This window comes from Erythrolamprus reginae, chromosome Z (genome assembly GCF_031021105.1).
Source record: "Erythrolamprus reginae isolate rEryReg1 chromosome Z, rEryReg1.hap1, whole genome shotgun sequence".
In the NCBI taxonomy this organism is placed as follows: Eukaryota; Metazoa; Chordata; class Lepidosauria; order Squamata; family Dipsadidae; genus Erythrolamprus; species Erythrolamprus reginae.
The window spans coordinates 34935816-35224173 of NC_091963.1; the positions used below are offsets into that span (position 1 = coordinate 34935816).

The 288358-nt window shown below is 38.0% G+C and overlaps 2 protein-coding genes across 2 annotated transcripts; one reads left to right on the forward strand and one right to left on the reverse strand.

The window, feature by feature from the left end:
• Window positions 1-406: 406 nt before the first annotated feature.
• Window positions 407-152091, reverse strand: SLC25A13 (solute carrier family 25 member 13). Its single transcript, XM_070729197.1, has 18 exons — window positions 151990-152091; window positions 129738-129791; window positions 115071-115213; window positions 106373-106488; window positions 79064-79203; window positions 66206-66352; window positions 58460-58598; window positions 57467-57560; window positions 57235-57319; window positions 48538-48622; window positions 45579-45737; window positions 37576-37628; window positions 36916-36996; window positions 23010-23150; window positions 13081-13219; window positions 4957-5115; window positions 4230-4320; window positions 407-2190 (listed from the first exon to the last, which is right to left on the reverse strand). The coding sequence occupies exons 1-18, from the start codon at window positions 151999-152001 to the stop codon at window positions 2016-2018; spliced, it is 2013 nt and encodes a 670-aa protein (XP_070585298.1). The 5' UTR covers window positions 152002-152091; the 3' UTR covers window positions 407-2015.
• Window positions 152092-274834: 122743 nt separating this feature from the next.
• On the forward strand, window positions 274835-280390 carry LOC139153802 (foot protein 1 variant 1-like). Its single transcript, XM_070728216.1, has 3 exons — window positions 274835-274970; window positions 279336-279687; window positions 279742-280390. Exons 1-3 carry the CDS (start codon window positions 274835-274837, stop codon window positions 280388-280390), a joined length of 1137 nt encoding a protein of 378 aa, XP_070584317.1.
• The last annotated feature ends 7968 nt before the right edge of the window (window positions 280391-288358 follow it).

A 288358-nucleotide genomic window follows, 5' to 3' on the forward strand; every position in this document is an offset into this window, starting at 1 on the left:
AGATCATGAGCTTCTAATGTCAATATCCTATTATTTTTCAAATCAATCCATTCTTTTATCCAAACTAAAGCTGCTGCTTTATAATAAAGTTTCCAGTCAGGTAGTTCACGACCATCTCTACTCTTCTCATCCTGTAAATTATTCTAGATTTTTTTATCTTGCCATATAAATTTGGGAATTGTTTTATTAAATCCCATATACTTCTATATGGAAATGTGATCATAGACAGAGAGCTTTAAGATATCATTCAATGCACAGCGATCTGAGTAGATAATTTCAAAATAAATAAATAGGCAAAATATTTGTTCTGGTCATTATTATTTAAAAAAATCTTTTAATTAAAAATATTAGAATGTTCACATGTATTTTCTACTGACAGCGCATTAATTAAGGCAAACACCATTAATACAATGCTTGAATTCTTTTATTGCATTTATTTAAACAAGCAGCAGTTATTCCTAAGTGCATTACATAAAAAATATTCCAAATATCAGTAGGGGCAAATTCCAGACCTGTTGGATGCAGCCTCCATTCACATCAATGCAGCAAAGCACGAAAAAAGATTGACAGCATACAACACTACCTGTTGGTGTTTATCACCTGGGTTGCAAAATGTCATTGTGGAGAACAACAGGGTTATGTTATTCCACAAAGTGCATAGATTATGGAAATCTACATTTCTTTCCCAGGTTTATCCAGTCATAATTCTGTTAACAGCAATGTAAATTACTTAACATTTGTTGACATGGTTTAAATTACAAAAACACAATGCATAAAAGCTCAGTGACAGTCTTCCTCAACCCTGGCAACTTTTAAGACTTCAACTCCTTACTGGGAATTCTGAGAGTTGAAAAAAAAATACTCAGCTTAAAGCTGTCAAGATCGAGAAAAACTGCTCTATAGTATAATTCAGGAATGCAGTGTATGTAAAAGTACATTTTCAGAATTAGGTACAGCTCATTCTGATACATTTTGAATCCTATTGTACATAGATTGAATATATAACCAATGCATAATCTGATGTTTAAATAATTCATACAGTGTAGTGATCTCTGTTGTATGTAAGACAATCATAGATACATACATATGTATACATGTGTGTATACTGTGCACACACACATACAGACCATATGTAATGCACACTGCTCAAAATAAATAAATAAAGGGAACACTTAAACAACACAATATAACTGCAAGTAAATCAAACTTCCGTGAAATCAAACTGTCCACTTAGGCAGTAACACTGATTGACCATCAATTTCACATGCTGTTGTGCACATTCAACTTTGTACACAACAAAGCATTCAATGAGAATATTTAATTCATTCTGATCTAGGATGTGTTATTTGAGTGTTGCCTTTATTTTTTGAGCAGTATATATGAATATATCCGACAGAGCCATGCAGTTTGTTTTGAAAGCAAGTATTTGCTTTGGAATACCTAAAGGCATGAATCTATCATGCCTTCTACCAAATGTATATTTCCAGGGACTGTCTGCACTGGGCAACTGCCTGATCCCAGAAAAAGCAACAGCTGTGTTAAGCCATTACAGATGGACCTCATTCATATATTTGTAGAGTAAAGTGTATTTTTGCCTTTAAATCTGAAGTGCTGCTCAGCCCTAATACCTATTTATGTAGTCATGATGACAGAACATCTTCCTCTGTTGCCAAAGGGCATATTCTACCATCCAACATTCCCTGTTTGCCCACCGACAAGAAAAATATTTATGAATTATGTTTTCAAAATCAGTCCAAGTACATTCACGATTCCAAGTATAGTAATTGGGGGAGGGTGGATACATTCATGGGGTCAAATTAACAACTACTTTAGCAGAAACACCACAGTGATCTGACATAGGAAGCACAAATGTACATCTAAAGTGGAAAAATGAGGAAGGAAAATAAATTTCTAGATAAGGCTTCGCTCAGACAGAAAAACTAAAGGATTGAAGTATAAAGATTGATCAGACACATGGTTCTTTCGCCAACCATTACTTATAAGTAGGTTGTGGCTTATAATGCCGTTCTAGAGGTAGAAGACGGTGTAAACTGAGGTAAGTAAAGTCCAAATTTATTTTCAATACCTGCAAATGTGGCAACAGCCAGTTTGTAACCCCCAATATGGTCAGGGTTAGGGGCAGGAAGGGTGATTCTAGATTTAAGCACTGGTTCAGATCCTGCTGGTTTTCTGCAATAATTTAAAAACAAATGCAACCTTTAAATAAAGTACTGTACCTTTGGGGGGAAAAGGTTTTTCTATATAACCCAAGCCTATTTTTCTCTTTCTTCTTACTCATTATCCATACCCCCAGATCATAGAGTAATTTTAATACTGATTTTAAAGTATGAGAATACTTTAAAGTATGAGAATACTTTCTTTTTGGTACCACATTCATTGCCTGGATCCTCCCACTAGAGCAAATTATCTCTAGATTATTTGATAATTAGATAATCCCGCTAGAGCACCCACTAGATCTTACCCAGTGGTGAGATCATCTGACAACATGGGGTGAGTTACTAACAGTACACTGATGACACCCAGCTGTACATTTCTACCCCATGTCAGTTCAGTAAAGTGATGGAAGTAATGAGCCATTGTCTGGAAGCTGTGCGGGTCTGAATGGGAGTCAAGAGACTAAAACTCAACTCCAATAAGACTGAGTGGCTGTAGGTTCTCTCTCCTAAGGACCTTTCCATCTGCCCGTCCTTGATCCGCATCTTGGGTGTCCTGCTAAATCCACAGCTGAGGCTAGAGCAACATCTCTCAGCTGTAGCTAGGGGGGGCTTTTGCGCAAGTCATGCCCTGATCACCTCGAGGTTCGACTATTGTAATGCTCTCTACACGGGGCTACCTTTGAAAGGTGTTTGGGAACTTCAGATCGTGCAGAATGCAGCTGCAAGAGCAATCATGGGATTCCCAAAGTATGCCCATGTTACACCAACACTCCGCAGTCTGCATTGGTTGCCGATCAATTTCCGGTCACAATTCAAAGTGTTGGTTATGACCTATAAAGCCCTTCATGGCATCGGACCAGAATATCTCCAGGACCGCCTTCTGCCGCACGAATCCCAGCGACGGGTTAGGTCCCACAGAGTTGGCCTTCTCCGGGTCCCGTCGACTAAACAATGTTGTTTGGCGGGACCCAGGAGAAGAGCCTTCTCTGTGGCGGCCCCAACCCTCTGGAACCAGCTCCCCCCGGAGATCAGAACTGCCCCCACCCTCCTTGCCTTTCGTAAAGTTCTTAAGACCCATCTCTGCCATCAGGCAAGGGGGAACTGAGACATCTCCCCTGGGCCTATACAGTTTATACATGATATGTTTGTGTGTATGCTTGCTTTTAATAATGGGGTTTTTAGTGTTTTTTAAATTATTAGATTTGTTCTTACATTGTCTTTGTTATTGTTGTGAGCCGCCCCAAGTCTATGGAGAGGGGCGGCATACAAATCTAATAAATAAATAAATAAATAAATAAGTTCATCTTGTCTACCAGTTGCGGCCCTATCTAGTTCAGGAGGCACTCTGCACAGTCACTCCCGCCCTCATCACCTCTCGCCTTGACTACTGCAATGCGCTCTACACAGGGCTACCCTTGAAGAGCGTTCGGAGACTCCAGCTGGTGCAGAATGCAGCGGCGCACATACAGGTGTACCAAGTTACGCCCATATCACATCAACTTTACGCAAGCTGCATTGGTTACCAGTTAGTCTCCAGATGCAATTCAAAGTGTTGGTTATTACCTTTAAAGCCCTAAATGGCTCAGGTTCAGACTACTTATGAGACTGCCTGATACCTCGCTACGGCCAGTAAGGGCCCACAGAGGTAGCCTTATCCAGGTCCCATCCGCCAAACAATGTCAGCTGGCAGGACCTCGGGGGAGAGCCTTCTCTGTGGTGTCCCCAACCCTTTGGAATCAACTGCTCCCAGAGATACATACTATCTCCCCCTACCGGTTTTCCAGAAAGCCATTAAAGACCTGGCTTTTCCAACCGGCCTGGAATTAAGAATGTGTGTATATATTCCTTGTGTGTCCAATCACACTTGGCCAATAAAAATTCTATTCTATTCTATTTTATATGGTTTTTAAGTTTATTCTTTATGTATTTTTATAATATTGCTATTTTATCATTGTTATATTTTTTATTGTTTTTTAGTAATTATTGTTAGTCGCCCTGAGTCCTATTGGAGTAGGCAGCATAAAAATATAACAAATAATATAAGGTACTTACACTCCTCCAAAATCAATGTAAAACCATCGTTGCAATAACTCATATGTCAGTAGGGTCACTCCAAATTGAGGGGATGAACGAAACACACGAGCTGAAAGTAAAATGAAAAACAATCTCATTAACAATTAGGCTTATAGAAACATTTCCATCCCTTAATACCCTGTTTCCCCGAAAATAAGACGTACCCCGAAAGTAAGGCATGTCAGAGGTTTTGCAGAATTTGCTAATATAAGGCACCCCCCCGAAAATAAGGCGTAGTCAAGTTTACATACGGTACGGTGGAAAAACATACGGTACCATTCAAAGCTGTTCATAGCGGTACCGTAATAATGTGGCATCCCCTGCTGGCCCCTTCCATCGCTTTGTACCGTCCAGTACAGCAGACACAGTCTGCTGCTGTCTCACCGCCATTACAGTCTCCACTACAGTGCGTAGACTGTAGTTCCTCTGGTGGCTGGAAGCTACAATAGCAGCAGTATACTGTTGTACCATATAAGTGCCGTCATTTGTATGTGTGGGTGCCATGCTGACAGGTACCGTACTGTAATCAGTGTACCGTAGGGTACACTTTCTTTGGGGGTGTTAGCTTTTCTGCCTGTGAATTTGTCTTATTTGAGAAATATAAGGCACCCCCTGAAAATAAGACGTAGCACAACTTTTGGAGCAAAATTAATATAAGACAGTGTCTTATTTTTGGGGAAATACGGTAAATCCCCTCAATTGTTACCTGCAGCTCCTTTCCAAAAAGCTCTTGGACCTTCCTCTCGTAAGATCTTTCCAAAGCAATCAATGACACCACTGTAAGTTGTTTGTCCTGCCCGGGCTGCTACCTGTAACCTTGTCTTTATCACATCTGCAGGGGTCACTAAAGATGCAGCTGGCATTCCTGAAGGGAAAAGAGGAAGGGAAGAGAGGAAACCATTTTCAAAGGATTCACTTACATTCTCAGTTGGATGCAATTTCATATGATTCACCTACGAGGTTTGACAAGCAAAATCCAAAATCCACATTTTAATAAAGCTTTTTTTAAAAAAAGGAAGCTATCTATTAAATTTCCAGTGGAAATAACAAGACAGAAAAATATACTGTAAATCAGTGTTTTTCAACCAGTGTGCCGTGGCACACTAGTGTGCCGCGAGACATGGTCAGGTGTGCCGCGAAGAAAGAGAGGGAGGGAAGGAAGGAAGGAGAGAGAGAGAGAGAAAGACATAGAGGGACGTAGGGAGGGAGAGAGAAAGAGAGCAAAAAAGAGAGGAAGGAAGGAAGAGAAAGAAAGGGATGGAGAGAGAGAAAGAAGGAGGAAGGAAGGGAGAGAAAGAGGGAGGGAGAAAGAAATAGAGCGAAGGGGAGGAAGAGAGAGAATTTTTTTGTCCAAACTTTTTTTAGCCCCCCCCCCCGCCCCGCTCAATGTGCCCCAGGGTTTCGTAAATGTAAAAAATGTGCCGCGGCTCAAAAAAGGTTGAAAATCACTGCTCTAAATCACCAGCAAGACCGAGTCCAAATATGTAGGATCTTGCATCACTTCTAAAGATTCCTAAAATATAAGTAATCTTTAAATGTTAAATAACTTAATACAATGTTGAATTATATACCACACTTTTGAAATCTGATTATGAGAAACCGGATTGTATTGAACAGAGAATGGCTAAAATAACAATTTGAGAAACTGAAAAATGAAATTCCAGATGTCTAGGAATGATTTGTCAGACATGTGTGAACTGTTTTGAATAAGGCAATATTTTGTACTACTCAAAAGATGCATGAATATGTGTTATGTTATTCAGTAATATCTTACTGAATTTACTGTGATATTAAAAATATAAAACATTACTACAATGTTTTATATTGTTAATATTATCACAGTAAATGTATTAGTAAACCAGTGACTATTTATAAGAATTAAATCTAATCTACATTTTGTTTCATTTTTCTTTCCTAGTTTGTAATTTTTTTAGATTGATAATTGCTGTTACCACTGCCCCCCCCCATGCCTAAAATTTGGAGAAAGTCCTTCAAGAAAGATAATTATAATAGTAATCATGAACCATTTTACCAAACTATTTAAAAGCCACTGATAAAAAGAAAATATGCAGTCCTTCCTAAGAAAATGGGTTAATGAGTAAAGAAAGCACTTTGAAATGCACTTGGACCTCAAGTCTGCTCTTGCATGGTTAGAAAAATTGGTTTAGCCAATTCTTGTGGATGGAAAATTTTGCTTGGTTTTGAATATGAAATAAAATACAGTGGTACCTCTACTTACGAACTAATTTGTTCCATGACCAGGTTCGTAAGTGGAATTTGTGAAAAACCAAAAGAGCATGGATGATTGATGGCTACAAGATGTTACAAGATGTTTTCTTTAGAATTATTGTGCTATATCTAATCATAATAATGATATATCTAATAATATAGTTGTGTATGTATGTATGATTAAGTAACATAATTATCTCATTATGAGGGTTTTAACAAGTTACATGTTATTTGAATTGAATTTTGATGCTTTTTATAAGATTTGTTTTTATATAGTTACAAATTTGATTTAATGTTGAAAAAGATTCAGACAATTATAGCTATTATTGGAATATTATAAAGTTGCATAATTATTACCTTTAAAGGTCTTTATATAAGATTAAATAATGAAATAAATTAGATTACAATAGGTTAGTTATTGGAAGGATATAAAATTTCAATAACTATCACCACACTCTATAAGAGAAGTTTCTATATATGATTTGTATAATTCATAAATTTGAACTGATTCAGATAATTATTGATACTGTTGGAATGTTACAAGATTTGTATAATTATTATCATTAAAGATTATAAAATTGATAAATGAATTTTTTGTTGTGGAAATTCTAGAATGTTATTAACCAATGGATAGAAGTGTAGAGATAAGACTAAAATTTGTTAAAAGAAAAGAAAATTTGAAAGGAGATAAAAAATGGGGAAAGAAATTAGAAGGTTAATTTATTTAGAAATGGCAGAAGGGAATTTTTTTTTTTAAAGATTGGTTAAGATACAAAGAGAAAGGGCCTAAAATTAAAAATTACAAGGGATAATGAATAAATTTGGAAAATAAGCAATATTGAATAATTATAAAGAAAATTGAAAATTATAGGTGGTAGACCCAGGCAAGAAAAATAGGAGGTAAGGAGGCAGCATTAGATAATAGTAGATCTACTTAAAAGAATATATTTTATATTTAAATATGGAAAAAGGGAAGCTGTAAATTTAAGATTGCACACATGTTGGAATGAAGGTTTTGGATTGTTCATCTGTTAATCACATAATATGGAAAGTACTCAGGGAAAGACAAGAGGGAAGAAGAGGAAGGGGAAAGGAAGGAGAAAGAGGCAGGCAGGCAGGCAGGCAGGCAGGAAGGAAGGAAGGAAGGAAGAGGGAGAGAGGAAGAAAGAAGGTAGAGGAAAGAGAGGGAGATAGAAGGAGGGGGTTTATATGAAATATAGAAGGAAAATGGACGGGAGATAAAAGTATAAAAGGTGCAAATTTAGGACATTTGTTTATGGCATTTTGAATAAATGTATGCATGTAATGTTTTGATATTATGGTATATGTATGAATGAAAAATTGGTTAAAAAAATTAAAAAAAAACATTTGTTGAAAACAAATATAATGGAATTTGCCATATTTAGAACTGAATAGGGAGGGGGAATAAAAAATAAAAGATTGTACAGTATTCCAAAAACACTGTCTCTTCTTATTTTATTACTTTTCCATTCTGCAGCACTTCCAAACCAGTGTGGTCAGACAAAGATGCATAAATCTCCTTTGCCTTCCCTCCCTCCTCCTTCTCTCTAAAGCTTAATAATTCTGTAACCATTTTCATCCAAACCACTATGGTTTGGCTCCAAAACACAATCTCACTTTTTTTTTTTAGTAGACTGCTTTGAAAGAGATGTAAAAGTGTGTGTTTATCACTAAAATAAGAACTGCTTGTCCATGCTCCAAAACCAAAAGAGAGAAAGAAGAAGAAGAAGGTACTGTGACTTTTCACATTTAAAATCTGATGTACTTTCTTTTATGTGCAAGTACCATTGCTCTTAAGACGTTTCCACACACAATTATTCTGGCTTACACTTATTAGAAACTGGACTTTTAACAATTTGTTAACACTGGAAAAGACATGTGTCTTGTTCACAGAAATTGTGCCATCACGTAAATGGGATGAGTGCCAGTTGATGACCACATACTGTATGTTTCTAAGATATTGCCCTTGTAAAAACCAGCTAGTGTAATTAGCTTTGTGATGCCATGGCCAAACAGTTTTGTTTTCTGCTGAATTACCAACTACATCTATCAGTAGGAGTCCCACAATTACAAACAAGGAGTTTTCAAACCATATTTAACCATGTTATCCTTAATAGACTTTAATTCCTTCAAAGCAGACAATACACAGAAAACTAAAAGCATACTAAAAATACACACACACACATGCACAAACACTTCCTCCAAATGAACTTCTTTCACTATTGCTGGAGAATACAAGCAAGTGTTCAGACTGTATCATCTATCTTAGAACTTCATTCCACTTATCTAATTTTATATTGAATAACAGAGTCAAGGCATTACTTTAAAGAGTGGTGGTTTGAATAGAAAGTAACCTGAAATGGAAAAAATAGGGGATATATATTTATATAGGATATATTCATATTATAGATACTGGTAACAATTGATAATGAGAGACTGTTTCAGTGGTTGGAGTTCAAAGAGGCAGTTATTGTGTTTGCAATAATTTAACAAAAAACAAAAAAAACCTTTAAGAATGCTAAGAAATTACACAAAGGCTTGAATTTCACATATAGGATACATGGCTCAAAATCTTTTTATTTTATGACACACTTAACCCAACTTTACAACCATTGTATTTTGACTAAATGTATGCATTTTGAAAACAAAGTATTTAAAAACAGACCATGTGCATTTTCTGTATTATAAAATTAATTGGTGGATATTGAAAAGAACAAATTAAATATATATATAAATTAGTACATGCTCTTAACTATTAATTATTACATTAATGGTATATCCCAAACAGCTTCTTAAAGGTGACAGATTGGGATCTAAAAACCTGTCTTCAAATCCCAAACTGATCATGGAGTAGGTGACCATTTCATCAACTATCTTCACTGATGTTCTCACTGTTGTGAGAATATTTTATATGTTGTGGAAATGGCTCCTTATTGGTGTCTTGCAATTCCAATCCCTGATGATGAATTCACTGCCAAATCTAGGGTAAATGTAAGTCCTGTGATTCTCCTTGTAAGCAACAACATGATTCAAGAATTTTAGTGGTATCTTGAATCACTTTAACTGCTAGAGCCAATAGCAGATAATTTAGGAATCAATCGAAAAGCCAATTTGGCTGCACAGAACAATTGATGTAACAGATTCTAGAGCAATGTTTCTCAGGTTTGATAACTTCAAAATGAATGGATTTCAACTCTCAGAATTGAAGCTGGCTGGGGAATTCTAGGATTTGTACATCTTCAAGTTGCCAAAATTGAGAAATACTACTCTAGAGTCTGAGTATAAAAACCTGCCAATTAAAAAAACAACAGACAATCTAATATTCCAAACTACAGTGTTCCCTCAGTTTTCGCGGGGGATGCGTTCCGAGACTGCCCGCAAAAGTTGAATTAAGTAGAGATGCAGAAGTAAATAAACTATTTTTGGCTATGAACAGTATCACAAGCCTTCCCTTAACGCTTTAAACCCCTAAATTACAATTCCCCATTCCCTTAGCAACCATTTAGAGTTTTACTCACCATATTTAATTATTAAAGTTTATTTAAAAAATATTTATTAAAGGCGGATGAAAGTTTGGCGATGACATATGATGTCATTGGGTGAGAAAGACCATGGTATAGGGAAAAAACCCGCTAAGTATTTTTTAATTAATATTTTAAAAAACCGTGGTATAGACTTTTCGCGAAGTTCGAACCCGGGAAAATTGAGGGAACACTGTATTCACTATTTTTTATTACAGAGCTCAAAGTTAAAATATCCAGGAGTTGATATCTACCATTTCAGAAATGAGAAAGCAAAAAAGCTTCTATTGATGGGTTTTTTTCCATTCATAAGACTGAATGCAAAAAATTCAGGAAAACATGTTTTTGAGGGCAGCGGGTGACACGATGCCAAAAAACCAACTGATTTCTGATGATTCTATGATTTCCCTTAGTAGAATCACAGCAGGACAAAGAAGTATTTATTGTTTCCCTTTTCATTCCACGCAAAAAAGACAGTTTCTCCATACCCATTACGTTTCTATTATTTATCATAATAACAGGAGTAACCATATTTCCTTTATGAAACCATTAGAATGCAGCATTTCATATATGCTGTCTAAAGTAGCTCACTCACTACTACATATATCTGATAACAATAACTTTATTTTATTTTATTTATAACTTTTCTCTTCCTTCCCATACAACAGAAAGTACCTAAAATCAGTATCCCTTTCCCTGTCACTGCACATTCTTGAGATATATTTGGATCCTATCATGAATTGATATTTTAAAAATGTTAAAGCTATTACTGGTGAATGTCTTTTTTAGTCAATTTCCCCTCCTCTCCTACTCATTGCCTGTACCATGTTTCCAACAACAATCCGGGTCCCATCAACAAAACAATGTCGTTTGGTGGGGCCCAGGGGAAAAGCCTTCTCTGTGGCGGCCCCGGCCCTCTGGAACCCCCTGGAGATTAGAATTGCCCCCACCCTCCTTGCCTTTCGTAAGCTCCTTAAAACCCACCTCTGCCGTCAGGCATGGGGGAACTGAGATATTCTTTCCCCTTAGGCCTTTACAATTCATGTATGGTATGTTTGTATGGATGGATGTTTGGTTTTATAATAAGGGTTTTTTAGTTGTTTTAGTATTGGATTTACATGCTGTTTTTTGTTACTGTTGTTAGCCGCCCCGAGTCTACCGAGAAGGACGGCATACAAATCCAATAAATAAAATAAAAATAATAATAAACAAGACCCTTTCCTATATTTTTTTGGAACCTGAAATAAGCACTTGGCCTTATTGCCATGTGGTTAAAAGCCCGATTGGGCTTATTATCAGGGCATGTCTTATTTCAAATTTTTCTACTACCTGTTCTGTGGGCATGATTTGGTGGGCGTGACTTGGTCAGGTGGAACCTTGCTGTGACTGACATCAAGTTGGCCACACCCATTCAGTCACATGATCTTTACCAAGCCATGCCCACAGAACTGGCAGAAAAGGCAGGTCCCTTTATGGTCCCTCCTCCCTTCGCATCAAAACACCTTAAAAACTTCCTTCTGAGCAGCTCTGTTGTGATGCAGTCCTTCTGACATAGCAGGCTGCTCTCCTGGCTGGGTCTGGCAATGGGAGGTGGCCGTTCATTTGCAACAGCATGCAACGGGGTGCATGTGCACAGCTGGCGAGAAGAACAGGGCAGCGATTGGACTTCAGGCCTCTTTTTCGGCCTGTAGTTTTTGGCACAAGAATCCTACAGCCACCACTTCTTTTTCGGCATGAGAAGTCTCTTTGCCAGCCAGAACTGAGCTGGCAGCAGCAGCTGCAGGTTTTTTGTGCCGAAAACTATAGGCTTTGTTTTTCTACTACATATTTGCTTGTAACTCCTTGCACTATTCAAAACAGAATTTTGAACAAAATTCAAAAAGCCTTCTTTAGCAACTAATACCTCTGTGAAGTCTGAATTTGATTCTTTCTATCTTTACTTTTTGAATAAGGGAACAGAAATAGTATTTTTTTCAATTGTCAGGTGCAGATTCAATCTTTGCATACAAATCTAATAAATTATTATTATTATTATTATTATTAATTAAATTTGTATGCTGCCCCTCTCCGAGGACTTGGGGCGTTTTACAACAGCAATATCAATACAATAACAGTTTGCTTGTATCCTAAGATTTTTATTAATATTGATTGTTTCTTCATTGCTTATTTGACTCCTATGACAATCATTAAGTGTTGTACCACATGATTCTTGACAAATCTATTTTTTCTTTTATGTACACTGTGAGCATCTGCACCAAGATAAATTCCTTGTGTGTCCAATCACACTTGGCCAATAAAGAATTCTATTCTATTCTATTCTATTCATATAAAGCATCTCACAGACATACTCCATAAGTAAATCATATCCATATTTCAGTATTTGTCCAGTTATTTTATTTATATGGCAATCTTACTTGCAATCTTACTATATCTTTATTAACACTGATGACTTCTTTTCATTATTTTTTATTGTATACTAATGTAAAGAATATTTCTGTCAACTCTGCCATTCAACATATTATTCCAAAACATATCTATAAAGTTATCCTTTCCACATTCCCTTACTTCAGTTTTATCCAAAAACATTTCATTAATTTTATGTCTAATTCTATTTAGCCCAATAATATTTACTTTTGATAGTGTGCTTAATATGCAGAGAATAAATGCATGTAATATAACTTCAGAAACCTAAATTAGGGTTATATTTTCTAATTTAAGAAGAGGGATAATCTCTGTAGATAAACATGATTATCAATGAATTTTATTATTATAATGAATTATCATATGCTTTATTTGTCAGAAAAATTATATGGCCTTCTTAACAATTCAAGAAGAAATATACAACACCCCTCCAATATTTTCCAAAAACTACCACCATGCCCAATAGGTAAGAGATATAGTAAAATCACTGGCCCAGTGTCACTCAATATGTTTCCATAAGGATGGCTTGAATCCAGATTTCTCTAGTCCAAACTTAACACCTTTTCCAGTACTGCAGAGCTGCAATTTGGAATGTGTTTTTAAAAGGACAACCTTTCTAATGCAATAAAGACACTTACCAGCTATTGCTCCTGCCAGAAGCAAATAACCAGGAGCCACCTGTCCATCTTCATTTGCAAAAGCAGACTTTGTATGAGCGTAACAAGGGAAGTAAATGGCAGAAAAAGGAATGTCGCGAAGGAAACAGGCTTTGGCTCCCTAGGAAATGAACAAACAAATATAGAAGATAAAAAAAATTCCCTATGAACAGGTAAAAATAGGATCAGGGTAGAAAGGGTTTTAGAACTAACCTTGGAAAAGGTATGGGGGGAGCCATTAAGGAGGGACTTAGAAAACAGATTACACAATTCAAAGATTGAAGAAGATGTGAGAAAGCCACTGAAGGATTCAGCAAGAGTAGCAAAATCACATTTCTTTTGTCCCTATCCCATGAAAAGTCAAGTATAAGAGAAACCAAGATACATTTTATCCTACATTCATTCTGAAATTAAGAAGGAAATGTTACTGGATTATTGTAGTTTAAAGAATGCATACACCTTAACTACTATTCAGGGAAACCATTACAAATTTCCAAATTTAGATTGAGATCAAGGGTTGTTATGAGGTTTTTTTTTAACAGGAATGACCGCACTACTTTCTCAACCATTATTTTATGACATAATGCGTTTTTCATTCCCTGGACTCATCCAATATATTTTTAATAACCAATCTTAATTGGCCAGGTTCAGATGAATCAAAATGATTGTATTAATTATCCCTTCATCATTTCACAGGACAGAATCATTTGCTTTAGCTACTAAGAAATATTTCACACTATTTAGGAATTCATTAGATTCTGTAACTCTTTGAAGGTGGATTTGCAAAATTAAATCTTCTTGTCTAGCCTAGATACAGACCTTATAACATAATACAGAGGATGAAGATTTCCAGATAAGAAGAATAGAATGGAATGGAATGAATAAATAGTAGCTGAATGTGCATGACTTTGGATGTGGTACAATTTTGTCTAGGAAATTGTCTATTACCTTTGTTCTTCTGATAAACCTACCTTATCATGCCTCCCATACATAGCTATTATTTCCAGGTTGCTGCTGTGTCCTCCCTGTTTCTTTACCAGTGATCCCCAGGCTCATTTACCCATAACCTAATACCAATACCAAGAAGAAACTCAATGCGCATCATTTGCCTATCTCAGTAACAGAGAATGTCACCAGATTCCAACCTTCAACAAACTCTATTGGTTTGTGCAGCCAAATAAAGGATATAGTTTATCACACTGACTAGCTCTAACCCACTTCTGAGTCTCCACTCACCTTCTCCATATTGAATTTACAGAATAAGTTGCTTTGCTGGCAAGCAAAGGGGTGATCAAAAAGGAGTTTAATAGTTTATATAAATTACCTATGCTCAATCCTACTTCTTAATACTACAACTGTTGTAGGTGTATAAGGAAGAATAAAGTTTTACTTGAAAGACATTGAAAGTCTCCTAGTTTCTTCTACTAGGTATTGGTGTGTGTATGTGTGTGTGGAATGAATCCAAGATAATCCCAAACTTGCCTATGACAGCCTATCTGTCCAGGCAAACAAGATGAATGAATCTGAAGAAAAATGCTGCAGCATGAATGAGTTCCGGGATTCCGACCTTTCAAGGATTTGCACCAGTTATCCAGTTGGATAATATTTCATGACACTTAAAATCTTCTCTGCCCTGGAAAATCTATATACAATGATAGGAATAAATTTTCTTCCCAATGATAGAAATCACACCATCTAATCATAATCATCATGACTGTGGTGTTATGTTAAAGACCATCCTGGTAGATTCCAAACAACTTAAAAATATAAAACCCCAGTTAAAACAGTTAGAAACAGCATAAACTAAAACTTTCATAATTAAAATAAAATCAAAATAGGGGCCATATAACAATTCATTCCAGGTTTAAAACTAAAATATAAGTGGGAGACAGAGTGCCATCAATATTGGTAGAGGGCGCTGTTCTAGAGGGCAGGTCCATAGCGGTCAAAAAGCAAATTTCCCTAATCCCAAAATATGACATTTAATATAGTGCCAAGAAAGAATCTAATATGTTAAAATGTATTGGGTAGGCAGAAATTATTGGGAATAAATGATCCCCTAGGTGTCTAGGCTCTATGTCATGAAAAGCTTTATAAGCACTGGCCATCACCTTGAATTTCAGTTAGAAGTTGACTAGCTGTCAATTCAGCTTATGATAGCAGCAGTAATAAATAGGCACATTGAGTAGCCCTCTTTACTGCTCATGTACAACCTTCTGGCAAGTTTTCAAGAGCAGCCTTATGTAGAGTGCACTGAAATAATTTAATTGTGACCTGATCAAGGTGACCAGGTTCTTCAAGTAAACCTGGGAGCTTCCAGAAGCCTACTGTTATTTCTCCATTTTTGTATATACCACTAGTTTGAGCAGAAAGAATTCACATGGGGAAAATGAGTTCACTTTTAGCAAAGGATAAATTCTAAGAATTTGCCATGAAACTTCATGTCTGCTAAATTGTTTTGCTGTATCTTTTCAGCAGAAAACGTAATTCTGAAATTATTTGGCATTTATCAGCTTGAACAGGTCTTAACGTCGCCGTAGAGCATTGCACACCAAGAAAACTAGACACAAGAACAGTTTTTCCTCAAATGCCATCACTCTGCTAAACAAATAATTCCCTCAACACTGTCAAACTATTTACCAAGTCTGTACTACTATTACTACTAGTTTTTTTCATCATTCCTATAACTCATCTTCTTCCACTTATGACTGTATGACTGTAACTTGTTGCTTGTATCCTTAAGTATTTTTTTTATTATTGATTGTTTCCTGATTGCTTATTTGACCCCTATGACAATCATTAAGTTTGTACCTCATGATTCTTGACAAATATATATTTTCTTTTATGTACACTGAGAGCATATACACCGAAGATAAATTCCTTTATTGGCCAAGTGTGTCCAACACTTGGCCAATAAAGAATTCTATTCTTTTCAATATTTATTTTGCTTCAATCCAGATCATCACTTTTCTCTCTTAGAAGTAGCGTTTAAGTACTTTCATTTAAAATGAAAAATATAGTTACTTGAACTCTGCATTATCCTTACATTTTTGTTTTAATTCTCTGGGCTGTCATTACCAGTTTAAGAAATCTCTTGTTTTCTAATAAGAGACAAGATGCTTATTGGATTTTAAAGATAACCTCAAATACCCTTGTTACAGTACTTTTATTTATGCACTGTATGGGTTAAGATATATTCATTTGTTAACCATTTTTACTCCCTGCTATAAATCTGAAGAACTTTTAGTGGTTGATGAAATTTGGCCAGTGGCATTCTTAAATCTACTCATTTTGACAACAACTGGCATATGAGCAGCTATTCCAGAGTCTCATGCTATATTTATTTCCATATGTTCCATAAGTAAATTTGCAAAGCCTCTGTACTTGCTGGTGTTCTCTGCAAGTTGGTGAAAAAAGATGACCGGTGTGGGAGGGGAGTCTCTCAATCTTTTCTTTCACTTTAAGAGCATTATTGCATCAGAAGGAAGTAGATGTCCATTTTTATATGTTTTAAAGAATTATTCAATTTATGATTGATTTCCCATAACCTTCCTTAACTGACATTAGCTGGTTGCAGTTGATTAATCTGAAGGTAAATGAGGCCTACTTTTAAACATACTTTCCCAGACTTTAAAACAGAAGGGTGGGAAGTAACTTGAGATGGTAGAGAGACTGGCATAGAGCCAAAGTTTGTGGTTAATATAGTGGATCATTTGATCTTGCTTTGTTTACACGTAAACCATTTAGGTCTGATAGATATTTTATTTCGTATGCCTGAAAGCATGTAACCAGGGGTTCCTTATAAATTATGTAATTTCCGTCTTCGAAAGATTACTGTAAACATAAAAAATGGCCATTTTAAATATTTTAAGTTGATCCTCTTTTTATTACAATTATATTCTGTCTTTCCCTAGGGATTCCTAGAACCTAAAGCATTGATTATGCTAGTTTTGATCCAGATTTAGGATGCTGAACACGGTAGGCCTGAATCCTACAAAAAAAATGAACCAGCTGCATCAAATTCTATCAATCAACTTAACAAATGCATCATATGAAGCTGAATCGTGATTTCATTTTAAACTGTTAAAAATGTGCTTCCAAACTAAGGTCTTTTCAGGTGGTACCCTTTGCTAATTCTCATTTGGATGTAATTTACCACCAACAGGTGGCTTCAGTTGCTCTTGAACCTGAGGATAGTGTAGCAACCTGGGCACAGATCTGCAAGGCATGACACATTTCCCTCAAGGCCTGGTCACTGGCTCTTCACCTTCCCTCACATTTCTCCTCAGAAGCTTTTTACTTTTGGATTGTATCTTGATGCATGACCAGTAGGGGAAAAAAACTACCCTGGACTGTCAGCAGTTTGGACAATCAGTTCAATGGGGGCAGATTCTTTAGCTTGCTAATTTCTGTTTATTTCATCCCTACCTGCAAATAAATAAATAAATAATTGATAAATTAATAAATAAAAATAAATAATAAATAAATAATAAAAATAAATAAATAAAAATAAATAATAAAAATATAAATAAATAATAATAATAAATAAATAATAATAAATAATAAAAATATAAATAAATAATAATAAATAAATAAATAAATAAATAAGAACTTAAGTAAATTATTTCTACTACAACAAGAGGGCAATTACATTCACAAAGGCACCTCTGTGTCAGGGCTCTGTACAAGGAGCCAGAAGGTCTGGGAGGCGAAGGCTTAACTTAGTCTCCTGCAGTGAATGCACATTGTCTGGTAGAGGGGGAAAAATGCCAGACTGGTGGGACCTCGCCGAATTCAAGGCAACAGAGGTACACCTTGTCTGAGAGAGTTATTTAATGCTTCTGGCACCTGTACTTACCGCCATCCCTTCTTTTCCTACCTTACAGGTTTAGAATTTATTTGGCATGTATAATTGTTATTTTGATCCTATGGCAATAAACAATAGGCAGCATGTCATTTCTTGATCCGTTAGCATTCTTCTTGGGTTTCACCAGCAACTTAACCCTTCCAATTCAGCCGTGAGACAATCTCTTTCTACACTCTTTTCTTCAAGTCATGTTATATTGCTTTAAATGCTCCAGTTAAAGGTTTAAAAGTTGAAATTGACAAATCGAAAATTCTTGATTTGTTCTTGCTTCAAAGCCAAGTAGGTTTACAACGATTGACTAAATAATAATGTGTGCTTTTGTAAACTGAAATTGAAAAATGAAGTTTTGAAATTTTGGATTTTAAATATAGTCTGAATAGAAAGATTCGATGTCTTACATACTGTCTATAAATACTCCATTTATCATTAGATAATGATATACGATATAACTCTATTTTGAAGTATCTTCCTAGTTGACATCAGATTAGTTGTTTTGATTTCACTAACTCTCAAAAGATTTTTGACAAATTCTTCAAGTCAAGTGCAAGCAGTAACATTTTTTCTTTCAAGATTGTTGTGAGAAATTAAATTGAGTTAATGGAAAGTAATACAAAATATCATATCTTTTTTGGAAATAGAAAAGGAATTAAACCCCCCCAAAAAGTGATTTTCAAATTTTATGACTTTTCCTGAAATACATTTTTGTAAACTGAAATGAGTTGTATGTCTATTCTATAAAAGCTGAATCAAACATAAAATGAAACTGTGTTTCCTGAACTTTTACAAATATTTATTTTCTATATTGTTAAACTAGTAGTTACTGTCATCATTAGTCATACAGTATAACTTTGAGTTTTTAATTATTGCTATTACTACTAAATTAGTAATTAATTACAACTAATTATATCTAGAAAGTTAATGAAATGTGTTCACAATTTATGCCATTATTGTCAAAAATATGTTTTATATATGTGTGTGTGTGTGTGTGAGAGAGAGAGAGATATGTATGATATATGTGTGTGTATGTGCATGGGTGCGTATGTGTGATATATATATGTGTGTGTGTGTGTGTGTGACATATATATATATCCCAGTGGTTATGGCTAGCTGATGAGGCCAAAATAGGTCTATCCTAGTCTCCCTTAATTTTCAAATTCAGCAAAAAAACCATGTGACACATACAGATAAAATTGTCGGCTATCAATAAAATTAACTGCCTTGAAAATGGCCCTGGGTTGGGCCGAGAGGCAAATAAGGAGTTGTGATGTTCCTTCAATACACCAGGGTGATTCGACACCAAAATATGTAACCCTTCCCTGGTGCAGAGCTGAAGGGATTGGATACTGTAGCCTAGAAGATAATTCTCTGCCTTACAAGGCAAAGGTTTGCAGGTTCAAGTCCCAGTGGGTATGGCTAGCTGATGAGGCCAAAATAAGGCCGAAATAGATCTATCCTAGTCTCCCTTAATTTTCAAATTCAGCAAAAAAACCATGTGTGTGTGTGTGTGCGTATGTGTGTTTGTGATATGTGTGTGTGTGTGTGTGTGTGTGCGTGTGTGCGTGTGTGTGTGTGCGTGTGTGCGTGCATGTGTGTGTGTGATATACAGTATGTGTGTGTGTGTGTGTGTGATATACCATTGACAACCCTTTCCAGATACTGACTGGATAAAATCTACATCATCTTGACTTCATTATTAATACATCCTCCAACATAGTATATGTATTATAAAAACATCAATGGTGTAAATAGCAGCTAGTAACTCATCTAAAGACAACGATGCTCTAACATTCTCTTCTCATTTTGCTAACTTTTTTAATGCCTTTACTTATTCACCTTAGAAAAGACTACTGTAGAGAACACAATTGTGAAAGAAGTGAAACAACCAGCATTATATTAGAAAGGTACCAACTTCAGGGTTCAGACACAACTGAAAATTTAATAGAATAATCTTGCTTCAAGTCCCAGGCAAGACAATCAATATTGCAGTGATCCAACAACCTTTGCTATGGATGTAGACGAGACAGGAGCAGGACAATTTTACAATAATGAGTGACTGTTTGTCAATATAACATCAAAAGATATAATACTAACAATATGAAAATGAACTGGAATGCTAAAGTTGGAAGTTAAATAACATTTGCAACAAAATTAATCCTCAATATACAAACAAACAAGAAACAAGTGAACACAACATTTCCTGGAAAATTCTTTATATAAATACCCAACAACCTAAAATAAATTCTCCATAACAATTCTGCATATTACTGTAAAATCAAATTGACTATTTCTCTGCAAGGAAAAATAGAAATCCTGGCATTGACTGAAAATGAAGCAGACCAAAATCAATCTGCAAAGAAAGTAAAGTGGTTATGTGGTTGATATTTTGAAAAAAGAAAATTAAGAAAGGTCAAAAGCAAAAGACAAAACATTAAGAAGACCATCTGCAACTAAGGGTTGAGCTAAAGAAGAAGCAAGGAATTATCTCTAAATAATTCACAAATTCAGTGTAATTATCAAAGGAACAATAGACTTTTCAAAAAATAATCTTCAAAATTGTGAAAACCTTTCATACAAAGTTGAGCAATATATAATATAAAGATCTACTAGACAAAAAGATACCAGAGTTTGGACGAGTATCAAGAGGAACCTCACAAAAGAATCGCAAAAATAAAATCAATGTTACATATGTACATAAAGATTTTATGACTGACATAAAAGAGACCCAGACATTCTGGAAAGAAAAGTTAAATGTGCCTCAGAAAATACTCATTACAGCAAAGCAACAGAATAGAGCCTTACAATGTACTACTATTAAAGCATTGCACATTTTTTTGCAATCAGGTTGGAAAACAGAGCCACAGGACTTGAGAAGATAAACTTATACAGTGGTACCTCTAGATACGAGCTGCTCCACATGCGAGTATTCCAAGTTACGAGCCGCGACGCGAGCGAAATTTCTCTTCGACACCCGAGTTCAAATTCGGGATACGAGACGAGCTTCCGCTAGTTGGCGCAAGAATCTTCTTGCTTCTGGTTCTCGGCACGAAAAACAAAGTCTAAAGGCATTCGTTCGAGATACGAGTTGATCGACTTATGAGCTCAGGTCTGGAACGAATTAAACTCGTATGTCGAGGTACCACTGTATTCTAGTACTGAAAGGATAACTATTAAAGAATACTCAGACTACCAAATATCTTCTCTCAGATCATAAACCAGTAAGATAATGCCCAGGATTACAGGTAGTCTTCAAGTTATGATTGTATTAAGCCACCCAGAATCACTTCAAAATGAGATAGCAGCAAATAAATGTAATAAATAAAAAAAATGTTCTTAAGTTGGTTACCATGTGACCATGCCTGATTTTATGACCTTTTTGCAATGGTGGTTAAGCAAATGTCATAGTCGTTAGGCAAATCCATTGTAGCCAGTGGGCATTTTTTGCTATTTCTAAAAACTATTATAAATCATGGTAACCTGACCATGGGACACTGTAGTCAAAAGTAAATGTGGGCTAGTTGCCAAAGATCCAAAATATGATTATGGGGGGAGCATAAGAATTTCCAGATCAATTTGTTAAGTACTGCTGGGGAGGTCCATCAGAACTTTGAACGATCACTAATTAGTTGGTTGTAAATTGAGGAGTGCTGGTGTAGTAGTTGCAGGCTAATGCAGTACAGTGTTCCCTCGATTTCCACGGGGGATGCGTTCCGAGACCGCCCGTGAAACTCAAATTTCCACGAAGTAGAGATGCGGAAGTAAATACACCATTTTTGGCTATGGATAATATCACAAGCCATCCCTTAACACTTTAAACCCCTAAATTACCATTTCCCATTCCCTTAACAACCATTTACTCACCATTATAACTGGCACTCACCATTGAATAGTGATCCTGACATTTATAAACATAATTATTTATTAACAATAATTATTTTTTTGTTATTTATTTGCAAAAATTATTAGTTTGGCGATGACATATGACATCATTGGATGGAAAAAACCGTGGTATAGGAAAAAAAAACCGCAAAGTATTTTTTAATTAATATTTTTTGAAAAACCGTGGTATAGGCTATCCGCGAAGTTCGAACCCGCGAAAATTGAGGGAACACTGTATTGCAGGCTAATTCTGTTGACTGCCACCAGTTCGATCCTGACTGGTTGAGGTTTGGCTCAGGCTTTGATCCTTTTGAGGTCAGTAAAATAAGGAACTCAGATTATTGGGGGCAATATGCTGATTCTGTAAACCTCTTAGAGAGGGCTGTAAAACATTATGAAGTGGTATATAAGTCTAAATGGTATTGCTACCTGTACCTTATTTATCTATGTGAGAAGTTGACTCTGCGATGTTCCAACTACATAATCAAGTAGAAAAATAATGCCCATGAAAATGCATACTTTTTCTGACTGGTTTTTTTTTTTTTGGCAATTTAATATTTTGTTTAAATATATAATAGTTTTTAAAATAGGTATTTAATGGCTAGAGTCACCATTCCTGAAAATTTTGTGAGACTAGAAGAAAAAAAACAGTTCGTATTTCAAGTTCTCTTCCATTTATTTGCACTTAACTGGCATTGCCTGATGACATAACCTTAGTTTGATTTTTTTAAAGATTGACAACAAACTTTCTCTTCTAATCTTCAGCAAGAGTTTTTTTAATGTGTTACTGTGAGTTACAGTAGTCCCTCACCTATCGCTGGTGTTACGTTCCAGACCTGGCCGCGATAGGTGAAATCCGCGATGGGGAATTTATCGACTGATAGTACTTATTTAAGTATTTATATTGCAATTGTTTGGTAAGTTTTCATTGTTTTAAGTGTTTATAAACACTTCCCACACAGTATTTATTTTAGATACAGTATTTAAATACAGTATTTATAATTTTAGATATATATTTTTTTTGAAAAACCTGCCGATCGAGTTCCTCAGAAACCCACGATGAAGTGAAGCCGCAGTAGGTGAAGCGCAGTATAGCGAGGGACTACTGTATACTAATTTTACAAAAGGCAAGGTGTTCATTTCAGAAGTACAGTCAAAATGAATTTACCTTATAAAGGCCAAAAACCCCCAGATCCCTCAAGACCGTAAGGGCACTAACACGTGGACCAGTTGTGATCTCTCCAGCCACTTGCAGGCGAATTTTAACAATTTCTAGTGGATTTGTGAATATCACTTGAGATCCTCCGGCCTAAAAAAGAAACAATATTTTGAACATGTTACTGCTTCAACACAAAAAGACAATAAATTATCCCAAATGTTAATGGAACAAGACATTGTGTTCATTTCAAGTGAGTTTTTACATTGAAATCAACAAAGGCAATGGTGCCGAGCGCTTTGAATAGAAAGTTAAACATGGGAATTCATTTATTAAAAGCAATCATTTTTATAGATTGCAAGATACTGTTTCTAAATGCTAGACTGAAAGACAAGTTAAATCAAATATCAAATATTTAAACCTACACAGACAACTTAAATCTAACTGGCAAAAGACTACAGGACTGGAGGAAAAAAGGCAAATTACTGGACTCCCCCCCACCTACACATATATGCAATCCCTCAATTTTGGCATTTATACAAAAAATGCAGTGGAACACATGTATTTAAACAACTAATTTCCTCTGCTTTTCAAAAGTTATTGAACTGAAAAAAATGTATAACTAAAGTGGCATTTTGAAGTTGCTTCTAGTACATTTGAGCACTATTTCTATCTGCACAAGACAGCTCTATTTTATTTCATTCCTCGAACCAAGACAGCGCTACCACTGAACCCAACAAATTCCTCAATAGTTCTATTTGAACATTGGGTAATGATTTGGTTGCTTAAAAAGGCTATTTTGAACAACGGCTAATAATCCTTATAAGAACATTGTGGTAGACGAAATATGTCATTAACAAAGTTATTCCTATGTATAGGAATTGAAAAGCTCTGGGGGAAAAATAGATACATAGAATCCTGGTAGAACATATAAATAGTCTTGATCCATATTCTTATTCTCTTGGTCATCTCTCCCTCAGCCTTATCCTCTCTATCCTTTGGGAACAAATCCCTATGCACACTGCACACATACCTTATTTAAAGTAAAAAACAAAATGGGAACAAATACAATATTTAAAATAAAGAAGAAGTAATAAGTAATTAATAATTAAGTAATAAAGTAATTTATACTTCTTTATTAACAAGTAAATTTAAACTTAAATCAACAAACTCCATTTCTCCTTCCTTCCTTCCCTCCCTCCTTCCTCTCTACTTCTCTCTTCCCTCTTCCTTTTCTCTCATTTGTTTCATTTTCCTCTCCTTCATTCTTTCCCTCCATCATTTTCTCATTTTTATTTCTCTCTCTCTCTCTTTCCATCTCTCTCTCTTCCTTTCTCTCTCCCTCTCTATCTCTCCCTCTTTCTCTTTCTTTCTCTCTCTTCTCTCTTTCTCTCACTCACTCTCTTTCTAACTCTCCCTCTTTGTATCTCTCACACTTTCTCTCTCTCTCACTCTCTCTATTTCTCCCTTTCTATCTCTCCGCTTCATTTCTCTCTCCCTCTCTATTTCTCCCTCTTTCTCTCTCTTATTATATCGATCGGTAAAATCTTGTGTGCTGCCGCGGGCTGGTTAAAAGACCTTAGCGGGCCGCATCCGGCCCGCGGCCCGTAGTTTGGGGACCGCTGCCTTAAATACTATTTAACGTATTATTTTATTCTAGTAAGAGAAAAGAGGGAAAAAACCCTGTTACCTAAATTAGCCACTCTGGGCAAAAGCCAGATGAATTAAAATAATTAATTAATTAAAAACTAAAACCACATCATAGACCACAGTAGCCTACGCAACCTTCCTTCCATTCTTCCCCCTGAATACTTTGTTAACAATGTCCTAGAGCAGAGATCTACAACCTTGGCAACTTTAAGACTTGTGGACTTCAACTCTGGCTGAAGGACTCTGGAAGTTGAAGTCTACAAGTCTTAAAGTTGCCATGGTTGGAAACCCCAGCCCTAAAGCAGATCTGGAAGGCTACTGGTGGAGAAATATCCAAATTTGGAAAAGATATTTCATGAAGGATAGCTTTTTTCATTTTATTTACCATGTAATATGCAATAATAGTACACAACAGCACAGAATTTCTAATTTAAATAATGCAAATGTTCAAAGTCAGTATGTATCTCTTTCTGTACTTATAGGCCATCACTATTGCAGAGTTTATCTCAAATGACCCTTGAGGTGTGTTGGACATAATTTTCAGTCAGAACGGTTAAAGGACCCACTAATTGAGAGTTATGGGATTTGAAGTCCAAAACATCTGGAGGGCACCATGATGGGAATATTGCCATGGCTGACATGGTCTCAGTAAAAAATGTTTTCAGACAGATGGAGGGAATCTGATACAGATGGATTACGTTAACAAGGCAAAGATTATACTCCATTCTTAGAAGTCTTTGAAATCAACAGTAATACTTGGGGTTATTAAAGGCCAAATCATTAGTTTCTGATGTTCAGCCAAATATGTAACTAAAAGTCCACTCTGGGCCACTCTTTTCCAGTATTCTCCACAATTGATATGAGATTAGCCATTTCCTTCTATTTGATTTTAATGAGCTGCAACTGTATCATCCCTATACTGAAATAATTAAAACAAGAATGCTTCTACTAACAATTCTTCTTTTTTTAAGTATCAACTCTGAGTCTTTAGTATCTTAATAACCATAATCAGGTGGATAGCTAGAGGTTTCCATGTTGGCAACAGAAGAACAAGATAGATACATGACAGATAGACAGACAGACAGATATTAAAAGACTATAAAACTAAGCAAAACTAACACAGACTAAAGAAAACAAAGAAAAGGAAAGATACAAAGAAAAATGCAGAAAAGAGAGATAAAAAGAAACAGGATTTCTATTTAATTTCCTTTGCGGCAAATACAAATGTAATTATAAAGTTATATCGTACACTATGGTTACAAGGATTCATTTGGCCCTATTATTTATTTTTTCTAATTATTTAAGGCACGAGCCATGTGTATTTGTTTCATACAAAAATACTATAGAGTTTACAGTCACCTTTAAATGTAGATTATTAATCAGAGAAGTCAACATAACCATCTCTCTAAATTCTATCATCTTCACAAACAATTTGCTCTATTGTGGATAGTATCCAAATTTTACACTTTTAAGCATATAATAATCTCACTGCAATTGTCAAACATCTGATATCGGGGATGGAGTTTTCTTTTTTTCTACCTCAGAAATGAATTTATGCTACTGAACATAAACTTACTATCTAAATGGGATTCTTGATTTAATGAAGCATGTTGGAGCAACCAGAATGTTACTAAATTTAAGATGGCTACATAATGCAACTAAACAAAAGGCTTACAAAAGTGATGAAATCAGCAAAGGAGTGCTTACTAGATATTATGCACTTTGCAATCACAAAGGTCTTTGGACAAGAACAAGAAAGCTCTTAGCTAAAATTCTGGAAAATGGTTTTCAATGTCACCACACACTAATATATTTAATAAAAAACTAAATAAATAAGTTAATAAATGGCCTGTAGGTCTAGATAAGATAAGAAAAGAAAGTGTAGGTAAAACAAAAATGGGTAGTAAAATCACTTTCCTCCAGCTTGGTGCTCCATAACAAGGATTTCCCTAAGTTAGGATGCCATAATGGAGAAAGTCCTTCCATAGATACAACTGATCTCCCAATCTGGAGACAGAGTAGAAGGATTTTTTTGTAGAGCATTATGAAAATAACAAATGAATTATATAAATAAATGTTCTGACTCAAGCAATGGCCATATATGTTCTTGCAAGAGGTCAGGAGGAAAAGCATGTAAATTTAGCAACTCTAACCACTCAATAATTTTTGTCCTCTTAAAACTGAAGATAAATCTTGCATATATGTATTTCTCTGATAGAAAAATACATTCACACTCAACCAATTTGATGGAGTGGAATATCTGAGTTTCCACTTCAGTCGAATATCCAACTTTCAAAAGTGAAAAGGAAAATTAATTGGAAATGTTACGTAATGTTCAATTATTCATAAAATAAATATGAAACAATATTTTATTTTAAAATTTTTTATAATTCTAATTTTAACATTTCACATAATTACATATACTTTCTAAGCATCAATATTTAGTAATGTATTTTGAGTTCCGCTAAAAAAAATTGTCTATGGTAACACTGTTTAAATTATGCTTTATTTGTCTTGTGAGTTCATGTTACGAATCATTAACAGATTATTGCTCAATAGTGTTATTAATAATTATATAAATATTAATTATTAAGCCTTGAGATGCCACACAATACTTCTTGAGAAAAAGCAGGATAAAAATGTTATAAATATTATAACGAATAGGAGCTCTTTAATATAGTATATATATTAATATATTATATTAATTAATATATTAATATATATTATATTATATTAATATATTATATTATTTAATATATCAATATATAATATTATGACTGTAACTTGTTGCTTATATCCTAAGATTTTTATCAATATTGCTTCTTCATTGCTTATTTGACCCCTATGACAATCATTAAGTGTTGTACCACATGATTCTTGACAAATGTATATTTTATTTTATGTACGCTGAGAGCATATGCACCAAGACAAATTTTTTGTGTGTCCAATCACACTTGGCCAATAAAAATTCTATTCTATTCTATTGTGCAAGAACCTTAAACTGTTATGCCACTTTAAAAGAATTTACTTTGAATGTTCTATGATCTACACACACACACACGCACACACATGCAATAATCTATGCACAACATCTACAATGTTATGTTACAACATTGTTCCACATTTATAAATAATAAAGATATTTTTTTAATTCTTTTAATATGAAATGAGTTTAAAAACTGCATAGATTTCAGAATTTAAGGGCTATACAAAACAAATATCCATTTATGTAGGATAGATTAAGGCAGTTTAAATGCAAAATTGTTTCTGCACTTTTTCAGGATAATTCTAAATAAACTAAATTTTTTAAAAAACCTCTCACAAATAAATCACAATATCACTAGGCACCTCTCGATGGCAGTATAACCTTGAACACATGGGTTTTGTCTTTCTTCTTCCTTCTTTCTCTGCATTCCCCAGGTTAGAAAAACAAGAGAAAAACCCAAAATATTCATCCTTTGTCTAAAAGAGCAGCATTCAATCATTTAGGGACACAATAGAATGTGTTAGTTCAGTGCTGCTGTGCTGATTGTCATAATACAACAAAGTAAACTTGCTAATTTTCTTGGGTCGAGAGGTGTCCACAACTCAAAATAACTAGAGTGAGGGGAGACTTTCAAACCATTGTAAACCATTGAAATATGACGGAAGTGTTGCATCCTAATGAAATGAGGTTCTTTTATTAACTTCCCATTTTCTAAGAACCACAGAGGACTAATAATAAACCTGCTAGAGCACTGAAATTTAGATTATATGGAATATAATTTTATTTTTATGTGAGTACAATGTATAAATATATATTGTAAATTAAAAGAAAAATATTTAGCTCTGTTTCTTTCTATTAGTAGATGAACAATAATTATTTTAATATAAAAATATGCATATCATTTAACAGCTTTAATCATGCTGAATTCTCTAGGCGCAAACTGACTAGATTTACTCTGAGTCTACTATTTACATGAGTAAATAGGATAATAAATTAATAGTTTCAAAGATTTCCTTGGAAGATAAAGTCATTGGAAGTCAGGTTACTCTTATATATATATATATATATATGTAGATTGTTCTGAGTTCGGGTTTTGCCCTGTGTAATGTTTTGCATGTCTATGCGACGTTTCGGTAAAATCACATTTACCATCATCAGGCTGGAGTTCCAATCTCTGTGTTTTTGCAAAAACACAGAGATTGGAACTCCAGCCTGATGATGGTAAATGTGATTTTACCGAAACGTCGCATAGACATGCAAAACATTACACAGGGCAAAACCCGAACTCAGAACAATCTACATACATATACCCGTGAAAATTTACGAAAACAAATATATATATATATATATATATATATATATATATATATATATATATATATATATATATATGGATAGATGAGAGTGTGTGTGTGTGTGTGTGTGTAGGTCTTGGCATATTTGGGTCTTTTCCTGTATAAGGTTGATAGAATCCTGGCGACGTTTTAATGAGGTCCCACTTGTCATCTCCAGGCTGGTGCTTTCGACTTTGTGTTCGCCCAAGCACGAAGCCGAAAGCACCAGCCTGAAGATGACGAGTGGGACCTCGTCAAAACGTCGCCAGGATTCTATCAACTTTACACGGGAAAAGACTCGAATATGCCAAGACCTACTAACCTACCTACCTACATACATATATATGATAGAGATAGACAGTCAGACAAGACAATTGCTCTATAGATTTTTTTAAGAAATGAAAACTGAGTTAATTTATTTGCTTAAATACAGTATCTAATACCACGAGTATTTTGGACAAGATATCACAATCTTTTCCTATTTTATAAAGTCTCAATAGTTACTTCATGGATCCATTCATGTAATTTATTTTTCAAAAACAGAAATAGTTGCTACAGGTTTCTTTCATTCATAAAATGATGCAAATACTCTAAAAGAAATGGCACAGAGCACATGGATGGAAGCATGAGGCACCTCTTTTCTTACTGTTGAAGCAACTGCACCTTTTTCATATTCACTGGGCTACTTTTTTAGCTAAATCTGGATATCTCTGTGTTAGTGCATATAAGATTGCGTATGATGACTTTAACTATGAAAAATAACTACTTTGCACATGTTTCTACATGTTCCAATGTATCACTTTTGACAGATTTTTCAATTTCTGATTCTAGTTAATGCCTTGAGATTTCCTGGTGAAATCTCATCCAAGAAAAGTTATGAAATTACTAACTTTAGAAATACAGAGAATACATTATCGTGCCAAGTTCATTAAAATAAGCACCGTCATCCATTATTATATTATTTCCATTATTCTCATCGGCATCTCAATTGTGATCTTCTCTCCATGTCTGACCATAAGCACCTGAAAGAAAACCTTTTCACTTTGCTTTTCTACTGCACAGAATATAAAGAAATACAAAATCAAAATGGTTGGGTAAATTGCAATGCTGTTATTTAAAAACAGAGCTGTAATATCGAGGAGCATATTTGAAAAGAAAAGAATTTAAACTATCAAAAAAAGGAATGTAACACACCTCAAAAATTTCTTGACAAGTTTTTCAAATAAATATGCAAAGGAAAGCCAATTTCAAACTAAAAATAAGCTGTATTAAATAATACATAAAATCTAACAAAACATTACAAAATGTTTAAATCTCCACTAACATCGTATTATTACTGAGAAAAATAAGGTAGAGACTTCTTTGTTTTAATTTTTAATGGTATATCTAACTAGGAAAAATACTTTTTTATAAGCTCTGATCAGTTTGATGCTGTAAAAATAGAAGGCTCCATAATTTTCATTTTATTAGATACAGCATCTTCAAAGGTAAAACCAAGGAATCAAAAGAAAACCTATTTGTTTGATGTTATGAAAAAGCATTTAAGTTGCAGGTTTGTTGGATATGTTAACATTTGGATCTGCTTTTAACATATATCTATTTTGACTGGAAGAATACTAACATTTAATGATTTACAGACCTTCTGTGTTTTAAGTCTGATTCGTGAATTAAATCTATGACACTATTTCTATTCATTATTTATTATGACTATTTCACAGCATTACATGGCTGCACAAAGCCAACCACAGCTAAGCTTTTATTCCAATTTTTAAAAATTATTTGTTTTTTATAACTGTATGATGCCAATCTTTTGTTTGTCAATTACAAAAGAATACATCCAAAAATACAATCATCACCTAAATTTCTATAATGTTCTAAACTCTTGAAGCTAAAAGGCCCCCATTGCTCCCCCAAAAGTGGGGGAAAGTGTTTTAATAATTGATATATTTAATTAATCAATTAGTTTTAAGTAAGTAAAACTAATTAATTAATTAGATTATTCAATTAGTCCTTTGCTAAATGCTCCCATAAACTCATGCATATGAACTAAGCCATAATATCAATTAAATTTAAACCTGGAGAAAGCAATATTACTAGGCAACGACAAAACCTATAATATTCTGCTTTACAGAATAATATACATCTGCTTTTGTTAAAAAACAAAAGATTGCTAGACTGTGGTGAATAAAGCATTTCTTAATTTAGACTGAAGATAAAATCAACTCACATGACCAGTTTTGACCCTGCAAAATGTGCCAGAAGCTACGAAGCTCATCCCTACCATAACAAGCATCAGCTGATTTCAATGTTGTGTCTTTTTCCAATTCTGAAGAGTGATTAAGTCAATTAAAAAAAAACATTCCAGGCTTTGTGGGTACTGAAATTACAAGTCTGACAAATCCAACTACCTAAGCCAATATTACATATGAAGTAGAAGCATTCCAGACTTGAGTATAATCTTGGCTCCTATAAAGAAGTTAGTACATAGTGTATGCTAATTTACATACACATAATTCCCCAAAATTCATTTTCCTGGCTTTAATTTTTTTTTATTTGATCATTGTTGAAGGCACCTATGCCTTCAACAAGTATTAAATAGTTTTAATCCTCAGAATATCGTAACTCAAAATGTAACCCTTTGCAAAGCTTATGGGTCATTCCAATCAGCCAATTCTAAATCACAATTATTCTTAAAAATATGTAATTTAGAGAAAAATTAATGGATAAGAAATTTAAGATTCAATCCAATGTTATAAACAACTGTATATATCAAGAATCAGATCTGGGCATTTGGCGGCATGCACGCATGTTCCGGTTTGGCCACTCGGTGCCAAAAAGATGTTATAGGTTTTGCCTGTTACTTACAAAAACTTCAGCAATAATAAGTATGTATCTTCATCCATGCATAAGCCTTTTTTTGAATTTTTAATTTTCTTCTTCTTCTGCGCATGCAGAGAAGTAAAGCTAATGGCACCACATATGCATTGGAATCTTGCCTTTGGCTTTAAAAAAAATCAGATTTTTTTGGACACTTTACATGCACGTGTCCAAGACCTGCAGCGACGTAGCGCGGGAGGAAGTGAACCAGCAGCGAGTTAGAACCCACCCCTGATTTAGATAGTATTGTGTTGATTACCAATTCCTTTCACAACATATGTAAAGAGACTGGCCTTAGGTTCCTTAAAACTTCCCAAGTAATTAATATTAAAATATGCTGTAATTTGGCTCCTAAAATCAAAGAGTTTTCAAGAGAGGCAATTCCATCAAGAATTTCACTATCACCCAATCTGTTTATTTACACCACAGATAAAGAATGGCTGCATTTAAATCAGATAATGCAAATCAATTCTGAACGGAGAATTGTAAAAATACAAAAGTTTAAAGTACAGTTTAAAACTGTAAATTCCTCTTCCCCCCACCCCATATACACACAAACTTTCTCATTCCAAAACTTTAGGCAGCCTAAAAACTCTGATAGGAGAAAATTAGGAACTTCATGTTGGAAGTTCTAAAGAATTTACAGAAAATCCAGATAAATCTATCAAATGTCTGCACTGCACTGGCTGCCAATTAGTTTCCGGACACAATTCAAAGTGTTGGTTATGACCTACAAAGTCCTACATGGCATTGGGCCAGATTACCTCCGAGACCGCCTTCTGCCTCACAAATCCCAGCACCCGGTCAGGTCCCAGAGAGTCGGCCTCCTCAGGGTCCCATCAACCAGACAATGTCGTTTGGCGGTGCCCAGGGGAAGAGCCTTCTCTGTGGGGAGCCCAGCCCTCTGGAATCAGCTCCCTACGAAGATTCGCACTGCCCCTACCCTCCTTGCCTTCCGAAAAAGTTTAAAGATCTATTTATGCTGCCAGGCCTGGGGCCATTAGATCCTAGCCTCCTGACGAATGAGTGTTTTAGTATATTTATGGAGTGAATGGTGATGAATGTTTTTTAAAATTATATTGGAGTTTTTAAGTTCTTTTAGTCACATTAATTGAATTTCTTGAGATGCATACTGTTTTGTACTTTTTGATATGTTGTGAGCTGCCCTGAGTCCTCGTAGAGGGGTGTCATACAAATCCAATGGATGGATGGAAGGAGGGAGGGATGAATGGATAAATAGATAGGTAGATAGATAGATAGATAGATAGATAGATAGATAGATAGATAGATAAATAAAAATATTTAAGCAGGTTATGAAGCAGTTTAAAACTTAATATATTAAATAAAACTTTAAAAATCCACAGCATTTTTTTAATAACCTTAAAGATGAGAAACAAATTAGAACACAGATTCAATAAGGAATTTATTTGAATCAACTTTCTATACTGAAATAATCTTTTAAGATTCAGGGGGACCGGGGGTTGGAGGTGAAGACAGAAGAAATAACGGAACATGCTGTCACCTGCATTAGTACTGTAGAGTTATGATATAAAACCCTTCCAGTTTTCTAATGAAGAAAATAGTTTATGAAACTGTAGGCAACTTCTTCAATAGAACACACAGTTTTGTGGTTGTGAGTGCAAAAGTCAATAATGTGTACTAATTCTCAGTAATCATCCTGCAAGGTGAGGTCCCGAATGATTCAAAAGTCAATAAATGCCAAATCTATCACAAAGAGCAAAGTGTAATTGTTCGCATGACACCAACTCCATGTTTAGAATTCCAAGACAATGTACCTCTTGAGATATTGAAAAAATTGCTGTCTTTTATAGGCAGTGTGTACTAATTCTCTTAGTTCACTAATTCACTAATATTTTAAAGTGTGTATTTTTAATATTAACTAAAATATTGAAATTAATATTGGATAGCAGTGGAGAGTAGAATAGAAGAACTGAAAAAGATAACAAAATTGCATTATGGCTTAAATTACACATGGTGATCCCAATGGCTAGCAGCTCACTGGGTACCATACCCCCTCCCCCCCTGGTAAGAGTTGATAGGTCTAGTTGACAAAAGGCCACAAACGTTCAATCTAAACATATACTGCACCAATATATTACAATGCCCTAAACTATTGGAAAGAACTTGATGTATATGAAGACCAACTCCAGCTGAAGAATTGTGATTTCACATTGTTGGGCATTCCCTTCTTCCTAGCTTAGTGAAGCAGCATCTTAAATCCCCTTTAGGGTTTGCGTATCCCGAGGACAATAAAAGATATGCTTACATTGGACAGATTTCATCTGAGTGTCTTCCATAAGCAATATAGTAGGACATAATTTGAAGATCAAAATTTATCCAAACTAGATAAATCGTTAGCCATGTAAATAAAGACCATGCTAGGTGTTGGAGTTCTTGGACATCTGTTAATAAATGGGCTTCAGAACTCAGGACAGTTTGCAAATAAACAAAGATTATGACAAAATCTTAAAAACAGTAAATTGCAAAGGTCAGCTTTATTTGCAAAAGCTTACATCTGCAACAGAACTTTTAACACTACAAACATTGCCTATTTCAGGTCTTTGGTAGGTGGATAAAATGCCAAATTATTCTAAACATTTGATTGACTGTGTGACCATAATAATATTCTTAAAACAGAATAATCTAAGGCTTAGATTAGTACTAAAACTCAAATTTTGCAGACATAAATGTAGACTGTATAAATGTAGAGGTTATTCTGATAAATTAAATTATAAATTAAGCAACTATCTTTTAGCCTTTGAATATACAATTCCTCTAGACAAGAGTAGATGTGACTAGGATGAAAAAGTGGTAAAAGCCAAGACAAAATTTCATTAAGTTTAGATGGTGGAGATTATATCTATGTCTTTCTCACCTGCGACTATTGAACCCAAGACTATGTCCCTCCTGCATAGGGAGAGTTCAATAATTAGTCTCATTTATCTTTCACTTTGGATTAAAGTTTAACCAGAACTGAATACGTTATTATTATTTATATTCCTTTCCATAGGATGACAAAATTGAACCATAAGGAAAGGATTCAAACCCCAACCACCATATCATGACCGTGTTCATGATCATGATCATAATCACCATTTCATTTTATCTGGGATTTTTTAAAAATTAAGGACATTTAATAAATATGTCCTTTTTTCTATAAGAACACATGACACAAAGCTCTGCAATAAATTTTCTAAAACAAGAATTCCTTTACCAAGATTAAGTTCTCCATATACAAACCAATCATCAGGTGCATTTCTTAAGCTTGTCTTACAACAGCCTTTCCTAACCTGGTGCCCTGCATTTTTTGCAACTCAATAGTATGGACACAAGCTTTGTTCATGGGAAATTATGAAAGCTGGTATACAGCATATCTGTATGCCATCAGTTTGAGGAAACTAATTTAAAACAAGCAGAAAGACATACATTATGCAGGATCCAGCTATCTCAATTCTGTGCATCCAGCTTTGAAAAAGATACCAAAACATAATGAAACAAGACCACCCACAGGGAGACAACACAAGCCTCATCCTATCTACCTGGCAGTGATCTTTATTTAAACACTTGAGTTCAAAGGAAGTCTTGGGCTGTTTGCCATCAAACATCTACTGCCAGGAAATTATGAAGAATCACATAATTAATTTTAGAGGAAAATGCCAGCAGAGAGTTCTAGTAAACATGGTTTTCAAAGAGATTGCTCGTCTTCCGGACATAACTTACATAGATCAGAATACATAACATTGCTTATTTAGGAAAAATAACCCCAGTGGACAAGCTATCACAATAATATACATAAAAATAAAATAATGCAATAATATTTAATGCTACATGGGTTTCATTTGATAACTTTTTAAATTTTGATTAATTCTGCTTATAAATGAAAACGTCTATAATTAATAAATAAAAATTAAAAAGTCTAAATTAAAAAAAATTTAAATACCCCTCCCTTCTTCAGTTACAGAGCGGGTAAGATATCTGGCAATACATGACAGGTCATTGATCAAACAGAGCATCTCTTTATGTAGGGTGAATTGCAAAAAGCAGCTAAGTCTCCCCTATTTACATGACACTGAATAAATACTGTAGTTGCACAATTACCTACGTAGTTTGTTTTTTGGAAGAAAGAATGTTCAAATTTCTCTGTTGTTATTATTAAGAGAGTTTGATACAATTGGTTTTATATTTCTACATTGTTTTCAGCAGGAATTTAACTGATTTAAAAGAATGACCTCATCGTTCTTATGACAGCCTAAATTTACCAGTGAGCTTGGAGCTCCACCAGCTCTTTCCTACCCACTGATCAAAGTGAGTTAAATGAACAGCACTCTGTCTTTAAAATGTCATTATCTTTAACAAGAGTTCATTTCATGCAAAATGGATTTATAATTGCTCAAACAAAATAAAAATCAACACCCCCCCTCCCAAAAAAAAATATTGCACGTTATTATACAAACTGCCATGGCATAATCTGCAAAAACATTGCACTCACAGAATGGACTAGTTGTTTTTTTAAAGTACATTTTATGAGTGTACTTTACTATGAAAACAAAGCAGAAAATGGATAAAATATTTTAGCTAGAATATTTCACACTAGAAATGCATAAAATTAAAGTCAATAATGTGTGTATAAATTAATATTATAACAAATATCAATGATAGGGCAGCAAGGTTGTTTCTATAGTTTTAGCAAGTCACATTTAGGCCATAAAAACATAGAGGATGAGTGAAAAATGGCAAGAAGAAGAAAAGGAAACAGGATAAATATTATAATTAAACCAGCTTTTAGATGAATACAATGGCAAGTAACTATATCTATAACCATTTGGATTTCAAAATGCCAAGCAATCCTCCAATAGAAAATAATTATTAAGCCACAGGTTTCAAAAACACCAAAACAGTTTCCCCTTCCCATATTACATTGCTGCCATTAGCCTATTAATTTAATAACAGCTTGATTATTTATCCAGTTTGAATTAAATCCTAAACTTTGTGGTTTGATTTATAATTGTGTTTCTTTAACATTCTAGTGAAAGAGAAACAGAATACTTACACAGCCCCCAGCAAGAATTTCTGCTGGAAAAGGGACAGAACCATCTTGTTGCATACATTTGTCTCTCACAAAATCGTTTACCTTAAAAACAATTAAAATAATCATATATAAACTTAAAGTATCAGTATTTAAAGTATCAGTATACCACACATTTCTGAATTATACTTCAAAAAACAAACTACTAAGCAGCCTGAACTTAATGCTTAATGCAAATATATTTTTGTAGAAATACTTTGTATTATTAAAAGGTTAAAAAGAAATTTTATTTTAAGCAATTAAAATTTAATATTTCAATTGCTGTTTATTGGAAAGTTACTTAATATCTTAAGAAGTCTATTTTTCTGTAATATGCCAGTTAAATAGGCAATAAAGTAAAAAGTAGCAATAAAGTGTTCTGCTTTTTTAAAAGAAGGATGTAAAAGTCCTGAATCAAACTTTTAATCTGAAATTGCCACATGAAAGATTCTCAAAGAATCTTTCAAAAGAATCAAAAGAAACTAAATCATAAACATGTAACCAATACTGTATATTGTACAAGTATAGTTTTGCCCAAGCAAATTATACTGATGCATACTTTAAGCATATAACCAAACTAACTGTTTGTACTAGAAATTGAAAATAATATATTAAGAATGACTCAATGTTTTGCTCTGAACTTACAGTAAGCTTTATGGCCTTTTCTGGAGCTACCCCGAGGAGCTGTGGCAGAAGACCTATAAAATATAAAAATATAGGTGTTAAGTTGATCAAGAAATAGATTATTCCTAACTTTGCTTCTTAAGATGAATGGCATCTTAAGAGCAATTTTCAATTATTATGTTTAGCAAGATTAGCAAGATACTATATAAAATACCTTTCATATACACACGCACACACAAAACGAAAAATGTAGCATTGCTTTGATTCAAACAATAGTTTGTTTGTTTATTTATTTGATTTTTTTTAAATGACGCCCTTCTCCTTAGACTCAGGGCGGCTTACAACATGTTATCAACAATACTTTTTAACAGCGCCAACCTATTGCCCACAAAATCCAGGTCCTCATTTTACCCACCTCGGAAGGATGGAAGGCTGAGTCAACCTCTCCCTCCCTCCCTCCCTCATCTATCTATCTATCTATCTATCTATCTATCTATCTATCTATCTATCTATCTATCTATCTATCTATCTATCTATCTATCTATCTATCTATCCATCCATCCATCCATCCATCCATCCATCCATCCATCCATCCATCCATCCATCCATCCATCCATCCATCCATCCATCCATGTATCTGAGAAAAAGATAAAAATAATTGAAAAACTCTTAGGTTTTACTTAGTTTTGTTTGGAGTCTTATAAAAATACTGTATTAGTTCTTCTTACCCTGATCTCCAAAACTAGGAAAGCAAAGTGGGTGTCAGACCTGAAGCCATTTTTGGGGGAGTATCTTCAGGGCTGCCACAGCAAGGACAAGTGGAGTTGTGGGAATGTAAGGGACAAGATTGATAGCTGGGGGATGTGTAGCCAAAATATTTTTTTTTCTAATGGGAGCCAAAGACGCAGGTATTGGAAGGGCATGAAGTAAAGCCATCCAGAGTTTGTATTACAATCTGATTGGACCATGTGTTGGACATGTGACCTAAAGAGCAAGAACTTTGGGCTTTGATTTGGGTGGGGGAAACCCTGGGTCCTTAAAAGTCAGGTTTTTACCAGCAACGATAACCCATATACAATTATGCTATTCTAGGCCTCAGAGTTTTGATGGCTTTAGGATTATTACTTGCATCACTGACATGGGCTGATAGACAGAATGAGAATGATTGCCAAAGATAGTTACTCTTTGCTCCTATAATTAAGAATCTGTATTTCTTACTTCAGCCTTATTCTCTGATACTCTTTCATAACTACACAATTGCTGGCATAACTTGCATTGTGGCATTCTATTTATTTGAATTATGTTCTGCCTTTCTATTATAATGAATGCTAAAGACAACTGATCATTTTTAAAAAACAAACATAATACTAAAGTAGCTATTATAATTTGTTTTTATAATAAGTGCTGTACAATACGGGTTGTGTAAAACCATACTTCCAAAATACAACCTCGTTTTTGCGATAGCTCCTCATTTATCAACTTCTAAGATGCAGGCAACCTGATGGTCTCCAGATTTTCACACGGAAACTTAACATGTTACAGTTAGAGCTGATGGAAGCTGACAGTCCAAAATACTAGAGAGATTAGATTATCTAGTTTTGCTACAGTTAGTGAAATTACATGCAGATGTGCTACTTGATAGTTATTACCAATATGTGTATCTTCTACAATGTCCCACTAAATTTGATGGACTTTATTCCAAAGAAGTCTGCACCGTCCTAAATATGAACCAGTTGCCATGCATCTGAATTTTGAATATGTGGCCTTGGTGATGCCGCAATGGTATTAAGTATGAAAACTAATTGTGTCACTTTTTTCAGTGCTGTAACTTTAAATAGACACTAAACAAGTGTTATAAATCAAGGATTACCTATCTAGAGATTTGAAAAGAAAGAAAAAAATGACATGATTCGTGCATTTGATGGCTGAAAAATATATTGACAAAGAGAAAAGTTGAAGGGATTTGTATAATATCTAAAAGGGAAGGAGGACTAAAATTATAATTATCTGCTGGAGAGAAGATTGAGACTTTCTGTTAGGGTATTTCATAACTTTAGTTTCTTTCCTTTCTTGCACCTATTTCTCCCCCATCCCATAAATATAAATAAAAAAGGAAGGAAAGCAGATATGGTGAACTACTGATCATTAGTATCTGACATACAGATTCTCAAATTTTAGAATTAGGGTTGGAATAGAAAGAGGGATTGAGAGATGGATTATGTATTCTTAAAACACTTCTATTAATGACTTGGGAAAGGAGAAAGTGCTGCAGATGACCCAAAATAGGATAGGACACTTAATATTCTAGAAGACAAAAATAAGAACCAGAACAATCTCGTTAAGTCAAGGAAACAGACTGAAAGCAAAAGATTTAGAAAGAGATAAATTGAAAGTTATGCACTTAAAAAATAGAAATGAAATACAAAGTTAATACTGACTTGGTAGTAGTTCTTAAAAATACCTTGTAGTTGATTTCTAAATGAGTATGAGTTAGGAATGAGAAATAACTTAAATAAGTAAACAATTTTAATTGCATCAACAAAGGTAGAGTTTCCAAATCACAGGAATTAATACTTTATTCCTTTAATGCCTTTCTCAAGTATTAATATCCATTTCTGTATCCAAAATTTAAATTCACCTTTATTATGTTCAAGAAGAGGAACAGGGATGATTGAGGACTATAAATTAAGTCCTACTGAGTTTGACAGGAGCATGAATGTTTTACCTAAGATGAAAAGGTGAAGGATAGCATGGCTCAAGAATAGGAAAGGCTGTCTATGAAAAAAGATCAAAATCTCTTTTATTATAATCCCAAACACAGAATACAGAACATTGGATTTAAAAAATATCGATTATATCAATTTTAATAATCTTTTAAAGAGTAGAAACTTTGACTATTTAAGAATGGAACCAATTATCTGAAGGCTAGTAAGCAATTTATTACTTGATCCAGTTGTGAGAAGTAGGATGGAAAGCTTGAACCTAACAGAAATATAGCCAGGGATTGTTTATTGACTTTGAGTTCAATAAACTCAAAGATCAAATCGAACAGAAGTTGACAGCTTTCACCTGGGATGGTTCTCTATATCTTATTTCTGTAGTTTAATGGTCAAACTGGCTATTTCAAATACTTTCAACTATAAAGAAAAAAAATGGACTGAGGGTTTTGCTTAATATAAGCCAATTTGGCTATCATGGCATTCCTACTGCAAGATATATTTACCGTACATACTTGAGTATAAGTCGAGTTTTTCAGCACCAAAAATATGCTGAAAAATCCGACCTTGACATATACCCGAGTCACTGATGGTGATTGGGCCCCGTGATGGCCCGAGCACCGGCAGGAACTCTTCAGACGCTTTCCTTGGGCGTCTTGCGAGCTCGCAAATTATTTCTCACTGAAAGGATCTTTTTTACTTCCCCCCGCCAGAGGAAGTATGGGAAGAGAGAGGCAAATGGGAGACAGAGCCCCCTTCGCTGCAGATGATAGAGATAGATAGATAGATAGATAGATAGATAGATAGATAGATAGATAGATCTACCTAAAAATAAAATAAAATTAACCATTCAGACCCCCTTTTCCTCATCGCGCCCAGCCAAAAAGCAAGCCGCCGCAATCGCTGACCGGGGACTGGGCAAAGAGACAGAGATAGAGAATTCTGCCACTTAGCATTCCCCCTCACCGAGTCTACCCCCACACACACACACACACCTCCACTGAGCCAATTCGGGATTTGAGCCTAAGAGAGGCGGAGAGGCCCCATAGCCTTGGCTGACTCGCTCAGTTCCAAACGCCCCGACCAGAAGCCACCTCCCACCGCCCACCTCCCACTTCCCTGAGGCGGCTGCATCATCCATGGCTGCTCCGTCCGGGCAGCTTCTGCAGTGCAGCGTCCAGCTGCTTCGCCTCGAGGAGAGAAGAAGCTCGGGGGAAAACCTGTGCGTTCTTGGGAGCCACCGCTCATCTGCCTTGCTTGTCCCGAGGAGCCTCTCTGCCTCTCTTAGGCTCGAATCCCAGAATGACTCGGTGGAGGTGGGGGGGAGGGAAAGCTCGGGGGGCAATGCTAAGCAGCAGAATCGGCAACAGCAACCGGGCTTCTCTATATCTCTCCCCCTTTACCCAGTCATCGGCCAGGGATTGCAGCGGCTTACTTTTTGGCTGGGCACGATGGGGAAAAAGTGGTCTGGCTGGTTTATTTTATTTTATTTTATTTTTAGCAATGTCTGTCTGTCTGTCTATGGGCACTTTGGTTTCTGCCAGCCTGGGAGAGGCGTGAGGGTGGTGGGAAATGCGGAAGAGAAGCAGTGTCTGTAGCCAGGCTGCCGTCTCTGTTCCCCCCATTTTTATTTTTGTGGAAAGTTAGTGAAGCAAACCAGCTCTTCTGGGCTGGCGGCTAAGCCGAAGCCTCTGAACTGGAAATGTTCTGCTTGGAGTCTGTTTAGTTGCAAGAAGAAGTGGGCACCTCTTAGTGCCCACCTAAAACCCGGCTTCGAGCCTTGGTTTTTGCATGTATTTAGAAAGGCCTATATGTCACTTTTTAGTTGACCTTTCCAGAGTTGTTTTCAGGGCCACAGTAAAATATACTAAATTTAATTTTAAAGAAAACATGTTCTAATACTTCATGGAACTTATCCTAAGAAAACAGCCAAGAGTTTACATCATAGTTCCCTCTAAGCTGAGCAGTGAGCAATCGCTCACTTAAAAATCATCATCAACTCAGAGTTTTTCAAACCTGCCCAGAAGCCGAGAGGGAAAGAGTGAGAGGGAAGGAGAGAGAGAGGAAGAGAGAGAAACAGATAGAAAAAAGAGAGGAAGGAAAAGAGAAAGAAAAAGAATGGGAGTAAGGAAGAGAGAAAGAAAATCAAAATCTAGTTTGAAACTAGCTCAACTATTTAAGTGGCATTTTGATATTGATAGAGTTGCCCTATTATGAGCTCACTGTTATAGACACACAGTACAGTATTTTATTTTGAAATTCTCTGAGGCAAAACAGGGTGGGTTTTTTGTTTGTTTGTTTGTTTAATATTTCTGTGCCGCCCAGTCCCGAAGGGACTGCTGCTCAGACACTATACTTTTCCGCCCACCCCCCAAAAATATTAGAGGGAACACTGGTTTACATTACATGTTTTAAATGCTTGAGAAAATAAAAAAGTTTTTGTAGCTTGCTACTAGAATAAATAACAACACTAGGGAGATGTCTGATGTTTCATAATTTTGTAGTTTTACAGCTTGATAAAAAGTATGTTTCTGCATCCAACACAACCATGCTGAATATGATGCAAGCCAGATTAAATTATTCAATGAAGAAGAGATGTGGATAGATAATATGAAATGATGCGGCAAATTATTGGTAGCTCCTCTATAAAGGACTGATTCTTAAACATAATATTGAGGATCTTAATATGGAATGCCTCAATTGCATTAATTTGTATGGAATAACTGTTCCTTCTTTCATTCAACAGGGCCCAGATTTTTTCCTCTTTTTAAATAGCTTCCTACGATCCACAAGATGGTATAATTCATGCTCATCAAAGACAGAAAATTTGAAACCCAAGTACAAATACTGTCTGCTATGTTGCGGTAAATAAAAATTAATCATTCCAAAGACATATTTAGTTAAATTGAAGCATTTATATTTGGGATGCATGCTCGTCCAAAGATATCCTTCTTTTACAATCTAGAATTCCCGTTCAACAGTTTTGCATTTCATATATAGAATAGCAGGTTGGATAAAATTCAGAACAATTTTCAAAACTTCTCATGCATGGATAAAAAGGGAAATTAGCATAAAATACTCGGCATTTGAACAACTTATTGGATTAATATAATTCATAAGAACATAAAGGACAAACACTGAAGGATTTTCTAATTCACTACAAGTTTGTTTCATTTATGATCATAATGATTTAAAACTAGTGTTTAATTGCAAGTAAATGACAATGCTATAAACAACTCAGGTTTTAAAATAAAAGTCTGAAAAAGTTCTAAGACCAACCAAAATGCACACACACACACACATATGGTTTTAGTGTTCACATTAATTTAATACATTTAATACATTTATAATGTTAAATGTAAATCCTACCTTTAAAAAAAAAATTATGTACATGTGTTCAGTTTTTCGATTAGCACTATAGCAGTCAACCAAAATCAGAGGCAGAAGATTTTAAAACACAACATTATTCTGGCATTCAATATCATGTACTCAAAAACCATCAAAAGCAGAAGAAAAGTAAAATAATTGAGGGGGGGGGGTGAGAAATGAAACATTTGCCAGAAGGAAGCAGCTGTAACTCTGCAATAGAGCAGATGTTTTGCATCATAAAATCTAATGTTCAACCCTAGGCACATTCAGTGCTTAAAAACAAGTAAAATGACTGGAAAACAAAACTCCCAAGTAAAATGATTTCACACCCTTTAAATTTTAACAACAGTGAGCTCTGTTTTATAAGAACACCCCAAAATATCAATGTTGAGACTTATAGCAAAGGTAATATAGTAAGCCTGAAAACCTGTGAATTAATGGGGGGGGGACCCTATATTTTATATAGAGTAGGAAGAAGATGCTCCCCAACCTACTGTATTCTAGTTTTAAATGTAATCTTTGTTCTTTTTAATATTTTTCATATTGTGTTTTATGATGTTGTAAGGTACCTAGAATTGCTTGACAATAAGATGGACGGCATATAGATTTAATAAATATATACTTTATTGGACTGATTATTGTACACTGCCAAGAGAATCTTTTTATGATATAGGTGCCATATAAATTTGATTATTATGTAAATAAAACAACATTTTAAAGTATATATTTTATTTGCTAAATAGTAGAAGTTACTTAAGAGAAAGTGATCTATTTAAACCAATCACTCTAAGAGTCTTTAATTAGTCAAATATGAGACTAGATTCTTCCTTAAATTCCTAATGAGAAAAAGTTTAGATACATTTATTGTCAGAGTCACTTGCATTTTAACATTGCCTTTCTTTCTGTTTATTCTCTTTTTAAAATAATTCCAATGATAATCATATTTCAAGAATTGAGATAAAATAAATGCTCCTTCTAGGGATTTACTGAAACTGCTACAGAATTGTTGACTTTGGCATACTTCCCATGATTGCCAATGCTTGATATGCCACATGTCTTTGTGAATTCAATTTCATCCCTCCATCTTCTGGTAGTTATATGGTCAAAAATGAAACTGCTGGCAACTCATTCATCAAGACAATAATAAATTGAACAATTACACTACTTTTTGGCATGATCAAAACAATTTTTGTTGCATATATAACTTGGGTCCCTGGCTACAGGGAAAAAAGATAGCCAATACAATTGATGTACCAGCTCATGATTACTGAGGATGATTTATGATGGGTTTTTTTCTCAAACTACAATGTTGACCTCTTGATCACCATTGCTATATGTATCGTAGAAATATGTTAAGGGGAAACTATTATTAACATCAGAGGACTTCAAATGTGTCTGACAGCAGGCTTTGAAGTAATTGTGCATTTTGCATAGAAGTGGCTATTCTATCCAAGAGACCTAGTAGGAGAGAGTACAATTAGCAAATGTCAAAAATGCTTATAATCATATACTACAAAGGAGCAAATACAATATTATACTTTGGAAGCCATTAAAATGTCCTGGAATAGTAGAAGCAGTCCATAATATTAAAAACCATGAGAAGATTTGCTCTGTTACACAAGATTGTTTTATTTAAATGTTTTATAAACTTGCTTTTGTTAGGTTTTGTGGAGAAAAATGTCCATTAAAAAAATACAGTATATTGGCGGGAAGATTCGTTGCTGCTCTTGAAATTGGGGTGAGGGGCCAGACGTAGACCAAGTGAAAATATATCATCCAAATTGGTAACAATCAGTGCAATTCAGCTCACATTTTGTAGCACAAAACCTAGAGAGTGCCAAAAGCCCCCATTTGGACTAAAGAGGGATGAACAAAACTAAGAAAATATAAACATACATCAAACCTCTTGAACTAGAACTAAAACATCTGGATACTGACCTCTGTATAGCCCAAAGAATCCTTCATAACGTAGCACTTTCTTGAAGCAATCAAAGCTACTCTTGTACATCAGCTCTCCAACAAATGACCCAGTGGAGCGCTGGTTCTGCATTCGCGTTTTCACTAGATCAATTGGATACACAGCAGTGGCTCCAACCGCTGTTAAATAAGGAGGAAAGAAAACCTCTATATTAAGCCTCATAGCCTCAGGTTTATTTAGAGTTCATAAACTGCATGAGGGACTAGATCAGAACATATTTAATTCTCCCCCCTCAACCCCCACCCCATCCTACTTTTTTTCTTTCTAGGCAATATCATACTTTATTCTTGGGGTTTTTTTGAGAGTAAAAGAAATGAAAATTGTACAAGGTGTTAGGGATCAATGGCAACAAGACTAGAGGAGAACTTCTTCTACCTTTCCTGGAAGCTCCCATTTCAAGTTCAATTTCTTTTGCTTGAGTTATGAGTCAAAACTGATGACAAACCCCCCCCAGAATCTGAACCCAAACTGCATGGGTTTTAGTAATCATTCATTTAGCAACCAGTCATAACAAAAGAGCTTTTTAAAAGTTAAGTAAGGACAAGCTATATATCCTTTCTTTCTGTTAACTTTTTGGGCGAACATATGAAAATAAGAATGAAACAAAGTACTTTACAATTAAGACATTGTATATTAAGAGTGATACTATATAACAGGGGTCACCAACCTTTCGGACCTCAGAGACCACTGTTCATAATTTTAAATCCCGCAGGCCACTGATCTGACTAATGACTAGGTAGGCATGGCCAACTTGATGTCACTCACATCAAGGGGTGCCTCGCTGGTCTCTACTCAGCTGTCCCATGCCAGCCACTCCTTGCCTTCCTGCCCAGGCTTCTTAGGGTCCCAAGAGGAATCAGTTGTTGGAGCTAAGCAGCCACCAGGTATCGGCGCCTGGAGGTTCAGCGGACTGAGATGATCAGCCAGTTCCAGGCCATGATGCAGTCCCAATGGAACAAGGCCCTCCAGCTCTTTGCCACCAGCACACTTCCCTCTAGCCTTCGCCCAAAGCCCATATCAAAAGGACGAAGGAGACTCCAAGTTGGAATTTCTGCCCTCCTCCAACCCACACAAAAAGACCTTAAATGGGGAGATACTCTGCAGCAACACAAGTGTTGATTGCATGTATAAGGCCCAGGGGCTGTAATTTAAGGATCCCTGATTTAGTGCCATATAAAAAATGCAAATGATTTTTCTACAGACCACCAAAATTTTCTCACGGACAATCACCAGTTGGTGATCACTGCTACATAACATATTAATTACTTTATACACACACACACACATGCACACACACACAGAGAGATAGTCTTTGACTTACAACAGTTAATTTAATGATCGTTTAAAGTTATAACAGCACTGAAAAGGGGATTTATGACCATTTTCCAAGCTTATGACCATTGTAATATCCCGACAGTTACACAATCAAAATTCAGAGACTTGGCCATTGATTCATATTTATGACAGTCACAGAGTCGTGAGATCATGTGATCTGCCTTTTGCAACTTTCTGACAAGTAAAGTCCATGAGGAAGCCAGAATCATTTAACAACCTGGGTTACTAACTTAATGACTGCAGCAATTCACTTAACAACTATAGCAAGAATAGTTGTAAAATGAGGCAAAACTCCCTTAACAAATGTCTTACTTAACCACATCAATGTTGGGCTTAACTGTGGTCATAAATTGAGGACTACCTGTATACACAAGCATAAACATGTATACACACCCACCCACACCTACACCCACCATACACACACACACACACACACACACCTATTATCACTGTATTGTATTAATTGATATACAATATATACAAATTCAATTCTACCAGTATCACCATAGCAGACCATGACAGCAAGGTATCATTTTTGCCAATTGAAAAAAAAAAGAAGTCCTCCCCAAACATTAACTGGTCAGTAACTAATATGCTGCCATCTTTTCTGTTGCCAGAACAATGTGTCTGAAGTGTTTGCTGCTCCTTGATGCTTGTTAATCTTATTACACTTAAGCAGGCTATAATCCACATAATCTCCTGAATGAAGTAACATGTAAGTCTCATGTAAATAAAAGCAGAGAGTCAGTCTGGTATGATGGTTAAAGGAACCAAGCTGGAAATAACACCACCATAAATTCTAATCCCCAACAGGCATAGCTGGATGACCTTGGGCCAGCCTCTCTGTCAATTCTAGGAAAGAAGGCAAGGGCAAATCACCTTCAAAAATTTTGCCAGGACTTGTACAGGCAGTGGCCAGTAGACAACATGACTCAAAATAATTGTAATAATAATAATAAAAATAAGCTATATTTTAAAAGGAATAATAGCATTGAGATAATTTTGAGTGTCAGAAGAGGAACAGCTTGATATACTAAAGTTTTATTATTGTATTTTTACTCCCAAAGAAAAGAACGGGAATCTATGGTATTTTTCTTTCAGGTATAAGGGGAAACTCTACTTGCCCTGGCTTGTTCACAGTCTGTGTTGCGGACATTGGCACTATTCACCCAGTTGCCTTTTGTCATGAAAATGGAAAAAAATATTTCAAGCTGTTCCTTCTGAGCATATTCAGGGGGCACTGATGATGCCTATGTGAATAAAGTGGAGGGTGGGGTGGGGGGGAAGGTTTGATGAAATAAATTCTGAACAGGAATATTGCATACAATTACAAGTGGAAAGATCCAGGCCCATTTGGACTTTAATGGAAACGAGCTAAATGTTAAAAAGTAAATCAATAATCAATCCATCAGTCAATCAGGAAAGAATCCAAATAGCTAAGGTCAAATTATTTTTGATGCAATGACAATAAGATGAAAAGCTTTGTGTGAAAAAAGAAAAGGGATAATGAAGGTCGAAAGCTATGCAGAGGGGGGAAGGAAGTCAAGCTTAATATTTCTGTCATTCATTCATTAATTCACTAACCTCCAGCAACTGAACCAAGGGCAAACCTGTATGCAGATTCTGCTATCTGGATGAGAATAGGCCGAGCCACATCACTTGGAACGTGCTGCAAGATTTCAAATTTAGGGAAATGGTTTGGTTTAGTGAAAGGGAGGAGGATAAAGAAGAGGAGAAGGAAAAGAAAAAAAAATCAGATTAATAGAGAAAAGGTAAGCAATATTTGAATAGCAAAAAAGACACAAAGACAAACATTTCATCTTAACATGTACCATTCTTGAACTATTATGACATGCTGAGCCTCAGTTTGGTGGCTGTAACTATCAAACTGGCTTGTGGTGCCAATGCAATTTATGATGTTTATTTCATTGGGTGTAAAAAGTAAGCATTGTTCAACGCAAGCTAAAGTGGTCTTGTCCCCATAATTATTGACAATTTACAGAGGAACTCTTTCAGGTTTTGGTCTATTTGCACTTAAAAGAAAATCCACTGTTTCCACCATTATCTCTATATTCCATTTACTATATATCTGATTTGCCTAAAAAGTGTTTTCCATAAAAAAATAAGTCAAAACCTGGGACATGACTGAAAATAAATGATTTTTGCTTCATTAATTTTCACTATTTGGTTTGTGCAACCCTGGGAACGTATGGGAAAAGACTTAAAATTATGCAAGGAACTTAAGGGAACACTGCGTTGGAAGATTCTTTGATGTCTTCTAGTCCAACTCCCTGCTCAGGCAGGAAATCATACACCATGTCAGACAAATGGTTGTCCAATGTTGGAGCTTCCACAACTTTTGGAGGCAAGTTATTCCACTGCTTAATTGTCCTAACTGTCAGGAAATTTCTCCTTAGTTCTAGGTTGCTTCTCTCCTTGAATAGTTTCCATCCATTGCTTCTTGTCCTATTTTCAGGACAGGAATTACATAAAATAAATTTAATGCAATTTCTTAAATTAAACCAATTATATATTCATCAATTTATATAACCACCTATCTCACTGAAAGTGGCAATTCACAACAATAAAAATAACAATATAAAAGACTGCAAACATAAACTATAAAATGTCATATTAATGAATAACCTAAAAATCAAAGATGTCCAATCCTAGTCAACAAGATTAAAAGTTCATCTCAACAGTTGAGCCAAATCTTAGTTTATTGTTCAATTTATTGCAAGTTGTCCAGTTATTTACTCTTAATCAGAAACAACACTTTAACATTAGAATTTATCTGTAACCAATAAAACTGTTCTAAAATTAGAACATAGAAGAAACATAGAAGACTGACGGCAGAAAAAGACCTCATGATCCATCTAGTCTGCCCTTATACTATTTTTATATTTTATCTTAGGGTGGATATATGTTTATCCCGGGCATAGATTCAGTTATTGTGGATTGATTGATTCATTGATTGATTGATTGATTGATTGATTGATTTATTTATTTATTTGATTTGATTTGATTTGTATGCCGCCCCTCTCCGTAGACTCCGTGATTTACCAAACACGTCTGCTAGAAGTTTGTTCCAAGGATCTAGTACTCTTTCAGTAAAATAATATTTTCTCATGTTGCTTTTGATCTTTCCCCTACCTAACCACAGATTGTGTCCCCTTGCTCTTGTATTCACTTTCCTATTAAAAACACTTCCCTCCTGGACCTTATTTAACCCTTTGACATATTTAAATGTTTTGATCATGTCCCCCCTTTTCCTTCTGTCCTCCAGACTATAACAGATTGAGTTCATTAAGTCTTTCCTGATACATTTTATGCTTAAGACCTTCCACCATTCTTGTAGCCCGTCTTTGGACCTGTTCAATTTTGTCAATATCTTTTTGTAGGTGAGGTCTCCAGAACTGAACACAGTATTCCAAATGTGGTGTCATCACCGCTCTATATAGCGGGATCACAATCTCCCTCTTCCTGCTTGTTATACCTCTAGTGCATTATTTTACATTTGGAAACATTAAACTGCAGTTTCCATTGGTTTGACCATTTATCTAGTAAAGCTAAATCATTCACCATATTACAGACGCCTCCAGGAGTTACATTATCAAAGTGCTTTTTAAAGATTTATAAACTTATTATTTGAAATCAATATCAATTAAATTCCAATTAGATCCAGAATAATTTTTTTTTTAAAAAAAGTGTGTTTTTGTTGCATAAAATTATGGCATTTAATTTTCATGGCCTTGCAAAAGGAAGTTGCTTTACTCTTGGTCCGTCTGTCTTGGACTCTTCACTGATTGACTAAGAGTAGTTTATAAGTTTCAGATGGGCATTATTCCTAACTTTGTGTGGAAAAACCATGTAAAATTGGCATATCTGTCAAACTCTATTTTATTCAAATTCATATTTTTCCAACATACAGTGGAACCCCGATATACGAGCAGCTCTACTTACGAGCTACTCGAGATACGAGCTGCGAGAGTAGAGAAATTTTTGTTCGACTCACGAGCTTCCATTCGGGATACGAGCCGAGAAGAGCCGGCCTGGCTTGCTTTGCTTCCGAGCTGATGCAGAGCCGAATAAAGCGTCACGCCCCTCTGACGCTTTCGGCGGCTTCCGAAGCGATGCTGGACTCTTTTGCCGCCAAAAGCGTCAGGGGGGCGTGACGCTTTATTCGGCTCTGCAAAGCAAACCAGCCTGGCTCTTCTCCGTTCGTATCCAGCGCTTGGTGAGTCCTTGGCTTCTGCTGGGGGTGGAGGGATCTGAACGCTTTCTGCTGGGGGTGGGGGGATCTGAACGCTCTCCCTGGCTGGGAGCACTTTCGCTGCGAGAGAGGGCTTTCCCAAAAGGGACGGAGAAAGCCCTCTCTCGCAGCGAAAGTGCTCCCAGCCAGGAGGCTGCGAGAGAGGGCTTTCTCCGCCCTTTCGAGAAAGCGCGCCTGTCTGAAAAGATCCCCGCCAGTCTGGTGGGATTTTGCAGCAACCTCCGAGCAACCTGGGCTCGGAGGTTGCTGCAAAACCCCACCGGACCGGCGGCGATCTTTTCAGACAGGCGTGCCGATTCTCCGCTTTTAGCAGTGAGCGGAGAATTGGCGCGCCTGTCTGAAAAGCTCGTAGCTGGCATGGAACATCCCCCCCTGCCAGCTACGAGCTTTTCAGGCAGGCGCACCGATTCTCCGCTCACTCCGGGTGAGCGGAGAATCGGCGCGCCTGCCTGAAAAGCTCTTAGCTGGCAGGGGGGGATTTTCCATGCCGGCTACGAGCTTTTTAAACAGACCCGCCGATTCGCCGCTCACCCGGAGTGAGCGGAGAATCGGCGCGCCTGCCTGAAAAGCTCGTAGCTGGCAGGGGGGGATTTTCCATGCCGGCTACGAGCTTTTTAAACAGACCCGCCGATTCGCCGCTCACCCGGAGTGAGCGGAGAATCGGCGCGCCTGCCTGAAAAGCTCGTAGCTGGCAGGGGGGGATTTTCCATGCCGGCTACGAGCTTTTTAAACAGACCCGCCGATTCGCCGCTCACCCGGAGTGAGCGGAGAATCGGCGCGCCTGCCTGAAAAGCTCGTAGCTGGCAGGGGGGGATTTTCCATGCCGGCTACGATCTTTTTAAACAGATGCGCCGATTCGCCGCTCACCCGGAGTGAGCGGAGAATCGGCGCGCCTATCTGAAAAGATCAGAGCCAGCATGGAAAGCCCCCCCATGCCGGCTCCGAAGCACCGGGCACCCCTCAGCCGACGTCTTTTCCCCTCAGCCCTCGGGCTTGCACGCATTAATCACTTTTCCATTGTTTCCTATGGGAAACAATGGTTCGACCTACGAGCTCTTCGACATACGAGGTTCCTTCCGGAACCAATTAATTTCGTATGTCGGGGTTCCACTGTATTCAACAAATTTTCTGCATCATTTATGTTACTATTTTCTACAAACAAATTTCCAGCACACATTTTCATGTATCCTCGGACTCCTCAGAGAAGGCTGGCATATAAATCCAATAAATAAATAAATAAATATGTATTTTCCAACATACGCTCGACCTTGGATGCAGATTTCCCAGCACACCCATTTTTTGAACATAATTTCTCCCAATAAAATGTCTTATCCTCAACTCCAGTTACCAATGCATTTTTAGTTTTAGAAAATGCATTGCAATCAGAAAAAGTATAACCATTGAAGTATGATAGTTGTGCTTTGGTTCTAGGATCTGTATAGTTTGAAAGTTCAAATAAGTTAAATGTCAACTCGCAAAGTATTCCAGATCTGCTTTCGAGTTGCCATAGGCAGGGGGATAGGAAACAGTTTTGGGACGGCATCAATGAATTTGTGCATCAACCAAAACAAAGTACATTCCAGTTGGCAATTGTCAAAGCCATGCCCAGGTTCGCCTGGTGTACCAGTTGCAGCCCTATCTGGACCGGGACTCACTGCTCACAGTCACTCATGCCCTCATTACCTCGAGGTTCGACTACTGTAATGCTCTCTACATGGGGCTACCTTTCAAAAGTGTTAGGAAACTCCAGATCGTGCAGAATGCAGCTGCAAGAGCAGTCATGGGCTTACTTAGGTATGCCCATGTTTCACCAACACTCCGCAGTCTGCATTGGTTGCCGATCAATTTCCGGTCACAATTCAAAGTGTTGATTATGACCTTTAAAGCCCTTCATGGCACTGGACCAGAATATCTCAGAGACCGCCTGCTGCCGCACGAATCACAGCGACCGATTAGGTCCCACAGAGTGGGCCTTCTCCGGGTCCCGTCAACTAAACAATGTCGGTTGGCGGGCCCCAGGGGAAGAGCCTTCTCTGTGGCGGCCCTGACTCTCTGGAACCAACTCCCCCCGGAGATTAGAACTGCCCCTACTCTCCTTGCCTTTTGTAAGCTCCTTAAGACCCACCTTTGTCATCAGGCATGGGGGAACTGAGACATCTCCCCCGGGCATATACAATTTATGAATGGTATGTCTGTCTGTATGTTTGTTTAGAAAATGGGGTTTTTAAAAATATTTTTAAACTGTAATTTAGATTTGTTGTAAATTGTTTCACTTTGTTGTGAGCCGCCCCGAGTCTGCGGAGAGGGGCGGCATACAAATCTAAATAATAAAATAAAAAAATAAATAATAAATCCCCAAGGACATTCACAGTAGCTGAAGGAAATAACTTTTACAGCCCGCAAAATTGCTTTGTTGGGGAATGTGACTGATGACATATCTTGGAGATGGGTTTGGGGAAACAGATCCAAGGCGCAAACTAAGTAAGGACAGCGTTGGTTTCACTTGGTTCATGCTGAGATGGCGCTCCTAATAAATAACTGGATTTATTGTGAAGCTTGATTTGAGACTCATGATTTAATTAGGGCAGGGGTAAGCAAAGTTGGCTCTTCTATGACTTGTGGACTTCAACTCCCACCATTCCTGAGCCAATCATGCTAGCTCAGGAATTCTGGGAGTTGAAGTCCACATGTCATAGAAGAGCCAACCTTGCCTACCCTGGAATTAGGGCATTGGTTGGAATCCTGACACCAAAATCATATAAAAATATGCTCCAGATAAAATTCTTACCTATTCTCACATATAAAGTTTCCCGGGAGTTTTCAGATTTTTGCAATGCAAAACCATGCAGTGCACAGGCATGGTTGGGAAAATGAGAATGAAAAATCCCCCTGGGTATGTAAAGTCTTTGTTATGCTTAAAACGTTTTCCTCGATTATAGAAACACTCCATTTGTAGCTTGCGCTATGCAGTTTGTAATGCATTTTTTGTTATTATTTTGAATCGCAGTTGGTTACACACGCACACACACAAAATTCTCTACTTGGGAGGCCTCACAGTACTTGCTGCAATAATTTCTATGTAACATCCATTGAAAATTTTAATGTCACAAGGAAGAAATATTGATCTAGAACCTATCACTTGAAGAGAATATTCAAATAATTGGATATTTACAAAATAGTTTGTAAATCATATCAGGGACTAGGATATACTTTGGAGATAGTATGTCCCATTTTTCTCACAGTACAATCCCCAAACATGGCTGCCTGACCTCTTCTTAAATATGCCAATCATATGGCAATCTAACAAGTCCTCAGGCTTGGTTGGTAGTTTTCAGTCTTCTTATCGTCCTGGTTATTCCTCTGTAGTTTTGTGTTATATTTGTGTATAACCAGAGTGGATAAAAATCAATGATCTCTTTTTTTAAAAAGATTTTTAAATTTTAAATTGGATTTTTAAATTTTAAATTTGATTTTATTTTCATCTAATTCATTTTTAATAACGTGTTTGAATAAAAATCTATCTAAAGATGGTTTCTATTTAAGATGCATTAATAATTTAGTTTATTCATCATGAAATGGAGCTTAGTTATGTACCATGAGGCTCTATATTATGCAATATTGGGATTATCAGTCAGTCAACAGCAGATCAGAGGAGGAGCCACTGCAAGAGAGAGATGACAATTGCTCTTTAAAAATTATGCTTTATAACAAGTCGCTTTAAATCAAGCCTTTTTACTAAACCAAGTTGATTTAAATCAAATCCATCCTGTGTGTATAACCCTCGAGCCATACATGACCAGACAGGGGAAACCTTTACTTTTAACCTTATAGCTAAAACTGATTAGGCTGGTACTCTTATTTCTTGAGAAATGGACACTGAATAATTGATTCTGCAGCCTAATTTGCCTTTTTTTTCACATTGGCCATATCTCACCATTAGCTCACTGTCATCACAAACTGGGGCAAGTCTTAGTCGGGTTGTATAGGAGTTTGAACTGGTGAGGCCTGATGAAGTAGACAAGGCCACAGGAGTTGTGAGCTCCTCCACCTGTTCACTGGACCGTGTCCCTCCTGGCTGGTCTCGGCCAACAGGGAGATGACACGAGGCTGGATCCAGGCGGTGGTCAATGCTTCTCTGAGGGAGGAGTTCTTGCCTCCTCCATTAAAGGAGGCGATGATGCGCCCTTTCCTCAAGAAGCCTTTCCTGGATCTGACTATTTTAAACAACTATCATCCTGTCTCCAACCTTTCCTTCTTAGGGAAGGTTGTGGATATATAGATAGATATAGAGATAGATATAGGGATAGGGATAGAGATGGATATATGGATATAGATATATAAGCATATATATAATACTCAGGCCAATTCTTTTACAGTAAGCTTGCATTCTTGTCATCTAAATGCAGAACTTTACTTTTATCCCATTTGAATATCATCTCATTATTTTCTTACCTTATTAAAATTCTTTATAGTATTGATTCTATTATTATTACCATTTCTCCTTGCTTTACATTATTCTCAAGTTTAGGAAATAGCACAGGACTCAGTAAGGAATCCTTACATTTTCTACTAATGACGTAATATTTTGAGGGCAGTAACTTCAACATTGTTGAACCAGCTAATACAGTACTAGGAAAATTCAGCTTATATTTTACCATCTTGTCAACAAGGTTCATGGGAGATTTTGCAGTAACTTGATGATTATCTCCCCTGCTCCCAATCAATTATTGTTCCTAATATTGACAAAGTTACATTCTAAAATTATTTTTAGCGTTTAGTTTATTTTGAACATTTCTTTTATTATTTCTTGTCATACCTTATAGAAGGGCTGGGGGGAAATGGAAAAGACGGTGGAAGGAAAGTCAATAAAAAGATTGTCACAAAACCCACAATTGAGCCTAGGTAGACAAAAACTTTCCTTAAATTAGAAATTAGGTTGGAAATTCTTAATATGATTTTTAAGATTCTATATTTACCACAAGGGAGGATTAGACGTCATGCCAATCCTGGCTATTGCTATTTAGTTTTGGCTTTTTCTTTAGTTAATATGTTCCTTCCATAGCCCATATAAGTCCCTTTTGAATTTTAATTGACAGATATCTCCTTGTACATCATGGTTTTTCTTTTAAATAGAAATTCTCTAGACTCTGTCTACAAATTCAATGTTTGTCCCATTGGTCCCAAACTTCTTTTGCCTTTCAGAATTTCTAGCTATTGAATTCTGCCCAACCCTGGTGATATCTACAGCAGCTTTTAATATGGGCTCCATTTAATATCTCTGGTCTTTAATCTTTGGATAATCTTTCATACAGGTTTTCTGTCTAACTTCTAAAAAACCATCTTCCTATCATTCTTACTTCTGAAGCAAAGCTAAAAATATACTGTTGTTGTAGGGTGATTTTGGGAGGGAGGAGGCAGCCAAGTGAGGAAGGCCTGGCTCAAGGCCTATTACACCCAAAAATGTAGCCTGTATCAACTCATTGTGGTCAAACTGGCGTCTGTGCTCAGACTCAGAGCAGGGAGGGTGGGGGAACCTTCCAAGCTCTCAACATACAGAATTTGGTTTGACTTAAGTGATAGCTTTAGAAAAACAGAACTACACCCAGGTCTGTGTCAGTTTTCAATATATACAACAGACCAATATAAAAATTCAGAAATTGGCAGAGACATTTTCATTGTCTTTTGCATCATGTCATCTTCTAATACAAAGCTCTATAAAAATACAAATTAAGATTCCAGAAAGAAATTATTATATAATAATTCAATTATTGAAAACTAGTTTTGGGGGAATAGTGAGCACAACACAAAATGCCAAAATCCTACATAAATTTACCCTAGCACTTTTGTTTCATGGTTGAGTGATCCAATTTTAATGAAACAGAACTACTCAGTTTTATATAATCCACAAAAAACAGTTGACATCGTTTCAATACAACAGAATTGGAACTTTACGTAAGGACTGCACAAGGCAAAAATATTATCTGCATCATCCTTTCTCATCTTGTTACCTGTCTCTGAGCCTCAACCAGATTGTAGGGCAAAGTTCCTTCTTCCAAAGGTGCAATTCTTTCAATATCAGCCATTGTCATACGTCTGGGGGAAACAAGCAATCACAAAAGTTAAATTTTGCACCAACTATTATGAAAAAGCAAGATACCTGCAATGGTGGACAATATTTTGTTCAACCATACAGTTTCTTTTTTTTTTCCCACAGCAAAGAAAAGGGTAATTTCAACTTACCCCCGTGGCTCATATAAATCTGCTAACTGGAACAAGATGTCAACTTCCATGGGTGTAACCTGGCCAAATTTCTGAGCTGCCAGAACAAACTCCTCTGCAACAGAAGAAGGGGTGGTGGGTGTGGAATACAGAAGGGAAAACTAATCAAACAACAAGGAGACCAATCCACAAAGGTCCCAGGAATCACCAACATTTAGTATGAAACCAATATGCTGTAAAAGAAAGGGGGGAATACCACAAATAGTGTGCCTGCCACTGTGTAAATGTATGTTTAAATACTCTATCCATCGAGGAAAAAAAATAAGAAAAAAGGAAAACAGTCTGCCTTTACAGCTTAGTGCTAACAGCAGGATTCAGGATATTTGACATACGGTATCAATCAGTTGTGGGCCAGAATGGAAAAATAGAGAGAGAGAAGAGAAGGAGACAGAGATGTGGAACGTTGCTTCCATGTGTGTCCCAGTAGGTTATATTAATGGAGGTTTGGCACTACGGAGGGAGTTCTCTATAAAAGCGGTTAGACAGAGCTGATAACATCTTGTTCCAGGCTTGTAGATCAGCTTACTGCAATGCCAGTACAACTTTATGGAATTCTTTAACAATCCTTGAAGGTCACTTTAATAGGCTGCCAATTTGGCATCAACCCTAGGAAGTTTTTATACTTGAAAAACATATTTGCATCCACTGTTCACTCGGTGTGCAGCCCAACTTAAGAACTATGATCTTTAAAAATAAAAGGCCAAAGTAGATTTAACAGTTAATTGTAACAGATGAGTGCAACTGGCAAAAGGAAAGCACAAATAATAGACACATGGAATTATTTTTTAATGTCCAGAAATTATGTTTATATTGTTTATCCTGTGGTACCAGACGGAGGTGTTCATCAATGTTTACCTATCCCACTGCTACCTTAAAAAGATGAAGAAAATGGAAATGTAACACACACACACACACACACACCCCAATTCAATTCATTATAGAATTTCAACTAACCTTTGGTAACTTCCACTCTTTTTCTATGTCCAGCCAGAGTACTATAGATTTTTCTAATAAGTTCCATATTATTAAGAAGGCTATTAAATCCATTAAAATAGGAAAAACTGACTTGATGGGAAGTAGTACCTCCAGCAGCCTAGAACAGAGCAAGTAATGAGAAAAGCAGGAAGAGAAAAAAATAAAATATTAGATTGAAGTTTATATTTCAATCATATAATTTAAATATATTTGTTATAACATGTAGAAGGGCTTGTGAAAGATCGTTAGTGTTCTAAAACACCAATGAAAGTAGCAAAGGATTTTTAAAATACAAAATTTAAAAAAAATAGATTCTTAAGTTACTGAAGTTAATCATGACCAGCACACAAACTTTTACCCTGTTCCAGTGAAACCTAAACAAATACATATGCAGAATTGTAACAACATGGCCGGTGATAATTTACGGAGTTCAAGTTTCAATTCTGTTGCAGTCAAAAAAAATATTATAGTGTGCTTTATTTCCTCTAATGAGAAAATATTAAAGGTTTAAAAATGCAAATAAATGTACATTTATTTAGTGTACATAATTGGGGGAATTATAAAAATAAAATGACATGATAAAAAAGAGAAGGGGAATATAATTGTCTTAATATTTAAGTACAGAGGACATAATGTAATGTATAAATAACAATGAAATATCTGTTAAGATTTTACAATTACTGTTACAATTGAATCATTGATTTCAAAGAAATTATCTCTTTAAAATACATGTTTTAAAGATATCACTTTAATCAAACATTAAACTTCCTTGCAATTTGAATATATTTTCAGTATCCATCAGGTTTGCCCAATTAAATGATTCTGACAGGTAAAGCATCACATAATGTTTTTCCCAAAATACAGAATAGTTATTATTACTTCTTTTTTTTGCCATAAACTGAGTTTACTATTTAAACAAGGTAAGATAATTCCAGAATATGAATGAGGCAATTTGTCCATCAGTATAACTTTGGAAAAAATCTCATTAATGAAAACTCTTGCATACAACATAAATATAAATGTTATGCTTGTTAAAATGTAAAACTGTGACCCAGCAAATATAATCCTCTTTCTGTGACATACAGTGCTGATCAGCAACTGCAGAATTATATAATACAAAAAGGAATGCTTATTAAATTGTTTTTTTATAAAATAAATATCCTCAGATATAAAGGGATTTCAAATTGCATTACATATTTTAAAATGTATGCATTTTCTGGGGTGGTAAAGTTCCCCTTTTATTCTCCTCCCTTGAAACATATATACAATTTCCAACATGAATATACTTTACAATTAATCAGGTCATAGGCCTATCCAGCAAGTTTTCAATTACTTGTTCTTCAAAGTCTAAAAAAAAAGTATTTCTTTACAATCTTATCTGAATTCCTTAAACTGGAACCACAAGGATTGAAACTTGAACTCTCATGCATTCAAATCAAATACTCAACTACTAAGCTAGGGACCTGAACAAAAGAAATCACGTTGAACTGGGCTATGAAAACTTTTGCAGTCAGAGGGCCAAATTCCAAGCAGTTACATGACATTCCTGCCACATATGGGCCAACTAATGTGAAGTAAATTTGAATAAAATTTATCAATATACACAAAAGTTATTGGTCATTTAGCCTATGCTTGGCTTCAGTGGTAAATACTGATTAATAAGTATATACAATTTCCATATACAGTGATACCTCATCTTACAAACGCCTCATCATACAAACTTTTCAAGATACAAACCCGGGGTTTAAGATTTTTTTGCCTCTTCTTACAAACTATTTTCACCTTACAAACCCACCGCCACCGCTGGGATGACCTGCCTCCGGACTTCCGTTGCCAGCGAAGTGCCCATTTTTGCGCTGCTGGAATTCCCCTGAGGCTCCTCTCCATGGGAAACCCCACCTCCGGACTTCCATTGACAGCGAAGCACTTGTTTTTGCAATGCTGGGATTCCCCTGCAGCATCGCAAAAACACAGAAGTCCAGAGGTGGGGTTTCCTATGGAGGGGAACCTCAGGGGAATCCCAGCAATGCAAAAACGGGTGCTTTGGCTGGCAAAAGGTGTGAATTTTGGGCTTGCACGCATTAATCGCTTTTCCATTGATTCCTATGGGAAATATTGTTTCGTCTTACAAACTTTTCACCTTAAGAACATTGTCCCGGAACCAATTAAGTTTGTAAGACAAGGTATCACTGTATATATCCAATATATCAAGATGACCTCTTTAATTTATTAAATATATTATTTTTAATATCAATTCAAGATTTTGTAAACTAAATAATTTTTGAATTTAAAAAACTCAACTCTTTGTATATAGAATCCATGTTAAGTCTATTTTAGCAACTTATCAAAAACTGACCATGCAGTTAATTCATGGTTGGTACTATCCGCTGCTAAAAATATATAAATTGTACCCTTTCTCAGCTTGGTTGTGGGGATTGTGCAGGAAGCAAACTATTAGTATAGGTTTGGTGGAAATGCCCAAGCAGTCATTACATTTGGACAAAAGTATTTGAGAAAACTGGAAAGATCACAAATAACTTTTGACAATATATCCAGTCACATATGTTCCCCTGTACCTACTCTTTTTAACTGATATTTTTCATACTATATTGATTTTTTTTAAAACTTTCAATCAGTGGTGGAAAAATAATTGACTGAAACATAAACATAATAGAAAAGCACTTTATGACTAAGAACAAGTTTAATTAAACTTGGTCATTTATTTCTTAACTATTATAATGAAAGTTTCCTAATACATTAGCCTCATTTACAGAAATACTATGGTTAGCTGCCTTTGATTTTATGGATGGTGTGTTTGGGCTGTATGACTGTTTTTAATAGGGGTGTTTTAATGACTTTTAACATTGGATTTGTATATGATGTTTTATTGTTGTGAGTCCTCAGAGAGGGGCGGCATACAAATCGAATAAATTATTATTATTATTATTATTATTATTATTATTATTATTATTAAAATGTGTATGTCTTACAAAAAGAAAAATAAATAAAATTTGATTTTGTTTCATTTTTAGTTTTTCTTTTAAAGTTTGGTGGGAGGTTTGTTTTTGTCATTATGTTTTCTTCCTTCCTTCCTTCCTTCCTTCCTTCCTTCCTTCCTTCATTCATTCATTCATTCATTCTCCTTAGACTCAGGGTGGCTTACAACATGTTAGCAATAGCACTTTTTAACAGAGCCAGCATATTGCCCCCACAATCCGGGTCCTCATTTTACTCCATCTTGGAAGGATGGAAGGATGGGTCAACCTTGAGCCAGTGATGAGATTTGAACCTGCAGATCTAGCAGTCAGCTTTAGTGGCCTGCAATACTTAATTTAAGACATCTTATTTTTAATACAAATATACATATCCTGTATGAACTATTTATATACAGTGTATATATGTGTCTTTGTCATAATGTTTTCTTAGTTTAAGATGTCTTATTTTAAATACTAATACAGTGGTACCTTGACATACGAGTTTAATTCGTTCCAGACCCGAGCTCGTAAGTCGATCAACTCGCATCTCGAACGAATGCCTTTAGACTTTGTTTTTCACGCCGAGATAACCAGAAGCAAGGATTCTTGCACCACCTAGCGGAAGCTCGGCTCGTATCCCGAATTTGAGCTCAGGTGTCGAACAGAAATTTCACTCGCGTCGCGGCTCGTAACTTGGAATACTCGCATGTGGAGCAGCTCATATCTAGAGATACTACTGTATACATATATAACCTATTTATCAATATACAGTATGTGTGTGCTCATGTGTTTACATACATATATAATATTATACTAATATACATATATAATCTATTTATCAAATTAGTGTGGGTGTGCGTGCATGTGTGTGGGTGTGGATATGCACACATAGGCATATATGTACACACATATGTACATATGCATACGTACACACATACACATATTCAATATATACTGATATTGCTCTCTTGGGTTCTAACTAAAAGACACTACGAGCAGAACAATTTTGGTCGTTACTCCCCCCACCTCCCAAAAAAACCAAAATCATAGGAAGGACAGAAATATAATACAGATGCATTAGAAGGTGGTTGCTATGTTACTACTGTAGCCCAAAGAAACTAAATGTGAAGCTGATGATATATTTTACCTTTAAATTAGGATAAATTGCTTTATAATAAGTTCCTTGGTAAGCACTGAATTATTTTTAAAAGGAAATAAATGTTTGTATGTTCAAAGAAATTGAAATATATTGCTAGTGAATGTACATAATTCTTAATTCTTCCAGTGACACTCGTTTTTTTCAAAGAAGTTTGAATTCTTTGTACACTTTGTACACAATATTATAAAAGCTTTTGGGAAACATTTTCTCCATCCTGTTCTGTAATTTCTGCATTTCAATCTGTGTTCTGATTTATGTGTTCCTACCAGGATACAATTAATCACCCTTTCATAAAGGATAAGGTTGTTTCAGTGTTCACCTTTTGCTTTTGAATCTTACCAGATATGTCCTTTATTGGGCAAATTGGCATGGACATATTTTTTTCAGAAACATACAACATTCTATAGAGTGACTAAATCTAACAATCTTTAAAACAACAGAAATCTTTATAATAGTACTAAGTATGAAATTGCTATGTATGCTCAGAATTTTAAGGGATAGAGTGAGTGAATGATTAAAGAAAGAATAGGTGGTTTTGTCTAAAATTAATAGAAAAAGCAATTAATTATGTTTCAAACTTTCCTATAATCCATATCCTTTGTAAACAGCACGCAACTGCGAATTGAAAAGCTAAGGGTTATAGGTAAATTGGCATTATAGGAGAACTGTCTTAGTCTACATTTTTTTCCAAATAATAAATTTTACTTAAAGCTTATGACTTTTATTAAAATTTGTAATTGGTAAAGGTGCTACTAAACTCCTTCAAATAAATTGGTAGTAAAAGTATTCTTCCATAGCCATTTTGTACCTTCTAAAAATAAAAAGCACTCTGAAAGAGTTCATCCATTTACAAAACTCAGTTCTGCAATCCAGATCTCCCTGAATCATAAGCACTAGTGCCCATTTTTATCATTTGACCTTTTAATGTATGGGAAAAACTAAAAGACAAGCTGTCAGGCTGGAGGACATATCTTAGCGTTTTCAAAAAACCACTGCCTTGTTAAGGAGTGTGCAGAACCCTTGAATTATCAAGGACATGCACAGAGGAAAAACGTAGGATTACAGCAGATATCCAGAAGATATCAGTAATTATTCAGTCATACAAGACAGAAACATTAAAGTGTATAAAATAGTATTTACTTTAGAAATAGCACAGTCAAGTAATACAGTCCAGTCATTCACATTCAAGTCAATCAATATCTCTCAATACAATAATAATATTATTTGTCTTTGTCTTACATATCAGACAAACATTACAGCTTACAAATACATTAAACTACCATCGAACACACAGAGCTTACTACATCAGTCACAGTGAATCAGCAGAAAGAATAGAGAGAGCAGAGAAAGAGAATCATGCTTTTTGGCTCCCCCTTATGGTAATTTGCAACACTACCTCTTTATTTTATTAATTGGACTTTTATGCCACTCCTCTACGTGGACTCTTAAAGCTATAGTACTTCAATACATATAAGCATTCGTTGTTAGCTTGTTTATATATTGCCAATCCAACTGTTTTGTACATAGTACTAACCTGACTTTCAAAGAATGGATTTTGAATCATATTAAAGGGAGTCACAGTTATTCTTATGATATATGAACTTCAGTTCCCAGAATTATCAGTGGTATTATTGAAATACTGGATATTAAAGTCCTCACCTCTGAATGAAAATGCCTGGATTATAGGTAGTCTTCACTTAAGAACCATAAATGAGTCCATAATTTTGTTTATAAATCATGCTGTGTTAAGTGATTACCATGTGACCTGACTCGATTATATGATTGTTGTTACAATGAAAGTGCATCAGTATGGTCATTAAAGAAATCACACAGTTAAGCAAGACATGTTGTCATTAAGCAAATTCATTCTCTTAAATGGCCATTTACCCAAAATAATACAAACTTTATTTGAATTTGAAAATTATTCAGATCTTTTAAAAAAACCCAGTGCTGCTGCTAATACAAAAGTGCACACCTGTGTATCTGACATAGAAATAAAAATACTATCCTAGCCCTATATATTGGCAGAGATATCTAGTTTGTTCTTTGCCAAACATTGTTATAAACCACTATCCTAAAGTGATCCATTTTATCAACATTCAGATTTCAACTTTCCAAATTCTCCATTAAACATGGTTATTGCTGAGAATTTGGGGAATTAGTTTTACATAGAAACTCCTAAATTAGGACTTGAATGTGTACAAATTTGGGAAATTGGTATTATTTTAGAAGCTGTTGTAACTCCTTTTGAGAATAAATTGACTTTAAGAGGAATACAGATATTAAAAAAAAACAGAGTAAAATATTGTGTATTTTTAATACTGCTCTCGGGAAAAGACTGGGAAACAGGTAACTTAGAAATAGCCTCATATTAAAGTTTTAAATTGTATAGTGTTCTTTTTTTCTGGTAGGTTGTAAAATGTAAATGAAAGTTTTGTTTTGTTTTTTACAATAAGCAGAAACTACTGCCATAAAATGAAATACAGTGGTACCTCTACTTAAGAACATAATTTGTTCTGTCACCAGCTTCTTAAGTAGAAAAGTTTGTAAGTAGAAGCAAAGCAAATAATGCATGCAAACCCATTAGGAAAGAAATAAAAGCTCAGAATTTGGATGGGAGGAGGAAGAAGAGGAGGAGGAGGAGGACAGTTGCTGCCGAAGGAAGAAGGTGAGGTTAACTTTAAGGCTTAAAAAAAAAGAGGGACTCTGAGACGGTGAGTAGGAGCATGCCCCTCCAATACACCGAAAGGCTCCTCTGGCAGCCCAGAAATACCCGAGATGGCCGGGATTAAAGGGGGAATGGCAGGAAACTGGCTGGGCCTTCGTGCCGCACTCACATTTCCTGGGGATTTTTTTCTGGCTTGGGTTCTTAAGTAGAAAATGGTTCTTAAGAAGAGGCAAAAAAATCTTGAACACCTGATTCTTATCTAGAAATGTTCTTAAGTAGAGGTGCTCTTAAGTAGAGGTACCACTGTATTACTGTTCAATTCTATTCAAGATCAGATGTAAATCGGTTACATTTCTGTTATTACTGTTAATGTTAATATCTATCTTACTATATCACATTTAAGGCATTATGCAAAGTTTCACACAATGTGCAATATCAAAACATGCAAAACATGTGGGAACTTCCAGCCTGCCATCGATTTTTCAGATAGTTTCCTGGTGCTGCATTAATTGCCAATCTGTGAGTAAGCAAAAAGTTAGTCTTAGAGAAACTAACTTGCATGCATATGTGTCCCAACAGGGGAATGAATAACATTCATTTGTTGAGACAGCACAATAATTTTACCCTGATGGCTCTAGAGGTCGTCTGATACAGCTCAAGTATGCTGGCCAAAACTCTGGACCTAAAGAAAAACACCAAAGTCTTATGGGAAAGAAAACCTAATATGACCACCTAAATATCACATATAAATTTCTGTTGCATTTGAAGTCTGGATTCTGAATATAGCAAAAATTAAAAGAAGAGAAAAATAACTTTAAAATAGGAACTCTTTCTCTATTCATTTTTTTGTATATTCATTGCATTAGGATAACAATAAAAACAAGATATTATCCTTATATATTTATAAACAGCAGATAACTTACAGCTACTAGACATTCTTCAACAAAAGGTGTTAACATATGAGGTCGGATGGTGACCATGATATCCCTGAAGTCAATGGCTGTGACTCTTCCAGCTTGAGAATTATCTCGTTGCACAAATGCTTGCTTTGCATGTTCCAACTGTATTTCCTAAAAAACAAACAAACAAAAAGTTAAATCTTATCGCTTTCTCTGTTTTATGCTGCCTCTTTAATTTATAGAAAAATAGAAACATAGAAGTCTGGCGGCAGAAAAAGACCTCCTGGTCCATCTAGTCTGCCCTTATACTATTTTCTGTATTTTATCTTAGGATGGATATGTGTTTATCCCAGGCATGTTTAAATTCAGTTACTGTGGATTTATCTACCACGTCTGCTGGAAGTTTGTTCCAAGGATCTACTATTCTTTCAGTAAAATAATATTTTCTCATGTTGCTTTTGATCTTTCCCCCAACTAACTTCAGATTGTGTCCCCTTGTTCTTGTGTTCACTTTCCTATTAAAAACACTTCCCTCCTGGACCTTATTTAACCCTTTAATATATTTAAATGTTTCGATCATGTCCCCCCTTTTCCTTCTGTCCTCCAGACTATACAGATTGAGTTCATTAAGTCTTTCCTGATACGTTTTATACTTAAGACCTTCCACCATTCTTGTAGCCCGTCTTTGGACCCGTTCAATTTTGTCAATATCTTTTTGTAGGTGAGGTCTCCAGAACTGAACACAGTATTCCAAATGTGGTCTCACCAGCATTCTATATAGCGGGATCATAATCTCCCTCTTCCTGCTTGTTATACCTCTAGCTATGCAGCCAAGCATCCTACTTGCTTTCCCTACCACCTGACTGCACTGTTCACCCATTTTGAGACTGTCAGAAATCACTACCCCTAAATCCTTTTCTTCTGAAGTATTTGCTAACACAGAACTGCCGATACAATACTCAGATTGAGGATTCCTTTTCCCCAAGTGCATTATTTTACATTTGGAAACATTAAACTGCAGTTACCATTGCTTTGACCATTTATCTAGTAAAGCTAAATCATTTACCATATTACAGACGCCTCCAGGAATATCAACCCTATTGCACACTTTAGAGTCATCGGCAAATAGGCAAACCTTCCCTACCAAACCTTCCCCTATGTCACTCATGTATTTTAGTAAGGGATTGCACAGGTTTTTCGAAAGCAAAACACCATTACACTTGATGTACAATGATAATAAAGGCTACTGCTGCTGCTGCTGCTGTTGTCATCATCATTATCATCATAGCAAGAATAAGAACTTCCTTCCATCTATTGCTGAGTGAGCTACATCACCTAAGTCAGTGTTTCCCAACCTTGGCAACTTGAAGATATTTGGACTTCAACTCCCAGAATTCTCCAGCCAGCATCCGCTGCCTGGGGAATTCTGGGAGTTGAAGTCCAAATATTATTATTATTATTATTATTATTATTATTATTATTATTATCATTATTATTTATTAGATTTGTATGCTGCCCCTCTCCATCTTCAGGTTGCCAAGGTTGGGAAACACTGACCTAAGTAACTTGCAACATTGATTATTTCAGCTGCAGCTCTTGGGATTTTACCTTGTTCTCCTTTAGAAGGCACTTACTCTTTCATCATCTATATGTCGTGTTTAATTCCGAGAACAGCTTGAATATCTGATCCATGCTGTAGATATTCAATCTGCCTCATAGCAGGAAGTTGTTCAAAGTTTATTAAAGCTCACAAAGACAGTATTTGCAGCAGGGGGATTAATACAAAATTATGATTCAGAGTGTGCATGAACATTTAAGTAACACCTATTTTGAATCTCTTAAACCAAATGTGTTTTTTTCCAAGGAAGACAAGACAGCTTCACAAATCCAGGAAATAATAATATAATTTCTTAGGAAGCTGGCACACCTCTTCATGGTTTAACTTATCCCTTTATATTCTAATCCAGATGTGGTAGGTACTTTTATTTTCCTCACAGAGCTGAGCTTTGTTGAAGTTACATTTTTTTAATTAATATCCATGTAACAATAGAATTTAGAATTTGGGGGTTTGCATTTATTTGTCAATTCTGACCAGTCTGTAGTTTTATTTTATAATAAATTAAAGCAGATTTCATATTATTTATCCCCAAATGCTATACAGTGGAACCATGACATACGAGCAGCTCTACTTACGAGCTACTCGAGATAAGAGCTGGGAGGGGAGCGACATTTTTGTTTGCCTCCCGAGCTCACATTCGGGATACGAGCGCCAAGGAGCTGTCTCCTGAAGCCGAACACTAACTTCCGCTTTCGGCTTCAGGAGACAGCTCCTTGGCGCTCATATCCCGCGTGTTTTAAAAGGTTGCAGCCGGCCTGGGGGGCTCGGGGGGGTGCTGGCAAGCCCCCCATGCCGGCTGCAACCTTTTAAAACACGCGCGCCGCTTCGCAGCTCTCTGCTGAATCCGGAACGCTAACTTCCGCGTTCGGATTCAGCAGACAGCTGCGAAGCAGCGCGCGTGTTTTAAAACGTGGCAGCCGGCCTGGGGGGCTCGGGGGGAAGCCCCCGAGCCCCCCAGGCCGGCTGCAACCTTTTAAAACACGCGCGCCGCTTCGCAGCTCTCTGCTGAATCCGGAACGCTAACTTCCGCGTTCGGATTCAGCAGACAGCTGCGAAGCAGCGCGCGTGTTTTAAAACGTGGCAGCCGGCCTGGGGGTTGAGCCCCCCAGGCCGGCTGTGACGTTTTAAAACACGCGCGCTGCTTCGCAGCTGTCTGCTGAATCCGAACGCGGAAGTTAGCGTTCCGGATTCAGCAGAGAGCTGCGAAGCGGCGCGCGTGTTTTAAAACGTCACAGCCGGCCTGGGGGGCTCGGGGGCTTCCCCCCGAGCCCCCCAGGCCGGCTGCCACATTTTAAAACACGCGCGCTGCTTCGCAGCTGTCTGCTGAATCCGAACGCGGAAGTTAGCGTTCCGGATTCAGCAGAGAGCTGCGAAGCGGCGCGCGTGTTTTAAAAGGTTGCAGCCGGCATGGGGGGCTCGGGGGCTTCCCCCCGAGCCCCCCAGGCCGGCTGCCACGTTTTAAAACACGTGCGCTGCTTCGCAGCTGTCTCTGAACGCTAACTTCCGCGTTCGGCGGCAGCGGTTTTTTTTTGTTGTTGCACGGATTAATTGACTTTACATTGTTTCCTATGGGAAACAATGTTTCATCATACGAGCGTTCCGACTTACGAGCCTCCTTCCGGAACCAATTAGTCTCGTAAGTCGGGGTTCTACTGTAGTCCATGAATAATGCATCACTCACAGAATAGTGCATATACCCTAATGCAGTGTTTCCCAACCTTGGGAACTTGAAGATATTTGGACTTCAACTTGGAGTCTTGGTGGACAATCAAGTAAACATGAGTCAGCAATGTGCAGCAGTAGCCAAAAAAGCCAACTCAATCCTAAGCTGCATCAACAGAGGAATACGCTCCAAGACCATGGAAGTACTAATACCACTCTACTATGCCCTGGTCAGACCCCACCTGGAGTACTGCATCCAATTTTGGTCACCTCACTTCCCAAAAGACATCGAAACTCTGGAGAAGGTGCAAAAAAGAGCAACCAAAATGATTAGGGGACTCGAAACCAAGACTTACGAAGAGAGATTGAGAGAACTGGGCATGGACAGCCTAGAAAAAAGAAGGTCTAGAGGGGACATGATAGCAGTTTACAGATACTTGAGGGGTTGCCACGGTGAGGAGGGGGTCTCTTTATTCCCCAGGGCACCAGAGGGCCGGACGAGGAACAATGGTTGGAAGCTGACCAAGGAGAGATTCAACCTGGAAATAAGGAAGAACTTCCTGACGGTCAGAGCGATCAACCAATGGAACTGCCTGCCAGGGGAGGTGGTGAACTCCCCAACTCTGGACACCTTCAAGAGGAGATTGGACTTCCATTTGGCTGGGGTGCTGTAGGATTTCCTGCTCGGGCAGGGGGTTGGACTCGATGACCTAACGGTCCCTTTCAACTCTATTAATAAATAAAATAAAACTCCCAGAATTCCCCAGCCAGCAAATGCTGGCTGGGGAATTCTGGGAGTTGAAGTCCAGATATCTTCAAGTTGCCAAGGTTGGGAAACACTGCCCTAATGCAAGCAATGATCCAGTCTAAGGCTATATTTTATTTAGCTTTACAGTATTGATATTTGAGAAAATCCATGAAATAAATACAGTAAAATCCATTCAATCTCATTCTAGAAAATAACAAGATACAAATATTAGAATAAGCAACCAACACTCACAAAAAATATCATTTTAGATACATGATATAATTCAGTACAGTTAATCTAAATTAGCAAGATTTTAGCAAGATGTTCAACACTATATGCTTCCTGTTAAAACCAATATATCCAGTCTGTTTGGATTATGCCATAGGAATCAAACTATATCAGTAGTTATTAAGGCATTTGTAATAGTATAGCGGGAGCTTAATAATTAATAATAATTTATTAGATTTGTATGACACCCCTCTCCGAGGACTCAGAGCGGCTCACAACAGCACCAAATTACAATATGATACAAATCTAATATTAAAATTAATTTAAAAACCCATTATTACTTAAAAAAAAATCAATTCTACACAAACACACCATTCTCAAATGCTAGTCAAAAAGATGGGGGGGGGGTTAGTCTCCCCATGCCGGGCAGCATAAATGGGTCTTTAATATCTTGAGGAAGACAAGGAGGGTGGGGGCAATTCAAATCTCTGGGGGAGTTGATTCCAGAGGGTCGGGGCCACCACAGAGAAGGCTCTACCCCTAGGTCCCACCAGACAGCATTGTGTAGTCGATGGGACCCAGAGAAGGCCAACTCTGTGGGACCTACTGGCAGCTGGGATTCGTGCGGCAGAAGGCAGTCCTGTAGATATTATAGTCCGATGCCATGTAGGGCTTTATAGGTCATTACCAACACTTTGAATTGTGATCAGAAACTGATTGGCAACCAATGTAAGCCGCGGAGAGTTGACGAGATGTGGGCGTATCTAGGCAGGGCCATGATTGCTCGCGCGACCGCATTCTGCACGATCTGAAGTTTCTGAACACTTTTCAAAGGTAGCCCCATGTAGAGAGCGTTGCAATAGTCGAACCTCAAGGTGATGAGGGCATGAGTGACTGTGAGCAGAGACTCCCTGTCCAATAGGGCTGCAACTGGTGCATCAGGCGAACCTAGACAAACACCCTCCTCGCCACGGCCGAAAGATGATGTTCTAATGTTAGCTGTGGATTGAGGAGGACACTCAAGTTGTGGACCCTCTCCTAGGGGGTCAATAATCCCCCCCAGGGTGTTGGATGGACAGATGGAATTGTCTTTAAGAGGCAAAACCCACAGCCACTCCGTCTTGTCAAAGTTGAGTTTGAGCCTGTTGACACCCATCCAGACCCATTACTTCCACTGCTTTTTAATCTTTCTTTTCTTGTTAAGAATAAAAGCAAAATGTAAATAATGGCAAAATTCAAATATTTACTATACCTCACTAGATTTTAGGACTGCTTAATAAATTCTTTTTGGATCCCAATACAATTTTAGAATATCATGCAATGTTACCAATCCTGCTAATTCATTCCTGATGGGCTCAAGGTTGAATATTTTTGAAGATACCTCTGCAGGCCTGGATGAATTCACAGATACCATAACATCATATGTCAGTCTCTGTGAAAACCTATGTGTACTAACCAGGAACCTATGAATATATAGTAACAATAAACCTTGGTTCACAGCTAAACTTAAGCAGCATAATCATTCCAAAGAGAAAGCCTACAGAAAAAGGTGACAAAATACTATACATTCAGGCCAGAAATGTATTAACCAGGGAGATTAGAGCAACAAAAAGAAGCTACTCTGAAAAGCTAAAGAATCGGTTCTCAACAAATGAACCAGCACATTCTTAAAAATATCACAAACCACCTTGCCAGGCTGAAGAAAATTAACAACTGGCAGATGATCTGAACATGTTTTACTATAGGTTTGAAAGTGAACTACAGCCACCTATCTCCACAACCCACATCTCAGACACAACAACAGCCAGGCTCCTAAAAGTGACCACCTCTCATTGGGTTCACAACCCCTGGTGATCACAAGAAAAGGAAGTGCAAGACCTATTTCACAGACAAAATCCAGGAAAAACTCCAGGCCCAGACAAGATAACTCCGTCTTGCTTAAAAGTCTGCCCCCCATCTTCACTCAAATCTTCAATAAATCACTAGAGATGTGCTATGTTCCTTCTTGCTTCTAACGCTTTATTATCATCCAGTGCCGAAGCACCCAATATCAAGGAACTGAACGACTACAGACCAGTTGCTCTAACATCTGTAGTTATGAAAACCTTTGAAAAGCTAGTGCTGTCCCATTTGAAATTCCCTCCTGCAATTTGCATACCGAGCAAATAGATCAACAGATGATGCTTTTAATAATGGCTCTGCACTACATCCTACATCTCGAATCGCCAAAGACCTATGCAAAGGTCCTCTTTGTAGACTTTAGTTTAGCATTCAATACTATCATTTCAGACAATTTTCCAACTAAGCTAAACCAGTTGCCTGAACACACTTGCAAGTGAATCATAAGCTTCCTAACAGATAGGAAGCAGCAGGTGAAGCTAAGCAGAGTCATCTCAGATACCTGTACAATTAGCACATGAGCCTCCAGGGCTGTGTGCTCTCTCCATTTCTCTGCTCTATATATACCAATGATTGCATCTCAAATGATCCATATATTAAATGATTGAGGTTCGCAGACGACACAATAGTGATCAGGCTCATTTGAGATGATGAATCCGCATACAGACAGGAGGTTTAACAACTAGCCTCATGGTGCAACTGAAACAACCTGGAACTGAACACACTCAAAACCATAGAAATGGCGGTAGACTTTAGGAGAAACCTTCCCATACTACCATACTATTCATGTATTCAGTATACAATACATGCTCTTACAAGACAACACAGTATCAACAGTAGAGACCTTCAAATTTCTATGTTCTACTGTATCTCAAGATCTAAAGTGGACACCTAATAACAAAAATGTAATTTAAAAAGTGAAACAAAGAACCTACTTCTTTTGCCAACTCAGAAAGCTCAAACTGCCGCAAAGGAGCCGCAGAAGATAATTCTACAGAGGAATTATTGAATCTGTCATCTGCACCTCTATAATTGTCTGGTTTGGTTCTGCAACCCAACAAGACAGACAAAGACTTCAGATGATAATTAGAACTGCAGGAAAAAACAATTGCTACTAACCTGCCTTTTATTGAAGACCTGTATACTGCATGAGTCAAAAAGTTGGCACTGAAAATATTTACAGACCTCTCACATTAAATTGTTTTAATTCCTACCCTCAAAATGATGCTATGGAGCTTTGCACACCAGAACAATTAGACATAAGAACAGTTTTTTCCCAAACACCATCACTCTGCTAAGCAAATAATTCCCTCAACACTGTCAAACTATTTACTAAGTCTGCACTACTATTAATCTTCTCATCTTTCCTATCACCCATTTCCTTCCATTTATGCTTGCATGACTGTAAGTTTGTTGCTTGTATTCTTACGATTTATATTTACCATTTCCTGATGTGATTTGATTGCTTATTTGTACCCTATAACTATCATTATTGTACCTTATACATTCTTCAGGAATGTAATCCTACTGTGAGAGCGTATGCACCAAGACAAATCCCTTGTGTGTCCACGAATTTGCACATGGATGGCACCTCAATTTCTGTTATACATACATTTTGAATAAACACTTATTGTGCCTTTTAGGTACAATATTCAGACTGTGAACATAGAAGAATGAAGGTATCCTTAAAGCCATGTAGATATCATCTGCAGTTGAGAGAATATTTGTCAAGCTGTTTAGATTGCACTGAAAAGCAGTTTTCATCTTTTCCCTCTTTTCTTCTCTTTTTTCTTTTAATCTTCTTTTCTTGCAATGGCAGCTTAAGCTACACTTCACTGATTTCACTTACAACTACCTTTTTGTACATTGTGTGAAACATTTCGTAGCAATGGCAGAAAGTAAGGGATATTAGGAATAAATAATAAGGATTCTTTGAGCCTCCAATTAAATTATTCCAGCAAAGTTTTTATTTCACTTACTGAATTGGAATAGTTGATTTCTTTTAGCCACTTTTTCCATATAGAAAGTTTTATTTTGGTAATTCTGATTGACAAATTTTTATGCTTTTACAATTTTTTATGCTTTTAATCAATGCTGGGATAAGAATGTCCATCATAAACACCCACTGAAAAGGAGACATTATTTTATAACTACAAAAGGTTAGATGTTCAGCATTTAACACATCCAAAATTGGATTTTAACAATTGGATAAATGAATACATTTGTATAAACCATTCTGAAATTTCTAGATGTAACAACTATCCTATCCCCCCCCCCCCCCAGAGACACCATTTGTATTTTAAAGGGGATAAGGAAAACATCAGGTTGTTTGCCTGTAGTTAACACTATTCAATTGATGTTGCTTATTTGCAATTCAAAAATGGCATAAGTGCATATATATGCTTTTATCAGTGTGTCACTGCCATAAAATGTAGAAGTTTTAACTGGTAGATCTCTTATAACACAGTTCCTAACTGGGGATATCCTAAACAGCAACTTCTATAACTCATTCTTAACCGGCGCTCATATTATCTGATGAATGAAGTAGAATGGAACATTGGAGAAGACAAAACTAAAAGTTTTGTTCCATTGTTCAGCAATAATTTTAATGTATTGAACTGTTAAATGAATTTAACACAATGGAAATGCTAAGAATGGAGTTGATTAATTAAAACACATGTATGCAAACATTTTTTAAATAGTTAGTTTAAAGTTTAAGTGCCTAAAAAGAGGTCAAGTCCTCTCCACAGTAGAGGACTTGATCATACAACTGCAGCAACATCATGAAGTAAATCAGAGAGCGGGGGGGGGGGGGCAGGAAACAAGGAAATTCCCCCTTTACACTCGCAACAACCAATCACCAGCTCTCTTCAACCAATTAGCTATAACTGTGTGTTCTTACCCACTTTACAAGACCCCTGTCCAAACCAATCCACTCTGACTCAGCTCAACTGGAGCTGAGCAATCAATTTCATAAACTCTCCTTGGGAAAAAACATGCATACCCATAGAAAAGAAGCATAATCAAATGTTCCTAAAAAGATAGCTTTTGTGACAGGTCGAAAAACACTCCAAACCTTCCTAGGACAAAAAAGGAGGAAATCCTGGTGATAGGAGATTCAATTCTCAAGGGAACAGAACCAGCCCATCTGTAGACCAGACAGTCAATCTAGAGAGATACATTGAGTCCCTGGAGCAAAAATCAGACATTTTTGAGAACCTAACCAAAATTTTATTTCATTTCATTTCATTTCATTTATTTTATTTATTTTATTTTATTTATTTTATTTTATTTATTTTATTTATTTTATTTTATTTACTTATTTATTTTACTTTGTTTTGTCAGGTGGTATACAAAGATATAATAATATTTATATACATGATACATGACATGTTAAAAGGTTAAATAAAGTTCAAGAGGGAAGTGTTTCAATAGGAAAGTGAACACAAGAACAAAGGTGGATAGATAGCATCACCACCAGATACGTTGGTAACTGGTTGACAAGCCATACTCAATGAGTAATCCTCAATGGTATTTCATCTACATGGAAGGAAATAAGAAGTATGGTATCACAAGTTCTTGTCTTAGGTCTAGTAATCTTCAATATTTAGTTAGTTAGTTAGTTAGTTAGTTAGTTAGTTAGTTAGTTAGTTAGTTAGTTAGTTAGTTTGTCAAACATGTAAAAGATAACAGGTATAAGCATAAACATAAATATGAATACAGTAAATGGGTGGGAATTAATGGAGACAGTAGGGCAGGGACAGTAAGCACACTGATGCGCTTACAGAATCTTAGGAATGAGGTGAGATCAACATATTTTAATAAATGATTTGATGATGGAATAGAAGGGGAACTTTTGAAATTTGCAATGATATTAACCTGGCAAAAATAAACAACGCCTTATATAGGCTCAAAATCCAAATAGATCTTGATAGACTTGAACCCTTTGGCCCTATCTATCAAAATGAAATTCAACTTGGATAAAAGTCAAGAAAAGCCAAGAAAAACAAAAAAACCCACAAGTACAGATTAGGTGAAACTTGGCTTAATAGCAGTAACTATGATCTAGTGGACAATCAATTACATATGAGCCAGCCGTGTGCGGCAGCAGTCAGAAAAACCAATGCAATCCTAAACTGTATTAACAGAGGGATTGAATCAAGATCACAGGAAGTATTAAAACCAGTCTATAAAACCTTAGTAAGACACACTTAGAGTATTGGATCCAATTTTGATTACGGCACTACAAAAAAAGATGTTGAGGCTCTAGAAAGAGTGCAGAGAAGAGCAACAAAGATGATTAGGAGCCTGGAGGCTAAAACATCCATCTATTGTTTCTTGTCTGGCCTTTGGACTTAAGAACTAATGTGTCCGCTTGCTTTCAGAAGTTGTTGGTGCTTTATCAACTGAAGGTTTTTCAAGAAGAGACTGGGCAGCCACTTGTCAGAAATAGTATAAGGTCTCCAGCTTAAGTAGGGGGTTAGACTAGATGACCTACAAGGTCGCTTCCAATTCTGTTATTCTATATTGTCCAATCATTCACTGCTCCAACTATTACAATTTAAATACCTTAAGAAAGTGGATATGTATGTACAAAAAGTACTTAAAAGAACCAGTGGTCTCACATCTGGTGCAAATTATGAAAACTATAACAAAGAATTCACATACTGAGACAACTATGAGACCTGCTTTCTTAAGGTGACCAATTCAAGGTACAAAGAACAAGGGTTAAATAATAAAACTTGCCTAATTCAAAACAAGATGTCTTAAAGATGTCTACATCTCATGCAAAGAACAGCTTTTCGAAAGAAACATCTCAAACTTCTGTAACAAAATTTACAACGGAAGGTTCTTCTTCATAGAAGCCATGTATTTAAACCCAAAAAGGCTACATAAACGAGCCTTTTACCTAGATCTTTAAGGACAAACATTTTGATGAATATGGATTAAGAGAGTTGGAAAGATCCATATGCAACATGCACACAAGATTGGAAATTTCAAATTGAATACAGCAATTCTCCATGGTATTGTTACAGAAGAGACAATCAGGTTTTAATCAGTTTCCAAACAATAAAGAAGGGCTGGATCTGAAGTCAAGTGCAGTCAGTAAAATGACAGTCATTACAACTAATAGAACGTGATTATATTATATGAGACATCTAACATCCTCTTCAGACAAAGAATTAATTAGACTCTACTCCACCAAGTCAATTTGAAGCATTTGTCCTAGCAGCATTATCTTAATTATTCCTCATCAAAATGATAACACTTCCTACTGTGAACTAACATCATTATGTAAACAAAATTACAGACTTGATAGTCCTGAAATATGATCCTTTGTCAAAACTCTCTTGTGTAACAGCTCTTTATAACACATCCAATTGAAACAACGGAAACATGGATCTAGCCTTGTCTGATGATATCAAGATATTTTAGCAATACCGTGTTTCCCCAAAAATAAGACACGGTCTTATTTTCTGGTCGGCTTGAAAATAAGCAGTGGGGCTTATTTTCAGGGAGGTCTTATTTTTTTTAAGTTTTTGCATGTTCTTCCGAATAATTTTCACCTTACGAACTCGCCACCGCCGCCACTGGGATGCCCCGCCTCTGGACTTCCGTTGCCAGGCGAAGGCTCCCCTCGTTGGGAAACCCCACCTCCCGACCTTCCATTGCCAGCGAAGTGCCCGTTTTTGCGCTGCTGGGATTCCCCTGCTGGGATTCCCCTGCAGCATCACAAAAACACCAAAGTCCAGAGGTGGGGTTTCCCATGAAGGAGAGCCTCAGAAGAATCCCAGCAGCAAAAAAACGGGCGCTTCGGCTGGCAAAGGGGCTGAATTTTGTACGCATTAATCGCTTTTGCATTGATTCCTATGGGAAACACTGTTTCGTCTTACGAACTTTTCACCTTATGAACCTCGTCCTGGAACCAATTAAGTTCTTTTCTTGCAAGACATCAAAAATTACATGGCTCTAGTTGTCTAGTTCACGCCATCAAACATTGTCAGCCAGCTGCCTTCTCTCCCAGTTCCATGCACTGACCTTTTGCCTTTTATGCCCAGCCACTTTGGTCAAAGAAGAAACGCTTTACTGCGTTTTTTTAGGTCCATGGCCACTATGCTAACATGGGCCCTTCTACCTCACTGGCGAATGCTTCTTAGATATAGTTCCTTATATCCATGTGACACCAAGCTGCAGTACCCAGGAATACCCATCAAGTATTAGTTTGCCTAGCTGTCTCCTTTACAGTTTCTTGTACTGACCTTTTGCTTTCACAACCAGCTGCCTTTGCTATCTCCTTTTTGGACATTCTCTGGTAAATGATTCCTATCCAAGCTTTCTGAGATTTCAGAAAGGTGTGCTATTTTCAGAAAGCTGCAGGCAGGCTGCTAAGGCAACAAAATCTTGATCATGTGACTATAGGAACGCTGCAAACTGCTATAACTTTGGGCACAGGTAGGAATTCCATTTTTTCAGCATTCAACCGTATGTTGAAATTTCATATGGTTGGTGAACAAATGGTCATAAAGTGATAACTACTTGTATGTTTATTATGCACACACCAGAGAGGGAGGGAGGGGAGATAGTGGGAGGGCGGGAAATGGGGGGACACAAATAGCAAATCTAAAATTACTTATAGATTAAAAAGAAATCTATATGGCAAAATATATAGCATTTTAAAAACTCTTCTTGTTCTTTGTTAAGATTTAAAATTATTATCAAAACTCACCAATAAGAATTGGGTGAACTCTGCATACGTTAGACGCCTTTTCCGATCTTTTCCAAAATGTAGCTGCACAAATTCAGAATTCCAGTTAAAAGGAATACGGCGGTGAATTGTAGTCTGGCCAAACACCTGTTTAACATCCTCTGCGAAAGAAAATTAAAAAGAGGAATAACTAAATTAGCGGCAAACAGATCTGAAGTAAAGTTGATTTATTATTTCACAGGATTTATTATCTGAACAAATTCATTTAACTAATTTATCTGCGATCTAATGTACAGATTGTATGCTACAAAATACTAAACTACAGATTCTCCATTTTCTCCTTTCCCTTAAGAGATGCCATAATATCATGTTGCAATGTACAGTAAGTATGACTATGTATAAGTCATACTTATACATCATATAAGCATATTTTAAATCATACTTAAAATCCTAGCCCTTTAGGATTTCTATTCCAAAAACATAATAATATTATCAAGTCTATGCTGCCTGGGAATTATGCAAATTGCAAATCTTGGAAACTTTGGAGGGCGCATTAGGTTGGTGATGTCTGGCAAGAGCTACTTTTTAGTGGTTTCACACATGTATCTTGGCAGTCTTTAGCAACCAACTTCTTTATCTCAGGTTTCAATGAGAGATTTGCCATTCAGAAACTTAAATCTCTCGCTCCTTTTCTTCCTTGCTTGGCGAAGATTAGTTTCAAAGTAATGTACATAGTAACTGCAATATCCTGACTACATGTCATCTAGCATTTCCTTAATTCATTCAAATGATATACAACTTATTTTAGATACACGTAGCCAAATTTAGTAACTGCAACAGTCCAGTCACTTGTGTAGCTTCAAAACAGCCCATTATATGAAGCAGCCTACTCTCTTTTGCTTTGAGCAGAGCAGAGTAGAAGAACAGAACAGAACAGGTTTGTTGCTTGGCCAAGTGTGATTAGATATACAAGAAATTTGTCTCCAGTCAGAAGTTCTCAGTACAGTGTTCCCTCGATTTTCGCGGGTTCGAACTTCGCGAATAGCCTATACCACGGTTTTTCAAAAAATATTAATTAAAAAATGCTTGGCGGTTTTTTTCCTATACCACGGTTTTTCCCACCCGGTGACGTCATATGTCATTGCCAAACTAATAATTTTTGCAAATAAATACCAAAAATATAATTATTGTTAATAAATAATTATGTTTATAAATATCAGGATCACTAAGTATCTTATTCAATGGTGAGTACCAGTAATAATGGTGAGTAAATGGTTGTTAAGTGTTGTGGTTCCGTCTGAGGCCCCTCAGGGAACGGCTGATCTTCTGTCGGTTTCCAGCTCAGAGGGAGAGGCTGAGGAACAGGAGGTGCAGGCAGACGAGGAGGAGGAATCCCAGGCTGAAGAAGAGGGAGGACAGCCAGAGTCCCCCCAGAGGGAGCTCTCCCCAGCAAGCAGCCTGGATTCCTTAGAGGAAAATGCACAAGCCATAATTGATCTGCGACAGAGAAGAGCTACTCAGAGAAGGGATCAATTGGCTAAGTCCTTTCAGCATTAAAGAGGCAACAGCTGGGTTTGGGTGTGGTGCTCTTTGGAAAGGCTAAAAGGCAGACCCACCCTTCCTGGCTTGTGGAGTTTTATCTTTGAGAGTCTTGGGACCTGGCTGTGAACTTTGGCGTCTTGGAATCCTGGTTTGTGCCTTTGACTACTGAAACCTTGGGGTGGGTGTGCCAGCAAGAAGCTTGCTGTATTGTCTGGACATCAGGACTCTGCTGTAAAGTATTATAGCCTGTCTGTTGGGAAGAACAGGTTTTCCTCTGTGTTTATTTTTTCCAGCTATAAAATACTTTTGGCTTTTACCAGAGTGTCTGGCTGTTTTTTCCAGTTGGTGTTGAGGTCTGGGGGAACCCAGACAGAACATTAAGGGAATGGGAAATGGTAATTTAGGGGTTAAAGTGTTAAGGGAGGGCTTGTGATACTGTCCATAGCCAAAAATGGTGTTTTTACTTCCGCATCTCAACTTCGCGGACATTAGACTTTCGCGGGTGGTCTCGGAACGCATCCCCCGCGGAAATCAAGGGAACACTGTATATATGCAAAGATAAAGATAAAAATAATGCTACAGTCATGTGATATAAGTAAATGTATATTGGACAGTACAGTGGTACCTCTACTTAAGAACTTAATTCATTCCGTGACCAGGTTCTTAATTAGAAAAGTAATTTTTCCCATAGGAGTCAATGTAAAAGCAAACAATGTGTACAAACCCATTAGGAAAGAAATAAAAATTCAGAATTTGGGTAGGAGGAGGAGGAGGAAGAAGAGGAGGAGGAGGAGAGTCGCTGCCAAAGGAAGAAGGTGAGGGGAATCAAAAAGGCTTTTAAAAAAAAGAGGGACTCTGAGGCGGCGAGGAGAAGCACGCGCCTCCCATACACTTCCGGTGCAAGGTTGCTTCCCAGAGAGAGAAACCCAGGCGGGCAAGAGGGGGGAACCTCCCGCTCCTTTGACTGAAAGGTGGCTGCTGCTGCTACCTGCTTCCTCTTCCTTCCGATGCTGAAGGGTTCCCCTCTCCTCTTGCTTGCTCGCTTTGACACAATGCCTTTCCTTCACTGCGGTGACTCCTTGGTTTGGCTGAAGGTGAGTAGATCCAGCTGGGGTAAAGCACGCCCTTTTGCCTTTCCGTGTCCAGATGCTCTGGGAGGCAACCTTGGAGGCAGTACGAGGGAGTCACCAGCGAAGTGGTTTATTCCCTCTCCAAGTGCCCAGAGAAAAGGAGCATTTCTTTTCTCTGGGTGCTGGCAGAGGTTTATTCCCTCTCCAAGCACCGAGAGAAAGGAAAATGCTCCGTTCACTCTGAGCTGCCAAAGCTTACTTAAGCGCCACCGAAAGGCTCCTCTGGCAGCCCAGAAAAGCCTGAGATGGCTTGGATTAAAGGGGGATTGGCAGAAAACTGGCCGGGCCTTCGTGCTGCTCTCAAATTTTCTGGGAAATTTTTCCAGGCTCAGGTTCTTAAGTAGAAAATAGTTCTTAAGAAGAGGCAAAAAAAATCTTGAACACCTGGTTCTTATTTAGAAAAGTTCTTAAACAGAGGCGTTCTTAGGTAGAGGCACTATGAAAATTAGGGGGTCAGTAGAGTACAAGGGAAGAAAATGTCCCTATGTCGAATTGTTTTGGCATCTAATGCCCTAGTGTAGCATCAAAACTGCAGAATTGAAACTGTTTATGTCCAGGATATAAGGGGTCTGTAAATATTTTCTCAGGCAGGGGGGCTTCCGGTTTGGCGGTGATCGCGGCGGGACATCCTTGGCAGGGCTCTGCCAAGCGATCCCTTCTACCCCCTTCGAAGGTCGCATTCGCGATCGGATCGGGCTCGGATGGCCCGATCCCAGAACAGGGGGCTCCCCTCTGCCCGAGGAGCCATCGCTGAGACTCCAGAGGCAGCGGTTCGCCCCGCAGCTTCGAAGACGGGAGAACCGATCCTCTTCGTCTGAGAGGACCGGCCAGCGCTTTCTCCCCTCACCCAGCGGGAAGCTGAGAAAAAGCTCTAAATTGAAAGTTCTTCATTTATCTAACTGAAAAAGAATACATCCGATAAAGGACTCAAGGTAAAAAATTTCCTCTTTGTTTCAAGACCAAAATCTGAAGATTTGATCGTTCGCAAGCCTCAAGGGAAAGTTTTTTTTTTTAACGAGGCGAAAGTGAAAGTTTTTTTTTTTCTGAGTCTCATCCGCAAATAACAGCCGAGACTAAATTCTCTCATCTTCATTGTTTCCATCTTGTATTTGAATTTTGGAATCTATAAAATATTTTTTCTTACTCTATGCTTTAATAAAAGATTTTGAACTGGAAATGGCTATTTAGAAGATTTCAATGCTTAAAAGAAGTTAGTAAAGATGACTAAAATCTCTTTTTTATAGTCTGTTAAAACATTGTGTTCTGGGCTGACATCTTAACTGCGGAGGAATATAACTTTGTTGCCTTATTTTTTTTTTCTCTCACCCTGTTGTCTTTGCAACATAATATCATTATATAACAACTTGAAAATAAATGGGAAATAGAAGGAACTGATACCTTTCCTTTGGAATATTTACCTTTGGATTAACCTACTTGGATTACTTGCTGACTGTCTTTGAACTACCTTGGATTACTTGCTGATTGCTTTTTTTCCTTGGGATTATTTTTTCTTCTGAGAACCTTTTCACATCTGCCTGATCATATGAACTTCTGACTTCTAACCTGACTCCATTTTGGGATCTATTTTTTTTGCCTTTGTCTTGAATTTGGAAAAGAACATAGACTCCATTTTAACTACAAGAAAATTATTAATTTGACTTTTTTTTTTTTTCGTGAGACCTGCAATTGGGATTAAGTACAATTGTATTTTCTGACATTGGGATTCACACTCTTTATTCATCTAATATAATCTCCTGATTTATAAGAAGAACATAACTATACATATTGTGTTTTTTTTTGATTAATTAACTCTTTCTTTGTTCTCCTTCTGATTTTCCTTCTTTTTATTTCTATTTTTGAAAGAAGTTTGAATTGAAGACTATGCATTGTTAGCAAATCTTGGTTTCCTGCTCTATTTTAATTATTTGAATTGAAATACTCCCCATTTCTTTTTTTTTCTCTCCCTTTTTCTCCCTCTTCTAGCTGCCTTATTAAATCTTTTTTCTCTTCTTTTTTTCTTTGTACTTTTTCAAACTTTCCCTTTTTAAAATAGTTATTACTCTTTCTTTGCTGTCATTTATTTTGTCTTTTTATTAGACCATTTATTTTTAACTTTTACTGGTTTTTTATTCCTAAAAGTTTTATATTAGTTTCCTGAGGTATTATATCTTTAAATTTTTAAAGACAATTTAAATTTTTAAAATAATTAATAACAATATATATTGGATTTTGAATTTTGAACTTTCTTGATAATTGAATAGTTATAATTTAAGCGTAACCGCTAATAAAACAGATTGAATAGATTTGGAATTTATAGAAATTTTCTCCTTTTCACTATATATAAATTTAGATTGATTTAAATTAACTCAAACTTTAAACAGCGGATTCAAAATTGATAATGTCAACTTATTCAACCGTTGTTAAAACAGTCAAAAAACAACCTACTGCAACAATCTCTTCTCCACAAGTGTCCCCACGTCCTTCCCCGACACACCAGGCCTCAGCTATGTCTTCCAAGGATAAAGAAAAAGACAAAACAACGCAGCCCAACTTTGCAACATTACAAGAAACTTTAAACAATATGCAGGACTCTATCTTTAAATCTCTAGAGAATGCCACCCAACAAAGAGAGGTTATAAAAGAGGATGCAACACAACAAAGGGAAGCCATAAAAGCAGACTTGGCAGAATTTAAAAAGGAGATGGCCCAACTGAAAGCTGATATGGGCGAGGTGAAAGACCAGATAAAGGAGATCCAACAAACACTACAAGAAAGTGATGATCGAGTGAAAAAGGTTGAAGAGAAATCTGACAAAAACGCAAAAAGAATTGATTATCTCGAAGGGAGAGCTGATGCAAGACACAGAAGACATGATGAATCAATTATTCAGCTGGAGATGCAACGTGCTTCGTATGGACTACGATTTCAGAATATGAAAGAGGAAAAAGATGAAGATTTAAAAATGACTATGGCGGAAACGATTGGAGGTATACTCCAGGAGGATCCTGCTGCGCTAGTGAAAGAAATCGATGAAGTTTACAGGACTTCGAATAGTTACATCCGTCGCCACAATCTTCCAAGAGAGATTCATATCAAATTCACCAGGAAAACTTTGCGAGATGACATACTCCATTGGGCAAGAAACTCCAAACTCCAACATCAAGGAGTGGAAATAAAAATATTAAAACAAGTTCCAAGAAGTGTCAGAGAGAGCAGAAGAGATTACCAGTTTCTTACCAGAATCTTGATCAAAGAAAATATAACCTATCGTTGGTTAATCCCACAAGGTCTTTCTCTGACATGGCGTTCTACAAGATACAAGCTGGAAAATGTAGAACAAGCTAGGTATTTCTTTGAAAATAGTGGCATCAGCCACATGGACTTTTCAGATAAACAACAAGAGGCGCATCAACAACCAGCACAACAGCAATCAGGGGAGATACTAGCAATCCAACAAGAAGAACTATTGGGGGCCACAGCTCTAGCAATAGAGCAGGACCAAGGTGCTATAAGAAGAGTTCAGCCTCAGCGAGAAACCAAAAAACCCACTAAATGACAACAACTAAAGATCTAAAGATCTTTTCGGTAAACGTTAACGGATTTAATGAACCAAGGAAAAGGAAACAAATCTTCTCTAAAATCAGAAATCAAAATGCTCAAATTGCAATATTACAAGAAGTACATATCAAAAAAGATAACCAAAAATTATTGTTGAATCCCAAAATTGGAAAAATGTATGCTGCATTAGCAGATCAAAAAAAAAGAGGTGTGGTGATGTATGTAGAGAATTCTATAAATTCCAAACAGATATATAAGGATAATGATGGTAGAATATTGATTGTACAAGTTGATATTGAACCTAGACCTATAGTGGTTGTTTCTATTTATGCTCCCAATGAAGACCAAATGATATTTTATAAAAATTTACATCAAATAATAATAGACTTAGCTATTGAGAATGTATTAATAATAGGTGATTTTAATGCTATTGTGAATAGGCAACTAGACCATTCAGGGGGAGGGAGCCATAATAAAAGGAAAAAAACAAAAAGAAATCTACTACCTAGTACTTTCCAAAAAATGAAAACAGAATTATTGCTAAATGATATATGGAGGGAAAGACACCCCCATAAAAGACAATTTACGTTTTATTCTAATCCCCACAAAATCTGGACAAGAATAGATATGGTATGGACATCAAAAATGGTTGCAGAAGAAATAAGGGAAGTAGAGATAGATGTTAATACATGGGCTGACCACAACCCAATAGTGGTCTATATAAGAAGGAACAACAAACAGAATATTTGGCGGATGAATAGAATTATACTAAATGATAAGAAATATAAAGATTGGATCGAAAAGGAATTAAAAATATTTCTTGAGATTAACAAAACCCCAGACACCACTCCACAGAATATATGGGATACACTCAAAGCTTATATAAGAGGGTTAACAATATCTTACACAGCAAAATACAATAAGGAAAATAAATTAAAGTACGTACAACTAATAAATGAATTAAAACAATTGGAATTTGCATCGCAGCAACACACCAAGAACAGAGACTTTAAAACAGAAATAAATGTAATTAAACATAAAATTAGAATTATAGAACAAAATCAAATAACTGAAAAAATTAAAAGAGCAAAACAACATTATTTTGAACATGCAAATAAACCAGGCAGATGGTTAGCATATAAACTTAGAAAGCAGAGTCAATCCAAATTGATAAAAAAATTAGAAGACAAAGATGGTACAATAAAATATGATACAGAAGGAAAGGCGGACATTGTTTATAACTTTTATAAAGATCTTTATGCCAAAGACAATGTTAGTGAAGATGAGGTTTTTAATTACTTACAGGCTTCAAAATTACCACAAATAACAGAAGATCAACAGACCATGTTGGATGGTCCAATAACAATGGAAGAACTCCTAACTATAATTAAAAAACAGAAAAACAATAAGGCCACTGGTCCGGATGCTATACCGGCAGAATGGTATAAGATAGACAATGAAATAGTAAGAAACTATATGTTAGAAATTTTTAATTCATGTAGACTTGAGGGTAAAATTCCGAAATCTTGGTCAGAATCGCTGACAACTTTAATACACAAATCCGGCACTGACCCACTAAAAATCAAAAATTATAGACCCATATCTTTATTAAATGTAGATTATAAAATATTTATTGCCATTTATGCAGATAGACTTAAAAGAATTATAAATGGAATAATACATCAAGACCAAAATGGATTTCTACCAGGGCGACAAATTAAAAATAACCTTAGAACAGTAATAAATACATTAGAATACTATGAACAACATCCAGATAAGACAGCATCCTTAATGTTCTTAGATGCTCAAAAGGCCTTTGACAACGTTAACTGGACATTTATAAAAATGCAATTAAACAAAATGAGATTTGGCTCAAAATTTGTTAATTTAATAGATACTATATACTCAAAACAAACGACTAAAATAATATTAAATAATAACCAATTACAAGCACTTGATATAAACAAGGGAGTTCGTCAAGGATGTCCTATATCACCATTGTTATTTATTATGACACTTGAAACTTTATTAATTAAAATAAGAGCGGATTCCGAAATAAAAGGTTTAACTATAGGAGACGAAACTTACAAACTCCAAGCTTTTGCAGATGACTTAACGTTTATAATTGAAGAACCGATAACAACTGTCCCTTCTTTATTGCAAACTATTGAACAATTCGGAAAGGTAGCAGGTTTAAAGATAAATAAAAGTAAAACTTCTTTCTTAACCAAAAATATGAATAAAATACAAGAAACTAAATTAGAAAATATTTCTGGAATAAAAACCGTAAAGAAAGTAAAATATTTAGGAATAAATTTAACAGCGAAAACAATAACTTTAAAAAATGATAATTATATAAAATTATTATCAGAAATTAAAAAAGATTTAGAAACATGGAACAACCTGAAAATATCATTTTTAGGAAGAATTGCCACAATCAAGATGAATATTTTGCCTAAGGTTTTATTTCTCTTTCAGGTAATTCCAATAAACCCAGGGGGAACTTTCTTTAAAACTTTGACAAACTTAGTTAAAAAATTTATATGGCAAGGGAAAAAAGCAAGGATAAAAATAAACTGTTTGGAAGACATTAAAGAAAGAGGAGGATTTGGTCTTCCAAACTGGAAATTATATTATCAGGCCGCCGCCTTAACATGGATTAAAGATTGGATAACCTTAGAGAACAAAAGAATATTAAATTTAGAAGGACATGATCTTATGCTGGGTTGGCATGCATTTATATGGTATGACAAGGAAAAAAATCACTCATATTTTAAAAGACACACATTAAGGAAGTATTTACTAGAGGTTTGGAAGGACATAAAGAAAAATCACTTCTTAAATGTTCCAGAATGGATAGCCCCCCTAGAAGCAATAACACATCCAAAATCTATAAAAGACACGAAAATATTTTATAGATATAAAGAATTATTAAATGATCAGATGAAGCTAAAGCTTAGGAATAAACTACAAGAAGAAGGGATAATAATAGATTGGTGGCATTATGCCCAGATTCGATCCAGATACCAGAAGGATATAACTCTTTATACTTTTAATAAAAGTAAGAATTTGCTAAGTCATTTAATTATTAATAATTCAGTAAAAATGATAGGGAAAATATATAAATTTCTTATCGCTCACAAAAATATAGAGTTGACTCTAAAAGATACCATGATAAGATGGTGCAGAAATATAGGCAAGGAAATAGATATAGATACTTGGGAAAAAGTCTGGATTAATAATTGGAAAATGACCAAGTCAGTTTCATTAAAAGAAAACCAAATTAAAATGTTTTATAGATGGCACCTTCCACCTAACAGGATAGCTAAAATGTTTCCTAAAACATCCCCACTGTGTTGGAAATGCAAGAAAGATATAGGAACTTATTACCATCAATGGTGGACATGTAGCAAAGCTAAAACTTATTGGAAGATGATTGAGAAGATATTAAAAGAAATATTAAAATATGACATAGATAACACCCCGGAATTTTATTTATTAGGAATTACTAATCAGACTTATAAGAAGGAAACTCTTTACTTAATTATACACATATTAACTGCGGCTAGAATAATATACGCGCAAAACTGGAAGGGGGAGGAAATCCCCAAGAAAGAAGAAGTTATAGCTAAAATATTAGATTGCGCTGAAATGGATATGATGACAAGACGATTAAACGATCAAGAGGATACAAAATTTTATGAAACATGGAACAACATATATAAATGGTTAGATAAGAAAAAATAAGAGATAGATCTGTTTTTATTTAGGTAACAACAATATTAGATGTATTTGTTGATGATTTTGACATAGTTGTTTACTCACAAGCGATATATTAAAAATTTTGTTTTATGTATGCTTAGTAATTGAGATTAGTTTGAATGTTTGATTAGATGAATATATTACACTTAAATAACATATTAAGCATTTTTACTTATACTGTACTAATATTGCATTTAAGATTTGAAAATTTTTTACTAGACTTTTTAACATTCAACAAATGTTTGATTATGTATTCTTTTCTCTATTTGAATGTATACTTTCAAAAGAAGCGGGGAAATACATCCCCATTTTATGTTTAATGTTTGTACGTCTGTATGTCTGTTTTATGAAAAATAATAAAAAAATTGAAAAAAAAAAATATTTTCTCAGGCAGATCGCCTTCTGACCTGTGCAATATATAGCTTTTATTTGGAAGGCTGACTGGTTGCAATCGTTCTTTCTGCAGTCCTAACTATTCGTTGGACTCTTTACCTGCCCTATTTGGTTGCTATTCCAAACCAGACAATTATAGAAGTACTAATAATTATTAAGTTGTTATTAATTGTTAATTATAATTATTAATAATTATTATTAACAAACTTAATAATTTGTTTGAAAACTGTATCAACAGCTCATTGCATTCTATTCCAAAGGTTTTCTAAATGCCATGAGATAACAAACCAATCACTGCTCCTTTAATTTGAGTACCTGAAAATGTAACCTGAGTTTTTAAGAAGGAATGTTATAATTTGATCTCAGGACTTTGTATTTTATGTCATTTTATTCGTGTGTAGTTATGAAACAGAAAACAGCTTTTGTCCTATTTTGTTTGTATCTTATATTTCTTTTTCATCATTTGCTAGGGTTCACAGTGGAGTTTTTTAAATTACCCCCACTGAGTTTATTCACTTTTTTATTTATTTATTAGATTTGTATGTATTCACTTATACAGAACAATTTCCCCTCTAGAATCCTATAAGTTTCTTATAAGATTTTCCGGGCTGTTAAATTAGTAATATTGGTGATGTAATTCTGTTTGGAAGGCTATCATTTAACTGGAGCATTTATGTTTTTATTTTCAGGAATGTTTCTAATCAATTTCCTCGTAATATGTTTGTGCAGCTTAACTCTCCACTGCTTTTACCAGCCATGATTTCACATTTTTTTACTAGAAAGCATCCTATATTATAAATTGCATTTTTCTTATATCTTCACAGTTCTTTAATATAGTTTTTAGATTCAATAGCAAAACTGCTGAAATATATTTCAAATATGATTGCATAGATTTGTATGAAGGCATAATTTATTTATTTATTTATTTATTAGATTTGTAAGCCGCCCCTCTCCGTAGACTCGGAGATAATAATAGCCATAAGATAATAATAACCATAAGAAATTTCCAGCCAAAGTAGAAGCTGACCAGTACCCGTTTACTGAAATACAATCCTAATGGTCAAAAATCAACAGTAGCGTTTCCCACTGCTTTGAAAGCACATGAATCCCCAAATTCTCCTCTAATTCCATATTAGGAAAAGGTTGGATAAGTTGTGTGACCCAATGACCTTTTTAAGATTTATGTACACTTTATGTTTTCTTGGTTGATTTAAATCGTATCTATATTTCTTTCTAAAACAATAGCTGACAACCCAATTATTTTGTTCTACAATCATTGTTCACCATGAAATACGATTGTATGTGATGAGCAAAAAACCCAACATCATCATACTTATTTTTTTTCTAATGATAAATAAAGGATAGAAGTGGGTATAGGTATAGGACAGTGATGGCTAATCTTTTCATTGTTGTGCGTGAAAGTGTAAGCATGTGCGCTAGCATCCATAATGCAATGCAGCACCCCTGTGTACGGATGTACAACCCTCCCATTTCTCCCCACCACTCTAGTAGGGTGTTTTGGTTCTAGTATGCCTCCCTGCAAACTCATGAAACCAAAAACAGGCTGGGGGAAGCGGGGTGTTCCTGCTGGAAAAGGACTCCCTTAGGAAACCAGGTTGCAACGCCTTGGTCTCTTGGGACAAAAAAAAAATGGGCTGTGGGGTGCACATCCCCCACCTCTGCATATGCAAAACCTGACCCTTATGAATGCATATGTGACCTCCCCACTGGATATGCCCCCCGCTTGCCAGACCTTCTGAAAATCAACTGGCTGGTGGGAGATGCACATCCAAGCTCTCCAGGCTGACAGCTGTCACAACTTCTTCTGGAAGGGAATTCCATCAACCAAGGACCCTCTGGGTGAAGAAATATTTCCTTTCATTTGTCCTCGCTTTGTTACCTATGAGCTTTAGGGAGGGCCCCCTCGTCCTAGTATTCTGCGATAGAGAAAATATTTTTTCTCTATCCACCTTTTCTATCCCATGCATGATTTTATACACTTCGATCAAGTCACCCCTTATTTATTTATTTATTTATTCATTCATTTAATCATTCATTCATTCATTCGTTCATTCATTCATTCATTCAATTTTTATGCCGACTCAGGGCGGCTTACAACATGTTAGCAATAGCACTTTTTAACAGAGCCAGCATATTGCCCCCACAATCCGGGTCCTCAGTCTTTCAAGGCTGAAGAGACCAAGGATGCACATCCATGCATGGTGAAGCTGAGCTGGGCAATGGCTCATGGGTCTGCAGAGTGGGCTCTGCATGCCTGCTGTGGCACATGTGTCATACGTTCGCCATGACGGGTATAGGAAAATTATCCTCCCTAGATCTTCCAAACTAAAACAGTGATTTCATACTACAGTGATCCCTCGATTTGCGCGTTCTCGATTAGCGCGAAACGCTGCAACGCGGTTTTTCAAAAAATATTAATTAAAAAATAAGTCCGCGTTTTTTTTTCCTACACCACAGTTTTTCCCGCCCGATGACGTCATACTGATTGCTGATTGGCCAAAATCTCGACCAATCGTTGCAAACGCAAAAAAGAGAGAAGGGAAGGAGGGAAGGAGAGAAGGGAAGGAGGGAAGGAAGGAGGGAAGGAAGGAGGGAGGGAGAGAAGGGAAGGAAGGAAGGAGGGAGGGAGAGAAGGGAAGGAGGGAAGGAAGGAGGGAGGGAAGGAGAGAAGGGAAGGAAGGAGGGAGGGAGGGAGAGAAGGGAAGGAGGGAAGAAAGGAGGGAGGGAGAGAAGGGAAGGAGGGAGGGTTGCCATTGCCATTGCCGCCAGCGCTGCCCCAAGAAAGCCGGTGAGAGGAAGGAAGGAGGGAAGGAGGGAGGGAGAGAAGGGAAGGAGGGAAGGAAGGAGGGAGGGAGGGAGAGAAGGGAAGGAGGGAGGGTTGCCATTGCCATTGCCGCCAGTGCTGCCCCAAGAAAGCCGGTGAGAGGAAGGAAGGAGGGAAGGAGGGAGGGAGAGAAGGGAAGGAGGGAAGGAGGGAGGGTTGCCATTGCCATTGCCGCCAGCGCTGCCCTGTGGGTAGCGGCGAGGAGCCCGGAAAAATCACCATTGCATTGCCAGCCTCCAAACTTGCATCGCTCCACCTTCTGCGCATGTGCGGCCATGGAACAAAGGGCGCGCATGCGCAGATGGTGTTTTTACTTCCGCATCCAGTATAACGCGGAAATCGGTTAGCGCGGGAGGTCTTGGAACATAACCCCCGCGCTAACCGAGGGATCACTGTATTAGTATCTATGATTATTTTCATTTTACAAGAAGAATAAATGAATATTTATATTTTAAAAGGGTAAAACCGCAACCATTGGGCAAATATTAAGGAGTCTGACATTTAACCAACATGACTCTAAGAGCGTTTTTCTTCAATTTATTCAGGATAACAGGTTTATTTGCAATTGAACAAATTCTGAGTTAAGGACCCCTCTGATGCTACTACTGTTATTTCTTCTTTCCCACCCTCTGCTGAGATAGGTCAAACTCATTCTAAAATTGCTGCTTAATAAACCGGCCTTTTCTTCTATACTATTGTCTTATGAAAGACAGTTATATTTCAGGTCAGTTAACAAGACAGTTTGAATTTACTTTCCAAGTATCTCAATCTTATCTTCTCTATAACCATTCTTGTCTTTCTCCTTTTTCTTTAAAAATAGGATGAAGCAAGCAATATTTTAGCCATCTGAACAAGCTGCATTCTGAATGAGCTCACTAACGGGAAGTGCTCCCGGTTATCTCTTTTTCAAAATTGGAGCCATTATACTCATTTGTGAAAATCCACATTTAGCCTTTCATAAAAAGTGGAATTTTGACCCATTGAACTGGAAGAGTTTCTGTGCTGTTCCACTGATCTTTGACAAGATAGCTTACAACAACAGAGAATACAATTTAGTGCCACTGTGAATTTTTATTCCACAGTTTAACTCTGACTGCTCACAAGTACAGATAGTAAATTTACTTTGGCTAACTTGTGCTTTATGGATTCTGAAGACTGCAACAAAATTGGAGATGAGAACAAAAAAAAAATTAAATGCTGAATTTACTGAAAGCAGTTATTATTACTTAGATAAGCCTCCAAGGACAATTAACCTGGACAATATGATGTCTTCCTTGGTTTTTTTAGAGTTAGGTTTGTGGGTTTGTATATATATTTCCAAATAAAGACAGGAATAAATATGTTAACAATTAATTAAAAATGAAACAATCATCTCCATTTCAGGTTATATGAGTATTAACCAATTTTGTTGTTAGTTCATTATTTGGTTACATCCAATAAACAGAACTTTACTAGACTAAATATTTACTCTTCTGACATGAACAGATTGGGAGATTCCATATACTAACTCTGTTCCTTTGACTCTCTAGACCATTGTGGGATTTTGCGCTGCAAGCAAAAGGAGGTAGGAAATCCCACGAAGGGTTTCCAGGGGTGGGGCTTTGACGTCACGGAGACTACTTCCTGGCTGGTCGAAACAGGGAGGAAGGAGTCACCGTGACATCAAAGTCCCGCCCCCGGAATCCCCTCGTGGGATTTCCCACCTCCTTTTGCTTGCAATGCTGCAAGCAAAAGGAGGTGGGAAATCCCAGGGGGGGATTCCCCTCTCTCCTCTCGGGCGGTGGCGTTTGGCGGTATTCGGCCGAATACCGAACCTGAACTTTGCATGAACTTCACGCCAAACCCGAACTTTACCTGAACTTTTTAAAAAAGTTTTTTTAAAAAGCGCTACTGCTGTTCGGGTTCAGGTTCAGGTAAAGTTCAGGTTTGGCGAACTCACCCGAACTTCACGGCAAAGTTCAGGTGAGTTCGCCGAACCCGAACTTCCTGAAGTTCACCCAACACTAATTATGATGGAAACCGCTATGTTGTTGTCACTAAGCCATGTGACATTATGATTATATCACTTAGTGATAAAAATCCTGGTCCCAATTACATCATAACCTTAGGATGACTGTACATTTGTAATTGTTTATTTAAAAGATAGCAACAATTATATTTGCTTCTTTATTTTATGAAATGTCCTATGAATTCAAACCCGCATTCTATTTTGCTTTATTACAAATGATTATTATAAAGTTGTTAACAGTAGCTTTTATGCTAATTATGTTACTCAGATTACCAAAATAAAGAAATATATTTCCTTGCTTCCATTTCATGCCCAAAAAGCATCAGAAATAAAACACTACTACTCAATTCATGCAATGATTGAAAAAAAGCTACAGGTTTCATTTGTCGTAGTCTCAATATATGGCAAAATGCATATCTATCAAGATTATTGCAAATTCCAAGAGTGAAAAGAATGTCATGTTGAAATGGAATATAGAGCTAAATCAAAATGGAATTTAGAGCTAAATATTTAACAAAACACCATATACAGAACATTCTTCCTTTTGTGAAATGGTTGTTATTATTTTAAAAGGTAAAAGACTGCTGAAGTCTATTTGTCACATACCTGTGATTTTGAAGATATTTCTAGCTGGCTTATTATTAGACCTCTCTGCGCATATGTATGAATATTCAAATAATGTCAACATGGCTTATTTTACAATCTTTTAAAATTAGAGCAAACCTTCAGATTTCAAGTTACTTTATCTGTAAAATCGGGGATGTGAAACAGAGAAAGAATGTCTGTATCAGTACTACAACTCTTGGAAGAAGGACATAAATTTTAAACCATTACTTCTAATATGTTTAAAGCCATAGATTGTTAAATCAGTTCTGTCCAATTACATGTAGCCCTTATATCAAAAGGCAAAGATTATTAAAAGAATAATTAGTCTTTATAATGTTGACATTTAAACCCATGCACCTAAACTTTTCTTTATTAAACCATGTCATAAAAGATATCAAAGTATTCTGCTTTTTTAAAAAAGGTATTAAAATTCTGCAATACCCCCCAAAGAGAAAATTGTTAAATCTCTTAAACCCCTGGACTTACATTATCAGTTTTTATATGCCTGTCAACACTTGGGGGAAAAGAAGCAGGTTTATTCTCTGTCTGAAATTTAAAAGCCAACTAAACTTTCTTCTACCTTCCCACTGAGATCTTTAACTCCAGGCAGGGAGGAACGTATCAGTTTAAAATGGGATACAAAAGGCCATGCAGTCTCTATTAGCTGCACATCAACACACACTATCATCTCCCATTTCATACGATTTATAGAAACAAGAACTAACTTCCCTTATTTTAAAAACTGCATTAACAGTTGGAGAGTCTCAGAGGGTGAGGAGAGTGAGGAGGCTGTATAGAAAAGCAATGACCCCTGGCTGCGCTTACTGATTTGTCCATAAACTGTTCCTTTGCTGTATTAGGGTTAGCAGGAAAGTTTTCTAAAATTGCACTAAAATTAAAATAGAATTACTAGGGTTTGCGTTAAGAGATATGGGGAAACTAGTTCTTCTCAGTTAAACAGCTATCTATGTTTTGGCTTCCATATGTTAAAACCCAGAATGTGGAAGCCAACATGTGCAGAGATGTACATACAAAGGAGTCCATATTTGAACAGATGTTTGGTATATAAAATGGCTGTTTTTTAAATTATTCTTAGGAGTTTGCACCAGTGTTCCCTCTAATTTTTTTGGGGGGTGGGCAGAAAAATATAGTGTCCGAGCGGCAGTCCCTTCGGGACTGGGCGGCACAGAAATAATAAATAAATAAATAAATAAATACTGTGTGTCTATAACAGTGAGCTCATAATAGGGCAACTCTATCAATATCAAAATGCCACTTAAATAGTTGAGATAGTTTCAAACTAGATTTTGATTTTCTTTCTCTCTTCCTTACTCCCATTCTTTTTCTTTCTCTTTTCCTTCCTCTCTTTTTTCTATCTGTTTCTCTCTCTTCCTCTCTTCCTCTCTCTCTCCTTCCCTCTCACTCTTTCCCTCTCGGCTTCTGGGCAGGTTTGGAAAACTCTGAGTTGATGATGATTTTTAAGTGAGCTATTGCTCACTGCTCAGCTTAGAGGGAACTATGGTTTGCACTCTTTGTGGCCTATTTCCAGCGATACAATGAAACTATAAAACTTCATTTAAAAAATTCTAAGGAACTGTTACTTTATGCTTATTTATTTACCTTTTTTAAAAAACTCTATTGCCTACACCAGGGGTAGGCAAATTTGACTCTTCTATGACTTGTGGACTGCAATTCCCAGAATTCCTGAGCCAATCATACTAGCTCAGGAATTCTGGGAGTTGAAGTCCACATGTAATAGAAGAGCCAACTTTGCCTACCCCTGGCCTACACTAAAGCAAGGCACCTTTGCTCTTTGGAGAAAAAATAAGTTTGGATCCTAACAGACCAAACAACATGGAGCATAGTAGATATATCGCCAGAGATTGAGTGATTATGTGATATCAAGTTAGCATTAACTCATAATCCTATATCTGTGATGGCGAACCTATGGTACCCGCGCCACAGGTGGCAAGCAGTGCCCTCTCTGTCGGCATGAGGCCTGTCACGCCAGTTCAGTTATGGCACACATGTGCATACACTTCCCACCGACCAGGTGATCATCGAATCTCTGCCGTGCATGGGGGGGGTAAGTGCATGCCTGGAGCTGTGCATGCATTATTTTGGAGGTTTGGGCACACTCGTTTGCGCGCACACACAAAATTTGGGCACTCAGTCCAGAAAAGATTAGCCATCACTGTCCTTTATAGATAGATTTCCTTCAGCATTATCTGCCTTATGATTCAAATTTTCAAAGAATAGGAAAATTGTTGCTGGAATTGATTCCCTTGTTGCTAGATGATGTTATGCCGGGCTATTGGCAATTAGCCCCCAGTGAATTCGGAATAAGTTTCAAACACACACAATCAAAAGTAATAAAGCAAGTTTATAAACAGTCTTGAAACACAAGCTCCGAGAGTAGTCAAATTACTCTCACCCGAAAGTCCTTGGATGCGGAAGCGTGCCAAAACAAAGGAGTAAATAAGACAGCTGTAAATCCACACAGCCACACACACCAAAAGTCCTCAAAAGTTCTTTAACCATTAAATATCCAAAGTTCACTAACATCCGTGAATACTACAAGCTCTCCACGCTGCAGCAATCTTCTTTCAATAAGTCTCTCTTTCCCAAACAGATAATGATGAAGTTACTGCTCACAGTCACTCATGCCCTCATCACCTCGAGATTCGACTACTGTAACGCTCTCTACATGGGGCTACCTTTGAAAAGTGTTCGGAAACTTCAGATCGTGCAGAATGCAGCTGTGAGAGCAATCATGGGCTTTCCCAAATATGCCCATGTCACACCAACACTCCAAAGTCTGCATTGGTTGCCGATCAGTTTACGGTCACAATTCAAAATGTTGGTTATGACCTATAAAGCCCTTTGTGGCATCGGACCAGAATATCTCCGGGACTGCCTTCTGCCGCACAAATCCCAGCGACCAGTTAGGTCCCACAGAGTTGGCCTTCTCTGGGTCCCGTCGACTAAACAATGTCGTCTGGCGGGACCTAGGGGAAGAGCCTTCTTTGTGGGGGCCCCAATCCTCTGGAACTAGCTCCCCCCAGAGATTAGGATTGCTCCCACCCTCCTTGCCTTTCGTAAATTTCTTAAAACCCACCTCTGCCGTCAGACATGGGGGAACTGAGATATCTCCCCCTCGCCTATATAATTTATGCATGGTATGTTTGTGTGTATGTTTGTTTTTAAATAAGGAGTTTTTTAGAGACTTTTTAATATTAGATTTGAGATATATTGTTTGTATTACTGTTGTGAGCCGCCCCGAGTCGGCGAAGAGGGGTGGCATATAAATCTAATAAATAAAAATAAATAAAATAAAATAAACACCTACAGACCACGCTTCCCAACGCCTGTATTTATCACAAACTCATTAACATAACTACTCCTTGAATAGGTGTGCTCACTTATCTTCTGAGACACCTGCGCAACTGTTCCCTTCATGCCACAAGCCTGCGCACATGGGCATCCACAAGTGGGTCCTCTTCTGATTCTGATGACTCACTAATTAGAGCACTGGCTGCACCCATCTCCCTGTCTATCTCCTCTCACCCACTGTCTGTCCCTGACTGTGAGCCAACTTCACTGTCCAATTCCGATGGCAACAAAACAGGTCTCAGATAAAATGAGGATTCCCATAAATCAACATCAAAATTCCCCGATGCAGGAGCTGGCCCAGAGCCAACCACAACAGATGGAGTCCAATGACTCCATCCACATTGTTATATCTTTTCCTCTTTCCTTTCACCTATACTAGCAACTCTTCAAAAGAGCCAATCTCCATATTATGTACTTCAAATATGATAATCTGTCAATCTATGATAGAATCAAGATCATATGAAATATTAGTACCATTTTATAATGCTTTTGTAATCCCACATTTCAAATATTGTATGATTTTGGTTGCCACAATATAAAAAAACATGTTGACACTCTAGAAAGAGTGCAGAGAAGAACAACAAAGATGATTTGGAGACTAGAGGCTAAAACATATGCAGGAAGAAGTTGCAGAATTTGCTTTGTCTAGTTTGATAAAAAGAAGGACTAGGAATGCCCTGATAGCAGTGCTTTAATCTATTGGGCTGCCACAAAGAAAAGGGTCTTATTCCATTCCCCAAAACACCTGAAAGAAGAAACAAAGCAATGGATGGAAACTAATTAAAGCAACATAGACAATTCCTGACAATTAGAACAAGTGACATGATTTGGCTCCAGAAGCAGTGGGTGTTCCAACACTGGAGATTTTTTAAAGAGATTGGACAATCATTTGTCGGAAACGGTATAGGACGTTGATGGCGAACCTATGGCACGTGTGCCATGGGTGGCATGCCAAGCCTTATCTGAGGACACCAAGGTGTTGCCATAAAGCCCTTCATGGCACCGGACCAGAATATCTCCGGGACCGCCTTCTGCAGCACGAATCCCAGCGACCGGTTAGGTCCCACAGAGTTGGCCTTCTAAGGGTCCCATTGACTAAACAATGTCATTTGGCGGGACCCAGGAGAAGAGCCTTCTCTGTGGCGGCTCTGGAACCAGCTCCCCCCAGATATCAGAGTTGCCCCCACCCTCCTTGCCTTTCGCAAGCTCCTTAAAACCCACCTCTGTCGTCAGGCATGGGGGAATTGAAAATTTTTTCTCCCTTCCCCCTAGGCTTATAGAATTTATACATGGTATGTTTGTTGGTATGATTGGTCTCTTAAATTGGGTTTTTTTAGATTACTTTTTAATATTAGACTTGTTACATTGTTTTTTGTTGTTGTTAGCCGCCCCGAGTCTTCGGAGAGGGGCGGCATACAAATCTAAATAAACTAAACTAAACTAAACTAATGTCAGTTGCAGCACACATACACGCACTGGCCAGCTGATTTTCAGCCTTCTTTTCAGCCGTTTCGCTCTCCCCAGGCTTGGGGATGGCAAAAAGCAGTCCAATGGACCAACATGGAATCTGGAGGCTTCAGTGAGGCATGGGGGAGAGGGTATTGCACCAAAGCCAAAAAAGGGTTCGCCATCATCGGTATAGGATTTCCTGCTGGAGCAGGAGGTTAGACAAGATCGACCAACATGGCATTTGCTGATCCACCAAGGATGCTGCCAGACATCTGAGGCCAGAAGAACGTTTATAGCAGAAGAAAAGCGAGCACTGTGCAAAACCAGAGCTGCAAATGCTGTGACAATAGTGCCCACACGTTTGCCCAACATGTGGCAGAACATTTTGTGCCCTTATAGGCTTTACAGCCATCTGCGGACGCATCACCTACACCTACATTAGATGTCAAGATCCTCTTCGAATATGATGGGCGAACATCATAGCATTCTCTAAAGTTCAAAAGTGTAAATACTTTTCTATTCTGGTTTTTCAAAGTTCCAACTGCTATAGAAGCAAGACTGCCATAGGGAAAACTACACCTCGTGTGATTCTGAACTTTCTAATCATAAAGATATGACATCTGAATTTTGTTCCCAGGCCCTTATTGCTATTTTGTCAAGTGCTAACGTGCAGTATATTTCCGGACTACTGTTGATACTAAATAATAAAAAAGTAGAAATTATACATCATTTCAATATATTTACTATAAGGTTAGATGCCTTGGCTACTTGACAGCATTTTAATCTTCTTTACATTCAATTTTAGCCCCATTTTTTAAAATTGTACCTTCATTTTAAATTATTTTCCTTTTTAGCTAGCTTCCTATAGCTGAAAGAATGAAAGAATGAAATAGCCCATGTCAAGATTATGCAGAGACTGATCCTGGCAGTCCTAGGGATCAATGTTGACTAGAAGACATATGCACATATGCAAACTTAAATTTTTATTTATTATTTGTTTATCAGTACAAAAATGAAGTAGTTCAGTCAGCAAAACAGATCATAAACTCCCCATGGACAAGTTCCAAGACAAGATAAAATAGAAGAAAAAAGCCAACCAATTTCCATAATATGGATTTTCAAGAACACCAATTAACCACCCTGGATGAACTATATATATATATAGACCATGGGCAGCAACTTTTCCAAGTCAATCAGTATTAACGGAAGCCCTTAATCCTGGATAATTTAGCAGAACCTTTGTCAGGATTTTTGTTTTATTTGGAGCACAGAATGAAAGGGGAAGGGAGAGGAAGGGAGAGAGCTGGGGGGAGGGGAGGAGGGTATTGCCTTTTGTGGCTTATAAATTTAGACAGAAATAATTCTACGATCTTCTGGGCGAGCCAGGCTCAGTGGGCGAGCCAGGCTCAGTGACGGAAGGCAGCCGCTTTCGCGTTTGTCTTCGGGACTCATTGGAAAGCGGCGCGGCTGTTTTAAAACGTCGCCGCCGGCATGGGCGGCTTCCTAGCAGCCCCCCAAACCTGGGTTGGGGGTCCGGGGGGGTGCTGGCAAGCCGCCCATGCCGGCGGCGACGTTTTAAAACAGGAACCCCAATCTTCGGCTCCTCGCTAGCGCTGCGGGAGTAAAAACACCATCTGCGCATGCGCAGATGGTGTTTTTACTTCCGCAGCGCTACTTCGCGAAAACCCGCTCGTTGCGGGGGGTCCTGGAACGGAACCCTCGCAATGATCGGGGGATCACTGTATACATTACAATCTAAAAAGTTTTATGTATTTATTTACTATTGTCTGAATAGAAAATATGAACTTATGCTATATTTTCTAATATACATTCTTAAAATATTTACATACTCCTTATCTAAATTTCTAGAACATGTAGGAGCAAAGGAGCAAAAGACAATATAATTACAATAATAATTATTTGAATTAAATAATATTGTTTTTAAAAAGATCAGAAGAAAACATTTAAAAAGATGCACAAATATAAAAAACTGGATTACTTCTAAAAAGTTTACGTTCGAGAAGATCAACTATTTGAAACAATTTTGAGTTACTGAAAGAATATAGGTTCTCTAATGCTAAACTAATATTTTTTATTTTATGTAGTTATTTATCAAATTTATATGACTGACCATGACTGGCTCTTGAAGTCATAAAATAAAACTATTAATTAAACATTATAAAACTACTAGGAACATATGAAGATAAGCAAGACAGGATCGTGAAAGGGTTAAAATCAAAATATTACATATGATGCAGCCAACAGTTCTCTGCTACCAGGGGACCCCAAGCCTGACAGGGGGAGGGACACACACAATTGAAGGCTTTTTAAAGGCCTTAAGGGTTGGGGCTAATTTCATCTCAGAGGATATTATGTTCCAAAGGGCAGTACATACAATTAAGATACTTTTTGATGTTACATTTTGGTCCAGATACATCAGCAGTATTAATAACTCTTTAATTACTATCAACATAGAAATTATTTTAGCTTATCCGAAATTTTTAAAAGTACTCTAAGAATATTGCTAAGGCGAATATCAGTTATTTGCATGAATTTTGAAATATCCTGTACTGACAAAACCATGGAAATTGATCTTAAAGAATATTACTATATTTCTCATGATTCTGAAATAAGGTTAATTCTACACAAGATTTTCTGGATGTTTATTGGGGATTTACAAGAGTGCTGTAAATATGTTACAGTATTTGTTTTTTTATGCTAAAAGTATAAAATGATACCGAGGACACATATGAGCTTTCTCTAACATGGGCAAATTTTAGTTTAATTAAATTTATTAATATAATGTTAGGGAAGTAGTAACAGATATGTGAATGTAGTTTTGAAATTAGATAAAGCTATGGAGAATTTTGAATTTATATTAAGCATGATGAATAGCAAAATACTACTCTTAAAATGGAAAGACTAAACCACTGCTGTTTTGCAAATCTTAAATTTATGACAAGCGTGGCTTGAATGAAATGGAAAAACTGACAAATGTACTCCTCAACTTATGACAATTGAGCCCAAAATTTCTGTTGCAAAGTGAGGCAGTTGTTAAATGAATTTTGCCCCATTTAACGAACTTTACTGGCACAGCTGTTAAGTGAATCACTTCAGTTATTAAATTAATGACAAGGTTTTAATTGAATCTGGCTTCCCCACTGACTTTGCTTGTCAGAAGGTCACAAAAGAAAACCACATGATCCAGGACACTGCAACCATCATAAATATGAGCCAGTTGCCAATCTTCTGAATTTTGATCAGGTGACCATGAAGATGCTCAGTGGTCATAAGTGTGGAAAATGGTCATAAATCACTTTTCCCAGTCTCACTGTAACTTTGAATGGTCACTAAACAAACTGTTGTTACTTTAGGTAGGATTACTTGTACAGTGATCCCCCGCTCGTTGCGAGGGTTCCGTTCCAGGAGCCCCCGCAACGAGCGGGTTTTCGCGAAGTAGCGATGCGGAAGTAAAAACACCATCTGCGCATGTGCAGATGCTGTTTTTACTCCCACAGCGCTAGCGAGGAGCCGAAGATTGGGGGCGGCGCGGCTGTTTGCCGCCGGCATGGGGGGCTTCCTAGCAGCCCCCCAAACCCGGGTTGGGGGTCCGGGGGGCGCTGTCTCTCGGCGCTTTCGAGCTGAGTCCGGGAGCGATTTCGCTCCCGGACTCAGCTCGAAAGCGCCGAGAGACAGCGTGGACAGGCCCGTTCCTTGGCGCTGTCTCTCGGCGCTTTCGAGCTGAGTCCGGGAGCGAACTCGCTCCCGGACTCAGCTCGAAAGCGCCGAGAGACAGCGTGGACAGGCCCGTTCCTTGGCGCTGTCTCTCGGCGCTTTCGAGCTGAGTCCGGGAGCGAACTCGCTCCCGGACTCAGCTCGAAAGGGCCGAGAGACAGCGTGGACAGGCCCGTTCCTTGGCGCTGTCTCTCGGCGCTTTCGAGCTGAGTCCGGGAGCGAACTCGCTCCCGGACTCAGCTCGAAAGCGCCGAGAGACAGCGTGGACAGGCCCGTTCCTTGGCGCTGTCTCTCGGTGCTTTCGAGCTGAGTCCGGGAGCGAACTCGCTCCCGGACTCAGCTCGAAAGGGCCGAGAGACAGCGTGGACAGGCCCGTTCCTTGGCGCTGTCTCTCGGCGCTTTCGAGCTGAGTCCGGGAGCGAACTCGCTCCCGGACTCAGCTCGAAAGCGCCGAGAGACAGCGTGGACAGGCCCGTTCCTTGGCGCTGTCTCTCGGCGCTTTCGAGCTGAGTCCGGGAGCGAACTCGCTCCCGGACTCAGCTCGAAAGCGCCGAGAGACAGCGTGGACAGGCCCGTTCCTTGGCGCTGTCTCTCGGCGCTTTCGAGCTGAGTCCGGGAGCGAACTCGCTCCCGGACTCAGCTCGAAAGCGCCGAGAGACAGCGTGGACAGGCCCGTTCCTTGGCGCTGTCTCTCGGCGCTTTCGAGCTGAGTCCGGGAGCGAACTCGCTCCCGGACTCAGCTCGAAAGCGCCGAGAGACAGCGTGGACAGGCCCGTTCCTTGGCGCTGTCTCTCGGCGCTTTCGAGCTGAGTCCGGGAGCGAACTCGCTCCCGGACTCAGCTCGAAAGCGCCGAGAGACAGCGTGGACAGGCCCGTTCCTTGGCGCTGTCTCTCGGCGCTTTCGAGCTGAGTCCGGGAGCGAATTCGCTTCAGGACTCAGCTCGAAAGCGGCGAGAATGAACGGCGTGGGCGGGCGAAGGGCGGGCGGCAGCGAGGAGTTTGCGTGGGCGGTGGGGAAACTCCTCGCTGACGCCAGCAAGAGGGGGAAGACCCAGGAAAGCCACCCAGCAGCTGATCTCCCGGTTGCCATCTACGCATGCGTGCCCATAGAAAAAACGCACACATGCGTAGATGGTATTTTGACTTCCGGGTTGAAAAATTGCGAAGTACCCTGTTCGCAATGGTTGGGGACGCAATAAACGGGGGATCACTGTAATACCATGTAATCAGAGAAAAATACTATTTAAAATAGCATTTTAAAACATTTAAAAGTAATGATACATAAATATATTGTATTTTTATTTCTTTTTAAATCTATATACCAAGTTATAGGATATTTTGATCCCATTATATGGAAAGGCATTCAAAAAATATGAAGAAATAGGATTCTGTTTAGCAGCAGCTTCCAAACTTTTGATGTCCAGGGACCGGTTCCATGGTGAAAGGTTTTTCTGCACCCAGGGGGGTGGAGGGGTTGGGGGAGGGTGGTTTCATGCTGCCTGCATACCATGGATGGGGCTTTGCTTGTTTGCATGATCTGGTTGCTGGCATGCCACAGACCAGGGGTTGGGAAACCCTGCTGTACAGTGTGCTAACTTTCCACCAGAATTCTAGTAAAAAAAATCTTAGATTGAAACTGGAAAAGTTTCAGAAACTGAGTTTAAAAATTAGTTTGATTCCAATAGGATAGAACAATTGGGATCTTGCTTTATATTTAATAATATACTGTATGTATGTTTACTGTATCTATATCATATACCTTATTTCCCCCCAAATAAGATACCCCCTGATAATAAGCTCAATTGGGCTTTTGAATACATTTATTTATTTATTTATTATTTAGATTTGTATGCCGCCCCTCTCCACAGACTCGGGGCGGCTCACAACAAGACATAACACTTCATAACAAATCCAAATAACTTTAAAATATTTAAAAAAGAACCCCATTTTTCTAACAAACACACACACAAACATACCATGCATAAATTGTACATGCCCGGGGGAGGTGTTTCAGTTTCCCCATGCCTGACGACAAAGGTGGGTTTTAAGGAGTTTACGGAAGGCAGGGAGAGTAGGGGCATTTCTAATCTCTGGAGGGAGTTGGTTCCAGAGAGTTGGGGCTGCCACAGAGAAGGCTCTTCTCCTGGGGCCCGCCAACCGACATTGTTTAGTTGACAGGACCCGGAGAAGGCCCACATGATAAGCCCAAGTGCTTGTTTCAGGGTTCAAAAAATATAAGACAGAGGCTTATTTTGGGGAAAACACAATATCGCTATCTATCTCTCCCTCTATCTCTCCCTCTACCTACCTACCTATCTACTAACCTACCTACTTACCTATCTACCTAGTGACTCAATGTAATATCATTATTAACACAATGGATTAAAACATGGAGATTCCAAACTTCTAATTCACTTTCAACTATTGATGTACACTACATAGCTTTGAGGTAGCCACTCTCTTTCACCCTAACCCACCTCACTAGGCTTTTTGGGTAAGGAAAATAGGAGAAAGAATATAACATATTCTGTCCAAAACTAAGGGGCAAAGCTGTATGTGATTCAAATAAACAATGCATTTTAAACACATTTGAACTCTCGAGTCCCTGTTGCTCTCTGTGATTGGGTTAGATTACATGTAATATCAACTAGGTAACATCACTCTAAGAAGCCAAGCTCAGAGAATATCAAGAACTTCACAATTCAACCCTGAACTACAGATATTATTTTTTATTGAAATTTAAACCTTATTAACAGCTTCAGTTTCTTAAATAAATACAAATTAAGCAACAAGATTCCAGTTAAGGAATAAAAGCTAAAAATATCCTAGCTTTTCTTCAATGATATTTATTAAAAAATTCATATCAAGTAAAAGATAAAAAGAGGGAAACAAGTAAAAACAAGTCTTACCAAAAGTAATTTCTCCTTTGCCAGTTTTGTCAAAAAGCTGAAATGCCACCATAAACAATGCATCTGGAGCACAGAGGACAGATTCAAACGCTACAAATTCTTGAAAGGATATCAACCTACAGAAGAAAATGTTATTAAAAATGTAGTCCCTTGTTTGTAGAATATTGCAACAGAACATCCATTACACCTGTCTTTCCCATCTTTGCTATCAAACATATAGAAACTGCAGCTCCCAAAATTAATATTTCCAGTTTCAAAAGATATACAGTGTTTTTAGAAATAACAGCAGCAATTTAGAAGTGTTAATGTTTTCCTTTCTTTTCACTTTGCCATAGCGGAGATCAATCTTTTTCTTGTAAATCAAAAAGGAATACAGATTCATACAAATACTTTTGTGCTTATTTATAAGTACTGATTCATATCTGGATATTTAAATATAATGCAAATCTTTGATTTATGTGCTGACCAGATCATAGTTCCCTCTAAGCTGAGCAGTGAGCAATCGCTCACTTAAAAATCATCATCAACTCAGAGTTTTCCAAACCTGCCCAGAAGCCGAGAGGGAAAGAGTGAGAGGGAAGGAGAGAGAGAGGAAGAGAGAGAAACAGATAGAAAAAAGAGAGGAAGGAAAAGAGAAAGAAAAAGAATGGGAGTAAGGAAGAGAGAAAGAAAATTAAAATCTAGTTTGAAACTAGCTCAACTATTTAAGTGGCATTTTGATATTGATAGAGTTGCCCTATTATGAGCTCACTGTTATAGACACACAGTACAGTATTTTATTTTGAAATTCTCTGAGGCAAAACAGGGTGGGTTTTTGATTTATTTGTTTGTTTATTTGTTTATTATTTCTGTGCCGCCCAGTCCCGAAGGGACTGCCGCTCAGACACTATACTTTTCCGCCCCCCCCCCAAAAAAAAATTAGAGGGAACACTGGACCAGATGCTATTTGCTTATAAGCATTGTTAAATCTATAATTCTCCCTACTCCGTCATATAAAAAGCAAATAGAATGCATGTACATCCAACTGTATAGCAATACAGTATCTCTTTTGCAGCTAAGTGGTTAAATGAAATATTACATGATCATAATTTGTGATTCTGACCAGCTGGCTTTTCCAATGATTCTGCTTTTTGAAAGCTGATGTGAAGTACACAATTGGCGATTGACAATGGCATTCTGAAAAAGTCACAATACCTGCCAGTGGTGAAGCATCCAAACTTCAAACACGTGACCACAGCGACATTGTCAAAGTTGTAAGTTCAAGGACCTATTATTAAATTACTTTTTCAATGCCATTGTAATTTTAAATGGATGTTAAATGGGACAATTGTCAAGCAAGAACTACATTTATGTCTATGTTGAATTTTCTGTCAAAACTATTGACAGAACTTAATTATGACTGAAATGACACCTTTTTTGGACACCTAATTAAACATTGCAAGTTTGAGGAAATGAATATTTTCCCAATCTAACCTTATTAGGTAAAGAACATAATTATAATTTAGTTTCATTGTGGAGCCATATTTTCTCCACGAAATTCCACCAACATATGTCCCTCAGATTTCTATAAAGTGTTTATTAAAAGACAGACAGGACAGTAAATATTGAAATTAGGTTAGGTTATTAGAAAACTTGCAGAGTAATCACAAGAGCCACTTTGGTGTAGCAGTTAAGAAATCCATCTAGTTCTGCTATAGGCAAGTGACTTGTGCCATTCTCTCTCAATCCTTGGAAATATGCAATGCAAAACTACTTCCAAACTCTGGCCAGGAAGCTGCAGGGATATATCCAGATAGCCTCCAGAAGTGAACATGATTCAAAGACCCAAAATACACACACACACAAAATTATACTTCATTAAAAATATTTTGCAAGTGAAAAAAGTTGGGCTATTATATTACTATTAAATAGTAAAGTATGAAGATTCAATTTAGTATTTATTTATTTTATAATATAAAATTTATTAGTCAATAAAATTTATCCTCAATTGTAAATGATTAAGTTTACTTGTTTTTAGCAACTTTTCCACATTTCCATTACAATGTGGCAGTTCCCCAAATCAATTTATATGGAAGTACAGGTAGACTTTGACTTACAATCTTTCATTTAGAAAGCTACAACAGCACTGAAAAATAATTTTCATAGTGGAAGCACCATATGAACAAAATTCAGGTACTTGGCAATTGATTCATATTTACAGTGTCCCGTGGTCAGCTTTTGTGATCCTCTGACAAGCAAAGTCAATAGGGGAGCCAGATTCATTTTACAACTAAGTTACTAAGTTTAAAAACTGCAGTGATTCACTTAACTACTGTAGCAAGAAAGTTTCTAAAATGGCTCAAAAATCACTTCACAACCTCCTTGCTTAGAAACAGAAATTTTGGACTAGATTGTGGTAATAAGTCGAGGACTACCTGTAACCATCCAACTTTAGGTAAAGGTTTCCCTGTCCCATCATGTGGCCATCTCCGTTTCTTGGCTGAGGGAGCTAGAGTTGTCCAAAGACATTTTCCATGGTCATGTGGTCGGTATGGGTATACGGCAAAGGCACGCAGAATGCTGTTACTTTCCACCAAAGCGGTACCTATTAATTTGCTCACATTTGCATTCTTTAGAACTTCTAAGTGGGCAGGAATCAGGGTCTTGAAGCCAGGTTGTCAAACTTTCCAACTAATAACCTTGGCATCTTTAACTGCTGAGCACCGCACCCTCATCCCATTGCACAGAATTCGGGTCTCAAACCTGGATTTCTCAGCTTTCCAACTAACAAGCTTAAGGTCTTAACTGCTGAGCTATCACGTTCTCTTTCATCCAACATCAAGATACATAAAATTAATTAAAACCGGTTAGAATTGACTAAAAATTGTATAGTGCCCTATGGCAACATGTATTTTATCATTTTTCCATTAGCTGCTTTCAAATGAAAAGATTAAAAAAAATATTTGTCATACTTGTATATCCTACAAATATTTGAAACAATTACAAACAACCTAAAAGCTTAGATAGAATATCATTATAGGAACTAAAATATAGTCATTGTAACATCATAAAAATAACCAAAGTGAGCATCTTACCATTTAACAAAATCCTCAAAGTAATTCATTATTCAAGAGTTTCCAAAATACCAGGATGGACTACTTATCTCATTAAACATATAGGCTGCCTTTCTTCGGGAATTGTAGGCAATTTACATCCCTTCATTTAATCCTCAAAAGATCCCTGCCAAGTTAGGTTGACCGTTACCAAATAAATAAAAACGGACTTGAAGTATAATCTTTCTAGTCCTAGTCCAAAGCCTTAATCTGGTAGGTCTCAAACTTTGCAGTACTATAATCCCTAAAATGATAAGTGATCTTTTCTGTGACTCCATCTCACAAATAAAAATCGTGATTTTATGGGTAGGCAGACAAGACCATGCCATGTTCAATCATTTTAATCTTTCAATTTCAACCTTTATTGTCAACGCACAACATATGTACAATGAAATTGGCTGAGCCTTGCCTCCACTCATGCACCCCTCTCAACATAAATACATATCAATAACTTACAGTAAAAGAAAGAAATTACTAACTCAATAAATCATACTAACAACACACAATCTTCTATACCAGCGGTCTCCAAACTACGGCCCGCGGGCCGGATGCGGCCCGCTGAGGTCTTTTAACCGGCCCGCAGCAGCACACGAGATTTTACCGATCGATATAATAAGAGGGAGAAATAGAGAGGGAGAGAGAAATGAAGAGGAGAGATAGAAAGGGAGAGAGAGAAAGGGAGAAATAGAGAGGGGGGGAAGGAGAGAAAGTGTGAGAGATACAAAGAGGGAGAGTTAGAAAGAGAGTGAGTGAGAGAAAGAGAGAAGAGAGAGAAAGAGGGAGAGATAGAGAGGGAGAAAGAAAGGAAGAGGGAGAGATGGAAAGAGAGAGAGAGAGAGAAAGAGAAAAATGAGAAATGATGGAGGGAAAGAACGAGGGAAAGGAAAATGAAACAAATGAGAGAAAAGGAAGAGGGAAGAGAGAAGTGGAGAGGAAGGAGGGAGGGAAGGAAGGAAGGAAGGAGAAATGGAGTTTGTTGATTTAAGTTTAAATTTACTTGTTAATAAAGAAGTATAAATTACTTCATTACTTAATTATTAATTACTTAATTACTTATTACTTTATTTTAAATATTGTATTTGTTCCCATTTTGTTTTTTACTTTAAATAAGGTATGTGCAGTGTGCATAGGGATTTATTCACAGGTTTTTTTTATAGTCCGGCCCTCCCACTGTCTGAGGGACAGTGAACTTGCCCCCTATGTAAAAAGTTTGGGGACCCCTCTCTATACATATATGTGCATAACATTACATTATAATATATTGCATCAATATAACAAGGCTATCATACTACATGCTTATGATGTTACGTTGCATTCAGGAGTCTGGTACCATGGATAAAAACAGCCTGTTCATACGATTTTATGTTCTGGGTTTCTTAAAATTTGTCACATGACAAATTATACAGGTTATACAGGCGAAATGGGGAACCAAATGGGGGAACTGAGTAAGTTTTTATAGTACTGCTTTATAAACTGCTTGCCCAGTTGTTCTCCCCCCCCCCCACCAAACCCCCCCCCCCAAAAACAAAAACTGGTCCTCCAGATTGCTTACAATCACCCAGGGAATCCTGAACTGTCATTGTAGAACTGGTTTCTTAATCTTATAACATCCTCCTTATCATGCTAATGCTCAGTTATTTGTATTTATAATATGGCTTCTTGTAAACCAGAACTTACTTTACCAATTGACAGAAGAGTTCTGTTGAAATAGAGTTTAATTCACAAATATCACATCCCAACAAAGCATGTTTTCAAAGAACACTTACACACAGTCCTTTCATTACTTGCTACACATTCATTTCACACAAATTGCTGTAATGCAGATCAAAATGTATTAATTTATATGGGTCTATCTTTAAACTAATTTATATTAATTTATATGGTACTATACTTTAAAATAAAATTACTAGCAATTTTTACCAAAATTGCACAAAATCTCTATATCAGCAAAATTCAATCCAAGCCATTACAGGAGAAACATGAATATCTGTGTGCCAGCTGAATTCAAATTAACCCAATTTTTACATGTTAATTAAACCAGCTATTTTCTTCTTATTGTATTTTTGCTCCTTAAATAGACTGGTCTGCAAGTGATTCCCAACAGATCTGCTCCAGCAACAATGACGTACTCATTTACTTCTATTATGACCATACAATATAGTAACTGAGTAGTAATTTTTCACAGTCAATTACACATGTGGTTCCTAATGGTTAAAGATGCTGAAATAATGCATGTTACACAGCCATATGTTCTGAGCTCTATACTGCATAAGGGCAGTTGCCTAGGTAACAAGCTTTCTCTGTGGCTTAGCACAACCGTCATTGAATATCATTAGGTTTCATTAAACAGCAGATATTAACATGAACCTCAATATACTACTTAAGAATAATTTTGTCGACATAATCTACAGCTTACCTAACAACAGCCTGTCTGAGAAAATTCTAATGACCTGTATTTTAATAATACAAAGTTAAAAAAGAAATTGGCAAATTATAAACCAAGCATAAAGATCCCTCTAAGTCAGTTGCTTTATTGATAATATTTCTCTTAGCAAAAGGGGAAAAATATTTTGGTCAAAGGATACTAAGATTGCAAAGACAAATTAGATAGAAAGAAAAGCTAACTACCATTTGGCATCCAGCTGAGTTAGATTTTGGAGAGGGGGGGGGAGAGAGAGACAAATTGACTAATATGGATGAAATAGTTATTGTTATCCATTCCAAAGCTTTGTTGTCCACATAAACACACCAATTTTCAGTTTATAGCTATCCCTACTTTTTCGACCATCACTATTGATAAAATTCTATTTTGCTTTAGAGCATCCTTTAGTTACATATCTGAAGTAGAAATGACATTTTCCCCTCAGAAAAGTGGGTTTTACAAAACTGGAAAAATAATATTTCTCTTTTTCCTAGTTTTAAAAAATAAATTTCAAATATGGATTTTCATCATGAGATATCAGGATCCTAGGATAGATGCGAGGACCACTCACAAGAATAAACTTTACAGCTTTTTGTGTCAAAATAGAGAAGATTCTACTACAAACTATGGTATAAAGTGTAAACAGATTGTGGATAGCCGAGTTATATAGTGTAAGGGAGAAAGTATGAAAAGATTGTCTAAGTACCTATCTATGTATGGTGTAAAGATATTCCTATGACTGCACTGTTTTGAGAGTTCTATCTCTCATAAGCAAAAATCTTATTCAATTTTATCAATAGAGAACATGTTTGAGGACTGCTGTGCTTGGATCTAGAAATACTAGCATTCTCCTAAGAATAGAGACAGATGATCACAGGAATATGGAGCTGGAGAAAACCTATCTTGATGAAGAAACTAAGTTTTTATATATTAATCTTTCAACTATTTAAATTATCATTTAAGTACTATCGATAGTACTATTTCTAATAATACTAATAATGACCTATTCTTAGATAATCTTGAGAATTTACATAATGTGATGACTCTTAGAACATACAAAATGCAAGGACCATTTCTAACCTACACATTATGTAAAATTTTACATTTTCAAATCTACTGAAACTTTTGTTAACTTTTTAAAGCTCCTCTTTAGGAAAATTCCAGACAATTAAGCATTATCAATCTGATTTATATGAGTCTTTCCGTTTCTGATACCTTGTGAATGAGTTGACGCTCTAAAAGTTGATACTCTAAATGTCAACTCATTGTAGCATGGTATGACCAGTTTATAACAATACAACAAAGAACAATGGAAGTATGGTTATTGTAGAAGTTGTGATCTCAGTGCATATGGAAATAAATTAGTTAAGGAAGACTAATATAAATGTATAGACAAGATATGTAGTGGCTATATTACAAGAAGGAAGGTGAACTTATAAATCATTACTCCAAACTTCAGCACTTGAAAAAAAGCTATCAGATGCACAAGTACACAGAAATTTGAAATAGCAGGATAGCATATCATACCATACTATGAGATATAATGGAATTTCTCAGTGGCAGTTTGTTATGTGTAAAATTGAAAACACCGGGGTGAAATCTCAAGCAGGTAAGTACATTTGTGGCAAATTATTCAAAGCCTGTCACTCTTATATCTGTTTCATCCTCAATCACATTTAAAAGTGAAAGTACATTTACAATACAATCTTCTACATGCCAAACCAACAGTAAGTCCCACTGACTACAGTGGGCTTACTTCTATATAACTAAGTATTTCAATGGTGTCTTAATTGCTCAACTGCTGTTAACATATATAATGTACAACAACAGCCAGAAAAACAAGGCATTCATGTCTGAAAATTATTCTGTTATTTTCCTATATATGCATACACATACCCATTATTCTACATGTCTAGGATTGCTACTAATTATTCTTATCATTAAGTTAAAAAAAATAAAAGACCAGGCTGGTTCAAGCTGCAATCACTGTGTAATCTTAATAGCATAATGGGACACAGGCTAAGCTATGCTTATTATTTAATATTTCAGTACTATATAAACAACTATTCTGAAAAATGAAAAATTAGAGATAAATCAATAATAATGGTAAAAGCTAGCGTTTCAAAACATTATTTTGAATTGTTTACGCTTCTTAAAAATAAAAGCAATGCAGCATTTACTTGCTGGAATGTCAGCAATGATTGGCAGAAATTGTATATTTTATTGGGCAGAATTTAATTATAGTAAAAAAAATTCTTAGAAGAAAACAGTTGGATTTCTAAGAATGCAATTGTAAAGAAACATTTCCTTACAGCTTATCAATGGGAGGTAAAAACAACTTTCCGAAGTCTTATAACTCCCACCCTGGAAGCGAACTTACGAAAGCTTCAGTTAGCATAAAAACAGTGAGGCAAATACATTCTTGCCCTATGAAATGCTGAATTACACAAGAATTATTAGAAAATTAGATGATTCTACTCACATGAAATTGTGATAGAACTTTTCTGTACTTATGTCATATTCTCCGGTCATTTATTAATTGGGAATATAAAAGGCTGAACAGTTACTTTCATTTTTTTCCTTTGGGAGGCATATGTGTCAATTTATTAAGCACAATCATTGACAAAGTTTAATTTCTGATTGTGGCGCTTTCAGTTAAACTATTTTGTTAGTCAGGTCTTAAGGTCACAGACCAAAATTACTGCACTGTAAATGCTATACAACGTACTCATTTCTTTATTCTATAATATATTTGCCATAGTGATTTGTGTACAAAGCAGTAACAGTCAGTAGCCTCTACCCTTGACAGATGTCAAAAAAAGTCAAACAGGTTTTGATTTGTATGGAAGACCAGGAGAACACTAAGGCAGTAGGTTAGACCGAGAAACTAACAACCTCACATAGAGAACCATCAGCAAATTGTTTCTATCTAGTTTCCACAAAAACAATTTGGCTACATTTATGCAGGCACTAGAAATTAAATGCAATGTGTTCTCTTTTTTTGTGAACATTATTCAGTGAGAAATAACTTTCCTAAAGGTACTGCCTGATGATGGCACATTTCCCCCCATATATTTTGCCTGTAAATGAAAAGCAAAATGTCTTTTATTTATTCTCTGAATATTAGTATCAAATCAAATACTAGTATCAAATAAATAATTTAGGTAAATAATGGCATACATACCCATCTTTAGTCTGATCTACTATACCTCCTAGCAGTTGGATCGTATTGGAGTTGGGCACTCCATCTCCTATTATCTTCAGGAATTGTGTAACAAAATCATTCGGAGACATGTAAAATTCACCATTTTTTTCAACACTTGCATACTGTTAAAATAGAAGAGGGGGAAAAATATTATTAAATTATTAAATAAAAATATATCTTACCTTATTATACAAGGTGTAATAATTACGGGCAGAAAACTGTATATGAATCCAAAAAGGAAACCAGGCAGCTCAGCCAGATATACACATATAAAAATAATCTTTTTTTTCTTACTTAGTGCTAATTATAATTAGTAACGACAGCCAAATCGGCAATGTGTGATAGATAGATGTTATTCAAATTTGACTTGTTTGAAAAATCTTTGATTTGAAATAAAATCAGAACACAAATTTTCTTTTACTACAAAGTGTAATATTATGCTACAAGTACATACAGTAGTCCTCTCTGTATTACTACATTGAAAGTGAATTCATAATTCACAGATTCAACATAAAATTAATTGTAAAAATCAATTAAAACCAAAAAATCAGGTCAATAACACTCTTAATTACTAATATAATAGTGTATCATATCTGGAAGGCAAATATTAATCATATTCTGCTGACATCACAGACTAGAACTAAGAAAGCTTTTCTTGGTTAATGAATTCTTTCTGATTATTCAATCCAACTTCACTCTGCTTTCCTCAAAATAAATAAATATCATTTGCAAGAAATTTCAACCATTCAATGCTTGTCATGCTGGATAGGACTTTAAAAAAGGTTGTCCAAAACGTGGTTTAGAAGGCTGTCTGAAGTGAATATATTTTTTGAATCTTTCATGCTAAAAAATCTTTTACTTAATACCTCCAACATATGCCAGCAGAACAATTTGTGAAATAGTGAAATATTTTAACTCTCGCTCATACACACTTAAGAAAACATGTTTATGCCCATTCATATGCATGTGTACTTAACAGCCATATGTAAAACATTAGTGCTGTATGACTGTGACAACATTTTTCAGATTCTCTCTTTTTCTTACTCCGAATGTCCACCTCTTGGGAGTTTATATAGAAAAGAAAGAGAAGTGAAAGCTGAATTTTGAAGACTAAAATTACTCCTGAAAGGAAGAAAGCAAAGTGAACAACAGTAATAAAAATGGCCCCAATATGTTATTCTGGCCTAGACCCAAGAAATCATATATATTATACAGGAGGGGTGAAAGCACACAATATATTTGGCATTTCATTCTACTGCCTCCATCTACAAATTGTGATTTCAAAAAAGGAAAAATCTAAAGAGAAGGAAGTAAATATATATACCTCTATGTTTTTAAGTCAGTATGATTGTAGGCACAGATATGCATTCTTTTATACTTTGTGTTAAAGGCATCATTGAAATAAGGCAAAGGGCCAATGGATCAAAGATTAAGGGTTCCTAAAATATACTGCACTATACATGAAATGCCAATTGTTCCTTCTCAACTCCTATAATTTATAAAAGGGTTGACTAGTTAATAAACTGGCTTGTTTCTTCAGTTCCTAACATTGTTAACTAAGAACCTATTCATGAATTTGTACACTTAGGTTATCAATTTTTCCTTGTTTGAAATTATATTGTATTTATTTTTAACTTCTTTTTCAAAGAAGTAAAAAATAGACTTCAATTCTAATGTTCTGGCACTGAATGCTCCATAATAATTCGAAAGATCTTTAAAGCTGATTGGCTAGGAACCATTATCAAAGATTACTATTTCAATCCCAGAACTCCAATTTTGCCATGACTCTACTCAAAAAGAGGATTAATCAGCAGCTAAAAAAACACAACTTATTGGACCCAAATCAGCATGGCTTTACTGAAGGCAAATCATGTCAGACTAATCTCATTGATTTCTTTGACTATGGCACAAAGGAATTGGATGAAGGTGGTGCGGTGGATATTGCCTATCTGGACTTCAGCAAAGACTGAAGATAAATTAGTGAAGATTGGACTTAATCCCTGGATAGTTCAGTGGATTTGCAGCTGGCTGAAGCATAGACATCAGAGAGTTATTGTTAATGGCGAGTATTCTGAGCAAAGACAGGTTACAAGCGGTGTGCCACAAGGGTCTGTTCTGGATCCTATTCTTTTAAATATGTTTGTAAGTGACATAGGGGAAGGTTTGGTAGGGAAGGTTTGCCTATTTGCCGATGACTCTAAAGTGTGCAATAGGGTTAATATTCCTGGAGGCATCTGTAATATGGTAAATGATTTAGTTTTACTAGATAAATGGTCAAAGCAATGGAAACTGCAGTTTAATGTTTCCAAATGTAAAATACTGCACTTGGGGAAAAGGAATCCTCAATCTGATTATTGTATTGGCAGTTCTGTGTTAGCAAAAACCTCAGAAGAGAAGGATTTAGGGATAGTGATTTCTGACAGTCTCAAAATGGGTGAGCAGTGTGGTCAGGCGGTAGGAAAAGCAAGTAGGATGCTTGGCTGCATAGCTAGAGGTATAACAAGCAGAAAGAGGGAGATTGTGATCCCGCTATATAGAGTGCTGGTGAGACCACATTTGGAATACTGTGTTCAGTTCTGGAGACCTCACCTACAAAAAGATATTGACAAAATTGAACGGGTCGAAAGACGGGCTACAAGAATGCATAAAACGTATCAGGAAAGACAATGAACTCAATATGTATAGTCTGGAGGACAGAAGGAAAAGGGGGGACATGAACGAAACATTTAAATATGTCAAAGGGTTAAATAAGGTTCAGGAGAGAAGTGTTTTTAATAGGAAAGTGAACACAAGATCAAGGGGACACAATCTGAAGTTATTGGGGGAAAGATCAAAAGCAACATGAGAAAATATTATTTTACTGAAAGAGTAATACAGTGATCCCTTGATTTTCGCGGTCTCGATTATCGCGAAACGCTATACCACGGTTTTTCAAAAAATATTAATTAAAAAATACTCCACGGTTTTTTTGCTATACCACGGTTTTTCCCACCCAACGACGTCATACGTCATCACCAAGAGTCACTTCTCTGTCTCTTTCTCTTTCTTTCCTGTCATTCTCTGCTTCAATCATTTTCTCATTTCTCTTTTTTTCTCCCCTTTTTTCTATCATTTCTCTCTCTCTTCCTTCCACTCTTCTCTCTCTCTCTTTCTTCCTCTCTCTCACTGTCTTCCTTCCTTTCTCATCTTCCTTTCTCTCTCTCTTTCTCTATCTTGCTTCTTCCTCTCTCACACTCTCTTCCTCCCTCTCTCATCTCTTTCTTTCCTTCTCTCTCTTTCTCTATCTCTCCCCCTCTTGCTCTCGAGCGGCAAACGGCCGCCAGGCAGGCGGGTGAACAAGCGAGCGGCAAACGGCGGGCGGGCGGGTGAACAGGCGAGCGGTAAACGGCGTCCGGGCGGGTGGGTGAACGGGCGAGCGAGCAGCCAGGCGGGTGAACGGGCGAGCGAGCAGCCGGGCGGGCGAGCGGCAAACGGCAGGCGGGCGAGCGGCGAACGGCGGGCGGGCGGGTGCTGGGGGGGTGGGGGCAGCCAGCATTCAAAGCAATCTGTCGGCTTCCGCACTCTCGTCGCTCCACGCCTCCACCATCTGCGCATGCGCGGCCATGGAAAAAAGGCACGCATGCGCAAATTGTGTTTTTACTTCCGCATCACTATACTGCGGAAAATCGATTATCGCGAGAGGTCTTGGAACGTAACCCTCGCGATAATCGAGGGATCACTGTAGATCCTTGGAACAAACTTCCAGCAGACGTGGTTGGTAAATCCACAGTAACTGAATTTAAACATGCCTGGGATAAACATATATCCATCCTAAGATAAAATACAAAAAATAGTGTAATGGCAGACTAGATGGATCCTGAGGTCTTTTTCTGCCATCATTCTTCTATGTTTCTACGTTTTTATGATATCCCAGTTCTCACCACATAACCTCACCACATTTCTATGAAACAAAAAGGAAACACAGAATTTATTCAATTAAAAAGCAAGATTTTTTTTTAAAATGTCATCTGGGCCCAGGTACTTTTATTTTCTGGATCAAAACAATAGAAACATAGAAGATTGACTTCTATGCTTAGTGGAGCAATGGTAGCTCCTTTAAATGTTAAATGTTGTTTGTATTGTCTTAAAGAAAAATTAATAAAAAAAATTTTTTTAAAAAAGAAGATTGACGGAAGAAAAAGACCTCATGGTCCATCTAGTCTGCCCTTATATTATTTCCTGTATTTTATCTTAGGGTGGATATATGTTTATCCCAGGCATGTTTAAATTCAGTTACTGTGGATTTACCAACCACAGTACCAACAAGCAATGTTTTCCAGTTATTTGGAACAAGTTGTCCATTTCTTATCATTGCTATGTACCTCTCCAAGTTGAAATTAAGCAAACAGTCTAATCAGTAAGATGATGATAAGATAAGGAAATCCATTAAAATGCTAAGTTTACACATGCATATTGAAATATTATGAACCGCTTGGGTGTGGTGAAAAGACATTAAAATGCAATTGTAAATAAATTACATAAACATGTTTGTCACTACGTCAACTTGAAAAGGTCTGTTTCACAGCAAGCAAAAGATTCTGAACAGAAAAGACATATTGTCAATCCATGTAGTATTTTTTGAGACAGCCTGCTGTTTACCAGAATTCTTCACAAAACTTTCTCTATATCCAGTAGGAAACTAAGTATCTACTATAACTCCAAGCAAAATTAAAAGAATCAGATATTATTTTGTATTGCAAGTGCCATCGCCTATTTACATGAAGCCAGAATTGTCTAACCTCTTGTCCCAACCCACATGTGTGTGTGTGTGTGTGTGTGTGTGTGTGTACATAAATTAATACAATTTAATACAATGAAGCCACCCCAGGTCTACGGAGAGGGGCGGCATACTAATAAATAAATGAATGAATGAATGAATGAATGAATGAATGAACGAACGAACGAACAAACAAACAAACAAACAAACAAATAACCATCTATACATCTATTCATACATGCAATCTGGCACCATTCACAGGTTTAAAAGGTATGCAATATTGGGCAGAGGAGACATAATTGTCTAAATATAAGTCAATACAGGGAATTTTTTTCAGGCAATTGTTGGAGAAAGGTAAAAACAAAACATATATAAAACCTGAATATCTAACAGTGCATTTTTATAATTAAAATAACTTCTCTCTTTTTTACTGAGTTTTAAGTAATATTTTAGAAAGACGTTATTAGAGTTTCATACTTATAATTTATTATTAGCCAGTTCACTTCATCTAATGAAGTTGTAAGAAAATATATATTATTGTAAACCTCGCACACACAATTAAAACTAACTTAGAACATGGCAGCGATGTAAAACCACACGCTTGTTTATTGGGTGAGACTTGTCTACTGAAAGTGAACACTCAGTACTTTGTAACCAGCACACAGATCAATCGATTCCAATGTACGTAGTCATTTATAGGAGAATCTTTCTAAACCTAAGGCTTGAAAACTTTTTAACAAGACAGTTATCAAGAAACAAATCAAATAAGTCAGCCATTCTGCACTTCTACATTTCATTTTTTTCCCCCAAGCTAGGCCCCCTGCTAAGACATTCAATAACAGAAAGCAGCACAAGGTTTCGGTGTCCCTCTGATTCTACCCACTGTGATTTATTCTTGTGTATTTGAAATCCAATCACGTATCCCCACACTACATATAGAAAATGACCTTGAAAATGTCAGCTTGTTCATTTTGACTGAAGTCTAATCTCTTAGGTTATGGTAGGAGAGTTACAAGAAGTAGAGTTACTCTGGAAAATTATCATGACAAAAGAGGGAAGGAGGAAAAAACATCAGTTCTGTTAGTTTGGGAATAAAGACATTCAAAAAAGTGGTTCTGTAGTCAGGTATTTTTCTTCCACTTTGGTAATTATACCTACAGAGAATATGATATTGCACAATAATGCTTAATGGCTTTTTTGGTAAGTTCCTTCAAAATTCACACTGGATAATCACATATTTTAAATACTCAGGCATTAACAAGTTGAAACCTTTTTAAGCCTTTGCAATACAATTGTGGAATATCTTTTTATTTTTTTAAAAAAAGTATATTAGCTAAAGAATTCCAGATTTAAAAATATGCAACTAAGAAATATCAAATTGATTGCTATGTATTTAACTAACACATTAAATGATGCAAGACGTGTAATTATAATATTTGTTATTTTGGTTTATTTATTTATTTTCTTTCTCTTTCTTCCTTCTCCTTCCTTCCTTCCATTTTTATGACATGTGTAATATATCTACTCATGAATTAAATTTATTAATTGTCAACATTCATTGTATTAAATTGTATTAATTTATGTACACACACACACATATATGTAGGTTGGGCCAAGAGGCAAAAAGGAGCTTTGATGTTCCTACAATATACTAGGGTGATTCAACACAAAAAAAAACCATGTAACCCTTCCCTGGTACAGAGCTGAAGGGATTAGATACTGTAGCCAAGAGGTTAATTCTCTGCCTTACAAAGCAAAGGTTGCAAGTTCAAGTCCCAGGGAGGGTATGGCTAGCAGATGAGGCCGAAATAGATCTATCCTAGTCTCCCTTAATTTTCAAATTCAGCAAAAACATGTATGTGTGTGTATATATGTATGTGTGTGTATGTATGTATGTATGTATGTATGTATGTATGTATGTATGTGTATATAACCATTATATGTTTTCAGATGTAAGACCTAATCATGTGAAAGAGCCTAAAACTGGCGATGAAAACTACTTCTTCTTAAAGCCAATTGTAGTTTAGTAGGTTACATTAGATTATAGCTTTATTGATTAATCGATAGTCCATATCAAATCACAAGGTTCAAACACATATCACCAATAAAATCCTATACAAACAATTTAAAATATGGGTAGGGTAAATACAATAGTTATACAGAAGGATAAGATACAATACAATTTAAAACATAAACATGTAAAATAGAATAAAATGGCATAAAATTATATTTTGGTGTCACCCTTATAATCTACCCCAATTACTCCCACATATGCAGATCTCAACCGAACCATTCTGTTCAAGTACTGTGCTGAGTTAAATATTATTTTCATGTTCTGGTCGGCACACAAAGTAAGTTGTTTTAATAAGGGAATCGTTTGGTATATAGACCAAGGTACCTGTCTCTCGCCACCTTAAACAAGCAATAATCAAATAGGATGTAAGACAAGTCTTCTACCCCTGCTGCTTTGCAAATGCAAAGATACTCATTGTAGAGTACAGAATGGAATCTCCCATACCTGACCACTGTGATTTAGTAGGTTGAAACTTAGCTTTCTACAGCAATAGTAAACGAGAAAAGCCAGTTTCATAAAACTATAGTTTAAAATCATTTTGATTCCACTAATCACAGTTAAGACGAAACAAGTGATAGTTAAAATGAACAAACCAGAAACATATCAGAATATCTCCAGGACCGCCTTCTGCCACACGAATCCCAGCGACCAGTTAGGTCCCACAGAGTTGGCCTTCTCCGGGTCCCATCAAATAAACAATGTTGTTTGGCGGGACCCAGGAGAAGAGCCTTCTCTGTGGCGGCCCCGACCCTCTGGAACCAGCTCCCCCTGGAGATCAGAACTGCCCCCACCCTCCTTGCCTTTTGTAAACTTCTTAAGACCCACCTCTGCCGTCAGGCATGGGGGAACTGAGACATCTTCCCCTGGGCCTATACAGTTTATACATGGTATGTTTGTGTGTATGCTTGCTTTTAATAATGGAGTTTTTAGTGTTTTTTAAATTATTAGATTTGTTCTTACATTGTCTTTGTTATTGTTGTGAGCCGCCCCAAGTCTACGGGGAGGGGCGGCATACAAATCTAAATAATAAATAAAAATAAATAAAATAAATAAATACAAATCTAATAAATAATAATAATAATTTATTTATTTATTATTTATTATATTATATATTATATTTATTATTTATAATATTATTATTAATAATAATAATAATAATAATAATAATAATAATAATAATAATAATAATAATATGAAGTTGGCCATAGGGCTGGTGAACTAAGGATCTGAATCTTCTTAAGCTTGGGAAGCTACTGCCAGTAGGAAGATTATTTTTTTTCTCTATCTGGCTTGTGTTAAATATGCAAGTAATCAATCTCAAGCTTCGATCACATTAGTAGCTATTGGTTATATGGGGGGAAAAATGTGCTTGCAATCCCAAAAGGTCCCTATTAACAGTTGACAACACAAGGCTAAATTGAACAATGATTTCACTAGAGGTAATATATGTTTAATATACATAAAAAAACCATTTATCAAAAATATAACTAGCCCTACAGGTTTTTTTACAAGGGTTTTTAGAAGTGAAAGAGTTTTTAGAAGTGAGAGAGAGTGAATGGCCCATTTTGCTTCATTATAAGAGCAGGACTAGAACAAGTGGTGGATTGTAAATGATTTTGCTACCGGTTTGCGCATGCACGCATACGCAATGCTTCTGTGCATGTGCAGAAACATCCTGGGTGGGTGCTGGCACTATCAGTTCTATGAACCAGTCCAAACCGGGAGCAACCCACCACTGAGTAGAACCTATGGCCTGGTTTCTAGCCTATGTGTGATGTCTACACCAGATTGGTTCTCTTATTTATTTACTATATTTTTAATTGCTCCATTCAATGAAATCATTAAAAACAAAGAATAATTACACAAAATCTTTAAAATGTGTAACCAGGTAGACCTTTAATTAAAAGAACAGCATCAATGCCAGAAATGAAATGTAATTTATCAATATAATTTGCACTTAACAGTCAATATAATTTGTAAAATTAAGGAGTTAGTTACTCAGATATATTTTCTCCAGGCCTTTTAAAGGCAGAACCAGCCCTTAAAGTGGCTCTAAATCAAATAGAAAATGAGTCGGTCTTATCTGGTATGTCTCTTCTCGGAGAGGTAGATATAGCATCGAGGAATGGGTTAAATATGTCTGCTTTCTGGTTGGATTGAGCCTTTCAAAGCTGTACAGGTGTCACCCTTGTTGTTATACTTGCCATTTTTAAATAAAGAGGCCAAGTGACAGACCACATTGTGCCATAATAAGTTAACACATTCCTCTGCAGAACTGAAGCCAACAGTCTATATTGACCATATAGCTGGATTTTATATCCACGTCTCAGAGAAGAAGCATATCAGTTAATACTAACACCCCTCCGCCCTCAAGGTGGATATAGCATCCAGGAATGGGACATACCAAAGCTGGCTGTCCAAACAGGCAGGTGACAATGGTTGCTAGATTAGATTAGATTAGATTTATTGGATTTATATGCCGCCCCTCTCCACAAACTCGGGGCGGCTCACAACAGGGTAAAAACAGTACATAATAACAAATCCAATACCCACCAATCCAATTACAATTTTAAACTAAAAAATTCATAAAAAAACAGCCCCAGAATATTAAAAAAAAACACGCATACAATCAATCTAACTGCTAGACTGTTGCTGAGGACCTAGTCCAGTGATGGTGAACCTATGGCATGGGTGCCACAGATGGCAGATGGAGCCATATCTGCTGGCACACAAGACATTTCTCTAGGTCAGCTCTAGTATTCATGTGTGTGCTAGCCAGTTGAATTTTGGCTCGCACAGAGGCTTTGGGTGGGTGTTTTGGCTTCCAGATAGCTTCTGGAGAGGGGGGAAAGTGCATTTCTACCCTCCCTGGCTCCAGAGAAGCCTTTGGAGCCTGGTGAAGGTGAAACATGAGCCTAATTGGTCCACCAGAAGTTGGGAAACAGGCCATTTCTGGCCTTCAGAGAGCCTCTGGGGAGCAGGGGGAGCTGTTTTTGTCCTCCCCAGGCATTGAATTATGAGTGTGGGCACTCACACATGCGCGATAGGGTACATACATGCTTTTTCAGCGCCCAAAGAAAAAAAAGTTCGCCATCACTGCCCTAGTCCTTAATGACCTATTGAAACACTCTTCTGCCAAAGGAAAATTCGGCCAAAGCAAAGACATTGATTTTATAGTGCTGCACAAATGGAGAAGGCAGCCTGCGTAAAGTTGCCGAAGTGGGTGGTGATGTGAGATGGTGCCTGGCGCGACTGAAGCTTGTATGCCTTAGCTATTGTAGCTAGGATAGTATAGTATAATAGAATAGATACAGCAACCAATTTCCACCAGTTTTTAGGAGGAATGAATGGCACAACCATCCTCGCTGAGTGGCTAAGTAAAAAAGTTAACAAGCATAGCAGCAAGGGCACCACCTGAATAGCTGTGACAGGCTCAATCCAATCACCACGCTATAGAGCACTCAGTCCAAATGATGCTATAGAGCACTGCACACCAAGACAACTAGATAGACACAAGAACAATTTTTCCCTGAACACCATCTGCTAAACAAATAATTTCCTCACCACTGTCAAACTACCGTATATACTCAAGTATAAGCGAACCCGAGTATAAGCCGAGGTACCAGTTTTTGCCGCAAAAACCCTGGGAAAACTTATTGACCCGAGTATAAGCCGAGGTTAGAAAATGCAGTGGCTACTGGTAACTTATAAAAATGGAAACCAATAAAATTACATTAATTGAGACATCAGTAGATTAAATGTTTTAGAATATTTATTTTAAAGAAAACCAAAATTAGCTCTGTAAATTTAAAAGAGGGTAAACGAAAGCAATCTGGTAATAACAATAAATTAAAAAGTAAAAAAAGTAGCTCAATCAGCAACCAAGCTAAAACCTATTTCTAAACCTAACCCAGGGGTCTTTAAACTTGACAGTTTTAAGACTAGTGGACTTCAACTCCCAGAATTCCTGCACCAGCCATGCTACCTCAGGAGTGGGAGTTGAAGTCCACAAGCCTTAATCTTTCCAGGTTTGTAGACTTGCATTTCTAACCCTAACCCAGGGGTCTTTAAACTTGAGTTTTAAGACTAGTGGAGTTCAACTCCCAGAATTCCTGCACCAGCCATGCTACTTCAGGAGTAGGAGTTGAAGTCCACAAGCCCTAATCTTTCCAGGTTTGAAGATTTGCATTTCTAACCCTAACCCAGGACTCTTTAAACTTGACAGTTTTAAGACTAGTGGACTTCAACTCCCAGAATTCCACTTGGGACGGCAGCTGCAGCTGCGAAGGAAGCTGGCTGGGGAATTCTGGGAGTTAAAGTCCAGATATCTTCAAGTTGCCAAGGTTGGGAAACACTGGCCTATGGGACCGCCTCGCTTGGCGTGAAGCGGGAAATGATCCCCGGGGGATGGAGTGGCTTGGCGACTTAAAATAGTTTTAAAATGGCGGGGGGGCCCAGACACTTAGGCTGTATGGGGCCCCAAAATTCCTGATGGTGGCCCTGGACGGGACCGGGAGGAGGCCGACTCGGTGGAACTAACCAGTCACTGGGACTCATGCGGCAGGAGGCATGTAGCTCTCGTGGGAAATGTTTGTGGGGGAAGTTGGTATTACTATTGTGTAACGGTAAGCCAGAGGAAGATAACAAGCAGTACCAGTGGTCAGTACATCATCGACTGAAATTGTGGTGAAGGTTAGAGATGAGCTTCCTCATTCCGTTTCCCTCCAAGTGTGAAGTGCATGCTGTAATGCTAAGGGCACCTGAATGCTAAGGGCATGAACGCTTCTGCAATGGGTGCTCAAGATGCTTACTGAAGCACTCAAAATTGACAAAGTCAGTGCTGCCCGAGAATTTCTTGACCGTTTCGAGATTGAAGGCGAGGCTTTTGTAACTGTATAGTGATAGGAGATGAAACTTGGGCTTATCACCATACTCCAAAGAGCAAACAACAATCAATGCAGTGACGCTATACCCATTCTCCTTCAGCCAAAAAATTCAAAAGTCAGCAATCGTCAAGAAAAATCTTGGGCACCCACCATTTTTAAAAATATCACTTTTCTTCCTTTGCAATTGCTGGTTTCAAAATGGCTGCCCGTTCCCTCCAAGCTATGATCCGCTGGCAGTGGCAGGGCAGCAGGCAGGGCAAATTAAGTAGATGGTGAGCCAGCCCAGCTAATCCCAATCCCGGGATTAGCCTCTTTGTCCTCCGACAATCAGAAATGCAAGAGGCAGCCACCTCACTCAATCTGCAGGCACGGAGTACACTCCTGAACAGCCAATTTGACAGTTCTGGCCTTGGAATGATCTAACTTGTTTTTTTCCTTCAGAAAGCAGGGACTTTTCTTCTTCCAAACCTGTACAGCTGACTTTTAAACTTCTCAGGAGTGATCTCCTGAGTGTCCTAGAGCTTGGACTGAGTTGAAGAACTGGGAACAGTTGGCAGGGTGGCGGTCCTCAGAATTTCAATTCAGTCATAGAGCTAGAGGACTAGAGTTACACATCCTGGACTCTCCTGAGGATGCCATGGAGAATTCATGCTTAAATTACCAAATGATTAGCATTAATATTTACCAAGATTAACTTATTCATATTTTTTATTACTGCATTTGTTTCTTTATCAAACAAAATGCAACTGCAACAAGAAAGACAAATTATTTAGATTTTAATTATTTTATGTTAAATTATTTTCAAGAAAACTGAGGAAACCATAGAAAATAAACATGGCAGATTTTGAAGATTTAACTGCTCATAAAATATACAGTATGTTGCATGAAAAGAGAGGCAAAGTGAACAGAAACTTTCCTTCCTTCCTTCCTTCCTTCCTTCCTTCCTTCCTTCATTCATTCATTCATTCATTCATTCATTCAATTTTTATGCCGCCCTTCTCCTTAGACTCAGGGCGGCTTACAACATGTTAGCAATAGCACTTTTTTAAAACAGAGCTAGGCTATTGCCCCCACAATCTGGGTCCTCATTTTACCCACCTCGGAAGGATGGAAGGCTGAGTCAACCTTGAGCTGGTGATGAGATTTGAACCACTGACCTTCAGATCTACAAGTCAGCTTCAGTGGCCTGCAGTACAGCATTCTACCTGCTGCGCCACCCCGGCTCTTTGGGCTATTCTATTTTCCTTTTCAAAGAGGAACATTTTTACACAATTCTGTCAATTATTTTTAGAAATCATTTCAATTGCCTAGACCAGTGATGGTGAACCTATGGCATGGGTGCCACAGGTAGCACGTGGAGCCACATCTGAGGGCATGCAAGACGTTGCCCTATGTCAGTTCCAGGGTGCATATGCATAATAGTCAGCTGATTTTCAGTCTTCTTTTCGGCCGTTTTCACTTTCTTTAGGCTTCAGAAAAGTCTCCTGAGCCCTGGGAATGGTGAAAAACAGTCCAACAGGCCTCCTGGAAGTTTAGTGAGGCTTGTGTGCGTGCGCAGGGGGACATTGTGGTAGTTGTGCACAAGCAAGGGGCGGTGTAGGTATTGGGTGTATATGCATGGGGGTGAGGGCATCCCATTATGGGTGTGGGTACGCACACACACACTATCGCACACGCGCACACACCCTTTTGGCAACCGAGCCAAAAAAGGTTCGTCATCATTGGCCTAGGCCAGTGTTTCCCAAACTTGGCAACTAGAAGATGTCTGGAATTCTACTCCCAGAATTCCCCAGCCAGCAATTCTGGGAGTCGAAGTCCAGACATCTTCAAGTTGCCAAATTTGGGAAACACTGGCCTAGACTATAAGATAGCCATGTAAAACAAAGTACAACTTGCAGTCAATGTTCCCTCTAATTTTTTTTCGCTGTGGGCGGAAAAGTATAGTGTCTGAGCGGCAGTCCCTTTGGGACTGGGCAGCATAGAATAAATGAATGAATGAATGAATGAATGAATGAATGAATAAATGAATAAATAAATAAGAAAAAAATTCCCTTCTTTTTTATTAAAAGAAATTAATAATAAAACAAAAACAAAATCTATTACTATTATTACTATCTTCTCTTTTTCCATCCCTGTCTCCTCCCCCCTTGTGTGTGTGGTGTGTGTGTGTGAACTCTTGAATCATTTCCAATAAGAGGTGAGCTATTGGAAATGGTTCAAGAGTTCACACACACACACACACACAAACGGGCTGGCAGGGGGATGGGGAGCGCGCGCCCATGGAAAAGGGTGCGCGGGAGGGGTATTTTGGGGCGAGCGCGTGCACACGCACGCAACTTACAGGGAACGCTGCTTGCAGTAGTACACATTTTGTATGTACCATTGTAAGAATTCAACTACCATTGAATAAAGATTAGCACTTATGTATAGTAACATTGGTACTAATATCAAATATCATATTTGTGAATTAAATTTACCTTTAAAAAAAACTTTTTCTGAACAAATAGGATTGATGCATTAGCTTTTAGTTTTAACCATTGCCACACATAATCCAAAGGTTTAGGAAAGTTGAGTAAACCTAATTAAAATAGCTACAAATATCATTCAATTGATCTTCTAAATGAATCCCCATGGTTCTTAATAAGGAACACTGAATTACAAATTGCATTTTCAGAAATGGATGAGTGAAGGAGGGTGAAAGGGACATTTTAATTTCAAAATGCTTACATTTCTCTACATTTACACAATAATCACACAATAATGTATTTGATTTCTTGGATAGGTGTTCCTTTTTTATAATACTATTTAAGTATAGCATGTTAATAATACAAGGAATGATTAATGGTTAGAACACTCCAAAAGATGGATAATAGAGGAAAAAAATGAAAAATTCAAGCGTTAAAGGATAAAAATATTTACTTTTAACATACCTTCAAAAATATTGTTTTCAGCTCAGCTGGATCAGCTCTCTTGGTTAGAGCCACCTACAAGTAAATACAATTGTGTTAATATGCATGGTCTATGAAAGGGATGTCAAAATGTCATAAAAACAAAAGAAATTCAAACAAAAGAATACACAATGAAATCTAAATGTTCTCAAATAAGTTAAGCAGTAGTTTATGTGAAAAATAAATTGGCGCTTAACAATTATTCAGTGATTTTTCTGGAAATATTACACAAAACAATGTAACAAATCTATGTATGTAGAAAAATAGAAAGATTTTGCCCATATAGCAAACCCATTCAAACTGCTGGATTTCATTTTTATAACCTGATTACTATAGTAAAGCTGTTATATATGCAATGGATATAGTAACATAACTCAAAAGAGCCTTACAATATGAATTATTTCTGCTGCAACTCTTATTTGCTTCATGATGTTGAAAGCTAGGTGGCAAAAAGCTAAGGTGGGTTCAAACTTGTTTAGCACTTGGACAAAGAGCATTGCAAAACTCCAGGTTTATAGATTTGAATGGGAAGCAAAATAAATAAATAAAACCAAGAGGCCTGAACGGAACTGCAGAAGGGCACATGAGGCTAGAGAGAAGACGGTTTACTAGATCTTCACAAGATAAGTGACCTGGCACAGATTGGAGGAAAGCAATTTGTGGAGCATGGGGTATTTCAGTAGGTCAGGAAGACTTGGGTAGTCTTAGGCAAGTAGCCTATTCCATCAGTAGGTTCCCCCCGATGACCTTTCCCACCCTGAAATATCTCTTGTGCAATTAATGAGCTTTGTATTCAATTAGCAAATGCAGGGACAAAAAGAGGGAATGATCTCATTCAATATTTTTTAATTTTTTTATTTATTATTTCGATTTATAGGCTGCCCTTCTCCAGAGACCCAGGGCAGCTAAGATACAAGATTCACTCCCACGAATCCTCAGGTTATGAATCGACAGGCTCCGTTACATTCGTAACTTGAGGATTACAGGTAATTCTGAGTAGAGTATTTATTTTTATTTATTTGCAAAGTCAGGATATTGAGGTCTAATAAGTTCAAAATTTATATAGGCAGTTCTTTGGGTATTATTATTATCCTCCAAAATTAATCAGGAATCAACCTTTGTAAGAAATCTTTTATTAAAGAGAAAAACAAAATGAAAGCAAACAAAACAAATTCCCAGAACAACCAGCAGAACTAACTTGACAACAATCAATTTGTTCAAAGCTGGAATGGAATGAATTTGATTGAAAAAAGCCAGGCTAATTTAAGGATCATAATAAAAACTGAGAAACTGACTAGTAGATGGGATACCAGCAGTAAAAAACAAATGCTGTTATGCAATTGACTTAAGGTTTTAGCAAAGTGCACTTCAATATCACCTGACTCTGGTTTATTATGTTCCAACTCCAAATTATTGTTCAATTAATTACTGAAATTAATAATTCAAACAATTATTGTTAAAATCTGGATAACAAAATCCAATGTTATTGCAGTTACAACATTGCATCTCTCTTTTGTCTTCTGATCCTCAGTACATAACAGACACAAAGAGCCATAAGGACTGATATCTCATATAGATCCATATCTGATAGATATATATTAATAGGGAAATTGTCAACCAATTCTCAATAAAAATTCTTAACTATTAAAGCACATGTCCACCCTCCAAACTGCAGGAAGATAACACTGGTTTAATTCATATATTACTTTCTATTATAGTGAATATATACAATGAATATTTAACATAACATTAGTTTGAATGAAAATTGTCAGTAAATAAATACAATTTAATCAAATCTTTTAATTTTTTTCATAATTTTAATGAGACTTTAAAATTTTCACTTATTTTTTTCACTTAATGTGTTTAAATGAAATGATCAACATTATGTTAACTCCAAAATCAATTTTAGAAACTTTGTCTCTGCAAGGTAAATCAAGTTTAAATCCATAAATAAAAAACAATGAAATCATTATTTGTTTATTTGAATTTCTCTAACTCCAGTGAACTCAGGGTGGTATGCAAAAGTGGAAAAATCCCTAAAACACCAAAGATGGAGGATCACTTGATCAAAATGAAAGATACATAAATTCTCCCTAATTGACAAGGTGGCAAGTTCAGAGATCCTCCGGTGATCTCCACTAGGAATGCCACCTTATAGGTAAGATAGTAAAGTGAAGTGGTCCGCAAGGGCTCGTAGGGGGGCACCTGTCAGAGACAGGAGAACCTTGAAAAGGTCCCATGTTGGGTACTGATGCATAACGGGAAGACACAAATTTACAACCCCTTTCCAGAACCTGCACAACAGGAAATGGGGAGACAAGGAATACAGAGAACCACAGGACAAAAGAAGAAGAAACCTGAGTCTTCGGAGAGGGGCGGCATACAAATCTAATAAATAATAATAAATAAGAAGAAGAAAGAGCTGCCACATGACATTGAAGCAAGTTGGGAGAAAGATCCTTGTTAAGGCCCTGCTGCAGAAATTCAAGCACATTGGTGATTAATAAATCAACAGGGGAATATTCCACCTGTAAACACCAGGAGCTGAAGGCTTTCCAGGTGGCCAAATAAATTCTTTCTGTGGACAGCCTCCTAGAGGCCTGGAGAGTCTGGATGGTTCCTCCGGGACCTGATGACGCCTCAGAGAGCCATGCTGAAACACCAGGTGGTCAGTTGTACCACCACGGATCACCTGGAATGTGGTTGGAAGAGTATAATGCCAATACCGGGGCATCCACCAAAGGCACTGGGAGGTGTTGTGCCAAATCCGCTGTCACATTAAAGTACTGTTTGTCCAGGGAATTGAAGTACTGTTTGTCCAGGCAAAGGCCCTGAAGCGGGGGAATGCCATTGTCACATGATAGCCTCCACAAAGAGAGGCGGAGCTGGGAACACCTCAGCTTCCAAGATGGCCTCTTCAAATAAGGGATCTACAGTGAGATTATCCTTCTGTGGATCAGTGGACTGGATCCTAGGTTGGCAGTATTTTTTTGCTTTAAATAAAAAGCAATTTAAAGAGGCCTGGGTAAAGGAGAGCCAACGAAGCTGGGAGGTCAGGGGCAAGTCCTTCGTCTTCTGAGAGGTCCAGGTATAATTGCCCCTTCTCATTATCTGACTGGGGCCTCAAGGAGCATTGAGGGGAATAGTTCTCATAATATCTCTCATGCTTGTGTCTCTGTGAAGGAGAAGGAAGTGTGGGTTGCCACTCTGACTATGCCGGCATGAACAGGCCTCGCCAGTTGTTGGGAAAACTTCATTTATTTTCTAAATGAAACCAAGTATTCTTTATTTATAGTATTTTGGATTTATAGTTATATTCTTTGTCAAAAATATTGGAAACTTTTAAACTTTTCCATGAATGCATAAATATAATGCCAGTTCATCTTAATAGTTAAGAGTACAAAATGCTTTCAAGAGGTAATTTCTTGAATCTGATTATTTTTAGAGTTATATGGTACATGGCATTAGCTGCACAGCACTTTATATTCAAAAAGGTAAGAAGGCGCTTTGGAATGAAAGAATGAACAGCACTCATCTGATATTTCTTGAACCAAACCCATATTTTACTAAAATTGCATAGTAGCACTTTTACCCCACCTACACCAAAGCATCTTTCTGTCTTCAACTTATTAACTTTGATTCAAAAAATGAGCGTTCAGAGAGAGTAGCATTTCACTATCATTAGTAAATATTGTCAAAAGATAATATTTTGTCAGCTTTTCTATTGAAATAATAGTCAAGTTTGTTTAGAGCAGGGGTGTCAAACTCAAGATCCACGGGATAGATCTGGCCTGCCGGATGCTTAAATCTGGCTCACAGGACCGGCCTGGAAATACGTAGGGACTGATCTGTGGTGCCTCTGGCAGCTAAAATGGGCATTCTGAGTCCCTTTGAGCCTCATTTTCACCCTCTATGGCCTTGTGCAGCACTCTGCCGGCCAAAATTGGTCCCAAAACTGGTCCCAAAACAGGTAGAAAATGCCCCCCCAAAAGCCTGAAAACTTTTCTCATGGCCCATTTTCAGGCAGCAGAGTTTATTTATTAGATTTGTATGCCGCCCCTCTCCATAGACTCGGGGCGAGTGCTGCAGGAGGCATGTCTAGCCCCTACCACCACCCTTTCCGCCATCCCTCCAGCTCATAGATTTATTATTTATTTATTGGATTTGTATGCCGCCCCTCTCCGTAGACTCGGGGCGGCTAACAACAATGATAAAAAACAATATGTAACAATCCAATTAATAAAACAACTAAAAACCCTTATTATAAAACCACACATACACACAAACATACCATGCATAACTTGTAATGGCCTAGGGGGAAAGTGTATCTCAATTCCCCCATGTCATAAGTGAGTCTCGAGTAGTTTACGAAAGACAGGGAGGGTGGGAGCAGTACTAATCTCCAGGGGGAGTTGGTTCCAGAGGGCCGGGGCCGCCACAGAGAAGGCTCTTCCCCTGGGGCCCGCCAAATGACATTGTTTAGTCGACGGGATCTGGAGAAGGCCAACTCTGTGGGACCTTATCGGTCGCTGGGATTTGTGCGGTAGCAGGCAGTTCCGGAGGTAATCTGGTCCAATGCCATGTAGGGCTTTAAAGGTCATGACCAACACTTTGAATTGTGACCAGAAACTGATCGGCAGCCAATGCAAGCCACGGAGTGTTGAAGAAACGTGGGCGAATCTTGGAAGCCCCACGACGGCTCTCACGGCTGCGTTCTGCATGATCTCAAGTTTCCGAACACTTTTCAAAGGTAGCCCCATGTAGAGAGCGTTGCAGCAATCGAACCTCGAGGTGATGAGGGCATGAGTGACTGTGAGCAATGACTCCCTGTCCAAATAGGGCCGCAATTGGCGCACCAGGCGAACCTGGGCAAACGCCCTTCTCGCCACAGCCGAAAGATGATGTTCCAATGTCAGCTGTGGATCGAGGAGGACGCCCAAGTTGCGAACCCTCTCTGAGGGGGTCAGTAGTTCCCCCCCAGGGTAATGGACGGACAGATGGAATTGTCCTTGGGAGGCAAAACCCACAGCCACTCCATCTTATCAGGGTTGAGTTTGAGTTTGTTGACACCCATCCAGGCCCCAACAGCCTCCAGGCACCGGCACATCACTTCCTGCTTCGTTGACTGGACATGACTGGACATGGGGTAGAGATGTATAACTGGGTAGATGAGAAGTACAATGTTGATCCAGCCCTTGAAGAAATCCAGTTTGGCACCCATGCTTTAGAAGGCAGATATTGTAACTTTATATATGCATGAATCATATGAGTAAATACATTACCTCAGAAGAAATACAAGCAAAGCCTTTCGTAGATAACCCTGTAAAGCTTACATTATTCATTCACTTTAGCCTTTGCCTTTAATAAGAACTATATGTCACACAATAAGGAACATATTGGCATTAAGAACAAAGCACATAGTTTTGATCTCCTAACTGAATGCTAGCTATTTGGGGATCAATGATATTTGGCAGTTTATCCCTTCTAAAATTCACTAAAATGACCCAAGCAATTGTGGGGTAGGTTGCTTGAAAATGTGTATTATCTAAGTGTACATGCTGTCCTAAGTGTCATAATCTTGTGCTAAGACAGTTATTTGCTCAAGAGCCCATTCAAAAGGCATTGTGCTCTCTGTGGCAGAAGAGATCTAAATTCAATGAATTCTGCAACAACTGTACAAAATAACCCTCACCACTACCACTACAAAAGATTTGTTACCTATCCCCTATCCCCACTGCATTATCTTTAAAAAAAATGACACAATATAGTTGCAAACCCAATATTCTTCTAAACATTCATATTTGAGCACAAATGTAATATCCTCACTATGTATACATTCCAATGTTAATACCTGCAGGATGTTTCAATAGAAGACAATTAATCATTGGATAGTATCTGAAAAATAACGTAATAGCTGGGTTGAAATCATGTGTTTGTTTTTGTGTGTGCGTGTGGCCACACAAGAGAGAGAGATAGAGAGAGATGGGGGGGATGAGAATGAATTTTAAATTAAATAATTTCCAAGAAAGTGATACAGCCCTTGAAGAAATCCAGAAATCCATATTATGGACTGCTGAACTATATTATAGTTCTATAATAAAACTATAATGTTTCTTTCAATTTCAATCAGAGAATATCTTCATGTGTAACACTGCTAGAGTACTCTTGTTTTTGCAAAAAAAGATAAAACTGAAATCAGTCGTGAACAAACAACCTGTGGAATTAGGCCATAGAAGATATCAATAAACAAAGAAGGTCAAGCAAGGCAGAACCTCGGACAGCTCCAAGTGAAGGTTCAGTAATAGAAGTTGGTATGTTGATAGAGATGCAAACATCTCCCTACCTACAACAGTTTTTTCCAGATTAAAGAAGTTTCTAACACTATCCAAGCTGTGAAATTTTGATTCCTGGCAAAGTTCTGATACAGGAGACAAGGAAGATGTACAGTATTTGGGGAAGAAAACACCTATACTGTATAGCTAATAAAAGAGCCTCTTCCATTCACAGACAGAGGATTCTGAAATGGGAGAGTGGTGGTGATGGAGATGATGGAGGAGGAGGAGGAGGAATGCCCCCTGCCCTCCTTTTCCCCAATGTCAGAAAAAAAAGTAGAAAGGGAAGGAAACGTCATTAGTTCCTACCAGTGAGGAAATTAAATCCATCTATCCAATCTTGATTAGGAGGAGATAGGGAAAAAAGCAAATGTCCACCAGATTCAAGAAGAAGATAAAACAGGAAGGTAAGGTATAAAACATCAATTCCATTCTTGAGAACTATCCCATCTACATAGAACAAGGTAGATATTTCATTATCAGAAAACAACCAAGGACCCCTCATTTCAATCTTGAGCTATACAGTGTTCCCTCGATTTCCGTGGGGGATGCGTTCCGAGACCGCCCGCGAAAGTTGAATTTCCGCGAAGTAGAGATGCGGAAGTAAATACACTATTTTTGACTATGGACAGTATCACAAGCCTTCCCTTAACACTTTAAACCCCTAAATTACCATTTCCCATTCCCTTAACATCCATTTACTCACCATTATTACTGATACTCACCATTGAATAAGACACTTAGTGATCCTGATATTTATAAACATAATTATTTATTAACAATAATTATTTTTTTGTTATTTATTTGCAAAAAATATTAGTTTGGAGTTGACATATGACGTCATTGGGTGGGAAAAACCGTGGTATAGGAAAAAAACCGTGAAGTATTTTTTAATTAATATTTTTTGAAAAACCGTGGTATAGGCTGTTTGCGAAGTTCGAACCCGTGAAAATCGAGGGAACACTGTATATATTCTCCCAAAAGTATCAAGGAAATTTGTTACATTTGTTGACAAGCTAAATTCTTGTCTACACCACAGAGACTAATCCTGACTTATCATACCTGTGAGTTCTTCTGCTAAGAAACAAGTTCCTGAATATTATGATATGTAGTCAAAGAACTGATTCACAGTCCTACCTCATGTGATATGAAAATGGAAAAAAATAAGTATTTTCATCTGACACACAACCAAAGCTTTAAGACAATCAGTTTGAAATGCACAATGTCGGGCAGGACTTGGTTTTATTATCGTTTATAGAATAAGGCTTATTTAGCAGAGTTTTCAAATCATGATGGCTAGATTCCTGCATGTCTTATTCCAAATCTAAACAACCGACCGCAGTGATGGCAAACCTTTTTTCCTCAAGTGACAAAATAATGCGGGCGTGTGCTATCAATACCTTGGGAGGGCAAAAACAGCTTCCCCTTCCCTCCAGAGGCTTTCTTGTGGCCGGAAATGGCTTGTTTCCCAACTTCTGGTGGGCCCACTAAGCTCGCGTTTCGCCCTCCCCAGGTCTCAAAGGCTTCCAAAGGCTTCCCTGGAACCTGGGAGGATAAAAATGTCCTCCCAATCCCCCCGGAGGCTCTCTGTAGGCCAAAAACGCCCTCCAGAACCTCTCTGTAAGCTAAAAACCAGCTGGCCGGCATACGCATGCACGTTGGAGCTGAGCTAGGGCAATGGTTTGCGTGCCAGCAGATATGGCTCTGTGTGCCACCTTTGGCAACCGTGCCATAGGTTCGCCATCACTGACCTACCATATTTTTCGGAGTATAAGACACACCGGAATATAAGATGCACCTTAGTCTTGGGGAGGAAAATAGGGAAAAGAATCTGCTTACTAGGTATTCATCTGGCTAGCATCCTTAGTCTGGTCAGCTTCAGCACATTATTTTATCTCCTGGTTAAGGGCTTTTAAAAAATGTATTCTGAGAGACTAACAATGAAAGAGCTTGCAAGCAGGTAAGAGCTAGGAACATCATTAGCACCTGGTTAGGGCTGGAAAGAAACATCTGGAGCAAGTAAAGCAATGGGGAAAAAACCTACAAGGCAATGTTACAGCTACAGCATGCAAGGGGCTGTCACCGAAGATGCAATGGCATGTGAAACTTTGGCCATGGTCAATGATACATCAGCTGCATATATAGCCACAACAATGATCTTGCAAAGATCCTGATGAGCTCAGATGTCCTATGAAGGAATCCGAGCTTGTAATCTTCACTTCCTTATCCTTGCGTGGTGCACTATGGCTTCAGGCCCAACTTACTTTTAAGAGTAAGAGTTGGTGCTTTCATCTCAGATAGTAAGGGTGCCCATCGCCCCAGAGGGTGAATGCCTTTACCTTGCTGTTGCCCTGGTTATCCTCTCCTCGCCCACATAGTCCTTCAAACTGTTTGTGTCTCAAAGAGTCTCTAAAATGGAAGAAAAAATAGCCTCAAAGGACAGAGAATCGTCCTTCCACAGCTGTCATCCCTGCATCACTACCAGAAGACCTTTAATACTTACAGTATGTATACTATTTATATTCAAGTTTACTTTCCCAATCAGTTTATTTTCTGAATTCTTGTTCTTAAAACATGAATATGTTGGCTGCAGCCATATAAAGTCATTTTTGCATCTTTATGAAAAAACTTAGAAAGTTGGCTTTTTAAAAATTATTATTATTTTTAATTAATTGATTTTTCCATACAACTTCTGTAAAATCACAAGAACAAATTAAATTGTTTTCTGTAGTCCATTTAACACTATTTTCAAGCCTGGGTTTACAGGCAAATAAATTTCTGCATGCACGATCACTGGCATGATTTCTTACAGACAAATGTGTAATCCTTCTGTAGAATTATGTTAGTATTAAAAATCTTACGATTCTCTACTTCATTTTCCCCCTACTCTAGAATATTCCGGTTGTATAACAGAATAATTTTGCAAACTTTCAGTTGATATATTTAAACCTTCAAAAGTTTGAATATTTAAAACATTCTCGCACATCATTAAGGCACAAGAAAGGGTATCCCCAAAGTCATGATAGACTAGATCGGGGTGTCAAACTTGATGGCCACACCAGGATTGCATTTGACCTGGAGGCGGTGTGGCCAGAATGGGTCACGTTGCACATGGGGGCACCTGTGGTGGCCAAGTAATAAGCAGGCCTTTTCTCAGACCATTTCTCACTCTCATTATAATTTCCATCCTTCCTTCCTTCCTTCCTTCCTTCCTTCCCTTTTTCCTTGCATCTTCATTCTCCTTTCTTCTTCCTTCCCATTTTTCCTTATTTTTCTTCCTTATTCTCTTCCCATATTTTCTTCTTGTTCTTTGTCTTTCTTCTTTCCCTTTTCCTTTCCAGGAGGAGGGGGGGTAGGCCCTGTTTCCAGCCATGATGGCCTGCTGCAACCCTTTGACAGCGAAAATGGGGGCAAGTTCCTTTTTGGCTGGCAGAGACACCATGGGCCTGTTGTTTGCTGTTTCCAGAAAGATCCCATGGACCAGATCTAAACATCCTGCAGGCCGGATACAAGCCATAGGCCTTGAGTTTGATACCCCTGGACTAGATGTTTCAGGGGTCCAACATACACAATGTATTATCTAGCACCAGATGTTGAATAAAAATATAAATTGTAGAATAAAAATATAAATTATTAATAGCAATATGCCTGAGAATGCTCAATGAAATTTTAAGATTGGATTGTTCTAAGGGAAAATTATTAGAGCTGAATAAAACTTAATGATGACAAATAATTTCATTTTATTTCATTTTCATTTTTTAAAAAGCATAGAAAAATATAATTGATATCAACAAGAGACTAATTCACAATCACTAAAAGTCACCTCTCTAATTGACACTCACTGGCAGGCTGCATGATTTAAAAAGTAAAGTGATAGACAGGCTGACTTAATTTCGATGACAAAAAAGACTACTTTAATGGAAATGTGGAAATCATTCAAAATTCAAAGCATCTCCAATGTAAAACTCTAATCAGATTTAGACTATGTGATGTGATGGGGCTATGAAGGCAATTTTTACTTATGGGAATAATTTCTAATTGCTTTCAGATATTCTGCCACATTTGGATATTTCTACTGAAATCTTAGCTCTGAAAAGCAACATGCATTACAAATAACAATGAAGTATAAAACAGTTTTGCAAGGGAATGCAGAGAAAAAATTAGAGGTTACCTGCCTTAGTTTAAAAAAAAAATCTCATGCACTAGCTTATCTTGCAAGGTAAATATAAACATAAAAAAGAGTGAATCCATTAAATTAGTATTAACTAGGGATAAGAAATCTATCTATGCACCTATCATAACAATTTTTCTCATTTGTATCCCGATTATTTTACAGCATTTGACCAGTACAACTTGTATTTGTAGAAATAAAGAAAAACAAAGTATGATGTTTGCATCCCTCATTTCTTCAGCTTAAAAAAATAATACAAATCACCGCCTCTGAAAAGTAGCGTGGTCTAGTGGAAATATATTGCAACTGAAAACAAGTGTTTTGCCTTTTGCTAGATTTTCCATGATTTCTGTGATTTGCTACCTAACCACTAATCTGGATTTGTACAATACAAGCAACCACAGTACAGATAATCTAATTCAAATCATAGTTAGAAACTGCATCAAAATGATCTGCTTTAAAACCAATGACTGCATTCAGATTAAACATGGGGGAACTAAAACATCTCCCCCTTGCCCATGTTGTTTTGCCATTTGATTGATTGACTGTGTGCCTGTTTTTATGTATATTGGGATTGTTTTATGATTTTTTTAACTTAAAATTGTAATTAGATTGGTGGCCATTGGATTTGTTACTATGTACTATTTTTATTATTGTTGTGAGCCGCCCCGAGTTTGCGGAGAGGGGCGGCATATAAATCCAATAAATCTAATCTAATCTAATCTAAACAACATGCTGAATCAGAGGTACGAATCCCAGTTCAAAACTTTCATTCATATCTACTCCTGCCAGCAGGGCCAGGGACATGAGACTGTGGAAGCTGCAGTCTATAATATTTAGGGTAAAAGGCTGAGTAGTGCTATATCAAACCTGAGCTAAAAAATACTCAAGACTCAGAGCACATGGCTTGTGTATATTTTTGTGGCTTGTCTGTGAGAGCATATTTTCCTGTCATTCCGAGTTTTGGGGGGACAGGAGGGGGAGAAACAAGTAGAATATAATTCCCAATTTATTCTTCAAAACTTCAGTTTCTCCTATGTGAGCTATGGCCTCACCTGGTATGGTTTAGTATATTGTGTCAATAGAAGTTTGTTGGATCACATGATGAATTCTATGGTTGCAAATTTTAATCCACCAGGAAAATTTCTTCAAGAAATGTATTATGGATTTCTGCCTCATAAATAAAACACTTTACAAAGGACAATTCGCTCTGAACAAAGGGTACTGAGCTTCATGATCTGAGAAGCTATTCATCATTTGAATCTTTGTTCTAATAGAAATCAACAATGTTATCAAGCGTCTCTAAGTAGATATTTTTCAAAGACGATAAATCAGGTTAAGATTTAAAGCAACAGTGCTCAAGCACTTTTATACTTTCTCTTTTTTTAATCTTTTCCAAAGGCACCATTTTTATATATCGATTATACCTTCAAATGATATTTATCTGTTATTCTAAAAAGAAAAATGCCTGTGGCTTAATTCTTATGAGTAATTGTACTTCACTGCCATTTATATCTGGCAGATACAATGTGTGTACAGTAGTCCCTCGCTATATCACGCTTCACCTACTGCGGCTTCACTTCATCGCGGGTTTCTGAGGAAGTCGATCGGCAGATTTAAACAGCCCGCCGAACTCAATCAGCAGGTTTTTAAAATAAAAATAATATCTAAAATTGTAAATACTGTATTTAAATACTGTATCTAAAATACTGTGTGGGAAGGGTTTATAAACACTTAAAACAATGAAAACTTACCAAACAATTACAATATAAATACTTAAATAAGTACTATCAGTCGATAAATTCCCCATCGCGGATTTCACCTATCGCGGCCAGGTCTGGAACGTAACACCAGCGATAGGTGAGAGACTACTGTATATATGTGTCTATATCTAAGTTCTAGGTATAGTTATAACTACACCTGGAACTTGCACTTTTAGGACCATTCATATATTGAGGACAATTCTTATATATACAGTATATGAATCAATGCATGAATTGTCCTAAAATGCGTGTGTGTGTTATATAAAAATATAATATATTTTTGCTGATAATGAAAAGGAAGGGGACTACTAGTCTCCCTTCCTTTTCATTATCAGCAAAAATATGTTACACTTATAGATTATAGTTGTCAGCTATAAAATACTTATCTACCTTGGAATATGGCCCCTGGTGGCGCCAGGAGGCAAAAGAGGAGCTAGCTGATGAGGCCAGAACAAGGCCGAAATAGCGCTATCCTAGTCTCCCTTAATTTTAAAAATTCAGCAAAAACATGTGAGATATATATAGGCTATATATGTATGTGACAGGCTATATATATATGTATGTGTGTGTAAGAGAGTACGATTTGAATACAAGTAGGGCAAGATTCTGTATCTCTTGTATTTCCTTCACCAGATTTAATAACAATATGGAATAAATTTTATTGCTCAATGATTATAGCTGCATACAACACTACAAGAAAAAAAAATCCACACATTTATTTTATAGTAAAAATCTTACTATAAATGCACTCCTGCAGATACCCTTGGGCAGTTCAGTAATTGGGTTTCAGTGTTATGTTCAAAGAGAACTTTGGCATTCAACAGATTAATATAATGTCACTGGTGGTGTCCCAAAAACACGTCTTTTTCAAGGTAATTTCCTTCTTGAATGGTATATTCATTCTGACATCAGCTTGACAAACATCTGTTGATTTCTAGTCTGATGATGTTCCAGAAGATACAGAAAATTGGGTTAATTTCCTAGGCTGTGGGGAAGAATGATGGTGAATCCTTGTAAGGTTTATTTTAATATTTTTCTTCTTTTTTACTGTATCTCTTTTATTTTACTGTTCTAGATTTTTGTATGGTTAAAAAGTGAACACAATCATTGAGAATTATGCATATTAAAAAATTAGTATAAATAAATCAATACCATATTTGTTGCATTATAAGATGCAACCCCCCTCCAAAAAAAAAGTATCTGTACGTCCTATAAAGCAAATATTGTGGTGGGGGAGGAGAATTTGTGCCACTGTCATAATTCACTACTGCCAGGGAATGCTGGAACCTTTGCTAACAAGCAGCTGATCAGCAGTCAGATCGGCTTCCCAGGATAACATCAATCAGCTGTTCTAGGCAGCAGGGATCGCCGCCACTACCTATCGCCACCATTGCCTATCTATGCCGCCATTTGTCCCCGCTGCCATCCGCTGTCCTGAATGTTGGCAGCAGCGATTATATGGCAGGAATTGGCAGCAGTGGTCATTCCCACCACCTAGAACAGATGATTGGCTGTATCCCAGGAAGCCAATCCAATCCAATCTCCAATCAGCTCCAGCATTTTCCCTGGCGGCAGCAGCTCAACTCAGTTGACTGTTGGTGGGAGCAATGAAGTGAAGCCCTGACAACCCACGTGCTGGAGCTATGATAATGTGCTGAAGCTGACCAGGCTGTTTGCTACAAGGACACTAGCCAGATGAATACTGGATGAATGCTGGGAGTCAGAGGCAGATTTCACCCCCTTGTTTTCCTCCTCTAAAGCTAAGGTGTGTCTTATAGTCCAGTGTGTCTTATAGAGCAAAAAATATAATAAGAAAAGTAAGCTGGAATAGAAAAATGGCACTCTTCTTCATCCATCATTTAAGGATTTGTGATGCGTTAAATAAATATCTTATTCTCAATCTGAAGAGGCTTAAAGACTGTAGGTAGAATATAAATGGATTCCACTTCAGTGCCTATGTTCAACTGATCCATTTGTCTGTTTTGACTTCTAGTCCTTAATATGATTCCTATAAAAAGGAAATCTCATTCAATTTAAACACTAGAGTAAAACATATACTGTGCTCTAGTAACAGATTTCCGACTACAATAGTAACTAGTAACAGATTTCCTACTAGAATTATGTCCTTTATTTTCTATAGCTGTTGATATAGGTCTTCCACTTTATTGCTGTTTATTGTTTAGAAACTATTACATTTGGGTAGAACCTACATGGGATACAAAGGAAGGAAATAATTCAATTATACGGTCACCCTTAATTTCAAATATTGATTAAAAGCTCTCAAATAGCTGAAGTAGAACAGTTATTAGCAGGTAGAAAACATTTTACATTCAGAAATGATACAAATAAAGAATGTTATTGGCAGCTTTCCTAGGCTAAATTTGTAAAATAAAGATTTTTGTTTTAAAGCACCTTTTTCATCTCTACTCTTTCTGTATGGATTACCAACTTTGTTAGTTCCACAAAACAGAATGTGGAGGGGGGGAAAACCAGATATTTCTGAAACAATAATGCTTCACAATCTAGTGATTGTGGACAATAGGACAAACAATGCTTCACAATCGAGTGATAGCAAGTAATGCTATACTACAATTTAGAATACCAAGTAATACCCCCCTTTTATTGAATTTGGCTCTTTTCCCCAAAAAAGTTTTAAAGAAATATTGGTTTTTATCAACTAGCACAGATTATAGCAAAATCAGAGAAAATTGTATGAGACAACACATAAAGAATGTACAGCACGGCAAATAAAGCAAAAATGACAGAATCATGTGTTGTTAAGCGTTTAGCTGAAAGTTCACTTACCAACAGATAATTTTGATATATTATTTCTTATATTCTTTGGCCTGAACCAACTGCAACTTGGCACATACCATCTCCATGGAAATTGAGAGTCTTTCCCTGACAGATTCAGTAGCTCCTCAGATTCCAGAATTGTCTCAAACAGGACTTCAATTCACATAAATCATAATAACGTAGTAATAAAATAAATAAATTTGGCAGTTAATTAAATTACAAACAACTCCTACAAGAATTATTTTAAAATAGAGGAGTAAATCCTAAGGCCAGTCAAGAAATATACAAGTGGTCCTTGACTTAGGATCACAACTGAGCCCAAAATGTATGTTGCTCAGCTGGACATTAAAGTGAATTATGTTCCATTTACAACGTTTCTTGTTATAGTTGTTAAGGGAATAACTCCAGTTGTTAAGTTCGTAACATAGTTGTGGTTAAGTGAATCTGTCTTTCCCATTGACTTTGCTTGTCAGATCACAAAAGGTGATCAAATTATCCCAGGACATTGCAGCTGTCATAAATACGAATCGGTTGCCAAGTATCTGAATTTTGATCAGATGAAATGGGGAAGTTGAAATGGTTGTAAAATGTAAAAAAAGGTCATAAATTATTTTTTTCAGTGATGTTGTAACTGTAGTCACTAGACAAATGTTTTTAAGTCGAGGACTACCTGCAATTTTATAAACCAAAGGTTTTCCCAACCCACAAAAGAACAATATTGGAAGTATCATACAGGTTTTACTAATCTAGGAATTTTTAATAGCAATATCTAATTTGTACATTAATGGTTTATTAATCGTTTGTAGAATAAAGTGCAATTTTTGTTTATAGAACATGGTAGGCCATTAACCTTGATTTACAAACTGCAGCGGCTAACTTTTTCATCATGCTAGGCCAAACCCAAAAATTACCCCAAAATGAGCACGAAGTATGTGAACCCACATTAATGTGTATTATTATGAACAATTCTGGAAAACTTTGCAGTATAAATACAACATTGGAAAGATCTACAGTATTAGTAATAGCCAAAGTATTTCAAAGAACTTGAAACACTACAAACTTCTTGGATAACTAAAAATCCTGACATGCCCAATTCTGAAAGACAAGTTTATAAATAGTGATAGTATTAAAGTACCTATTCACTTTCGAAGAGTTTGGACATTGCGATGAAGATGCTTAGCAATTTGAGATGCATATGAAGAAAAATAAACTGAAGTGAAAAAGAGTATACAAAAATGAATGAACAAATTAAAAATTTAAAAGTAGGCATGCAGAATTCCGATGGAGACAGAAGCCTTAGAAAACATGTCACTGACTCACCAATCCATTGTTTGGCTGAAGCAAGGAGGGAAAAAGCCAAATATTATTAGAATACATTACAGCAAAATGTTTACAGAAACCAGATAGTAACCTTCAAATTTACTTGAGCTTTAGTCTAAAAAACACTTAGGGACATGGGGTCAAATTTTCATTATATTACAATCTGATTCTGTAATTTCTATGCAAATTTTCAAATTTATAAATATTAATTCATTGCTGACATTTACGCAAAGAAAACATTCTTTTCTAATATTTAAGATACTAATAAACTGTGCAACTCTCTATAGAAATCTCATCACTTTTATAAAATATTGCAAACTTCCATCAAATATTTGGTTCTCCAAAGCAGCTTAAAAGCACAATCTGATTTGTAGTGAACAGAGCATCCAAAGAATGTTTATTCAGAAACATATATTATATTAAGCCTGCATTTTGGTAACTATTATTCATAATAGGATTCAAGAAAAAAAATCAGTTTTCGTGTACCTTTATAAACCTTAGTTTGCACAATTCACTAAACCATAAACCAACCAAGCAAATATTCTATAAAGTATTCTATAAAAGTCAACTGTACATTTAATTAAAAATGTACTGAATGAAGCCACAAAATTAATATATTTGTAAGTTTACACTTTTATAAAATAACTCAAAACAGTGATAAAACTATAGTAATACATTTCCACCTAGTACCTTTGCCATAATAACCAAACTGCCAGGTGAACTGAGTTGAGAAGGGCTAAGAGACTCAAATTCACCCAGCCTCCTTTCATGCTTATAATGAGATTACTACTCATAATCTCTTAGTTTCTAGCCTGGTGCCTAAAACTATTAATTCAAACTGTTAACTATATAAATAACATAGGTAAACAGAGACTGCGTTTGATACATCGAAGTATTAATCAAGAAGATTTTTGAAGGAAATGGTTTAAAATTCAGATACAAGTACTGCATGGGAATTTTTTTTGGTAGTTGAAAGATATTTAAAAGTACAGTCATACGTCTTACGAACCTAATTGGTTCCAGGGGGAGGTTCGTAAGACGAAAGGTTCGTAAGACGAAACATTGTTTCCCATAGGAAACAATGTAAAGTCAATTAATCCTTGCAACCAAAAAAAAACCCCACAAAAAAAACGCTGCCGCCCGGATCTCACCTTTTAAAACAGCCTGGGGGCTTCTCAGCGACCTCCCGAACGCCGAACGCCAAACCCGAACTTCCGGGTTCGGCGTTCGGGAGGCCACCGAGAAGCCCCCAGGCTGTTTTAAAAGGTGACAGCCGGGCGGCGGGGCTTCCCAGCAGCCTCCGAACGCCGAACTTTTGCTTCCGGGTTCGGGGTTCAGGAGGTTGCTGGGAAGCCCCACAGCCCGGCTGTGACCTTTTAAAACAGCCACGCGGCTTCCCAGCTGTCTCCCGAAGCCGAACGCCAAACCTGAACTTCCGCGTTCGGCGTTCGGAGGCTGCTGGGAAGCCGCACGGCTGTTTTAAAAGGTCACAGCCGGGCTGGGGGGCTTCCCAGCAACCTCCTGAACCCCGAACCCGGAAGTTCGGCAAAAGATCGGGGTTCGGGAGGTTGCTGGGAAGCCCCCCAGCCCGGCTGTGACCTTTTAAAACAGCCGCGTGGCTTCCCAGCAGCCTCCCGAACGCCGAACCCGGAAGTTCGGGTTTGGCGTTCGTAACACGAAAAAAGTTCGTAAGAAGAGGCAAATTTTTTCTGAACCCCGGGTTCGTATCTCGAGTTGTTCGTAAGACAAGGGGTTCGTATCTTGAGGTACCACTGTATAAGGGATCCCATGGATTTAGTAGATTGTATTTCAAGGAGATCATGACCATGATGAAATTGGATGGACCAATGAAAAGGACTAAGATTTCTCTCAGGTAAGAGGAAGGTTTCAGGATATACTTGCTTAGGCAAATTTTGCCAAATATGTTACATTGTCTACTGTAAGTTTCTTATTCTTATGCCTCAGAAAAGGTGGGAAAGCACATGTTATCAATACTATTCCAAAAGAGGTGTGAGACTCAGAGGTAACATGGTCTTGAATTATTCACAAGTGTCAAAGTCATGGTGCTATATTGCCATGATGTGGGGGGGGTTTCTTTTCCCATTCACAGAGTTGGATTGGGTGTTGCCTACGCATGATGCACCCATCCTTTGGGCCTCTTCTAAGATATTGTATGATGTCTGGCTAATGATCTCAAAACAATTTGACAGTATAAATAAAAACAGTTTCATTATCTATAATTAGACAAAGGTTTTACATAATAAAATATAATTTGTTTTACTAAATTAAACTTCAAATCAATTCTTAATACCATGCAAGACAATATAGTATCTTCAAAACATTCAGACTAATCACTGCTAGAAATTCTAAGTGTCTCAGCAGCCTAGAATAAAAACCCAACAGAGCTAAAATATACCGGTATGTGCAGTGAAAACAAATATTTTTAAAATTATAGCTTTGGTTAATATGTTGGAATAGTGTCACTATCACAAAACCTCTTTCATGTAGGAATTAATATGACAGTTTATGTAACTAAATCATTATCAGTGTGACAATATCATACGTATAGTTTATTATATACTTTGGACACTTGCTAGGAAACTGTGATTATTCATTGTTTCTTTTCACATGTCCATCCAATTTTCTTGCCAGCAAAAACTGATCCTGCTATATCTGAGGCAACATGGAAATTATCTCTGTGGTTCTGTGTGCATGATAGACCATTCATATAAGCATGGCTTCACTTGATAACTTGCATGTATGAATACATTTGTTCAGTATTTTCTGTTTGGTTTGGTAGTTGCAATGAGAACTTCCTCACTAGTGAAGACATTCCCATGATATTCATAATGCCAGTTTATTTTTTCATCAACATAGTTTTGAAATTTCACTTTGACCAAGCAGATGCCCTGTTCTGCTAGACCATTGCGAAAATAGTACTTTATATTATGTGTATGTCATCATAAGGATCAATTAGTAGAGTCCATGAGTGGTATGATATTTTATTGTCCAGTTACACCCACACAACTTTTATCATTTACACACACACACACACACACACAAAAGCAACTCTCTGACCAAATGCCTGACTTCTATTTATTGATTTCCTATTCAACTGTTATATCCTACCAGATTGGTCAATTTTGTGACTCATTAAGTATCATCCATCTCCTTCGATTTCAAAAATGTACTAAAGTTTTTTAAATATACACACATGCAAACAAAAAAAATATGGACAAAAGACAGATACAAATGAACTCAGAAGTACACATACATTCTCTCTCCTTCGCTCTCCCCCCCCCCTTTGTAAACATATGGTCCTTGTTTAGTGACCACAATTGGGGCTAGAAATTTAAATAAAGTAGTAGCTAAATGAAAATGACATGATTGAGACGGCTTACAATTTTATTCAATTTTCTTTTGCTTTTTGTTATTTATTTGAGTTGATTTCTTGGTGTGGATTAAATAACCAAAATAAGAGCAGAGAGTTGTTGTGAATATCATAAATGTGAGAACCAAGTTGATTTTTAGCATCACTGTAACTTTGAAGTTACTAAAAAAATGCAGTTGCTAAATAAGGACAACTTATGTGCTTGCGCATGTATGTGCTTGTATTGTTTTCATTTGGATGTGATTGATGATTTTATAATCAAAATAAATGCTTTATTGTTAATGTTTTACCGTTTTCCTTTTTTTTTCATTTTAACTTAAATATCAATATTAAAGAGCAAATAACACAAAATACACTGATCAAGTATGATTCAATTAATAAACCACAAGTCACTAGTTTAAATGCCACTGTTGTGCAAACCACTATGATTAGTGTCATTTAGCACACTGTCCAAAGTACTAAACCAAAATCAACAAAGATATTGACTTGAGCCACACAACATGCATATTCTATGATTAATTGAATAGTTTACTCAATCGGTCAAACGTTCCAGATTCCTATCATAAAATGAACCATAAATTAATCACAAAGCACGGTATACACAAAATACTATATTAAAATGCAGCTTACTACTTTGTGGTTTAATGAATTGGTTGGAATCAGCTAACATGGCTTCTTTAATGGGATGCATGAACCAACCCTCTATTCATTGCATCAGTCAAATGGTATTTAATGGGAGAAAGAAAAAGAACACAAGAGAATAAGGCATTTTAATGCCTGAGATTTTTAAATGCACTTGATAATAAATAGCAATAGCACTTAGACTTATTTACCACTTCACAGTGCTTTACAGCCCTCTCTAAGAAGTTTTACAAAGTTAGCATATTGCCCCCGAAAAATCTGGATCATCATTTTATCCACCTCAGAAAGATAAAAGGCTAAGTCAACCTTGAGCCTGGTTAGATTTGAACTGCTAAACTGCAGCTAGCAGTCAGCTGAAGTGGCTTGTACTACTACACTCTAACCACTGTGCAACCTTGGCTCTACACATTTAATATAATCCTCCTCTTGGCTAACCAGCTTTTGCTCTATATTTGAATTGGGGAATGGTCAAAGTAAGTCAAGTGACTTTTATCACTGTTGAAACCAAAATCTTAGATAAATATGACCTTTGTGTCATTCTCAGCTCTTTGAACTGTACAGGTGTTATACTGGGAACACAGGGTTACTTCAAAAGACACTATTTGGACAGTGAAAGAAAATTATTATGCCATGCAAGATAATCTACACAAACATACAGGATCTGAATTTATATCTCTAATAGGAAATCTGTTTTCCAAATCAAGAACAGTTTGCAAGATCAGAGATAGAAGTGGCACTCCAAAGCCATTTTATTACTTATTACATAGGAAAGAAATAGAATCCTGTGATCACGAAATAGTGCTGGATTATAAATGGCATTATTTCTTACCACTGGCTATTTTTGCTTCAGCTAATGGAAAGTGGAGTCCATCAACATTCACAGCCTCCTAGCCCATTTCTAAAGACAGAAATCCTGGACAGATTTACCGCGTGATAAGCCCAAATTCATATTTGCAAGAACCAGAATGGATCTTAATATTCAGGCAGATGACCTTCTGTGAAGGACAGGCCTTAACCCACAGCTGTTTTCTAGAAAGGAAGCAAGAATCCAGAGGATAATCTGAATTAGCTCAAAATACTTTTATTTCTGTACTGCAAACTCTTTAGAATGTTCAACAAAACTAGGTGGGGGGGGGGGTTTATAAGAGGAGAAAAAAGTAGGTTGATCTACAAATGGCCATGGACTTTAATAAAACAATCAGACCTCCATCCTTGAAAAGTACTACCCTGAAAAGGCACTGTCAGGTCTGGGGTAAACTTGTTAAATTCTGGCTAGGCTTTGTGGACACTGGACTACATAATTGGATTAAATGGATAATTAGCAAGATTTAGCAGAGCACTTGAGCACTTTTTTTCTATTATTTGTTAGATATATTTTACTATAAGTATCTCCTCTATAACCATCATCATGTATTTTACTATGTGTATATAGATATATACCCACTAAAACCCTCATTGTGTATTGGACAAAATAAATAAATAAATTATTATGCAAGATTTCGTCTCCGTTTTCCTATCAACGAGCTTGTTCCCATCCACAGGCTCAGCCATCAAGGAAAGGCCAGAAGGCAGAAGCAAATCCTCCTCCTCTCCTTTCCCTATTCGGATCCGGAAGCAGCGCGGCTGGGTCTCCCCTACCCAAAGCGGGCCAGGCTATCCAAGGACAGGCCCTAGGTCACACAGCATGCTGCCCATTTCGGCTGCCCCGCTAGCCAAGGCCTGCCGTGCAGAAAGCCCGGACCAGATGCCATTCGCGCAAGGGAGCAGTATACCAGCAAGTGTTCGCGCTGCTCTCAGCGCGCCAGACTCAGGGACTTACCTTGGCAGCCATGCTTTTACCTTGTGCAGCCGGCCCCTTTCCCCGGCACAGCGAACGAAGGCAGTAGTAAGCGGCGCCGGGACTGACGCGCCAACCAGCCGAGAGGAAGGGCCGCTTCTGCACGCCGATTGGCTGAAACCAGCCTCCAAGAGCAGCTGGGACGCGCGTGATCAGCCGGTGTCCTCGGGCCTGGCGGGGCTGACGCGAAAGTGTTTAAGCAAATCCGTGCCCGGGACTGGCCTTGAGCGGGCTTCGCGCCTAGCGGTTTTTGTGAATGTAGTTTGGTCTGCTGTTGCAGCTGCGTCCTTTTGGAGGGGAAGCGCTTGTCTTTCCTGCCCTGTTTTCGTGAGGTTGGGACGAATCGATTAAATAAAGAGAGGGGAAAGATTCAAAGGACATCTACAAAAACTGCTGCCCTTGCCGGCTTGACGTGAAAACTCTGCCCAAGAACTGGGGGTTTTTTTGTCAAAGGTTTACATCTCCCTTCTTACTTACTTACTACACTGTACAATGTAGCCGATTACATTTGCTTGTCATTCATGTCTTTCTTCACGGGTCTTACTTACTTACTTACTTACTTACTTACTTACTTACTTACTTATTTACTTACTTCACTGATCCAAAAAACAAAGCCTTCTCTGTGGCGGCCCCGGCCCTCTGGAACCAACTCCCCCCAGAGATTAGAATTGCCCCCACCCTCCTCGCCTTTTGTAAGCTTCTTAAAACCCAACTTTGCCGCCAGGCATGGGGGAACTGAGATATTCTTTCCTCCTAGGCCTTTACAATTTATGCATGGTATGTTTGTATGTATGTTTGGTTTTATAATAAGGGTTTTTTAGTTGTTTTAGTATTGGATTGTTATATGCTGTTTTTTATCACTGTTGTTAGCCACCCCTAGTCTATGGAGAGGGGCGGCATACAAATCCAATAAATAAATAAATAAATAAAGAGAACACTTAAAAAACAGAATATAACTCCAAGTAAATCAAACTTCTGTGAAATCAAACTGTCCGCTTAGGAAGCAACACTGATCAATTTCACATGCTGTTGTGCAAATGGAATAGTTGTACAAATTCATTCAGATCTGGAATGTGTTATTTGAATGTTTCTGAAAAGTCAGGACTCCGGTAGTTTTAAATCAAACTGGCTTTATTCATAGCAAGGTGAAACACAATCTCTGGAACAGTAGAATATCCGAATGAGGGCAACGGCTAACCCGTTGCCCTTTTATACTCTTAAAAACGGCGGGCTTTCTTAAACTGACAAACGTTTAACTTTCGCGGCTATTTTCTGAATAGCCGCGTCTTAACCAATCACAGATTTTCTGCGATTATTTTTAAACAAACACAACACCCCTCCCTCTTTAGCTGAGACCACGATTACGTGTTAATCCACGTCACATAGTCCTGTAAGCGGATTGGTGGCTTTACAGATCTCTGGGACCTGCGCAGTTCATTTTGCTGGGAGCTGCTTGCCTGGACGGCCGGCTTCGTTGCTCCGCTAAGGCTAGTCTCTGACGGGCCTGGTTGCGATGATGCATTTTGATCTTCGCCGGCCGCCAGGGGCAACAAGCAGCCATCGCTGGAGTCTCGAGGTGGTTCTGGTAAGTCCTCTATTGGTTTGTCTACAGTAGGCAAAATGTCTGGGTTAGTTTTAATTCTTTTGCGTAGTTGGTCGACATGCCGATGCCAACTGCGCCCATCTGTTAACTTTATGATGTATGTTTTAAAACCTGTTTTATCTAATACCGTTCCTTCTTTCCATTTGTCGTTCGAATCATAGTCTTTGGCATAAATTAAATCCCCAATGTTAAACTGTCTCTCGCTTTGTACTTTTATTTCTTTTTGGTCATTTTGGTAATTTGGGTGAATTCTGTCTAGTTTAGAACGAAGGTTCCTGCCCATTAACAGTTCTGCCGGGCTTTTGTTTGTGGACGCTGATGGCGTAATATGCTGAATGGTTAAAAATTCATCGATTTGTTGTTGCCAATCTCCTAATGGTGCTTTGTTTAATGCTTCTTTTGTGGTTCTAACCATTCGTTCTGCTTGTCCATTAGCTTGGGGAAAATGAGGTGGAGTGAGCACATGTTTTATGCCCAGGTCTGCAAGAAATAGTTCCATTTGACGGGCTGTTAACTGAGGCCCGTTGTCAGATACCAAAGTGTCTGGAATACCATGTGTGGCAAACATTTTCCGTAATGCCTTTATAGTTGCGCTAGTAGTTGTGGATGCCATGAGTTCAACCTCCAGCCACTTAGAGTATGCATCCACAACCAGTAAAAAGGATTGGCCCCTGATTGGTCCTGCAAAGTCAATATGTATTCTGGACCAGGGCCCTCTTGGTGTTGGCCACTCCGATGGTGTAACTCTTGGTGGGTTGGGTCTTGTTCTCTGGCAGGGTATACAACCACCCACCCATGACTCTATGTCCTTGTCCAACCCTGGCCACCATAAGTGACTTCTGGCAATAGTTTTCATTTTGACTATACCTGGGTGACCTATATGCAATAGCTGTAATGCTTGCTTCTGTAAGGATTTTGGAATAACAACCCTGTCTCCCCATAATATACAATCTTTTAACACGTTTAATTCAAACTGTCTATTCTTAAAGGGTTGAAATTGGTTTGGCTGTTGTTCAATTGGCCATCCCTTTAATATCCATTGTTTGATATATTTTAAAATTGGATCTACTTGTGTCTGATTGGCTATTTCTGTCGCTGTTAATAAAGTTTGTTTACTAGTTTCAATTAATAAAACGCTAGAGGCAGGGGCTGGATCACTGACTAATTCTGTTTGGGGGCACCTGCTTAATGCGTCAGCATTTCCTATCTCTTTCCCCCCCCTGTGGATTAATGTATAATTGTAAGCGGCTAAAAAAATAGTCCAACGCGTCATGCGAGGGGAAAGAAAGGCGGGAGTCTGCTTGTTGCCCGCCAAAATGCCTAAAAGCGGTTTATGGTCGGTGATTAAGGTAAAGGGGCGACCACATAGATAATAATGAAATCGTTTAACTCCAGCGACAAGGGCTAGCGCCTCCTTATCGAATTGGGAGTAATTCCTTTCAGCTGACGAAAGAGTTTTAGAATAATAGGCTATTGGGGCTTCTGTGCCGTCTGGAAAGTTATGGCTGAGGACAGCACCTATGCCGAACGGTGAAGCGTCGCAGGTGAGGGATAAGGGCATAGCTACATTATATTGAACTAAGACACTGTTGGAGGAAAGTAAATTTTTTACTGCTGTGAAAGCGGCTTGTTCTTTTTGTCCCCACGTCCAGGCAGAGTCTTTCTTTAGGAGGTTATGGAGCGGTTCTGCCACCGTCGCTTTCTGTTTAAGAAAGACGGAATAAAAGTTAAGGAGTCCTAGGAATGCTTGTAAGTCTGTCTTATCTGAGGGGGTAGGAGCATTTCTAATAGCATCAACTTTGTCGTTTGTGGGGTGAATTCCAAAACGATCTATGGTGAAACCCAAGAATTCAACTTTGGGAACGGCCCAAGAACATTTGTCTGCTTTTAAATGGAGTCCTGTTTCTTTAAATTTAGTTAAAACGCGCCTGATTCTGTCCCATAATTCAGATTTGGATGTGGCTGATATTAATACGTCGTCGAAATATGGGACGACCCCAGGAATATTATTTAAAATGCGTTCCATCAAACCCTGAAAGATGCCTGGTGCGGTAGAGACTCCAAACTGGAGGCGGGTGCATTTAAAGGCACCTCTATGCGTTACAATTGTCTGGGCCTCAGAGGTGTCTTGATCTACGGGAAGCTGTTGATATGTCTGCGCCAGGTCCAACTTCGCGAAGATGGACCCATTTCCTAAGGTGTGCAAGAGTTGTTGCACGACTGGGATTGGATAGGCATTGTGCTGTAAGGCTTTATTAATCGTGGCTTTATAGTCTGCGCAAATTCTAATAGAGCCATCCGGTTTAACAGGCGTTACAATAGGAGTTTCCCATTTAGCATGATCAGTGGGAATTAAGATGCCCTGGGCTATTAATTTGTCCAATTGTTCATCCACTTTAGGCAAAAGTGGAATGGGAATTCTGCGGGGCTTCAATCGGATGGGCGAAATATTTGGGTCCAGATTAAATGAAATGGGGCTGCCTGTATATTTACCCAGAGTGCTAGAAAAAACTTCGGGAAATTCTTTCAATAAATCATTTGAGTCAAAAGAGTCACATACATTATTAACCCCTGAAATTTCAATGCCTAAAGGTTGTAACCATGTAAGTCCCAGTAATGTGTGTTTAGGACCGTCAACCACTAAGAGAGGTAAAACCCCTTGAAATTTTTTAAACTCAATAGGAACATTTAAACATCCTAATACTGGAATTGAATGGTCCTGAAAATCACTCAAACCCGGTTCCCAAGGTTTCAAGTCAGTTTGTTTAACACGAGGTAAATATAATTTAAGTTTTTCCCAAGGCATTATGGAATGTCTGGAACCGGTGTCTAATTCCATTTGGCAGGGGTGGCCGTTGAGGAAAAGAGAAACAAATAGCTTGTTTTCCGCAGCGGGGAAATTGCAGTTTACAGAAGAAGGGGAATTACCTCATTGGTTTGAAGAGTGCGAGTTGTCAGCCGGGCGGGAAACGTTGCGTGAAAACGGTGGTCGTCGATTCCTCGGTGAAAAATAGGGTCGTTGGGTTTGCTGAGTTGCTGGAGTCGGGTTGGCGGCACGGCAAACTTCAGCGATGTGGCCGCGGCGCTGGCAACGGCGGCAGTAGGCGTCCTTGAAATGGCAGCGAAAACGAGGATGATTTCCGTTGCAGCCGGCACATCTGTCTACACGGGGTGCGTCTTTGGCGTCATGGTCAGAAGCTCTTCGGATTTGGAGGCAGGTGTCGTCTGGAGAAGCGGTTTCCGAGTGTTTTTCATCGGGAGAGCAGGCGTGCCAAGGTGATTCATCGGGGATGTGATGGACGGTTGAGGTTGCGCGTTTAATTTCGGCAACAGATGTTTCGGATACCTCGGATGCTTTTGCTGCCTTAAGAATGTCTTGGAGGGAGGCATCCTCATCAACTAAGTATTTCTTCTGCAGCGTGATATTGGTTAGACCGAAAATAAGGCGGTCAATCAACTGTTCTTCTGGATCCTTGTATTTGCACTTTGGAAGGAGTGCGCGTAGCCTAGTTATGAAATCGTTGGTAGATTCTCCGTCCGCTTGCCGCATTTGGGCGAACTGATGGCGGTATACGCGGACAGGAGTCGTCGGCTGGTAATGAGCAGCAAGTTTCGCTTGTAGAGTTGACCAAGCGATAGTTTCCAGGGTGTCTGGGTCAACGAGTGTAGAGGCTAGGCTGTAGACTTCTGTGCCGCAATAAGCGAGGAATATAGCTTTCTTCCTATCGTCATCGGCGTCATGTAGATTGCTCGCTTTCAGGAAAAATGTGAATTTGGACATGTAAGAGGTCCAAGCTTCCGTCTCGGAGTTGAATACAGGCGGCGGTGGAGCCATGGCCGAGTTCATGGTTGCGGTAGCGGGAGTTCGACCTCCTCGTCGCCACTGAAAAGTCAGGACTCCGGTAGTTTTAAATCAAACTGGCTTTATTCATAGCGAGGTGAAACACAATCTCTGGAACAGTAGAATATCCGAATGAGGGCAACGGCTAACCCGTTGCCCTTTTATACTCTTAAAAACGGCGGGCTTTCTTAAACTGACAAACGTTTAACTTTCGCGGCTATTTTCTGAATAGCCGCGTCTTAACCAATCACAGATTTTCTGCGATTATTTTTAAACAAACACAACAGTTTCCTTTATTTTTTGGAGCAGTATATTTATTTTGTATGCCACCCCTCTCCAAGGACTCAGGGCAGCTCGCAACATCTTGCTTTCTATATACTTTAGTACATGTTTTAATGTTTTTACTGGTTTAATGCTGTTTAGTTTTATTTTTTTAATGTTTTAAAGATATTAATTGTAATAGATAAAAAACAAAAATAGATAAAATTTTAATAGATAAAACTTGAATTGTTGAGTGCCCAGAATCATTTGCTGAGACGAGCGGCTATAAAAGTTGAATGAATGAATAGGAAGAGTATTAGGTATCTGCTGCCTTGAATTATTTAAAGGCAGGGAGAGTTAAAATAACATATAAAAACATATAAAAACTATTAAATTGTAAACCTTAAAAAGGAAAAAAAAAACCTTGCACGAAGTCTAGATTCTGATGTGCCCATCCTAGGGCAAGGGGAAAATCGTCTTCAACGCTTTTTGGAAGGCTAGGAGGATAGAGAAGTCCGCCATACTTCAGGGAGAAAAGTGATTGAAAATGCAGCGGCTGTACAATAATAATAATAATAATAATCATATATATATACATATATTATTATTATTATTATTATTATTATTATTATTATTATTATTATTATTATGTCAGTACAACACAGCAAACGAGATCACTATGCTGGATTTCGTATTTCATCACCAGTCGGGCGCTTCCCAAGCACCTAGGACTGCGTGATGTAGCGGCGAATTATGTTTGCCGATCCCAGTAAAGCAGCCTTTTGCAATTGACAGATGGAGATTTTGTCAATTCCGATGGTTTTCAAATGTCTGCTGAGATCCTTTGGTACTGCGCCCAGCGTGCCAAGTACCACTAGGACCACTTTCACTGGCTTATGCCAGAGTCGTTGCAGCTCGATTTTTAGATCTTCGTATTTCACTAATTTCTCTAGCTGCTTCTCCTCAATTCTGCTGTCTCCTGGGATTGCGATGTTGATGATCCATGCTTTCTTTTTCTCCATGATCACAATGTCTGGTGTGTTATGCTTCAGAATTCGGTCAGTCTGAAGTCGGAAGTCCCACAGTAGTTTTGCTTGCTCATTTTCGACCACTTTTTCGGGCTTATGATCCCACCAGTTCTTTGCCACTGGTAAATGGTAATTCCGGCACAAGTTCCAGTGGATCATCTGTGCCACAGCATCATGTCTATGCTTGTAGTCAGTCTGTGCGATCTTTTTGCAGCAGCTGAGTATGTGATCGATTGTTTCATCTGTTTCTTTACAGAGTCTGCACTTTGGATCGTCTGTTGATTTTTCAATTCTGGCTTTGACAGCATTAGTTCTAATGGCCTGTTCTTGTGTCGCCAGTATTAGTCCTTCTGCCTCCATTATTATTATTATTATTATTATTATTATTATTATTATTATTATTTCTATTTATTGGATTTTTATCCTGCCCCTCTCCGAGGATACAGGGCAGCTTACAACATATGAAAAAATACGGTTCTGAAATCCAATAAAACTAAAACAAACAGTTTTAAAACCCCAATTTAATCTAAAAACAGTCATATTCACTCTACCAACATACTTCCCTTTCAGCATATATTCATTCATAGGCAGGAGCTATAAATATTAGTGTCCCTAAGCCTGTCGGCACAAATGCGTCTTCAAATTCTTGCGAAAGGCAAGGAGGCTGGGGGCAGTACGAATCTCCGGCGGGAGCTGATTCCAGAGGCCCAGGGCCCCCACAGACAAGGCTCTTTCCTTAGGCCCCACCAAGCAACATTGTCTAGTCAATGGGACCTGACTGCTCGCTGGGGCTTATGTAGCATGGTGTTGTTGTTGTTATTAGTAATTAGATTTATATGCCGCTCCTCTCCAAGGACTGAGGGCGGCTTACAACATATAAAAAATAGTATACATCGAGATACAGTTAATTTGAATTCAAAGTTACATTTTAAAAAGTTACATTTAAAAACTAAAAAAACTATTAAAATACACACATATCTATTCATACAAATACTTTCATTGGGCAGGGAGGCAGAGTCTAATAACCCCAACCTTGGCAATATAGGTGAGTCTTTAGATGCTTTCGAAAGATGAGGAGGGTCGGGGCAATACGAATCTCTGGGGGGAGCTGATTCCAGAGGGCCAGGGCCCCCACAGAGAAGGCCCTTCCCCTCAGTCCCACCAAGTGATATTGTCTAGTTGACAGGACCTGTAGAAGGCTGACTCTGTGAGACCTAGCCGGTTGCTGGGTAGCGACAGGACGGGACATGGCAAGACAATGGCCAGATCCTTTGGGCAGGATAGAAGCCGCATCCAAAGACCCTCCTTAAGCAAGCAGCCACTTGACCTCTGAGCATACCTTTGCTGCAGTTTGGCACTCGGTTGTGGGTCTGCCCATCCATGCGTACTCTCCTGGCCCTGCTACAGCCATCCAGAGAATCGTGAGAGGAGTAGGAGGGTCACATGAAGGGAAGACTCAGTCGGGGTGGCTATGTTCCTCAACCAGCACCAGAGAATCAGGCATGGGCGCTTCACCATTCCCACCACTGCCCTTCTCAGACCAAATGAGGGGGGGGCGAGGCCAGCCAGTGATGAGGCAGGGAGCCACAGCAGGGGCCCCAAAGAATTGCGTGCGGCTCCAGAACCACTGGTTGCTGACCACCTGGCTTAGGATATTTAAATACAAACCAATTTTTCCCTTTAAAAAATCAGATTTACACAACACATTAAACCATAAATTGGTTTAGTTTAGGGTTACAACAAACCCACCCGTTTTTTATTTATCGTAATATTTTTATTAGCCATTATTTATAGCTTAGTACAATATGTGATCCAGACAACTGTGGTTTACTGAATAAACTAGAGTTAAAGAAATGTGTCTTAGAATAATGTCAACCATAGCAATGGTTTCTTCCAATGGAATTTAGACAGGCTTTGCACTCAAATAACTTAATGAGGCATTTTGTATAATTTATATATGCATGATTACATACTAAATTTTATTTAAAAGATGACATCAAGACCCAATGTTTTATTTGTTATGGATGGAATTAATCTAATCCAGCCTTCTCTAGTCTGATGTCCTTCGTATGTTCTGAAAATATAAATTCTATATTTTATAGATAAAGATTTCTGGTGTTTTGAACCAGAAATTCAAAAAAAAATGTAGTAATATACTCCTGACTTTTTCAATAGCAGGTGGCAGTCCCAGCTAGGAGGGCCTTTGTGCAACTTCATGTTGTTCAACAGTTGCACTATTACCTGGATTGTGAGTCCCTGTGCATGGTCATTCATGTCCTAGTCACCTCTTTGCTGGATTATTACGGTGTGCTGTACATGGGGCTACCCTTGAAGAATATATGGAAGCTGCAGCTGCTGCAAATGCAATACAGTATTCCGAGACCGCCGGCGAAAGTTGAATTTCCGCGAAGTAGAGATGCGGAAATAAATACACTATTTTTGGCTATGAACAGTATCACAAGCCTTCCCTTAACACTTTAAACCCCTAAATTACAATTTCCCATTCCCTTAGCAACCATTTAGATTATTACTCACCATGTTTATTTATTAAAGTTTATTAAATAAAATATTTATTTAAATATTTATTTAAATAAAGTTTATTAAATAAAATATTTATTTAAATATTTATTTAAATAAAGTTTATTAAATAAAATATTTATTAAAGATGGACGAAAGTTTGGCGATGACATATAACGAAAAAGCGTGGCATAGGGAAAAAACCCACAAAGTATTTTTTAATTAATATTTTTGAAAAACCGTGGTATAGACTTTTCACGAAGTTCGAACCCGCAAAAATCGAGGGAACACTGTAATATGCAGTTTTGGGAGCTTCTTGAACTTCATATACAGTGATCCCTCGGTTAGCGCGGGGGTTACGTTCCAAGACCTCCCGCGCTAACCGATTTCCGCGTTATACTGGATGCGGAAGTAAAAACACCTGCGCATGCGCGCCCTGGCCGCACATGCGCAGAAGGTGGAGCGACGCAAATTCGGAGGCTGGCAATGCAATGGTGATTTTTCCGGGCTCCTTGCCGCTACCCCCCCGCCCACCCGATTCGCCCCGCTCACCGGCTTTCTTGGGGCAGCGCTGGCGGCAATGGCAACCCTCCCTCCTTCCCTTCTCTCCTTCCTCTCACCGGCTTTCTTGGGGCAGCGCTGGCGGCAATGGCAACCCTCCCTCCTCTCCTTCCTCTCACCGGCTTTCTTGGGGCAGCGCTGGCGGCAATGGCAACCCTCCCTCCTTCCCTCCTTCTCTTCTCTCCCTCCCTCCTTCTCTTCTCTCCCTCCCTCCCTCCCTCCTTCCCTCCTTCCCTTCTCTCCCTCCCTCCTTCCCTCCCTCCCTCCTTCCCTCCTCTCCCTCCCTCCTTCCCTCCTTCCCTGCTCCTTCCTTAAAAAACACTTAAATACAGTATCTAATGACAGAATAAAAAACCCCAGCCCTTACCTGCGTTTCCCTCATCTGCATCGCCTTCTTCTGTGTCTTCAAGACGGTTGTACAATTGTTGTGCCTTGGTTCTTATAGTGTTGGTATCCAAAGCAATGCTCTTTTTGCGGCAGTCTTGTACCCACAGGGACAAAGCAGCTTCCATCTTCATAAGCCGTTTGTTTCTAGGCGTCACCATTCTTTTTGCAGCCTTGTTGAATGCCATCAGAGAACTTTGCCTTATCTTTTTCTCGTCGTCACGAATGGTTCGCACACTCGATTCGTTGATCCCATACTGCCGACCAACATCTGCATAAGAGTGTCCCTCTTTCAGCATGTCCAGAATGTCAATTTTCTCTTTAATTGTGAGTATCCTCCTGGTCTTTTTAGCGTCGCCGCCAGCACTCCGTGCACAACGTTTAGGAGGCATCTTCCAACAAGTCTGAACAAGTTCCAAAAGTTCAGTTGCAAAGCTTTTTTTTGCGTTTGCAACGATTGGTCGAGATTTTGGCCAATCAGCAATCAGTATGACGTCATCGGGCGGGAAAAACCGCGGTGTAGGGAAAAAAACGCGGACTTATTTTTTAATTAATATTTTTTGAAAAACCGCGTTGCAGCGTTTCGCGCTAATCGAGAACGCGTAAATCGAGGGACCACTGTATAATACTACTGCACAAGCTGCTTTGATTATCAATTGGTTTCTGGATCAAAGTAAAGATGTTGATTGTTATCTTTAAAGCCCTACATGGCATGAGTCCAGAGTATTTGAGCTGCTCTCTTCCCCCATAGGACTAGCCTGCTCCACTCATGCCAGAGGAGAAAGATTGTACAGATCATATTTACTAATGAATTCTAGCAACTGTATTCAAGGAGAAGAAGCTTTTTCACTATGGCCCATCTTTTGAAGCACTCTACGACCGGAGGTAAGAATTACTTCCACACTTTTGGCATTGCGGAAGGGCATGAAAAATGTGAGTTGGCCTATAACCCTATGGCAGTGATGGTGAACCTATGAGAAGGGTGCCACAGATGGCATGCAGAGCCATATCTGCTGGCACACAAGCCACTGCCCTAGCTCAGCCCCAACATACATGTGTGTGCCAGCCAGATGATCTTTGGCTCACACAGAGGCTCTGGAAGGGTGTTTGGTTTCCAGAGGGCCTCCGGGGGGATAGGGGAGGGCGTTTTACCCTCTACCCAGCTCTAGGGAGGCCTTTGGAACCTGGGGAGGTGAAACACGAGCCTACTGGGCCCACCAGAAGTTGCAAAACAGGCTGTTTCTGGTTCTCAAGAGCGCCTCTGGGGGGTGGGGGAAGCTGTTTTCGCCCTCCCCAGGGATGGAATTGTGAGTGTGGGCACTCGCACATGCATGATAGCATGCGTGCATATTCTTCTAGCACCTGAGGAAAAAAAGGTTCACCATCACTGCCCTAGGGGGTAGCATACAACATAGCAAGAAGGCTTCTGGTTGGAAGATATGGTAGATTAATTTTTTCCTTTGCAGAAGTTTCTTTTAAATAGAAGAAGAATAAATAATTTCTAATATATGTCCTCTGTCGCTGCCTCTTTCATCTCTTTTTCTGATCTATATATTGCTTATGTATAGAAATAAAAATTAAGTATTTTTCAATTTACATTGATAATGTGATAATTACACATTTCTGTTTAATAAGAGCTCAAAAGATCACGTGTATAAAGGAAATGTTGAATGAGATCCCTTTTCAGAAAGTCTGATTTATTTATGAAGAAGACAGTGGCGGGCTATGAGCCAGAACGCTAAATTGTGCTTGCCGCAGCGGCTCGTAAGTTCTTGCGGGACGAGCGTAATTTTGCTGCTACACCTGTGGAGGTAGCTTCCCGAGTTCTTGGAGAGGGGCGGCAAACAAATCTAATAAATTATAAGAAAGAAAGAGAGAGAGAGAAAGAAAGAAAGAAAGAAAGAAAGAAAGAAAGAAAGAAAGATCACAACCAAGCCCAACATTTTGGTTGCTAAGCAAGAGCATTGTTAAGTGAGTTTAACCACATTTTTCAAGTCTGCAGTTGCTGCTGTAAAGAATTAATATCAATCCAAAATAAACATTGAACAGAATGCCACAGAGTTGATAAATATAACACAAATTTCAGAAATTGTGCCAAAATAGTAACGTCAGTTTTCCGATTATAATGACAGATTTAAATTTGTTTATTATTTTTAATGTAATGGTTTATTTTAAATAATTGCTAAATTCATAATTTTATCTAGGAAAAGGTAATTAAGAATAGATGATAGATTTATTGCTTATCCAATCCATATCCTAATTAAATTCTTGCTTTTATTCCTGGGAAGAATCACACGCATTTTTCATTTTCAGAAGTTAGGGTACCAGTTTTCAACAGACTCCAAGATACATGCTCACTTAATTTAAACTTTCATTTAGAATAGAGTGATGCAAAATCTATTCCTTACTTTGAAACATGCTTACATTTGTAGTTCTCCTGTTTGGCACCCAAGGAGGAGCTATTCTGCCGAAACAAGTTTATAGTCAGCCTGTCAAACCACTTTGAAAGTAATTTTTGTCAGAATGATTTTTCTTAAGGCAAAGGGGAAAAAAACCTTTTCAATCACCTATGTTCCAGGCAACAGAAGAAATATAAAACCCGAATACAGTAGTAGGTAAACTTAACAATATTACATTTTGAAGGCTTCCCTATAAATAATTCAGTGGGCACAAACTCCTTAACAGGCATAAGCTGGTGTGCTTCTATGTCTTTCAGGGAGATAATTTTAATTTATATCGGTTGAGAGTTTTCCTAAAATATGCTAAGTACTGCACATCTATTTGCAGTAAAAAGAAAGTAATTTTCTCTCTCATGAATGATAAAATTCTTTGTAATATAGGATGTTATGGGATGAAAAGGTTATGCAAAAAAATCACATCCTTTTTTGCTAAACAGAGTATTAAATAGTGATCCATGTGTTTATTTTAGAAAGATTTCCTATTTTTTAATAATAAATATGTGGCTACAGAGAGTTAGTGCAACAAATTTCTAATGCAAGAAATATAGAAGTACTATATGTTAAAAATACCGACCTACCTCTATCTGTTTGCCTGTGCCTATCATCTGTATATCTACCTACCTACCTAAAGTTAAAGGTTCCCCTCGCATATACCTACTAGTCATTCCCCACTCTAGGGGGCAGTACGCTTCTCAATTTCAAGCTGAAGAGCCAGTGCTGTGCAAAGATGTCTCCATAGTCATGTGGCCGACATGATTAAATGTCAAAAGCACATGGGATGCTGTTACCTTCCCACCAATTGGGAGATGGTTCCTGTTTTTCTATTTGCATTTTTTAAAATGTGCTTTTGAACTGTTAAGTTGGCAGAAGCTGGGACAAGTAATGAGAGTTCACCCTGTTACATGACGCTAGGGTTTCCAACCACTGAACTGCCAACCTTTCAATTAACAAGCTCAGCATCTCAGCTACTGAACCACCACATCCCTATCTACTTACCCATTTGAATATTTAAAAATATAGTTAACCTATGATTATCACTAATTTTTAGACATAGAGAATGAGATCTGTTCTGGTAAAATTTTAACACTCAGACAAAATATTATTTAATCAAGTATTTCTCTTTTTAAAAAATTATTATTTATTTATTTATTTATTTATGTATTTATTTATTTGTTTGTTTGTTTGTTTATTAGATTTGTATGCCGCCCCTCTCCGTAGATACATTATATAATGTATGTTATATACATTAAAAACTGTATAAAAAGACATACACACAAAAAAGACACACCGAAAAACATAACAAAACTAAGACATAAACATCCATAAATGGACCTTAAATGAGGTCCACAAATGTTATGATTTAAAACTTAAGTCTCGGGAGTCCGTGGCCAAAAAAGGTATTTAAAGGGGGTCTGTGGTAAAGAAAGGGTTGATAACCACTCAGTAGGCTATACTTAAACTAAGCAGGACTTGATTTGATTATAAACCCAGTAAAATGGACATATTTGTTAAATTTCTGTATTGTACATCACTCCATTTTTACAGACGTATAATTACAGATGTCACCAAGAGTAAATCAAATAATTATTTTCTTACACACTCAAAGAATGGGGCATCAAACTAGCCACTAAGTGTAATATGTTTGGGGTGGATATCACACAAACAATATATTTGTTTTCCATTAGTATTAAGGATCTAATATCCAAGCAAAGCAAGCTAAATATAGAGATTAAATGAATTATAAGAAAAAATTACACTGTAACCCTTCACTATTCCCTGACGAATACTCAAAACAAGTAAAAATAATATTTAGTGTCCCTGCAAACTGTGCCCAAACTGTGTCCACCTGTCTGGGAAGAGTTTGATCTGGTGACACCTGATGAAGTGGACAAGGCCTTTGGATCTGTGAGTTCCACCACCTGCTTACTGGATCCGTGTCCCTCCTGGTTGGTCTCGGCCAGCAGGGAGGTGACACGGAGCTGGGTCCAGGAGATTACCAACGCTTCCTTGGGGAGGGGATTTTTTCCAACTCTCTATAAAGAAGCGCTTGTGCACCCCCTCCTCAAGAAGCCCTCCCTGGACCCAGCCATACTTAATAACTATCGCCCAGTCTCCAACCTTTCCTTTATGGGGAAGGTTGTTGAGAAGGTGGTGGCGCTCCAGCTCCAACGGTCCTTGGAAGAAGCCGATTATCTAGGTCCCCAGCAGTCGGGTTTCAGACCCGGTTACAGCACGGAAACTGCTTTGGTCGCGTTGATGGATGATCTCTGGCAGGCCCGGGACACGGGTTTATCCTCTGTCCTGGTGCTCCTTGACCTCTCAGCGGCTTTCGATACCATCGACCATGGTATCCTTCTGCACTGGCTGGAGGGGTTGGGAGTGGGGGGCACTGTTCTTCAGTGGTTCTCCTCCTACCTCTCTGGCCGGTCGCAGTCGGTGTTAGTGGGGGGGGTCAGAGGTCGACTCCGAGGTCTCTCCCTTGTGGGGTGCCTCAGGGGTCGGTCATCTCCCCCCTGCTATTTAATATCTACATGAAACCGCTGGGTGAGATCATCCGAGGGCATGGGGTGAGGTATCATCAGTACGCTGATGATACCCAGCTTTACATCTCCACCCCATGTCCAGTCAACGAAGCAGCGGAAGTGATGTGCCGGTGTCTGGAGGCTGTTGGGGCCTGGATGGGTGTCAACAGACTCAAACTCAACCCAGATAAGACAGAGTGGCTGTGGGTCCTGCCTCCCAAGGACAATTCCATCTGTCTGTCCATTACCCTGGGGGGGGGAATTATTGACCCCCTCGGAGAGGGTCCGCAACTTGGGCGTCCTTCTCGATCCACAGCTTACATTAGAGAACCATCTTTCAGCTGTGGCGAGGGGGGCGTTTGCCCAGGTTCGCCTGGTGCACCAGTTGCGGCCCTATCTGGACAGGGACTCATTGCTCACAGTCACTCATGCCCTCATCACCTCGAGGTTCAACTACTGTAACGCTCTCTACATGGGGCTACCTTTGAAAAGTGTTCTGAAACTTCAGATCGTGCAGAATGCAGCTGCGAGAGCAGTCATGGGCTTACCTAGGTATGCCCATGTTTCGCCATCACTCCGCAATCTGCATTGGTTGTCGATCAATTTCCGGTCACAATTCAAACTGTTGGTTATGACCTTTAAAGCCCTTCATGGCATTGGACCAGAATACCTCCGAGACCGCCTCCTGCTGCACAAATCCCAGCGACCGATTAGGTCCCACAGAGTGGGCCTTCTCCGGGTCCCGTCAACTAAACAATGTCGGTTGGCGGGCCCCAGGGGAAGAGCCTTCTCTGTGGCGGCCCCGACTCTCTGGAACCAACTCCCCCCGGAGATTAGAACTGCCCCTACTCTCCCTGCCTTCCGTAAAGTTCTTAAAACCCACCTCTGTCATCAGGCATGGGGGAACTGAAACATCTCCCCCGGCATGTACAATTTATGTATGGTATGTTTGTGTGTGTGCTTGTTAGTATATTGGGGTTCTTTTTAAACTTTTTTAAATATTTAAATTTATTTGGATTTGTTACGATCTGTTTATGCCTTGTTGTGAGCCGCCCCGAGTCCGCGGAGAGGGGCGGCATACAAATCTAAATAATAAAAAAAATATAAAAAACAAATAAACAAAGAGCATTCAAAGAACAATGTTTGATTATATACAGCCTTGATAATGATTGTATGTTGCTTTTATTAAAATTAACACTTTTTTAAAAATATATTTTAATTGATTTTTTTAGAATTTTACAAAAAACAAAACAGAAAGCATAAAGTGTACCATCACCATACAGAAGAAAAAAAATCCCTTCACCAGGGAAGAATCCATTTTGTATCCTTCATTTGCTTTGTCTCTGGGTTACATTGTTCATTCTTTATAGAGTGATTGAATTTCATTTCTTACATTTGCATCGCTTACTGATGTTGTTAATATATAATTTTTAACCTTCTCCCACCGCCTCATTGTTGCTGCTAATTTTCCATCATTATAATTATGTAGTCTAATTTCCATAATTTCATAGTGAATGTGATCCGCCATGTATTTGCACCAATTTTATATCGTCCATTTATTGTCATCTTTCCACCCAAGCACTATAGTTGCCTGGGCACTTTCTGTCGCTGCAATTTTGATTTCTTCGTATTCTTTTACATCACTATTTTTTATCAATAATGCTGCTTCCTTAGTTATTTTCCAATTACCATTCGTAATTTTATTCACTTCCATTTGTATTTGTTTCCAGAATTTTTGAACTTTATTACATTCCCAAAACATATGCATAAATACTCCTTTTTCCTTGCACCCATGCCAACAATTTCCTTTCTTCGTTGTTTGAAAACGTGCTAATTGTACTGGTGTATAATACCATTTATGTAGTATTTTTCTTCTCATCTCTCTTATTCTTGTGTTTTTAATTTTTTTAATATTTTCAATTATACCTTCCATATCCCATTCATCAATTTCTAATTCGTCCTGCCAATATCTCGTCAGTCCTTTTACTACTTGTTCTTCCGCTTGTAATAATTCTCTATATATGTTACCTGTTTGTGCTTTTATATTCTTACACTTATTAAAATTAACACTGAGCTCAGGAGATTCATAAATTTTGTAGCAGATTTATTTTAATCAAAATGGTCATTTTTCTAGGATAAAGAGTCCAATTAATCAATGGCTAGAATCCAACTGATGTTAATGATGGTTACACTCACCATGACTATATCTATAATCTAATGCAGATGGTTTATATTAGGAATGGTGGACTATGTGGGGGAGGGAGAGAATTATTCCCAGTTTTAGCTTGGCTATCCACAGAGACAGGAAAGAAAATTATGAAATAAATGGTGGTTTCATGTATCAGAAGGAAGCATGACATCTCAAGAAAAAAGCAGTGGCAAGACTTTTTTTTTTTAATGCTATAATGAAGCTACCTTCCAGTGATTTGTGGTTGGCATATTCAACAGGAAACTAAACTGATACTTTAATGCAGAATATATAAAATTGTTTACATGCAAAACTATATTTATGGAAATATTCCTTCATAGCCCTCTCTAAGCTACAGAGTCAGCATATTTCCCCCAACAATTTGAGTCCTCATTTTTGTTGGGTATTTTGATTATCATTAATATTATTTGTATTAGCAGAGTTCAGCTGGCTTAATTTGCAGCGGAGTTAGCATGGCAAGAAATAACACGTGGTTCAGAATCCCATTTGTTAGCAATGAATGACCACTCCTTCATAAAGATGAAAAATGCAATCTTTACTTACAATTATGTTGATTCATGCAATTGATAGATTGCAGGCAGATAAGTTTACATTCCAGTCCATATTAATAACTTCTGGATGGTCCCATGTGTGAGGATGGCTTTGGATTTCATCTGACACATGTGTCCTCAGCCGAGGACAATGGAGCACACACAGAAGAAGGTAGAAGAGGTAGAAGAGCAAGAAGAAGAAGAAGGGGGGGGGCATCTACCCTGCAGAGGTTTATGAAATGATCCGAGTAAACGGCTTTGAGTTAAAACGCTTTATTCTTTCACAGAGAAACAACAGCCGCGGCTTACTTTCACTGCCGAATGCAATCTGACAGGAGACGCGTAAGCCCGGTAGCACAGGAAAACTTTCGCCCGGCAACAAGCGACGCCTGACAGCTCTTTAGTTTGGCGCCCAAAGCCCAGCGGCCAATCAGAGGTAAGTAAACAGTCCTGGCTGACTCTAATGACTTTTGCTTAACAATAACTCTTTAACTAAATTCCCTGGTAACAGAAACTTCTGGATTTAACATCCCTCCCCCTTCTGGTTGATTTATTACAGATGTTCACTCTGATAAATATGTAATAAATTCGTCCAAACGGGCTGGTCTTCTGGGTGCCCGCTCAGACCTTCGTGGGTCTTGGAGGACCTGGGTATCCACTGATGAAGATGGCTCTTCCGGATGGGACTGTCCAGCACCCCCATGGCTGGAGCCTTGCGGAGCTGCAGCTGCGCTGGCTTGACTAGAAAATCCAGGTAAGTCCCAGTCTATTTGTTCCTGGTTCCTAGTAGGTCTTGAGTAATTTCCTGTGGGGTGTGAAGGAGGAGAGGCCCCATTACTTATGGCAGCCATATTGTCCCTTATACTGGCAGATGCCAATCTCCCTCTAATGTGATCTATGTGCCTCTTCCAGAGGCGGCCATCACTTAGGGCAATTGTATATGTTTTTGGACCGGTTTGTTCTGTGACTATTCCACTCTCCCACAATGTGCCCTTATCAAAATTTTTAACATACACATTTTGACCGATACATACCGAGCGTTCCGGAGTGGTGACATTTACCGTTTTTAACTGGACATAGGCTGGGTGCAGCCTATCCAATGGTGACCTTAACTTCCTCCCCATCAGTAATTCAGCCGGGCTTCTATTTGTAGTCATACTTGGTGTTATATGTTGCATTAGGAGGAAAGTGTCCAGTCTGCCTTGAATTTCCCCTGGGGATGATCTTTTGATGGCCTCTTTGGCCACTCGGACATACCTTTCAGCCATCCCATTAGCCCACGCTGCGTGGACTGAGACCAAAGCATGTTTCACCCCCAACCCGGCGAGGAACATTTCAAACTCCCTCGAAGTAAATTGGGGCCCATTATCCGATACCAGAACATCTGGACACCCATGTGTCGCAAACAATTTCCGCAACCCCTTTGACACTGATGTTGTTGTAGTGGACCCTAGCAACAGTATCTCCAGCCACTTGGAGTATGCATCCACCACTATTAAGAACATGTTATTGTTCACTGGTCCCGCTAGGTCGATATGTATTCTTGACCACGGGCCCCTAGGGGTGTCCCACTGTGCAGGGGTGGTTTTGGGAGGATTTGGTCTGGTCTCCTGACAGGACTTACATGTAGCAACCCAGTCCTCTATAGCCCTGTCCAGCCCTGGCCACCATAAATACCCCCTAGCCAAGGCCTTCATCCTGACCACCCCGGGGTGTCCTTGATGCAGCAGCTGCATCACTTGGGGCCTTAGGGAATGGGGGATGACTACCCTATCACCCCATAACACACATTCATGCATCACCGACAGTTCTAGCCGTTTTGTCTTAAACTCACCTACTATTGGGTCATCCCCATTGGCTGGCCATCCTTTTAGAATATAGTGAAGGACTCTTCCTAAGACAGGGTCAAGTTTTGTTTCCTTGGCTACCTCTTCTGCTGTTACGAGGGATGGATTGCCTAAGTCAATTAAGAGGACATCTCCAGCAGGGGCTGGATCTACCACCTGCTGACCCAAGGGGCAGCGGCTCAAGGCATCAGCATGATTAATTTGAGAGCCACCTTTATGTACTAGAATATAATCATAGCCAGCTAAAAATATAGCCCACCTGGACATGCGGGGGGACATGAATGGAGGGGTAGGTTTCCCAGTGGCTAATAACCCCAGCAACGGTTTGTGGTCAGTAATCAATTGGAAAGGCCGGCCCAACAAATAATTATGGAATTTTTTAACGCCGGCAACCAAAGCTAGGGCTTCTCTATCAATTTGGGCATAATTTCGTTCAGCCTGGGATAAGGTCCTTGAAAAGTAAGCTATAGGTGCCTCCTGACCATTTGGTAATAAATGGGCTAGGACAGACCCCACCCCGTAGGGCGAAGCGTCGCATGTGAGTCTGAGGGGTAACGTGGGACTATATTGCACGACTACACTTTGGGAAGTCAGGAGTTGTTTGACAGCAGTGAAAGATGCCTGTTCAGTCTCTCCCCATTTCCATTGCGCCCCCTTGTGGAGAAGTCTATGAAGCGGCTCAGCTGCAGAGGCTTTATGCTTCAGAAAAACTGAATAGAAATTCAATAACCCTAAAAAGGCTTGCAGCTCTGCTTTACAAGTGGGGGCAGGTGCATCTCTAATGGCCCTAATTTTGTCATCTGTGGGATGAATTCCTGCTGCATCGATTTTGAATCCCAGGAAATCCACAGATGGAGTTCCCCATACACACTTGTCAGGGTTCAGCCTCAGCCCTTTTGATTGTAACCTGGTCAACACCTGTCGGATTCTAGAGTGTAGTTGGTCCCTTGTGTCCCCACAAATTAGAATATCATCGAAGTAAGGGACCACCCCTTTAAGCCCCCATAACAAGCGTTCCATTAGTCTCTGGAAAATACCTGGGGCTACACTAATGCCAAATTGCAGGCGTGTGCACCTGAAGGCACCTCTGTGGGTAACTATTGTCTGGGCTAAAGAAGTGGCTTCATCTACAGGAAGCTGTAGGTATGCCTGGGCAAGGTCCAGCCTTGCGAAGACCTTCCCAGACCCTAAAGTGTGCAGCAAGTGCTGCACAACTGGAATTGGATAAGAGTTGTGCTGTAATGCCTTATTCAAAGTGGATTTGTAATCAGCACACACACGCAGAGATCCATCAGGTTTAAGGGGGGTTACAATAGGTGTCTCCCAGGGAGCGTGCTCAATAGGAACCAAAATGCCTTGGGCTTGGAGTTTGTCCAATTGGGCATCTAATTTGTCAAGCAAGGGCAGAGGTACCCTTCGAGGCTTTAGTCTCAAGGGGGGAATGGCTGGGTCTAAGGAGAAGGAGATTGGGGGTCCCTTATATGTTCCCAACCCTGGTTTAAAGACATCTGGAAATTCCTTCACAAAGTCAGGTGTGTTAGGTTGAAAAATTTTGTGGACACCGGTGATGGCTAATCCTAGGGGAGCCATCCAATTCAAACCCAACAAAGAATGATTGGCCCCGTCCACGATTAATAGGGGCAACCTATGGTGCACATTTTTAAAAGTTATAGGGACGCTAGTAGTACCCAATACACTAATTGGGTGTCCCTGAAAGTCTTTGATGACAATATCTGAAGGCAGCAAAGAGTCTCGAGACACATCGGGTAAATAAAGTCTTAGTTTGTGCCACGGCATCAAAGTATATTTGGAGCCTGTATCCAGCTCCATGTGGCAGGGATGTTGATTTAATAGGAGAGGGACAACAATTTTATTAAGGGGAGAAGGAGTAGCTGCAGAAGCAGGGCTTGCAAGGTTACCTCTGTTGGACCATGGTCTCCTATTTCCCCGTCCTTGTTGTCGGAATGGCCGGTAGGAACGCTGGGCAGGGAACGTTGGCAGCAGATCTTGGTTCCCTGAGGTGTCATCTGGCAGGGCGGCACGGCATACAGCAGCGATGTGGCCTCGTTTGTCGCAGCGGCGGCAGAAGGCGTCCTTGAAGGGACATCTCGAACGTGCGTGTTGACCTCGGCAGCCAGCACAAGCAGGGAAGTTTTGGCGGAGTTGCCGGTTAGGGGGTCCCCGAATCAGGCAGCACTCGTCGTCCTGGGCATCAAAATCAGCGGTGTAGTAGTCCAGCGAAGAGTTGACTTGTGCGCGAGGATGTGCAGTGAGTTTGCATACCGTTGACAGCTTGTCATTCGATTTCAATTCAGCGGCAGCAGACTCTGCCACTTCAGCCGTCTGGGCAGCTTTGATCACATCTTGCAGGGTCGAATCTTCCGTTGCTAATAGCTTATTTCGGATGGAGACATTCTTCATTCCGAAGATAATGGCATCTGTCAACCTCGCCTCAGGGTTATCAAATTGACATTTTGCCAATATGGTCCTGAGGCGAGTGGCGAACTGGTTAATTGTTTCCCCTTCGGCTTGTGCCGTGCGGGAAAACTGGTGCCGGTAAACCCTAGCGGGCTTAGTTGGTTTGAAATGGGAGGCTAATTTTTCTTTCAGAATTTGCCATGAGACGGAATTGGCAGGCTCTGGGTCGGTCAGGGTGCCCGCCAGCTCAAAAATTTGAGTGCCGCAATAGTTTAGGAATAAAGCTCTTTTGCGGCTGTCAGTGGCATCTTGCATGCCGGCTGCTTCCAAAAAAATTTCAAATTTTGCCATATAGGCAGTCCAGGTTGACCGTTCAGGGTCAAAAAGCTCAGGCGGCTGAATGATTGACGGGGTAGACATAATGATTCAAGGAGAAAAAGCAGTCCTCAAGACCCTCGTCGCCAATGAAATGATCCGAGTAAACGGCTTTGAGTTAAAACGCTTTATTCTTTCACAGAGAAACAACAGCCGCGGCTTACTTTCACTGCCGAATGCAATCTGACAGGAGACGCGTAAGCCCGGTAGCACAGGAAAACTTTCGCCCGGCAACAAGCGACGCCTGACAGCTCTTTAGTTTGGCGCCCAAAGCCCAGCGGCCAATCAGAGGTAAGTAAACAGTCCTGGCTGACTCTAATGACTTTTGCTTAACAATAACTCTTTAACTAAATTCCCTGGTAACAGAAACTTCTGGATTTAACAGTTTATATAGCCTGCAGGGTATCTGCCCCTTTTGGTCATCAAAAGGTGACACACTGGTCAGTTAATTGCAACCTGACCATAGAGATGTGTTTACAAGACAGTGCAAGCATGTAGTAGAGTAGTTAAACCCAACAATTTTACACACCTCGGAAGGATGGAAGACTGAGTCAACCTCAAATATAGATTTCCAGATCACTTTTCTTCTAAAATCATAATGACGGTATCCTTAAAGGCCCAACGCTTTATCCTTTCACAGGCTAGTTTTTAATCAGGCTAATAAAAAATGCCTCTTGTTATTTTTACATTGGAGTATGTCTTAGAAACATAGAAACATATAAGATTGATGGCAGAAAAAGACCTCATGGTCCATCTAGTCTGCCCTTATACTATTTTCTGTATTTTATCTTAGGATGGATATATGTTTATCCCAGGCATGTTTAAATTCAGTTACTGTGGATTTACCAACCACGTCTGCTGGAAGTTTGTTCCAAGGATCTACTACTCTTTCAGTAAAATAATATTTTCTCATGTTGCTTTTGACTGAACCTAGTTTTAATGTCACATGAGAATTATGTATTGTATGTAATATAAAACCAAAGACCATTGAATAAAACCTTGATCCTTAGAAAAGTTAAGAGTATTTATTTTTTTTAAAAGGCTGTCAGTAGGAAAATTGGCATGAAATAGCATTAATATAATATATGAAAACTCAAATATATGCTGATAATTCTAGTGAAGTAATGGCCTTTGGGTCACAAGACATTAGAAGAACTAAATAAGCATCTTTATATACCATACATTGGTCCACAGAGCCAGAGCTTTAAAATTAAGAACAACAGCCTTCGATTTTGAATATTGTTTCATATTTGCTATTTCTTGTTAAATACTTTGTTCATTTTGTCTTTCTATATTTCAGTTTGGCCCATAGCCCAAAAGAAATGTATTAAGCGACTCTGAAATTCAACTCAACTTTTGTCAGGTTGTAGTAAACTGATGGTTGGCTTTACCTTTCTTTCATTGGCATCCAATAATTTGCAAACTGCAATATGATACTGTTAACTTTAAATGATGTTTTACATTCATCCTTTGGGAGCATTTTTATTTAAAGTTAGTATTTACTTTAAAATAAATTGAATCTAAGATTAGTTTATACATGTTTTTGGCATGCCTTAAAATAGTGTTACAGTGAAATAGATTATCAAGGAATTATGTATTTATGTAAACAAATTTCATCTTGCCCTTCAGTGCAAGTGTTCTTAGACAGCTAATAAATTAGAAAGTTCTCTCTCATTCTTTCCCTGTTAAATAGATAAATCTAGAAAATGTAGCACAAATAATCCCCACTCGGTTAAAGACCTTGGTATACTAATAACAAAAGATTTAAGTGCCAAAGCCCACTGCAACAATAAAGCCAAGAAGGCTTCAAGAGTTGTAAACCTAATCCTACATAGCTTCTGCTCTGGCAATTTCACACTACTTAACAGAGTTTACAAAACTTTTACCAGACCCATCCTCGAATACAGCACATCTGGAACCCATATCGCATCTCAGACATTAACACCCTTGAAAATGTCCAAAGATACTTCACCAGAAGAGCCCTTCACTCCTCCACTCGAAATAGAATACCCTAAGACACTAGACTTTCAATCCTGGGCCTAGAAAGTTTAGAACTAAGACGCCTTAAACAAGATCTAAGTATTGCCCACAAGATCATATGCTGCAACGTCCTGCCTGTCGGCGACTACTGCAGCTTCAACCACAACAACACAAGAGCACACAACAGATTTAAACTTAATATTAACCGCTCCAAACTTGACTGTAAAAAATATGACTTCAGTAACCGAGTTGTCGAAGCTTGGAACTCATTACCAGACTCCATAGTGTCATCCCCAAACCCCCAACAATTTACCCTTAGATTATCTACGGTTGACCTATCCAGATTCCTAAGAGGTCAGTAAGGGGTGAGTACAAGTGCACTAGAGTGCCTTCCGTCCCCTGTCCTATTGCTCTCCTATATCTCCTATACCTTTCTTCTATTCCTATATCTATTCTTCTATTCTTTCATTGATATGTTCTATTATTATATCTTCTTTTATATTATTTCTTAGATATATTTTACTATGAGTATGTCCTCTATAACCTTCATCATGTATTTTACTATGTGTATATATATATACACACCCACTAAAACCCTCATTGTGTATTGGACAAAATAAATAAATAAAATAAATAAATAAAATAAAATATTTAGCATTTGTATTGTACTTTAATTTACCTCAGCATTAATCCCCCTTAATAACTGAGTCAATTAACCTTAATCAGTCACTGGTTTGTTTTTAGTTAAATACCAACCACCATTAACTGATGCCATTACTATGAATTCAGATTTAAAATTAGTTTATGATTAAATAACCCCCCCAGAAAAACAATTCATGTGCAGAAATAATCATAAAAGTGATGCACTTTTAAAGAGCCATTTTCAGTTCAAAAACAATTTTTAAACTTTTTGGAGGTAGATTGTGGGGAGAGCTTCAGTTCAAAAACCAAAACCTGAAATGACTTATTTCTTCTGCTAAGCATTCCAGCATGGCTTAAGTTGATCTAAAAATAAAAAATAAAAATAAAACATCCCTTGATTAATGAGTCACTGCAAATATGGCTGAGACCCTGATAAAAAAAAGAGATTGCAATTCATAGCTGGGGTTCTTCGTTATACATTCATAGCGTCACTATCAGTCATGATTAATACTAAACCAGTTTAAAGTCGCTTACTGTTTACTAAAGTTAGATTGCAGCATGTAGATACCTAAAATTAAGGACTAGAGTAGTTTATAGACTGATATACCACTTCATAGTGTCCCCTCTAAGTGTTTTACAGAGTCAGCCTATTACCCCCAACAAACTGGGTCCTCATTTTATCCATTTCAGAAGGATGAAAGGCTGAGTCTACCTTAACCAGTAAGAATTTAATTGACAAACCTCCGTTAGCAATCAGCAGAAATAGTCTGCATTATAACCATTGTGCCACCATGTTATTTACCACTCTGTTACTTAGAGTATAGATTTACATAATCTTGGTATAGTAATCACACATCTTCCATTAACTTCCCAGAATATTTGGTACAACATAATTTATACTTGAAGTAAGGACTTCTGCATGCAAACAGAATTCTAGATGTAATTGCAATAAATATGAATATATAAAGAGCGACATATAAGTTAAGGTTTTACTATTCTTTTTAAATGCATTAAGATAGACATGAAAGGATTTAAAAAACAGAGCATTTGAATTATTTTCTAAGGAAAATTGTAGCATTTTTTCCTCTCCCAAGTGAAATTACTATAATTAATTATTAAATTATTATTATAAAGAATTATTAAATAATGAAATAATGAAATAGGCTTTTTCACAAACAAATTCTGAAATTTGTTCCAACCATGTACTTCAAAGTCTTTCTTAAAAATTGTTATTTAAATTCAAGTTGAAATAATCTTCCATGACTCTTTTATAACTGTAAATCTGGGTTAATTTGACCATCAGTCTGTATCAATATGTACCTTTACATCCAATTTTTAAAACTTTACATTGATTCCTATGAAAAATTGCTTCTTCTTACGAACTTTTCTATTTAAGAACCTGGTCACAGAACAAATTAAGTTCGTAAGGAGAGATACCACCGTATTTGCCCTGCTAAGTTGTGTGTCCTTCTTTATATATTATTTATTTCTGATCCTCCTTTTAGTGATCCAGTTTTAGTGATACATCAAAGAGAAGCAGTAGGGAATGGAGGAGGATAAAGAAGGTTGGCGATTACTAGGTAAAATTTTGAACATTGTTTACTTGTCTTAAAAAGGAAGCATAAAGTTTGACAATCCAACATCTAGAAATGATTTGTCAGCCTTCATATACATTTTAATGAACATGAAAGGTCTTAAAATGTCCTGGCATTGTAATTGAGTGCATACTTTGAGATAGCTTTAATTTTTGTAGGTAAACGATTGGCCTGCTTGGCCTGTTAACCTACTGATATGATCACAAACTCTTCAGATGTTCGCTGGGCAAAAGATTTTTTTTTTTTTAAACCCTAAATCTGTTCCAGTCGTATAGGTTTCTCACCTTTGCCCACTCCATATGCCTTGATTTTTGCATGAAGTCACTGGCCATTATGCCAAGCTACTGCTGCTATTCATGCTTCACCAGGCAATAATATTTGAAACTTCAAAAGCTGCTTTTACTGCACTTCAAAGTTAAAGGTGCAGGGGCGGAGAAAAAGAAGCCCAAATGAAGAGCCTTTATGTTTTATCCTCACTGTCAATAAACTGCATTTAAAACTAAAATAAACAAGATCTTGCCTTTCGTTCTGGCCCAATTGAAGAGGCAAGGGTGCTTATAACATTCAAGGTATTCCCCCCCCCCCACACACACACTTAAAAGATGCATTCCAGAAGGGATTTAATGAAGGAATCTAGATGAAATCACATATACACACACCTTGGAAATAGAGCAGGAAGGAATTGCAGTGTGTCTGTCTCATTATTAAATAACCTGATAGCTTTTCCATGAGCTAGTCCTTAGTTTACAAAATAATATTGTAGAACATGAGTACAAATTCTCAGTTCCATACTTAAGTATACTTCAGAAATCAACTTAATCAAATTAATGTGGAACAAAAGTTTATATCAGGGTGTTATGGTTAGCTCTGGCCCAGCTCCTGCCCCAAGGAATGTGGAGGTGGATGTGGGGGAGACATCCTCATGCCGCAGGCCTGTTTTGCTCCTGATGGAATCTGCCGATGAAGCCTCCTCTGACCAAGGCAGCATGAGTGACAGGGAAGAGGGGAGTTTGGCAGACAGCCCAGGAGGAGATTAATCATCTGTATCATCTTTGGATTCTGAACAAGAATTAATGACACATCCACGCATGCGTAGAGTGATGCATAGGAGACAACAACTAAAGGATTATTACAAGAGAAAATGAGGCCACCTGTGGTTGGGTGGGGCTCCAGTAATTAGGGCTGCTGCTATAAATAGCAGCGTGTGGGTTTGGCCGTTGTGAAAGAGTATCTGATCGCAGTTTGTCAGGAATTCTGGGTTGCTGGTTTCTGGACTTTGCTTGTTGATTTTTCACGCCTTTGAAAACAAAGCAGAGGAACTTGTGTGTGTGTGTGTCTCACTTCGTTGGAAGAAGAAGGGGTGTGAAGTTTCTTCACAGCTGCTAGCTAAGTATTTAATGACTGCTTAAGGTTAATTGTACAGACTGCCCTGTTGTTTTGGGACAAATACAAAAAGAGTGCTTAGTTTATTTTGAATTTTGGGATAAAAAACATTGTTTTGAATTTTCAAACGTGTGTCTGTCTGAAATTTGTACCCTTGAATTTTTGGGAGGCTCCTACCAGAGAGCCCGGCAGAACACAGGGTTAACTGAAAATTAGAACTAATCTCTATACAGTACTACATTTTTTGTAAATTCCCTATAAGTTAAGTAGTATTTATCTGTGATAGGGTTTTTTTCTATTACAGTTCGTAGTTCCATTCAAATATTCTTCTGACTATTTCGTGTCATATAGGACATTTTCCTAGCTTGTAAATGCATGTTCTAAAGATAGCTTTGGAGAGCATGATCATAGCTTTTTAACCCTTATTTTAATTTATTGTATTGTATATGTATGATGAGATGCATGTATCATTTTTAATTAATAATAATTTATATTTATGTTAATAGAAGAATGTTTAATTATAGATGCAGTTTAGTAAACATTTAAACAGTATATTCACTCTAGAAGTTGGTTTCTTTATCAATATTATATGCAGCAAAGAAATAAGGAGTAATAAGTAGCTTCACACAATCACCAGATAAGTTTCTTCAATTTGTGGAGTGCCTCAACCATTAAATAATAATAGCATTTATACTTATATACTAGTTCACAATGATTTACAATCCTCTTTAAGCAGTTTACAGAGTCAGCATATTGCCCCCAACAATCTGGCTCCTCATTTTATTGACCCTAGAAGGATGGAGTCTGAGTCAACCTTGACTCAAATTTCTGGAACGAGTTGTGAATTAGCCTGCAATACTGCATTCTGACCACTTATATTACTTATACAATACAGTGGTACCTCATGATACGAACCCCTCGTCTTACGAACAATCCGAGATACGAACCCGGGGTTCAGAAATTTTTTGCCTCTTCTTACGAACTTTTTTCTTCTTACGAACCCGTTGCCGCCACCGCCAAGAGGCCCCACTGCCCGGCTGTCGCTTTTTGAAACAGCCGGAGGGCTTCTCAGCGTCCTCCTGAACCCGAACGCCAAACCCGAACTTCCGGGTTCGGTGTTCGGGAGGCCGCCGAGAAGCCCCCCGGCTGTTTCAAAAGATGACAGCCGGGCGGCGGGGCTTCTCAGCGGCCTCCCGAATGCCGAACCCGGAAGTTCGGCAAAAGTTCGGGTTCGGGAGGCCGCTGTGAAGCCCCGCCGCCCGGCTGTCACCTTTTAAAACAGCCGGGGGGCTTCTCGGCGGCCTCCCGAACGCCGAACCCGGAAGTTTGGGTTTGGCGTTTGGGTTCAGGAGGACGCTGGGAAGCCCCCGGCTGTTTTAAAAGGTGACAGCCAGGCGGCGGCATTTTTTTGCGTTTTTTTCGTTGCATGGATTAATTGATTTTACATGGTTTCCTATGGGAAACAATGTTTCGTCTTACGAACCTCCACCTGGAACCAATTAGGTTCGTAAGATGAGGTATTACTGTATTGTTTACAAGCTGAATGTGGTATAAGGTTTCTTGAATTGTAGCTGGTTCAGCCATCCCCAAATTGATGCCACCCAGTGCATGCATAGAGATTTCAGGACTTGAAATCCAATACATCTGGGGATCGCTAGGTTGAGGGGAAATGGCCAGTCTCATCAGATGCATACATCAGCTGAAATGCAGTAGTCTAAGAGATTTATTTATGATGCCAGAAAACTGTTTTGTGGAAACAGACTAACACTATAGCCATTCTAGAATGCAGGTTTATATACGGAATTCAGCCTCTCAGGAAAAGATAAAAACAATAGTTTTCTTGGTCTGGTGAAAAGTAACATGTTCAGGTTGATTAGAATACTGACTTTTTTTTTTAATTGAAAGCTCCAAAGAACAAAAAATATGAACATTTCCTGGATGTCATCGCCAGAAGAAGTTAACCCATTCAATCTTCAACAGTTCAAAGATATTAGCAATGCAGAGTGATGAAAAATATAAAGAAACAAATATCTATCTACATAGTTCATTCATTTCATTTTTCATTTATTAAATTTGTATGCCGCCCCTCTCCGTAGACTCGGGGCGGCTCACAACAGTAATAGAAAAACAATGTACAATACAAATCTAATAATTAAAACTAAAAACCCATAATTTAAGAAAACATACACACAACATACCATACATAAACAGTATAGGCCTGGGGAAGTTATCTCACTTCCCCCATGCCTGATGGCAGAGGTGGGTTTTAAGGAGCTTACGAAAGCCCAGGAGGGTGGGGGCAGTTCTAATCTCAGGGGGGAGCTAGTTCCAGAGGGTCGGGGCCGCCACAGAGAAGGCTCTTCCCCTGGGCCCCGCCAAACAACATTGTTTAGTCGACGAGACCCTAGAAGGCCAACTCTGTGGGACCTAATCGGTCGCTGGGATTCGTGCGGCAGAAGGCGGTCCCGGAGATAGTTATAAATGCCCTAGTGTAACACCATGCAGGAATTTGATTTCTGATGTGCCTAATTTATAGAAATTCAATGTTCCACATTTTGTTGCCAAAAGTATGCTCAGTATTCCCCAAAACCTTCGTTACTCTTGTTTTTTTTTCTAGCTGTGATAACCTAGTACAGTGATGGCAAACCTTTTTTGGCTCGGGTGCCAAATGTGAGTAATAGTGCAAGCATGTGTGCCCATAGGCTAGCATATAGCATGGAAAAGGCAGATGGAATGTTGAGAGAGAGCTAATTTGCATACTGGCATGTGGTCAGTTTTTGGCAGTTGGAAGATAGAATTCTTGGGGATTCATATGCTGACTGTTGGTGAATCTGCATCAGAGAGAGCAGATGTATAGATAAATATAGTTATACTTTCAAGTTGTTTATTTGTGTAAATATGAAACAAGTTCAATGAGAAAAGAAGAAATAAACGCATAAGATTTATATTGGAGTCATTGTATCTGTACCTCAAATATACATTGTAACACAGTTCTGCTATGAATAGAGTCTGCTGTATGAAGTAAAGAACATCAGTTGATAACCATAAATAACATAGAAATCCAATACCATACCCATAAGCAATGCCCTCCCCAACACGCATATGCATAATCCCTGCACTGCTCCCTGTGCATGCACTCAGGCCTCACTGAAGCTTCTAGACTTCCGGTAGACCCATTGTACTGTTTTTCGTTGTACCCAGGGTTTAAGAAAGCCTACTGAAACCTGGAGAGATCAGAAAATGGCCCAACCAATAGTTCAAAAATGAAGTTCCAGTTGGCCTGTTGGGCTATTTTTGCCATCCCTAGGCTTAAGGAGGCTTTCCTGAAGCCTGGGGAGAGCAAAAACAACCATGCTTGAGCTGATATAGGGCAATGCCTCACATGTCCTCAGATAGGGCTCCGCATGCCACTTGTGGCATGCACGCCATAGGTTCACCATCATGGACCTAGTTCATTGTATCCTTTTCTATTCATTTGCAAAACACTCTAGAATATGTCCAGAGATACTTTACTAGAATAGCCCTCCACTCGCAACAGAATACCGTATGCAACTATACTTACAATCCTAGGTTTAGAAAGCCTAGAACTATGTCACCTTAAACACGACCTAAGCATAGCCCATAAAATCATCTGCTACAAAATCCTCCCTGTCAATAACTACTTCAGCTTCAACCATAACAACACACGAGCACACAACAGATCAAGTAAACTGCTCCAAACTCGACTGCAGGAAATATGACTTTAGTAACTGAGTAGTTAATGCATGGAACTCACTACCTGACTTTTTAGTATCATCACCTTATCGCCAAAACTTTACTCTTAGACTATCCATTGTTGACCTCACCCCATTCCTAAGAGATCAGTAAGGAGTGTGCATAAGTGGTCCAGCATGCTTACCGTACCCTGTCCTAATGTTTCTCTCCTCCCTCCCCCGGGTGGGGGGAAGAACGCAGTGGGGATAGTAAGATAAATATGCACTATTTATTTAATACTTAATTGGGGTTTTTGTCCTACCTTCTCTAGTACCTTAGTATGATCCTTAATTGTTTTTAAAATAGGAAATATTTAATTAGTATGTTTTTACCCATAAACATACCCATAAACAAGAAAATTAATCATTTTAATCATTATATAGGACTGAACTTTTATAGCAATTAAAGAAAATTGAGCTACTTGCCTAATCTGTTGTCATACTAAACCTTGTGGGTTCAGTACAAAACCTTAAAATGTTACTATGCTCCTGTATAAATAATGCTGTTTATCATTTGTCCTTTTTGTGACTATTCAAATAATGTGACTTAACCAACTGAAAAAGAGTCCAAGCACCTATTTGAACACTTTTCTTGGTTGGTAAGCCACTCCCACCCAGTCACATGGCCTTTAAACCACCTCGGTCACATGATTGTCAAGCCACTCCCACATGATCACATGGCCAGCAAGCCACATGGCCAGCAAACCACACCCACAAAATAACCCACGCCCACAGTGTGGCAGTAATAATTTTGGCAGCCCATCACTGATCATGTATATAAAAATTGTTATATCTTTGTATACTATCAATACGTACTTGACAAATAAATATTTAAATAAATAAATTTATTCATTCTAACTCAGTACTGGGTTAAGTACATATTTTACTTTGGAGTGCAGTGTTGTATTTCAAGGCTTGGATCCAGAACATTGTGATTGATTTTTATTGCATATATCTCTTTGGGATTTGGGGTTTCTATTTGTTTGACCTCATAATTTTCAGATTATATGGCAAATGCTTTTAGGGGAATTTCAGAAATAATGTTTTATTATATAATCTGTTGTGGAACCTGGAAACCCAAATGTGTAAATCTAGATCTGAATTAAAGGACTCATTAACCACTGAATTTTTGAACAAAGGCTGTAAGCAGAGATAAGCAACCTTATATTGTCAAGGACTGGAGTTACTTGGGGATTTTGATGTATGAATGTTAGTTATTGCTAAAGAAAACCCAAACGTGATGAGTCTGCGGAGAGGGGTGGCATACAAATCCAATAAAAAAATAAAATTAATAATAATAATAATAATAATAATAATAATAATAATAATAATAATAATGTCAGGAGAACATTAGTCTGCCCTTATACTATTTCTTGTATTTTATCTTAGGATGTATATATGTTTGTCCCAGGCATGTTTAAATTCAGTTACTGTGGATTTACCAACCACGTCTGCTGGAAGTTTGTTCCAAGCATCTACTACTCTTTCAGTAAAATAATATTTTCTCACGTTACTTCTAATCTTTCCCCCAACTAACCTCAGATTGTGCCCCTTTGTTCTGGTGTTCACTTTTCTATTAAAAACACTTGGCTATCAAGTAGCCCCCAAAAAACCAACCTCTAATGAAAACTCATTTTGCTTTATATGGATGATCTGAAATTATATGGAAAAATCAGAAATCAAAATCCAGTCAATGACAACTATTTATTGTTAAAAGAATATTAGTACAGATATAAGCAATGGAATTTGGCCTAAGAAAAGTGCTATGGTAGCAATAAATCAGCATAAAATCATAAGCAGGGATGGAATTAAAATGTTGAATGGCCAAAGCATCAAGAGCCTTCTAGATGAAGTATCTTGGCATTTTAGTTAGATAACATCAAGCCTGGACAAATTAAAATATGTGATTAATAAAGAATTAGAAAATTGCCAAAGACAATTCTGAATGGTGGAAATGCCATCAAAGCCATCAACACATGAGTCCTAGATGTGATATGAAATTATTAACGGGATACAAGCTGAACTGGACAATGTGGACTGAAAAACAATGTTAATGCTCTGTCCTACACATTGGGAAGAAGAATCTGAACTCCAAATACGAACTAAATAATCAAATTATCACAGATAATCCCCACTCAGTTAAAGACCTCGGTATACTAATAACAAAAGATTTAAGTGCCAAAGCTCACTGCAACAATATAGCCAAGAAGGCTTCAAGAGTTGTAAACCTAATCCTACGTAGCTTCTGCTCTGGCAATCTCACACTACTTACCAGAGCTTACAAAACTTTTGCCAGACCCATCCTCGAATACAGCTCATCTGTTTGGAACTCATATCATATGTCAGACATTAACACCCTTGAAAATGTCCAAAGATACTTCACCAGAAGAGCCCTTCACTCCTCCACTCAAAATAGAATACCCTACAAGACTAGACTTTCAATCCTGGGCCTAGAAAGTTTAGAACTAAGACGCCTTAAACAAGATCTAAGTATTGCCCACAAGATCATATGCTGCAACATCCTGCCTGTCGGCGACTACTTCAGCTTCAATCACAACAACACAAGAGCACACAACAGATTTAAATTTAATATTAACCGCTCCAAACGTGACTGTAAAAAATATGACTTCAGTAACTGAGTTGTCGAAGCGTGGAACTCATTACCAGACTGCATAGTGCCATCCCCAAACCCCCAACATTTACCCTTAGATTATCTACGGTTGACCTATCCAGATTCCTAAGAGGTCAGTAAGGGGCAAGTACAAGTGCACTAGAGTGCCTTCCGTCCCCTGTCCTATTGCTCTCCTGTATCTCCTATATCTTTCTTCTATTCCTATATCTCTTCTTCTATTCTTTCATTGATATGTTCTATTACTATACCTTCTTTTCTATTACAGTGATACCTCATCTTACAAACGCCTCGTCATACAAACTTTTCGAGATACAAACCCGAGGTTTAAGATTTTTTTGCCTCTTCTTACAAACTATTTTCACCTTACAAACCCACCGCCGCCACTGGGATGCCCCGCCTCCGGACTTCCGTTGCCAGCAAAGCACCCGTTTTTGCGCTACTGGGATTCCCCTGAGGCTTCCCTCCATGGGAAACCCCACCTCCAGACTTCCGTGTTTTTGTGATGCTGCAGGGGAATCCCTGCAGTGCAAAAAATGGGTGATTCGCTGGCAACGGAAGTCCGGAGGTGGGGTTTCCAAGCGAGGGGAGCCTCAGTGAAATCACAGCATCGCAAAAACACAGAGGTCCGGAGGTGGGAGGGGAGCCTCAGGGGAATCCCAGCAGCGCAAAAACGGGTGATTCAGCTGGCAAAAGGGGTGAATTTTGGGCTTGCACACATTAATCACTTTTCCATTGATTCCTATGGGAAACATTATTTCGTCTTACAAACTTTTCACCTTAAGAACCTCGTCCCGGAACCAATTAAGTTTGTAAGACAAGGTATCACTGTATTTCTTAGATATATTTTACTATCTCCTCTATAACCTTCATCATGTATTTTACTATGTGTATATAGATATTTACCCACTAAAACCCTCATTGTGTATTGGACAAAATAAATAGATAAAATAAATAAATAATGACTTTGTAGCTTTCATTAACATGTATTACATGTTAATACATGTTAATGGTGATATTAATACATTTATGCATTCAGAAAAGTGGTGCAGAGGTTTACTACAATTCAAACAAACTGTCAAAGAAGAAAAGTGTGCATTGCCTGATTGCAAAAGGGAGAGCAAGTTAAAAATTGAAACGTAAAGAATGCGCAGGAGATAAAATATGAATATTGAAATAACATAATAAAAACAAAAATGGAATGCTGGCAAGAAAAAAAGATAAATTTCCTGACAGTTGGAACAATTAATCAGTGGAACAACTTGCCTCCAGAAGTTGTGAATGCTCCAACACTGGAAGATTTTAAGAAGATGTTAGATAACCATTTAAGATATTGACAAAATTGAACGGGTCCAAAGACGGGCTACAAGAATGGTGGAAGGTCTGAAGTATAAAACGTATCAGGAAAGACTTAATGAACTCAATCTGTATAGTCTGGAAGACAGAAGGAAAAGGGGGGACATGATCGAAACATTTAAATATGTTAAAGGGTTAAATAGGGTTCAGGAGGGAAGTGTTTTTAACAGGAAAGTGAACACAAGAACAAGGGGACACAATCTGAAGTTAGTTGGGGGAAAGATCAAAGGCAACATGAGAAAGTATTATTTTACTGAAAGAATAGTAGATCCTTGGAACAAACTTCCAGCAGACGTGGTTGGTAAATCCACAGTAACCGAATTTAAACATGCCTGGGATAAACATATATCCATTGTAAGATAAAATACAGGAAATAGTATAAGGGCAGACTAGATGGACCATGGGGTCTTTTTCTGCCGTCAGTCTTCTATGTTTCTATGTTTCTATTTGTCTGAAGTAATGTGGGGTTTCCTGCTTAAGCAGGGGGTTGGACTAGAAGACCTCCAAGGTCCCTTCCAACTCTGCTATTCTGTTAAAATGCATTGCATGGTTAATTTTTGCAAAAGGTTGGGGGGGGGGATAAATACAGGTACAACCTGACAATGGCTTACATTTGGAACATTTTTTTAAAAAATGAAGACTTTATTATGGCTGCTAAAGAAGTAGCTGTTTGAACTAATGCAATAAAAGCCACAATTGAAAAATTGTTAAATGATTCAAGATAAAAATTGTGCAAAGAGGCAGAAAAAATAGTAGATCATATTCTTAACTCATGCAAGAAGATTGTACAATAAATTACAAACAACAGTATAACACAGTCCCCAAAATGTTATTGTGTGCCACTAATGAAAAACTGATGGAAACATAGAATTGAAAAGCAGTCGAAAATAAGCAGGCTAAAATATTACAGGATTTCGAAACTGAAATATGTTTGGGTCATAATTCATCAGATTAAACTATGTTACAAAGGAGAAGGGGTAGCATAGAAATCGAATAATAATAATAATAATAATAATAATAATAATAATAATAATAATATAATAATAATAAAAGAAGGGTGGATAACTGATATGGCAATAATAGGAAATACAAGTATAGAAGACAAAGAATTTCAGAAGTTCACAAAAATGAAGATTTGAGATATGATAGCCAATTATTTTAATATTAACAATACAGAGATAGATCTGGTTCACAATTCACAGGTTTAATTTAGAAAGAGAAAATCATTCACAAAGGCGGCCTCCAAGTGTCTTCCCAAGTTGGCTTGAGTACAAGAAGTGCAAAGCATATTTTAAAATCCATATATTTTATACCTTCTACACAATACACGCCAAACCCAAGAGGCCTTCTTCATATCCCTTTATTCACCTAAGTCATTTCCTAAGTCATTCTATACTCTAAGACCGTGGTGGTGAACGTATGGCATGCATGCCACAGGTGGTACTTATCTTCTGGCACGCGAACCACTGCCTTAGCTCAACTCCAGCACTGGTCAGCTGATTTTTGGCTCATGCAGAGATTCTGGGAGGGCGTTTTCAGCCTCTGGGAGGGCCTGGAGGGAAGCCTCTGGAGCCTGGGGAGGGGGGAAAACAGGCCTTCCAGATCCACCAGAAGTCAGGAAATGGAGTAGGGAGGTTGTACAAACATGCGCCGGGCACATGTGCACAGAGGCAGGGGGCATTGAATTATATGTGTGGGCACATGTGTGCATGCGATAGTATACACGTGCTTGCCTTTGGCACCATCACTGCTCTAAGGGGTCACCATGACATTTCTCCCTGGAGGAAAAGATATCGGAGAGGGGCGGCATATAAATCAATCAAATTTAGCTGGTCTGATTGTAGCTAGGTCCTGGGTGGATGAGTGGATGTTCTTATCTCACTGAATTGTAGCCTCACCGTGGGTGTATTCCTGCAGACTAGCGTTGGGTTTGTTCCTGTTCTACAGGAGGAATTGTCATAAGTCATCCCATGTTGTTTTACTGAATACATTCTGGGTTAGTTCATAAAAGGTAAAAAGTATAATATCTTATGTTTATTGTATATAAAGCTTGTTTGTACATGAATTATATAAGAGTAATTTATTATTGTTTTCCATCAAACATCTGAAAATCAAAACTGAAAGATTGTAGCATTAACTGGCTGTGCTAGTCAGTCCCTGCAGTTATAGGCACGCTGAGTGCCATACCAATAAAAAGAAGCACTTAGAAAATATGAACTTTGACAAAGGTTTCAAATATAGAAACATAGAAACATAGAAGACTGACGGCAGAAAAAGACCGCATGGTCCATCTAGTCTGCCCTTATACTATTTTCTGTATTTTATCTTAGGATGGGTATATGTTTATCCCAGGCATGTTTAAATTCAGTTACTGTGGATTTATCTACCACATCTGCTGGAAGTTTGTTCCAAGGATCTACTACTCTTTCAGTAAAATAATATTTTCTCATGTTGCTTTTGATCTTTCCCCCAACTAACTTCAGATTGTGTTCCCTTGTTCTTGTGTTTACTTTCCTATTAAAAACACTTCCCTCCTGGACCTTATTTAACCCTTTAACATATTTAAATGTTTCGACCATGTTGCCCCTTTTCCTTCTGTCCTCCAGACTATACAGATTAAGTTCATTAAGTCTTTCCTGATACATTTTATGCTTAAGACCTTCCACCATTCTTGTAGCCCGTCTTGGGACCCGTTCAATTTGTCAATATATTTTTGTAGGTGAGGTCTCCAGAACTGAACACAGTATTCCAAATGTGGTCTCACCAGCACTCTATATAGCGGGATCATAATCTCCCTCTTCCTGCTTGTTATACCTCTAGCTATGCAGCCAAGCATCCTACTTGCTTTCCCTACCACCTGATTGCACTGTTCACCCATTTTGAGACTGTCAGAAATCACTACCCCTAAATCCTTTTCTTCTGAAGTTTTTGCTAACACAGAACTGCCAATACAATACTCAGATTGAGGATTCCTTTTCCCCAAGTGCATTATTTTACATTTGGAAACATTAAACTGCAGTTTACATTGCTTTGACCATTTATCTAGTAAAACTAAATCATTTATCATATTACAGACATTAATACATATTACAAACATCACTTATAAAAGTCTGCACTGTTGGAACTGCACATATACTACCTCCATATATTATAACATTGTAGATTCTTGGGAAGAACTTGATATATTTGAAGGCCAATATCAATAACACTAACTGGACATTGTGATTTCACATTATATGAAATGTGAATTTCATATGTAAATAATAAGAGTAATAGACCTGGCAATGAGTTAGAGTAGGAAAGTTGAAAAAAGTGGGCTATTTCTGGTTGCACAAAGCCAATGTTTAAGAATGAATATATACAAAGCTAAAATGACAGACAGCATCAGCAAATGCTGCGTCTGCAAAAAAGCTGAAGAAATATTAGACCACTTAGTTATCTGCTGCAGGAAGATTGCATACACTAACTACAAACAACAGTATGGCCAAGTAGCAACAACGGTGCATTGGAAGGCAAGAAATACTACTTGTCTGCAAGGAAGAACTGGACAACCATAAAATAGAGTAAGCAATAAAAAATGAAGATTGACAGAATATTTAGAATTCAAATAGAATTCAACACCTACCAAATAACTTCCCAGACTTAACAATTGTCAATAGGAAAGACAGAGCAACAACAACAACCTGGATAGCAGATACAGCAGTACCTGGAGACAACAGAATAGAAGAAAAAGAACTGGGGGGAAAAATCACAAAATACAAAGACTTGCAAATAGAAGTGACTGTGGCAAAAGAAAACAAAGATAGTATCAATAATAATAGGAATCTCGGATACAATCCCATATAATTAATAATAATAATAATAATAATAATAATAATAATAATAATAATTTATTAGATTTGTATGCCGCCCCTCTCCGAAGACTCTGGCACCCAAAACTTCTGGCACACTACTAGATTTCTATTAGTATTCACAAAATCACCATCAGTCAATTGCAAAAAATAGTTTTAGTGTGAACAGCTTATATCCTGCAATAATACTTTTAACACTGTTAAACAATATTTGCCTAGCCAAAGTCTTTGGAAAAGACTGATAAGTGGATAAAATGTTAATAATTAATATTTATCTAATATATTGTTGTTTATCTATATTGTTGTGGAGACCTCACCTACAAAAAGATATTGACAAAATTGAACGGGTCCAAAGACGGGCTACAAGAATGGTGGAAGGTCTTAAGCATAAAACGTATCAGGAAAGACTTAATGAACTCAATCTGTATAGTCTGGAGGACAGAAGGAAAAGGGGGGACATGATCGAAACATTTAAATATATTAAAGGGTTAAATAAGGTCCAGGAGGGAAGTGTTTTTAATAGGAAAGTGAACACAAGAACAAGGGGACACAATCTGAAGTTAGTTGGGGGAAAGATCAAAAGCAACATGAGAAAATATTATTTTACTGAAAGAGTAGTAGATCCTTGGAACAAACTTCCAGCAGATGTGGTAGATAAATCCACAGTAACTTAATTTAAACATGCCTGGGATAAACATATATCCATCCTAAGATAAAATACAGAAAATAGTATAAGGGCAGACTAGATGGACCATGAGGTCTTTTTCTGCCGTCAGACTTCTATGTTTCTATGTTGTTTATATAATAATGTATTAAATTTATACCACCTTTGAATCCCAGAAATTCTCCTTTCTGAAAACAATTTTATAAGAGTTGATTCCTTGCAAAAGGTTTTTGAAATCAGGCTGATTCTCTCATGAAATTTGGCTAAGAATCGCACCCCATCTAGGCATCAAATCCTAAACTAAATCAAAATGCGAACTTTGGAACACGCAAAAAGTAGCAGCCTGAAGAGGAAAACTTGGGACTTTCCATAAAACAATGTCTAATTTGGATAAATTGAGGGATTCCAGTAAATAACTTAGTCCAGCTGAAGTCTTTGGGGCTTCCTATTGGGGTAGCTCTATATAGAGATAATTGGTGAGAAACTAGGAATTTGCCAAATTTAGTCAGTTCATTGGTCTTGCATCTATTCCATGAATGATGTTGGTATATTTTAGATGTATTTTACTTCAAATCCAGTCTGCTCCAGGAAGCATGGACCATTATGTGAATTGTAGTACAAAATATCTGAAAAGCACCAATTTTCCTACATTGATTGGAAACCACTTCCAAGTGCTTCCACAAGAATTCTGCTCCTTGATCCTTTCAAATGGAAATGTTTGGAACCCTTTTGCTTGTCAAAAATCTTGGAAAACCATTTTCTGATTTAAGATCTTCCACAAAATATTCAATATGGTTGGGGAAAGGGGAAGAGTAACCTCAAGGGAGAGTGTAATAGTCCATCAGTGTAGTTAAATAGCTCTTTGGTTTCAGCCAAATTATTAAAATTATTTTCAATAGCTCAATAAAGGCTTTAACAGAGAATTAGCTAATCAGTAAATTATTTTTTTTTTTAAAAATTAAATAGACCCTATCATTTCAGTAAGCTTAAAAATGACCTCTTCTTGAAGTATCATATTAAAGTGCTTTGATTTTACCGATCTAGCTAAGGAAGAGGTATTATTATTTTTATTCTAGGGGTTGATCTTCAGAATTACTCACAGGCAGGCTGTCATTCATTGTAGCAACATAGAGAAGAGAAGGTCTTTGATCTCTGGACAGTTAAAGTTGCAAGCAGGTTCCAGGGGAAGTTTAAAGTTAACGTGTCATACCATAAAATATATTTTTCTATTATGAAAAATTATGTGACGCAGTTGTGTTATTTGATACCAAACTAATAGTGAAGATTAGATGAATTGATAAAGTTTTGAAACTAATTATTACCTCCACTTTTATTAATTACATTACACTTTGACCTTATTTTGCCAGTTTTATTGAAATAAAAGTGGAGGGATACACTATTTTCCCCAGCTCAATAAAAAGTGTGAACAATAATTCATATTTTCTCTAAAGTTAAATTATGTCTTACAAACAAACATACATGGACACAAACATTTTGCTTTTTTAATGACACAATTGGTAATTATGTGCACAAATCATACTAAACCCAAATGCAATTTTCTTTCACATTCATGAAATAGAGTGTCAACCTTCCAATTAGCATCTGAGAAATACATCAGAGTCAAAACCTTGGCCTTCTTCCAAGTTACAATTTATTAACAGAGCCATAGCCAAGACGATACTAACTTTTCCTACATTTCATCTCTCATCCCTAAACCCACAAGTTCATCACATGAACCACTCCAATTCTCGCAATGTCAACAATCCTCCCCCGTACTTCCGGCTGGTGCTGAACAAAAGATGACCTTGAATCTCTGGAAAAAATTTGTTGTGGCTAGTATTTTTCCCTCTCATGCAATCACCCCTCCCCTATTTATTTATTTATTTATTTATTTATTTATTTATTTATTTATTTATTTATTTATTTATTTATTTATTTATTTATTATTTATTTATTTATTTATTTATTTATTTATTTATTTATTTATTTATTTATTTATTTATTTATTTATTATTTGGATTTGTATGCCGCCCCTCTCCGAAAACTCACAAGACTATTCTACATGTGGCAGCCCAAAGTCTCTAACTCAAAATGATGGCTTCAGCCTGACATAAAGAATATACTGTATTTCAGCAGTGGGTTACTCCCAGTTCGGCCTTTCTGCAAATCAGTAGCAGTGGCAGGAGAGTCTGTCCACCCGACCGGGATGCATCTGCGCATTCACAGAAGCGTTACACACACATTTAATCCAATACTGTTATGTATTTGTGTGTATTTGTGTGTGGGAAAGACCAAGATAGATAAACTTGTATATGTAAATATAAAAAGGTAAGGATGTATAAATAAGACATTTTTAATTTATTTTATTTATATGCTATTTATTTCATTGATGATATATAAAGTGATTTGAACTGCCCCCACCCTCCTTGCCTTTCGCAAACTCCTTAAAATCCATCTCTGCCGTCAGGCATGGGGGAATTGAGACATCTCCCCCGGGCCTATACAGTTTATGCATGGTATGGTTGTGTGTATGTTTGCTTTTAATAATGGGGTTTTTAGTGTTTTTTTTAAATTATTAGATTTGTTGTACATTGTTTTATTGTTGGTGTGAGCCGCCCCGAGTCTGCGGAGAGGGGCAGCATACAAATCTAAGAAAGAAAGAAAGAAGGAAGGAAGGAAGGAAAGAAAGAAAGAAAGAAAGAAAGAAATCAACAATTTTATTCATTCATTCATTCATCCATTCATTCATCCATCTATTTATTTATTTATTTATTTATTTATTTATTTATTTATTTATTTATTTATTTATTTATTTATTTATTTATTTATTTATTTATTTATTAAATTTGTATTCCGCCCCTCTCCATAGACTCGGGGCGGCTCACAGCAGTATATGTGCAAGAAAAGATAATTTGTGCATGAATATGAAACAATATCTTTAATCAGTAATAAAATTACTGCATATAAATCATGACATCATACAAATGATGCAATTATATACTTGGATAATCATGTCTTAAACAAGCGCACAAATCATTTCATTTGCATCATATATTATGTCACATATGTTGTCATTTGCCCACCCCACAAACCTACAAGCATAGAATATTAGAAATCCCATTCCTCTCCTGCCATATAGCATGTACTTTTCATGATCTCTTATTTGTCTTTTCCTTAAATACAAACATAACTTCTTGTCATATTTCAGGTCTCAGTAGCCGGCTTACAACTGCTAACTTGTTCAAAATAATACTGAGGTACTATTTGCAGAATGATTCATCAAGACACTGAGTGGCCTTTCAAATTTTCATTGCTCCAGGTGGTGTTTCTAAACAAATATTTGCACGGGAACACAGCTGAAGTGTGAAGTGCAATATTACTGACAGCATATACTTTTAAAAAACCCTAGGACATTGGTACAACTGTTTTAAAGATTTAAGATGATGTAGGCATGTATTTTGAAGCTGAATAAGCAGAGAGAGCTTAACTTTTATTTATTACTAAATAAGCAATATCATTTAACATGTTAAAGAAAACTCAAAAAGTTACTGGTTTTGTTAACGAAATACTGATAAAAATCACCCTGTTCACAAACCAATCTGTTTAGTATCCAAACTTTTTTTTTTGTCCCTAACAGATTTACAGATCACATTAAATTACAATGATCTTTGGTTTGGGGATAGGTTGTTACAATCCAGCGGTGATTTGTAAATTGTTATTACAATTTGTAAATTTTATTGACATGAATCCATAATATGATAGGTATAACAAATAATAATTAATAGAAACTCAAACAATTTTTTTATTTTATACTGGCAATGCTTAATTCCACTTCTTGTGAATTTTGAATTTTGAAAAAATCAATTTTTTGTTATTGGCATGCGGAAAATGGTTACTAATGCAGTATTTAGAATAAGACCATAAAAATCAACTCTGCATATTTAAAAATGAAATTAGGTACATAAAAGCATAAATGTATGGATATCTCTTCAGAAATTAGTTCCATGGGACTCAGGTAAATTTAATCCATGTTGTTTTTGTAAAAAATAGAACAAATCTTTACAAGTATATTAACGCTTTAAACCAGAATAAAAATAACTAAGTTTCAAGGCAGGCTCTGTCACAGAAGTTTGCTGGTGACTTAGGGCCAATAACTTTCTTTGCCCAACCTTTTTACAGTTATTTTTTGAGCAAAGAAAACAAGAGGAGAGAGCATACATTGTCTTGAGTTCAGGAAAAGAAAGGAAAGGAAAGGAAAGGAAAGATATAGATTAGATTAGATTTATTGGATTTATATGCCACCCCTCTTCGGAGACCAGGGGCGACTCACAACAATGGCAAAAACAGTACATAGTGACATATCTAATATTTACCAATCTAATTACAGTTTTAGGTTAAAAATTCATAAAAGCAACCCCAATATATATAAAAAACAAGCACACAATCAATCATACACCAAAACAACATGGGCAAGGGGGAGATGCTTCAATTCCCCCATGCCTGCCGGCAGAGGTGGGTTTTAAGGAGTTTACGAAAGGCAAGGAGGGTGGGGGCAATCCTAGTCTCCGGGGGGAGCTGGTCCCAGAGGGTTGGAGCCACCACAGAGAAGGCTCTTCCCCTGGGTCCCGTCAGATGACATTGTTTAGTCGACGGGACCCGGAGAAGGCCAACTATGTGGGACCTAACCGGTCACTGGGATTCGTGCGGCAGAAGGTGGTCCCAGAGATATTCTGGTCCAGTGCCATGAAGGGCTTTATAGGTCATAACCAACACTTTGAATTGTGACCGGAAACTGATCGGCAAACAATGCAGACTGCGGAGTGTTGGAGTAATATGGGCATACTTAGAGAAGCCCATGATTGCTCAATCTCTTCACTGTCCATAAAGAATACATTTGAATACAGTCCAGAAAGATATAATTGTAAAGGTAGTCTATAGATAAAGGTAAGATACACTTTTTTTAAAAAAAACATCCCAATAAAACTACTCTAATATGGTTAAATAGTAAGAAATTAATGTTTGTAAACTTTAAAAATATTAATTTCTTGCTCTTTAAACATTAGTATCATATTTAAGCTTTGTGGAAATGGTTCAAGTACTGAACCATATCAGGGAGACTTAGGTTCATCCATATTCATCCATGGACCTTGGGGAAAGCCACTATCCATCAACCAAAGCTAACTCATAGAGTCTTTAATGAGAACAAATGAAGAGAGATTCTTGGTACCCCAGCTAAGGCAAAGATACAAGAAAGATGAACAGGTTTCCCCAATATTTGTATATATACTTTTGGGCCCATTTTAATCCCCTCCTCATCCCTAACATATCAGATAAATACTGGTACCATATATATATTTTTAAAAAAATACTAAAAGTCTTTTGCTATGTATACACACTACACTAAAACATAGATTTCTTTCTCTTGATTTATTGATTTAATTCATACAACACATAAAATGTATGAATTATACTGATTGGTATACCTAATCCGGTAATCAAAATTAAATAAGCCCATTAAGGTTTAGTATTAACCCAATGTTTAACTCATAAAATCTAACCTGATAGGATTGCTAACATTAAGACTCAAGAATTAGGGTATTGATTTGAAAAGGATTCTGTGAGGTCATCTCAACAAGCTCACAAAATCCTTAGGGGGAAAATAGTCTGGTCTAGCATACCTTACAGTTCTATAAAAGAGAAAAAGATACCTTATTAAAATGATTAAAAGCAGATGGTTATGCAGAAAGTTATATTTTCTTTCACCATGCAACAGCATTCACTTTTATAGCACAATAGGCAAAAGTAAATTAAAATGTCTACAGCCATGAAGTGGCATCTTCTTTAAGCAGATCATATAATGTTACATATATAGACACAAAGACAAAATTAAACTTAAATTGTGATGATAATATGTTTTGTACAGTGTACCAGTGCTTGTCATCTTGTTTTGTCCCTGGTGACAAACCATTCCCTTATAACTTCAATGAAGCAGTGGAAGTGATGTGCCGGTGCCTGGAGGCTGTTGGGGTCTGGATGGGTGTCAACAGACTCAAACTCAACCCTGATAAGACGGAGTGGCTGTGGGTTCTGCCTCCCAGGGACAATTCCATCTGTCCATCCATTACACTGGGGGGGAATCACTAACCCCCTCAGAGAGGGTCTGCAACTTGGGTGTCCTCCTCGATCCACAGCTCACATTAGAGAAACATCTTTCAGCTGTGGCGAGGGGGACGTTTGCCTAGGTTCTCCTGGTGCACCAGTTGCGGCCCTATCTGGACCAGGACTCACTGCTCACAGTGACTCATGTCCTCATCACCTCGAGGTTCGACTACTGTAATGATCTCTACATGGGGCTACCTTTGAAAAGTGTTCGGAAACTTCAGATTGTGCAGAATGCAGCTGCGAGAGCAATCATGGGCTTCCCTAGGTATGCCCATGTTAAACCAACACTCCGCAGTCTGCATTGGTTGCCGATCAGTTTCCAATCACAATTCAAAGTGTTGGTTATGACCTATAAAGCCCTTCATGGCATCGGGCCAGAATTTCTGCCGCACAAATCCCAGCGACCGATTAGGTCCCACAGAGTTGGTCTTCTCCGGGTCCTGTCAACTAAACAATGTCGTTTGGCGGGACCCAGGGAAAGAGCCTTCTCTGTGGCAGCCCCGACCCTCTGGAATCAGCTCCCCCCAGAGTTTAGAACTGTCCCCACCCTCCTCACTTTTCGTAAACTCCTTAAAACCCATCTCTGCCGTCAGGCATGGGGGAATTGAAACATCTCCCCCGGGCCTATACAATTTATGCATGGTATGTTTGTTTGTATGTATGTATGGTTTTATACATAAGTTGTTTTAGTGTTGGATTGTTACATGCTGTTTTTATCACTGTTGTTAGCCGCCCCGAGTCCACGGAGAGGGGCGGCATACAAATCAAATAAATAAATAAATAAATAAGCACCCCCTAACATTTACAAATGCTAGGGAGCACTTATAAATCTTGCAACACCAATTGTTTGCCCTTATGATGAACAACGGCAGAGGGTCAGCAATGTTCGTCCTGCACATGGAGTTTCTGAGGGGTGGATCTGCCTCTCTGTTTGGGCCTCATTTGGCCTTCCCTGACACATTGCAGGCCAAAATAGAGCTCCTAGGGGGCAGGCCAAAATAGAGCTCCTAGGGGGGTGAGCGAGGTGTTCTTCAGACACCCTATTTTAGCTGGCAATATGCCAGGTAAGACCCAGCAGAGTGTTATAGGAGTGCATATGACTCAGAGGTTGGAGTGGAGACTGCTTCCTACATCTTCATAAGGTAAATGATCCAGTGCAACAAGTTGAGTGAGTGGGAGAAGCAATTGTGGTGAGCACGAGGTATTTCAGTGAGTTGGGGAGGCTTTGGATGGTCTTAGGCAGGTGGCCTGTTTGATCATGGCCTTCCCCACCCTGAAATACCTTAATCTCAGATTCACCCTTCTGCTTTCAAACTTTCTGGAAGAATCACTCTACCAAGAACTCATCATTTAAAACTTATTGGTTGTGACACCTTGAAAAGGTAAACACACATACATACACACACACACACACACACACATACACATAACCCACTGGAAAGTACTGTGTGTATCTAGTCATATAGCCTCATCTAATGCAATAGGAAGAATAAAATAAAAGAATAAAAAATCAGCACCTAAAAAACAATAACTTATTGGACCCAAATCAGCATGGCTTTACTGAAGGCAAATCATGTCAGACTAATCTCATTGATTTCTTTGACTATGTCACAAAGGTGTTGGATGAAGGTGGTGCCGTGGATATTGCCCACCTGGACTTCAGCAAAGCCTTTGATACGGTTCCACATAAAGAGCTGATAGATAAATTAGTGAAGATTGGAATTAATCCCTGGATAGTTCAATGGATTTGCAGCTGGCTGAAGCATAGACATCAGAGAGTTATTGTTAATGGTGAGTATTCTGAGCAAAGTCAGGTTACAAGCGGTGTGCCACAAGGGTCTGTTCTGGGTCCTATTCTTTTTAATATGTTTGTAAGTGACATAGGAGAAGGTTTGGTAGGGAAGGTTTGCCTATTTGCCGATGACTCTAAAGTGTGCAATAGTGTTGATATTCCTGGAGGCGTCTGTAATATGGTAAATGATTTAGCTTTACTAGATAAATGGTCAAAGCAATGGAAACTGCAGTTTAATGTTTCCAAATGTAAAATAATGCACTTGGGGAAAAGGAATCCTCAATCTGAGTATTGTATTGGCAGTTCTGTGTTAGCAAATACTTCAGAAGAAAAGGACTTAGGGGTAGTGATTTCTGACAGTCTCAAAATGGGTGAACAGTGCAGTCAGGCGGTAGGGAAAGCAAGTAGGATGCTTGGCTGCATATCTAGAGGTATAACAAGCAGGAAGAGGGAGATTATGATCCCGCTATATAGAATGCTGGTGAGACCACATTTGGAATACTGTGTTCAGTTCTGGAGATCTCGCCTACAAAAAGATATTGACAAAATTGAACGGGTCCAAAGACGGGCTACAAGAATGGTGGAAGGTCTTAATCATAAAACGTATCAGGAAAGACTTAATGAACTCAATCTGTATAGCCTGGAGGACAGAAGGAAAAGAGGGGACATGATCAAAACATTTAAATATATTAGAGGGTTAAATAAGGTCCAGGAGGGAAGTGTTTTTAATAGGAAAGTGAACACAAGAACAAGGGGACACAATCTGAGGTTAGTTAGGGGAAAGATCAAAAGCAACATGAGAAAATATAGAAACATAGAAACATAGAAGTCTGACGGCAGAAAAAGACCTCATGGTCCATCTAGTCTGCCCTTATACTATTTTCTGTATTTTATCTTAGGATGGATATATGTTTATCCCAGGCATGTTTAAATTCAGTTACTGTGGATTTATCTACCACAACTGCTGGAAGTTTGTTCCAAGGATCTACTACTCTTTCAGTAAAATAATATTTTCTCATGTTGCTTTTGATCTTTCCCCCAACTAACTTCAGATTGTGTCCCCTTGTTCTTGTGTTCACTTTCCTATTAAAAACACTTCCCTCCTGGACCTTATTTAACCCTTTAATATATTTAAATGTTTCGATCATGTCCCCCCTTTTCCTTCTGTCCTCCAGACTATACAGATTGAGTTCATTAAGTCTTTCCTGATACGTTTTATGCTTAAGACCTTCCACCATTCTTGTAGCCCGTCTTTGGACCCGTTCAATTTTGTCAATATCTTTTTGTAGGTGAGGTCTCCAGAACTGAACACAGTATTCCAAATGTGGTCTCACCATCATTCTATATAGTGGGATCATAATCTCCCTCTTCCTGCTTGTTATACCTCTAGCTATGCAGCCAAGCATCCTACTTGCTTTCCCTACCGCCTGACTGCACTGTTCACCCATTTTGAGACTGTCAGAAATCACTACCCCTAAATCCTTTTCTTTTGAAGTATTTGCCAACACTGAACTGCCAATACAATACTCAGATTGAGGATTCCTTTTCCCCAAGTGCATTATTTTACATTTGGAAACATTAAACTGCAGTTTCCATTGCTTAGACCATTTATCTAGTAAAGCTAAATCATTTACCATATTACAGACGCCTCCAGGAATATCAACCCTATTGCACACTTTAGAGTCATCGGCAAATAGGCAAACTTTCCCTACCAAACCTTCCCCTATGTCACTCACGAATATATTAAAAAGAATAGGACCCAGAACAGATCATTGTGGCACACCGCTTGTAACCTGACTCTGCTCAGAATACTCGCCATTAACAATAACTCTCTGATGTCTACGCTTCAGCCAGCTGAAAATCCATTGAACTATCCAGGGATTAAGTCCAATCTTCACTAATTTATCTATCAGCTCTTTATGTGGAACCGTATCAAAGGCTTTGCTGAAGTCCAGGTAGGCAATATCCACGGCACCACCTTCATCCAACACCTTTGTGACATAGTCAAAGAAATCAATGAGATTAGTCTGACATGATTTGCCTTCAGTAAAGCCATGCTGATTTGGGTCTAATAAGTTATTGTTTTTTAGGTGCTGATTTATCCTCTTTTTGAGTAGAGTCTCCATCATTTTAACTACAACTGATGTCAAGCTAACTGGCCTGTAGTTACCAGCTTCTTCTCTACTGCCCTTCTTGTGAATAGGCACAACACTGGCCATTCTCCAATCTTTAGGAACTTCTCCTGTTAACAAGGATTGGTTAAACAAATCAGTCAGGGGGGTAGCAATGACAGATCTGAGTTCTTTAAGAACTCTGGGGTGGATGCCATCTGGACCCATTGCCTTATTTTACTGAAAGAGTAGTAGATCCTTGGAACAAACTTCCAGCAGACGTGGCAGATAAATCCACAGTAACTGAATTTAAACATGCCTGGGATAAACATATATCCATCCTAAGATAAAATACAGAAAATAGTATAAGGGCAGACTAGATGGACCATGAGGTCTTTTTCTGCCGTCAGACTTCTATGTTTCTATGTTTCTAGTTTGGAGAAGGAGAAGAAATTAATTAAAGTGATCTTTAGAAGTATCCTATAAAGGGAACAAAATGCATGAGAAATGCACAAAGTTTAAAAGGAATTTGCTTGTTAGGTTTCTATTCTTAGCTTTCCTCTAACCTCTTTGGCTTACACTCTTACCTCTACCCCAAATGCCACAAAACAAGCCACTAAGGAAATTGACTAGGGTACTTTATGGATGACCAAGCATCTGAAATTTTAAAAGAAAGCTATGGCCAATACTGAAAATCAGACACTACACACCTTACATTTTACACAAATGCCTGTGTGTGCTCCATCTGACCTCCTATGTAACAGCCTCAAGCCAAGGCCTCCCACATAGATCACCACATTTAGCTTCCTGAAAAATTGGTAGTAGTAATGAGAAGAGCCTTCAGTCTCCATCAAAGGACACTGACTCCATCAGAGACAGCGAGTTGATGGTCTTGTATAAAGTACCTCATTGGCTGCAAACCAAAAGCTGTAAATAGACTTGCTTTAAAAACTAAAACATCCTAAAAAGATCATGTTTCTTTAACAGGATTACCTAAAAACCTTCAGATAAGACACACACAATACATTGCAATCTTTTTTTGACTTCGCTTTATTTGTTGAGAATGAAACATAAGAGATTTCTATTTTCCTAGATACAATCATATTTATGAATTTATTTATTTGATTTTATCCTGTCTTTATCACTTTTAAAAATAATTCAAGCTATCAAATTCTTTTTCTTGTTTAGTAGTTAACATTTTATTATGCTTTCTGTTCAGGAAATCTCAGCAGCAAGCTATTATATCTTGCCATTAATCCTACAGTATTACTAGGCTGGATACAACAGTTGGATTCCCTAAGATGTAGCATGGTTTGTCTAGCTTTGGTTTGGCTTCAGTGATTTATAAAGCTATATATCTAACTTGAACAAGTTTTCTTGGTTTTGGCTTAAGATGATATATGAACTCGGCCACTATTTATTTACTTGTTTATTTATTCAATTTTTTAATGCCGTTCTTCTCCTTAGACTCAGGGCGGCTTACAACACATTAACAATAGCACTTTTTAACAAAGCCAGCATATTGCCCCCACAATCCGTGTCCTCATTTTACCCACCTCGGAAGGATGGAAGGCTAAGTCAACTTTGAGCCGGTGATGAGATTTGAACTGCTGAACTGCAGTTCTAGAAGTCAGCTTTAGTGGCCTGCAGTACTTCACTCTACCCACTGTGCCACCTGGGCTCATGATTTATATGTTTTATAGTTTAATGCAGCGCTTCCCAACCGGTGTGCCGCGGCACAGTAGTGTGCCGCGAGACATGGCCAGGTGTGCCGCGAGAAATTCCAGCTGGGCGGGGCGCTGCTGGCGCCCCTGCCTGAGTGTCGTCCTGTGGATGGTCTTGGGCTTCACAGTTGCTTCCTGGTTCCCTCTCCTCCCACCGCCTGTGTCTCCCGCCGTCGCCTCCCACCAAGCCGTCTCCCGTTGCCGTGGGTTCCTCGAGTGGGAGCTGCCGCTTCCCTCCGTCCAGCTCAGCCACGCTGCCGTAGAAAGCACAGAGGTTATTGCCACCGCTTCTGCCTCCACTCAGGGAGCCACCGTGGTCACCGCGCCTTTTCCTCTCGCTCAGCTCAACCACGGTGGCTTCCTGAGTGGAGGCAGAGGTGGCGGCAATAACCTCTGCACTTTCTACGGCAGCGTGGCTGGGCTGCCTGGAAGGAAGCGGCAGCTCCGAGGAATGAGGCGCTGGCGGTAGACACAGCCGGAGGGAGGAGAGGGAACCAGAAAGCAACCGTAAAGCCAAAGACCAGCCACAGGACGACCTTCAGCCAGGGGCACCGGAACCGCACGCAGCCATGGTGGGAGCAGCATGAGGTAGCAACGAGGCGCGAGGACAAGCAGGCAGCTTGGCGGAGGGGAAGCGCTGAGGGGCTCTCCTCCTTCCCCACCCCCGCGCTTCTCTCCCGCCCTGGCTTTCGCTTCGCCCCATGATTTCCCCGCAATTTCATCCAGGCCACCTCTTGCCTCCTTTTGAACTGCGGGGAAATCTGCGGGCGAAGCAAAAGCCAGGGCGGGAGAGAAGCGCGGGGGTGGGGAAGGAGGAGAGCCCGTCAGCGCTTCCCCTCCGCCAAGCTGCCTGCTTGTCCTCGCGCCTCGTTGCTACCTCCTGCCTTTTTCCAGGGGCCTTTGGAAGGCACCCAGGGAAGGGGGGGATTGGGGGTGGCTTCTCGTCCTCCTCATCCGGCTGCTAACGCCCGCCCGGTCCCTCTTGCAGTCCCTTCACCGAGCGCTTTTGTCCCAGGCTGTCAGCGAAAGGGCTGCAGGACAGGCGGGGCAGGCGTTCTTCTCACAGCTGAGGCAGGATTTGGAATGTCGGGTGTGTGTGCGTGCCCCTGCCACCCGGAACATTTAAAATAAGAAAAACCTTTGCCGGCCTCCGCAGAGAAGAAAGGAAGAGAGAGAAAGAGAGAGAGAGAGCAAGAGAGACATAGCAAGAGAGGCAGAGAGAGAGAGAGAGCAAGAGAGACATAGCAAGAGAGGCAGAGAGAGAGAGACAGAGAAAGAGAAAGAGAAAGAAAGAAAGAGAGCTAGCAAGAGAGAGAGAAAGAGAGACAGAGAAAGAGAGACAGAGAGAAAGAGATAGCAAGAGAGAGAGAAAGAGAGAGAAAGAAAGAGAGAGAATGAAAGAGATAGCAAGAGAGGCAGAGAGCAAGGGAGAGAGAAAGACATATAGGGAGGGAAGGAGGGAGAGAGAAAGAGAGCAAAAAAGAGAGGAAGAAAGAAAGAGGGATGGAGAGAGAGAAAGAAGGGAAGGAAGGAAGAGAGAGAAAGAGTGAGGGAGAAATAGAGCGAAATGGAGGAAGATTTTTTTTGTCAAAACTTTTCTTTAGCCGCCACACCCCCCCCCCCGGTTCAGTGTTCCCCAGGATTTTGAAAATATGAATAATGTGCCGCGGCTCAAAAAAGGTTGGGAAACACTGGTTTAATGTAATGTAACATATGAACACAATCAAGTCATTCCTTAAATGTTGGAAGTTGCACAGAATCTTCAATTTTGTCTCATGAGCCCCTAATTCAATACCCTTAACAATCTTATTACATTGTTAAAGTTGGAATTATGATGAGAGATCCACAAGTAAAAATCTGTAAAAAGACTAGTATGTTCAGTTCCCTTATTTTTTGTACATTCCTAATATGTTCTATTGCTTAGTTAATAATTGTTTTCTGAAAAATATCAACTTTTCAGTCCAAAAAGAATTCACAAGAGAGGAATTATATAATAATAAAATGTAGTTAGATCAGATATCCTAGCAAGACATAGAAAATCTTTGAGTCAGCATCACATCTCTTCAAAGTCACTACTTTCTATTGCCTTTTCATTAATCTCCATGTCTTTGGTGCTGATAATGTAGTGATTTGATGCCTAACTTTAAGCAACCCATTTTTATCTCCAATCAATAACTATTTATATATTTCCCCTGTCAGCGCAGACAATGACGTATCATTGTTTAGTATCTGGTCTTCGGACCATACACACAGATGCAACTCAGTAATTGCATCCTTATAATTTACAAGCACATAATTAATTAAACTATTTTTGAAACAATGCAACTATACTTCAACTAAACAATCATATATTTTAGCTAAGGGTACTTGCATGCTACCAGCGTTCACTACATCCCTTGTCTCCACCAATTGGTAATTGTCTTCTTTCTTTGTGACCTTGAAATATAGAGAACTTACTCTATTTCTTTGCAGTAAATAAAAAATATTTCAAAACATGTAATCCCATACATGTGCCTTACCCTTAGGCGACCTTTGGATATGGGGTAAGGAATACCCCATCCATTTGAAAAAATAAATATATTTGTTTATTTAAAATATTTATGTAGTCACCCATAAGTAGTTCTAAGCGGCTCACTATAAACTACAAAATAAGGAAAGAAATTGCTAGTGTTCTCATTGTATCTTTCATCCAGGGGTGGGCTGCTGCCTGGATGGGGTAGAACACAGTGGGGTAATGAAAATGGAGCTCCACCCCAGAGCACCCAATTTGCACTGAAAGATGAAAGAAAATCCAGGGAATCCTGCATAAGCCACGCCCACAGTGTGATAGTAAAAATTTTGGTAGCCCTTCACTGCTTTCATTGTATGTATTTGTATAGATTTGTTTGATAGTCTACCAATAATAAATAAATAAATGGCTAAATGAAGATCATGAAAGTGTTTTTGCCTTTTCCCAGCCTCCATTTTTCATAAAAATAGAGTCATGTTTCACCTATTTTTGAAAAAAAAAATGGGGTACACAAAGAGTTTGGTAAGCCTGCAGATTGCTCCTGGAGGCCGGGGGAAGGCAAAAACACCCCCATTTCCCCCCCAAAAAACGCCCCCCCAGGAGCAATCTGCAGGCCTCCCAAACCCTCTACACTCCTTATTTTTACGAAAAAAAGGCCCATTTTTTGCAAAAATGGGACACGGGTCAGGGTTTCAGGAGGCCAAAAATAACTGTATTTATTTTTTATTTTATTTATTTATTTATTGGATTTGAATGCCACCCCTCTCCATGGACTCGGAGCGGCTAACAACAATGACAAAAAACAGAATGTAAAAATCCAATACTACAACAGCTAAAAACCCTTGTTATAAAACCAATCATACATACAAACATACCATGCATAAATTGTAGAAGCCTAGGGGGAAAGATTATCTTAATTCCCCCATGCCTAATGGCAGAGGTGGGTTTTGAGGAGCTTACGAAAGGCAAGGAGGGTGGGGGCTATTCTAATCTCTGGGGGGAGTTGGTTCCAGAGGGTTGGGGCCGCCACAGAGAAGGCTCTCCCCCTGGGTCCCGCCAACCAACATTGTTTAGTTGACGGGACCCGGAGAAGGCCCACTCTGTGGGACCTAACTGGTCGCTGGGATTTGTGCGGCAGAAGGCAGAATTTGGTGTATAAGATGCACCGAATTTCCACCCTCTTTTTTTGGGTGGGGGCAGGTGTGTCTTATCCTCTGAAAAATACGGTACTACTTTTGTCTTACGTAGATGAAATGCAATCACCTTGGTAATTTTGCAATCAGGCACTTTCTCCATTAGTTGCCTTCTTTCTACAGTGTTTAGATTGGGGGAGAATGATATAACTTCTATTGAAGAGGAATTCCAGAAACAGATGCTACAATCCTAACGGGGGAAGCAGGGGGAGGAGAAATACTACCTGGCGGACGGCCCAGAATTGCGAGGCAAGGTGAGGAAACAGTTCTGCCAATAAGAAAATGAGCTGCTTCCAAGTTCTGCAAAGCTGTAGCAATTCAAATGAACTTGTCAACCAGTTGCTATTTCGCAGAATATATGACGAGAATCAGAAATTAATTGACTCAATTCCCAGGACTATGAGGTCAGTCAATTCAGAACTGATCTTTAAAAATTGGCATTAAAGTGCTCTTGGTGTGTTATGTGGCCACAGTCCATTTAGCTCAGCATGATCTTCCATGGGGGTAAACCATGGGGTGAAGACTTATGAAGTAATGTATATTGTGACATCGTGCTATAAACCTTGTACTTTCGTACTTGCATTGTGATGTTGCACTCAAGTATATGTTCTTGTTAGCGGTTTTCTATGCTAAATGGGAATTCTGTGTCCATGTAATCCATTCGGAAGAATTTCAAGTGAAAGAAGTCTCTGACTCACAGCAATCTTTCAAGATTTTTGTTTCAACTAATTATTCTAGCCTGGGCAAGAAAAAAAAAGATAAAAAGACAAATTATATTAGCACTGATTTCTGACATCTTACTATTTTATAAAAGCAGGGTTTTTTTTTATTAGCATATATTTAGCTTTCTCCTATGAGGGAAAAAATCCCCTCAAAATATCTTTGGGAGGTCAAAAACAACTCCTCAATTGTCAGTGAAAAATAAACTTGCCAATTTAAAAAGATTATTTTTAGATCATCTATTTTTAAATTTCTAAAATTAGTCTAGAGATAACAAAGTAGTTAAGCAAAGTCCTAGACTACTTCATTACCTTAGTTATTAGCTTGACAGACTAAGTGACTCTCCCATTAAACATCAATGACAGAAGAGTTGGAGGGTTTAAAAGGTCAATAACTACTTTGATAGGCTTCTCTTGTGTAGCTTCTGTGAGCTTAAACACTGACAAGCTAATTGCTCTTTTTTCCCTAATTAAGCAAACCCTTCTCTATTAGCCTGTTTATCATGATTGCTCATTTTCAAGACCTTTCAAGATCTAACCTAATATAAATTCATTAGTGAATCGCAGAAATGAAACCAACTTCAACTAGTTGACTTTATTAACTTTGGGGTTGTGGAAACGCAGCAGGAATTTGGTACATAAAATATAGGAACCAAAAATAACCCGCGTCATGTATCAAGCTGGAATTTGTGAAGAGAAAAAGATGCATAATTTTTAATTGTATAAACAAATCTAGACACAACTGGGCAATGCCATGAAGTTCACTGAACAATGAATGGTGGTCAAGAAAACCTCCCTTTGACATATGGATTTTAGAACAAAGTTTTTTAACAGGTGTTTGTTTTATTCAATCCTCTATGAAGAAGTAGCTTTAACTACATGCATTAATCTGAGACAAAAGAACTATATATCCTGTATATCCTAGGATGAGCCCAACATTCAGCTATTAAAAATATTCCAATAAATGATTAACTAGTGAAACAGAGGTTGCCTTGTCTTAGGTAGCTAGGTAGACCAACATAAAACTCTGTTTGAGCATATCTAGCAAACATACTGGGTAATTGATTTCACCACAAAACAACATTGCAGTTGTGAAGATCTCAACCATCAATGGAAATGTACATTCTTAAAAGACTTTTAGTGCATATTCTATATTGTGCAATGGCAGGATAAATCATGAGCCTCCATGTAACAGATTTTCATTTTTCCATCCACATTAGTATAAAAAAGGAAAAGCAGAATCCTTCACTAATTATGAAGAAATATAATCGCTTGTAATAAAACATATAATAAAACATATTATAAAACAAACATTTTTTGTTACAGAAAGAAAATCCAGTGTATCAACTAACCTCTTTATTATTGATTTTCGGTGCAAGCCAAGATGCTGGTTGTCACCATTCAGGAATTACATATTTTAAGACCTCGTAACTACAGGAATATCTCCGGGGCCGCCTTCTGCCGCACGAATCCCAGCGACCGGTTAGGTCTCACAGAGTTGGCCTTCTCCGGGTCCCGTCGACTAAACAAAGTCATTTGGCGGGACCCAGGAGAAGAGCCTTCTCTGTGGCGGCCCCGACCCTCTGGAACCAGCTCCCCCCCAGATATCAGAGTTGCCCCCACCCTTCTTGCCTTTCGCAAGCTCCTTAAAACCCACCTCTGTCGTCAGGCATGGGGGAATTGAAATTTTTTCCCTTCCCCCTAGGCTTATAGAATTTATACATGGTATGCTTGTTTGTATGATTGGTCTCTTAAATTGGGGTTTTCTAGATTATTTTTTAATATTAGATTTGTTACATTGTTTTCTTTATTGTTGTTAGCCGCCCCAAGTCTTCGGAGAGGGGCGGCATACAAATCAAATCAAATCAAATGAATGAATGGATGGATGGATGGATGGATGGATGGATGGATGAATGAATGAATGAATGAATGAATGAATGAATGAATGAATGAATAAATAAATAAATAAATAAATAAATAAATAAATAAATAAATAAATAAATAAATAAATAAATATCTTCTCCCAGAAATTTCTGCTTACCCAATAAGTTCCTGAAGTGAGTGTTATCTTTGGTTTCCTCTTCCACCAACAGCTAATATGTTACACCTTGTTACACCTATTTATATGATTTTTCTGTTAATATGGTTGATTTATTTTATTGGTTGTGTTATAATACTTTTAATCTATTTTTGAAATGGGGTATACCCTTACATAGAATTTGTGTATGGTAGAAGTAGCACATGAGTATTGTAATAATGCAAGATGGAATTCAGTTTCTGTTACTCAAAAGAATGTAACTACTTATACAGAGGCATAACTAGTGAAAACCAGACTTCATCAAGGGTCATTAAAGAGGTGAATTTAGCTCCTAAATAATATCTGATTTGCTGAATTGATCCACAACATCATAGAAAGAGCATTGTCCTTGAGTGGGCAAAGCAAAAGGCAGTTTCCCCGTGGAAGCTAGCTTTTATTCAATCCTCACTTTCTGTAACATTGCAAATAAATTCTCAGGGGGAAAAAAGACAGGAAGAGGAAAGGGAATATGTAAATCTAAATAGAAAGCCCAAATAATCACTGCCCAATCGTTTTCTCTGCAATAAACATGTGCTAACAATTTTACTCAAGAGTTACTCTATTGATTTAATTTGCAGTGTTAAATGTTGTCTTCCCTGTTGTCTCTTTATTTTAATTTTTGAATGAGCTATGTTTCATACATTTGTTGTTTTATAACTGAATTTTTCATTAACGCTTTCCCCCTGTGCATGTTTACATACCAATTTGTGGTATTTTAAAAGATATTATATAGTTTGTTAAATTGTTACTTCTCGGCACAATTCTTTTCTACAGATAGGTAGGAGGGCCAAGAATTTCCTAGTTAGGCAGACTTAGAAATCGTTATTGGTAGCAGCTTAGGCACTTATCTTTTCACAAGACTTTACCTCTTTCTATAAAAATCATTATAATTCCTGTCCTAGAAAACTTTGAAGAGAAAGATCAAAAGCAACATGAGAAAATATTATTTTACTGAAAGAGTAGTAGATGCTTGGAACAAACTTCCAGCAGACGTGGTTGGTAAATCCACAGTAACTGAATTTAAACATGCCTGGGATAAACATATATCCATCCTACGATAAAGTGCAGGAAATAGTATAAGGGCAGACTAGATGGACCATGAGGTTTTTTCTGCCGTCAATCTTCTATGTTTCTATGAAACATTTTCTATGTTTTTGCTTTAAACGTCTGAAATTAGCATTTTATAACTCCACATAGGGAAACTTCTTGATGTAGAAAGTTGCATATTACAATTCATTCATTTGCTCACTTTCTTTATTTTGTACTTGGGACAAAACGCCTGTCCACTTATATCAATATTTACCTTCTTTATCATAGCTCCTTCAAATGTAAAATCTTTTTTTTTCACCTCACCCAACCCTAACTCTAATAATTTTAACTGGAAATGTCACATATTGTATATAATGATTGCTGCATGAGCCACAATTTTCTTGGTGATATGCAGTTTTACTCAGTATCATATGGTTCCAACCATTTTATTTATTTGTTTGTTTGTTTAGTTAGCTAATTTATCAATCTTGACAAACTAACAGGTCAAGGAACAGGCATAGCTATAAACATGAATAGGAACAAAGAAAATGGGAATGAATAAATGGGGACAGTAAGACAGGTGCTTATACACACCCCTTACAGACATATTAGGAGTGGGGTGAGGTCCATAGTTGACAGTTTAAGATTGAAGCTATGCGGGTAACAATGGAGTCAGGTAGAGCATTCTATGCACTGACCACTCTATTGCTAAAGTCCCATTTTCTGCAGTTGAATTTATTTTATGATTTGAATTGATGATTTGATTTGATTTGATTTGATTGCCGCCCCTCTCCAAAGACTCTGGGCGGCTCACAACAGCAAAAACAGTACAAATCCAAATTTAAAACAATTTAAAACCCTTTAATATAAAAACAATCATACATCTCATACAAACCATACATAAAGCGGAAACGGCCTAGGGGAATCAATTTCCCCATGCCTGACGACAGAGGTGGGTTTTAAGGAGTTTGCAAAAGGCAAGAAGGGTGGGGGCAGTCCTAATCTCTGGAGGGAGTTGATTCCAGAGGGTCGGGGCCGCCACAGAGAAGGTTCTTCCCCTGGGTCCCGCCAGACAACATTGTTTCGTTGATGGGACCTGGAGAAGGCCAACTCTGTGAGACCTAACCAGTCGCTGGGATTCGTGCGTCAGAAGGCAGTCCCAGAGATATTCTAGTCTGATGCCATGAAGGGCTTTATAGGTCATAACCAACACTTTGAATTGTGACCGAAAACTGATCAGCAACCAATGCAGACTGCAGAGTGTTGGTGTAACATGGGCATACCTCGGGAAGCCCATGATTGCTCTTGCAGCTGCATTCTGCATGATCTGAAGTTTCCGAACATTCTTCAAAGGTAGCCCCATGTAGAGAGCATTACAGTAGTCGAATCTCGAGGTGATGAGGGCATGAGTGACTGTGAGCAGTGACTCCCGGTCCAGGTAGGGCTGCAACTGGTGCACCAGGCGAACCTGGGCAAACGCCCCCCTCGCCCTCCTGCATCAGGTGAACCTGGTTCTCTCATGTGAGCTGTGGATCAAGGAGGACGCCCAAGTTGTGGACCCTCTCTGAGGGGGTCAATAATTTCCCCCCCCCAGGGTAATGGATGGACAGATGGAATTGACCTTGAGAGGCAAAACGCACAGCCACTCCATCTTATCAGGGTTGAATTTGAGTCTGTTGATACCCATCCAGACCCCAACAGCCTCCAGGCAGTTTGGAGCAGTTTGCCTTGAATTTGTAAGTATTGTGTGCTCGTGTATTATGCGGTTGAAGCTGAAGTAGCCATTGATAGGTAGGACGTTGTAGCAGGCAATTTTGTATACTATGCTTAGGTCAAATGTAGGCAACATAGTAGTAGGTTGTCCAAGCCCAAATTTAAAGCCTGGTGCGTAGATATTGTGTTGTGAGCAGAGAAATGAAGTACAGTACTCTTTTTGTGAAACACCCCTGGACTTGTAAATACCTCTGCTCAATTGTATTAGTGTCAGATATAAAGTGCGGATTCCAGGCAGATTCTAGGCGTGGCCCTTTAATATTTCAGTTAAATTGTAACATTTAGCCAATGGTAGCATATCTCAAAAGGGCCAGACTTCTTAGCATTTGAATAGGAGACCATGAGTGTCACACTGAATATTGCCAGCCCCAGAGACATTTAGTAATTAAAGAGTTAACTGTGTGTGCTTTATTAAGTCCCTCCTATTATGATGTCATATCCTGCCACATCTAACACTACTTCCTTCTTCTTCGTCCTAAAACTCCATTCTTCTTTCTATCTACCATCATGTAAGACGTATTTGTTATGTTGTCCACTGAGACATGTTTTATTTTCTACTTTTTATAATAAAAAGAAATCTTGTTTTTGAACAAATGACTAAATGCCTACATCCATAGCCTCCGCAGTAATTAAGGTTCAAACGGACTTTAATCCCTCACACCGCGACAATGAGGATCTCCTAGCAATATGTTAAACTGAAACATTGAAAAAAAAAATCCCACAAGAGAATAAACTATTTTCTTATTGTTGCCTCAATGTGTCCATGAAGTCACTAGGAGTCAAACTTGACATAAAAGAGAACTTGAGGGTCATCTCTGATAGAAGCCAGAAGTAAATAGGCTTGGTTCAACTCTACATGCAAAATTAATTCTACATGACTTTTTCTAAACCCATTCCACATTACGCCTCTATCTCCCCCTCTTTCTTACTTTGCCAGGGGCAAGAATATTCAAGCCGATCATAAGATTCATGGGGAAGGATTTCACTTCCTGTACAACAGAGATTATGTTCCCTCTTGGCAAAAAGCTTCACACACAAATTGACAGTAATAAAGCTGCTGCTTGACTTGTTAAATACTCTGCTAAGAAGAGTTAGCGTGATTCTGTAAAGAAGGCTGAAGAAAAAGCTCACCATAGGCCAGTGATTTTCAACCTTTTTTGAGCCGCGGCACATTTTTTACATTTACGAAACCGTGGGGCACATTGAGTGGGGCGGGGGGGGGGGCTAAAAAAAGTTTGGACAAAAAAGTTATCTCTTCCTCCCTTTTGCTCTATTTCTCTCTCCCTCTTTCTCTCCCTTCCTTCCTCTTTCTTTCTCTCTCTCCATCCCTTTCTTTCTCTTCCTTCCTTCCTCTCTTTTATGCTCTTTCTCTCTCCCTCCCTACCTCTCTCTATGTCTTTCTCTCTCTCTCCTTCCCACCGTCTCTTTCTCTCTCTCTCTCTTGCTTTCTTTCTCTTGTTCTCTTTCTCTCTCTCTTGCTTTCTTTCTCTCTCTGAGCTTCGCGGCACACCTGACCATGTCTCACGGCACACTGGTTGAAAAACACTGCCATAGGCGGATAAGCAGGAAAGGCAGAAATATAAACCAAATGCACGGTCACTTCTCCAGTGGTTGTACGGGATTAAATTTATACACATAGGGGGGGACGCGGAATTTAGACAGAATAATTGTTCCTCATACATGGCACTTTTAGCAATGCCGTTAAAAGACTTGCACAGTTTCCATAAATCCCCACACATTATACAGTCAACAGAATGTGAAGGGCAACTGAAAGAACAAAAAACATTAACAGCTTGATTTGATCGATGTACAAATGAGAGCAAATATCATAGTTGGAAATAAATTAGTAAAACGCAAAACAAAATAAAAAGCTTACAATAAAATACAAATCTACAAAGAGAGAAATTGCTTGGCTTAAATCAGTTAGTCATACCTAACACAATGAATAGTGGCTGCTAAGATAATTGGGTAATACAAGTGGGGGGGGGAAGCATTGGGTATTGAATCAATGCAAAAATGTATGCCCCTATTGCAGAGGAAATAGACTTGGAAGGGTGGTTGAATTCAGAAATTGGATAAGGCTTCTTAATTGTGCTATCCTGATTTAAGAAGAGGAAAGCAAAGATTAAAAGAAAAGCAGCCCCAGATGCACATATGCGCAGAAAGGATGACTGCCTGCATGAAAGATGAAACCTGAACAGTGGTTCACAAGTTAGATACTATTAGATGATTTATTCCATCCCTTCCCAAAAAAAATAATGCATGCATTGAACCACTCCGGTGCACTTAACTTTAACATAGTAACTTCCATAGGTCAAATAAGATCAAGCCCAGAGAAGCCTTGGATCAAAGCCAAGGGAAAACAGGAGCTGATGAATCTAATGCATATGATCAATACTATATAGATAAGAATGATGTAATGAAGATACATAATCTCATTCTGAAAGAAAGGGAAATAATAGCCATTGAGATGGGATTTATAACCAAATAGGGCAGGGGTATCAAATTCAAAGCCTGTGGGCTAGATCCAGCCCACGGGATATTTAGATCTGGCCTATGGTGCTGTTGTAGAAACAGCAAAGTGTAGCAGGACAAGAACTACTTGTTGCCAATAAGGGAGCAGAGACCACAAGGAGATTTGAGATGCCCAGGTTTATTGCATGCGGTTCAGAATAAATCAAAGAACAGTTCCAAAATTGTCTCTGGGGACTATTTATACATAACCAATCATATATCGATTACTGCAACGCTCTCTACATGGGGCTACCTTTGAAAAGTGTTCGGAAACTTCAGATCGTGCAGAACGCAGCCGCGAGAGCAATCATGGGGCTTCCAAGATTAATTTAATTTAATTTAATTTAATTTAATTTAATTTAATTTAATTTAATTTAATTTAATTTAATTTAATTTAATTTAATTTAATTTAATTTAATTTAATTTAATTTAATTTAATTTAATTTAATTTAATTTAATTTAATTTAATTTAATTTAATTTAATTTAATTTAATTTAATTTAATTTAATTTAATTTAATTTAATTTAATTTAATTTAATTTAATTTAATTTAATTTAATTTAATTTAATTTAATTTAATTTAATTTATAGGTTTGTATGCAGCCCCTCTCCAGAGACTCGGAGCGGCTCACAACAATAACAACAGTGTAAACAAATCTGATACATTTAAAAAAAATCTAAAAACCCATTATTAAAACCATACAACACATACCATACATAAATAATATAAACCCAGGGGCTCAGTTTCCCCATGCCTGACGACATAGGTGGGTCTTCAGTAATTTACGAAAGGCAAGGAGGGTGGGGACGGTTCTGATCTCCGGCAGGAGTTGATTCCAGAGGGCCGGGACTGCCACAGAGAAGGCTCTTCCCTTGGGGCCCGCCAGATGACATTATTTAGTCGACAGGACCCGGAGAAGGCCAACTCTGTGGGACCTAATTGGTCGCTGGGATTCGTGCAGCAGAAGACGATTCTGAAGTTATTCTGGTCCGATGCCATGTAGGGCTTTATAGGTCATTACCAACACTTCAAATTATGACCAGAAACTAATCGGCAACCAATAATTGGCAACTAGGGACATTGTGTTGGCCATGCTCACCCCAGCCATGACCCCTCTCTGAGATGAAACAGAATGCTGATGCGGCCCTCAATGAAATAAAGTTTGACATCTCTGAATTAGGGCAATGTAGAAGGCTTAGGTTGCCAGCCAGTTAGCCATGTCTACTTCCCTCTCCTCATTAGCTTACTGTCACCAACTACCAACTTATTGCAGACCCTAACAGCCTCCAGACACCAGCACATCACTTCCACTGCTTCACTGAGTGGACACGAGGTGGAGATGTATAGCTGAGTATCATCAGCATACTGATGACAACTCACCCTGTGCCCTCGGTTGATCCCACCTAACGGTTTCATGTAGATATTAAATAGCAGGGGGGAGAGGACCCACCCCTGAAGAACTCCACAAGGGAGGGACCTAGGAGTCAACCTCTGACCCCCTCACTAACACCAACTGTGACCAACCAGAAAGGTAGGAGGAGAACCACCGTAAGACGGTGTCTCCCACTCACAACCCCTCCAGTCGGCACAGAAGGATACCATGGTCAATGGTATCGAAAGTCGCTGAGAGGTCAAGGAGCAGGATAGGGGTTTATCCTGGGCCCGCCAGAGATCATCCATCAGCATGACCAAAGCAGTTTCCATGCTGTAGCCGGGCCTGACTATTGAGGGCCTAGATAATTGACTTTATCCAAGGACCATGGATGAATGTTTATATTATAAACAAATGTTTATATTATAAACAAATTTATATTTGTTTCCAATATAAGTGAATGGTGGTATATGAGCTCCACTAACAGCTTCACTGTACTTAGTTAATGACCTTACAGTTAGTATATAAGTTTAAAATAAAATAAAAAGCTGGGCCACAAGGCTATTTGGAAACAGATGTGGAACCAGCATCAGATGAAACTGAAAAATGAAACTCTTATATTTCTACCAGTGTTCCTTTAATGTGGCTTCTCTCAACACTAAAATATTAGAAGACAAAAGGTATGGAGAAAATGATTTGCAGATTAAAACCTTCTTTATGCTTCCTTTATATTATAAGCCATAAGGCATATAGCAAGACCTTAATGGCTCTTATAAGACTAACGTAAAGATACCATGAATCCCATGAACACCGGGGTTTCCCTTTCGTTCTACTTTGTCAATCAATATAATTTTATCTGAGTGTAGAGAAGTTATTTATTTATTCCATTTTCCCCCATTGCAATCAAAATAATTCTTAGTGGCTGACACGGTAGAAACATTAATGCATTTATGATACCTGGTCACCTTAAATGTAATGAAGATTTGAAAGCAGAATAAACCACGATGATCAAAAGATCCAAATAAATAAGGTAAAAGTAAAAATAAAAGATATTTACATTTCTTAGCCATTTAGAATGTTTTCTGGAATAATTTGGTTTTTATCGAAGCTTGAAACTCACTACCAGACTCAATTGTGTCAACCCCTAACCCCCAACACTTCTCCCTTAGACTCTCCACAATTGACCTCTCCAGGTTCCTAAGAGGCCAGTAAGGGGCGTACATAAGTGCACTGGTGTGCCTTTCGTCCCCTGTCCAATTGTATTTCCTTTCTTTCATCTATCTTATATATTCTCTTCCTTTGATATATCTTCTCCTCTAAGTTCACCTTCACCCTCTTTTATATTATCAAATGTCTATTTTCTTCCTATGTATTTATGTATTGGACAGATGAATAAATAAATAAATAAATAAAAATTCTCCTGAATCAGGTGAATGGCTGTCCCAGGAGATTGAAAACCTTCAGCTCATGTTACTTTCTAAACTGACCAACTGTCCTCAGTGAGTAGTTCTTAACCCTGCTGTTCTGTTTAAAAAAAATTAAAAATCTTCTGTTCGCGGGTCACCCTGACCCGGACCGAAAACTCTTCATTTGCAGTGCTTATGTTTGGTCAATTTGAATACTTTTTTCACTTGGAAAGTAGTCTGAACATTTCTGCACACAATGATATGAAAATTGAACTGAAGAAATTAATCCTTATTGGTTTATTTTGCACATAAATATGCCTCCCCCCCCGTTTTTGTGAATTATTTTAGGTTTATTGATAATTATGCCTGCAAAATGCATTCTATTTTACTAACGTTGGTGTGGAATTGGTAGCTTGAACATTTCTGAACATAATGATATGAAAATTGAACTGGAAAAATTGATGCATATTGGTTTATTTTGTTGATGAAATGCACGCCCCCCCATTTTTTTAAAATAGTCTTCACTTTATGGATAGTTTTGCTAGCAAAATACATTCTATTTTACTAAAGTTGGTGTGGGATTGGTAGCTTGAACATTTCTGAACATAATGATATGAAAATTGAACTGTAAAAATTGATGCATATTGGTTTATTTTGCACATAAAGTATGTCTCAATTATTTCAATTTATATAAAAATTATGCTGTTAATTTCAAACTTACATACTTTTTTTTAGTAAAATTGATTTCTTTCATAAAATTAGTTATCTGGCTACAATGTGGTTGATTTTCAAAAGGATATTCCAAATATTTCTAGCCAAATATGTATAAAAAGTGACAATAATGGCACACAGCAAGGCCGAGGGGGGGTGGCCCTTTTGTGGCAAAAATAAACCAATAAGAACCATTTTTTCCAGTTCATTTATATTTTTCTTATATTCAGAAATGTTCAATTTAGTATATCAAATCTTTTTGGGGAAAATTCCTTAGGGATTTGTAGCCTTAAAAAAATAGAAATTGACACGAAATTCAGAAAGGATGGGGGGAGGGGCTTCTTGATCAAAATAAAAATATAAGTCTCAATTTTTCCAGTTCAATTTTCATATCATTATGTTCATAAATGTTCAAACTAGTTTTCCAGTTGAAAAAGTTTTCAAAAAGATCAAATTCAAGTACCTAAAAAAATTATTTTTGGTCCGGTCACATACGAACAGAAACAGACTCGAAGTGATGATTTTTTTTTGCCCAGAAAACAATTAGCCACCACCCCAAAAATATTTTTTGATGATCAGCATTGTTAAATTGAGTAAATGAATGCCTAAGATTTTAAAGAATATTTCAGATTTGGAGCATAAAAAAATAAAAAGTGAAAATGGTTGCAAGCAGCTGAGGGGGGGGAGGCCTTATTTCTGATGTTAAAAAACCAGTAAGAATCATTTTTTTCAGTTCCTTTATATTTTTCTTATATTCATAAATGTTCAAGCTACCAATCCCACACCAACTCCAGTAAAATAGAATGCATTTTGCAAGCAAAACTATCCATAAATTGAAAAAAACTTTCACAAAAACGGGGGGGGGGGGGGCGTGCATTATATCAGCAAAATAAACCAATAAGAATTACTTTTTTCATTTCAATTTTCATATCATTGTGTGCAGAAATGTTCAGACTACTTTCCAAGTGAAAAAAGCTTTCAAAAAGACCAAACATAAGCACTGCAAATGAAGAGTTTTCGGTCTGGGTCAGGGTAACCCGGGAATAGAAGATTTGTAACTTTTTTTGCCCAGCAAAAACTAAGCCCCCCACCCCCCAAAAAAAATTCTCATAGAGAGAACCCCTGAAATTATGAGCAGTCATGAAATTTCAAGTTTCAGATATGCAGGGAAATTTTTTTACAGGGACTCAAACTTGGCTTCGGGTCACATACGACCCGAACAGCACAGCAGGGTTTGGTATTACATCTATATGAAGAGAGGTAATAATGGGATATCACAAGATTCCATCTTCAGCCCTGCAGTTTTCAATATCTTCATAAACGACCTAAATGAGGGAATAGAAGGAGAACTCATCACATTTGCAGATGACACAAAGCTGGCAGGAATACTTAACACCTCAGAAGACAGGCTTAGGATCCAAAAAGACGTTGACAAACTTGAACAATGGGTCCAATATAACAAAATGAAATGTGAAAAAAGCAAGGTTTTACATTTAGGCAGAAAAAAACCACAAAGATGCGGATTAGGCAAAACCTGGCTCAAAAACACTAACTGAGAGCAGTGTTCCCTCTAATTTTTTTTTTGGGGGGGGGGGCGGAAAAGTATAGTGTCTGAGCGGCAGTCCCTTTGGGACTGGGTGGCACAGAAATAATAAATAAATAAATAAATAAATAAATACATACATACATACATACATACATACATACATACATACATACATAAACAAACAAACAAACAAACAAAAAACCCACCCTGTTTTGCCTCAGAGAATTTCAAAATAAAATACTGTACTGCGTGTCTATAACAGTGAGCTCATAATAGGGCAACTCTATCAATATCAAAATGCCACTTAAATAGTTGAGCTAGTTTCAAACTAGATTTTGATTTTCTTTCTCTCTTCCTTACTCCCATTCTTTTTCTTTCTCTTTTCCTTCCTCTCTTTTTTCTATCTGTTTCTCTCTCTTCCTCTCTTCCTCTCTCTCTCCTTCCCTCTCACTCTTTCCCTCTCGGCTTCTGGGCAGGTTTGGAAAACTCTGAGTTGATGATGATTTTTAAGTGAGCGATTGCTCACTGCTCAGCTTAGAGGGAACTATGACTGAGAGGGACGTTGGAGTGCTAGTGGACCAGGGGTGGGCTACTGCCTGGACGCAGGGCTGGGATAGCAAAAATTGGAGCGCTTCCCCAAAGCACCCAATTTGCACTGAAAGATGTTGAAAGAAAATGCAGGGCATCCTATATAAGCCACACCCACAGTGTGGTAGTAAAAAATTGGTAGTCCTTCACTGTAGTGGACTATCACTTAAACATGAGCAGAGTGTAGACAACAAAAAGCTAATACAGTTCTTGATTGTATAAGCAGAGACATAGAATCAAATCACACGAAGTATTAATACCGCTTTAGTAAAACCAGACCTGGAATACTGTATTTAGTTTTGGTGACATTGCAAAAATAATGTTGAGACTTTGGAAAGAGTGCAGAGAAGAGTAAGATGATTAAAGGTCTGGAGATGAAAACATGAAAAATTGTTGCAGGAATTATTATCGCTAATCTTCGAGGGAAAAGATTTCAGTGAGTGGAATCTACGGAGTGGAGTCTACGGAGAGGGGCAGCATACAAATCTAATTATTATTATTATTATTATTATTATTATTATTATTATTATTATTATTATTATTATTATTATACTATTCCAGTATTTGAGTGGTGCCACAAAGAAGCAGGGGGTAAATTATTTTCCAAAGAATCAGAAGCAAGGCAAGACAAGAAACAATGGATGGAAACTTACCAAAGAGAGAAAAATCTGGAGTTAAGGAGAAATTTCCTAACATTGAGAAAATCAACCAGTGGAACAGCTTCCTTTTAGAAATAGCAAATAATAATAATAATTAATAATAATTTATTAGATTTGTATGCTGCCCCGTTCCGCAGACTCGGTATCCCACTTAAATGTGGGTCACCTCCCCAGGACTCTCATACTGTTTCCTTCATTGCAGTGTAGTCAGCCAAAACATATAACAACAAAATAGGGACTTTCCCCCTCTTACTTACTACTTCTGGGGAAATTAATAATTGCTTTTTTTTTCAGAGTTATTTTTTTATTTTTTTTCTTCCAATTGCTTGATTACATCTTGCCATTTTCTATTATGTGACTTACTTCTTACAGTATCATGTACCTCCCAGAAGGCAGTATCTAAACTGACGTTCTGGGATTAGCAAGAGGTATCCATGGGTGGTTCAGATACTTAAGAACCTATTGGTTGGCATGAGACATTTTATCAAAACGTCCTAGGACTTTTATAGTTTAAGAAGTGTGAACAGCAAGAAAGACTGCAGTGCAGTCTTTTATCATCCGTGGTGAGAAATAACATTCAGAAACATCATAAAGATAAATCTGAAATAAATCCTCAAGTTCCTAAAAATGAACTATAAAGAAAAGAACTTGAAGAGAGTTTTCAATGGATATTGTTCTAGGCAAAGTCTAGGCCAGTGATGGCAAAACTATGGCACAGGTGCCACAGGCGGCACGTGAAGCCATATCTGCCAGCACGCGAATGGCTAGCTTAACGACAGCATGCATGTGTGCACCGGCCAACTAATTTTTGGCTTGCACAAGGGCTCTGATAAGGTATTTTTGGCTTCCAGAGAGCCTCCAGGGGGATGGGGGAGGGTGTTTTTTCCCTCCCCATGGTCCAGGGAAGTCTCTGGAGTCTGGGGAGGGTGAAAAATGGACCTATGGGCGCAGCAGAAGTTGGGAAATGGGCTGTTTCTGGCCTCCAGAGGACCTCCGGGGAGGGCAGGGGAGGCAATTTTCACCCTCCCCAGGCATTGAATTGTGGACGTGGGTACTCAGGCAGGTGCAATAGTGTGTGGGCACGTGCTTTTGGCACCCGAGGGAAAAATGGTTCGCCATCACTGGTCTAGGCATAGAAACATAGAAGACTGACGGCAGAAAAAGACCTCATGGTTCATCTAGCCTGCCATTATACTATTTCCTATATTTTATCTTAGGAGGGATATACGTTTATCCCAGGCATGCTTAAATTCAGTGACTGTGGATTTACCAACCACGTCTGCTGGAAGTTTGTTCCAAGGATCTACTACTCTTTCAGTAAAATAATATTTTCTCATGTTGCTTTTGATCTTTCCCCCAACTAACTTCAGATTGTGTCCTCTTGTTCTTGTATTCATTTTCCTATTAAAAACACTTCCATCCTGAACTTTATTTAACCCTTTGACATATTTAAATGTTTTGATCATGTCCCCCCTTTTCCTTCTGTCCTCCAGACTATACAGATGGAGTTCATTAAGTCTTTCCTGATACGTTTTATGCTTAAGACCTTCCACCGTTCTTGTAGCCCATCTTTGGACCTGTTCAATTTTGTCAATATCTTTTTGTAGGTGAGGTCTCCAGAACTGAACACAGTATTCCAAATGTGGTCTCACCAGCGCTCTATATAGCGGGATCACTGTCTCCCTCTTCCTGCTGGTTATACTTCGAGCTATGCAGCCAAGCATTTTACTTGCTTTTCCTACCGCCCAACCACATTGCTCATCCATTTTGAGACTGTCAGAAATCACTATCCCTAAATCCTTCTCTTCTGAAGTTTTTGCTAACATAGAACTGCCAATAAAATCAGTCATTATTTTGGGTGGAACAAATGGCAAGAAAAAGAGAACGGAGGGGGGGAAAAAACCTGTGGAGAATTAGTTCTTCATTCTTCCCAGAATTCCAGCAAGAGGAAGGAGATGAGCGAATAAACCTTATGTGCAGACAAACCCAAATCCCTTCCTCCAAAATACAAATGAGACAGTCCATTATATATTGGAAATCTCAACATTCCCAACTCCTGTTGAATCCTAAATGGAGTTTGGAGTCATCTCTTAAACTAACATGTAATGATGATACCCAGTTGTACATCTCCACCCCATGTCCAGTCAACGAAGCAGTGGATGTGATGTGCCGGTGCCTGGAGGCTGTTAGGGTCTATATGGGTGTCAACAGACTCAAACTCAACCCTGATAAGACGGAGTGGCTGTGGGTTCTGCCTTCCAGGGACAATTTCACCTGTCCATCCATCACCAAGGGGGGGGGATCATTGACCCCCCCTCAGAGAGGGTCCACAGTTTGGGCATCCTCCTCGATCCACAGCTCACATTAGAGAAACATCTTTCAGCTGTGGCGAGGGGGGCGTTTGCCCAGGTTCGCCTGGTGAACCAGTTGCGGCCCTATTTGGACTGGGAGTCACTGCTCACAGTCACTCATGTCCTCATCACCTCGAGGCTCGACTACTGTAACACTCTCTACATGGGGCTACCTTTGAAAAGTGTTTGGAAAGTTCAGATCGTGCAGAATGCAGCTGCGAGAGCAATCATAGGCTTCCCTAAGTATGCCCATGTTACACCAACACTCTGCAGTCTGCATCGGTTGCCGATCAGTTTCCTGTCACAATTCATTGGTTATGACCTATACAGCCCTTCATGGCATCGGACCAGAACATCTCCGGAACCGCCTTCTGCCGCATGAATCCGAGCGACCAGTTAGGTCCCACAGAGTTGGCCTTCTCCGGGTCCCGTCGACAAAACAATGTCGATTGGCAGGACCCAGGGGAAGAGCCTTCTCTGTGGTGGCCCCGACCCTTTGGAACCAGCTCCCCCTAGAGATTAGAATTGCCCCCACCCTCCTCGCCTTTCATAAGCTCCTTAAAACCCATCTCTGTCATCAGGCATGGGGAAACTGAGATATCCTTTCCCCCTAGGTCTATACAATTTATACATGGTATGTTTGTTTGTGTGCTTGTTTGGTTTTTAATAAGGGTTTTTTAGTTATTTTTAATATTAGATTTGTTTTATGCTGTTTTTATTATTGTTGTTAGCCACCCCGAGTCTACAGAGAGGGGCGGCATACAAATCTAATGAATAAATAAATAAAATAAAATGGCCTACTGTAGTCATTTGTTTCCTATTTAATGCAATCTCACAAGCTGCTTAAGAATCTTTGTAAACAGCAGCTGTACCAGCCCTGACAATCATTTCGTTCTACCACCAGATGAGTAATAACATGAGTTAAATGATTAGGGCTGTCCATCAAAATGTACAGCACAGTAAAAAGCACAACTGGATGCTTTTAGTTCTGAAAATGCAATCATCTGTACATGCCAACTTTTTTATGTGGAAGAAAAAGCTTGCTTCAAGCTTGCTTAAGTATGAAGCAATAGTTGCACAACTTCATTTCCAATTATCCTTCAACCAAAAATTTGTTTTTCATCCTTTATCGTTAGATATAAGTATTCTTGACCTGTAATTCTTTCATAAACAGATAGCACATTTATAAAACAATCAAAAGCAATAACACATATTTTATAACTCTAAAGTGTGCAATAGAATTGATATTCCTGTAGGGGTCTGCAATATGGTAAATGATTTAGCTTTACTAGATAAATGGTCCAAGCAATGGAAACTGCAGTTTAATGGTTCCAAATGTAAAATAATGCACTTGGGGAAAAGGAATCCCAGCGACCGGTTAGGTCCCACAGAGTCGGCCTTCTCCGGGTCCCGTCGACCAAACAATGCCGTCTGGCGGGACCCAGGGGAAGAGCCTTCTCTGTGGGGGCCCCGACCCTCTGGAACCAGCTCCCCCCTGAGATTAGGATTGCCCCCACCCTCCCTGCCTTTCGTAAACTCCTTAAGACCCACCTCTGCCGTCAGGCATGGGGGAACTAAACATCTCCCCCTTGCCCATGTTGTTTTGCCATTGATTGATTGACTGTGTGTCTGTTTTTATATACATTGGGATTGTTTTATAAATTTATTAATTTTAAACTGTAATTAGATTGGTGGGCATTGGATTTGTTATTATGTACTGTTTTATTGCTGTTGTGAGCCGCCCCGAGTTTGCGGAGAGGGGCGGCATATAAATCCAATAAATCTAATCTAATCTAATCTAATCCTCAATCTGAGTATTGTATTGGCAGTTCTGTGATAGCAAAAACTTCAGAAGAGAAGGATTTAGGGGTAGTGATTTCTGACAGTCTCAAAATGGGTGAGCAGTGTGGTTGGGCGGTAGGAAAAGCAAGTAGGATGCTTGGCTGCATAGCTAGAGGTATAACAAGAAGGAAGAGGGAGATTGTGATCCCTTTATATAGAGCGCTGGTAAGACCACATTTGGAATACTGTGTTCAGTTCTGGAAACCTCACCTACAAAAAGATATTGACAAAATTGAACGGATCCAAAGACGGGCTACAAGAATGGTGGAAGGTCTTAAGCATAAAACGTATCAGGAAAGACTTAATGAACTCAATCTGTATAGTCTGGAGGACAGAAGGAAAAGGGGGGACATGATGGAAACATTTAAATATGTTAAAGGGTTAAATAAGGTTCAGGAGGGAAGTGTTTTTAATAGGAAAGTGAACACAAGAACAAGAGGACACAATCTGAAGTTAGTTGGGGGAAAGATCAAAAGCAACGTAAGAAAATATTATTTTACTGAAAGAGTAGTAGATCCTTGGAACAAACTTCCAGCAGATGTGGTTGGTAAATCCACAATAACTGAATTTAAACATGCCTGAGATAAACATACTGTATATTCATTGTAAGATAAAATACAGGAAATAGTATAAGGGCAGACTAGATGGACCATGAGTTTTTTTCTGCCGTCAGTCTTCTATGTTTCTATAAAAAGCTAAGCTTTATTTTTTATATATGCTTTTTAAAAAATGACTACACATACCAACCCACTCACATAGCAACCCACTCCCACCTAGCAGCTGGAACCAACTATATGCTCTCCAGTGTTTGTAAGAGAACATGGAAAGGAACCCCATTGGAAATGTGCCACACTGAATTGCCATGGCAAAAATGTGAATGCTATGTCATACTACCACTCATCCTCCCCTGCTCTTCTTACCAATAGCTAGTGACTGAAACCCCTATTCCGTTAGCTGCAGAAAAGAAATGTGAAAGATCCATAAGTGTTCACTGAACAAGTGGCCATATTTCTTCCTAGGTTCTGGAGAACCCAGCAGTCATGTCCTGAGAGACATTAAGAACAAGATCTTGCACAGGAACAAAGAGTTCCTCCATCCACTTTAATTCCTGGACTTATAACCAATCACTTTGCAACCATTAAAAGTAACAACTTTTTCCAAAAAGGTACTAAAGACCTGGATTCCAAATTCCAATTGCCATGCCCTGCCTGGCAGTTACAAGATTGCATTTTGGATACTTGGGAACTAGCCTGCATTTACAAGAAATTGGCAGCCTCCCATGGCCATATGACCACAATATCCCCCCCCCCCCGAAACTGGCATTTACTTCCAGTTTCTGTCAAAAAATGCTCATTGCAGACAATAGGTTTACTTAACAGCCATAGGTAATGTTTGCTTTATAACTGCTGTGTTGGCTTAACAACTGCTACAAGAAAGGTTGTAAAATTGATCATGGTGATGGCTTGAAGACGGCATGACTTACGACTGTAATTCCAGGCTCAATTGTAATTATAGGTTGAGGACTAACTGTATATATTTAGGTCTCTTACTGAACAGGGAAGTCAGTGGTGAACCAGAGCATCAAAGTTAGGTGAACTAACCAGAATATACAATTTACTTCACAATATTAGAAATAAGATGAAGTTAACAGGAATATATTTTGAACAGAAATATTTTATTTAGGTAAATATTTAGTTTAATTATTTTCTTCAGAAAAATATTTTGCAAAAGTCACATAGTACTTATAACATTTTTTCCAAGGAAATTGGTTTGTTTGTTTGTTGGGGGAGTTAGGAAAGTAATATAGAAATAGGTTGAAAAATAAGTAAAGTTGAATAAAGTTAACCTAATCCTCCCTTCTTATGACCTCATCACTGATTATCGTATTTTTCGGAGTATAAGATGCACCGGAGTATGAGACACACCTTAGTTTTTGGGAGAAAAATAGGGAAAAGAATCTGCTTAGCAGGTATTCATCTGGCTAGCGTCCTTAGCCAGCACATTATTTTATCCCCTGGTTAGGGCTTTAAAAAATCTTTATTCGGAGAGAGTAACAATGAAAGAGCTTGCAAGCCAGTAAGAGCTGGGAGCATTATTAGCACTTGGAAAGAAGCATTCGAAGCAAGTAGAGCAATGGAAAAAACCCTGCAAAGACTTAGGGCTTGGAAAATATTCTTCACAGAGAGTAACAATGAAAGAGCTTGCAAGCTGGTAAGAGCTGGAAACATTGTTAGCACCTGGTTAGGGCTGGAAAGAAACTTATTTGGAGCAAGTTAGAGCAATGAAAAAAATCCTGGAAAGTCTTAGGGCTTGGAAAACATTCTTCACAGAGAGAAACAATGAAAGAGCCTGCAAGGTAAGAGCTGGGAAGATAGATAGCAGCTAGTTAGAGTTTTTAGGGCGGGGGGGGGAAGCTACATTCAGAGTATAAGACGCACCTCTTTTAGGGAGGAAAGACCCGCCTCTTTTAGGGAGGAAAAAAGTGCGTCTTATACTCTGAAAAATACAGTAATTAAATTACTGTTAGGGATATTTTTCTTCTCCTAATCTTTAAATAATAAAATGTTTATCTCCAATATAATCCCAAACTTTCTTATGAATGCTGGATTTTTCCCTTCAAGACTACTTTGCAACTTATCCCATTTTCTTGTTTTTCTTTAATGGAATTTTTACTTCTATGTTGCTTCTCTACTTCATTAGTTTTGATCCATTGCGTCTTGTTCTGCCTCCAGGTGTTTTGCAGAACAGGTTGATCACCTCTTTCTTGTAGCACTTTCCTTAGATATCTGCTATCATGTCACCCCTAGTTCTTTTCATTAAACTAGACATATCCAATTCCAGCAACCATTTCTTTATGTTAACCTCCAGTCCCCTAATTGTTTTTGTTGCTCTTTCCTGCAGTCTTTCCAGAATATCAACATTTTAAAAATATTGTGATGACCAAAACTTGATGCTCCAAACATGGCTTCACCAAGGCATTAGAAATTCATATTAACACTTTATATGACTGTGCAGAACTAGATGCCTTAACATTAAAATTAAAAAACAAAGAAGACTCCGATTATTATAAAACATGGAACATATTTTATGATTGGTTTAAGAGGAGAAATAGAAGTTCAAACTGAATTACGATAATAGCGATGCTTTAAGATATGTATTTATTGACAGAAAGATGAAATATGATGCAATTACAATGATTTTTTGTGAAAACAAATCTTTATGTAACTAAATTAATTAATAAAAAAGGGTACGGAAGGCGGTTTAAAAATAATAATAATAATAATAATAATAATAATAATAATAATAATAGAGAAGACATTGATAATCAAAAAGAACAACAGTGAATGCCTATGACTTCTATTCACCAGAAAATAATTTGATATGCAACAAGACTGTAACTCTCCTTCTCTCAAGAGGAAATTGATAATATTTTTATATTAATTGTAATTTTGTAATTGTCCAGGTGTTTTTTGTTTGTTTAGAAGTGTATGTATGTTTTTCTATTTTCTTTTTTGTGTATTGCAAATATTGCAAATATGTCAATGTATATATATTTTCTTGATTATGCTTTTTAAAACAAATTAATAAAAATTACTTTTTAAAAAAAGAACACTTTATATGATCTTGATTGTATCCCTTTGTTAATACAGCGTAGGACTGTGTTGATTTTTTATGGCAGCTGCAGCCCATATTTAAACGATTGTATACTAGGACTGCCAAGATCCCTCTCACAGTTACTCCTATTGAACCAAGTGCTATTCTATACTATTCTATACTATGCATTTGATTTTTAATGCGCAGGTAAAAAATATAATCCATTCACCAGACTTTTAATGGTAGATGTGAAGTGTACGTAGATGGGCATGATAACTCAACAGTTAAGGCACTGAACTTACCATTTAGAAAGCTGATACCATGTTCGAGACCTGAGCGCTGTGCAATAAGAACATAAGAACATAAGAAGAGCCATGTTGAATCAGGCCAAAGCCCATCGAGTCCAGCATTCTGTGTCACACAGTGGCCCACCAATTGTCCTTGGGGATCTTGAACAGAAAGAGAAGGCAAGACCCTCCCTTTCTCCTAACCCCCAACAAATGGTACTCAAGGGAATCCTGCCTGCCTCAACCAACATAGAGGCAGCACATGGACCTCCATTTCAATAACTACCGATACACTTGGCATCCAGGAATCTGTCTAATCCTGCCTTGAAGCTATCAAAGATGACAGCTGTCATGACATCTTCTGGAAGTGAATTCCATAAACCAACGACCCTCTGGGTGAAGAAACATTTCCCTTGATTTGTCCTCACTTTCTTACCTATGAGATTTAGAGAGTGCTCCCTTGTCCTAGTATTGTGTGATAGAGAAAATATTTTTTCTCTATCCATCTTTTCTATCCCATGTATGATTTTATACACTTCAACCAAGTCACCCCTTAAACGCCATCTTTCAAGGCTGAAGAGACCAAGGTGTTGCAATCTGGTATCATAAGGGAGGTGCTCCATTTCCTTTATCATTCTTGTTGCCCTTTTTTGCACTTTTTAAAATAGGATGAGCTCCCATTCCTGCCCCAGCTCTTCACCACCTAGCAGTTTGATAGCAAGTGCAAGTAGATTAATAGGTATCATTTCAATGGGAAGATGATCTTTGGTGTATAGTGATGCTGGCCACATGACCATAGAAAATGTCTTCAAACAGTGCTGAATTCCTTGGCCAGGAAATAGATAAGCACCATGCCATGAGACTGGACAGGGGAAACCTTTCCGTCTACCTAAATAGGAAACTCCTTTCTATCACCTTCCATGAATTGTATTCCAAACTATGAATTTTCCTCTTGTGATACTCTGGGTTTTTTTGTCATATAGATTTTGTACTTATCTGCAGGGAAAATGGGTCTTACTTAAGCCATTAAAATAAAAATGCTGCTTCTCTGGATGGATCCCAAGCTGCTGTTCGGCTTGAATAATGAGTCCTTGCCATTGTAACCAACCTTTAGTAATGATTTATTGAAATTTCAATTTATTTCCTCCTTTCACTCATTACGACACATTTCTCCCAGGTGAGTTATTGCATGGGCTGATTTATTGGCTTGGATAGTATTCAAGGTTATTATAAAATCTAGTTTTGATATGCAGTGAAGACTCTCAAAATGCCTCTTCACTAGTTAGCTGAAAATTCCTATGACTCTCAACAGGGGTCACAAAATCCTCATTACCCTTAATTTTTATACATTTATACATTTTTATACATTCATGAAAATATTCAGCTTCAGTATACTCTATTTTCAAGGCTCAGCAATAGTGTTGGGTGAACTGAACCCACACAATTCGGGTCCGTACTGAATTTTGTGGTGTTCGGCATGACGGATCCGAACCCAATTTTTAAAAAACATTCGTGCTTTAGTTCGGCGTTCGTGCCAAACACCGTGAAAGCCACCGCCCAGCTTCATCTGTTGAGAAGAGGATGAGGAGCCGGGCGCCGGTGGCAGCGGAGGAAGGCGAATACCGGGGAGCTGTCAGCCGGTCGGGAGGCTGGGAGGGAGGCACAAAAGAAGCTGGGGAATCCCATGAAGAGATTCCGGGGTGGAGCTTTGACATCACGTACACTGGCAGGTTGCTAAGGACGCCAAAGTGATCACTTCATGGATTCCATGCTGGGATACGTGACATCAAAGCTCCGCCCTCGGATTCCCCAGCTCCTTCAAAGGGAGGTCTTTTCATGTAATTTTTTTTTTAATTTTTACAAAAAAGGACGCTGCAGCGGTGCCGCAAGCAAAGGGAGGTCTTTTCATGTAAAAATAAAAAAAATATTTTCATGTGAAAGGACCTCCCTTTGCTTGCGGTGCCACTGCGGCGTCCTTTTTCGTAAAAATAAAAATAAATAAAAATAAAAAATCCAGAAAAATAAAAAATGATGGGATTCTGGGGGCAGAGCTTTGGTGCCATGAACCATTCGGGTTCGAGTTTGGCTGAATTTTGCCCAAAGTTCGGCCAAACTTGCCAAACCTGAACACCGTTGGGTTCGCCCATCACTACTCAGCAAAACTAAAAACTTTCTTTAAAAATAATGCAGTACTTAATGCATAAAAATAATCTAAAGTAGACAACATTCCAAGAATTTCCATTATTTTTACTGAGTTCATCTACATATTATTAGCACAACTCCAAAAATGAAAATGTTTACATTCTCTCTATTACCCTGCGATCTTCAACTCCTTTATATTATGGCAGGTGATACTATGTTGTTGATCTAGTGAATATAGTCAATAATAATTGCTGTTTGGTTTCTTGCTTCAATTTTCAGAAAGCTTAAATAAACACAGCTACTTTTTCCCCTAATTCAAATGCAGATTCAAACTTTGTAATCCAGAGATATCCCACCCACCCCATCCAAATTTACATTATTTTTAGAAAAGGTACATACTCTTTACCTTCAATGTACTCCATTGGCATTTTGATACACAAATAGAGATTCTTACATCTGCCATTATTTATTTTACTGCTGTACATAAACTTGTCACTGTATGATTTTTACACCCACTCTCCAGATCAGCTCACTCTTATTTCAAATGAAAATGGATAGTTCTATTTTTCAATTGTTTTCAGAAAGAAAAAATAATCCTGATTCCAGAGGGTTTTAGAGACAAAGAAAAGCCTTTATTTAAGAAAAATATACTACTCTTTCTAATGCAATCATCCCTCATAGAAAACTCAGGATTTATATTTTAGATTACTGTTTCCCAATAGGGACAGTTTTTCCGATATATGCACATGTACTTCTAAAAATTTTGCCTGCTGTTTAATTGTGGGAGCCAAACACTTCCATATCTAGAAACTGGCTATTTTGCAGGTGTCAATGTTGTTGTTGTTATTTTTGTTGTTGCAACATTTCCCCTGCTACTGCCAACCATAATATATGGGATTCTTTATAACCATTAGAATTCAAACACAAACTCTGGCAACAGGAACCTGCACATAGACAGTTAATAAACACCATTTTCAAGATTTAAAACTAATTTCTCTTTGAATGTCCTTATTTCCTCAAGGCCTATAGGATTAGTCCTCGGGTCATTCATTTGGAAAATGCTACTAAAGAGCTAGACATTTATAAAGGGAAAACTCCTCTTTCCTAGAGAAAGAATAGCTGTAGAACTTAATTGTCAGAATTCTTGTTGTCTGACTAGTTCATTTGGTTATTTTATGGGAGGGGAGGGAACCTATCCCAGAATAATTTCCTTTCTTTGAAAAGTGTATTCTTTCTGAAAAAAGTTTCACCTGAAAGGAGGTGACTCCTTATGACTTTCCTCCTGCAGGGCTGGTACATAACAATAAATCATTCATTGACGCTGGCGGCACTGTTCTTCCCAAGAAAAACTCCTCCTGAGAATTGGGACAGAGTCATTACTACCATGGGAGGGTGCTGTGGATATTCAGCACAGTTCCTAGTCTGAACAGAATTCAAACGATTGATGAACGTGCTTATAAAAGGGATATGGCACATTCATTCAGGAACCAGCTCAAGGATGCAGAAGCTAATATTTGAACCACATCTTCAGATGTTTTCCTTGAAGAGATATTATGGTTGCATCTTCTGTTTTACAGAGGAAAATCCTCTATTTTTAAAAAGCAAAGCAAAAGAACGAAGCATAAAAATTGCTCTTCTTTCTTGACAGCACACACACTAAAGAGATGCACTAATTTCATTGGGAATTTGCTATGGTGCACTTTGTTTCCAAATTTATGCACAAAGACATATTCCCTGGCAGTTAATGCAGTATATACAGAGAGTGCCAATGTAACTATGAACCCCTTAAATATATTTAATCTAGGACAGTGATGGTGAACCTATGGCATGGGTGCGACAGGCGCCACGCGGAGCCATATCTGCTGGCACACAAGCCGTTGCCTAGCTTAGTTCCAACATGCAAGTGTGTGCTGGCCAGCTAATTTTTGGCTCGCACAGAGGCTCTGGGAGGGCGTTTTTGACTTCCAGGGAGTCTCTGGGGGGAGGCATTTTTACCATCCTCCGGCTCCAGGGAAGCCCTTGGAGCCTGGGGAGGGCAAAACACGATCCTACTGGGCCCACCAGAAGTTGGGAGACAGGCCATTTCCGGTCTCCAGAGGGGCTCCGGTGGGGAGCTGTTTTCCCCCTTCCCAGGCATTAAATTAGCACATTAAATTACCCACTCTCTTTTGGCACCCGAGGAAAGAAAGGTTCACCATCATTGGCCTAGGATATCATTTCTGGTTGTGCTCTCATTCTTTTCACCCAGAACATATATATGGGGCTACCTTTGAAAAGTGTTTGGAAACTTCAGATCGTGCAGAATGCAGCTGTGAGAGCAATCATGGGCTTCTCAAGGTATGCCCATGTTACACCAACACTCCGCAGTCTGCATTGGTTGCCGATCAATTTCTGGTCACAATTCAAAGTGTTGGTTTTGACCTATAAAGCCCTTCATGGCATCGGACCAGAATATCTCCGGGACTGCTTTCTGCCACACGAATCCCAGCAACTGATTAGGTTCCACAGAGTTGGCCTTCTCCGGGTCCCATCGACTAAACAATGTCGTTTGGCGGGCCCCAGGGGAAGAGCCTTCTCTGTGGCGGCCCCGAACCTCTGGAACCAGCTCCCCCCTGAGTTTAGAACTGCCCCCACCCTCCTTGCCTTTCGTAAAGTCCTTAAAACCCACCTATGCCGTCTGGCATGGGGGAACTGAGATAACTTCCCCAGGCCTATACTGTTTATGTATGGTATGTTGTGTGCATGTTTTTTAAATTATGGGTTTTTAGTTTTAATTATTAGATTTGTATTACCATACTGTTTTCTATTACTGTTGTGGGCTGCCCCAAGTCTACGGAGAGGGGCGGCATACAAATTTAATAAATAATAAATAAAATAAATAAATAAATACCCAGGTTTCTTTGATCTACCTGTAGAATTGGAGACAATAGTTTCCAGTTCTGAGCCTGAAAACAAAGGTTACATCCAATATTCAGATGTAGAGGGAACCTTTATATGTGTTCCCTTGCATCCTCTTCTTGCATCGGTCCCCCATCTTCCTGAAAGTAAGGCATGGTCATTAAATTTACAAGACCATCCCAAGTGTATAAAACTGAGAACACATATAGCATTAAAATATTTTTCTGAAAGAGTAAATTAATACAGATAGTCCTTGATGTACTACTACAATTGGGATCAGGATTACTGCTCAATAATGTGTTACTAAGTGAGTTGTACCCAGTTTTATGACTTTTTTGCCATGGTCATTGAAGCAAGTCATTTCAGTTGATAAGTGAACATGCAGTCATTAAGTGAATCTGGTTTTCCCCATTGACTTGACTTGTCAGACGTCTACTGCGAAGATTACAAATGGTGACCACATAACCCTGGGACATTGCAATCATCGTAAAAACATGCTGATTGTCAAGAACCTGAATCTTGATCATGAGAATCTTGATCTATGGGGAAGGATCATAAGTGCAAGGACCAGTTGTAAGTCACTTTTTTCAGTACAGTGTTCCCTCAATTTTCACGGGGGATGCGTTCCAAGACCGCCAGCGAAAGTTGAATTTCTGCAAGGTAGAGATGCAGAAGTAAATACACTCTTTTTGGCTATGAACAGTATCCCAAGCCTTCCCTTAACACTTTAAACCCCTAAATTACAATTTCCCATTCCCTTAGCAACCATTTAGATTATTACTCACCATGTTTATTTATTAAAGTTTATTAAAAAAATATTTATTAAAGGCAGACGAAAGTTTGGTGAAGACATATGACGTCATTGGGCGGGAAAAAACGTGGCATAGGGAAAAAAGTGAAGTATTTTTTAATTAATATTTTTTTAAAACCATGGTATAGACTTTTCACGAAGTTCGAACCCGCGAAAATTGAGGGAACACCGTACTTTGTAACTTTGAAGGGCCACCTTTAAAAACACAAGGAATATGTCCAGAAAAGATACTCACTTGAACAAAATAAACTCTCAAACTCAAATCTAATTCACAATCTGGATGAACAGCTAGGTTTTCAGAGACTTTGATTACCGTCAAAGTGGGAGTCATAGCAATCTCAACAGTGATGCTGTTCTGGAGGTTAAGAAATATGTGCTTCTACCAAGTGACATTTTTCATTGAACGGATCTGGAATGTGTTCACTCTGCCCATTTGTACCCAAGGCCTATAGCACATAGGGCTGTACTTAAAATTGCACCTGGAAGTCAACAAATAGATTTTGCAACTTGCAGAGCAAACATGTTGTGTCAGAACAGATTATGGATTAGTAGCTTCAAGTCATCAGGTTCCATGTAGAATTCATTGCAAGAGTCCAAATGTAGAGTGACCATAAATCTGAATGAGTAGAGATGCAATTTAAAGTACTGAGTTCAATAGTCAAAGTGCAATATTGCAGGCAAGCTCTGCCCACATCTTGGAGTTCAATCCTCATGGGACTTGAGTTTGACTCAGCCTTCCATTTGTCCGAGGTTGGTAAAACGAGGGCCCAGATTATTGGGAGAAACATACAAATAATGCTGACATTGTAAACCACCTACCAAGTTCTGTAAAATAGTATGGAGTGGTATATAAGTGCTATTGATAATTGATATTGATATTGCTAAACGACCTGCAGAGGACATACAAAAATCCAGAAAAATATGCAACTGGGAATGAATCTGCAAAAGTTCTCCTGGCACAGCTGGTTATTGTTCTTTGAGCAGGAATGGCAAGTTCAAAACAAACCCAACTCCAGATTACATACCAGTCCTGATGGGAACTAATTCATGACACAATGGAAAATTTCTGGGGTTGGTGGGGGGAGGCAAATCATCACACAACTCATGCTGGTTTAGATTGAGTCTGAGTTTGTGCGTCACCCTCAATACCTGCACATCACTCACACATTGGAACAAGACATTGTTAGGTTCAAGATATGTCATTTATACTCAATGAAGGGCTACCAAAATTTTTACTACCACAGACTAGCATTCGCACGGTGGAAAAATGACGACATGCCACATGATGGACTAATATTAGAAAAGATTAGAAGCTGCGCAGAAATGACCAAACTAACTATGGAACTTTGAAATAACGAAGATTCTGTCTTTTATAACTGCTGGGACTCTTTCTACTGCTGGTTAGGGGGAAAAAAAGAGAAAAAATCTGATTGATTAACAATTGTTAAATTATTATTATATATATATTTTATTGTATGTATATAAAAATAACAGTCTGGTGTCTATACTACTCTAGTAAAGGATTGAAATAAGATATATACTAAAATTTTTCTGGTATTCCATACTCAACTTTATCTCTTATTTATATACAATGTAATTATTTAACTATACTATATAGGGATATCGAGAATATTTACAGCACAACTTATTATTATAGATCTGCCGATCACCTGCCCAACCTTTTAAATGTATTTTCCGTTGTAATTGTACATTGTCTATTGATGTTTATATGTTGTTATGTCTTTTGTACACTGTTTCCCCGATAGTAAGACACCCCCGATTGTAAGACCTATCGGGGGTTTCAGGGGGGTCGGCTAATATAAGCCGTACCCCGAAAGTAAGACATATGTCTTACTTTCGGGGAAACACGGGGGGTATTGCCGCCTCCCTCTCATCTAGCTGCGCGCCGTCTCCTGCCCACGTCCGCACCGTCCCCCTCTCCATACGTCGCCGCGCCGTCCCCTGCACTTGTCACTGCCGCCTCTGCAAATTTACTCGGGCACATCCCTACTCCAAAGAAACCTCCCCCCCCCGCCCGTCACAGAAGGTAAAATGCATATACACTAAAAAAACACATTTTACACAGTTTTTTTTTAGCTATCAGTGCCCCTTTAACAATATAAGACATACCCCGAAAGTAAGACATAGTGGGGCTTTTGGGGATAAAAAGAAACACGGTATATAGTCTTGTAAATAAAAAAAATATTTAAAAAAATTACTACCACACTGTGGGTGTGGCTTTTGTAGGACGCCCTGCATTTTCTTTCAACATCTTTCAGTGCAAATTGGGTGCTCTGGGGTGGAGCTCCATTTTTGCTACCCCACTGCATTCTGCCCCCGTCCGGGCAGTAGCCCACCCCTGTTTATACTAGGTCCCAAACTGTGGAATACTCTCACTAAGCATCCTGAATTTCAATCAGGAGGCAAAAGAGGCAAGAGCATTGACTTTTGAGGCTCCATGGGGTTGACTTTCAGACTAAAATCAACGACGGAAAGAACAACTACCACAACGAAGTTTTTTGTTAGTCCCTATCTTTCAAAAGATTGTGGAGGGTCATAAATTGATGGATCACCCTCATCCCAGCTCTTTTAGAAGTTATCAACAAATGTGCTCAATGCTGCCTCTGTATTATGTCCTGAAATTGATGAATGGAAGTTTCCAGAATACTGTCCAGAAAAAGAGCATCGCAAGTCAAGAGTTGTGAGCGATTATTTAGGTTTGGTTTAGTTTTATTTAATTTCTACAGTGCCTGCAATGGCAACAATCAAGATACCATGGGTTGTTTTATTATTATTTTTTAATAAACCTTTATTAATTTTCATAAAAGAACACACACAAACATACAAACATTTAAACACATAGTAGGGGTTACAATTACCCCTCTCTTCTTAGAAGTTAATTTTAAATACAGAAAAAGAATATATTCTTAATTCATTCATATTAATCTAGATGAAAAGAAGAATTTTGTTTAAACATTCTAGTAACATAAAATTAAGTTAATAAAAAAAGAAAAATTATAAAGTCATTTTAATATATTCATACATTTCTCATAACATTCAGTTTTTGTTTTTATTTTTATCTATCCACTTATAAACTTTATTCCAAATAGTATAAAATTCAGATTCTTCTTGGTCATTCAGCCTTCTTGTCATCATATCCATCTCTGCACAGTCTAAATTTTTTTAAATTATATCTTCTTTTTGGGGGATATTTTCCCCCTTCCAATTTTGTGCATAAACTATCCTAGCCGCTGTTAAAATATGTACAACTAAATAAAAAAAATATCTTTTTTATATTTCCTCTTGGTTATGCCTAACAAATAAAATTCTGGGATTTTTTCTATTTCTTGTAGTGCAATCTCTTTTATCATTTTTTCTATCATTTTCCAATATATCTTAACTTTATTACAGGTCCACCATTGATTTAAATGGAAGTTTGCAGACCCATTGTGTGGAACAGGCAGTGTATAATATTATTGTTGAGCCTTCCGCTGCTTGGATAATTCTGGTTGTTGAAATCTACAAACCTTAAAGTTACTGAGATTAAGAAACACTGCTATACCCAACATGTTAAAAATTGAACTAAATGTTAAAAATTGAACTAAAAAGCCCCGGCTGAAGTTATCTGTGCTATGTTCTGTAAGGTTTTATTTTTTTGCTCATGCATGCAATAACATTCATAAACATGGTGCTAATGCGTGGCCCCACTGGAGCATTTATTGCTTGCTTCGCTTGTCTTTGATCTTCCTCTGCTGGGAGCCAATGAATAAATAATACTGCTGATTATGAGCAGGAAACAATCTGATGAGGTTAGATTCCTCCGAGAGCCTTTATGGTATTTCAGTTAACTTGGAAGATGAAGCCCTGTTGTGCCTGCATATGGAGAATGGTATATTCTTCTGCCTGTAACTGGAATCAGTTAGATTTTCAATGCAATCCATTAAGGAGACTAGCAATGCAGTATCTACATAGCAATTACATCGCTAATTGCTTAGGCCCACAGGAGCTTGGGCCTAAGTAAAGCATATACAGAATGACAAGCCCAAGAGTTTGGATGGAAGTAAACTGTAAACTAAAAGTAAAATTGATTATTGAATATCCAGTTTCTGGAAAAAAATATACCTGATCTGACACAAAAATTACTGGGTTTTGATACCACCTGCCAGAGATGGAATACTCTAAATAGGATTCACATCTTGCATGCCATCTGACATGATTCTCTATTTAAAGGGGACAGTGTATTCAATTTAATTTAATTTAATTCAATTCAATTCAATTCAATTTATTAGATTTGTATGCCGCCCCTCTCCGAAGACTCAGGGCGGCTCACAACAGCAATCGGGGCGGCTCACAACAGCATCCTCCTTTAAATGTGACTGTTGTGTGACTCTTATCATATAGCGAGTATCTGTCATTTGAGAGCTTATACAAGAGGGAAAGCAGGCTTTCTCCAACTAATAAATACTGAATTGTCTAGATATTAATATATAGAACACTTACCCTGTTCTTATTGATGTATTTTAAGATGTAACCTATAACTTATATATAATTTCTTGAATTCTTGAACCCTTACAAAATTGACTACATATTTTTCTATCATATGCGCACTATAGTATTATATGCTCCTATATAATTTTATTACTGTTATCCATGTGCACTATGCCATATGTTAAGTAAATAAACAAATAAATTGGGTAGACATGCAATCAGTTGTGAAATGAGCCTCATTATGTATTTATGTCAAGGGTTATTTTATTTTTAAAAAACCCTATGTCACTCAGTCCATTTATAGCTTTGGATAGCTTACAACTAACCATTAAAGCATCCATAAAAATATTACTATTTAAAAGATAAAGCAAGTCAAAATACTACAGTTAATAGCCACACAACTAAAAACCCAGGATAAATAAATTTCCAGACCCCTTCAAAACTTTAATAAGAAAGTGGATTGCTTGAACACTACTGCAGTGTTGCAGTAGTGTTCAAGCAACTACTGCATGTGCAGTAGTAGAGCCCCTCCCTTATGAAACCAGGTTGCAACACCTTGGTCTCTTCAGCCTTGAAAGACGGCGTTTAAAGGGTGACTTGATCGAAGTGTATAAAATCATGCATGGGATAGAAAAGGTGGATAGAGAAAAAATATTTTCTCTATCACACAATACTAGGACAAGGGGGCACTCCCTAAAGCTCCTAGGTAAGAAAGCGAGGACAAATCAAGGGAAATATTTCTTCACCCAGAGGGTCGCTGGTTTATGGAATTCACTTCCAGAAGAGGTTGTGACAGCTGTCAGCCTTGATAGCTTCATTCATGGATGCCAAGTGTATCGGTGGTTATTGAAACGGATGTCCATGTGCTGCCTCTATGTTGCTTGAGGCAGGCAGGAGTCCCTTGAGTACCATTTGTTGGGGGTCAAGGGAAAGGGAGGGTTTTGCTTTCTCTTTCTACTCAAGGGTCCCGTCGACTAAACAATGTCGTCTGGTGGGACCCAGGGAAGAGCCTTCTCTGTGGTGGCCCCGACCCTCTGGAACCAGCTCCCCCAGAGATTACGATTGCCCCCACCCTCCTTGCCTTTCGTAAACTTCTTAAAACCCGCCTCTGCCATCAGGCATGGGGGAACTGAGATATCTTCCCCAGGCCTATATAGTTTATGTATGGTATGTTGTGTGCATGCTTTTTAAATTATGGGTTTTTAACTTTGTAATATTAGATTTGTATTGTACATTGTTTTCTATTGCTGCTGTGAGCCGCCCCGAGTCTGCGGCATACAAATTTAATAAATAATAATAATAATAATAATAATAATAATAATAATAATAATAATAATAGATCCCCATGTACAATTGGTGGGCCACTGTGTGACACAGAATGCTGGACTCAATGGGGTTTGGCTCTTCTTATGTTCTTATGTTCTTAGTGTTCAAGTAATTACTGCATGTAGCCATTGGGAATTGCCCATTCCTACAGTAGAACACTACTGCTATTCTATTGCAGGGATGGGCAATTCCCAATGGGCTACACAAGAAACTGTTCTAGAGGGCTGCTGCCCATCCTTCATTGACATCTCATTCATTCATTCATTCATTCATTCGTTCGTTCGTTCGTTCATTCATTCGTTTATTTGTTTGTTTGTTTGTTTTTTGTTTGTTTGTTTATTCATTCATTCATTCATTCATTCATTATTTCATTATTTGGACTTATATGCCGTCCAACCCCCGGAGGAACTCTTGTTACCCCACCCCCTGCTAACACCCATGCCCAGCACTGCCGTATCCCTTACCAATACCAACAACAACCTGCTGCAGGCTGGAGAGGGACAGCCTGTGGGCAGGGCTGGGCTATTGCCTCAACAGGGGGGAAGTCAGTGGGGTAGCAAAAATGGAGCTCCACCCCAGAGAACCCAATTTGCACTGAAAGATGTTGAAAGAAAATGCATAAGCCACGCCCACAGTGTGGTAGTAAAAATTTTGGTAGCCCTTCACTGCCTGTTAATGAAACCCAGAGGCTATAAAATGCCCAGGTTTATTCTATAGTATAGATCCTACCATTGGAAAATTCATTTTGATGTCAAATACCTCCCTAATGCGATCCACAGATATTGGGGGCACTACGGACAGAGTTCTAAGGCCCTTTTGGTGATTGGGCTCCATATTTTCAAATGGCAATGGCCATTGAGCAGAATTTCCCTCCTTTCCTGGATATTTTGGCCGAGTGGTCTGCAACTAAGAAGATTTACATATCTGACAAGACCGTTCAGTACAGGAAGCATTCATTCACAGGAGAACGAAACACGGAACAGTGAAGTCAAATACTCTTGACTCAACAGCAGTTGAGACAAATATAAAATACTCTGCATAGAACATGTCATTAAATCTTCCTTTCATAAGATTTGAAGGCAAAGCATTAAATCTTATAAGCATGAGTGCTCTTCTGGAGTAGCAGATGTAAGTGTATAAAGGCTTTGGAGGCTTGAAAGGGCTATGGGAAAAGTCCTTGAGATAATTGTTCTGCCTATCCTCAAAAAAGCTCTGTCATAACTAAATAACATAAAAATGGCCACAAAATAAAAATCTAGGCAACATTTTATTTTACATGCAGAAATAAATATATCATTAAAAGTCAGCTGAGCCAATGACTCCACAGAAAAGTACTGTCTCAACAATATTTTAGATGACAAGTTCTCATTCATTCTTACATTTTATATTGGGTCATTTTTTAATGTTATGTGAGGTGAGTGGGTGTTTTGGGGAATGCATATTTTTCTTTGGTTCCTTTGCTGTATTTATTTATTATTTATTTATTATTTGGATTTGTATGCCGCCCCTCTCCGAAGACTCGGGGCGGCTCACAACAAGTGGAACAAATCATAAATAATCCGACTAAATTTAAAATATTTGAAGATTTTTAAAAAAAACCCATATACCAACAGACACGCACACAAGCATACCATGTATAAATTAAACATGCCCAGGGGGAGATGTTTCAGTTCCCCCATGCCTGACGGCAAAGGTGGGTTTTAAGGAGTTTACGGAAGGCAGGAAGAGTAGGGGCAGTTCTAATCTCTGGGGGGAGCTGGTTCCAGAGGGCCAGTGCCGCCACAGAGAAGGCTCTTCCCCTGGGGCCCGCCAACCGACATTGTTTAGTTGACGGGACCCGGAGAAGGCCCACTCTGTGGGACCTAATCGGTCGCTGGGATTCGTGCGGCAGGAGGCGGTCTCTGAGATATTCTGGTCCAATGCCATGAAGGGCTTTAAAGGTCATAACCAACACTTTGAATTGTGACTGGAAACTGATCGGCAGCCAATGCAGACTGCGGAGTGATGGTGAAATATGGGCATACCTAGGTAAGCCCATGACTGCTCTCGCAGCTGCATTCTGCACGATCTGAAGTTTCCGAACTCTTTTCAGAGGTAGCCCCATGTAGAGAGCATTACAGTAGTATGGAACTCATTGTGATCCCATTTCAATCCCTATAAATCCATCAATCAATTAATAAATTAAATATATCCATGAGTCAATTAATCAATTAAATTCTATCCAAAGAAGATAATTCAAACTAGAGTTAAGGGCTCACAGTTGAATTCTAATACATTTTGACGGAACACTTTCAGGGTGCATTAGGTCAATGATAAACTATTCAGACTGGAAGAAAATTACCTCTATACAAAATGAAAATTGAAAGGGGGTATCTTCAGAAGATTCAATATTACAAGGCATGAGGGTCATATTTAATAAGTAGTTATTGTTTTTGCAGTCTAGGTAATTTAGGATTTTACAAATTATTCTTTTAGGAACTTAATGAAACAAGATTAAAGGCATATTCACCTATGTTTGCCACCAGCCACCTGTTTCCATGGTTATACATAAGTAAGTAGCCTGGTGAACAGATATTTTGACTGAATGGAGATAGATTGAATTTACAGTAGTTTAGAGGGTAGCAGCTTGTTGTTAAAGTATCAGTGTTTTAGTAGGGAGGTGGCACTGTGTCACTTATCAATCCGGGAAGTGTTGACAAAGCCATTAAAATCTGGCTTTTCCGGCAGGCCTGGAATTAGATTGACTGCTGTGTGTGTGAATGGTTCTTTTTAGGATATTATTTTATTGTTATTATATTACTGATTTTATTATGTATTTTGATTGAATTTTATTACTAGTGTATTTATCCCCCTTGTTAGCCTCTCCGAGTCTGCTTTGGAATGAGCAGCATATAAAAAATAAAATAAAATAAAATGAAATGAAATGAAATGAAATAAAGTAAAGTAAAATAAAGTAAAGTAAAGTAAAGTAAAGTAAAATAAAATAAAATATAAAATAAAATAAAATAAAATAAAATAATAAAATGAAAGAAAGAAAGAAAGAAAGAAAGAAAGAAAGAAAGAAAGAAAGAAAGAAAGAAAGAAACCCTGAAATTCTATAGTGGCAAAACACAAAGTCAAACTCAAAGGAAATGTGTGAGCAAAGATGTGATTGTTTTGTCACTGAAGAAAAATAAAGAAAACACTGGGGCTCTTATATTGAACTAAATTTTGTTCAATATATGCTAAGCCACAGTTTATTTGGATAAATTCCATTTGATTTACCTATAAATCATGGTTTACATATCATCAAGAAACCAAATTATGACTTTCACACAATTTTGTGTGAAAGCAGAACCATGAAGTGAAAAGAAAGGACAATGTTTATAAATGAATGTAACTGACATTTTTTAAGAGATGAAATAAAGTTATATTTGTTTCTGCACTTTTGATGCTATTCCCCCCCCCCCTCAAAATTGCACTGCCACCCAAACCTGCAAATTAAACCATAACAGATGCTGTCCTCTGCTTCTACAAATTTTCTCCAAAAATGGAAATAGATTTTTCACATTAGACTTTTGGAAATGCTACTGGGTGATCTGCATCATGCAAGTCATGGTAAAATGTATCTCAAGTCACAAAAGAAGATGGACAGCCCATCAAAAAATGTTCAGGATCAGCAGTGATTTGGAGCTAATTTCATGGATGTTTTCCAGTCCTTTCGTTTTTCTTCCCTGATCTTCTGTTCCCTTCTGAACAATAGAGCTTCTGAAATTCCCTTTTTAACATCTTTCACATTGAATCAAGAATACACTAAGCATACTCCCTGCAGCTGTTGCTGGTCAAATTGCTGCTCTGAAGGGACCAGCAGATGAGGTTGCCTCCTTTGAGAAGGTCCAGGCAGAAGGTTTTAGCCCACAGTCCAGCCCACACTCAATCCTGAAATGTGAGAGGTTGGATTCCCTCCCCCATCTACCACTGGCCTAACACACATCAGAGCTTTTAAATGAACCCAGATGGCTGGCAGAAAGGCTAGGCATCCTGCAAAACTGCCTGGGGGAATCTCTGCTTGCTGTCATCTTATTCTACAGGCCAAGAGCCTTCAAGATGTCTGTGTTGTTTCTTAATCTGAGATCACTCCTGTTTGAATTTTCTACCAATTTCCTTTTGGAAATGTCACACAGCCATCAGAAAGATACCCCAAGATTGATTTGACTGAGATCAAACATTTCCTGAAGTCCTAGGTTGAATATTATCCTTAATAAAGAACATGCACACTCACATGAAGTGCATATATCCACTTCAGGCTGCAGCTAATATACTGCATTCTATGCCTGCCATGTATAGTATATTTGATTAAGCTGTTAGTTCTATCAGTGAAATAAATTAGCTGTAAGCAATATAAAAGGCTGCAAAATTGAAAGTAATGTATGCTGGTCCCCTAAGTTTAAATTGTGCAAACATGGCTTTCCCTTTTGTTCCTGTGTAAAGATTTGCAAGCAATTACTAGTTGAAAGAGGTAATTACAAAAGGGTTCATCTCTAGAAGATTATTATTGATGTATAGAAATCTGTTATTTTAATAAAAACCAGATTGAGGAATATATATGATTTTCTTTTACAACCAAGCAATAAGGGAAACATATAAGATGAGTGAAGGATGTTTTTCATGTGTATGCTAAATATTCAATTTATATTCCCATCCAAGCATGATCAAGGAAGAGGATGGACACAGAAAAAAAGAATCCAGCTTTCTTTACTTGACTTAGCCTGCCTGAAAGCCATTTTGATGAGCAGAAAACATGAGGCTAAATTATATATATTTACAAGCATTGCAGGGGGTCTGGATCTTGTGAGGATTCCTAGAGCACATAAAGACAGGCAGGGGACTTTTCCACATATATGAAAAATTAATGAGGGTACAACTATATGAATATACCCCCATTCACGACATTATGAAAGGGCATCAATACGAACATTTTAAATATGTCTGGCTTGTTCATATAAACTGATTTGACTCTAGTTCTCATTTAAATGCACAAGGATTCGGGTTGGTATTTTCTTAAACTTACTGTCAGCAGGTAGTAAAATACAGTCAGCAGATTCAAAAGCGCCTCAGATAATAATTCGGAAGGTGTATTTCTTGAAGTTTGGGAGAGAGGAGTACAGGGTGAGTGGGGGGAAAAGTGCCCTCCCTTTATCTATCTTATTCTTTTCCTATTCTAAATCCTTTATTGTTATCTAAATTTTTCTTTATTGTTGTGAAGAATGGTTTTCTTATATATTTTCATACTTTAGAGCAGTAATTTTCATCCTTTTTTGAGCCGCAGCACATTTTTAACATTTACAAAATCCTGGGGCACACCACCAACCAAAATGACGCAAAATGACACACTAAGACAGTACATATTATACATATTATCCCCCACTTGTGTGTGTGTGTGTGTACACACCCTTGAACCATTTCCAAAAACAGGTGAGGGCTGGGGTTTTTTTTCCTCTTATTCTTTCCAAAAAGAGGTGAGGGCTGGGGAGTTTTCCTCTCTTATTCTTTGGGTGCTTTTTATCATATGCTTTAAATCAAGAGTCACTTCTCTCTCTCTCTTTTGTTTCTCTCTCTTTCCTCTTATTCTCTGCCTCAATCTCTCTTTTTTCTACCATTTCTTCTCTCATTTCTCTCGCTCTCCCTTCCTCTCCTTCTCTCTCTCTTTCTCTCCCACTCTCTCTCTTTCTTTCGCTCTCTCTCACTCTCTCTCTCTTCCTTTCTCCCTCTCCCTCTCTTCCTTTCTCTCTCTCTCTCTTGCTTTCTTTCTCTTTCTCTCTCGCTTTCTCTCTCCCCTCTCATGGCACACCTGACCAAGTTCGACAGCACACTAGTGTGCTGCGGCACACTGGTTGAAAAACACTGCTTTAGAGTATAAGATATTTTTTTCCCCTGAAGAGGTAAGAGGTGATTTTTTGTGTGGCAATTTGGGATTAAACATCACTGAACTCAGTGGAACTGCTTTCTAAGTAAACAATCTTCAGGGTAGGGTTACATATCATAAAACTCAGTGATGCTATGTTGTAGCCGTTCTTCAGAGGATGACCTCATGTTATTACTATTTCTTTGAGTAGGGCTCATCATCATATTCGCTGCTAATGTAATACTGAGGTTTCATTGTTTATTGGGACTTGCAAACTTGCACTATTTCAGCAGCAGGATCTGTAACAAGCCATAAAGCTTCAAAACGACACAGGACTTATAATGCAGCCATGTAAATAGAAGTTATGTTATAATATCATAATACGGATGCAAATATGAAAGTTTGTCACATCACTTTCCCCTTTATCACCCCCCACATAAATCCTTAGAAAATCATCAGTGACTGTGTATTCAATAAACAAAAAAGGGAACAGGCAATTGATGGAAGCAGGGGGAAATTTGCCCACCATTTCTTGAAGAAAGAAGTACATATGTAGTTGAGTTCATGCAGTAATATATCTTGAAGAAATGGTGCGAAGTTACACTCAGAGATATATTTTAATTCTTTGTGTCTCCCAATAAACTCAGTCACACTTTGCATTCCATTATTTATTTATTAAACAATTTTTTGTATACATTATTGGATGACCTCAACTAAACAGGTAATCCTGTGAGTAATGACTCGTCTCTTACTATCCAACCATTCAAAATTGTTAAAAACTATTGCAGGGTTACTTACAAGCTAATTCCTATAACTTCCTCTCCCAGTCATGAGAATGCATTTTGAGCACTTGTCAATCAGTCTGGATTTGCCACTATTTATAGCATTCTGCAGTTTAAAAAATCTACACTTTGCTGAAAACCGGCATTTCCTTTCTATTTTTGGCAAAACTAACCCATAGTAAACAATTGGTGTGCTTAACTGCTGCATTTTCTTAGTAACTGTCATTAAAAAAACGATTGTAAAATTCGGTCAGTCATGTGGCTTACCTGTTTTACAACTGCCTTGATGATCTGCAGTCTGACCTGGGTGTTCTCGGGAATTGTCATTGTTTTCTTTATGGTAAGATGCAGTCTGAATTTTTTCACTTTCATCTTTGACTCTCAGGATTAGCCACTCCAGTTATTTCATGTTTTCATCTGCATATCGGTGGTTGTTGATAGTCCTACCACCAATTGTAATCCCAACGGTAGACTACTACAAATGTGCATTTCTCATATCTTTTTCAGGGTACATGTTGAATAGTACAGGTAACTCAACCCTGTTGAGTGCCTTTTCCAATTCTCAACAATTTTACGTCTCCAAATTCTGTCTTACAGTGGCTGCCTGATCAGAGTACAATGACTAAATGAACTGGATATTTTGCAACAATAAATTAATCCAGAGCAATTATTGTTTCTTAGATAAATTATGTTCAGATCTTTTATACCTTAACCCAATATATGAATTCAATTATTTTTTAGGAATAGACCTCTGCTTGAACAAGATTTGAAAATTCAGCTTAAAATTGTTAGTCATTTAAAGTTTTTCAGATTTGGCAACTTTAACATGTGGGCATGTTAACATAACATGTTAGAATAACATAACATCAGTGGGACATTGGGAGTTGAATTTACATATCATACAGCTGCCATTCTAAAAAAATACTGTTTAAGATTTTAAATATGAAAAAGACAATTTATGACAACAGAAGTATATATGTTTAGAATTAATTATTACCAATCATAATAAACCAGAATAAAATACTTGTACAAGAGTAGCAATGCTCGCCTAACAGTAGTTTTAAGAGTTATAAGAACTAAATTCTCTCAGTAAAAACAATTAAAGGCATTTAAATGTATTTAATGCAGTTATATTAAAGTAGTTATATTATGGTATTTATTTATTTATTTGTTTATTTATTTATTTGTTTGTTTGTTTGTTTATTTATTTATTTATTTGATTGATTGATTGATATGCCGCACCTCTCCGGAGAATCGGGACGACTTACAACATATAAAAAAGAACAATATGCTAAGTCCAATTAAATAAAATTAAATAAACTATTCTAAAATTGTTAGCTATATTAATCATACCCATTTGAACAGCAACCATACATAACATTTTGTCGGCCGGGGGTAAGATCAAATCAACCAAAGTATGGTGACATAAGTGAGTCTTAAGACTCTTATGGAAGGCGAGGAGGGGGGGCAGTGCAAATCTTTGGGGGACCTGGTTCCAGAGAGTTGCCAACCCCAGAGAAGGCTCTTCCCCTAGGTCCCACCAAACGACATTGTCTAGTTGACGGTTCCTGGAGAAGGCCAATTCTGTGGGACTTAACTGGTCACTGATACTCATGTGGCAGAAGGCAGTCCTGCAAGTATTCTGATCCAATGCCATTGTATCCGGAAACCAGCCAGTGCAGTCTGCAAAGTGTTGGGGAAACATGCATGCCTAGGCAGGCTTATGACTGCTCACGTGGCTACGTTCTGCACAATTTGCAGTTTCCGAACACTCTTCAAAAGTAGCCCCATGTAGAGAGCATTGCAGTAGTCGAACCTCAAGGTGATAAGGGCATGAGTGACTGTGAGTATAGACTCTCTATCCAAGTAGGGCCACAACTGGTGCACCAGGCGAACCTAGGCAAATGCCCCCCTCACCACAGCCGGAAAATGTTGCTCCAAGGTCATCTGTGGATTGAGGAGAGCACCCAAGTTGCAGACCCTCTCTGAGGAGGTCAAGAGTTCCCCACCACCAAGTGATGGACGGACCATACGAAACTAGACTTACAATCCTGGGTCTTGAAAGCTTAGAACTACGACACCTTAAACATGATCTAAGTATTGCCCACAAGATCATATGCTTCAATGTCCTGCCTGCCAAAGACTACTTCAGCTTCAACCACAACAACACAAGAGCACACAACAGATTCAAGCTTAATATTAACCTCTCAAAACTTGACTGTAAAAAATATGACTTTAGTAATCGGGTTGTCGAAGTGTAGAACTCATTACCGGACTCCATAGTATCATCCCCCTAACTCCAAAAATATTACCCTTAGACTATCCTCGGTTGACCTCTCCAGATTCCTAATAGGTCATTAAGGGGCGTACATAAGCGCACTAGAGTGCCTTCCGTCCCCTGTCCTATAGTCTCTCCTATGTCTCATATTTCTTCTCTACTATATCCTCTATAACCTTCATTGTGTATTATTGCGTATTGGACTAACTAACTAACTAACTGAATTAATTAACTAACTAACGAATTAATGAATTAACTAACAAATTAACGAATTAATGAATTAATAATGAATTAATTTCACCCCTTGTACCCCGGCTTTCTTTTGAATGAGCATTTGTGAGGGGGAAATTCTAACATTTATTAAGCCACAAGTTCCTTCTATCATTCACTGTCATGATTAAAACTAAGACAACTGTAGTTTATAATTTGAAAGTTTACAGTCAAAGTTTATAGTCAAAAAATTCAAATTGAATTTCCTGGTTGATTGGAATTTTGACAACCTTACAAAATATGTTCCTCAAAAATGGAGGAAGAAAGATTGAGGGAGTGCAACAAAGGAGGTAATATACTTGAAAGCCAGACATCTGTACCTCAGAAAAAGTAGGCTTCTGTTAGATTAGATTAGATTAGATTAGATTTATTAGATTTGTATGCCGCCCTCTCTGGAGACTCGGCTCACAACAGCAAAACACATTACAAATCCAATGATTTAAAAAAACCCACAGTTAAAACCCATTAATATAAAAAACAGTCATACATCCCAGACAAACCATACATAAAACGGAACGGCCCAGAGGAATCAATTTCCCCATGCCTGACAGCAAAGGTGGGTTTTAAGGAGTTTGCGAAAGGCAAGGAGGGTGGGGGGCAGTCCTGATGTCCGGGGGGAATTGATTCCGGAGGGTCGGGGCCACCACAGAGAAGGCTCTTCCCCTGGGTCCCGACAGATGACATTGCTTGGTCGATGGGACCTGGAGAAGGCCGATTCTGTGGGACCTAATTGGTCGCTGCGATTCGTGCGGCAGAAGGCAGTCCTGGAGGTATTCTGGTCCGATGCCAAGGAAGGCTGTTGAAGGCTGAATAACTAGTCTCACCTACCATAAACCAGGGTTTTCTTTAACTGTGGTTATGAGACAAGTCTTAAAGATTGAGTCCCACCTAAGTAATGTTTACAAACCAAAATGGCTGGATTTCTATTTGGGAAATTCACAGGCTGTTGTAAACAAAATGAAAATGTATAGACTTAGAAAATGCATTAATACAGGTTAAATATTTTTAAATAAAGAAGAATGAAACACATGTGCTTCTCTTCTGGATATAATGTAAAATCAACCTTCTCTTGTCCTGTTTATACGATTTCAGATGATCCATGATTCAGTATAGAAAACAGCTATTGGTAGCAATCTCCTTGTCTCCACACTTTATATTGAATTCCCTCTATACTTTTCAAATATCCCAGTTGAAATTGGGGAACATGACATTTTCATATGGCTTATCTGGAATAATATCAGCTCTTTTCTTATCTGGCATTCTGTTTTGAAAAAAAAAAAAAGCCAATAACCTGCTTAGCCCTTCTGCTTAGGAATAATTAATTTGCATACCTAATAACTCACTTCCAGCTATTGAAATATGCTGATGAAAACAAGGGTAGCCAGAAACCAAAGCAAAACCACACATTAAGCTGCTTATGATATAATATAATTAGGCTCTGCTGCACTTTCTCTTCCAAATTCCAATTTATAAGGATTGAATTGCTAGGTACATTTTTCACATTGAGGTTTGGAAAAGTTTATTTTGACCTGGCAAATGATTTTAAAACTGAGGAAAAGCAGGTCAGTGGATGGAAAGTGGGAGGGAGGAGAAGAGGAAGTATGGATGGAGTTCGTTATCTGTGCAACCCCGGCATACAAAGAAGTGGTGTGAATTTCAACATTCAGGTCTGCATTAAATCTGTGGAACTGTAGAAATGAGGAATGACATAGTTTACCCCAATGGTCTGTACTAAAAAGCATATCTTTGAAACGGCTGTATCAGATTCTCATAAGCCATTGGCTCCATTAAAGTCACATGTTTCATTGACTCATTTAGTTCATTTACTGGTATTTATTTGTCAAAAATGTACAAGATAGCAGGTATACAGAGCGCTGGTGAGACCACATTTGGAATACTGTGTTCAGTTCTGGAGACCTCACCTACAAAAAGATATTGACAAAATTGAACGGGTCCAAAGTCGGGCTACAAGAATGGTGGAAGGTCTTAAGCATAAAACGTATCAGGAAAGACTTCATGAACTCAATCTGTATAGTCTGGAGGACAGAAGGAAAAGGGGGGACATGATCGAAACATTTAAATATGTTAAAGGGCTAAATAAGATTAGATTAGATTAGATTTATTGGATTTATATGCCGCCCCTCTCCGCAGACTCGGGGGGGGGGCTCACAACAATGGTGAAGAACAATACATAGTAACAAATCTAATATTTAAAAATCTAGGTTACAGTTTTAGATTAAAAAGTTCAAAAAAAAAAGAAACCCCAATATATAAAAAACAACACACAATTGAATCATATACAAAAACTACATGGGCAAGAGGGAGATGTTTCAATTCCCCCATGCCTGATGGCAGAGGTGGGTTTTAAGAAGTTTACAAAAGGCAAGGAGGGTGGGGGCAATCCTGATCTCTGGGGGAGAAGGCTCTTCCCCTGGGTCCCGCCAGATGACATTGTTTAGTCGACAGGACCCAGAGAAGGCCAACTCTGTGGGACCTAACCGGTCGCTGGGATTCGTGCGGCAGAAGGCGGTCTCGCAGATATCCTGAACCTAAATACGGTTCAGGAGGGAAGTGTTTTTAATAGGAAAGTGAACACAAGAACAAGGGGACACAATCTGAAGTTAGTTGGGGGGAAGATCAAAAGCAACATGAGAAAATATTATTTTACTGAAAGAGTAGTAGATGCTTGGAACAAACTTCCAGCAGACATAGTTGGTAAATCCACAGTCACTGAATTTAAACATGCCTGGGATAAACGTATATCCCTCCTAAGATAAAATACAGAAAATAGTATAATGGCAGACTAGATGGACCATGAGGTCTTTTTCTGCCGTCAGTCTTCTATGTTTCTATGTTTCTAGGTATGGATATGAACATAAAGAAAGCAAGTACAGATAAATTATGATTATGATTATGATTATGATTATGATTATGATTATGATTATGATTATTAATTAGATTTGTATGCCGCCCCTCTCCGTAGACTCCGTAGACCGTATAAATATATTTATATGAAGATAAATACAGACTTAGGAAGGAAGAAACATTAGTTGTCCTTTTCCTCACTTCGTTCATGACGCATGGCCCCTTAAAAACAACATTGTCCTGGGATATTCCTCAAATCAGCACAGTGCAAAGTAGCCTGCTTTTATCTCTCTATCGAAACGAACCTCTTAAGTTTATACATTCTTGATTTAAGCTCTTCCCCACATTGATTGACAGATTGTCACCGTTTAACTCCTTGATCTGGAGAATTTAAGTATTATTTCTTTTTTTAGCTTTCTGCTACCCGGCTTATATCTTCACTCCCCTCCTCCTCCTCTCTTCATTGCTTCATAACCTGCATTTTCTAAGAAAGAGACCATCATGAGAAATAATGGTGGTGGGGGGGGAGGTTGATTTTTTTTTTTTTTTTTTTGGAAAAAGCAGTGATTGTCACTGAAACCGATATGTCTGTCTGATAACAAAAACTGTCATTGCCTCACATGGAACATGCACCCTCGGGAGATGGAGGACAAAGGCGCCCTTAGAGAAGAGCTCTCAGCCATGTGCTGTCTCTGATCCCTTTGGCTCCAGTCAGAACCACAAGCTATTTTTTCTCATATGCCACTCAAATGGATCCATGGAAAAGTATGAAACGTTTCCGTTTAGAGAAAGGCTTATGTTCTTTGGGGACTGGATAGTCATTTTCCTTCTTCTCTTTTATATATACACATCCATTGAGCAAAAAATGAATTGTTGAAAGGAAAATACACATTCATGACTTTTCTGCAATAACAATCTGATACATTCTTGGCAAATGCATCGTTCGTATATATTTCCAGCTGCATTTTTGAATCACTGCCGAGTTAAAACCACTGTGGGATACTCGGCAGAGCCTGATCATGGGCACCAGGTAGTGAAATAGGCACTGATGCTCTTCATTCAGAAAAAGAAAAACTAAATGCATACAAACTCCAAATTTATTTTGCTCTTGGTCCACTATTCAATAGCTCACTGTCCAAAGAAAGGCAAAAAGAAGAAAATAAATTGGAGGGAAGGTGTGAAGACAAATATATCTTAAACAACTTATCTATTTTTTTAAATTAAAAAAAACAAGCGTTGTAGTTTAGCATATAAAAACATTGAGATTAAATCTAGTAGTGCTAGGAAGCCCAAACTGGAAATTGTAAAATACAGGTAGCACATTTTATCTGCTTTTATTTATTATTATTTTATTTATTAATCAGATTTGTGTGCCGCCCCTCTCCGCAGACTCGGGGCGGCTCACAGCAATAATAATACAATGTAAACAAATCTATTTACGTTAATTTAAAAACCCCAATTTAGAAACCAATCATACAAACTAGCATACCATGCATAAATTTTATAAGCCTAGGGGGAGGGAAAGTGTCAATTCCCCCATGCCTGATGACAGAGGTGGGTTTTAAGGAGCTTACGAAAGACTAGGAGGGTGGGGGCAACTCTGATATCTGGGGGGAGTTGGTTCCAAAGGGTTGGGGCCACCACAGAGAAGGCTCTTCCCCTGGGTCCCGCCAACCAACATTGTTTAGTTGACGGGACCGATTCCTGACTTTTTTCAATCCTGTTAAGAAATACAGTGTTCCCTCAATTTTCGCAGGGGATGCGTTCTGAGACCACCCGCGAAAGTCGAATTTCCGCGAAGTAGAGATGCGGAAGTATATACACTATTTTTTGCTATGAAAAGTATCACAAGACTTCCCTTAACACTTTAAACCCCTAAATTGCAATTTCCCATTCCCTTAGCAACCATTTAGATTATTACTCACCAGGGTTATTTATTAAAGTTTATTAAAAATATATTTATTAAAGGCAGACAAAAGTTTGGTGGTGACATATGACGTCATCGGGCGGGAAAAACAATGGTATAGGGGGAAAAACCGCGAAGTATTTTTTAATTAATATTTTTGAAAAACCGTGGTATAGACTTTTTGCAAAGTTCGAACCCGCAAAAAAATCGAGGGAACACTGTACTACCTTCTTAGAAACACAAAAGATCTCATGTAACAGGACAAATAATAAATAAATAAAATACAGTCAGAATTTTTAGGAAAAACTCTTAAACAGATTTGGTCTATTTGATTTGCTTATTGCTTATTTGATCTTGACCTAGGATCTGGTACAATGGTTTTGAAATTATACTACAGTGAAATATTTCTATTTCTCTAATAAGGAAAGCAGGATTGTGGCAATATCAATCATTTTCCTCTTCCGTACTGTCTTTCACCTTAGTCCTCCAGAGTCCTTTAATATGACTTTTCAGGGGGACTGTGACACACAAGGCATATATTGTAACAGGTAAAATGCAGTCCAATTGCTCACCCAATAACTGGGAAATTGAGTCCAATTCTAAAGTCCAGAGAGTCCACACACACAATCCTGAAGAGCAAAAACCACGATCTTGACAAAACAATGAATCAGATAAACTGCCATGAGGCTAAAACACCAGGCTGCACTTTTATCTGTAGCACTAATTACAGCAGCCCCACCCAACTACAGGTGGCCTCATTTTCTCTTGTAATAATCTTCAGTTGTTGTCTCCTATGCATCACTCTACGCATGTGTGGATGTGTCATTAATTCTTGTTCAGAATCCAGGGATGATACAGATGACTGATCTCCTCCTGGGCTGTGTGCCAAACTCCCCTCTTCCCTGCCCTACGCTTCCTTGGTCAGAGGAGACTTTGTCGGCAGATTCTACTGGGAGCAAAACAGGCCTGCGGCATGTGGATGTCTCCCCCACATCCACATCCACCTCCACATTCCTTGGGACAGGAGCTGGGCCAGAGCTAACCACAACACAAGGTGAAGCTCATGTATAGATATTTATGTACCAAAATTCATATATGATTGACCGATCAATTGAATTGTAGTACTATATATATATATATATATATATATATATATATATATGAGTGTGTGTATATATGTGCGTGTTATATATATATATATATATATATATATATATATATATATATATATATATGAGTGTGTGTATATATGTGCGTGTGTGTATTTCCAGCTGCATAAAATATGTATAAGCATAATTTATACATATATATATAACACATCCTAGATCTGAATGAATGAAATACAGTGGTACCTCTACTTAAGAACTTAATTCGTTCCGTGACCAGGTTCTTAAGTAGAAACGTTCTTAAGTAGAAGCAATTTTTTCCCATTGGAATCAATGTAAAAGTAAATAATGCGTGCAAACCCATTAGGAAAGAAATAAAAGCTCAGAATTTGGGTGGAAGGAGGAGGAGGAAGAAGAGAAGGACGACAGTCACTGCCAAAGGAAGAAGATGAAATTAGGGGAATAAAAAAACCCAAAACTTTAAGGCTTAAAAAAAAAGAGGGACAGAGGCAGTGTTCCCTCTAATATTTTGGGGGGGTGGGCGGAAAAGTATAGTGTCTGAGCGGCAGTCCCTTCGGGACTGGGCGGCACAGAAATAATAAACAAACAAACAAACAAACAAACAAATAAAAAACCCACCCTGTTTTGCCTCAGAGAATTTCAAAATAAAATACTGTACTGCGTGTCTATAACAGTGAGCTCATAATAGGGCAACTCTATCAATATCAAAATGCCACTTAAATAGTTGAGCTACTTTCAAACTAGATTTTGATTTTTTCTCTCTCTTCCTTACTCCCATTCTTTTTCTTTCTCTTTTCCTTCTTCTCTTTTTTCTACCTGTTTCTCTCTCTTCCTCTCTTCCTCTCTCTCTTCCTCTCTCTCTCCTTCCCTCTCACTCTTTCCCTCTCGGCTTCTGGGCAGGTTTGGAAAACTCTGAGTTGATGATGATTTTTAAGTGAGCGATTGCTCACTGCTCAGCTTAGAGGGAACTATGGACAGAGGAGCATGCACCTCCAATACACCCGGCACGATGCTGCCTCCCATACACTGCCGGCTGCTGCTATTACCTGCTGCTTCTTTCCTTCCCATGCTGAAGGGCCCCCCTCTTTGTATAATTGTATAATAGTGTGGGCACACACACACATGTGCTATCTTGCACACGGGCACCCTTTTGGCACCTGAGCCAAAAAAGGTTTGCCATCACTGGAGTAGGGAATACTTCTAATATGTAGCCATCCAATCTTATATAGTATGTGGTTTAAGTGAATTCTCTGCTGATTAAGGCTCACAGAGCAGCATATGAAATATTTTAAATTACCAATTACTGTATTAATGGAAGCAGAATCAAGCAGACTTTCAATAGCAGAAAAAGTCAATTAGATATCAATTAGATATAACATAAATAATTGCTTTTAAGTATCTTAAATTTTATACCACATATACCCTTGTGAGTCAGATAGACCAAAAGCCAGATTCCTCAGAGGCAGGGGCACAGAGTTTTTTTAATGCAAAAAAATCTCCAACATGCATGAGAAAGAATATGGTCTGAGAGGCAAATGAAAGTAATGAGAATGTCATCTTTCTGTTTGGAAGGCTGACGAATCATACCCATCTCTTTCCATAACTGGGCTACATTCAAACCACAAAATTGTCATTTTGTAAGGAGAAGATCTCATTTACCATTGGAATTGCAATTACATTGCATAAAATTGAATCAAAAGATGTTACGAATTTGGAAACCCAGAGGCAATTAGCAAGCAATTGATCCATATCTTCAAGAAAATTGAAGCATAAAAATGTTTATAGATAAATCAATTAGATATTTGGTCTATTGTTATAAAATTTCCTGTTGGAAAATAAGATTTAGTCATTAACTTACGAATACAAAATTTGGGAAATAGAACTATCATGTTATTGTGCACAAATGATTATGCTACAGACTTTGGTATGATAGAGATGTCTGATTTTTGCTTCAAGAAACCGTTCAGTAAATAAAATACAAAGAAATATTTCAGAAAGGCCAAATAATAATGTCTATTCCTCCTCTACTCTCTTATTTCCCTGTTCATATGTAGATGAAAAAGATAACAATTGCTCAGAACTTTTCAACTACATGGCAGCTGAATGGTGGCAGCAAGTCGGGGCGATAGGCAATATTCACTCCATAAGATCCACAAACATTTCCACCTACTTTGGGGGACGGGGTTGTAACTTATAGTGCAAAAATGCAGTATCTAAAATGGATCCTTCCATTAAACAAAGTCAACAATTTATGGAGGACAGAAATAGATAATGTCACATTGTATTAATTTCCCATTTACTATCAAAGCAAGTTCAGAGTTTGCCTTTTGTTCCCTTACCAAATCCACTTTTCAATTTAATATTGCTTTGAATAATAATAATAATAATAATAATAATAATAATAATAATAATAATAATGGGACAGCAGAATTGAGGAGAAGCAGCTAGAGAAATTAGTGAAATACGAATATCTAAAAATCGAGCTGCAGTGACTCTGGCATGAGCCAGTGAAAGTGGTCCCAGTGGTACTTGGCACGCTGCGTGCAGTGCCAAAGGATCTCAGCGGACATTTGAAAACCATCAGAATTGACAAAACCTCCATCTGTCAATTGCAAAAGGCCGCTTTACTGGGATTGGCAAACATAATTCGCCGCTACATCACGCAGTCTTAGGTGCTTGGGAAGTGCCCAACTGATGATGAAATACGAAATCCAGCATAGTGATCTTGTTTGCTGAGTTGTATTGACATAATAATAATAATAATAATAATAATAATAATAATAATAATAATTTATTAGATTTGTATGCTCAAAGCAATCTCAACAATACACAAATCCAATAATTAAAAAGAAACAAAACATAAAAAGAAACAAAACATAAAAAGAAACAAAACATAAAAAAACCCCATTATTAAAAATCATACAACACAGTCATACCATACATAAACTATACGTGCTCAGAGGTATCTCAATTACCCCATGCCTGATGATAAAGGTGGGACTTGAGTAACTTACCATAGGCAAGGAGGGTGGGAGCAGTCCTAATCTCTGGGGTGAGTTGATTCCAGAGGGCCGGGGCCACCACAGAGAAGGCTGTTCCCCTGGGGCCGGCCAGACAACATTGTTTAGTCGATGGGACCTGGAGAAGGCCAACTCTGTGGGACCTCATCAGTCGCTGGGCTTGGCGCGGAAGAAGGTGGTTCCGAAGGTATTCTGGTCCAATAATCCTCTATTTGAAATAGTGCACATCAGCCATTCAAAAGTTACCTTACACACGGAGGAACATTCCTTACTCAATGCTTATACTCATCCCCTACTCAATACTCATGGTCTTTAATACCTTTTAATATTGCCTTTTTACCATTAGCTTTACAATAGTTATGTAATAGCAGAGTTATAGCCCTTGCCTTATAAGTAGATATTTGGTAGGTGAAGTCTGACAGAACGGGAGGTTGTTTTACTACTATTTTATTTTCTCAAGCTTCCTACTTTTCTTCATTAAAAAAAAATCAGTTTTATGTTGTTTAATAAGAAATGTGGACTATAAAACTTTTGCCCTTGGCTCCCAAATAGGCAGGGGGAAAAAATGAACTTAGATGTTGCAGTAGCCTATAGTACAGACTGCCCATTTTTCAAGCTGTTGTCAAAATGTCTCAATCCAGAACGTTTTCTTAAACTTTTAGATCAATGAAGAGTAGACTCAGTGTCTAATAATTTAATGCCTAGCTAACTAACTCTCTTAATTTTGCTCTAACTAATGAAGTTGCTTAGCAAAGTTTGATCCAGTTGCCATGATTCATCCCTTAGACATTTCTTAAATCAATAGTGTGTGAACATACTGTAAATGATAAATTACATATTAAATAATTATACTGACCTTGGATGTGAGGCAGTCTGTCCTATTCTGAAAATTATATCATATATGCACTCACTATGTCTATTAAATATAAATATCTTCGATAATAAGTTTAACTCAACATTTGCTTCCAGCTTCCCATTCTATACTTTTATTATTATAAAAAGTCCGTGAAAGTAAACAAAAAAGCATGACTATGTCTCAAGGGACGAAAACTTGAGAAGGGTAGATTCCAGGACTCCTTATTTCCATACAATATGAATATCCAATATTAGTCTTAGAATATTATACTTGTTGTTAGTTTTTATATTATTCTTTATCTCAAAGGATCCCCAGAGAATATACAAAATATAAGAATTAATAATAAAATCACTTCCTCTAGAACTAAAACATAGTTCATTTTTCTAAAAAAATGGCCTTACATGTAATAGGCCTTACATGTCAAATTCTTAACTACTTTATTTATGAAGTGAATGAAGGACATGATGCTGTCCATCATTGTCCTAAGTTTCTTCAGTTCAAATTCCACATGGTTATATCTACAACAGACCACATCTAAAATTACTGATGACCAAGTCAGGGTACAACATTAGATTGCATTCACAATATTTGAGTGCAAGAAATTTGCGTTATTGTAAATTCAATTAAAAATGCAAAGTGTATTATGTGAGCAAAATATTAATTACCATGAGGCTTTGCTGTTTTCACAGACTTGTTTCTATAAGTATGAATAGAAACATAGAAACATAGAAGACTGACGGCAGAAAAAGACCTCATGGTCCATCTAGTCTGCCCTTATACTATTTCCTGTGTTTTATCTTAGGATGGATATATGTTTATCCCAGGCATGTTTAAATTCAGTTGCTGTGGATTTACCAACCACGTCTGCTGGAAGTTTGTTCCAAGGATCTACTACTCTTTCAGTGAAATAATATTTCCTCACATTGCTTTTGATCTTTCCCCCAACTAACTTCAGATTGTGTCCCCTTGTTCTTGTGTTCACTTTCCTATTAAAAACACTTCCCTCCTGAACCTTATTTAACCCTTTAACATATTTAAATGTTTCGATCATGTCCCCCCTTTTCCTTCTGTCCTCCAGACTATACAGATTGAGTTCATTAAGTCTTTCCTGATACATTTTATGCTTAAGACCTTCCACCATTCTTGTAGCCCGTCTTTGGACCCGTTCAATTTTGTCAATATCTTTTTGTAGGTGAGGTGTCCAGAACTGAACACAGTATTCCAAATGTGGTCTCACCAGCGCTCTATATAAGGGGATCACAATCTCCCTCTTCCTGCTTGTTATACATCTAGCTATGCAGCCAAGCATCCTACTTGCTTTTCCTACTGCCCGACCACACTGCTCACCCATTTTGAGACTGTCAGAAATCACTACCCCTGGGGTACTGAAATCCAGACATATCTAGAAAGGAGAAAACTGAATATAATCTATATTGTGGAATGCTACTTTTACAAATAATAACCCACAATTTAAAAATCTGATTTAGGGGTGGTTTGCAGGGCATAGGCAAAAATGTCATTTTTGTGCTATCATGTAAAATAAACTATTAACACTGATAGAACATTGTGTTGTGGGGTTCATTCTGCTTCAGATGTTTTTGTGTTTTGTTTTTAAAAAAAGAAAATTCAATGTCTTGTTTCAAATGAAACACATTTACCATTGTCAAATTCTGAAGAAGAGAAATTTTTCATCCTATTAATACCATTGCACCTGCTCCAATTTAATGTTTTTGGTGTTTTAGCACATGTAAAAAAAGAAAGAAAGAAACTGCATCTACTTAACAAGGCTGGTCTGCTGAAGAACTGAATGAGGCAAACCATATTATGTTATATGTTAATTAGATTTTGCTTTAGAGAAACATTTGTTAAAGATGCAGCTAAACAATAATACATTCCTAAATTTTATTTTCTCTCACTTCTGGATTTAATCCAAGTTTCTGGAATTTCTTTGCCTCATTATACACAACATTGATTCTGCAAAATTTAATTGGATAAACATATTTCTCCAAGAGTCTTTTCATAGAGACAGAGACGTGTATAAAAATTGGATGAACCATTTCCTCTCTGAATAATAAATTATTTTGCACTTCAATCTCAATGAACATTTTCATTGAAAGAGACTTTTGTTAATATTTTATGGTTTTTAGGGTCACCATTCCAGGACACTTTACTCTCTTACAATAGCCAATGGGGGCCTGGATGGCAGTTCAATATGTATGATTGCCTGATGAAAGGGTCATATGGCAACCAGCCTCTATTACCTTGACAAAGTTGACTGCATTGGCAGTGGACTCTTGACTTTAACTATTGGCACTTCAATTAATAGTAGCAGCATAATACTCATGGTTAATACAGCTAGGGCAAGAGGAGGCTAATAAACTAAGCAGAAGGAATAAGATATCTGTTTCATAGCATTTTCAGCTAGGAGTGACTATTTTATTCTGTGCCATGATAGAACTGATCCTAGCAATTTTCCAAAACTGCGTACTCATTTTGAGCAATTTCTTCTCATTAAAGAAACACAACTCACATTATATGAGCTATAATTTATTGGTTTTAGTTTAGTCATGTCAAGGTGGTCTATATGTAGCCTTTTGGATACCAGTCCCAATCAGTTGGTTTATGAAGGGAAACCTATTGTGGTTTCTCGGCCATGGATTATGGTTCCATTGCAATCAGTAATGGTTTGCACCTGGAGCGGGGAGGGGGGTGGGACACCCTCCCAGTAGCGAAAATGAAGCTGCGTGCGCAGCTCCAGCTGACTGGTTGGCACGAGATTCATCTTCTGCACATGCACAGAAGCAAAAATATCACTGAAAATTGATGAAATTTGCATGTCCTCACACAATATTTGGCTTCTTATGCATGCACAGAAGCAGAGTCTTGTACTGACATGCATGCACCCGCACCAGTCACTGAGAGCATTCTGGTAACCTGGCGAAGAGGAACCCCTGCCTGGAATGCTCTCAGTGACCGGCGCGGGTGTGTGCATGTTGGCACAAGACTCTGCTTCTGTGCATGCATTAGAAGCCAAATATTGTGTGAGGACACACAATATTTCGTCAATTTTCAGTGATATTTTTGCTTCTGCGCATGTGCAGACGATGAATCTCGTGCCAACCAGTCAACAAATTTTAGTGTATTTAGGAAGGGTGGACAACCCTGTTAAAATGTCAAGTTTTGAGATGTAAAAAAAAAAATCAGACCACTTCAGATTTTTCTCCCACTTTAATCTACTATATAGACAGCACAAATCAACTGAAAAAAATGAACTGAAATATTTTATAGGGGAAAAAACAAAAAAAGTACAATCACCTGGTTGCATAAGTGGGCACACCCTTGAGCTAATAGTTTGATGAACCATTTTTATTTTATGCCAGTCATTTTGGGTTAGGACCAGGAGCGGGCTACCATTCGCGGCCCTATCGTGTTCGCGCCCCCCTGCTCCCCCCCCACATGCATGCAAACACAATTTCCAGGGATTGTTTTGCTTCTGCACGCTACATTGCCACCAATAAATATCTTCAATAATAAGTTTAAGTCAACATTAGCTTCCAGCTTCCCATTCTATATTTTTATTATTATAAAAAGTCAGTGAAAGTAAACAAAAAAGCATGACCATGTCTCAAGGGAAGAAAACTTGAGAAGGGTAGATTCCAGGACTCCTTATTTCCATATAATATGAATATCCAATACAGTGGAACCCCGACATAAGAGCTGCTCTACTTAAGAGCAACTCGAGATAAGAGCTGGGAGGGGAGAGATATTTTTGTTCTACTTACAAGCCCAAATTCGAGATACAAGCGCCAAGGAGCTGTCTCCTGAAGCCAAATGCTAACTTCCGTGTTCGGCTTCAGGAGACAGCTGCGAAGCGGCGCGCGTGTTTTAAAAGGTTGCAGCCGGCCTGGGGGGCTCGGGGGGGGTGCTTGCAGCTTTCTTTCTTGCTCTTTTTCTTTCTCTCTTTTACCTTCCCTTCCTCTATTTCTTCTTTTCTTTCTCCTTCCCACCTTCTTCCCTCCCTCCCTCCCTTCACTCATTCCTCTCTTACTCTCCCCTTTCATAAGTTTCCTTGCTTCCTTCCTCTGTTCCTGTCCCTTCCCCCTTTCTTTCTTTCTTTCTTTCTTTCTTTCTTTCTTGCTCTTTTTCTTTCTCTCTTTTACCTTCCCTTCCTCTATTTCTTCTTTTCTTTCTCCTTCCCACCTTCTTCCCTTCCTCCCTCCCTTCACTCATTCCTCTCTTACTCTCCCCTTTCATAAGTTTCCTTGCTTCCTTCCTCTGTTCCTGTCCCTTCCCTCTTTCCTTCCTTCCCACCCTCCGTCCATTCATTCACCCATTCCTCTCTTGATCGCTTAAAGCCGGTCCCTGGTGCAAAAAGGGTTGGGGACCTCTGTCCTACAGGATTGGGTGGCAGAGAAGTTGAACATATGTAAATTTAAAAGTTTAAGAAAGTTTACAAGTTAAGTGAAAGAAACTTCATTATTCATTTATATGTACATGTACATTTCTTCATTAAAAACATGTCTTTCTGCATAATTTAGACTAACTTTGTGAGTTTTTTGAGGGCTGGAACCAATTAAAATTATTTACATTAATTCCTATGGGGAAAAGTCGTTCGAGATAAGAGCTGCTCGACTTAAGAGCCCAGGTCCGGAACGAATTAAACTCGTATCTCGAGGTACCACTGTATTACTCTTAGAATATTATATTTGTTGTTAGGTTTTATATTATTCTTTATCTCAAATGAGCCCCAGAGAACCTGGTTGCATAAGTGGGCACACCCTTGAGCTAATAGTTTGATGACCTATTTTCTGACATTTATGACAGTCATTTTGGGTTAGGACCAGGAGCGGTCTACCATTCCCGGCCCTACCAGAACAGGCCAGGAGCACACACCTGCTCCCCCCACGTGCCAGCGAACACGATTTCTGGGGTTTTTTGCTTCTGCACATGTGTAGAAGTGAAAAAAACCTGGAAATGGGGAAACAAGTAAGTGCCTGCTTGCCGCTGCTCACCGCTGTTTGCTCCCCCACTGCCTTCTTGCCGCCGTTCACCTCGCTCGCCTCTCACTCTTGGGGACAATGGCAGCAATGCGGGTGGTGAGGGGAGCCGGCACAAGAGGTGAGCGAGGGGCTTGCAGTGGGGGAAGGCAGCACCCCCAGGGCAGGTGTAGATCTGGGGAAGCGCCGGTGGCATGTGCACACGCACGCACGCCTGGCATCCCCACTGGAGCCAGGCTACGCGCTACATTGCCACCACTGGAACTGCATTCCCCACCATTTAGGGTCAGGTCCACCATTGGTTAGGACTAGGAACCTATCAGACTAGCAATTATCTTGCCTTGGGAATTTTTGCCTGCATTTCCTTGCAAAACACTCCAATCCTATCAGATTACAAGGGCATTTCCTGGACACATACATCCTCAGATCAGCCCATAGATGTTCAGTTGCATTCAGATCCAGGTTGTGGCTGGGCCATTCCAAAATTTTGATCTCCTTCCAGTGAGGCCATTTTTTTTGTTGATTTAGAGCAGGGATGTCAAACTCAATTTGTTACAGCATCGTCAAATGATGAATTGGGATTTTTTTTCTCCTTTGCTAAACTGGGTGTGGACATGGCTAGCCCACAGGGGTGGGATACTGCCCAGACAGGGTAGGGAACACAGTGGGGTAGTGAAAATGGAGCTCCACCCCAGAGCACCCATTTTGCACTGAAAGATGTTGAGAGAAAATGCAGGTCGTCCTGCATAAGCCACGCCTACACTGTGGTAGTAAAATTTTTGGTAGCCCTTCACTGCTAGCGCGTGACACATCTGGCTACAGGCCAGGAATTTGACAGTCCAGATTTATAGGCATGCTTTTGGTCGCTGTCATGCTCAATTTCTCTTCATCTTTAGCATTTTAGCAGAGGTCTGAATATTTTGTGCCTAAACTGATTGATATTAAGAATTCTTCATAATTTCCTCCAGTTGAATAAAGCCTAAATCCAGCTAAGAAAGTAGCACTAAAGCATAATGATGGCACCATCGTGCTTCCTTGGATATATTACACTTTAAGTGATGGGAAGTGTTATTTTTACACTAAACATACTTTTTGGAATGATGGTCAAGAACTTTTTGGTCTCATCAGATTGTAACACATTTTTTCCATCATTTTTTCAGACTTGATATAGATTTTTACAAAATGTACCTGACTTTGGATTAATTTTTTTTAAGAAAAGGCATCCATCTTGCCACCCTATCCCATAGTCAGGCATGAAGAATAGGGAGATTGCTGTCAAATATAGTACAGAACCTCACAAAGGTGTTGGATGAAGGTGGTGCCGTGGATATTGCCTACCTGGACTTCAGCAAAGCCTTTGATACAGTTCCACATAAAGAGCTGATAGATAAATTAGTGAAGATTGGACTTAATCCCTGGATAGTTCAATGGATTTGCAGCTGGCTGAAGCGTAGACATCAGAGAGTTATTGTTAACGGCGAGTATTCTGAGCAGAGTCAGGTTACAAGCGGTGTGCCACAAGGGTCTGTTCTGGGTCCTATTCTTTTTAATATGTTTATGAGTGACATAGGGGAAGGTTTGGTAGGGAAGGTTTGCCTATTTGCCGATGACTCTAAAGTGTGCAATAGGGTTGATATTCCTGGAGGCGTCTGTAATATGGTAAATGATTTAGCTTTACTAGATAAATGGTCAAAGCAATGGAAACTGCAGTTTAATGGTTCCAAATGTAAAATAATGCACTTGGGGAAAAGGAATCCTCAATCTGAGTATTGTATTGGCAGTTCTGTGTTAGCAAATACTTCAGAAGAAAAGGATTTAGGGGTAGTGATTTCTGACAGTCCCAAAATGGGTGAACAGTGCAGTCAGGCGGTAGGGAAAGCAAGTAGGATGCTTGGCTGCATAGCTAGAGGTATAACAAGCAGAAAGAGGGAGATTATGATCCCGCTATATAGAATGCTGGTGAGACCACATTTGGAATACTGTGTTCAGTTCTGGAGACCTCACCTACAAAAAGATATTGACAAAATTGAACGGGTCCAAAGACGGGCTACAAGAATGGTGGAAGGTCTTAAGCATAAAACGTATCAGGAAAGACTTAATGAACTCAATCTGTATAGTCTGGAGGACAGAAGGAAAAGGGGGGACATGATCGAAACATTTAAATATATTAAAGGGTTAAATAAGGTCCAGGAGGGAAGTGTTTTTAATAGGAAAGTGAACACAAGAACAAGGGGACACAATCTGAAGTTAGTTGGGGGAAAGATCAAAAGCAACATGAGAAAATATTATTTTACTGAAAGAATAGTAGATCCTTGGAACAAACTTCCAGCAGACGTGGTAGATAAATCCACAGTAACTGAATTTAAACATGCCTGGGATAAACATATATCCATCCTAAGATAAAATACAGAAAATAGTAAGGGCAGACTAGATGGACCATGAGGTCTATTTCTGCCGTCAGACTTCTATGTTTCTATGTTTCTAGAACCAATATTTGCCAGAAATTTGTGCAGTTCCTTGAATATTTTTCTTGGCAGCCTTTGGAAGCAGTTTTCTTGTTGTTTTTTTCATAATGTTGGAGGTGCAACCAGTTCTTAGTAATGTCACTGTTATGTCATATTTTTTTAATGCTTGCTGATGACTGTCTTCACTGTACTCCATGTCTTGGCGAAAAAAATTGTACCCTCCTGCATAGTTCCCTCTAAGCTGAGCAGTGAGAAATCGCTCACTTACAAATCATCATCAACTCAGAGTTTTCCAAACCTGCCCAGAAGCCGAGAGGGAAAGAGTGAGAGGGAAGGAGAGAGAGAGGAAGAGAGGAAGAGAGGAAAAGAGAGAAACAGATAAAAAAAGGAGAGGAAGGAAAAGAGAAAGAAAAAGAATGGGAGTAAGGAAGAGAGAAAGAAAATCAAAATTTAGTTTGAAACTAGCTCAACTATTTAAGTGGCATTTTGATATTGATAGAGTTGCCCTATTATGAGCTCACTGTTATAGACACACAGTACAGTATTTTATTTTGAAATTCTCTGAGGCAAAACAGGGTGGGTTTTTTCTTTCTTTCTTTGTTTGTTTGTTTGTTTGTTTATTTATTTATTTATTATTTCTGTGCCGCCCAGTCCCGAAGGGACTGCCGCTCAGACACTATACTTTTCCGCCCCCCCCCAAAAAAAAAATTAGAGGGAACACTGCCCTCCTGACTAATACCTTCTGATAATGATGTTTTGTAAACTCTTTGCAGGCCATAGATTTAATCCAAGGGGAAATTGAGTAAATGTCAGAAAAATCTTCCTACAACAGTTGAACTTTATATGGAGTTGATCAGAGTCACTTTAATTGATGGCTAGTATGTAGTGGTTATCATTTAACATCAGTTTGGATGTGACTGGTTAATTCTGAACACGATAATATCCCTATTTATAAGAAGATGTGAATGCTTATACACACACGTTATTCCATTTTTTACTTTTATTTTGTATATACTAAGAAACTTTAGTTTATTTCTCCAGTGTTTTACAGATTATATGTTATATTAATGATGGAAAAATTCTGAAGGGATTTATCTTTTTTTTTTTTTTGTACATTCAGGCATCAGAGTCTGCCAAGAGGGACGGCATACAAATCCAATAAATAATAATAATCTGCCACATGAATCCCAGCGGCCGGTTAGGTTCCACAGAGTTGGCCTTCTCCGGGTCCCGTCAACTAAACAATGTCGTCTGGCTGGACTCAGGGGAAGAGCCTTCTGTGTTGTGGCCCCGACCCTCTGGAACCAGCTCCCCCCAGGGATCAGGACTGCCCCCACCCTCCTTGCCTTTCGTAAACCTCTTAAAACCCACCTCTGCCGTCAGGCATGGGAGAACTGAGACATCCCCCCCTTGCCTATGTAGTTGTTTGTATGATATGATTTTTAGGCTTTTTAATGTAAAATTGTTATTTTAAACTTTAATATTAGATTTGTTACTGTATATTGTTTTTATCATTGCTGTGAGCCGCCCCAAGTCTGCGGAGAGGGGTGGCATACAAATCTAATTAATAATAATAATAATAATAATAATAATTATTATTATTATTATTATTATTATTATTATTATTATTATTATTATTATTATTTTAACAGAGGAGTGTAGACTTTCAATATCCATGTTTAGTTGACCAAATTATGATAGAGCACAGTGTTTTTAGGAATATGTTTTCTGATATGTATTAGGGCATATTTTTAGTTTTTCCCTTTTGGGCCCTAACATAACATGTAGAATAGTTGGGATAGGAATATGCCGGTATGTAGAAATATTTTATGACAATGTCTGAACTGATGTACATTAGTGTAAAATTCCAGTACATTAGAAGTGCATGGCGTTTGGGGGTGGGGGGTGGAGGAATCAAAGCAATTTCACAACATGTGAATTGTATTTCACAATCTATCGCTGTGCAATTAAAATAGCCTTTCTGCTTTTTTTGTGGGCTGCTATTAACAATTACACCAGAACTCTCTGGGGTCACAGGAATAAGTCTCTTACAAGCTACAACTCCTTCTAAGAGCTTTTTCCCTACTGCCCCATTTTGTTGCCTTGTTTATTTATTTTATTCTCGTTTTTTAAAAAAAATTTAATTTCATTTTTTGACATAGTTAAATAAAACAAATAACAAATAAACAAAAAACAACAAAAAAGGGAAACAATACAATAAATATCACATGTAATAATACAAAAAACCAAAACATATAAATACAACATTTGGGAAACAAATGTTTCCCCACTTCTTTTTTGAGTGTTCAATCAGAGAATATTTCTTTTATTTGACGTGTTGCTTTGCTTGAGTTTTGATCATTTCTCCATTGTTCTTTTCTTTATCCAATTGTAAAAATTTCCTTATATCTTATAGAATCTTAGTCTTCTTTTCCCTCTAATTTTTTTGACATCCTGTCCATCTCTGCACAGTCTAGTATTTTTTTGATTATTATACTTTCTACTGGTGTTTTATCTATTTTCCAATACTGGGTGTATACTATCCTAGCTGCTGTTAGTATGTGAATGTATAAGTATCTTACTTCTTTTTTCATTTTTTAATTAAAAATGCCTAATAATTATAATTCTGGGGTTTTTTCAAATTCTTCCTTCGTTATTTCTTTTAGCCAATCTGTTATCTTATTCCAGTAGTTTTTTGCCAGTAAACAGGTCCACCATTGGTGATAGAATGTGCCTTTTTCTTTTTTTGCACTTCCAGCATAATGGTGAAACTTTTGGAAACATTTTTATTTATTTTATTCTCAAATAAACATTGACAACCTCCTGGACCCAGCTCTGTGTCACCTCCCTGCTGGCCAAAACCAGCCAGGAGGGACACAGGTCCAATAAATGGCAGAGCTGACAACTCCTATGGCCTTGTCCACTTCATCAGGCGCCACAAGATCAAACTCCTCCCATACAACAGAACTAACGCATGTCCTTGTCACCTTGACTGACTCGTTGTCAGTCTAATTGGAGTCATTCTAATTGAAGTCAAGGTCCATCCGGATCTGAGCGATTTTATCTGTGAAAAACTCATTAAATTCCGCAGCATTATCCTGCAAGGCTTCATCAACCCCCCCCCCCGAGTTAAGGAGGGAGCGAGTTACCCTAAACAGGGTGGCTGAGTGGGATTCCGCTGATGCAATCAACGCGGAATGATATGCGCATCTTGCAGCCTTGTATGCCACCTGATTAGTCTTAATATAAGCTCTTACAAGTGTTCGGTTAGATCCAGATTTGTTTCTCCTCCAATGCTTCTCTAGATGTCTATTCCAGGCCATTACCAGGAACTAGGTAGAATTGTGTACAATTTGATTCAATTTCACAACTACCTGAGTGGCCATGGTTCTATAGTTAATAACAATTAACTAAGTTTATCTTAGAGTTCTCTTATTTATTATTATTATTATTATTATTATTATTATTATTATTATTTATTAGATTTCTATGCTGCCCCTCTCCGTAGACTCGGGGCGGCTCACAACAATGATAAAAAACAATACATGGAAACAAATCTAATAATTAAAATCTAAAATAACAGTTTTACATTTAAAAAGTCTAAGAAGAAAACCCCCCAATACAGTATATGAAATACATACTCACAGTCATATCATGCACAAAAACGACATAGGCATGTGGGGGATGTCTCAGTTCCCCCAAGCCTGATGACAGAGGTGGGTTTTAAGGAGTTTACAAAAGGCAAGGAGGGTGGGGGCAGTCCTAATCTCTGGGGGAGTTGATTCCAGAGGGTCGGAGCCGCCACAGAGGAGGCTCTTCCCCTGGGTCCCGCCAGACGACATTGTTTAGTCGACGGGACCCGGAGAAGGCCAACTCTGTGGGACCTAACCGGCTGCTGGGATTTGTGTGGCAGAAGGCGGTCTTGCAGGTATCCTGGTCCGGTGCCATGAATGCTTTATAGGTCATAACCAACACTTTGAATTGTGACCGGAAACTGATCGGCAACCAATGCAGACTGCGGAGTGTTGGTGTAACATGGGCATACTTAAGAAGCCCATAATTGCTCTCGCAGCTGCATTCTGCACGATCTGAAGTTTCCGAACACTTTTCAGAGATAGCCCCATGTAGAGAGTGTTACAATAGTCGAACCTCGAGGTGATGGGGGCATGAGTGACTGTGAGCAGTAAGTCCTGGTCCAGATAGGGCAGCAACTGGTGCACTAGGCGAACCTGGGCAAACGCCCCCCCTCGCCACAACTGAAAGATGTTTCTCTAATGTGAACTGTGGATCGAGGAGGATACCCAAGTTGCAGACCCTCTCTGAGGGGGTCAATAATTCCCCCCCCCCCAGGGTAATGGATGGACGGACAGATGGAGTTGTCCTTGGGAGGCAAAACCCATAGCCACTCCGTCTTATCAGGGTTATCAGCCAATTAGTTGATCGGTGGGTGGATGAATGATGAAATATTTCCAACAGGACCTTGATGTAGTTTCAGATATATAGAAAATGTAATTTCAGAATTATTTTTTTATTTTTTATTTGTTAACGCATATGTGAAATTCCTTGGACTTTATACAGAGGGATGAAATTGTAGTTTTCCTACTAGAGCTTTCCAATGTGAGATTCTTGTATCTTGTTCAGTGAGGCTTTATTTCCAGTAAGCAAAGGTAAAATTGCACTTCATTGCAACAGGAGCCTTCTGGGATAAGCCATTTCCCAAATGTTTTTATGCCTTGCAATAATCTGTCAGTTTAAAGCGGAACACAGCAGGACTGCCAATGGCCTCCCAAATTGAATTTGACTTGTTGAAGCCAGGGTGTAAAACCATTTGACTATCAAAAACTATACTTAACATATCTTCCAGCTTCAATTAGCATTGGAAGGTGGCAAATTAGGCAGGGTTATATCACACAGATAGGTTGAGCTGTTTATGATATACCATATCTGTTTTACACTCACTCTTTATCATAATGGAAGAACTATGCTTGCAAAGTTTGCAAACAATCTACCAGAAATTATTTTTGGGATTATGTGTTCTTCTGGGTCACAGATTGTCCAGCTGAGCATAAAGAAAGTATGACACAAATGGAACAAGCCATTCAAAAAACAATTAATTTTTAGTTTTCTATAGATAAAACTTCCCAGATAGTTGAAGAATTGTCTTTGTGTTACTAATCCTGGTAATAATTCTTCAGTGTACATGTTAAAGTTTGTACTAGTTTTTGGTTGAAAATGAATACAATTAGGATGCTAATAAAACAAAATGGATACAGCAGATTTAATGTATAGCAACTTTCCTAGTCTCCAACTATTAATGAAGAAAATACCAATTTATTTTCTGTTAACTTCCTTTCTATAATATCACAGAGTTTTTACACCACACTTGTACCATTTCTGCTTAGCCACCAAATGGAGACATTGAACAATATAATCTTGCCTGAATGGAAGCAGTAGTTTTTACTGCATCAGTATTTCCATGCAAGGAACATACTTTTATTCTGTGGACTAAGAATTTCCAGACAGTGGGCAGTGTGCATAACATTCCTAGGTGTTATTTTATTTTTAAGAAATTTCAAGGCATCAGTAATTTCAGCAATGTAAGTGGCACTTTCTTACTTTGCATGATGAGACACATCTGTTTTCAGTTTCTTAATTTTTGAGCAAGCTTTACAGTGACCTCACCTACAAAAAGATATTGACAAAATTGAACGGGTCCAAAGACGGGCTACAAGAATGGTGGAAGGTCTTAAGCATAAAACGTATCAGGAAAGACTTAATGAACTCAATCTGTATAGTCTGGAGGACAGAAGGAAAAGGGGGGACATGATCGAAACATTTAAATATGTCAAAGGGTTAAATAAGGTTCAGGAGGGAAGTGTTTTTAATAGGAAAATGAACACAAGAACAAGGGGACACAATCTGAAGTTAGTTGGGGGAAAGATCAAAAGCAACGTGAGAAAATATTATTTCACTGAAAGAGTAGTAGATCCTTGGAACAAACCCTCAGCAGACGTGGTTGGTAAATCCACAGTAACTGAATGTAAACATGCCTGGCATAAACATATATCCATCCTAAGATAAAACACAGGAAATAGTATAAGGGCAGACTAGATGGACCATGAGGTCTTTTTCTGCCGTCAGTCTTCTATGTTTCTATGTTTCAAAGGAAAAGGCAAAATGGATGAAATACAGAATTTCTTCATGAATTCAAGGCATATTGATAGTGGGAAGATAATTTGTTATGTGGGAAATTATTCCCGATTCTGAGTGGAAAAAGTGGGAAAATTCATTTGAAACCTGAATTTGTTAGTACTTCTTACTGACGGATCAATTACTGCATCTTGTAATGATTTGGAAGACACAGTTTTCAGATCTTTATCCTATCTCTCCTGAGGAACTCAATGGAGATAATGAGATTTTCACTAATCTTCAATCAGCACAACAATTTCGTGAGGTGGTTAAAGATTTAAAAAAAAGCCTAAGTAATGCAATCTACTGTGCATATAAAAAGAAATGTGTTCTGATACAAGGCAGAGAACTGATAAATATTATATTAATTAGGGCAACTTTCAGTCTTGGACAAAGATCTTGCAGTGCCAATTTTTCTTTTTTAAAAAAATAGATTCTATTTTAAATTTTAAAAATTTGTAAACAGCTGCAAGAAGGATTTTTTAAAAAAAGAATAAGTATAAAAATTAAACTTTATTGCCATCTGGCAATATGTCAACAAAAACAATACAGCAGGGTCAAACTCTTATTCATTCATTCATTCATTCATTCATTCATTCATTCATTCATTCATTCATTCGATTTTTATGCCGCCCTTCTCCTTAGACTCAGGGCGGCTTACAACATGTTAGCAATAACACTTTTTTTAACAGAGCAAGGCTATTGCCCCCACAATCCGGGTCCTCATTTTACCCACCTCGGAAGATTGGAAAGCTGAGTCACCCTTGAGCCGGTGATGAGATTTGAACCGCTGACCTTCAGCTTCAGTGGCCTGCAGTACAGCACTCTACCTGCAGCGCCACCCTGGCTCATAACCGTTGATCTGCATAAAAAGGACTGGAGTTTTGTTCACATGCAAACAGCCACCGTCCTGATATTTTGATACTCACCAGCTAATACTCTTGCTGTTTGAAATTGTAAGTCTCAGTGTGTATGGAGATTGTCAGACATCCAGGTCATGGTTGTCCCAAAGATAAACTGAAGAACTGAAAAGATTTTTGGATGAAAAGCAAAATGTCCTCAAGGACAAACAAAGTTGAATTGACTTTTGAAAAAGCACTTTAGTAAGTCTTAGCTATGTAAAATATAAGAGGTGGCTCGTTGTATTTGTGACCAGGAAGACCAGCTAATTCTACTTTACTGTAAGTTTACATTAACAGAATCTTAAAAGTCTGATAAAATAATTCTCCTTTCATCTTCTTTACTCCTAAATAAAGTGTTGGTAATGACCTATAAAGCCCTATATGGCATCGGACCAGAATACCTCCAGGACCATCTTCTGCAACACGAATCCCAGCAGCCAATAAGGTCCCACAGAGTTGGTCTTCTCCAAGTCCTGTCGACTAAACAATGTCGTCTGGCAGGCCCCAGGGGAAGAGCCTTTTCTGTGGCGGCCCTGGCCTTCTGGAATCAACTCCCCCAGAGATTAGAACTGCCCCCACCCTCCTTGTCTTTCATTAATTGCTTAACACCCACCTATATCGCCAGGCATGGGGGAATTGAGACATCTTCTCCATGCTTATATAATTTCATGTATGGTATGGTTGTGTTGCATGGTTTTTAAATGTTGGGTTTTTAATGTGTTTTCTTTTAAACATTAGATTTGTCACATTGTACATTGTTTTATTATTGTTGTGAGCCATCCCGAGTCTGCGGAGAGGGGCGGCATACAAATCTAATAAATTTCAAATCTAATAAGTTTCTTCTGTAGTGCTTGCTTTGCCCACTATATAACAGTGGGCCTGCTGTCTCTTCTCTAATTGGCTTAGATTAGGCATTGTCTCTGGGCCTAATCTTTGCCATTGTACTACATAGTTCAATTATTTTATGTTTTCTCTATACCCTTCCCATTTTTAGAATAATTAAAGGAAAATCCCAAAACAGCTTATATATATATATATAAACTATATTTACAGCAGCACGAACCTTATAACTTCAGCCTGATAATGGTGAATGTGATTTCACCGAAACGTTGCATAGACACTCAAAATATTACATGGGGCAAAACCTGAACTCAGAACAATCTACATATGTATGTATGTATGTATGTATGTATGTATGTATGTATGTATGTATGCATGTATGTTTCCGTAGATTTTCACGGGTACATGTATGACGGTCTTGGTATATTCGGGTTTCTTCCCGTGTAGAATTTGGAAATTTCTGGTGACGTTTCAACGAGGTCCCACTCGTCATTTTCAGGCTGGTGTTTCTGTTCTTGTTCTGTGTTTGCCCTAGAACAAGGACAGAAACACCAGCCTCAAGATGACGAGTGGGACCTCGTCAAAACGTCGCCAGAAATTTCCAAATTCTACACGGGAAGAAACCCGAATATACCAAGACCGTCATATATATTATATTATATTATATATATATACATATACATATACATATACATATACATATACATATACATATACATATACATATACATATACATATACATATACATATATATATATGTTTATATTTACTATATAAAATTAAAATTGATGCATTCAATACTGTTGCTGTTAGTCATTGATTATAGGCAGCTTTTACAGCAAAGTAAAAACAAGAAATTGCTTGATAGCAAGAGGGGCGACATATAAATTTAATAAAATAAATAAATAAATGTAATATTGTATTGTTTTTTGACATAGGCTAGCAGATAATTTTGCTCTTACAAGGGGTTCTTGTAAAATCCTCATAGTTATAAACCCATCTTTTAAGAAACATTTCCCTAAATATTTGATTGCTGCATTGTATTTTAAATTAATTTTATTCTGTACTTCTATTTGTGGAATGTCACAAAGGATTTTTTGTGTGTGTACTGTATCTTCCACTTCTTTAAAATGTATATGGACTGCCTTATAAGAATTACAGGTAGTCCTTACTTACTGACCAAAAATGAGACTGACAATTGCATCACTAAGTTACATGATTGTAAAATGAAATACCTGCATTAAATTTACATCAGTTCACCAGTTCTGGCTATGGTTGTTAAGGAAATCAGCATAGATTATTAAACCTGATATCATGCAAGTTGCAATTTTCTGTCAATTTCTCCATTGACATTGCTTTTCAGAATCTGGTTTGAAGATGAGAAATGGCAATCCTGTAAAGGGGAACTTAAGGGAATTGTCATACCATTTGCTAAGCACCCAAATTGTTGTGACATGACTGCAGGGACACTATGATGGCTACAACTTCAGAGATTAGTCATAAATTTATTTTATCAGCATTGTCATAACTTCATATGACAGCTGAACAATAGATTGTACTTCGTGATGGTGCTATTCAATCTTTGTAGTAGCCAAATGACAAAAGTATTTTCATGCAAGCTCCACCCCTTTTATATCTGCACCATGATGTGCAAATGCCAGAGGGATTAAATTTCAGCACAATGCTGCTTTTATCATTTTAATATATGTGAAGATTCTGTTGAAAACCTTGCCTCCAAGAAAAGTTTTCGAATAATTTTTAAAAATGAGAAGGTAAATATTGGTAAAAATGGCCTTCATAAAAGTAGATAATCTGATCAGAGTTGCTGAAAATAACATTAGCAACTCTTAGTTAAACACTCGCCCCCATTCCTCACACTCAAAAAATTCTGATAGGTAATAAAGAAAATCTTAGATTGTGCAGAAATGGATATGATGACAAGATGGTTGAATAATCAAGAAGAATCAGAATTTTATATTATTTGGAATAAAGTTTATATATGGATAAATAAAAAGACAAATAAAATTTAAATGATATGGAAAAGTGTAAACATATTAGAATAATTTTTTCTCTTTTTATTTTCTCATAATATTTGAATTATATAAAACAAAATTCTTCTTTTCATTTAAATTAGTATGTTGATTTTATGAATTAATAGTATATTCTTTTTCTGTATTAAAATAGACTTCTAAGATAAGTGTAACCAGCTGGGGTGGCGTAGCAGGTAGAGTGCTGTACTGCAGGCCACTGAAGCTGACTTGTAGATCTGAAGGTCAGCGGTTCAAATCTCATCATTGGCTCAAGGTTGACTCAGCCTTCCATCCTTCTGAGGTGGGTAAAATGAGGACCCAGATTGTGGGGGCAATAGCCTAGCTATGTTAAAAAAAAAGTGCTATTGCTAACATGTTGTAAGCCACCCTGAGTCTAAGGAGAAGGGCGGAATAAAAAATTGAATAAATAATAAATAAAGTGGGGTAATTATAACCCCAACTATATGTTAAATGTTTGTGTGTTTGTTTGTCATTTTTATGAAAATTAATAAAGTATTTTTTTAAAAGAATCCTGATAAAATATCTTAAAAACTGGTCAGTCATGTACCAAAAATTGGATCTTCAGAATGGAGAGTGATGAATTTATTTAATTCAAGGCAATTAAATTAATCACTTAAAATATAATTCCAAAAATTATTTTCTAGATTTTAAAATTTCATGTCCACAGGGCCAAGATGTCAGGATAATGAAATGAATAAAATAAATAAAAACATACTAACATAAAAATATACTAAAGAAAAAAAATATAGAAACTGGCTTATATTAACATTTGGTTCCTTGACCGTTGAATACTTTAAAAGCTTTTTTTTTTTAGATTTCCCAAATAAGATGGCAGACATGTTCCACTATCATTTTTTATCAAAGACTTTAAGAATGAAGCAGAAAAGGCAACACCAAAAAAGAATGAAGCAGAAAAGGCAACACCAAAAAAGAACGAAGCAGAAAAGGCAACACCAAAAAAGAACGAAGCAGAAAAGGCAACACCAAAAAAGAACGAAGCAGAAAAGGCAACACCAAAAAAGAACGAAGCAGAAAAGGCAACACCAAAAAAGAACGAAGCAGAAAAGGCAACACCAAAAAAGAACGAAGCAGAAAAGGCAACACCAAAAAAGAACGAAGCAGAAAAGGCAACACCAAAAAAGAACGAAGCAGAAAAGGCAACACCAAAAAAGAACGAAGCAGAAAAGGCAACACCAAAAAGAACGAAGCAGAAAAGGCAACACCAAAAAGAATGAAGCAGAAAAGGCAACACCAAAAAAGAACGAAGCAGAAAAGGCAACACCAAAAAAGAACGAAGCAGAAAAGGCAACACCAAAAAAGAACGAAGCAGAAAAGGCAACACCAAAAAAGAACGAAGCAGAAAAGGCAACACCAAAAAAGAACGAAGCAGAAAAGGCAACACCAAAAAAGAACGAAGCAGAAAAGGCAACACCAAAAAGAACGAAGCAGAAAAGGCAACACCAAAAAAGAACGAAGCAGAAAAGGCAACACCAAAAAAGAATGAAGCAGAAAAGGCAACACCAAAAAAGAACGAAGCAGAAAAGGCAACACCAAAAAAGAATGAAGCAGAAAAGGCAACACCAAAAAAGAACGAAGCAGAAAAGGCAACACCAAAAAGGAATGAAGCAGAAAAGGCAACACCAAAAAAGAACGAAGCAGAAAAGGCAACACCAAAAAGGAACGAAGCAGAAAAGGCAACACCAAAAAAGAACGAAGCAGAAAAGGCAACACCAAAAAGGAATGAAGCAGAAAAGGCAACACCAAAAAGAACGAAGCAGAAAAGGCAACACCAAAAAGGAATGAAGCAGAAAAGGCAATACCAAAAACGAATGAAGCAGAAAAGGCAACACCAAAAAAGAATGAAGCAGAAAAGGCCACAGACCACAGGGAAGATCTTCATGTACTTTTTCCTTATGTAGGAAATTTTTGCAGAATTACACCCAGAAACATACTCCTTTAATGCTCACCCTATTCATTTCCTTAGGAAATTCATTAGTTTTCTTAAATAAGTGGTAATGTCACTTGTGCTTTGGGATTACAAGAAGATTAAATGAAGGTAATCTTTGCCTAGAAAAATCAGGCACTTAAATATTTGGCTCCTGCAAAACTCTCAGAAAGAGTAACCCTTCAGTCTTTTCAGTTACAGTGGTTAAACTCAACAGCTTAACTGAAATATTGCTCCATGAACAAAATTATTCAGCAAAGAGGAATTGATGTGAGTCAGGAATAAAAGAGTTGTTTGTTAGCACTAGCTGGCATGGGATTTTAAATATTTCCTTTTCTCTGCCAACCCAAAGTTGATAACATGACTTTCTGAATATATTCCAACCCTTGGCAGAACTACTTACTTTCTTAATATTTTATACTTAAACACTTAACTTTTTTTTCTAGAGACAAGTGATATTTTAAGACATGCATATATAACAGTGTGGCAATTCGAACAGTTAACACATACAGCAAAGTTATTAATGTTTAACATGTGTCAATTGAAAGAAAAACTGTTAAGAAAAACAGTGTTGCAGTTCTAGAATCTTCAGTTAAACACAGCAACTACTTAACACCTTAGCTGGCTGAAGGATTGTTGGCATAATCTTGTAAGAGGTCTAGTCTGAATTCTACTGAATGCAGTGCTGTTTATTCGGTAGCCCAAATATTGTTAAACATTATGATACAGTGACCCCCTAAAATGATAAATTAATTTGTTCTCCTGTTCATGAATAAAACATGATTTCATTGGAGTTAATGTTGGACAATAAATATGCTACTTCCTGAAAGATATGTAGCATTCATGGTATAATTTTGACTTAATCTTGCATCTAGCAGTAAATTAGCCATTTCATATATTTTTTATCCACCCAGAAATGTTTTCCATTTTAAAAAGCTAGAAATGTAAAGTAATTAATAAAAATACTGGTTTCTACTAACATGAACATTTCTACAATAAACAATAAGCCTATCATTCCATTATCCTGGAAGTTACCAGCCAGCACGAAATCATTTATCAATCACACCAGTGCTCTATTTAGTGCATGGTTTTGACAGATAGCCAGACCTACCTGTGTAGCCATCTCTCAAAACTCCAATGATGTGTTGCTGCCCCCACCGGGGGGGGGGCGCAGTGGAGGGATTCGTTATGCACTATTTATTGAATAATTAATAGTTTTTTATTGTCCTTTCTTCTCTAGTACCTTAGTATGATCCTTAATTACTTTTAAAATAGGAAATAATTAAATAGTATGTTTTTACCCATAAATGCCTTAATAATTGTAATCATTATCTAGAACTTTTATAGCAATTAAAGAAAATTGAGATACTTGCCTAATCTGTTATCATACTGAATCTTGTGGGTTCAGTAAATAAAACTTTAAAATGTTACTCTGTTCCTCAACAAATAATGCTGTCTATCATTTGTCCTTTTTGTGGCTATTCAAATAATGTGACTTAATGAACTGAAAAAGAGTCCAAGCACCTATTTGAAACTTACTACCACCCAATCACATGACCTTTAAGCCACCCCTGGTCACACGATTGTCAAGCCACTCCCACCTGGTCACATGACCATCAAGCCACACCTGCACAATAAGCCACACCCAGAGTGTGGTAGTAAATTTTTTTGCAGCCTTTCACTGCAAAACTCTTACTGGACTTTGCTCTGTTCTGTCCATGCCCTATTGAGGCTCACACAAGGAAAGCAGAAGCAAATATTGAGCTGTTCTTATGCAAACATACTTTTGACTCCCACCCTACAGTTTGAAAAACTTTGGAAAATGGTATATTTGATTAAATATCTTTTGAATCTAGATTTTTATGAGCCAAACTAGCAATCTCTATGACTGAAGAATTAGAAATATATTTAACCTGGACTTGATAATGCAGAATTGCATTGAGAGAACAGTGCACTGGCAAATTACCTTTAAAGATTTCTGCTATTGTTGATAAGATAAATGATGTTATGGAACACATTTTCCTGGGCACATCTTAAATTAATTCAAATGCACATTAGATACAAAAATGACTGGTTATAAGAAGACTATAGAAAAATATGAAATGTTGACAACACAAATGAAACCACCTAATGTTCCAATAACTAAAAAGCTCAGAATACTAAAAAAAACCCTGGACTTTTCTAAAAAGATAAGAAGTTCAGAAGAGATGGTTTACTCATTAAGAAATAAACTAAACTAAAATAACCCTCTATAAAAACCCTAAATCTAATCTAACAACAACATACATACTAGTCAAACCAAATTCGGGCATGTCAGATGTTAAGATTCATAACCCCCAGGTCTTCGGCAAAGCCAGGTCTTAACAGCTTTTTGAAAATAGAGTGGGAGCAGTGCGAACATTGGGGGGGGGTTTGGTTCCTTAGAGCCAGGGCAGCTACAGAAAAGGCCCTCTCTCGTGATCCCACCAACATACATTGTTTAGTCGACAGGACCTGGAGAAGGCTGATTCTGTGAGATATGTGGCAGGAGATGGTCCTGTAAAGATTTGATTTGATTTGATTTGATTGCCGCCCATCTCTGAAGACTTGGAGCAGCTCACAAATAGTCAGGCCATGTAGGGTGATAACCAACACCTTGAATTGTGACTGGAGACTAATTGGTAGCCAGTGCAGCACACGGAGTGTTGGTGTTATATGGGCGTACTGAGGTACACCCATGACGGCTCATGCAGAAGTAAATACACTATTTTTGGCTATGAACAGTATTACAAGCCTTCCCTTAACACTTTAAACCCCTCAATTACAATTTCCCATTCCCTTAGTAACCATTTAGATTATTACTCACCATGTTTATTTATTAAAGTTTATTTTAATTTTTTTTTAATTAAAGGCAGATGAAAGTTTGGTGATGACATATGACGTTATTGGGTGGGAAAAACCGTGGTATAGGGAAAAAACCCGCAAAGTATTTTTTAATTAATATTTTTGAAAAACCGTGATATAGACTTTTTGCGAAGTTCGAACCCGTGAAAATCGAGAGAACACTGTATAGGGATTGATGATTAATATGCCCTTCTCATCAATGAATTTAGTCATTTATATAATGGAAGAGTCATAAGTCTTACTCCATGTGATTAAGATTTAATGGTGACTCTTTCTCCATATGAAATTTAATGAATTTAGTGTTGAATCTCTCTTTTCTTTTCATGTTTGTTCTTTCTGATATATTCTTTTTTCTTTTTTTCTTTTTTTTTCTTTTGCTGAATATTAACACATCAAAACCAAAAATACTTACTAACAGAGTAGAAATGTGGAAAGCTCTGCTGTGCTACTATAACTACACACATAAAATCTTTGCTAGAAATAAAGAACAACCCTTAAAATTTAATACTTACACCAATTTGTGCGTAAATCAGTATTGCTCTGAGTGCAGCTATTATACTGTAACATTTATGGCTATCAAATGCACCCATAAAAATATAGATGGCAGCAAAGAGACCTCTTGCCCAATCCAGTCCCACTGTGATAAAATTACCTGTCATATTTTATTTAACTGTGCATATTAAGGAGGAAGCCTGACCATTTATATTATATCATGAGAAGAAATTTATAAATTTAGATTCTGACTGCATAAAAATAAAACTTAGAAGAAGCATAACATATAAAGTTAACTGCAAATGAACATTAATGAAAGGAGAAAATGGCTGTTGGGAAACAGAAAGCAATTCCATTCTTTATGTACATCCTTTTATTCTTATTAATAAAGTTTTAGGATATTTTAAGAAGATCTTGTTCAAACTGTAATTTGAATATTTAAGTCAATATTTACTGTCTGGTTTTTTCCCTTAAATTTGGCGTGCCCTTTTCCTTTTCTGAGATTTAGTAGCAAGAAGATTTCACCAGCCAAATGTCCTAATATCTAGTATCACTCAGTTACATTGCTGCCTTGTGGATTAAACTTCCGTTTACAGCTTCATCCCCATTGACCCCAGAGGTCTGTGAAGCAGTGCAGGTCAAACTTATTACATACTATTCACTACCTCAATAAACAAGAAGTGTGTTGTCACATTTGAAGTGCTGCATATTTTTCTTAGTAATTATGCTTCATTATATATTTACCATTCAGAAAATGCAGGTGTGGGCTATTGAATCCTGGCCAAAGTGAATCTGCAGAATTGGCAGCCAGTTCCTTGGTGAGTTATGCTCCACTGTCTGTCGGTTTTACAACTGTTTTCACTTGTAATTGAGCTCTGCGGTGCAATATGCAATTACTCCTATTATGGAAGCAGCTGTATTCACTTTGACAATGGCAGTCACCCCACCCCCTTGCCTTGGCTTTGTACCATAGCCTGTTGCAGTTCTGCTGATTTGATGAGTGGGGTCATTAAAGCAGTATCTGTCTGAGCTATAGTGGACCAGGAGCCTTTTATAAATAAGATTCTTACTAACTTGAACGCTAATGCAACTAAATTACAAATGTGGGTGGGGGGAGCTGTTTCATGCTACAGTAAATAGTCTTGTCATGCAAAGATTTGTTTGTCTTCTGAAAACACAAAAGACTTGTGGTTTAACATAAATAATACCAAAAAGTGCATGGTGGAAACAATGCATTCATCTTATACAATTAATGATAGTGATACCTCCGTAACTAGAATAAACTCTGAAATTTTCTTTGGCCTAGCATCACATAATCTGGCACCTTTCCTGCTTATTTTTTGTTGACAATAGATTTATGTATTTCTTAAGTTTTCACTGGACATCCAAAAAAAACCCAAGATATATTGGGCCATGCAGTTGAAAATAATTCAAAGTCATTCACTGAGCTCTGTGGTTGAATAAACTGTAAATTAACTGTAACTTTATACATTAAACTTCACTTGGTTTGGATGACTTATTTATTTATTATATTTTTTATCTCACACTTTACTTTATAAGTAATTCAAGACAGCAAACATACATAATACTCCTTCCTTCTTCTATTTTTTGCTCAAAATGACAGCCTTTTAAAATGAGGCAGACTGGCCCAAAGTCACTCAGCTAGTTTTTATGTCTAGAGTGGACTAAAACTCACAATCTCCTGGTTTTAGGTCAGCATCTTAACCTGACTATACTGAACTGGGTCTCCACACCAAATACTGAAGACAAAACTGTAAGAACAGTTAGAACAAGCTGGGTATCAACAACAAAAACACCTATTCCCCCTGCAAATAATCAGACAAATAAAAAATAATATTGCTTAGAGCTAAATTAAAAGTGGTACCCAGAGATTTCTTTCCAATACAGTGTTCCCTCGATTTTCGCGGGGGATGCGTTCCGAGACCACCCGCAAAAGTCGAATTTCCGCGAAGTAGAGATGCGGAAGTAAATACACTATTTTTGGCTATGAACAGTATCACAAGCCTTCCCTTAACACTTTAAACCCGTAAATTACAATTTCCCATTCCCTTAGCAACCATTTAGATTATTACTCACCATGTTTATTTATTAAAGTTTATTTTAAAAAATATTTATTAAAGGCGGACAAAAGTTTGGTGATGACATATGATGTCATTGGGTGGGAAAAACCGTGGTATAGGGAAAAAACCCACAAAGTATTTTTTAATTAATATTTTTGAAAAACCGTGGTATAGACTTTTCGCGAAGTTTGAACCTGCGAAAATCAAGGGAACACTGTATATATGACAGTTTCAGACAAGAGATTTGGTCCTGGGACTCAGGAAAAAATAAAACATCCTCTCCATCAACCCTACTCCACCCTCCAATGGCTAATTGTTTTTTCCCCCAAAATCTGCACAGAAATATTATTTATAGCTTGGTTTTCCTTATTTTTTGCTTTCTTAATAATGATATCATATTAATATCACAACCTACATGGGACTCTGGTAAAAGTAGCAATAATAGAGGCTAAGAGCCAAACCCAAGATGTATCTGCAAATAGTTTGACTTCCAACTTCTTTTCCACCACCCACTACTCTTTTGAAACTGAGAGGGGAGACTTTCTGTGATTCAATAAGAAGCTGAGGGTTAAAAAACTGAAGTTCTTTGGGCCCTAGCCAAAGTAGGGGTGGGGGGAGTCAGAGAATGATCAATCCTTGGAATGAACAAAAATGCTAGGAGGGGGACATTTCTTCTGAGGAAAAAAGAACTTGGCTAAAACCACAGTGTCAAATTCTGCAGCCCTGGGCAGTCTAGTCATCAACCACTGAACCATACAATTCCACTCATTGTTGGCACTTAAATCTAGTGGCTGTCTTCTTGGCAGTTAGTCATCAACTTCTTAGTCCATTGGTGAATTTCAAATCACTGCTCAGCAATTCCATATGTCATGGTAGCTGTGGGTTCCATTGTTTCGGAATTGCCACAACTGTTTTATATGAAGTGAAACATATTTATTACTTTAGAACAGTATTATTCTGAAGTAGTTTACAAAAGAAATTCTACAGCTTTGTATCTCTTTTTAAACTTAAAAAATGTTGATCCGTTAAGAGTTTTTTCAGTTATCTCAAATGCCAATCAATCCAAATAAGTCGTTTCTATTAAATGAAGTTAAACACTTGGTTTCTTAGTTACAGTATTTATTCAATATGTATGGCTGCCCAGTCCACCACTGTGGGCAGTGAATAATCATATATTGAAAAAAAAAATTCAGGGAAATTTCATTAGCATTAGCATTTAGACTTATATACTGCTTCATAGTACTTTTACAGCCTTCTCTAAGCAGTTTACAGAATCAGCATATTGCCCCCAACAATCTGGGTCCTCATTTTATCTACCTCGGAAGGATGGAAGACTGAGTCAACTTTGAACCGGCGGTGAGATTTGAACTGCTGAACTACAGCTAGCAGTTAGCTGAAGTAGCCTGTAGTGCTGCACTCTTAACCACTGCACCACCCCAGCTCAATTAGAAACGCCAGAAATAGTAAATACATCTTGTTTGCTTGTTTATTTGATTGATATATATTCCATTTTCCTCTTTTTGTAAATGATGAAGGCAACGTTGTTTAAAATGTAGCATTCTTTCTGTATGTTTGAAAAATGCCATAATTTCTATCACAATGTAGATTTGAAAAACTATTTCAGTTCTAAAACAAATCTAATCAGTGATGTGGAGAATGTATCAACTGAGGAAAAAAGTCATTTATATATATATAAAATATTTAAATAATAAGATGACGCATTGCCTGCAAAAATCAAAATATTTTAATATATTGTCAGGTTCTTCTAAGACAATGGTTTGGTCAAGCTCCAGAGATGTTGGTAGGACATCTGTGAATATAGAGTTGAACCCTCCTCCTTTTATATGCATTGGAAAAGGGGAAGATATTTAATTTATTTCGTGTTGATGGGATATCCTGAAGGGAACATGCCCAAACCCTTTATTCTTTTTGAATAAAGTTTGGTTGTTCAAATTGCATTGATTCCTGGTAGCTGAACTCACATTTGGATTTCGTTTGACCAGATTGTGACATTACTTTCTTTCAAGTTGTTTCTTCTTCTTCCTCCTTATCAAGCTTACAGCCAGCTCTCCTGGGAGGCTTTCTAACAAATGCTGATCGGTCTAAATTCTGCTTAGTTTCCGAGTTCAGGCAAAACTGGTCAGGTTGCTTTCACCTGCAGAGACCTACCTGAATACGACACAGTTTCCATGAATATAGTCATTCTATGGATTCTTTTTCCTGCTGAGTGGAAGGATCCTCAGAGCATTATTAGCACATACACCAGTAAGGAAGCAACTACTATGGGTTGTCATGGCAACACCAAAATGGTTGCAATTCCAAAGAAAGCTAACTCCCTGTCAGTATTTCCCACCATGCAAAAGCAACAGTAGCAGAGAAAATATCTTATTTCTATTTTAGTAATTTCAGTGGCTACTTCGAACACCAGTGCCAAAGAAGAGCACAAAGAACATATATTTGCCAATGGATCCCTAAATGCAAATTAA

Bases quoted from the DNA above. Each gene is read 5' to 3' on its own strand.
- SLC25A13 (XM_070729197.1), bottom strand. The intron at 57,320-57,466 runs GTAAGTTGAAAT...TGTTTCCCCCAG, and splicing joins GATTTATATGAGCCACGGGG to ACGTATGACAATGGCTGATA. The intron at 48,623-57,234 runs GTAACAAGATGA...GAAATCTTGCAG, and splicing joins TGGTTGAGGCTCAGAGACAG to CACGTTCCAAGTGATGTGGC.
- LOC139153802 (XM_070728216.1), top strand. From the start codon at position 274,835: ATGATTTGGAAGACACAGTTTTCAGATCTTTATCCTATCTCTCCTGAG. The intron at 274,971-279,335 runs GTAATGCAATCT...TTTTTATCAAAG, and splicing joins AGATTTAAAAAAAAGCCTAA to ACTTTAAGAATGAAGCAGAA. The intron at 279,688-279,741 runs GCAACACCAAAA...AGAACGAAGCAG, and splicing joins AAAAGAACGAAGCAGAAAAG to AAAAGGCAACACCAAAAAAG.